This window comes from Orussus abietinus, unplaced genomic scaffold (genome assembly GCF_000612105.2).
Source record: "Orussus abietinus isolate OABI.00-Male unplaced genomic scaffold, Oabi_2.0 scaffold6, whole genome shotgun sequence".
Taxonomy (NCBI): domain Eukaryota; kingdom Metazoa; phylum Arthropoda; class Insecta; order Hymenoptera; family Orussidae; genus Orussus; species Orussus abietinus.
In genome coordinates this window covers 1-243759 of record NW_019396002.1, presented here as the reverse complement: position 1 = coordinate 243759, position 243759 = coordinate 1, and the positions used below count along the sequence as shown (strand labels likewise).

The 243759-nt window shown below is 49.0% G+C and overlaps 6 protein-coding genes and 1 non-coding gene across 18 annotated transcripts; 5 read left to right on the top strand and 2 right to left on the bottom strand.

Annotated features, from left to right (window-relative positions):
* Positions 1 to 7663: 7663 nt before the first annotated feature.
* On the top strand, positions 7664 to 34182 carry LOC105702507 (insulin gene enhancer protein ISL-1). Its single transcript, XM_012430129.2, has 6 exons — positions 7664 to 7790; positions 23682 to 23868; positions 27926 to 28233; positions 31659 to 31963; positions 32117 to 32323; positions 32449 to 34182. Exons 1-6 carry the CDS (start codon positions 7676 to 7678, stop codon positions 32680 to 32682), a joined length of 1356 nt encoding a protein of 451 aa, XP_012285552.1. The 5' UTR covers positions 7664 to 7675; the 3' UTR covers positions 32683 to 34182.
* A 1082-nt stretch (positions 34183 to 35264) lies between these two features.
* On the top strand, positions 35265 to 40666 carry LOC105702513 (poly(A) polymerase type 3). Of its 4 annotated transcripts, XR_002762371.1 has the most exons (13): positions 35265 to 35735; positions 36184 to 36419; positions 36503 to 36746; positions 36883 to 36987; positions 37068 to 37218; positions 37300 to 37511; positions 37609 to 37906; positions 38186 to 38362; positions 38463 to 38584; positions 38695 to 38868; positions 38956 to 39075; positions 39153 to 39264; positions 40432 to 40666. XR_002762371.1 is itself a non-coding variant. In XM_012430141.2 (12 exons), the coding sequence occupies exons 2-12, from the start codon at positions 36211 to 36213 to the stop codon at positions 39204 to 39206; spliced, it is 1866 nt and encodes a 621-aa protein (XP_012285564.1). In that variant the 5' UTR covers positions 35265 to 35735; positions 36184 to 36210; the 3' UTR covers positions 39207 to 40666. The 4 variants fall into 4 exon arrangements, 3 of the variants coding, with proteins under 3 accessions (XP_012285564.1, XP_012285566.1, XP_012285565.1); XM_012430141.2 differs by having other exon boundaries at positions 39153 to 40666; XM_012430143.2 differs by having other exon boundaries at positions 35266 to 35735; positions 38956 to 39063; positions 39153 to 40666.
* A 4594-nt stretch (positions 40667 to 45260) lies between these two features.
* Positions 45261 to 53227, top strand: LOC105702504 (relaxin receptor 1). Its single transcript, XM_023434237.1, has 21 exons — positions 45261 to 45348; positions 47445 to 47564; positions 47982 to 48044; positions 48108 to 48210; positions 48332 to 48403; positions 48476 to 48547; positions 48633 to 48776; positions 49128 to 49196; positions 49289 to 49360; positions 49598 to 49669; positions 49739 to 49810; positions 50190 to 50261; positions 50335 to 50406; positions 50500 to 50570; positions 50663 to 50845; positions 51347 to 51492; positions 51567 to 51717; positions 51792 to 51921; positions 51990 to 52180; positions 52382 to 52540; positions 52617 to 53227. Exons 1-21 carry the CDS (start codon positions 45261 to 45263, stop codon positions 52763 to 52765), a joined length of 2271 nt encoding a protein of 756 aa, XP_023290005.1. The 3' UTR covers positions 52766 to 53227.
* Positions 53228 to 127741: 74514 nt separating this feature from the next.
* On the bottom strand, positions 127742 to 127813 carry Trnam-cau. The gene has a single exon. It is a non-coding gene; the product is annotated as a tRNA-Met (tRNA).
* Positions 127814 to 136279: 8466 nt separating this feature from the next.
* LOC105702509 (trichohyalin) lies at positions 136280 to 236120 on the top strand. Of its 5 annotated transcripts, XM_012430133.1 has the most exons (18): positions 136280 to 136571; positions 162644 to 162713; positions 219111 to 219238; positions 221489 to 221677; positions 221764 to 222051; positions 222143 to 223453; positions 223961 to 225025; positions 229819 to 230091; positions 230158 to 230385; positions 231123 to 231484; positions 232173 to 232551; positions 232820 to 232876; positions 233113 to 233435; positions 233808 to 234048; positions 234126 to 234328; positions 234445 to 234620; positions 234746 to 234910; positions 235176 to 236120. In XM_012430133.1, exons 3-18 carry the CDS (start codon positions 219191 to 219193, stop codon positions 235196 to 235198), a joined length of 5331 nt encoding a protein of 1776 aa, XP_012285556.1. In that variant the 5' UTR covers positions 136280 to 136571; positions 162644 to 162713; positions 219111 to 219190; the 3' UTR covers positions 235199 to 236120. The 5 variants fall into 5 exon arrangements, with proteins under 5 accessions (XP_012285556.1, XP_012285555.1, XP_012285558.1 ...); XM_012430132.1 differs by lacking the exon at positions 162644 to 162713; XM_012430135.1 differs by lacking the exon at positions 162644 to 162713 and having other exon boundaries at positions 234746 to 234962.
* Positions 236121 to 236731: 611 nt separating this feature from the next.
* Positions 236732 to 241601, top strand: LOC105702515 (putative fibroblast growth factor 1). Of its 5 annotated transcripts, none has more exons than XM_012430147.2 (6): positions 236732 to 236838; positions 237011 to 237097; positions 237564 to 237799; positions 239178 to 239365; positions 240564 to 240667; positions 240797 to 241601. In XM_012430147.2, the coding sequence occupies exons 3-6, from the start codon at positions 237609 to 237611 to the stop codon at positions 240986 to 240988; spliced, it is 675 nt and encodes a 224-aa protein (XP_012285570.1). In that variant the 5' UTR covers positions 236732 to 236838; positions 237011 to 237097; positions 237564 to 237608; the 3' UTR covers positions 240989 to 241601. The 5 variants fall into 5 exon arrangements, with proteins under 5 accessions (XP_012285570.1, XP_012285572.1, XP_012285571.1 ...); XM_012430149.2 differs by having other exon boundaries at positions 236999 to 237097; XM_012430148.2 differs by having other exon boundaries at positions 236898 to 237097.
* Positions 241602 to 241967: 366 nt separating this feature from the next.
* LOC105702516 (short coiled-coil protein B) lies at positions 241968 to 243729 on the bottom strand. Its single transcript, XM_012430151.1, has 4 exons — positions 243383 to 243729; positions 242938 to 243057; positions 242655 to 242741; positions 241968 to 242556 (listed from the first exon to the last, which is right to left on the bottom strand). Exons 1-4 carry the CDS (start codon positions 243459 to 243461, stop codon positions 242414 to 242416), a joined length of 429 nt encoding a protein of 142 aa, XP_012285574.1. The 5' UTR covers positions 243462 to 243729; the 3' UTR covers positions 241968 to 242413.
* Between the last annotated feature and the right edge of the window lie 30 nt (positions 243730 to 243759).

Here is a 243759-nt window from a genome sequence, read left to right as displayed (position 1 = left end):
CCTCGAGCGCGGCCGAAATTTCCGCAGGACTTTAGATTAGGATTAAGAGGACCGATGCGGACTCGTTTCCAAGGAATCCTCTTTTGCCCTCTTCCTAAATCGTTTCTGAATTGCGACGTTCTCGATACTCTCTGCCAGGGTTGATAAAAGTCATAGTTTCTTTGAAAAGGTCCTAGATTAAAAAAATAATCGTGATTTTTTTCTTCTTTATCATTCAAATAAAATAAAATAAAATGGCCCTCGAGAGCGGTGTAAATTTCCGCAGGACTTTAGATTAGGATTAAGAGGACCGATGTAAACCAGTTTCCAAGGAATCCTCTTTTTTCCTCTTCTTAAATCGTTTCTGAATTGCGACGTTCTCGATACTCTCTGCTAGGGTTGATAAAAGTCATAGTTTAAAAAAAAAATCGTAGATTAAAAAAAGAATCATCGTTTTTTTTTTATTATCTCAATTATTCAAATAATATCCTCGTTTCAAAGGTTAGGGCCAGTCAATATTACTCAACAACTATCGCCATTTGTTTTCGCAATTACGCGTCTTATTCCCTAGTTATGCGATTTCGTCGCTTCACCACCATTTAACATGTTATTATTTTTTTATAACAGTGGGTATAAATATTTAAAACATGTAATGCTTATAACGCGCTGTGATAGAGTTGCACCATATCCTGCAAGTAGTAATGCGTATCGTGATCTCATGCGGTAGTACTTTCTGAAATGACAGCGCGAACAATGCGACCACATTGCACACGGATTGTTCACAAAATCAAGATTTCAATCAAATGATTTAAATCAACTCGACCCTGCTCTGTGCACCCCAATTTTGTATTCAACGTAGGTAAACGTTACAAAACCGGCTTAAGGTGATATAAAAGTGGCGTCAAAGTTCTTAAATTTTCTTTTTAAATTTCCTCACAGGTATTGTTAAAATTTGTTAGAAAAAATGAAATTTCACGAGGGTCAGGACCTTCCTTAAGCCTTCATATTCACGTTGTAAAGTTTGAAGCGATTTGGCGCACCCAGTCCGGAGAAAAGTTTCATGAGCGATTGGCACTTCGGATGCCACTTTCACATCGCCTTAAATTAGTTATTATGAAAAAGAACGAGGAGTGACTACATGGAAAGAATAAAAATTACGTGAAATTACTGAAATCCGTGAGTACCGATAACGTGGTCACGTCCTACCTCTCCGGCAAGTAAATCTTATACTTTGCGTCGAGTGCACGGAATTTCCGCATACCGCGCCGACACTATCGGCGTTTCGAAGTGATCTCCACGTTTGACTTATTAACCGCATACGCCGTAAAAAGTGATCGCCTGGCGTATCTTGCTATCCGGGAAAAGTGACTTCCTTTCGGGCGATAACCGCTTGAGAAGCATTACGAGTAGCGCCGAGTCCATGTCGCGATCCACTTGGAATTGGTTACACGGCTTTGGGGGGATTAACCGTCTTGTTAATGGCGTCCCGAGTTACTTATTTAACGCGTACACGTCGTCCTGGTAATCGCATTACGGCACGACCTAAGTCGTGATCCGAGCAGTCCGCGAGAGAGAAAAAGAGCGAGGGAGAGCGGAGGAGAAACGTGGCGGAGAGTCCGTGAGAAAGAAGGAGAGAGAGAGAACCAGAGTGACGGGACAGATTACCATGGAAGAAGTAATCAGTCTCGATAGCCCAATCTACGTTTTATCTCGAACTCATTGACCTTGCAAGCCTCGACGTGTCCCAGGACCGAAATTTTCTCGATTTCGCCACATCGAGAGCGCCGATTCCTGCATGCTCGCCCCGGTGCATTGCTGCAACTGCACTTCCGGTTGGCTCTATCTCCTCGTCGGCGTATGCGATCTGTTGTCCCGCTCTTTCCGAGCGGGTTAACTCTTCCCGACCATGTTTTTCCGATCCCTCGTAACGCACGATAAACGCGTGCAAATACGCGATAACTTTTCCCGCATGCACGCATTCGGCCAGACAATGCGCTTTCCTCGAGATGCACGAAGAAAGTATTTTCAAGTGAAAATTCCTTACGTCAGAGTGGTACTTATACATATGTCCGCGTGTTATAGAAAGGGTTCGATTCGGAAAGGAAAAAGCTTTTGTTTTCTTTCTCTTTGTTATGCACTTAGTTACTACTCGCATTCGTCTCTGTGTTTCGGTAATGTCACAATTTGAGTAAATGTTTCCTTTAGTGATAATTAATTTCAACTTGTCGTCAAAAAAGTGAATGAGCGAAGTTGACGTTAAAATCGCCGTTCATCGTCGTTGGTATCTCATCCCAATTCTTTTTTATGTCAGTTAAATACTACTTACATTCGTCTTTGTGTTTCCATAACGACATGATTTGCGTGAATTTTTTCGTTAGTTTTAGTGTTATCATTTAAATTTAAATAAAAATGGTATATATATGTAAAAATAATTGGGTTTATAACAAGCAGTACCGAACGCGTAATGATATTTCGTGAGAGAATGATTCAGAATAATTGATGATATTTGAGATCATTCTCTGTAGCTTAGAAATTTCACTTTCAACGTGCGCGGCGACTATGCACCGATTTTTAGTAACGTGTACAGACACTGCATAGTTACGTGGACGCAGAGGCGAGAATAATGCAACGCAGTTGCTCGATTTTCACGGATATATGGAGAAACGTTAACATATACGTAACGCGTCTGCGAGGTGGGACAATGGCAGGCAATTGAATATCTGCGAATACGTATTCGACGCGTAGGACGGTTGCAGTCGCAATTGTCGGTGCGTCTCTCTCCAAGGTACCGACATCCCGTGTTATCGGAAACTTTGTACCTTTCTCTAAGCGTATATGTGCAAGGCATACCCACGAACTGTTAATAAATAAATGTGGCAACTTAAACCAATTAATTGAGAATTTAATTCGACGCAAAGATAAGGCGCCTCCACCGATGTGTAATTAACAACTGACTCGCGGGATCTTCGGTAAACGTTATAATCATAGGTTGAGTCAATTTGACCTAACCTTACATTCTGCGTATCAAACGGAAGAGAAAAGAAAAAAAAAAAGTCGGTGTGTGGCCACCACACGCGGTGGATGTGAAACTTGCATTATCTTTATTTCACTTTAAACGTTAATGATTAATTGAAAAGCTAACGCACTGATATTAACGAAAATGTTTACCAAAAATTGTCTCAATACTAACGCAGAAAGATGAATGATAAGTAGGAGCTAACTGCAAAAATAATTAACTTAAGGAATATCGTACTAAAACTGAGGAAAACGTTTAAGGCACACCGTTGCAATGCTAACGAACAAGGATAAATTAGTATAATTAATATAATTAGTAATTAAATCTAAAAAGAATAAAACAAAGTAAGTGTTCCATTTATCGTTACGCTCCCATTTCTTAACATGTACTACCGTGAGTTAATAAATTTTACTTAAAGAAATACGTATTCTCAAAACCACAGAGTTCAGTTCCAATTAACGCCGGATTTCAATTTTATGGTAAAAGTCCTCAAGTTACGCTTATCGCGCGATATTGTTGAACTAACGCCCACTGCCGTCTCGTTTAAGTAATTACATGTGCAATATCAATGCTGATGAACTTCAGGGGCAAGAATATGCGTTTGAACGCTCGTACTTGCGCAACTTGGGCAGAAGAGCTCCTTGGCTCGCAATAAAAGGGACATTTTCGCGTTCTGCGTTCGAATGGTCGCACTGTTAAAAGAAATATCATAATTTTATAACATTCTTGTTGGAAGTTTTATTCAGACATGGTACGCCAATTTTATAACATATTTTCAAATAAAATGTATAACACATATTATAAATTTAGTACACGTGTAAAATACTTATAATATATGCTATAAATTTGTGTTGATCGGTACTTGATATTAAACGTTTTTTCTGCAGACAAACAAATTTGACATATGTCCCGGGCACGTTCGAGGACGATTTTGGAGACAGCCCTACCTTGAACGCCGAAAAAAATCTTTTTGCAATTATCGCGGCATCGAATGCGGAACTCACGGAAAAGTAGCAGGTACGTTGTCCATGATGCTACCGGAGTTTACTATTGATCGTAAGAATTTTTTTTAATACTATTTAAATATTTCTCGGACTCAAGAATTCCGCTACGAGGCTTCTCCACCAAGACCACCGATACTTGTCATCGTTCGATTGAATTTCTTTAAAAATAAACTTACGTAAACGATTATAAGATTACAAACTCATCTAAAAAATTTGCAAACAATGCGTACCAATTGACTTTCGAATATCAAATTTATAATTTTTCTCCGCAATTTCTCAAAATTACAACGCAGTGTTATAAAATTGTAAATTAACTTAGAATTTTATAATAAATGTCAACTAATTCACTGTTAAGTCATGAAATTTATAATTCTATCGCGACCTTATGTACTAAAAGTGTATGAATTTTATGGATTTTTTTAACAGGGTGGAAAAGCGACGCCGTCTTCCCAGACCTTCGAATCGCGCGACGGAGAGGCCGCTCGGTGGAGGATTCTGCCCTGGATTCCGGGATTATCGGGCCAAGTCCTTCACGGACTACCTGGAGGACTTTAAGGACGAGCGATCGTAAAGGTTGGCGCCAGTCCTCGCGTACTTAACCTGACTTAACGTTTACCGCGTAAATGGGCCCGGGTACGCAACCATTGACGGGCCTTGCCAACCACCGGAGCTTTCCCCGGTAAATCCGGACGAAGGTCGAACTTTCCTCGAAAGCCCTCGACGACCGACACCCGAATGTAGATTATTCCTTCCGTGCAAATCTGCCGGATCAAAACATTGCGGGTGCAGGGTCGGCCCGGAATTTACGAACTTACCTGGGGCCCTCGTTAACGCGACTTATCAACGATTTCGGGCTGATAGGACCCGACGTCTGGTCCCAAAAGTTCCTTAAACCGGAACGGCGCGCGGACGGATCTAGGAATTTTCTTACGGAATGTTTCTTCTCCCTGGGCAGAAGTATCTAATTTTATGATCGAAGCCCGGGATCGCGAAGATGATGGCTTTGGTAGCGCACTTGGGAGGCTCTCGAGGCTGGCATTTACGCCGCCGATCGTGGCCTCATCTCTGCGGAGGTCGAAGCGGTGATAACCGTTTCGAGGAAGGCCGATCCGCGAGGAGACTCAAGGCCTGCCCTAATTTAAGGTACTAAGGCGGCTCAACGGCGTCTCGCCCGCTATCTGCGGAATGGAGGTCACTCCAGATCCGGCAGAGGTGAGGGTCTTAATCCAAAAGCATGCGATGCGCCCCTAGGAGGTACCAAGAGGGCGGAAGGGAAAATCCCCGAAAAAGCGCAGTCGTCCGCAGGTAGCACCGGGCACGCGGCGACGGCGACCTCGCTGAAAAATTAGGCAAGGTAGGACCGGCTCGCGAGGCTATAATCCTGCTCTAATCCTCTCCGGAAAATCGATCGGGTCCGAAAAAGAGCCCCTTGTACCCGGATCGCGAGGCACCGTCGACTGCGCTTTTTCTGCGCTTATTCCTTCGGCCCTCTCCCTCCGTCTCGTTCTCTCCTCTCTCCGTCGGTCTCCCTTTTTTCGGGCGCGTCGCCGCCGGCCCGAGGGAGGAACGTACTTAAATGGCCGAGCACACGCACGAGCACACCTACACCGGGCCTCGAGGATGCCGTTCGTTCGAGAGGACGCCTCTTAAGCGGCTCAACGCGTAGGAGCGTATGCGAGCGGAAAGCCGACAAAGCTATCGGCGCCGAATGCATCCCGGGCAGATGCTCCCTTTTCGAGGTCTCGCCTTTCTCTCTCTCGCCGCCTCTCGCCTCGCCTCGCTCGGTCTCTCTCCCTCTCTGCTCTTCCCGCTGCTCCTCTTTCTCGAGTGCCGAAGCCATGCGGACAGGACTCGAGCCGTGTCGTAACTCAGGGTTCTTCCGCGCCGCGCGTTGCGCGTCGAGACCCGCGAAAGTCACTCTCTCCTCTCCGAGCACGCGTTCAGAAAATCAATCCCTGGAATTTCATCCACCGCGTCGATCTTCGGTAAACTCGTTTCACCGTCCGGCTTTCCCGAATATACGAGATCCTCTCCCGTCGAAACGTGGGGGAAAAAAAAGAACTTCACTCCCGATATTTCCAATCTATGGAATAATTCTCCTGATAAATTAATAGATCGGCGTAAAAAGCGGGAGATGATTTTTCCTTTTCTTTCTTTTTTTTCCCCTTTTTTTTCAGGAAATTCGGGACAGACCGGTCTCCGGAGTGGCGCAGGTCGGACGCTCTCGGCCGCGTCGGGAAGGAGAAGCGGGGCAGGTGGGGCGCCCGGAGGAGGAGACACAATCGATTAGGGCGTCGGCCATTTTGTTGGCGGGTCCGTCGGGCGAGCCAATGCGGGCGCCGGGAGGCGTGGAAGCGGCGGGTGGGGTTGGCGGGCGGCGCCGGCCGAGCGAGCGAGCCCCAGGACGCAGTCAGTGCCTCTCTGGGCCCCGCGCTGTCAGTCTCGACGGGGCCGCTCTCGGTGCTTCGCCACCCCCGACGTAGGACGCTCGCCCCGCCGCGCGCACTGCCTCGATAGTGGCGCGCACGCGCCTGGGGTAGTACTCCGCGGGTCACGGGGGTCGACCCGGTCCTGCCCGCAGGTGCACGCGAAGGCTGGGGGTGGCGGGTGGCCGCGGGGAGCAGGGCGCCCCTAGGGCCCGCGGTGCGGTGGCGGTCACGGAGTTACCGGAGTTACCGAGTGCGGGAAGCTCGAGCGAAACCGGAGGTACGGTATACGACGTCCTCGAGGAGGAAGGTGCCGCCTACGCGGATTTCCGACCGCGACCTAACCTCGCTTTCGAACGCGTCCCAGGAAACGCATAGATACCGCGGTTGAAATCGCGCCTAAACATCGACCGGAGTGACGGGTACCTACACTGTTAAAAAAATTGTGTGACATTTTATAACACTTTCGATCGCAGCTTTATTAAGACGTGGTGTATTAGTTTTATAACATAGTTCGAATAAAGTATGTAACATGTGTTATGAATTTAGTACACGTATGCAATAAAATTATTTTTAAAATGTAATAATTTTATAATACCTGTATTATAATGCTATAATACGCGTATTATAATTTCGTAATAATTCTTCGAAGATACACTTGCAAAAATTTAAAAATAGTATCGTAAAATTAAAAAAACTCACGTAAGGGGATTATAAACAACGTGTACTAAGTGATATGAAATTTAATAATTTCGCAGAATCATAACCCAATGTTACGAGATTGTAAATTAATTTAGAAGCTTCCAGGAAATGTATGCTAAATCACTTTTAAGACGTCAAGTTTATAATTGTATTACGTTACCTTATGCACCAAAAGTGTATGAATTATTATGAATAATTTTTTTTTTCTTTTTTCTAACAGTGTAGATCGTAGAATATTCGAGTTACCGGCGGTGTCTTGTTCATCGGCGCTCGAGACATGGCCAGCCTCTGCCTGGAGGCTCGAAAAGTTCCCCGGGACTCGTTCTTTACGTCGTGAAAGGGGCTTTTGCGATATCCGCGACGCCATGTCGGCCGTCGAGCGGTGATCGGCGAGGATCGCGCGGCCGGAGACACCGCGGGTTACGGAAACGTGACGCGGAGGAAGAGGAAGGAACCAAGGTGGGACGGGAGCTGTCAAGATTGCTCGCAAGTCGTCTCGCGGGGCGTGCAGGGCAGGCCGAGCCGCAGCTATAGGGGGCGCCAGCGTGATGCAGCGGGCGGGCGCGGGAGGACCGGAGCCCCTCGGCCTTCAGGGTCCTCCGAGGTCCCTCAAGATCTCGCCCGTCAAGATCCAGGATGAAGTCGGGGATCCGCTGTCGCAGAGTAAGTAGTCTCGCTGGCCGGGAACCTCCATTTTGGTCACTCGGCCATTTTACTCGGACGCGAGGTCGAGGCGTCCGGGGACCCGACTCTCGACTGTGTACGATCAACTTTCGCATACGAAATTGACAGTCTCGTGTACGACTTTCAACAGTTGGTATTCTTGAGTGATCACCGCGGTTTCGTATTCGAATGGCACCGCCGCATGGGTCATAGCATGCGGAAGATATTATTCGTATACGAAAGTAACATAAAACTATCGGTTTTTGTGAAGGGGTTGAAGATCGATATGACCATATAGGGAATGACAGGAGAAAAAATTAATAATGCTAAAGCGAACATTTTCTTCGTTCGGGCATTTCACGGACGAGCGGTTACGTTGCTTCGTAGTCGCGTACGATTACCTACGAGTAATTCGCACGAACCCAATTCGAACAGTCCTCAAGAGTTGGTTTTACTGCTCGTATGCGAAATTTTTCATGCGAATCTGTTCGTATGCGAAAAAATCCGTATGATCTCGAGAATCGGGCCCCGGGTCGCGTGGATGAAACGTACCTCGATTTTGCCTCGAATACCGTCACTAGAAGAGATCGAAGATGTCCTTTTCCGCTAAAAATCATGTGAGAGGACGGACCGGACTTTTTAATCCGCGAAATTCTCCGCGCTTCGAAGGGGATCGTCCCGGAGGCGTCGGATTAGGATTAGGATTTACCCCCGGGGAGGGGGGGTGTTACTCCACTTCTGCGGGGTAGCAGCGATTTCTTTTCGACGGAAATCCCATTTGGCCAACGGTCGAGAAACCTTGTCATGAGAGAAATAATAACATTAGGGTGTTTCTTGATCTTAACGGATGTCGGTACATTTCACTCGCGTTTGGAATCAACGGAAGTATGGACAGTAACGTCTCGATACGGGAGAGGTCCTGAATGATGAACTTGGCTTAGGACTCTTGGACAGTGGTTTGAACGGACACGAGTATTTCTAACCGCTGAACTAAATTGTGATCGTCGACGTGATTATCAGGGCGATCGCCGGCGATCGTTTAACGGTCAAGACCTCCGGAAGAAGATTTAAAGATCGTCGCAAGTGCCATGGATCACGTGGACCTTCGAGGTACCTCCTCGATCGGAGAACGTTACCTCGCGGCGGTTTTCTCTCTTTCGAGTTTTTAAAAGCCTTTCTACGTCCACATGGAAATCCGGCGCGCTTAACCCGGAGGACGTCGGATACCTGATCAGGGTCCGGTTAATTTGCCTAATCAAGGCCCAGCGGAAGGAACGTCGCGGCCTCGGTTAGGGCCTGATAGATTTTCCCGAACCCCAGGTGCCCATATATATAAATCCGGGCAATTACTCGGGCCCTTTCGAGAGGATCTCCCGAAGCTTTTTCGAGGTCCGCGTGAAATTCCCGCCCGTCGTCGAGGCGGAAAGTCGATCGGCGCGAAGGGCCTCTCGGGGGTCCTTTGAAATAATTCGATATCGATTCGCTAAGCCGAGGAGCTTTGCCTTTATCGGGCCCCCGATTCATCGGGATCTGGCCGACGTCAAAGGTGAAGCTCCTAGTCGCACAAAGGACCCCGAAGATTCGGGTGTCGATATACCGGCGAGACGAGGGTCCGAAGGATTGAAGGTTTTTATAGCCCCTTACCTTTCGATTGCGATGTCTGCAAACCTTCCCCGCGATGGTATCGCCAGGAAGTGCTTGGCTTTTTCGAAAAGGGTCCAGGGAAATTAGTGCGCCGAGGAGTCTCTCCGGATTTTCGACCTGGGGCCCCGTGTACACGGCGGCGCTCGTTGCGCTCCCCGGGGCCACCATAAACCCCCTCGGCGTTTTTGCCAGGAGAGAGACCTCCGTAAAACCCCGCCCCTCGGCTTTCTCCGGTGGACCCCCGTTAACGCGTTTAAACGCAATTAGACGTTACTCGGACCGGAGCTCGGGTCGGCCGATCGTATTCCGAGGCATACACAAATTAGTCACCGGGGACGGCATCTGTCCAGGGGGATTCTTAGCCGGTGACTAATTCTACCCGGAGCTCTGCAGCTCTTGCCTTTTAATCCGGCCCTTCCACCGAACCCGAGATAGCGCGATATTGCCGTAATCGTTTAAACCCCCCCCTTTTAACGTTACCGTAATAAATAATCGCCGCGACCATCCCCTTAAATCGTACGGTTAAAAAGGTACGTTAAATAAAGGAGAGAGAAAAAAGAAAGAAAGAAGAAACAGAATCCTCGGGGTAACGTGCACCGGTGAATTCACTCGCTCATCAGGCGTACTTGTTAGTCGAGGGTTGCGAGCGATGCACTTGCACGTCCGCGGTTGACAAATAGCGCCGAGGTACCGGTAAAACGGGCTTGGAATGAGATTCACGGTTTTCCACTTCTTTTTTTCTATTTTCTTAATCGTTTTCTGGTCTTCTTTTTACACGGCTAGATCGAGACGCGAGCATCGACGCGTTACGGCGAGTGAATTCTCGCCGTTTGCGAATCATGGGAATTATTATCGCCGGGAGGAAATGGCACCCCTCGATTGCACAGGGATCGATGACGTTTGCTGCATCGGTGCTGGAACTCATTAGAAAATAACGGTCCCGAGGGCCTCGCGATCGTTTACGGTCTTCGGGGGTTGGAGTCTCGGAGGATCGGTAACGTTTTACGGTTATGCGCCAGTCAAAATGTTTACTGCATCCCCGTTGTCTTCGAAAGCCCTCGCTCCTCGGGCCGGCGTCTCGATGCCTTTGTTCATACCGGAACAAGGCAGGAAGACGTCCCCCCTGGTGCAGGTCTCGAGACGCTTCCTGCAAACGATCTCGCCGTTAAAGTCCGGGAATTGCAGTCCGTAAATCGCGGGTCGCACTTTTAACGAGCCCGGGAATTCTATTAAGCCGTGCTCCGGATTTCGTGTTGACGTCGATGCGCGCCGGGGTTTATTAAAACGTCGGCTCGTTAAAGGCCTGGTAGTAGTCCGCGTTAGATGGGGGACGCCTTCCTGTTAACTCATTAGGAGCACGCGTCATAAATTCATGCGTTGACACTCGCTGGAGCGCGACCACGCGTCCCCCTAGCCGGGAGGGGACGAATTTCCGCGGGGTATCGATGTACTCCGGACGATCCATCGACTCGGAGATCCGTCACCTAACGAGCTTCCCTAATCACCGAGCGCGCTCGCTTAGATAGCCTAATCGCCAGCTCGCGAGCGAGACATTATACCTATGCCAATTACGGTCGCCGGTCGCTCCGGTCGACTTCTCGTCGGCGCGGAACCTCGACGAGATCTCGGATCGATTCGAAGGGCCAGCCGTTTTCGCGAAACGAACGGCATCGAGTATCATCGTATTCCGGGCCTTTGACGAGCGCCCGTTGCGCCGGCGAGTAGTTTAATCGCGCAAAGTGCCGCTCGTCCACCGGGAGAGCTTCACGGTCCAGCCGACGAGGGTTCGACCAATGTCGCCTACCCTGCGCTCGGGGCGCAGAGGGAGGGGGATGATTTAGATTTCGGTCCGGTCCTGCAGGAATCGGGGGTCCTGGGCGAGGCCGTGGAAATCATCAGCCGATTAGAGTGCAGATGTTCTCGTTCGGAGATTACGGCTCGTTTTCCCCGTCCCAAGGACTCCGCTCCTCCACGAGAATTGCGAGGGCGGTAGAGGACGCGAGGATGGCTCGGCGACTTGCCGGGAGTCTAGTTTTCCAAGGAAAGTGCTTAGGTTCAATATTTTCGTTGGAAATTGTCGAGAGCTTTGGATTATTTAAACTGGAGTTGAGAGTGATGGTGGAGTCCGGGCTCGTACAAAATCATCGGTTGATTAGAGTGCAAAGGTTCTCGTTCGGAAATAACGGCTCGTTTTCTTCCTTCTGCGGATTCCGCTCCTTCGCGAGAATTGGGAGGACGGTGGAGGACGCGAGGATGGCTCGGCGACTTGCTGGGAGTCCAGTTTTCCAAGAGAAATGCTCTGGTTTAATATTTTCTTTGGAAATTATCGGGAGCTTTCAACTATTTAAACTGGACTTGAGAATGACGGTGGACTCGGGGCTCGTACAAAATCATCGGTTGATTAGAGGGTAGATGCTCTCATTTGGAAATAACGGCTCGTTTTCTTCCTTCTGCGGATTCCACTCCTCCATGAGAATTGGGAGGACTCGAGGATGGCTCGGCGACTTGCTGGAAATCCAGTTTTCCAAGGGGGACGTGCTTCGGTTTAATATTTTGTTTGGAAATTATCGGGAGCTTTCGACTATTTAAACTGGACTTGAGAATGACGATGGAGTCGGGGCTCGTACAAAGTCATCCGTTGATTAGAGTGCAAATGTTCTCGTCCGGAAATAACGGCTCGTTTTCTTCCTTCTGCGGATTCTGCTCCTCGACGAGAATTGCGAGGACGGTGGGGGACGCGAGGATGGATCGGCGACTTGCTGGGAGTTCAGTTTTCCAAGGGAAGTGCTTCGATTTAATATTTTCTTTGGAAATTATCGGGAGCTTTCGACTATTTAAACTGGATTTGAGAATGACGATGGAGTCGGGGCTCGTACAAAATCATCGGTTGATTAGAGTGCAAATGTTCTCGTCCAGAGATTACGGCTCGTTTTCTTCTGCGGATTCCGCTCGTACACGAGAATTGCGAGGACGGTGGGAGATAGGGAGGAACGCTAGGATGTATTGGAGACTATTGCTGGGAATCCAGTTTTTCAAGGGGAGTGCTTAGGTTTAATATGTTTCTTGGAAATTATCGATAGCTGCCGATAGTTTAAAATGTATTTGAGAATGATGTCGGCGCAGGGACTCGTACAAAATCATTAGTCGATTAGGATGCAAATGTGTTCGTTCGGAGATTGCATTCCTGCAATAATTATCGAGCCATCCCTCAGATCTCTCCCCGTGCACAAGGGATTTTTTGATAACCATTTTTGGGAGCCAAATCTTTCAAGAAGGAGTTCTCAGAGTTGACGGAATGCACTAAATATCCCGTGCAAGACTCAGAAGCGCTTATTCAAAGGGGATCTTAAATACAAATGAAGGATTTATTATTTACCACTAAACGGTTCTTTTGAGAAGTCGAGCTGTACCGTTAATAGACATAACTAACATAAGTGATATTTTGTTTTTACTTATGAATCACTTCTTACATATATCATCGTGTCTGATTTTTTTTTTCTTTCCAAAGGTTAGGAATTTTAGCAACTTCTTTACTCATTCCCATTAAGTGCCGCAAATGGAGAGCGATCCACCAGATTAAAACCTACTAAGAGTGATTTTAACCCTTATCACTCCAACCGGCAGTAATACTGCCAACTTCTTATACTCCTCTAACATTCTTGGAGTGATAAGGGTTAAATCAACTGTGGCACAAGAAAGATTGGTCAATTGCGCAATGATCTCGATAGCAGTTGAAAAAATTAAACCTTGAAAATGAAATATCAAGGAACCCATTCAAGATTCTGCCGCTTGTTTCTATTTTCTTTTATGATAACGATTATTTTAGAACTCCGCGTAAATTTTTGCATAGGGGTGCCGGGCACTCCAGCATCCACTTTGGGAGTACATATTTCGGTTTAATATTTTCCTTGGAAACTGTCGGTGGCTTTCGCTAGTTTAAACACACTCCGGAATGGCGGAGTCGGGGTCCGTGCGAAATCATCAGCCGATTAGAGTGCAGATGCGTCGTTCGGAGATTAGGAGCCGTTTCTCCCGGGCGAGGTCGACTCCACTCTCGTGGTCGGGTGAGCCAACGGGAGGCTCAAGGGTGGTTTCGGTAGGTAGCTGCGGGGGTTAGCTGACACAGGGGTGGACTTGATTGAATTATCATGAGTGTTTGCGGAGCGGCGGCCTGCAATTGAATTAGGTCCACGGTCTTTCTATCGAAACGGGCACATCTATCAGTGTCTCCTCGTCCGTACCTTAGACTGAGAAAAATCGACGACGCCGCTGGTCCCTAATTTCCGAAAAAATCCGGACGACTCCAAGTGATCCAATAGGTACACGCCGAGAGATATTTGCCCGAGTCGATAAAATATTTATCGAACCATAGAATACAGGTATTACACGAACGAGCAAATATTTGGCTTACGTGACAAAATTCCTCGGTAAATAACTATTGGTTAATTACATCAAATGTTACGGCAAATCGTACGAAACGATCGAACAATTCGGTTGCATTTCACCGAATATATATATTGAGGTATTGATTGAAAGACTTTCTAAAATTAAGGGGATGTGAAAGTGGCATCTTAGGGGTTAATTGTTCATGATACTTTTCTCCGAGTTGGGTGCACCAATTTCTTTCAAATCTCACCACGTGAATAAGGAGTAAGGTAGGTCCTGAAACTCGCGAAATTTCATTTCTTATCAAAATTGTTGATAATAGCTATAAACGAATTATCTTAAAATTGAAATCTCATGAGACGTCTCTTTGAGACGAGTCGATGTACCCAGCTCGGAGAAAAGTTTCATAAACGATACCTCTTTGACGCCACCTTTCACATCACCTTAAAACGATTTAAGGGGATGTGAAAGTAGCATCCAAAAGCTCAATCGTTCATAAAACCTTTCTACTATCCGGGTGTCTAAAATCGTTTCATACTTTAAAACGTGAATATGGAGACCCTGTGGTCGGTCCTGAAACCCGCAAAATTTCATTATTTATAAACTGTCTTTAAAATACCTATAAAGAAATTTGAAAAGAATTGAAATTTCATGAGTTTCAAGACCTTCCTTATAGTCCCCCTATTCACGTTGTGAAGTTTCAAACCATTCGGTAAACAGAGTTGCGAGAAAAGTTTCATAAACAAGACCTCTTCGATGCCCTTTCACATCACCTTAAACGAACCCTTTAGTCCCATTGATCGGGTGAACTGTAATGCGGTTCGCTCGATCGAAACGTCTTTTGGGAGTCACGAAATGCAGCCTATCGTAGGATTTCGTTCGACGAACGAATTCTTATCCGTCTGAAAGAATCGTCCGAGTACAGGAAATGCCCCGCCGAGGAGGCGCCTCCGCGATGTAGGATTTTTCCGGAGGGTGGATCGCGATCGGGCGGCGCACAATGCTGGCGCCAGAGCGGGCTTGTCCGACCTCCGGTTACAAGCGTTGCGGAAGGTGCAGCCGGTCCGGCGCCTCCTTGGCTCCTTGGGTCCCCAAACGACCGAAGGGCCCATCAGCGCCCGTGAACCATAAACCAAAGACGGATACTTTTATCCGCCACGTCGGTAGGCGACCGACCCGTTTCCTGTCACCGAGCGGACCCCTTGAAAACCGCTCGTTTCACGGCCCCGTGTCTCACTCAATTAAAGGACCGTTTATACCCCGGGCGTACATTGTCGCGTGCAACCCGATCCCCCCGAGGCCGGCTACCGCGAATTCGCCGATTCCTTGAAGTCCTTGCACGTCCACGCCGACAAACCCCGTGGAACAAGGATTAACCGACAATCGCCCGGATCTTGAAAAAAAAAGAAAATGGTAAATATTAAAAGAGCCGAGAAGAGCATCGAGCGGGTATTCGGATCCCCCTTTCATCCTCTACGTTATCGCTCGAGTCGAGGCCCATTCGAGCGTAACCGAGGTACATGGGCGTAATTTTCGACGGACGCGCAAGTCATTCCGTTCCTTCGTCCTGGGACCACGCTTAATTAGGGAAGTACTCATTTCTTATACGGTAATTTGCCGGGCGATCCCGCGACGCGCGGGGCCGCGTCCGTCGATTCCGGGGCGTCCCGTTTTACGAGCGGGTCTTCTTTTTATTTTCATCCTTCCTCGGGGGGAGGGGAATTGCCACGGGGCAATCGGCAGATACCGAGGTAGCCCGCGAGAGTTACCGCGGAAAACGCAATTTCGCCCAGCACCCAGCCTAAGTACTCGCCTCGGCGCAGCCCGCGAGTGTACCTTACACGCCCGGCCCGAGCGCGGCGAAGCCTCATTTGCAATTTCAATCGCCGTTTGCTCCGGGGTATCCTGATTTCTAGAGAGGGAGCGAGAGGTGGAGGAGACCTCCGTCTCGCTTCCCTCGGAGACGAGTCGCGGTCTCCGTTCGCCGAGAAAGACGTCTCTTCTTCCGTCCTCGCTCTCTCCCGCCGCCTCGCCCCCTTCTCCCCTCTGCCCCCGTGCGGACGCGCCTCGTCTCGGTCCACGGAGAGCGAGAGAGAGAAAAAGCGAGAGAGAGACCCGGAGAGGCGGTCTCACCCACACTCCTAACCGAAACGGCCGATACGTCGATACCGACGACTCCGGCAGCGCGGATACCCGTTTCGCGCGGGGCTATTCGTCGCAATGAGATAGCGAATCGCGGCTAATTGGCTCTCGTGCCGCCAAGACTTCGAGTTAGTTAGGGACGTGCGTATTAAGCGCTGGGCTCGCGGCCAGGTCGGTTCGATGGCGAGAGAGGGGTGCCGGGCCAGGGCGGGAATTTAACGTCGAGACGGTAAAGTACTCGTTCCCTTTTAACAAAAATTGCCCGACGAATCCGGAGCGCGGTCGAGATCGATCGCTGGATCCGCGTTTCCGGGGTGTCCCGGAAACAGGGGCGGGTGCGGCGGCGCCGGTGGGCGGCCAATGGCGCTGCCGCCCCGGGGGCGCAGGCTCGCGCCCGAGGGAGCCGAGTCGGAGCGCCCGGGCGGAGTCGGCCACGAGTCGGAACCTGCTCTCTTCGGCGACGTCGGGGCGCCGGGTGGACGCCGAGGAATGCCGGCCGCTGATAAAGGCCCGCTCGACACCTGCATAAATTTCACCGGGATATCTGGGGGGACGGCCTTTCGTTCATTTAACCATACATCCTAAATTTAGTACCCACGCTATCGGCCCACTGCGCCACGACCCCGATGTCCTCGGAGGATGAGGACTCTGATGAGGTCCTCCTCGAGGATGGGAAGATACCTGTGCGCGGCTGCGCGCACAGGTGTGGGTATTTATACTCGTGGATGGGCAGGGGAGTGCCCAGGGAAAGCTGGGGAAAATCGGGGAACTGGCCGGGGAAACCAATCGACCCAGACGGAGAATAGGGACGGTTCGTCGGAATACCTTGATAACTAATTACGAGGCGAGAGCGCACCGAAATCGTCCCTGGAGACTCTCGGAGCGCGACCTTGGGCGGCGTTCTCCGATCCGCGGGGTATCCGGCGCGGCTCCTCCGCGCGCGGCCGATTTGCGACAAAACGACCTAGCCGAGTGCTCGGGATTCATCCTCCGGTGCGTTCTTTTTGCTCGCGCGGGGTTTCCGCAAGGATGACGCCGGGATCCGATATATATCTCCCGGTACAGTCCGCTGGCTAATTTTGATCCTTATTGCTCGGCAATTAAACCTAATTACGGAGGCCTTCTGGTCCTGGCCTCGCAAAGTGGCCGCCGCTTACGGGAACGTTCGGGTTTTAACCTCGTGGCGCGTTGGGAGGAACTTTGTCGATCGAGGCGAGGATAGATGGGAGCCTTCGCGGCCGGCGATACGTCTACGTGTAGCACCGGTCCCGGCTAGAGCCGCGACTAGTCGCGGGCATCTCGTAACCCGGCATTTTGGAGGCTGCCTCTCGAGGTCCTGGAGAAAAAAGGGAAATAATTAGCGGAGGTGTTAATGAAATACCGAAGGACCGCGCTCGGGACACCCAGTCGGCGCCTCTGAACCGCCAACCAGACATCCTCGACACGCGGCCCGGCGCCGCGGCCCTCCGTCTCCCCCCCTGCCGTCCTCCTCGCACCCGACGCTCCGGCCTCGAGGCCTCTCTCTCGCGCCTCCTCTGCTCCCCCCTCCCCGCTTAACGCCGTAACTAAAAAAATTCCCAGCTTTTTTCTACACCGCGCCCGATTCGGGCCCCGATCTATTTCGGGTGTGTTAACCTCCTAGAAAAGGAGGAAACGTTAATCGAAGGGAAAATGTATAACGGCGCGGTCATTCCTCCTTTTGTCATTCTCTTTCGGATTCGCAAGCGGTTTCGAACGGTTCCAGTTCCTGCGAAGATGGATCGAGAGGCGATCGATCCAGTCGATCGCCAAGGCGGTGCAATTATACGCTCGGTGCGAAATTTGCGCCTAATAGGAGCCCAGTGGTACCGGGGCCGAGGGGAAGATTTACGCGAAAGCTCGGCATTCCTGCCGATAAGGACAAAGTCGTCCTCTTTATGCTCGGCCGGGAAAAAAAGGAAGATCTCGGGCCGGATTCGAGGCGGTAGACGAGATTCCAGGAGGATAACGATATTCGTACGCACCACCCACATCGACGCGGGGCGACAACGTCTCGACGACGTCGCGACAGCGTCCCGGCGACGACGCCACGACTTGCGGCGAGGACGGTCGCAACCGTTAATCGCACCTCCCCGACCTGAGCGACCAGATATTTCCAGAGGAAGTCGCCACTTACACCGTTACGTGTTGCAAAATCGAAACAAAAGTCGCCCTAAGATAGAATTAAAGACTAAACGCCATTTAAGATAATTTGAGAATAATAATTTGCGAATATAGTAAAAATTCGATTCTAGCTGTAAATGTTGTATTATTGATAACAATACTGATGGCAATATTAATTTTAATTGAACGGTCAAGCATTAGCAAAATCTTTGATGATTTAAAAACTGGCCAAATTGTGACTTGCAGCTTACTTGCTATTTTTAAGCTCTTCATTGAAGCTCTTTAAATATCGCCCAATTTGGGATCCATGTCCTCGATCTACTCGATTGGTCAGGGACAATACTAAGCGGTCTGAAATGTCACTCGACGCCAAGTTCAAGATCTTACCGATGTGTCATTTGGATTCCTTCTACGTCTCATATTTCAATATTTCGCTAGATGGCATTCTCTACACAAGTAGCATGGATGTCTTCCCGTCACCCACCGGCGGCACCGTATCCGTAGGGAGGGCATTCGTGTCCTCCGGTGTACCAGCCACTTGTACCAGACACCCTCCCAGAGCCATTAACCCTGTCCGAGAAAATATCTAAAAAATACGCGATTACCTCAATTTCTAAATAATTCATCGTATTCATTTACTCACTTGCAAAATTTGGAACAATTGAGACGGACACGAACTGTGAAGTTACGTCGACATTAAGGTGAAGTGAAACCCCCTTCAAATCAGTCGATTCGAGTACAACACTTTTTTTTAAGGGTATTAGACCGAACTGTCCGAAACTTTGGCACATCACTCCTGATCATCTAAGAATTGTCCTGACACATTCAAAATTTGGATTTTTTAACTAAATTTTTTCACTCGGCCCAGACCAGAACCAAAATGGCGTCGAGCTCTCATATTTCGATCAATATACAATTATCGAAGGCTCTGGTATGAGAATAAAAAGGGTCAGGACAATTTTACGACAATTTAGAACACTCTGGTAATCGATAAACTCACATTTGAACGGGATAAAGGCAAAAAAAGTGTTGTAGCCGCTTCTATGCCAAAACGATGGTAATACGAGGTCTTACAGTGAAAATTTAATTGATCTGGAAATCCCAGATGGCGCAGGGGGTACCACTGCAGTCAATTAGGGCCCCAGAAAGCATGAATCCAGAGGATTTCTGGAGTTTTACTTCGATTTCTTTATAAATGTTATACGAAAACGACAGGTGGAGTGTGCCATTTGGGACAATACCCAATATAATTCGATACACCTGTCAATGTAAAAACGAACGTCGGCAACGTAGGCATTTAGAAAAATCTTCTTTCTCGACGTTGATCAAGTTCCGCGACGTGTTTCACTTCACCTTAAACACTGGATCGACTACGCTCACTCTTGGGTACTGGCGAGGAGTAACACGAGAATTGAAGGGAGAAACAATTGTAGGATCCCTATCTCTCAGAAATGTATTTACGCTCCCGAGTGGAAACAGCATCTTTCCTAGAGACGACTGCTATCTCTACCTTGAAACAAATTCAACGATGTGGAGTTAATCCAGTACATGGATCTATAAAGAGAAACCAACAGTGGGAGTCGCTTCTCGAATGAAGCTGAGAACACAAAGGGAAGGGTTGTACGACAGTCATATTCCCCCTGCAAGCGATCACGTAACCTCAGGAGAAATATCAATAATTTGATGTCCATATGTACCGACATTTGCATGTTTCATGTCCTTAAAAGAAAGGGTATGACCCAATTTCACGATCTTTGTACCTTCTGTTTCTCTTTTTACCTTACCTTTCGTGATACTTAAAAAGGCGCCGTGCACTTTGGCTGCTACCGTTCACGAATACAATATATCCGCGACAGCCTGATAAGATGGCCGCTGCAGTTCCTTTCTCTTGCGTCTCGAGGTTCAACCCCCTCGTTTGAAATCCCTCCTGAAATATATAGCAAACTGGAACGCTCGCCACGCTTAAGAATACACGGCAAGCTTGTTCCAGAGAAAGATAGATTTGGATTTCTCTGTATCCCTGTCGCACGAAGTTTGATAAGCATTCGTCCGAGAAACATTAAACGATGGATGGCTTTTCGTCGCAGTTCCACTCCCAGATTAACCAATGCGTTCGGATCGTCCAAAGGAAAGTTTACTATCATTCACAATTGGCATCGTGCAGTGGCAGTGCAGGACTTAAGGTGAAGTGAAACCCCCTTCAAATCAGTCGATTCGAATACAACATTTTTTTTTAAGGGTATTAGACCGAACTGTCCGAAACATTGACACATCACTCCTTTTTTCCCCTCAGCCCAGATCAGAATCAAAATGGCGTCGGGCCCTCATATTTCGATCAATATACAATTATCGAAGGCTCTGACATGAGAATCGAAAGGGTCGAGACAATTTTACGACAATTTAGAACACTCTGGTAATCGATAAACTCGCATTTGAACGGGATAAAGGCAAAAAAAGTGTTGTATGCGGTTCTATGCCAAAACGATGGGAATACGAGGTCTCGGAGTGAAAATTTAATTAACCTGGAAATTACAGATGGCGCAGGGGGTCCCTCTGCAGTCAATTAGGGCCCCAGAAAGCATGTATCCAGAGGATTTCTGGAGTTTTACTTCGATTTCTTTATAATTATTGTACGAAAACGACAAGTGGAGTATGCCATTTGGTACAATATCCAATATAATTCGATACAGCTGTCGATATAAAAACGAACGTCGGCATCGTAGGCATTTAGAAAAATCTTCTTTATCGACGTCGATCAAGTTCCTCGACGCGTTTCACTTCACCTTAATTTGTAATTGGACTGTACAAACGCGGGCTGCGCTGACGAGCGTCCAAGTTTACAGTATATTTCATTGAAAATCTCACTTTACGCTCAATCCGTCCACGTTGGGAAGTAACTTCCGCCCGGCGGCGTTGCGATCGCGCGCGAGTCCGACGCCGCAGCGCCCTCTGGTGGTACGGCACTGCGCGCGACTCGTCCGGCGGGTCGCGTCGCGCGGAGATACGAGGCGAGGTGGCGGTGTCGTTGGGAGCTAATGGGATGCCGCTAACACTCTCGCTCGGGGTCCTCCTTTGATCCCGACCGGCCTTGCCCTCGCCTCGGGTCTCGTCCTTGTTTCTCCGTTGCATCCACTTATCCCGGAGTCAAAAATGCCCACGGTGGTCGCCGATCGTCTCGCGACCCGACCGGAACCTCCGGGAGGTCAGCTGGCCGATCGCTGCCAGGGTCGCTACTTACCCGGAGGAATTTTATTGCCAGGGGGACGAGGAAAGATCGCGAGATAATTCCGGATAATTCGGCCTCTTGACGCATCGGCGTCTATGCTCCTTGTTTATTCCCTCTTTATCGCGCCGACTGGCTTTAAATGACGTCGGTTTCCACGTCGAACATGTCTACTTGCGGACGTTAAACGGCGGTCTCGAGACTATGTAAGCGCTTTAATAGTAACCGCGTGACGTCACGTACGGAGCATCTTCGGCTACTTATTTTATATCTTATCTATTACTACCATTTAATATCTACCCGGATAGGTAGGCTTCGAGGGACGTTCTACGGCTTTACTCGACTTTCTTTTTTCTTTTCTTTTCTTTTCTTGTTAAACCGTGATTTATGTCCCGACCCTAATGGGTCGTGGATTTCGATTCGCGAGGGCTCGGTCGTGCGTCGCACGGGGCAAGTGCGTGCCTACGCCTCGAGGCTCTCCCTGCGCGAGTATGTGGGAATGCGCGCGCAGAGGAGCACATGTCTGCGCATGACGCTCTCGAGGATGCAGCTTCGCCGATGTGGGCGGTGCTGGCCGAAGTCGAATGTGCGGAACAACTCGGACGCTCCGCCTACGAACACACCTACCATAACCTCTCTCGAGAGGGAACGTTGCGTGCGCGAGGCCGCGGTTCCGGCAATCCGTACCTCCGTACCTCCTAGGTACGAGTACCTAACGCTAATGCACAAGCAGTCGGGTATTTATCCGAGCTGGTGACGTCGCGATTGCGAACGCCTCCTCGCTCACAGGAGGCAACGCCGAGCGTCCCTTTGCGGGATTTTCACCTACTCGGACCCTCGAGACGCGGAGTTGCCGTTCCTAGTACGTCCCTAAAGCTAACAACGCCAAGTCAGCATAACCGCATAAATCATACACCAAAATGTATTGCTTTTTTATTGCTTATTTATTACACAAATTTGAATTTTATTGCTCAAGCCGTTTTCAAAATATCAGTGGCTATGCCAGCTCTAACATTATGCTGGCAGCGCCACCTGACGTTTTGTGTGAAATTAAAAAAATAAGTGGTGCAAAATGTAGGAAAAATTTATTGCTTATCTATTGCTCAATTTACAATTTCACTGTTCCACCCCTTGAGTTCAAAAACTACCCCCTCCACATATACGTGGACTGCCTGTCCTTCCTAACTGGAATCAATACATTTTTAAAAACTAAAATTGCTTCTCGGGTCAAGCAATAAAATCCTGCACTCTATGGCAGAATTTATTGCTCCACCCCTTAAACCAAAAACTACCCCCTTCTCATATACGTGAACTGCCTGTCATTCCTTGTAAATTGAGCAATAAATAAGCAATACATTTTTCCTACAGTTTGCACCACTTATTTTTTTAATTTCACAGAAAATGTCAGGTGGCGCCGCCAGCTTAATGTTAAAGCTGGCATAGCTACTGATTTTTTGAAAACGGCTTAAGCAATAAAATTCAAATTTGTGTAATAAATAAGCAATACAAAGGCAATAAATTTTGGTGTTTGATTTATGTGGTTATGCTGACGTGGCGCTGCTAGCTTTAGGGACGTCACACATGGCCTCGTGGATAGAGCACCGTCGATCATTTAAGGCGATATGAAAGTGGCGTCGAAGAGATCTTGTTCATGAAACTTTCATCCAAACTGGGTGTACCGAATCGATTCAAAATTTCCAGTAGAAAAATGCAGGGTACGAGGAAGGTCTCGAAACTAATGAAATTTTAATTTTTGAACAATTTCTTTATAGATACGTTCAAAAGTGTTTATCAAAAATGAAATTTCACGAGGGTCAGGAGCTTTCTTGTAGCCTCCACGTTTACGTTGTAAAGTTTGGAACGATTCGGCACGCCCAGGTCGGAGAAAAGTTTCACGTGCGATTCACTCTTCGGATGCCACTTTCAAATCCCCTTAACTTGCTTTGAATCGATTGGATTTGCGATCGATTAACTCGATCGAATGTGGATCTCGTATTTGGAGGATTCTTGCCGATAATTCGGGGCTTTGAAGGTACCGGCCAGATAACGAGCTACGGACAATTCTTAGCGATAACGAATCTTCGGATTTTGTCGACAACGGGGTTTCGGCATTAGAAAATAAAAAGGCCCTCCTCTTTGCGATATGACTAATTGTCATTAGATGATATCGCGAAAGCATCTGCGGGTTTTAGAACGGGCTTTGAAATTGATCTTATCATCGGTGATTTTTTTTTTTCTTTCGAGGTGGGAATTTTTGTTATGGGGAACTATGTACGCGGAATTGACTTGGCGTTGCAATCTTGACCATTGGATTATGTGGGTCTTTTTGTGACGATTGGTGGTTTTCGTTTCAGAGGGTCGGAGCTCGCTGTGCGTCGGATGCGGGGATCCCATCAATGATCAGTACATTTTGAGGGTAGCACCCGATCTGGAATGGCATGCGGCGTGCCTAAAGTGCACCGAATGTCAGCAGTTCCTCGATGAAAGGTGCACCTGTTTCGTGAGAGACGGGAAGACCTATTGTAAACGCGACTACGTCAGGTGAGTACAGGTACAGATCAGAAATGGAGGTCGGAAATAGAGAAGTCAAACTTGACGGAATTATTTCCATCCCGACGAGAAGTCTCGGATAAATCCTTCAGCTCGAAATCGTGGAAGCTTGGGCGGAAGTTTCGCAAACGTCTTAGATTTACGCGTGTATTTTTAATAATAATGTCGCTTTTATTTTTATATTCGAAATTCTTAGAAGTGTCTACGACATACTCCCGGTGAAATGGCGGATTCTCGAATCCTCGACGTCCGAATGGGTTCGTCGATACACTAGTGCTTTCCGTGGTTTTCATATTTTCCACCCCGAAGAAGTCTTTAACACATCCGCGACCGCTGACGTGAATTCACGTCTTTTCAAGTTTTATTCCTGGTTGCCGCTGACGTGAATTCACGTCCATAACGATACAAGTTTGCGGCAACCAGTTTCAGAATTTCATTATTGTCGCCGGTACTCAGTATTTGAAACGGAAAAAATTTGCCGATCGCGTATGTGTTAATAAATCCCTGCGCTCGAGATCCTGAAGACGTATGACCCATATTTGAAATTTTATAGTAATTTCACTTTTAGTTCAATTTAAATTACTTTCGAAATTCTTAGGACTCTATGTGCAGTTCTGGCGCAGAGGAGAATCCTTGATTCCTTCACAATTGAATGAGTTCGCCGCATGCAGCGATGCTTTCCATCCCGACGAAATGTCTCAGATAAATTCATGAGCTCGTATACGTGAAGGCTTAGGCGCAAGTTCCGTAGATGTCCTAGATCTATGCGTGTATTTCTAATCATTTGATTTTTCATTTATCTTTTCGTTCACAATTCTTAAGAGTCCAATGTCTCGGCGCAGAGGTGGATCCTCGATTCCTTGACATTTAAATGAGTTCGCCGCATGCAGCAATGCTTTCCATCCCGACGAAATCTCTCAGATAAATTCATAAGTTCGAATACGTGAAGGCTAAGGTGCAAGTTTCGTAGATGTCCTAGATCCACGCGTGTACTTTTAATCATTTCATTTTTCATTTATCTTTTCGTTCATAATTGTTAGGAGTCCAATGTCTCGGCGTAGAGGCGGATCCTCGATTCCTCGACATTTAAATGAGTTCGCCGCATGCAGCAATGCTTTCCATCCCGACGAAATGTCTCAGATAAATTCATAAGTTCAAATACGTGAAGGCTAAGGTGCAAGTTTCGTAGATGTCCTAGATCCACGCGTGTACTTTTAATCATTTGATTTTTCATTTATTTTTTCGTTCATAATTGTTAGGAGTCCAATGTCTCGGCGCAGAGGCGGATCCTCGATTCCTTGACATTTAAATGAGTTCGCCGCGTGCAGCAACGCTTTCCATCCCGACGAAATCTCTCAGATAAATTCATAAGTTCGAATACGTGAAGGCTAAGGTGCATGTTTCGTAGATGTCCTAGATCCACGCGTGTACTTTTAATCATTTGATTTTTCATTTATCTTTTCGTTCATAATTGTTAGGAGTCCAATGTCTCGGCGCAGAGGCGGATCCTCGATTCCTCGACATTTGAATGGTTCTGCCGCATGCAGTTGGAGGCCCTCCCTGGAACGAGTCTTCGCGAATGAGCCATCGATCAGGCCGAGCAACTCGATGGCTGTTTTTCCTCGCTAAAGCGTGCTGGACGTGGTGTTTATTTGGACCGATCCGTATTCGAAGGTCCCTCGAAATCCCAACGGCAAGGAGGCGAGACAAGCGTTTCCGGCCCGTCCTCCGGGATCCCTAAAACGCGAGCAGAGCCTTGACTGACGTGGACAAGCGCTTGTTGTTCCTGTCACGTCGAGTCAAAAAGTCCGAACCACTGGGGTCCCGGGTCTCCTGGTGCGGCGTGGGTGTTCCTCCCGCCCACGTGTTCTATCCTCGGGTAGTCTGCCGGAGATCTTGGATCTCATTGGTCCCGATTAAATTCATTGTCGTCCCGATTTGTCGGCCAGGCTCGTAAAATCCTCTAGTTGGATCGTGTTAACGCGTAGATTGCCTTGGTTCCTTTTCCTAAAAAACAGAGGTTACTCGGAAGAGGTCATCCTGGAACCACCCCGGGTGAACCCGGGAGTAGGCATCTATTTTTCGCCGAACACTCGATCACCAACCCCCAATTAGCATGAATTACGTGTACCGCGAAGTGACAAGAAATCGAGGAGTTGAATTATCGATGCACGAGTTCGAACTTAAGCAGCCCGTTCCTCCCAGGGTATACATTTTCAAATATATCCCCCCCCCGCAAGACCTACTATTTTTGCTAGATGGTATTTTTAGTCTTTAAAGAGTGCATTCACTTTTCGTAAATATTGGATTTGGGGCGATAAATGCCGAATCTATCGGATCCAGTCTCTCGTTTCTTGCGGAACGTTCTTCAAGGCTCACTGTTCGTAACCGCGTGCTGTTGTTCCACGTGGTTTCAAATGCATCCTGCTGTCAAATTCTGTGGAACACTTAATGATACATTTGCGTAATGGCCTTCTCGCGATGTACAATTATTTACTGGATCGTATACCGAAGTTTAATTAGCCTCTCCTTCTCGGGATCTCTCGATGCGTTTTTTATCGATGGAAATCCGAAAAAACGAAACTGGTCAGACCGGTAAGGCGGATCGGCGTATGCAACGTTTTCGAAATGTTCCACTCGATTCGATGAGACGATCGAGCCGGTTCTGAAAAATCACGCCACGCATTGACTTAGATAGCGGCACCCATTATTTCCCAATATTTGAAGAAGAATTACCGTACTCCAGCCGCGACCAGGGCTCGCGGAAAGGTTACAAAGCCGTTCCTTGTATACTTTGTTTAACGAAGCGCAATGCCGGACGCGATCGATCCGCAACGCTATTATTTATGAATGTGGCAATCCTGCAGAAATTAACGCTGCTTTTATGAGCGCCGGCGCACCAACGCACGCGATGCGTAATTACACCTTGTACCGTTGCGACACCACTGTAAATGTGGAGTACCTAATTACACGTTAAGCAGCTATTAACACCTCCGTGGTAATGAGTGCCGCTGCCGATCTTCCCTGCGTCTTTGCACCCTTTTTGCATACGCGATATCGCGTTCCCCCTGAAGAACAAATATTTCATCACCTGTCGGCTCGAAATCATTATTCCTGTCAACTTTGTGACGTTTGCGGAAGCCCGCAACGGCTCGACCACGATTTCTTCGGCTCCTCGGAATGTCAACGATTAAAAGGAACGTCCACAGCCACCGTGGCGTTAAGGTGAAGTGAAACCCCCTTCAAATCAGTCGATTCGAATACAACAATTTTTTTTAAGGGTATTAGACCGAACTGTCCGAAACTTTGGCACATCACTCCTGATCATCTAAGAATTATCCTGACACATTCAAAATTTCGATTTTTTAACAAAATTGATTTACTCAGCCCAGACCAGAATCAAAATGGCGTCGAACTCTCATATTTCGATAAATATACAATTATCGAAGGCGCTGATATGAGGATCGAAAGGGTCAGGACAATTTTACGACAATTTAGAACACTCTGGTAATCGATAAACTCGTATTTGAACGGGATAAATGCAAAAAAAGTGTTATATGCGGTTTTATGCCAAAACGATGGGAATACGAGGCCTTGGAGTGAAAATTTAATTGACCTGGAAATCAGAAATGGCGCAGGGGGTACCACTGCAGTCAATTAGGGCCCCAGAAAGCATGAATCCAGAGGATTTCTGGAGTTTTACTTCGATTTCTTTATAATTATTATACGAAAACGACAGGTGGAGTATGCCATTTGGGACAATACCCAATATAATTCGATACAGCTGTCAATGTAAAAACGAACGCCGGCAACGTAGGCATTTAGAAAAATCTTCTTTATCGACGTTGATCAAGTTCCTCGACGTGTTTCACTTCACCTTAAGAACCCTGAATCTCGAAAGAAAAAAGATTCTCGGGAAAGTATTTCGAAAGTTGGCTCTATCGGGATTACGTTGCGAGTACCTCGTCGAGATCTCGTTGGGACGAAGGAATTTTTGCCAGAGGTTATAAATCGCCTTCTCGGATTGAACGTTTACGCTTGGTTTCAGACTCTTCGGAACGAAGTGCGACAAGTGCAGCCTGTCCTTTAGCAAGAACGACTTCGTGATGAGGGCCAAGAGCAAAATCTACCACCTCGACTGCTTCCGGTGTTCGGCTTGCCTGAGTCAACTGGTACCCGGGGACGTGTTCGCGCTGAGACAGGACGGACTCTTCTGCAGAAGGCACGACCACGACGTCATCGAGGCCAGCAATTTGTGTTCCGGCCCCGGAGGCGTCCCCGGCAGCGAAAACAACAACAATGCCTCCCTCACGAACAACAACCATCATTTGCATCCAAACGACGGCTCGATGTCGGGTGGGTCCCTTCGTAAATTTATTTCCGTCACCGTCGGTCTTTATATAGCAGTGACCGAATTAATACACCAGGAACCTAGACCGACCACGTAGTTATAAACGAATCGGAGCTCGTGCTCCGGTCGAATCGGACTTAAATTCTAGAAGAGGTCATTCGCGTTCCAATTCCATCGACTTGTCCAGCTCGGTCATCTCACTTTGGCCCTCTAGGCCGGCGAATCCCCGAGATCGGTCACGTTTCTCGGTCGGCGGATTATAATTGCAAAGGCGGTCCCCGCCACTTCGCACCTCGCGAAGCCGATGATATTATTATTCAAGGATTACGGTGTCAAACGGCAATGGCCAATTTGCAAGGTCCGGCCCGGGGCACAAAGAGAAGTCCCGACCTCGCCCCGTTACGTTAGGATCAGCGGGCTCGATTAGGCGCTGATAATTGAAGTTATTACGCCGAGGCTTGACCGGCACCCTCGCTCGCCCCCTGGCTTTCGTGGGCTTAACCCTATCCACGAAGACACGCGACCCGGACGTCCACTCGAGCAATTCCATATTTCCCCTAGCGAAACTCCACGGGCCCCATGGCTCGCCATTGTCGGGATTGCCCTAATGCTCCCGGACCCTTAGATTTGTTCGCGCGCGAAGTTCGAGCAATCCGCGAGGAGATTTCGCCTCCGCGGGGTCGGCGGCGGTGCCCGGCTCGACGTCGACGTCGACGTCGGGGACAACACCGTGTACACGCGTTGGTAGACGGAGTCGAAACGACGCCGGCGGTAATTCATCCTCCCGTGGGACGCCCGCGAGTCGCCGTCGTGTCGGTCAATTAGTAAGATTAATCGTAATTCGTTTGGACACTCCTGCAAAAAGGTGCGCGTCCGCGTGGTCGTCGCGACGCCGCTCGAAAAGCCGGGCGTAACAACCGTCGTCGTGGGCGGCGAAGGGCCGACTCCGCCGTTTCTTTGGGCAACGCGGATCGGCGTTGCTCGTTGACAGGATTAGCCCGATTTCGCGACCTGGCAAGTGGACGTCCCGGCGTCGCTCCTCGGCCACGGCGGCGGAGAGCCGACGCCGCGTCCGCGCTCGACGATGACCAGTAGTGGTTTGACGGGTTATCACGGCGGGAGAGGTGTCAAATGTAACACCACCCTGCCAACTACCGTCGCACACAGCGACGCACGACTTTTTTCCTCCTTTATTTCGTATCCCGCATTAGTGCGGGAGATCGTGCCCGAGCATGCGGATCATCCGTCCTGGCCGCTAAGATTAAAGCCGGCGAAGGTCGGCCGCTCGCCGAATCGGCCCACCGAGACGAGGAAATTTGCTCGCCGAACTCTGCCAAGCGCTATCGGAACGGTCTCGCCGAGTTTACGACTCTCCGTAATGACCGATCGTCGGACTTTGAGGCAGGGGGGGAGGTAGAAGTCGATCCGACCATATCCGTACCGTGTAGCGATGAGCAAACGCAGGACCAAGACCGGACTACCGTGGTCTTGGGCTCGGTTTCGACCTTGCTCGGTCGAGACTTGGTCTTGCAATTATGGTCAGGTCTTGGTATTAAGGGTGGTCTTGTACTTCTTCTACATTCTTATCAATTTACAAGACCGCCCCTGCTGTCTTGTCCGTGACGTATCCCAGCACCGATTGCAATAACGCCCTTTTCGATTTGTGTCGAGTATTCGTACATTTCCGTATCGGCACCGACCCAGAACTGATACAGAATTGTATGCATATCCCAATTTAAATCCAAGAAGGCGTCATTTCCATTAATACATCTATCCGTCACGGGCACGTCACGGAACACATTAGAATCGGTCCTAACATATTCTCAGAGAGCGATTTGCGAGTGAAACCGCTACTCGAACACCGCGTACAATTTTCAGACCCTTACAGTCGAAGGCCGCAGGGTTATTGAAACGACGTAGGACTACGTGTCATCCCTCGATTACGGATTTCGAAATAAAGTATAACAACCTTCCCCGCGCGAAGGCGTTAGCCATTAACCGGGAATTGGGTCTTTTTGATTCAATCTCATCGTGGCATAAAGAAAAGAAAAACTGTGGATCTGTATCTGGAAAAGAGAGATATATATTTTTTATAGATTTATGATATGACGACGTTGAGTCCCAATTATCCAATTTCCGATTAAGGAGTGACTCGAGGCCGATTCGGCACCGTGAAGCCACTAAAGAGAGACGAGAGCCGTTATCGATGACGGGACTCGAAGAAACGACGTTAAGCGGAAACGTCCGTACCTTGTCGATAGGTACCTCGAGACATCACCGAGTCCCTTCGGGCATTGCCCAACCTCGCGAGATAGCTCCCGATTATCGAACCGCCTATCGCGACTCGCGCATGTACCGGGAGAGCGGCGCGACATCAAAGCGCGTCCTCGCGACCCTCAAAGAGTCCGCCTTCGGGCCGCTTTACGTGCTCAACGCGGATGCACGGTACCAATAAGCCGAAGCAGTTCGGATTCCGCAGGCTCCACTTGAGTCTAGTGTTCTCCTAGGTTCCCTGGGAGCGAGCCATCTCCGTATCGTCGTGGCCCGTTCTCGACCGGAGGCCAGGCCACGAGGTGTCCCTCTTCCCTTGGCTTTCGAGGTCCACGATACCGCTGTTTGGTTAGGACGGGAAAATAGGCGCTGGATTTCATTTGCTCCCTCGGTTAGGCCTCTGTCCTCACCGCCGGTAAAAAAGCCGCGCTCGGCCAGCTCTTGGCCGAGAGGTTTTACGAACTTGCTTTTATTTTCGCCTCCGCCCGTGCCTGGACTTCTTTCCGAGTTTACCCGGAGAAGCCGGTCGCGACCGTCGCGTCGACTCCTGGAATCCTCACCGTGAATCTATAAAATGCCGTCTACGGTGTATTGACGTAGCATGAGCGAAATCGGGCCCACGTTAGGGGTCCAAGGCCTTCTGAATCTCACCGATCTAGGGCCGAGTTTGCCCAGAGAAGCTCGTCGCGGTTTCAAATTTTACTACATGAATAAGGAGACCCGAAATTAGGTCCTGAAACTCGCGAAATTTCATTTCCTATTAAAATTGTTGAAAATAGCTATAAACAAATTATCTTAAAATTGAAATTTCATGGATTTTTGGACCTTCCTTATAGCCTCCATATTCACATTGTCAAGTTTGAGACAATTCGGTACACCCGGTTAGGAGAAAGTAATAGATGATACCCCTTTGACGCATCTTTCACATCACCTTGAAAGAGTTTTAGGGTAGTTATATCGATGGGGAATGCTTTCGGCTACGTGGTATCGGAATGATTACATTTATCTTAAGTATAGTAAGTTAGATCAGCGAAAATCCGAGATCAAAGGGTTCCGATTTTGGGATAATGGTCGTAGGCGTTACGTTTCATACCGTTTCGTGGTCGTGGCATCGAACCGTCGTAGTGGCTCGATTGAACCGAAATTGACGCGTGCGTAGATTCCGGATCGGAAAGCGGCTCCCACAAGGCGGGCGTCGGCGGACCGCGGGGCTCCGGAGGACACAAGGGAGGCGGCGGTTCCGATGGAAAGCCGACGAGGGTGCGTACCGTCCTCAACGAGAAGCAGCTGCACACCCTGAGGACCTGCTACTCCGCCAACCCGCGGCCCGACGCTCTCATGAAGGAGCAGCTCGTCGAGATGACCGGCCTGAGTCCACGGGTCATCAGGGTCTGGTTCCAGAACAAAAGGTGCAAGGACAAGAAGAAGACCATCGCCATGAAGCAGCAGATGCAGCAAGAAAAGGTAGCAAATCGATACGAGTACCCGCGAGGTCGGCGGACTCTTGTCGGAGAGACAAGGGTCCGCGAGTAGACGATCGTTACCGACATGACAGTCGAATCCTTTTGCGTCCTGGATCACTCGAGATCTAACGGTCCGAAGTACTTCCCGTTGCAGGACGGGCGAAAACTCGGTTTCGGGGGAATGCACGGGATCCCCATGGTAGCCAGCAGCCCCGTTCGCCACGAGAGCCCCATCGGCATGACGCCGATGGAGGTCCAAGCCTACCAACCACCCTGGAAAGCCCTGACGGACTTTGCGCTGCACACGGACCTGGACAGACTCGATCCCAGCGCGCCGCCGTTTCATCATCTGGTCTCTCAGGTATTCAAAGACGTCCTCTTCTTAATTTCTTTCCCTTCGTGTCATCCGAGTGGTAACGTTCGGTCTAATAGAAAGCGGAAGAGACGGTATGCGTTATCGGGGGAAATCGATATTTGTGATTTCAGATGCACGGATACGACTTACACGGCGGCCCTCCGTCTCAGCTCCCACCTCCTGGGATGCTCGGAGGTCCCATGAACGATGGCGGTGGCGGAGGTCCTTTGCCGCCTCCTGGAGCTCACCATCCTGGCAGCGGAGGAGGTCCCGACATGGGCCAGCATCCCGACAGTACGGACAGTTACGTGACCTACCTTGAAAGCGACAACGACTCTCTGCACCACGACACGGGAAGTCCATAGTGTCATCCGCTCAATCTCCAGTGTACATACAAATCTCCCTTGATACCACCAACGCCCTTTATAGTGCCCTGATCGCGAGGCTCGCGTTTGCGACTCTTAAGGGATCGAAGGAAACCGGCTGCGGAGGCACCGTCCGTCGTTGCAGGGATCATTCTATGTGTAACGTTACATTACGCGTTTCGTTAGCTCCGTTATTAGTTGCGTTCCCTAAACAGGGAAGTCAATGGCCGAGTAGGTTCCCCTGTACTCGCGTTGTATGTTTCTCGCGAGAAAGGAATAGTCCAATTTTAATGCACTCGGAAAAGCGCTTCGAGGTAAGCGTATCTCCGTATGGAACAATTGTTGGCGGTGTAAATGTGAAAATGTCCTCGAGGTGGTAGCTCGAGAGTCGACCGCGCGGTACTTCGAATATTCCGACGCAAGTTTTTAATAATTTAACTCGTTATCACGTTTCGCGTTACGTTTAACTCCGTTTCGGTGAGATTGGTAGAATGATTTTATTTGAGACCTCGTTGCGTTTTCTTGCGTACGTGTAAGTGTCATAGTCGATTACGTGCGTTTGACTCGGATTGTTCGGCGTAAACGCCTTTGACACGGGCCGACGTTATCAAAAATTAAATACTTAGAGATGATGGAAATAGAAAGCATTTATCAAAACATTGACATTTATCGTTCAGTGATTTCTCGCGATATACAGAATGCGTCAATAGAGGGATTAAGATAACATCCAAAAAATTCGACCAGCTGGACAGCGCGGAGTTTAGCCGAAACTAGCGAGGGAATTATTTTCGTAATATCTGGCTTATCGATTTATGCGTATTAGGATTTTAACATTAGAATGATCGCCGTACCGAGTGTTTTTTAACAAAGGAAAACACGGCTTGGCTACATCTGGTGCAAACGAGAAAGCATGTAATACTTCGTGGCTAATGTACATAAAATGGGCTCAGAAGTAAGTTCTGCCGAAGGAGAACGGTCGATTGCCCTCAGGCTCGAGGAATAATATTATAAATAATACGAGACGCATCGATGCCGACGTTGTACCATTAATACTATGTTGCCGACGAAGCCGTAAATCGTGTCTCCTTCGAACTGTAAGAAATGTTATATACGTACGATATTCCGTGTTTAATACCAAAGCGTGCGAGTCGCGAAGAACACATTAATTGTAAATATGTAATACTCCCATTATAGTAATAGCTAATACCAATTCAACAAAGGATACGTATCACGTGCGCACGATTCGCATTTCAGGTGTTGTATAGATTTGTTGTATGCCGCTCTCTTGTACGTATATGTCACAGAATGCTTAGACCTAGTGTTACCGAATTTGTTTAAACATTCTCGGGTTTGTATAATATTTCTATACTGGCACAATGTATGCAATAAACTGTCAAGGTGAACGACAGACCTTTGGTTCAGTTGGGTTAAATTATTTCCTAAATTTGTAAAGTATCGGGATGATATTTAATTCGGCTTTCAATTCAATAAAAACCAACATCATTTCGATTAACATTGGAAGCATATAAATGTTAGGATAATGAGATACGATAAACTACTATTTTTACCGCGTATGTATAGATATGTAGTATGATGGAGGAAAATGGGAAAACAATGAAAACATTAACAGAAATACGATGAACATCTTCCTGTTTCTTACCCCCTTTTAAACGTCTTTTAATTTCGTCTCGTTGCAAAGAACGTGTTAGAATTGCTACGGAGGTTTTTATCAATTTAGATAATATCCCGACTTCTTTTCTCACTTAAAGTTTTAATAGATCTTTAGATTTCACTAAAATATGATGAGAAATATGCCTACCACCTCGTAGAGGAAAATATACTTTTTCAATCTTATTTAATATATTATATCTCTCACAATCCATTCGTACCCTCTGGTAAAGCATATACGAACTTTCCACTTTTCACTACTTTATTCATATGTGGTAAAGTCCCGTCCATCCCCAAATTTGTAGATCACGTTTGAACCTGTAATGTGCAGAAGAATTTCAACAAAGAGCCGCCAGGTGTCAGTGGCTCTCGGTATATGCAAAACACAGGGCATGGCCCTCTCCGTTACTTTCAGAGATGAGTTGGGAGATTGCTTACGGGCAGGGTCGTGCAATCGCGTCCAGTGCTGCCCCCGGTGGAAGATGCGGACGACCAACGCACTTACCCCGCCACTGAGGGGTAACAGGTGGCAAGTACGTTAGCTGTCCGCATCTTCCACTGGGGGGCAGCACAGGAAGCGCCGCGCGACCCTGCCCGTGAGCAAACTGCCAACCTATCTCAGTTACTCTCTGCTCTTAGCCGACTGGCTTTGAACGCCTTGAACCGTCGTTGTCTTATGTGAATCCCCACTCCGCGTACCAGGAGACCTACGCTCTCACTCTTCTCTCGACTGTGGTCGTAAGTGTGACAAAGACACGCAGCTATCGTGTGCATAAGCGAGGCGTGGAAGTCTCTTACCTAGTTCCCCTCTGTGAGAGAAGCGTTGCCAGAAGAGGCGGCTAGCCGGGGAGATTGTCCCAAGCTTCGCCTTCGTCAGCCAATGAACCTGTTCTTCATGGCCACGGCGAGCCGTCAGAGGACGCCATCTTCAGCCATGTATATATCGTAGGTGGTGCGGTGTGAATGTACGTGTGATTTCGTTATTTTCGAGTGATATCCCTTAATTATTTATTTGCCGAATTTCAGGGGGATTCGCGAAACCTGCCCGTATTCCCGTACCGCCGTGGTGAACGTGACGCGAACGTGACAGTAATCGACGCCTCGTTCGATGATCGGGAAATACGGGGTTTACGGACACTCGTTCTCTGAACTTCTTTCGCTTCGTAATTTGTTTACAAATCCCTCATGCTGTCTTGCGTCTAGGCTGTAACCTTAAGAACTACGTTTTAGAGTACAGGATTATAGATTACGTCGGAGAGTTGCTGCAAGTCGACGAGGATTTCTGCGATAGTGGGGAACTAGCCTTTGTCCGTTTTTATAACCTGACAACGCGGACGAGGCTTCTCTGTTATCATGTCATTGCGTCTTTGACAGAGTATCAAGTGGTATGATTCAATTTTACCTTGTGAGCATGGTAGTTTCCCAGAGGCTTGGGTGAGATCTTACGATTCACATTTTACATGTGCATCCGACTCACCACCTAACTGGGCTTTGTTGTTCGACACCATAGACTTGGTTGTATGTTCGGCATATTTAAAACACTTGTACTTTGTTACAATTGTTGCATTTACCTTGTGAAGCAATAGGCTTTATAAACATGTACGTAGTTTTTGTTTTCAATTAGTAATGTTGAGCTTTGAATATTATATCGATTTATTGAGATGCTGTGAATTGTCGGTTAAAGCATTTGTGTATACAAGACCATAATTAAATTTAAGCTTTGTCATTGTAGGATTTAATATTAATTTCAATTAACAAGGGACTAAGATACGATATTTTGATTTAGAAGCATTGTGTTATATTGTTTCATTGAATTTCTTATATGTTTTTTAGATTTAGAATTATCTATTCAGCGTTAAGATGTGGTCGTCACAAGGGAGTAACTCCACTGGGAGTACCCCGCCAAACACAATGCAGAATTTACGTACTCTGGGAATGACATCTGCTATTAGTATAGCGGAACCAAAACCGAGCGATCTTAACAGAACGAATGAATTGAAAGATGCATTGAAACCTTATAATGTTTTTGAATCGGAGGAAGAATTAAATCACAGAATGGAAATTTTAAGGTAACTGTAATGTAAAAGACTGAATCCTTAATAGAATGTATATAAGAATTAATAAAAATGCTGAAAAATATTGAAAATTGCAGTAAACTCAATACTTTGGTTAAACAATGGATAAGAGACACTAGTATTGCTAGGAACATGCCACCAAATGTAGCGGAGCAAGTCGGGGGGAAGATTTATACATTCGGATCGTATAGATTAGGTGTCCACCATAAGGGAGCGGATATTGATGCTCTGTGTGTCGTCCCACGTCACATATATAGATCAGACTATTTCACGTCATTCTTCGAACTACTGAAGTTGCAGCAAGAAGTAACAGATTTAAGGGTATGAACTATTTTATTGACATTACTTATTAAACTAGTCTAATTACAGCAAATGGATATGGGAATACAGAATTTACTTTCTGAAGATGTATCAAAAGTAAAGGTCATTTCACATGTAATCATTGTAATACTTTCAGGCAGTGGAAGAAGCCTTTGTACCTGTTATAAAAATGAATTTCGATGGAATAGAAATAGATATGCTGTTTGCAAAATTGGCTCTTAAAGAAATCCCTGACTCAATGGTAAATATAGAAAGTATAATCTAGACATATCACTTAAATATTCTAATTAGTATGAGTTTTATTACTTATTTTATTTGTAGGATCTCAAAGATGACATGCTTCTTAAAAATTTGGACCAAAAATGTGTACGGAGCCTTAATGGTTGTCGAGTGACCGATGAAATATTACGTTTAGTACCTAATATAGAAAATTTTAGACTTGCATTAAGAGCGATAAAATTATGGGCAAAAAGTAAGTGTTGTCAATGGTTATTCCAATTGTATCACTGAATTGTATGTCTATTCTATTCTAAAAAATGTTTTTTCTTTCCAGGACATGGGATTTATAGCAATGTATTAGGTTACCTGGGTGGAGTTTCTTGGGCAATGCTGGTAGCTCGAACTTGCCAACTGTACCCAAATGCTGTTGCTGCGACTCTAATAGAGAAATTTTTCCTAGTGTTCTCCCAGTGGAAATGGCCACAACCAGTTCTTCTTAAACAACCTGACACCGTCAACTTAGGTTTTCCTGTCTGGGATCCACGAGTTCGTATCTATTTAAAATCGGATCATAAAATTTTTAAAGTTATAGTTTTTCCTCCCTCATAACTAGCTTTTTCTTCAAATTCATTATTATGTTTAGGTAAATGTATCAGACAGGTACCACTTGATGCCAATAATTACACCTGCATACCCGCAACAAAACTCTACATTCAACGTTTCGGTATCAACGAGAACAATAATGCAAGAGGCATTTGAAACGGGTTTATCAATAACAGAAGAAATTATTATGGGAAAAGCAACGTGGGACAAGTTATTTGAGCCGCCAAACTTCTTTAGCAAATACAAACACTATATAGTGTTGTTGGCGAGTAGTTTGACTGCCGAAGATCAGCTTGAATGGTGTGGTCTAGTCGAGTCAAAAATACGACATTTAATAGGTAAACTACTGAGTTCACTGTTAAATATATTTATCGAAAATACGTATATATCTACTTATTATTCGAGGATATTGAAATTTCCCATAAATAAATGTAACGTTTGATGCTGTTTGGCATACATTTTTATGAATTGTATTTACGTTACTTAGTGATCAGTAACTCCTTTTTTTCTATGATAATTGTAATTATGACAATGCAATAGTTTATGAGAACTGTTTATATTGCAATGCTAATAATGCGCGCATGCCAAAATGGCACAATCCTAACTCTTTCAAACAGGAACACTGGAAAGGAATCCTTACATTACATTGGCACATGTCAATCCTGATTCATTTCCTCCGTTGATCCCGGAATCTGGAAGACATTGTTCGATGTGGTTCATCGGATTGTTATTTGCAAAAAGCGAAAATCTGAATGTCGATCTCACATTCGACATCAAATCCTTCGTCGATACGAGTAAGATTCTCCACTCTTGTAGACCAGGAAAAAAGAATACATTTGTATCTTAATTTTTTAAGCACATTTTAATTATTTTAATAATGTTACTTTCTTTCAGTCGAAAGGCAAGCCGAACAAATAAGTATGTTAAAAGAAGGCATGTGGATAGAAGCTAAACATGTTAAGAGAAAGGATTTAAGCGCCTACGTGATACCAAGCCTTTTACGAAGGGAACGGAAGGCACGTATCTAAACTATTATTTTAACTTTTTGATATCAGCAATATTGATTCTGAGTAACTAATGATGCAATAAGGACCTAAGTTTAACTTACATTAAATTATTTCTACAGGTATCTGGGGGTACACATAAGAATGGAAATGTTGGAGGAAACGGAAATGGGACTGGAGGTGGAGTGTCTCCAAAGTCTCAAAACGATATACCCAATCGGAAACGACTATCCGATCAAATTGATGCAAACGGTAAAAAGAGACGCGTCACCGACGGTGAACAACAGATAACACAGGTAAATTTGGAATCAAACTTTAAAGGAAATTTAGTTAAATCAATACCATCCTTTAATTGTTGCGTTACACTCGTGTACATTTTTTAGGGAGAAGATGGTTCCCTAGTCGTTCAATCTTGTGGGGAGGATAGCAACTCTGGATTTAGTTTAGACGAGTACAAGCAGTTACCGACCAACTTACCAACGGCTAAAGACGTAAGAAATCGGGTACATACTTAATTGCAAGTTCATAAAGCCAGCTCAATAAACTTGTATCTGAATGAAACCGTTGTTAAACCTTGCAGGAAGCACCGGCAAGCAATGCTCCAGTAGTGCAGGAGGGATTCGTATGCACTTGACTATTACGAGGTGTTACATCGCGCCAATCTACGGATGCTCTTCTGGGTCGTCTAGAACGTAAGCACTCCTCACACCATCATCCACTGCCCATTGTGTAAGTTCTTTGTTTCGTAAAAAGCAGAGCAACTCGTGCTGGTGTAAGCTGCTCAATGGACTTAATTATGACTACTACACGTCTCTGTTATCGACACGATGATATTAGTATATTCGGCCAGATCGTGAATTATTGAAGACCGCTTGTGCTAGAGGTTATGCTTTACGATTCTTTGCCAGTGTCTATGGTTTGGGGCAGCTACGTAAGGGTCATGGGCCTTGAAGGGTTCAGGTGGCCTTTGCGATTGCAAAATGGGTGCGCGAACTTTTGAAGGTTTAGTTTGTGTCTTAACTGCAGCGAACTTTTGCAAATGACCTTCTTCGTGAGACCTAGGGAGGGAGGGAGACCTAGGGGAGTGAGACAGGAAGTAACGGTCAAAGCAATTGCAATTTTAATAGGTTTCGGTAGGTGAGGGTCTTCGCGGATGAAAATGCAGGAAAGGAACGGATCAAAAGACTGAATGTATACTATAGTGTGTGTGTATGTGTGTGCGTGTGCGTGTGTACGATACGTGAGAACAGGATAAGTTGTACCGTAGTTTCAAGATATAGGTCCTATTACTGCTACATTAAGTATTACAATACTTTCGAAACTAGCTCGAGAACGCGAATAGCCTCATTCTCTACCCCGAATGCAAATTATTTTCCTGAATAACTGACAAAAACAAGAATAAATAGTCCTAAGTTGTTGAAGCTTAAACGTTAATTACACGATAACGTTAATTTATAAGGTCTTTAAAGAATATTCGTCTGCCGAGAAGTATATACGTATATACCGACTTACCTTTGTTGACAAGTTTGGAAGTAGAATTACTAACAGGTGTCAACGAAGCACATCACTTGAATGACCCGATTAATAGTACTTCTTTTTAACACCTTATTGACGGGGACGACCGCGATGGTTACTAACATCAAACACGGGAAATATATAAAGGAAGAGTATCGTGATCCGCGTTATTTATAACAGATGACTTCAGTTTGTTTGGCATAATGGTGAGTCGATAAGGTGTTAAGACTCAACCATTTTCTCCGGAGAAACGCGGAGTTCCCTATAGCAGTGTAGTATTTATTACGTCGAGTACATGAGAAACCATCGACACTGGCAAACAAGATAATATGTTCCGTTTATAGATTACGTACACCGTATACACATGTAAACGTGAAATAGAAGATCTACAGATGGAACATACAAGCCTTGGCTGTTCCCTCAGCGGTCGTGGTGTACAAGTAAGTTTCGTATAAAGTCGCCTTTTCGTTTCTCACACGTTCGGATCAGGCTTTTACCTTGAAACAATGTTACAACGTTGTTACGTGGATTACTCGAATAACTCTTGTCATCTGTTAATGGACTTCTCCATAAATCTGACACACCTTCGGTTCCTTTCAGCTTCTACCTCCACCCTGTTCTTCCTAAAGTCCTCGAAGAAAATTGTTACGTTCAGATCAAACACATTATTTGACTCAGTCTTTTTTTATATAAAATGCTCAATATACGTATAGTTACAACATCAAAGAATTTTTCATGATTTCCTTTTTACGCAATGGTTTCGGCAATCTCCTTATTTCTATTAGCAAGGGACCCAGCTGGAGCGTAATTTACACCTATCTCATCTCTCAAAATTTAAGTACCTTCTCACTACAAAATATTTACAACTTTCATCCGGTTAGTTTCTTCGTAAAAAAACAAGACCTCGTTCTTTGTATATACTTATCGTCAAACTGCGGTCAAGCTTACAGAAGTCGTACGAATTCGTTGACAGGGACGTTGCTACGTGATTTCTTAACGAACGGCTACATAATTTAAAACAGTACTGATTTTATCTTTCTTTCAGATGTAATTTGTTATGTACCATCAAAATTAACAAATACATTTTCTGTATAATAGGAACGATTATTGCTTGCGTCGTTAATATTGTCAAGTTCTACCGCATTGAACGTTTAGATCTTGCGGAAATTATTTAATGCTTTGCTTATTGCCGGGAGAAATCTTTCATTTAATGCAGTACGCAAAGCGTTGAGCCAAAGTGTAATATGTACATACAATGAAGGTCTCCGAAAATAATTGACATATCTTTATTTCATGATCGAGATATTGCTACCCTCCACGAACGATCTTTCTCTCCCTTTCTATTATTTTAACACAGAGCTGACTCGTAATTAACTTGCAAAATTCATACTTAAGGGTAAAGCGAACGACTATCAGTTACAATACTTTCATTTTTTTTCAAAAACTTTAGCGGCTCGGGGCGATTATCGTAACTGAAAGACACGTTATCAATGTGCAATACGTTCTTTCTCAGCTGTCGCGAGTGACGGTGAAGTTCTTTAAAATGACGGAAACTCGGTAGGAAATATATTGCCTCGAGTAAATCACGTTTACGAATATATTGGGAAATCTAGATCAGGACGCTAAGTTTCGTCCTGGGATATATTTTGAGTAGTCATGTATGTAAAATCATCTATCTATTTGCGCGCTTATAGATATGTATATTATTAAATGTACGCCGACTTATACGTAATGACTAATTTGACAGTTCGTATGTTCTTATTTATTGTTCGCTATCTTCGAGCTGTCGATTGCTCCAAAGCTCGTCGTAATTGGAATCACCGATTAAACCATTACGGGTGGCTTTGAGTAGGTACGTTGAAAGTCCTGGAGGAACGAGTTCCATTGAAATCTCATTATTCCGTAAATTTTCGTGGATGTCGTGTACCAGGTTTGCTTACGATTCAGCTCTCTCTCCACCACTTAGCAATACTCTGCGCAAGTTTATTTATTTTAAGAAACGAGACACCCCTTAATACTATAACTCGTATTGTTACTGTTAATGTCATAATTAGATTATTTAGTTAACCGAGGTACATGGATGCACGCGACTAACACGAGGAAGCCAAGGGAGACGCGCTAGTCGTTCTCGAGCTGTCGTCCCGAAACATTCTGGGTTTGAAAGCTGCTTCGTTTTGCAAATTTAATGCCAGCATTAAATGTAGAACGGAGCAATTCGGAAAACGGGGCGTATACAGTTGGAAAAAGTACGGTTACAATTATGGGATCCGAAATTACTGGCTGAAAAACGGGACACGTTTGATTCGTTAAACGACATATCCTGCACTAATCTCGGAACTTTCCCGATATGATATCGATTTATCCTTCAGCGAAACGAAATGAATTTAGTTTAAATGCCCGAATAATTCCACGGCACCTGTGACTAATTTCATTCTTAGTGTAACCATATTTTTATCTCTCGATAATAGTCCAAGGTGGTAATTAAATGACGGCATAATATGGACAACTTGCCACTCACGAAGCCCAAAAGCGAAGTTTCGAAGTCAATTCTTTAGAAATAAAACTTTTAATTTATTCCGTAAATGTCTCATTAGCTAGTAGGATCGATCTTGGCCAATTAACCCCTTGCCTTACGATTTAAACTCCAATAGCGCGTGCCATAAACAACAAAAGTGTCGGTCATACATCGGGCCATTTCACGGTTTGGCTGAACGTTCAAAGTCTCACGCGTCTCTCATACGTTTCGTTTACGACCCGATTACGGCCCGATTGATATACCACGTCTCTCACACGTTTTGTTCACGTTTGGCCCGATTGATATACCACGTCTCTCACACGATATTGTAAGTTAAGGGGTTAAATCAGCAGAAATAAACCATTCGTTTGAAAAGTAATAGTACACTTTATTGGCAATATTTCGATAGAGAACCTACTTAAGAAAATATTTCCGTTCCGGGCATAAATGTTCTCTTGTGGCAAGTTTCTTTGAAATGCCGAACCCTCATCTCTACGAGTCTCTTATAACCTTTGCCGGAATTTCGTTGGAAGTGTGAAATAAAGATGAAAGCTGCTCCGTTCGAGGATTGACAAAAACGGGAGTATCGGTAATTAGCAAATGATTAACGGAAAACGTCTCGACGGTATCGAGCCAGTTCAGTCATTTTAGCAATGTTCGCGATCTTTTGCCCGACCATATCCGCTTATCGTGAATAATATAGAGAACGTCACTTCGATTCAGAGCGAGGGTTTAATATTATACTTAGAGATAACGCGAGGAGGTCGCAGACGGATCACCGTAAGATGCGTGCGAATTATTTATTTAATCGCCGGCACAACCGTCTATTATTTGTACACTGTCGACTGTATACTGTGTATCCTTTTTGAATAAAAAGAAATAAATTCTCTTTTATTTCCTTTAACCAATTTCCGGGGGAGGGTCCGAGGGTGTCTGGGCGGTCGGACGATCGGGGACTCATCCGGACATGCGGATCACGTACCGATCGCTCGGGATCGTCGGCTCGAGGAGGACGTGGTGCCGTCATTCCGTTCAGATACCATCGGCTGTTCATTCTTTTACCCTTTACTCGTCTATCGATCGGACCGAACCGCTAACTATATGTATAACGGACGGAGCGAGAAAGACAACGAGCCGATCCTCCCTTCTTTTCCCCTCTTTAAGACGACTGGAATCGCAGAAACGGGGGGCAAAAAGTCGGCGCAGCTCTCCCGCAAGTTCCGTGGTGATTTGGAGCGTGAAAAAAGCGAGCATTGGCCTCTCCTAAAACTTTCGTGCCGGGAGGTTTGCAAGTGCTCTACACTCGAGGGATCAAGTTCAATGGTATACCCCGAGTAAATCGTTCGGTGAACCATGATACGCTCGTAAAACGGAACCGCGTATCTGTTCGGACGGAACAAAAAGGCCGCCTTTAACGGAACGTTAAATCGCGAGCACTGCGTTACTGCCGTGCTCGGTACCGTTTCACATACTGTCCAGCCGTATTCCGCTAGACAAATGCTAATCTTAAGGTGAAGTGAAACCCCCTTCTAATCAGTCGAGTCGAATACAACACTTTGTTTTAAGGGTATTAGACCAAACTGTCCGAAACTTTCTGCATCACTTCTGATCATCTAAGAATTGTCCTGACACGTTCAACATTTGGATTTTTTAAAAAAATTGTTTAACTCAGCCCAGACCAGAACCAAAATGACGTCGAGATCTCATATTTCGATCAATATACAATTATCGAAGGATCTGATATGAGAATCGAAAGGGTCAGGACAATTTTACGACAATTTAGAACACTGGTAATCGATAAACTTGAATTTGAACGGGATAAAGGCAAAAAAAGTATTGTATGCGCCTTTATGCTAAAACGATGGCAATACGAGGTCTTGGAGTGAAAATTTAATTGACCTGGAAATCACAGATGGCGCAGGGGGTCCCTCTGCAGTCAATTAGGGCCCCAGAAAGCATGAATCCAGGGGATTTCTGGAGTTTTGCTTCGATTTCTTGATATTTATTGTACAAAAACGACAGATGGAGTATGCCATTTGGTACAATATCCAATATAATTCGACACAGCTGTCAATATAAAAACAAACGTCAGCAACATAAGCATTTAGAAAAATCTTCTTTATCGACGTCGATCAAGTTCCTCGACGTGTTTCACTTCACCTTAAGGACGTTTACCGGCACTCGGCCGATTTGCGAAGATACGCGGCAAGATGTAGATCAATCGCTTCGGGGGATGAGGCGATCGAGAGACCACGTTCGAATCTCTACTATAGAGAAGCTCCTTCGAATGACGAAGAGTGCGAGTGCGCGGACTGGAGCTACCACCCGACGCAGGGACGAATGCAACCAGTGTCATACAGTTTGAGTGCAGCATCGAGATCGAGTCGACCACGTGGTTCGTCGAGGAGCTGTCCTAGCACCTCATCCGTAAGGGTCTCCGATCGGGAATTTTTAATTTTCCACATATATTTTTATTTATTTTTTATAACTCTCGATACGATGCACGGCACAACGCCTCGTACTCTATCGGATTGCACTACGTTCTGGTAGATTCGTTAATTAATGTGACACTTTTAAGGGTGTCTACGGTCATCTTTGGTATCTAGTGGTCGACGATGGGTGCCCACGGTCAACTTTAATAACGAAAGAGCATTAAACATGAGGCACAAGCACATCACGATCGTCGGCGTATCTCTGATAACGGTGGTTGTTATTCTATCGATCTTGATGTATTATTTCAATCAAGGTTCGTACACGAATATTTTATCCCATTTTCCTTGAGCTTAATTATTTCCCCGTGGAGGGTGCGGATCATTGGGTCGGGCTCTTCTTTGCTTCTCTTCGCCCCTTTTCTCGCTTTATGGCTTATCCCAAGCTTCATCTCTTTTTATGTGTCGCTTTATGCACGCGCCGTAAACCTGCCCGAGATATCACCGGAGGAAATCATTTCCCTCCTTATGGTTTGCTGTGAAGGTCCTGGATCGCGATTTTCAATCAAAGCTCGTTCTACGAGATGTTGCTTGTTCCAATTGGTCAATCAGAACGCTCGGGCAGTCCGAGTAAGCCAGGACAACAAATTACGAGTAAACGAAGATAATTCCCTGCGGATGGTTGTTTCACCTTGCCTTGGCTGGATGTTTAAACGCGCATGGAGGTACGGGGATGTTTTTCTCCGTTTAAAATGTTATCCCTAAAATTGCTCGGCATTAGCGTTATTGCGAGCGAAAATACCGCCACCGTCTCCGCGCGATTGCACGCGGCTGGAAATAACGCCTACTTTCTTGGCTCTTAGGATAAGTGGACGTTACATTCTCTCTGTGCACACGTGGACGAGGGAAGCTCGGCTTTCGAATGCAGAGGAACCCCTCGTCTCGGTTTCCACGAGCTTCGTCGTCGTTCGCGTTGCGCTTTTCGCTATGCACTTGACGCAGCGACCGGTCAAATCAAGAAACCTGCGAAAATGATTTTTTAATTCGTCAAATTGACGAAGAGTCAGATATGAAGAGAGCGCCGAAAGATAGAAGTTGCACGTCGCATCTACCAAAGTAGCATAAGGAGCTCCCACTTTCTGAGTATTTCCAGAAATTTCTCCTGCAAGTTTTGCAACTCGATTATGCAATTTGCCGGTGTTTAAAATTAGTCAAACGTGGTCCTATGGATGGAGCGTATGTAAACACGGCTTGCGTCACCGGTCTCATCGTTTATATTTATCAATATCTGTAAGACGTTCAATAATAACCATCTAGATGATTTATGAATGTGTTGCGATTATCGGATATTTTTTAGTCGACGGTACGACGGCCATTTGCAAAAATTTGGGGACGTAGAAAGTTTCTAGGGTTGCTGGTGTTATCGCTGGCTAACGTGGCGATGAATTATGGGGTTACTTTTATTAACACATTCGCGACCGTTGACGTGAATTCACGTCTTTTCAAGTTCTATTCCTGGTTGCCGCTGACGTGAATTCACGTCATTTTAAATTCTATTCCTGATTGCTGCTGACGTGAATCACGTCCATAATGATACAAGTTTGCGGCAACTAATTTCAGAACTTCATTATTTTCGCCGGTACACAGTATTTGAAACGGAAAAAATTTGCCGCTCGCGAATGCGTTAAGCGAGACCTCCTTATACTACTTCGTGGTTGCATCGTTGCACCGCGCTGAAGGGTGCAGGGTGCATAATTTGCGACAATCGCCGCGTACTCGCGGTCGTGCCGATCTTCATCGGCGAATCTAGAGTAATCAGGAGCAGTTGACTTCTCGATTACTCACGGTCGGTAGGTGTGAATTAAATGTCACTCACTCGATCGAAGGAGCGACCTCGTCTCTCGTGTCGCTCCTTCGATTCGTGAGACGGCTCGTCGGAAGATCGGTGACGGCCTCGTTGCGAATTCCACGGAGATCACGGCTCAGGATGAAGTAACTTAGCCCGAAGAAATCAAAATACATTTAACGTCCCTCGAAATATTATCCGTTATGCAACGGCATCGCGGCGAAGCGCCCGGTAATGATAGGTGGCGAAACCGCGTCTACGATTAGAGAATAAATCATCCGTTAGCAGGGAAAAAAGGCAGCACGGATGATTCCCCGGGTACAAACTGCGGCATTGTTCCAGCAGAACGGAAAATTAGCTTAGGTTGGGTTATGGGGAATTTTTAAATGCAGAGGCAAACGGTGCCGTGTCGTCCTCTTGAAGGGAACTGGCCGTTTAGGAGGCTCAAAAAATTGCGCGAGGCGGTAAAAAAAGGAAGCGGCGAACCCGGACGATTAAGTCCCGAGTGCTCGCATCCACATGTCCGACTATTAAATTATGTCGCATTAAATTGCGCAATGTTCGCAGACGAATGTCCCGTGGGCACGTTTTTGTGCCGGAACAGCACCGTGTGTATCCCCCAAAGAAATTGGTGTAACGGATTTAAGGACTGCCCCGAGGGCGATGACGAGACCCTCCTGAACTGCTGTGAGTATTCAAGTTATTTACTTTGTACTTGCTTTTTTACTCCACCGAGTAAGGCAGGTACGCACACGGACTCGTCGCGGGAATGTAGATCAACGGTAACTTATGTGTGGCACCGTTGCCACAAAAAGCGAACTCGAGTTTAATGAGACGATCTACCGATCCGACCTCGAGGGTCTGCCGGCAATCGCGGGTCCTGAGTTTAAGCTGAAATCGAATGCTAAGTGCACCGATGCACTTGGCCGTTAAATGCATCCAACGCGAACGTTCTTTCGTTGAACTTCCCCCGAAAGTTACCGGAAATCTGGGCCAACGACGACTTCGGTTCGCGGGTTTTCTTTTCTTTTTCTGTTTTTTTTTTCTTTGACGAGAACAGCGAAAGCACGAAGCTTATGAGAGGACTTTGGGATTATTTCGCAGCCGACCTGTACGGCAGCTGGACCTTCTTCTACAAAGAAAGAAACTGGAAGACGGCAGAATGCGGTAATGCGACTAAGTTCAACGACCTGGCGATCGATCGTTTCCGATTCGAGTCTCCCCTTGCAGATTCCTCCAACTGTCCTCGGGGATGCAACTGCGGGGATTGCACCGTGACATGCACAGGATTTACCAAGATTCCTCCGAACCTCTCGGGGGGCGTCACCAGGATGTATGCATTTGTTTAAAGTCGACCCATAAACGCTTATGCCTATGAAATCAACCCATTCTATCAGTTATTAGTCTCTACAGATCGAGACGTTAATTGTCTTTCGTTTTCGATTTCTTTACAGAACATTGGTCAACAGTTCCCTCGCACAAGTGGGAGCTCAAGAGCTCAAAGCATACACGGAACTGCAGTTTTTGTAAGTTCTGCCTCTCGACCAGTCTTTCCGTTTACTTGCTGTACAATATATATTTCAATTTTACTTTCCTAGATTTCTTCAAAATAATGGCATCGTATCTCTGGATTACGGCACCTTTTCCAGCCAAACGCACCTGTACTGGTTGTAAGTAGAGTATCGATTATTCCATCGTTTGATTTTACAAATCTCGATTGATTTGAGGATTGATAGTATTTATTTGTTTTATCAGAGTGCTCTCGAATAATAAGATCGAGTCCATACTTCGTGGTCAGCTGATCGGCCTGAAATCCCTGGAATTGCTAAAAGCAGACAACAATAGTATCGAAATTGCCGATCTGTCGGACCTCGAAAATAGTACGTCCTTGGAATTTCTGTAAGTGTAAAGGTTGTCAATTCTCTACTAGCCGGCGCCTTTATTTCACGCATAAACGGGCGGTTTTAATTTACACGGCTCATCAGGCAATTGAAATATGTCGAGGGTGTTCAATACTCTCGATGCAATCAGGTGGAGTGAAATTCGATGAGGGTGGAAAACCGTCTCGCGTGTCCACCGTCCACTACCCGTTCCATCTACTTTATGTTTTCGGATTTCTCTCAGCCCTGTCTGCAAATAATCGAAAGGAAATCCGTGCGAAACCGACGAGAGAAGGAAAATAAATCGCGCAAAATATTTCTATTTATTTTTCTAATACTTTTTCTTCTAGATGTACTCTCTTTTTTCCAGCGACTTGAACAGGAATCTGTTAACGACCCCAGGCTTGATACTACCCTTTTTACCCGCACTGGATCAATTGTAAGCGAACAATTCATTACCCTGCGATATCAATACTCGAGGAAATAGAAAATATAATGATTCACTGTGCATCGAATTTTCAATACATACAGGTTTTTGGATGAGAACAGATTGGAAAGCATCACCGAGAGTCTCTTTTCCGGACTACCTCGGTTGAAGTCGCTGTACGTATTCTTGTCATTAAATCTTAAAAAATAATTACACAGTTAAAAACACTTCTTCGAAATGTAGTATACCTGTAGTCAAGATACTATATTTCGAGATTTCGTGTAGAGGAGTATAGAATTCTCTTCCTATTTTTCCTATTTTTTTTTCCTCTTACCGTTTTGTTCAAAATATTGTAATTATTTTCAATAGTGCAAGAACAAAGAGTACATATGTAACGAACATTTATTTTCAAGGAGTCTCGAGGGAAACTATATACAAACCATAGACGCGAATGCGTTTCAAAGCTTGGCGGAATTAACTGAACTGTAGGTATTCCATTGTACGGTGGTCTCGTTAAGGTTCTCTTGGTTATTAATTGGAGCCATTTCTTGTAGCAACTTGGCTCACAATCAACTCGTAACGATACCACCACACGTGTTCCGGCCCGTAGGGAATTTGACGAAATTGTAAGTACTCAAAGGCGCAAATCGAGAGTCGCTGCAGCTGCACTAAGCTCTTTACGTGCTTGCAACTCGCTGGCCGTTGTTTGCAACTGGCGTAGGTGCTCCTACGAACGTTATTCCACCTCCATGCACGGCAATTTTCCATGAAGGGTCGACAAAATATCACGTACACGGGGTCTGATCCTTATTTGTCCACTCCCCCTCTTCTTCTCGCGGAGATCGTCATCCCTTTTCGAATGCGTTAAAACCGCATTAATCGTTAATGTTGTTTGCAATTAATCTGCCCGCCGCATATACCGATACAGGACTTCCGATCTGTGAAATGAAAACGCGAATCCCGAGTTTCGCGATATTCCCTAGAAATTGGAATTTTAATTTGTAGACTAATTGGGTACAATCCGTTCGAGAACCTGCCGATATCGTTGTTCAGTCCCCTGGGAAATCTCCAATCACTGTAAGTTTTCACGATTGATTACATGCCATTTTCGGTTAAGATACTTGTTATAAAAAGATTTACTATTTTCTAGAGATTTGCAAGAAATCGATATGGACAACGTCGGTGAGAATATGTTCGACTTGTTCCCTAAATTGGACTTTGTGTAAGTAGTCTCATGTAACGAAGTCAATATTCAGGTCAAGTAATATTTCGGTCTTTGTGAGATAAATTTAATCGAACCGCGTCGTTCCCTCAGGTACTTTAAGAAATTTCATTACTGCACGACGTACGCGCCCAAAGTGCAGAAATGTCGGCCAGCCAGTGACGGTGAGTGTCGTTTAAAAGTGCCAAGTACTTCATCGGGATTAATTGAAACGCCCTCGTGGATCCGAATTTGGATCTTCGATTTCGATTTGCAGGAGTGTCTTCGTTGTCGCATCTTCTAGGAAAGCCTCTGCTGCGAGCGGCAGTCTGGGGCATATCTTCCGTGACTTTCCTGGGAAACGCTCTCGTGCTCTGGGGAAGATTCACGTCGAAAGATGAGAATCGCGTGCTCAGCATTGTCATTAGAAACCTGGCCGGTGAGTTTTCTTTCCCGACACGTTTCGGGACACTTTACGATCCCTGTGTCAACGAGGTCGAGTTTAGGTATCCTCGCTCCAAGTAGCAGCACGTATCGCTGCATACGATTTCCGGGTCCCCGTAAAGAAATGCCCCCTGGTGATCGAAGAAATTCATACTGCGAGTTTTTCCCGTCGTCTCCAGTCGATTCCGTTTAAAGATGATTTACGAAGAGGGAGGACAGAGAGATTCCCGTTGCACTTCGTCAAGGATGCGCTTTAACTTGGAAGCGGTCAGAAATACTCGGAGTGCCACCGCGTGCACGTCAAGCCCTTCGGCACGAGAGGAACGTAACGGATGCCTCTTCACCGGCGAGGTGTATCCGAGATAAATCTATTAAGCGATTACGCCTCGTCGTAGCCGGCGGCAGTTCCTTTGCGAGTCCGCCGCGTTGTCATCGAGCGATGACAGCGGATCGGCAGATAATTAGGGGCTCCATAAATCACGCGACTTGGTAATAAGCCGTTAACCGCTCCTTGCAGTTTCCGATATGCTGATGGGCATCTACCTCTTCGTCATAGCCGTGGAGGACATCCGATTCCGCGACAATTACAACCAAGTGGCCAGCACGTGGATGTCCTCCTGGTCCTGCACGGTGGTCGGGATCCTGGCGATGACGTCCTCCGAGGTCGGTATCGTTCCTCGCGGGTGTAACGAATATCTCCCTTTCCTTTGAGTCAAGAAGTTCGACTTCTCTTCAAGGTTTCGGTGCTAATCCTATCTTTCATGTCCGTGGAGAGATTTATGCTAATTGCTGCTCCACTTAAGGGACACCGTGCGCTCACTCCCCACGCCGCATCCTCCTCCATGATCGTCATTTGGATTATCGGCATTATTTTAGCTCTCACGCCAGGTAGATATATCGAGACGGTCGAGCCCTGTTCGATTTAACGCCCTTAAAAATGCACGCGTTAATGCCTCTTTAAGCTATACACTGGCGGAGCAGCACCAGGTTCTACGGAGTCAACGGAATGTGTTTCCCTCTACACATAGACGATCCTTACCTCGTAGGGTGGCAATACTCTGCGTTCATATTCTTAGGACTGAATCTACTAGGGTGAGTCTCGCGGATCGAGTGCTCGTCAAACTCGTTGTCGACACTTTCCATTATTCTCGTGATTTCAGACTGATCATCATCGGCTACGTTTACGCCGGGATGTTTGCTAGTATCTGGAGAACGCGACACGCCACTCCTTTGTCGGTGGGCGATTCCGAGTTCGCCTTGAGGTTCTTCCTGATCGTCATGACGGACGCGGCGTGTTGGGCACCGATTATCACCCTGAAGATTTTGGCCTTACTGAATTACCCAGTGGCTCGTGAGTAGTTTTCCGAGTGGTGATTTTTAGTTCTTTCCCACCGTCTTCGCGGTAGGTTCCGAAGTGTCTCGAACGTTGTAAAGTCCTTCTCGAAAGACCTGGTCGCCGGCTCGCTTCGTCGTGCCCCCTTACGGAGTTTAATCGGACGTGAAAATTCCGCGAAGGCAAAGTCTCTGGTGACACGGTGTGTTCTGATTTCAGCCGACCTTCACGCGTGGGTGGTAGTCTTCATCCTTCCGGTGAACAGCGCCGTGAACCCTCTTCTCTACACCTTCACGACACCAAAGTTTCGCGAAAGGCTGAGCGAAGGATGGTTCGGCAAGATGCGCAGCTATGTCGCCAGGAAGCATTCCGCCCAAGGTATTGTAATTGTAATCCGTGCAAAACCTTCTTCGATCGATCTTGAATGTCGATGATAAGAAAATCTCCTTCCTAGAGACACCGATCTCGAGCTCGCTGAGCAACAGGAACATCGTGCTCTCCCTGTCGGGGGGCAGCAAGTGCCCGGCCGACAAAAAGATCACTCGGGTGAAGTCATTGAATAACGATGGACTCGTTAACGGATTGCACGACCACATTCTCTGAGTGATCTACCTCAGCCGAAGGGGACAACGATCTCCCGGAGCCTAAGGGACATCCGCGACACTCGTCGTTAACGCGCACAAGCGCCGTACCTATTTATTTTTCTATTTGTACTTGGTCGTACGTGTAAACGAAGTACGCCAATTTTTACCCGCGGACTAACAGGTTCGGCCAAGAAGTGCATTCCGCTCCTCCGAGTATTGCTCCTCGTGCACCGTACAATTGGAGATTCAATGAGAGGACGAGGGGGCGAAAAATTCTTACTAATTGCAGAGAAGTGGTAACGAGACCCCGATAACACGCGTCACGGCTCGAGGAGACGTTGAACCGATTTCGAAAATAAATAAGGTTAAACTAGAAAAGTGTAACGTTAGGATAACAATCGAAACGTGATCGAGAGCGTTTTTCCACGGGCGACCGATTTTGCAATCTCGTTACCGCGCCGTAATTGCCCAGGACGAATAGTAACCGAAATTCCCGTCCCTAGAACGCCAGCTGCAATTCCGTAAATCTCGTTAGTAACCGGTGCATCGTCGGATCGTTAATACTGTCGCTGGGCGCACTTCTGTCGTATGTGCACTCGGGATGCAATTGAACTATCCGCGATGCAATGGCTTTCGACGCGTCGGGAGCAATACGCGGAAACACGTGTAGGCCGTTCCAATTTCGTATCATTGCTTGCGCATTGCTGGTACCTCTCGGAGACACGCGTGTACACTAAATCGCGTTTTGCTTCCAGATTTTGTCGAGCTCTACTGGCACGTTACACGGGGCCTCGGTGCGAGTTCAAATACCGAGACCCTCCGTACCCTAGAAATAACACCGCACCTCGTAGCCGGTGGTCTAATCGTCCTCTACGTCTACGAGGTACCGAGACATTTTATTTAAAATTAAATTAACTCGACCTAGATATAGACTAAACAATTCCATATAAAAGTTCTGTTAAACCGGCGATTAATAAAAGTCCCGAGGTACAAACGAACACATATGAGTAAGACGCAAGACTCGTGGGGTTCCTTCACGACGGTCGTTGGAATATCTCGAAGAGGCAGAGGTAACGTGAAAATCAACGGGGAATCTTTTTTCAGAGTTTACGGGATGCGCACGACCCCTGCGTGGGTCATGCGATCGAGCATAAAGATCGACGATACGCTCAATTCCGATTAACCCCTCGGCGCCCGATCGCAGGATCGATTGGTCGAAGGCTCGCCGAAAAATCCCGGCTCTGCGAGCACAATTACGGCGGATCTCTCGCGCGAGGATACCTCGAGAGGAAAAATCTGCCGGGCGACCGAAATCCGGGAAAAATGCATTCGTCGATCGGATTCCTCGATTCGGTCGGTTCCATGGGCGTCGGGCGCGATCGAGCGTGGAAATCGAGGATCAACCGACGCATTTGCCAGGATCGAGCGTGTTATTAGCACGGGGCGTTCGACGGGCGATCGCCGCGACCGATCCGCGAACCCTCTCCGTAAATCTCCCCCGGAGAGAAATCCCCTTCCGATCGGCCACGTGGCGCGATGTAATGCGTAATTTACGATCGGACACCCGCAATAGGTGGGATCCCGTTAAGTTCCGCCCGGCCCGGCCCGGCGAGCCGAAGTCCGGATCGCGGAGCCGATCGGAGGCCGGCCGGAACGGGCCCGAGATGTATGTTTACCGCTCGATGCCGCTGATTTACACGTGTAACCGATGCAGCCCGGTCATTGCGGGATTTATCGCCGTATCGAAACCGAGGCGACAGATCCTGCGCGGGATCCAGGATCTCCGAGGTCCCGTTTCTGGATCCGCGCCCTCGCGACCTCCCTCTGCATTTTTGGGACAAGTCGAGTGCTTTATCGACTCAAGGTTCTCAAATTCGGAAATATAGTCAACTGGAGGTATTCGAAACTATTGTCATCTCGAATTTGGACTCGGGACGATAATTTGGTGACGGAAGGAGATAAGCGTCCGGATACGTTCGGCACAAAGAATCGAGTCAATGACGAGTCGATGAGTGAAATGGCTTGAATAACCTCCCTCTCCATTTTTGGGACAAGTATAAATTTGTTATGAGACGAGTCGAATGCTTTATCGACTCAAGGTTCTCGAATTGGAAAATATAGTCAACTCAAGGTGTTCGAAACTATTGTCAACTCGAGTTTGGACTCGAGTCAATGATTTGGTGATGCAAGAAAATAAGCATTTGAATACGTTTGGCGCGATGATTCGAGTCAATGACGAGTCGATGAGTGAAATGGCTTGAATAACCTCCCTCTCCATTTTTGGGACAAGTGTAAATTGGTTATGGGACGAGTCGAATGCTTTATCGACTCAAGGTTCTCGAATTCGAAAATATAGTCAACCCGAGTCGGGATTCGAGTCCGAGGAGGTATTTCACTCGGGAAATCATGAATTTTAATGCTGGAAATCATATGGTAATCAGCTGAAAATCATTAAGAGCCTTATTTGAAGAATGTAACACGTTTTGAAATCGTTAGGAACAGGTGACAACGATTGAAATCATTGGAAATCATGTGGAACCCGTGGGAAATCGTTTGGATATGAAAAAAGTCGGAAATAGAATTTTAGAAATCAGTGGAAATCATTGGAAATCGCAGGCACGTTGTTGGAAATCACAGGAAATCGTTGAAAATCGCCGAAACTTTAATACCAACAGCTTTAATGCCGGAAATCACTAACTAATGCATAACATTACCGTTTATCATATGAAATCAAATGCAATCATTTCTTAAGGAATGAAATCCTTTTGATCGATTTCCAAGTGAATAGCCCCTCGGTCGAGTCGATAATTTGGTGATGGAAGGAGATAAGTGTCCGGATACGTTCGGCGCGATGAATCGAGTCAATGACGAGTCGATGAGTGAAATGGCTTGAATATCGACAGAGTAAACGAATTTAATTCAACTTTGTTGTTATTCTCGCAATTCGGTCTAGTTTTCTCACGCATGATTCGCATTAGTTCGTCCCGATAACCCGAGTTTTAGAAAATATGACTCGAGTTTAACGAGTCTAGGAATTCGGCTGGTCGCGTTTTTAGTCTAAGTCTGCTTTTTGTCGATGCCACATACGTTTATTAATCATATTAAAAAGTGCGTTTCAATTAATCTTATCAAAAATGGAACGTGAAGGTGCAAGTGCCGTTACGATTACCCGTACCGAGAATGCACCCGAGGATGAAAGTCCCGAGGCAGTGGATTCTTCGGTTACTTAGCATGTCGAACGCTAAATGCATTCCTCGAGAAATGTCGGTAGAAAGTTCTACGCGAAAGGTGGAGAATTAACGTCGCCGCGTTTGCGACGAGAGATTCACCGATGCTGACATTGTGCGATGTTTGATTATACGTTCAATAGACAGCCGTCTTTAACGTTTCTCAATATTTTACCCCGAGAGCGTTTCACCGACCGCGTCCACGTGAGCGAGATGAATTCATTCGACACGGGTGAGAAGTTAACCCGTCGCGATAGCGAAAAATGAGGAAGGTTTAAACATTCCGTCGGTCTCTTACGCACGTCCTCCGAGTCCTCAGGATTTTATCGATTGAATTCGAAATGTTACTCCGAAGAGACTCTAATTTCACGTAAAGGTCGTCTCTCCCCGGCGTATCATTTTCAATTTTTCCCCTCTAACGTCTTCCAGGACTGTAAAGGAATCTATCTGCCAACGGTCATTATTTCTTACAGTAACTACGACGCTTTCTCTCCGGTAATTCTATGAAATACCACGAGCAAGTACGTTCTTTCGAAGACCGAGTCGAATCCGCGTTTCCTAGATCCACTTGCCCCAATGACAGCAATAAATCCGCAATAATCACGCTGCACTTAAACCGCAGATTTACACCCACGGCGCGGAGTCTTTTTACATCTTGACAAGTTTTTTTTTTTTTTTTTTTCGTTAAGTACTTCTCCAACCAAACTACGTAAACATCTAAATTCCCCTGAAACTATCGCTGCCATCCTGCTCATCCTGCGCATCTTAATAATACCGCTCGTAAACCTGCAAAACTGGGCGGGAACGATTCCGTGGCGATATCGGCGGTGTTTACTGCTCGGTTGACATTTAGCGGATCAATCGAACGATCGAGAGACACATTGTCCTTGATCCAGCATTGCATACAGGTGCACAGTGCATCGAGTATAGTTCGCTTTTGCGCGGCACCGTCAAGATACCACTCGATATCGAATCCAGTGCCGGAGTCGATACCGGAAATGCTCGTTATCAATCAGTGATCGACTTCACTCCATCGCTATGTTTCAAATTATTTCAATTAATGGTACAATGGTACTCCCGCCCGGCGCCATGAAACGCGTTTTTCACGATATTTTATGACACTTCTTCTCTAAATAACGTAAAAAAAAAAATACAGTCCATCGAGTATCGTTCGCTTTTGCGCGGTACCGTTAAGATATCAGTCGATATCGAATCCAGTGTCGGCGTCGATACCGGAAAGGCTTGTAATCAATCAATGATCGACTTCACTCCATCGCTATGTTTCTAATTATTACAATTAATGGTACAATGGTACTCCCGCCCGGCGCCATGAAACGCGTTTTTCACGAAATTTTATGACACTTCTTATCTAAATAACGCAAAGAAAAATATGCTCGACGGTGCAAGACATCTTTTACGACGTCCCTTAAATATAATTATGGTATATCATTCCAAAGGCATAACCGGCAATATCAGCGCACTTATTCACGGCACTGCTCTAGACCTGATTTCCTCGGCGGAACGAACCGTGATGCCGACCTTTCCGTGGTTGCCTTCATATTTATGTTCGACACGGGCACAAATATTCCTTGTCAGCTTCGAACGTACGTTATCCAGTAAGTAGCTATATGTGCCCGTTATTTACGAAGCCGGGGCGGCGCACATAGGTACTTGCGGAGACACTCGTATGGTAGCGAACGGTAACTGTAAACGAAGGTCTCGAGTCGGTGCACGAGCTAAGGTAATCGATTTCTCGGGAACAAATCGCGCACGTGCCGTCGATGATCGCCATTTGGATCGAAGTCGGCAATATGGATCGTTTCGCCTAGTTTGCGAAAACGGGGAGCTTCCCGTCGATCTTACTCGGAGAGAAAAAGGGGACGCGGGATTGGAAGGCATTCGATACCCCTTTGGCAGAAAGATGGCGATAAAGGTGATGCGAAAGTGGCGTCAAAGAGTTCTCGTTCGTGAAACTTTTATCCAAACTGGGGGTACTGAATCGCTTCGAACTTTAAAATACGGAGAGTATAAAAAAGGTCCTGAAATTCATGAAATTTCAAGTTTTTTTACAAATTTGTTATAAAAAAAATGAAATTTCACGAGTGTCAGGACTTTCCTTATAGCCTCCACATTCACGTTTTAGAGTTTGAAACGATTCACCACCCCCAGTTCGTAGAATAGTGTCATAAACGATTGAGCTTTCGGATGCCACTTTCACATCCCCTGAAAGAAAAGAATTATCCGGATTACCTTCTTTTAGCCCAGGAACGTATTAATGCCGTTAACGTGCTCAAAGTGCGGGTAATGATTGAATGACAAGGTTACTTATTAACGCTCGGAAGAAAGCGGTAATATAACGGCGTACATCGCTGCGGAAAGTAATTTTACCCATGAGGCGAGGTGGAAAAAATGTTGATATTCCGAGGTCGCTCGATCAGAAGAGCGAAAAAGCGAGCCGCTCGGATTACCGAGAAAGACGAGCTCTTGTTGTATGAACGCTGAATTTTAGCTGTACTCCTTTTTCATCGCCCGAGCGACCGAAACGCTTCCGAGCGTTCGCCAAGAGGGTAAGGAGCTAATTGAAGCATTTTTTAACCAAGAAATCGGTACTTCGAATAAGTCTCGAAATTCTCGATACCTTCCGAGGCGAACTCACCGCTGACTTATGATTGCGCAACCTGTATCGCATTTCACTTACTTAGTTGTTCATGAAATACGCCGCGACTCCCTCCGAGTGTCCCCGACTTGTGATAAATTAGCACTCTCGATTATTTATGCAAACGTGTCCGAGGTCTGACGGGTGGGTAAAAATTCGACATCGAACTGCGTCCTCCCCGTAAGAAGGTACAGACGCGAGGTATTTTATTATTTCATAATTACAGGAATTTCATAATGGAGAATGCGTTGACCGTTCGGCCCTCTACACCCGGAATCGCGAATATGTATTCATGAATCACGACCCGATGAGTCAGAACTCAGAGTTCCTACGACTCCACCGAATGTATTCTCCTTTTCGGTCCATCCGTTGGTTAACCTGTTTGGCGGTCAGGAATTCGTTATTTCACTCGGCAAAAATGCGACTTCTTTTTCTTTTTCCTTTCTTTCGGTACTTTAGCGGAGACCAAATATCCTCAAGAGTGACAGAAGGTGGTGGCCGAGGCTCGTTCCTTCGCTCAAGAGAGAACTAACGAGACGCGCGACTTTATTCCGCCGAGATTTCGATATGTCGTGAAATAAAAACGGGATTGTTTCTGCACCGAGATTACTCCCGGTAAGACGGTTCAAGTTCCGCGGATACTTTGTGGGCGCGCAATTAAGATTCGTCGAATATAGCCCTGCTTGAAATTTGGCACGTAACGCGATCGTTCTACGTGCAGACTTTCCCCACATATCTTTCCCTCCCCAGCCTTCGACTACTCCCGAGTGCATCAATTTCTGATGCGCGGATGTTTTGTACGTAGCGCGTGTGCACGAGTTACCGCGGTGACTCGACTCGGTGCACTTCTCGAATACGAATGAGTTGAGTCATGTCTCTGCTACTTTCCGCGAGAACGCCCGCCCGCCAATTGACAATGCCTAACCACCGGTTTAGGTATTTTCTCCACGTAAACCGGACCATTCCCCGGGGTGTTCCCCGCTGATAACTGCGCTCGCTTTTTAGCCGAAAGCTAGGAATTCCTCGGCAAGGGAGACGGAAATCGAACGCAAACTTCCACTAACGTGCACCGAGAAAGAAGACCTTGCGAAATAGGCACCGGTCCCTACAAGGGGTACGACGTACAACTATAGAGAGAAATAACACGACATGCAAAGTTATTTTCTCTTTCTGTAAATGTACATCATACCACATACAGGGATCGTCGGTTATTTTATAATTATGGTGGTAACGTCTACACTTGTATTTTTTTTCTCTACGTAGACTTCTACATGCTATCTCTAATGTGACAACCACGGCGGAATATACATTCCCAAATATTTCTTGGCGAAGTTACGAAAGAAAAAGGACATTCTTTCCGAGAAATTGTTACTCTTGGCGAGAAGCGTCATCTCGATAGCGGCGCCACTTACAAGGAAAGGTTCCCAAGTGTCCGCCGCCGATCTTATTCATTTTCATATATGTTGAAAAACATAAAAATCTAAGAGACACGTTTTTTATATTAATTTTCGTTAAAGTAGTGGAGGGATTTCGACGAAACTTTGTATAAACGTATTGTGTATAAGGACGGTGAAAACACAATATTGTGCAGAAATGCTACACCACCTGAAGGGGGTGAACTACCCTTCAGGCGAATTTTTTTTTATAATATCTATTAAACAAGCATTTCTACTTAAGTTCCACTTACGCTATGTGATTGCTTAGGAAAAATGAGGAAATACGTGTTTTTTGCTTTTAGCCAATAAACATTCATACATCGGTTGAAAAGAATGGATTTAGGTGGTATATGGGTATATCCCGACTATCATTATTGGGTTATACCGACATCGAATCTGTTGCGAAACAATTTCAGTCTCTTAAACTGTCCTGGACAACATTGTGTTATCACCGTCCTTATACACAATACGTTTATGCCAAGTTTCGTCGAAATCCCTCCACTGCTTCTACGAAAATTAATATAAAAATCGAATTTTCGCCAAACTTCGGGGGGTTGTTTCACCCCTTAAATGTGGACCATTGCAGATAAAAAAAAGCACGTGTCTCTAATATTTTTGTATTCTTCAACATATATGAAAATCAATGAGATCGCCGGCGGACCCTTGGGAATGTTTCCTTGTTAGTCCTTCTTTTTCTTTTCGCTAGAGAGACCGATGATCACGACCAAGACGATTAAGGAACCCTCGCCGCTTCTTTTTTTCTCTTTCGTCGTATGGTAAGGACGGCCTTCCGGAAGCCGCAGCAGCCCCTAATCGCGAAACACTAGACGCGGTACCCACCCACGACAAGGGAGGCCGCGGCTCGTTACGGGGATATTAATGGACGTGTCTTCCACGAGCGAATAGCCGCGTTAACCCCGCGTCGATTAATTTCTCCGGCGTGTTCGCCGGGGCGCACGCATGAGAACCGGACAAATTTCCCTCCTCCATAAAAGCGGGGCCCGTGCGAGTCCCGAGGTGAGATCCGAGCCCGACCCTGACTCTTCGAGCGGGCATTAATCTCGACTCGCTTCGCCGCCGTGATTTATCCGACATTTTCGTCAGCGCAGCCGACCAAACCATATTCGCCCCTTGTTCCGACTTAATGGCCGAAACTGTCTTAATTAGCCGACATTCTTCATTAGCGGAGATTTCGACCACCAAATCAAGTGTACATTGCGCAAGCTTTACAGGGTTACCATGTACAGTAATTGCCGATTATTAAACGTGACACACTTATTCAGGGGGGTCGTACCGCGTACAAATATAGATTATCCATTGATATCAACGGGCCAAGGCGCGGTCGAGGGTCCGCCACTAATTGCGAGCAGAATACCCGTAATGACGTAAACGATACGGTTTATTCCCATAGAAGCCATTAGGAATTCTCGCTTTGCATAAATCCCTCTCTTTACTCGGCGCGTTAATCCCCGCAATTGCAGCCGAACGGCCGGTTACATTCAACTAGACGCAGGTGGCTATAATTTAACGCGCCAGGGCTGCATTTAATCTATTAAAATGACAGCCGTAAATCGCGCCTTATTACCGCGATTTCGTGGACAATTATCCGAAACGAGCCGATCGTAGGTAGCCGCTGGGAGAGGCCAAAAGTCGAGGTCCGTATCAGACGTGAGGTGAATTATGGATCGACTTCGAGCTCGATAAATGGGTATTTTGGGAATCGATGGCACTTCGTAAGTTAGTCATGTCGCGTAACAATGGACTCGAGCGTTCCTCGCGAACGGGTCAAATTCCCCGTGGTATGCGCAGAGTTCGCCGGTTGCTTCCGAGCCGAACCTATCGATAGATCGGAGAAAGTCGGAGATCGTATCTGCCCCGGTCGACTATGAGCTCTGAGAAAATGCGGTTAATAAATGCTAAGCAAATGCATTCGAGTGCATTCGTGCGCCCCTTGGCAGTGGTTGCGCTTGCGAGGGCTTTTTCTTTTCACGTTAAGCGCTATACGATCGCGCGTGGCATAACCTCGACGAAGTATGACCCGAGGACTTTTTTTTCTTCGGGGCTGAGATCCATTTCGAGAACCCTTCGCGTAACGTTTAGCCATTTAGGTGTGCTCTAATCTGCCGCGAGGCCGAAGAAACCGACCGCGGTCGAGCGGAGAGCGATGCAAATCGAATCGCGTGTAACGAGCCCGTAATGGGCAGATGAGGGGGAATTATCGGGCCCGGGCATTGAATCGTAACCTTATCGAACGCCAATTGATCCGGGGGGGTCGGGATTTTTATCGCGCCGAGGAATGGGATTTCGAGGCGCCCCGGAACGCCGGGAAACGCGAAAGCACCTACTAGAGGAGTGCATCAATTTTCGTCGCAACGACGTAATGCGACTTTACGGTAAGTTTATCGCGGGCGTTTGGCGTCTCTTGATAAAAGAGTGCGTAAACCTCTGATTGCTCGACCCGTAAGTTTCCAAGGCTTTCCAGTCCCCGGCGAGCCTTATAAGGCGTTTCATTTATGTACACCGCGGCTCTTGAGTACACTCGTAAACTCTGGATACGTATGTCCCGTTTTCTCGTCCCTTTCTCTCTCTTTTTCCCCTTTTCCCTCTTCTTCCCCGGCGACTCCCTCCCAACGTCAGCCGAGCGTCAATTGAAAGTCCGCCGCGATCTCTCGATGATCCCTGACGGAAATTACGAGTCTCCGCGGCTTTATCCCGCGGTTACGCGAAAATCTAATAACCTGTATTCAGCGTTTGAATACTTATTTCGTATCGCAATTATTCTTGGAGGTATGACTTTTCCTCCCGGTGCACTCTATATCGTTTGCAGGAAATGTCTCCCAAGCGGGACTTTGCGATTTTCCGAGTCCTTTCTTGGCAACTTTTGCGGCTGGTGACATTGAATTTTTGCAGTAGTTTTCTTCGAGTACTTTCCTTCAAATTCTCTTTCGTGTCCACTTCCGTCGAGAGGATTCCTTAGGTTTTGCGCATACGACTCGACGTTAATTAGATGCCAGGACGCGGTTTCTAGAGTGCGCGTTCCCGACGAGTCTCAAGGCGGACAGGCCGATCGAGATCGATCTCGGACGTCCGATGCGGAATCGGCTCGCCCCGAGACTCCTCGTGGATCTTCTTCCCACGATCTCGGGGATAAAAACGTTTCGTTTTCGGTCACGCGAACGGATTCTCGCCTGGACGAACTAACCGACTCGCCGATACATGTACCGATCGATTGCTTCCTCTCGGACAGAACTGGCAGAGGGAGAGATTAAACTAATAGCCCGATGTTTAGCCTTCCCTTGGATCGAAGGTCCGATCGGTGACTCGCCATCAATTGACAGAAATTCTCTTCCGAAAGTTTCAAGACAAATTCTGTTACGGTGACTTTAAGTATGTCCGTTTAGTTTGAATCATACCAATGATTTGGGTTCTTCCATTTCGACGCGTGTATTCGACATCCGGCGTCGAATGGTCTCGAGGTTTGTCCGGCAAGCCACTGGTTGGGTATCCGACGTCTGTCTGTCGGACACACGTGTAAACGTCGTTTTGCCGTCCTATTAGTATCGAAGTCCACTCCTATTTCACTTCCACATCCACCGCTAAATGTTGCCAAATCGAAGCAAAAGTGACCCAATGATGAATTTAAAAACGACAGACCATTTAATGCAAAAAAAATTTGAATTAATCGGTGAGACATTAGTAATATTGTTTGTTATTTAAAAATCGCCCGGGTGTCCGACATCCGTCTGCCGGACACACGTGTGAACGTCTCGTTGTCGTCCCATGAACCTCGAGGTCCACTGCCGTTCTATTTCCACATCCACCGCTAAATGTCGCCAAATCGGAGCAAAAGTAACCCAATGATGAATTTAAAAACGACAGACCATTTAATGCAAAAAAAATTTGAATAAATCAGTGAGACATTAGTAAAATTGTTGGCAATTTAAAAATCGCCCGGGTATCCGACATCTGTCTGCAGGACACACGTGTAACGTCTCTTTGTCGTTCCATGAACTTAGAGTTCCACTGCCGTTCTGTTTCCGCGTTCACCGCGAAATCAGAGCAAAAACTGCCCAATAATGGAATTTAAAAACTACTGACCATTTAATGCAAAAAGTTAGAACTAAATGGTGAGAGTAAAATCGTTGGCAATTTAAAAATCGCACAAATGGCAACTTTTGAATGAAAGTTGTCACGACAGGTCTTTTAAAATGGCCTAGATTGTGATAAATCGCCTAATCTGTGCACTCTGATCAAATATAGGACGGCTTTGTCCCACACGGGGGAAACCGGGCTAAGAGTGGACGACGATTGCAACGTCGTCCCGGCGATCACCGAGACGGTGAACAAAGATTAGAACACGAGTTATGGGCCAGGTGTGGGCCCAACGATTACGCTCCATTACGTTCCATTACGTTCGGGCCTAGGGAGACGTACGGCCAGCGCAGCGATCGAAATAAGGCCAGAGAAAGAGGGGAGAGGCGAGCAAAAAGAGGTGAGATAAAGAGAGAGAAACGAGATCGACAGGAAATTCGTAATAAGAGGATCACCGGTATCCTGTCGGCTAATGGGCGCTGCCTAGCGCTTAGCGCAGGCTCGAAATAATTGGATGTCTGCTCGGCTTTAATTGCACCGAGAACAATTAGCGTAAGTCACGGGCCTCCTCGAATAAGTCAACCTCGCTGGAATCGCCCAACCTTGGCCGCGCTTCGTTCTGGAGACACGATTTTGCGCTCCCCTTTTCTTATTTTGCGGCCGGGATAAGTACGGGATGTGCGGATGCCCAAGTGCGCGATGTACCGAGATATATCGCGCACCGAGAGAAATCTTTATTGGACTCGATAAAAGTTTTTACTCCCGCCCGGTAGATAAACCATTCGACTTAAATCACGTCGGCCTCCGAAGCTCACCGGGATGAGGAGCGTTCCAGAAATTAGTACGCGAACGATGGACTCTCGGAACGAGTACTTATCGGAATATGAGAAATACCGTACACGCTACTTGACGCGACGCGTCGCCGTTTACCTCCTCTGGTCTTGGTCTTGGCTTCCGAGGGTATAATGGCCACGTGTCGCAATGAACCCTGATGAACGTTTCCTCCTTCGGAGGCGACATAAGCGCCGATATTCCCCGACTCTCTGAAAACTGCAGGCCAGTTTCTTCCCTCGGACGCGGAATTACGCGAGACGCGGCGTTAAGGCGGCGGTATAAAGACAGCCGTAGCTCGAGATGCAAGTTAAGAGTCTCCGAGCTTTACGACTCGCGGGCAAAGTATCCCTAAACGATTAGCGTAAGAAAGCGAGCTAATCGGGGCAAAGACCGCAAAACGACGAGGCACTTAGGGGCGCACCGATGTTGCAAATTCCCGGATACACGAGTCGGTCGATTCATTCAGCTTCGGAGGATTTGGAGGAGGACGTGGTGAATCGCACGAGCCAAAAGTACCCTCGAGTTCAACGACATCGCCGAGATGGAGGAAAACGGACATTGTCATTCTTAACCCGGACTGGCTGCCTCGGAACCGTCAAAGCGAGATTAGCATTTTCTCTTAGAGGTCTCAGCAAGGGGTCCGAACCGGTGCACGGTCTACCGTTCAAGCGAGCTCGACTTTTCTCTACGACCTTCCTCGACTTTCCGAGGAGTTGGGAAAACCACTTCTCTCTACGTAGTTTCTGGTGAATTAACATAAGTTTATGCACTAACCTTGGTAAGTAGTTTCGATTCTAGCGTTACTTTACTTTGGCGGTTCGAAGCTGTCAGTAGTTGCCTCCCACGCGCTGAGATCTTGTTTCAAGGCCAGATCAAAGTTCCTTGTAGATGTCCACCGGGTGATTTTCTGCCACTGTGATGCAAATGCTCCCAAGATGCACATACCACTGTTTGCACTAACAATAAGAACCCACGAGTTTCCAGATGCAGGAAACGAGATACGTAAATGACAATACACGATACACCACGCGACGGTTGGAAATTTATGTCTAAGGCGTTATGTTTTGCATCATTTTATACGTATGATATCCTTTGCGAGGAGAAATATTTCTTTAGAATTTCGAAGCGGAAGGTTCTCCGATATCTTTCTTCCTTCCGGCGATTGACACGACGTTAACAAACCCGGTATGTACGACATTCGGGGTCGAATCATAGACCGATCTCGAAGGGAAGCTTTTGTCGTACTGGTTCAAGGTGCGCATTGATAAGACGTTCCCAGAGGCGAAGACAATACAAGGGCTAAGTCGAACGCCCCATTTTCGAGGCGATATTTGCGACATCTCCCCACCATCCACTTGGGGGAGGGGGGTCGATGATAATTCTGTGAAGGAGGTTTACGATTGCTTCCCAAGTTACTATCACAACAGAAGCCCCTGGAGCAATTTAGAGAATATTTATCGGTCGTGTCAAATTCCTGTGTCGGGGGATTAATCCTTTTAGTGCCGGAGGCCGATATATCGGCCCTCGCTGCACTGGCGAAAAGTGCCAGAGCCGATATATCGGCCCGCACCTTGTAGCGCTTTACTATTCGCTTTGCGAGAGATCTCCATCTCAAAATAAATTTATAATACGTTATAAATAGTCTAATTTCATTACGAGAGAATTAAAATAACGATACAACAACACCTATAACAACCTATAACCTATAACAATTACTTGTTTCGGATGAGATAATCCGTCCGGCGCCTACCATGTGCCTTGGAGTTATTTTTTATGTTTCTTGCGCAATATTACTTATTTTGTTACAAAATATATTGAAAATTTTAAGTATATACTTTGCAATAAACGGTCTATATAAATTTATGATAAAAAGATGACTTTTCCTATGTGCAATTACGTTTTGAAACAGAGAACTCAATTTTTCTTTTTTTTTTATCTTATACCTTTGTTATTTATGTAATTTTCAATGAATATAGAAAAATTAGCGTCACTGTTTTATTCTCTATTTTGTCCTTAATACCCAGCTTTTTGAATTATGTAAATATTGCTTTTCGTTTGGTTTTTATGAGCCTTTTTCCAAATCCTAGTAAAATCGTAAAGTTCGGCCGGTTATCTTCGCATAAGCACCTCTTTTTCGCCCGGCACTAAAAGGGTTAAAAGCTCAACCTCGAGTTCTGAGCAATCGAGTAGAGCTTGAAACGCAGACGAGGCACATTAAAACAGGGATCGGAAAAATTCTGGTGGAATGAAGTTCACATAATTGGGACTGCGCACTTCCGTGCCGATCCGGTCCTGGAAAAACGAGCGTACTCCCACTTAAAATCGTGTACTCGATATCACCGGAATTTTTTTCGGCTCAACCGGGCCGATCTAATGTGTTTCATTCTGAATAACGGTGTCATATCGCCAGTCTTGTTCTCGACAAACACTCACTTGCAACCTCCTGACTTTATAAATCATTTATATATGCGAATGTCGAAAATATTGATGGCGAGTATCCAATTCTTCAAATTCATTTGTCAGAGGTTCAAGCTCGACCCCGAGTTCTGGGTGATCGAGTAATGGCCGTGTCGCGTCATCAGCCTTGTTCTCGACAACCTCTACGAACTCACTTACGAGACCGTGGCTCTATCAATAATTCATACGCGCGACATTCGATCGAATGGCCACCTTCCAACCGGTCATTGTCCTTTGCCTCACCCTGGTCTATTCTTCAAAGCAAACTCTCCAATAGGCAACTCCTCGGCATTAGCAAGATGATGTTCCCTATCGAGTAACTTCATATGACGCGTTACCATAATTTTGCAACTTTATTGTGCCATTACGAAGCAATTTCTAGGGGAAGATAACCGTAACTGCCTCCTCTTCCGTCGCATCCAAGTTTAAGTAACTAAATAATACATGACCCGAAATGAAGGAATAAACGATTAAACAAATTGAGATAAAATGGCTTATCCTACAGTGAATCGGGGTAGCAGGTAATAACGCAATGGCTACGAATTCGGACATGGTCAACCGAGTACGAGACCAATCGGCGTAAATTTTGTCCGAACATATTTCAGAGTAAATCAAACCGAGCGAAGATCTCACACGTCTCCCTGGATCCCACGACAAGGCTATGGAAGATCCGAATTAATGAGCCAGAAGCGAAGGCGTAATCCCGGGATGAATCAGCGACCACTATCGAGACGTACGAGTCGACCGAGGCAGTACTTTTTTTCGGCCATGAGAGCATCTCCAGAAATTTACGTCTCTTTGATGGGATGAATCACGCTGCAGAACGTATAATTCAAATAATCTACCCCCTTCTCCTCCCAAAAAGAACAACATTTTTAGACAGCAACGTGCAAACGATCTACTTCGTTTTAACCTACTTGGTCGACGAGTCGTTAGTGCGCTCGTTAATAACGCACCCCGAAGGGAAACAAAGCTCTAACTGCCCTAATTACGACATTCTCGTTTCTGCATCGTTATTGGCCCAGACTCTTATCGTCGAACTCGTACTCGCGCGTACGTCCAAGGTCCCAGCTTCAGCCAGAATGGCCTCTGGCGTCATTAGCTTCAAGTTTAAGGTCTGCCTTCGTGTTCCTCGTGCTCGCCGGCAGCCTCTTCTCGAAAAGATCATCTCTCGGCATGCACACTAGATGAGATCTCTTTCTCTGGCAAGGCGAACGCAGCGGAGGCCTCGATTGCGCAATCTGATTGCAACCTTGTCCTTTCGCCTGTTACTCGAAGCGCGCGATTCTTGGCGAAAAGCCTCCGTTCGAAGTTGGATTTAATTTAACGCCACGTTTTGGCACGGGTCGTCCACCTCCCTAAACGGTGGAGGAGCTCTTCCAACGCGCTACCGATTAAAGCCGGCGTCCGACCGAGCGCGGCGCGTCAACGCGTCGAGGATGAGAAATTAATCGTAGCTGCGTTTAATCTTATCGGTCGTTCGATGAGTTCCGATTAGTTTTCATTTTTGACGCGTTGACGCGCCGCGTCCCGTGCGACACCCGACGCGCTCGGTAGGACTCCGGTCTGAGATCGAGCACGCGGAACGGCCGCATTCGTATATACACGCGATGGCAGTTACAGTTAGCGCGATTCCGGCATCGCGACGGCAAAACCCCTCGACTCCCTTCTTGCGGCCAGGCTGCGGGGGGAACGCGGCGGGTTTACGTATCGGCGGTCGTTCCAGGTGCAAGTACGAAAGCGCCGCTCGTAAAGCCGATGTCTTCACCGGCCGTAAGTGGACCGTCGGTCGTATCGTCGTATCGTCGTATCGGTGCCCGGGAGAGCAGCGCGTGAAATGCGGATAATTAACCTCTGTCGTGACGCCCGCAATTATATCATAATTGGGTTCCCGGCTCCCGCGGGCTTGCTCGCAACGAGCGTCCCGGATTAGCTCTCGGCTCTCTTTCCTTCGTCGCGGGGCCTTAACGAGTGCGCCTTATTGTTTCACCGCAGGAAACCGGCGAGAAAGCGCGGCCGATCCTATCGTTCGCCAATGCACGGCTCTCGAGCCCTGACGAATTTTATCCCAGCCCTAAGCCACCTCCCTCCTCGTTGCTCTTACGCGGAACGGCCGCGCACTTCCTCGTTCCTGCGGGATAAATGTCAGAGGGAACGGGGACTCGGGCCCCCGGGGAATAGACGCACCCTGAGACCCTTCAATGCGGTGCAATGCTCGAAATATGAATTTTGTAATTGACGGAATTTAAAAATCCGTGGTACCTTTTCATACGCAAGCTGTGGTCGATCTTATAATTACAAGTTGGACAAAGTTAGCTCTTCGATAAATCTGTCGATTACCAGACAATTGAATTTTTTATCCTTCGGCCAATTGACAGAAAAGTAAATATTGTCAATTAGAGATCTACCACGACAATGTAATCCAGGTATCCTTATTTGAAACGGGCATAATGAAATTTCAAATTGTAATTATAACATTAATATGCGCAGAGAAGAGTGTCAGGGTTGATTTGACCGCTTTACATATTTGATATGGTGATTATTTGTAGAGAGATTCAATAGTTCTGGTATGAATGTACTAATCATTAACTTAACCGAATTTTTTATTATTTTTTTTAATCCCTTCAATTTAAAACTTGCGTTTTGAGCATTCTACTGCAGTGTAGAGCCCGTGCGACGTGCTGCCCGCGCCGATTGCGCCAGATTGATGGAGCTTATCAAACTACCTAACCGCTTGAATTGTTCATCGATAACGAGATCCCCTCGAGGAGAAGCGATCGTGCCGGGTTACGAGCACCTAAAACACCTTAAAACCGAGGTCGCCGCTACTTTCTTGCCGATTATTGGCGAACGTCCGCACGACCCGTAGGTGCGCGTTGCACGTGCGGTACGTGTTCGCCGCGTTGCGCCTTACATTCACCTCCGGGACGTGGCAGCAATTTCCAACGAGCATTCCAGCAAAAGTACACCCGGGTCTGGCTTAATAGTTCGGGATTTACGACAGAGCGGAACAAGGGAAAACGTCGCACCGCCAATGTCCGTTGGGTTCGACCTCTTCCTCGAATTGTTTCCACTTCCTGGCGACCTAATTCTGATCGGATATCTTTTCGCACCGAGGGTCGGTTCACTTTTTGGAACACAAATGCCCCAGGTGAAAATGAAACCTTGATCTCAGCAGAAAGACGAATTTCCAGGAAAACACCTTTGCCAAAGATCTGCCTTCTTCGACGCGTTCCTACAAAGGTGCGTGCAGACCGGATAGGTGGCCGTGTCTCAGCTTTCCAGCAAAAACGGTTTCGTGACGACAATGGCCGGAGAACTTGCGCCGTCACTGCATTGGTAAATAATCCGAGCTAGTTACGCGCCCGTGGCCGAGCATCGCGACTTAGAGAACGCGAATGGTCACTTACCACGGAAACAAGCGCAATTATCGCATTACGATTTCACGCCCGAAGCGGTGGTGGCCTGGTTCTCGCGAACCAGCACCTCGCCTGCCTCCGAGAACCCGGTTTTCCACGACACTCAAGGAACCGGAAATTCCAGCAAATGGAGTCTCCTGGTACCAAAACGTAATGCTGATGATTAGTCCGAAGCACAGGAAGAAAATTTCCCTGATGTGCATAATGAAAATTATGCCTCCGAGAACCCGGTTTTCCGGGATACCCAAGGAACCGGGAATTCTAGCAAATGGAGTCTCCTGGTACCAAAACGTAATTGTAATGATTGGTCCGAAGCACCGAAGGAAAATTTCCCTGTTGTGCATAATGAAAATTATGCCACCGAGAACCCGGTTTTCCAGGACACCCAAGGAACCGGGAATTCCAGCAAATGGAGTCTCCTGGTACCAAAATGTAATGCTGATGATTAGTCCGAAGCACAGGAAGAAAATTTCCCTGATGTGCATAATGAAAATTATGCCTCCGAGAACCCGATTTTCCAGGACACCCAAGGAACCGGGAATTCCAGCAAATGGAGTCTCCCTGGTACCAAAACGTAATTGTAATGATTGGTCCGAAGCACCGAAGAAAAATTTCCCTGTTGTGCGTAATGAAAGTTCAGATATTGAATGTCTGAAAAGTGTGGAATTGCCGGAGGGGCATTTTAGGTGGGAAGGAAATATAGCGATTTCATGGCACCTCGACTGAGCACCAAATCGCTTCGGTTCATGACTTCCCTATGTGCAAGTAGGAAGGGTTGGGCAAGGAAGTAACAGTACCGGGAGAGCGGGTGTACACGCGTGGGTGGAGTCGGCCAATCTGTTGGATACCTCGGTGATATCTCTTCGAGCTGATCATCCATCTCTTTATCGAGGCGATAGAGCCGCGTCCGTAGATCCGCAAGAAAACGAGGCGGAGCCGCCCCCCTGCCGCTCGCGACGCGGAATCGATCGCTGTCGTTACACGCGAGAAACTTCTCCGAAATGATTTCGCACTAATTATCGTAATCCACGAACGAGACCACGATGCGAAGTGCGAAACTATCCTCCGGTAGAGAGAGATGGACGGGGCTCCGCGTGAATCTATACAACGGGCCCGCCATTATCATCGGTACTGCTTCGATTCAGCCGATACGAGATGTACAGAGTGTGACAAAATAGATAGCCAGAGTATACCTCGCTATCTTCCTTGAAAATCTAGGGGAAAAGTCCTGTACAATTATTTTATCCTGGGTATCTTCTCCTATAACAATTAATTAGAAAAATGAGTCAACCAAGTGTGTCGATCAGCCGAACGCGAATCAGAGAGGATGTTAATTATTGTAGCTAGACCATGCACCGTAGAAAAAAGTCGTGCAGGACTTTTCGACTCCATTGTTAACGTAGATAGCTCAGAAACCGAGGCCGCCACTTTTGTTCCTTCCTGTATAACACCGTGCGAAGTTACGAGGTGCGAGGTTTCCCCCATCCGTTCTGGACCGAAATCCCGCGGGAAGCTCGCGGTTCTCGCCAGCATTCCGGGTGCTCCGTCGAACGAAAGGTATCTCCTCGTCGCCATCTTCATCGCTGAATAACCACGGTAATTCCGCTGTTTGTTCACGGTTTGTTCTCGCCATATAAAGCCCGGCCGCGTTACAAGCGAACCATCGTCTTCCGCGATTACCCGAGCTCTCGCGGACGAGGAATTCGCGCGGACCTGCGAATGGATAATGAATACGCATTGAGCGCCCCGATTTGGCATAGAGATCATCCTCTCGTTCCTCCTATTTCGAAAGGAACTTCATTATCCCGGGGAGATTCTCGTTGCACGGAGATCCTCGACCAAAAGGATCCGAGGAAAAGAGGCTCTCGCGGGTTTCCAAGGATGCGGAAGCGAGGCGCGTTTCTCGGGTGCAGTCCCAGCGGGACCGCAGGCGTCCCAAGAAGGCATTGTCACCAGGATCGGGCAAGGAAGTCTTCTCGCGGTGTTTCATCCCGGGCCACGAACAATAGGCAGCCTTCCTTCAGCGTCCCAAGGCCGCTCGGTGCAAGAGTGCAAGAACACTCCGCGCATTATGCGATGGGAATGTTAATTATCGCTCTCTCTTTCTCCCGCCGCCTCTGACTCGCCCCCTCGGAGGATCTATTACCCGTATTGTTCGTTTATTCATTCGCCGTCGACCTTATCCCGCTTCGGTCTGTACGTCGTTTATTAATTCTTCGTTACGTCTCTCCCAACGCCGCCCCTGTGTGTACCTCGGGATTTCGTTACCGTTATTTCTCTCCCACCGACTCGTTTCTCTCGATGAAAAGAAATCGACACGTAGCTGTTACGAGCGGTGGAAGTGAAACTTCTAAGTTAAAGAATATCAATGAATATTATCATGCATTGTCCTTCATTCCATTAAGGTGATATGAAAGTGTGATGTATACGTAACAAACAGTCAAAATATTTATAAGACTTTTCTCCAAACCTCGGTGCACCGAATTGTCTGGAACTTTAACACGTGATTATGGAGGCTCTAAAGCAGAACGCGCTGGCCGTGAAATTTCATTTTTTGAAAAAAATCATCTCGAGTATAGACCAAAAAAGATATATTTTTGTTCAAAAAATGAAATTACACGATTACCGCGTTCTTCCTTAGAGCCTCTATAATTACGTGTTACAGGTTTAGATAATTTGGTGCACCCAGTTTGGAGAAAAGTTTTATAAATATTTTGACTTTTTGGTATGTATGTATATATATATATATATATATATCACACTTTCATATCACCTTAAGTGTTGGATCTTTTTGGGGATAGAAACAATAGCAACGTGTGAGCCTTTTGACACGAGTCGGAAGCAGGACGGTCGATTCACTCGTTAGACAAAAAATTGAATTAAATAATACTAACGATAACGTTTACGCAAGTTCTATTGATACTAAGACACAGCGTCGAATGTAAATTGTGATCTGCTGTAAAACAAAGGAGGGAAAAGTGATTTTCTTTCCGAAACGGGTTTCTGTAGCTGCGAGCGAATTTCCGCCCGCCACCGTCTCCATGAGACGTTTCACCTGAAAAGCGGCCTCCTTTCTACGGGGAAATGAAACGAGCAGGGGTACACAAACGGCGGGAAATCCTCCGAAACTGGAACACGTGGCATTGCATTTGCTAAACGCGTCTCGAGGACAGCGGGAGGCCTTTTAAGCTCGAGAAAGCACGTATCGCCAAGGCAAGGTCGAGTTCGCCGGTCTCGGTCTCGGATCTGAATCGCGATTGTAAACTGCCCTTTAAATTTGATCGTAAAAGTGCTGCTCTCGGCGGGTCGGGTGAAAAAATCGCTTAGGACACCCGATACTGTTTATGAAACACAATACACCCGGCGCCGGTGCAGTGTGCCGTGGACGGGGAATTTTACGCCTTTGTGTGCACGCGCGAGCGTACGAGCCGCGTGGGGGAGTGCGTGCCCCCCCGCCGATGTATAAAATGACGCGACAGCTGGGAGGTGCAGCCTCTCCTCCGCTACCGACCATCGTGCTCTTATTTTTACCCCCGCTGCTCCACTAATTATTGCTTGCAGGTACAAATGTCGCGTCCGCGAGGAAAAACCCGGGATCGCCGTGCAGCCGCGGAGACCCGTTAGCCGCGCCGAGGGGGCCGCCATTTTGGAGAACGCCACTTCCGACCGCTAGATATCGAGCGAGCGCCTAAAAGATTCCCCGTTTCCCGCGAAACAGACGACCCGTTCGCCTCCGTTTCTTTATATACTCGAAGGTGCACTAGAGTATTCGGTAATAATTCCCCCGATCGAGAAAGCGAACGCGCGCGCCGTCAATTTCTTCCCGAGAGGCACCGCTTCGACAGGGGCATTACTGTCAATGCCACGGCGTACCCGGCATTCGCAATCGCGGCGAATGACAGAACCGATACGCCAGTAGTCCACGATGGGACGTGAAAGGAAAACGCGCGGTATTATGCACGCTCGTCTCAAAGAGCGGCAGCAGACCCGATGTGCATAACATCTCGTGTTATGCAATATCGTGAAACAGGAACCTAAGGCCGGTAATCGCGTTGCAGTCGACTGTGAGGTTAGGCGCCATTATAAAAAAGGACTCTTCGACCGCGTATCCAGCACGCTCAGGGTCGGCCTCTGCCCTCGGAGTCGTGTATTCTTTATCGCTCCCTCCTCCGATTCTTTTCTCCGGAATATATCAGTTCAAGGTGAAGTTAAACACGTCGAGGAACTTGATCGACGTCGATAAAGATTTTTCTAAATACCTACGTTGCCGACGTTCGTTTTTATACTGACAGCGTCGAATTATATTGAGTATTGTACCAAGTGGTATACTCCACCTGTCGTTTTCGTATAATAATTATAAAGAAATCGAAGTAAAACTCCAGAAATCCTCTGGATTCATGCTATCTGGGGCCCTAATTGACTGCAGAGGGATCCCCCTGTGCCATCTGTGATTTCCAAGTCAATTAAATTTTCACTCCGAGACCTCGTATTCCCATCGTTTTGGCATAGAAACGCATAAGACACTTTTTTGCCTTTATCCCGCTCAAATGCGAGTTTATCGATTACCAGAGTGTTCTAAATTGTCGTAAAATTGTCCTGAACCTTTCATTTCTCATATCGAAGCCTTCAATAATTGTATATTGATCGAAATATGAGAGCTCGATGCCATTTTGGTTCTGGTATGGGCTAAGTTAAAAAATTTGTTTGAAAAATCCAAATGTTGAATGCGTCCGGACACTTTTTAGATGATCACGAGTCTTGTGTCAAAGTTGCGGACAGTTTGGTCGAATAGCCTTAAAAAAAAATCTTGTATTCGAATCGACTCATTTGAGGGGGGTTTCACTTCATCTTAAATCTATTGCTCGGATGCAGATAAGTAGTCCGTTTAAACTGGAGAAACGCGAGCGTAAAAATCGACGTGCGTTACAACGGACGTGTTGCATTTTTAAAAAGACATACAATGCTCGCGCGTCCATCTCAATAGGTCATATTTCTTAGACGGATGTTGGATTGTTATTCAATCGTAGAAGTATATTATAACTTATTTTGGTGACGTGTGTTGTCTTTATCATAACTCAACGTGTGTCAAAGTTGCGGACAGTTTGGTCGGATACCCTTAAAAAAAAGTGTTGTATTGTTTGGTCGAATACCCTTAAATAAAAGTGTTGTATTCGAATCGACTGATTTGAGGGGGGTTTCACTTAACCTTAAAATTTCATATACGTAGCTCGCATCGCGGCCATTCGCGGGTGCATCGCTTCTCGCTCGCTCGCATCTCCGGCGACACTCCTGCGCGAGGATACACCCATCTGCGCGCGCACGCGCGTCGCGTTTTCAGGGTCGCGCCCGTGGTCGCGTAATCCTGCGCGACGGACCAACCTATGCTCGTGCGCAGGCCCGCGGATGCCCATCGACATTCCATCCGCCCACGATCCTTCACGCGATGGACTCCGGGGCGCGGGGGCGGCCGATAGGACGAGAGATTCGGATTATTTAGCATAATGATCATCCGCCAGGACCGTGGTCCGGGAGGGGGAGAAGCGGGAAGGGGGCCGACGGGCGGTTTTCGATTAAAGGCGATTATATGCTAATAAATCCCTATATCTTGGCCGGCCAGAGCGGCCGATCTCTCCGCGCGGACCAACTCGTCGACGCGCCGATAATCGATCCCTCGATCGGTTCTTCGATCGCGCCCTCGGAAAAACCTCGCCGCGCGTTACGTAAACCTACCTCGCCGAGGTTGCAGAGGTTAATGGGAGGAGCGGGGCTCCTCTTGCGAAACTCGATATAACGCGTGCCCGGCCGCGCGCTTATCTTCCTTTCGATATTCCATAACGTTGATATTAAAACCACGGGATAAAAATCCGAGGGTTGGATCCTTTGAACTAAACTACGATTTTCATATTCCACATAGAATTACCTGGGATGAATCGTCGAATCGTTGAAATAATCACCATTCGCTATTCATTTGCGTACGACCGTTCTTCCCTCTCGAAGCAATCAATTGTTTAATCTTGTACCTCGTTCGAGCTGTGAACAGTTCGAGGGGGCAATTTATCGCGATTCTCGCGGACTTTTATGACGCTCGCGTACCGAATTAGTCCTCTAGCCTGAGAAAGAAACGTATCATTGCACGGCATCGATGAAATATGTTGTTCATTCGAGGAATAATTATTTCCCTCAAATAAACTGGAATAAATTGGATGCAACGTTTCTTCGGTATTCTGACAATTTATTCCAGTCAAATGATTACTCTTTGTATGAAGAAGGTATTTCTTCGGTTAAATGAATTTTGTATTTTCTTCGCAAAGCAAAAATTTGATTCTACGGGGAAAAGGATGAATTTCCACGGTGCTGTCCCGAGTCTTGCAGCGTCGTTGACAATTTATTCCAGTCAAATAATTATTCTTTGTATGAAGAAGATATTTCTTCGGTTAAATGAATTTTGTATTTTCTTCGCAAAGCAAAAATTTGATTCTACGGGGAAAAGGATGAATTTCCACGGTGCTGTCCCGAGTCTTGCAGCGTCGAGACGGAGTTTCGAGGTGGGCAGGGGGCTTTACGAATGTCGCAAGAGGTCGCTCGCTGCCGCTCGATGGAATTGCGCTTTGTGGTCGGCTCTGAAATGACTCCGCTCGCGCAACGGGCGGATCGCATTCCGCAGGAAAGCGGAATCTCTTGATGCAGTTTCCATCGAGGAATTCGCCGGCGGGCTGTGCCGCCCTCGCCCTTCTCTTTCGATTTCTGGCAGCCTCGAGTGCCGTCCACGGAATGGAGAAAGCGAAGGGGGACTCGGATCTCCGCTCTTCGAGACCCCCGCGATCGATGGCGCGATCGATTCGAAGCCGATCGACCATCCGCTAGCGGCGAATCGGTCGAAAAATCGCGGGACGTCTTCGCGAGGCAGTCCAGGTTTCTCGATCCGGATCGCGGATCTCCCCCGACGGGGTCCATACACGGCGTAAGTATGATATCGACGAGGCATCTGTATAAGGCATCGATCCGATCGAGTCATCGGTTGCGGTCACCTCGCGGCCGCTCTATATCTGGAGCAGCGGCCGTAACGTTGCCTGGGAGTACCTCCTTGACAGACTTATTAGTAAATATAAATCCTTCCGCGCCGTTACCGCGCTCCGATCGCTCGCGCTTTTTCGCCCTCCACGGATGTGGCCTCCGGTCGGTCGAAAAACCTCGAATAATCCTGAACGGCCGGACCGGCCAGGAGAGATCTTAATTACGACCCGGAACGGGTCCCGCCCGTAACGAGACCGCTCCGAATTTGATTTATCGACGCGGCTTATCGATCCTCTTTCCTGGATCCGAGTACTACCTACGAGGGAGACGACTTCCTTGGACATTTGGGTTTAATCCTTTGCGATCGGTGCCGCCACAATGATGGCTTTTTCAGAGTATCGTAGAAGTCGGTGCGGCCAGCCGACTAAATGTGCTCCGATTATCTGGTACTCCCATCATAGAAATTTGCCGATCGCAAAGGGTTAATAGTTTAATTCCGAGCGGAACGGATCGTCGTCGATCTAGAGGGTGGTCCGTCCAATTCTTACATCATGGGTTAATTCAATCGCTACGATTTTTCTCCTTGTCCGAATATCAACGTTACACTCCATCTTCTAGAGTTAAGTCTTTTAAATTACAATTAAAGAAAGTTTCGTTGCTCTTTGTTTCATTGGTCGGGGATTTCGTCCCGAGGAATTATTATAAGAACTGTGAGACTTTAAAGAAAGTTGGTCCATCTTTCGGAATTATTCTACAACGTTATATATTTTATTTCCTCGATGGTAGATCTCTTATCTCGTCGATATGTCTTTCTTATGCAAAAATGCTGGAAGTGGCGTGGAAATCCGTCGGTATCTGCGGAGGCGCTCCGTAAGGCCGCGTCGCGACCGAGCGAAGCCGCGCTAACGAAGCGGAACTCGACCAGGTGAAGCTCTTAGCGAGTATCGAAGCGCCTACTAAAATTTCACGCGTCTTACACACGGGGCCGCGACCATCCCGCGACGAAGATGCGAAGCGAAGCGTCGGGCCCCTCTCTCCGAGATCCGACGAGACGGGCCCCTTCGAGGGCCAGCAGACCAGTGGATTCCGTTGCGGCGCGGTATCGCGTTGCCGGACCTGCCAATTACGGAACCGCTTACGGTCGGCTCGCCTCCGTGCAAGTGTGCCGGACCGCCGGACCGCTTCGCCGGTGATCCGGTGATCCGGTGGTCCGGTCATTGGCTGGAAAAATCGAGCAGACCTATTTACCGGCGAGACCCCTTAAAGGATTCTTAATCCTTTCGGTACGAGCGCCGGATATATCCGGCATCCATCTGATGACCTGCGTGTACGAGTGCCGGATATATATTCGGCATCCATTTGATGACTCGTGTGTACGAGTGCCAGATATATCCGGCATCAATTTCATGACATGTGTGTACGAGTGCCGGATATATCCGGCATCCATCTGATGACCTGTGTGTACGAGTGCCGGATATATCCGGCATCCATTTGATGACCCGTGTGTATGAGTGCCGGATATATCCGACATCCATCTGATGACCTGTGTGTACGAATGCTGGATATATCCGGCATCCATCTGATGACTTGTGTGTACTGGCGCCGGATATACCCGGCATCCATGTGACAGCCTGTATGCACGCACTATGTCTGTATTTTCGGAGCGGCGCCTTGTACAGCAGGAGTCTCACGGCGGACAGAGCGTTCGTACCGAAAGGGTTAAGGACACCACGAGTCTCCTTTATAGAAGGAATCTATGGATCCTGTGATTCGATCATCCGTCAGAAAAATTGAAGGAGCCTATTTACCGCGGTAGGACTCCCCTCGAGGATCTTTAAAAGCACGGCGAGTCTCCTCTAAGGAACGAATCTCTGGATCCGGTATTCGGCCATTGACTGGAAAAATCGAACGGACGTATTTATTGACCCCCTCTGCCTCCTTAAGAATTCTTAAGGACATCGCGATTTCCCCTTCCAGGACGAATCTCTCGATCCGGCGATCCGATCATCGACGGGGTCGATCCGGGCACTCGGAGACGCGTCGAGGGCGATCGGTGATCCAGACCACTGATCGAATCAGGGACCCGTTACGACTCCACCTATTAATATCCATTCCCTAACTCCATCCAACGATTTGTCACGAGAAAGGTCGCGGCCGGTTCAGCGACCGTTGGAATCCATTAATTCCGCGAGTGCCTTCCGTCCGCTCCGTGCCTTCCCATCCCGCGAGTCTAATCTGAGAAGCGTCAAAGGTCGCCCAATCGCATCTCGCCGATTGACCCCCGACCCCGTCGCTCTCCAAACGAGCTCAATTGAATTCGAGCCGAGTTTCAAGAGTTTCGCGAGGGTGGAGTCGGAACCTTCGATCCCTGCCCGCGACTCGACTCTTGGGGACGTCGCGAGGAGGACCTTCGCGCCGCTCTATTCATGAGTTCCGTCGATATCGAAAGGGTCATTAAATTAACATAATCCGACAGAACGACGCATTGTACCCGGCTGATTTATGGAAGGCGACGCGACTAGCCGTTATCCCGAATCGCCCCCCCTCGCCCGCGGAAAGACAACCGCGAGGCTCCTCCTCGCGTACGCACGCGTCCTCGAATAATCGCGATCCGTCGCGGTTCCCGCGGATCGTCCACGGCGATCGCCGATTCGAGCCGATCCGAGCCACGTCCGGGAACGAATTCGTAATTCGCTTCCCGTTAAGAGGGACGAGCCCCGACGCCCTCGACCCGGCTCGAAGGGACGTCTCACTAGGATGCGCCAAGGATGCCCCCGCGGTGCATCCGTGGACGACGTCATTAGCGGCGGGGCCCGTCTTCCGAAAAATGAACGGCAACGCGCGGTCTCGATCGTAATTCCGGATGCCGGCGAGGCGGGGAACAGACTCCGCCGGCATATTTATGCACCCGGCATCAAGCGGTGTAAACTCTCATCGCGCCGTTATCGAAACATAAACTCGACGCTTAGTGGCATTAAGCGGCTCGTAAACGGCTCGTCGAGGGCGTCCGACGTTCGACCTCGAATCGACTCAACGGCGCAATTGTCGCTCGATAAAAATCGCAAGAACTGCGAGAAAAGAAATACTACAAATTTCCTCCTTCCCTTGATATTTTTGTTTCTCTCCGAAGACAGGCTGGAGCACTTTATCGGAGTAAGATTGACGGAGATCGCAGGAAGGAGCGATCGAGTAATTCGGCAGGCGAGAATTGTGAGAAAAGAAATTATAAAAATGTCCTTCCTTCGATTTTCTTTATTTCTCTCCAAAGACAGGTTGGAGCCCTTCATCGGAGTAAGATCGACGGAGGTCGGTGGAAGGAGCGATCAGATAATTCGGCAGACTAGAATTGTGAGAAAAGAAATTGTAAAAATGTCCTTCCTTCGATTTTTTTTGTTTCTCTCCAAAGACAGGTTGTAGCCCTTCATCGGAGTAAGATCGACGGAGATCGGTGGAAGGAGCGGTCGAGTAATTCGGCGGGTGAGAATCGCGAGAACGAGCCGGCGATACCCGAGTTCAGTCGAGTTAGAGGCAGCCAATAATAGTGCTCGGCATTTGCCGAGCCAGTTGACGACGCCGGCGTCGCCGCCCCGCGCCGAGGGGCGCCGCGAAGGGAAAAATACATTCCGCGTGCCGCAGCGGGCCGCCGCGTGCCGCGGCTCTTCGGCCTATTTAAGATCGAAATCCGAGAGGGCGAATCTCGATCGATCGCTCGACCCGATTTCGCGTCTTCTATTCTCGTCGCTCGGCCGCCGTTTCCTCGCGAGTCCTCTTGCTTAAGGACGCCCCCGCGCCTTATCACGAGGACCTTATCGGCGAGTAGTGTAAAAGCGGGGCCGCGCCTCGCCGGGCATCTTGGCTTCGAAACTCGCCTCGCGGGGGGGAACCCAGGATAGCAAGAAAGTCCCTTGTACGCGTAATATGCATCTCGGGGCATCGCGCGTTACGCATTCCTGCGCGTTCGCCTTATGCCGGGAGTTCTTGCGCGGCGCATCGGCGCCCGACTAATTATCCCCAATGGAAGATACTCTCGGTGCGGTCGGGCATTAATTTCTGTCTACGCTCGCTTATGCGAATCTCCGACTTCCCCCGCACTCCTCTCTCCCTCTCTTTCTCTCTTTCTTTCTACCCGTCTCGGCACCCCCGGAACGAGCGAGCTCCCGGGAAACGGCGAATCGATGCGCGGCCGTGTTCGACGGGACTTTTATCGCTGAATCGGTATCGGGACGCAATTTCCAATCGAAGGTGCGTTTACGGCGGTCCTAACTTGTGCGTTTTATGCTTGGTACCCGCGCGATTCTTGTAGGGACGATATCAATGTATCGACTCTTCTCGTTAGCGGGAGGGAAAAAAAGAGCGGTAGAGTCTTGGGTCCTCGGTCCACCGTTGTTCATTCTGGATGAAGACTTTCGATGACCGTTTGGTGGGGGGTCGAGTAAAGAGGCTTTAATGACCTTTTCCGATGCCGGGCAGCGTATATGGTATCACTTCAGGCGGGACTTTCAACGATCGTTTGTGCGCGAGTACCCTCGCGCCCGTTGCGATGTCTATATTACTCGGTCACGCGATGGTAACGCTGCCCGGCCACGTGAAAGTCATAAGACGAAACGTTTCAATTTTTACGCAGCCGCCGTTTCGCGTTACTCAAACTCCTTCGTCATTTGCGTGCCGTAAAGGTTGACGGTGCCGCGCAAGACTTGATTTACCTATCCCGAGGACCTGAGACGATCTTTCGTGCCTCTTGACGGCACGTCAAGGGGCACGTCAACGTTCAATGATCTTTGAAAGGCCGACAGGATCGCGGGACTCGGTGCAGTCCGAAATGCGGAATAACGCGAGGTCCCCGGCAAGGAATCTCCGAGAAACGGCGACCTTACGCACGTGCGGCCCAACCGCGTGGGCGTAACGTCGAGCCTTCTTTCCGGAATGCCAAGGAGTCGCAGCTGCGCCTCGCAGCTGAAGCTGCCTAGGTCGTATTCCGCAAAGAAACGACCATCGGGACGGTATCGATAACGATCTCGGGGATCTCCTGATTTCTCTCGATTTACGGACCGCCGGGGGAAAAATGGAGCCGAAGGAAAAGTCTTGCGTTACAAGGACACCGAGGGTAAGTAACCGTACCGAGCGCCGACTCGTCGGACGGCACGCACTCGGTACACCTAGTACCCAGAGCCCAGCGAGTGATTCACGATCGCACGTGCGCCAACTATCTCGGGGATCACCTTCGCAAAACTACCGGGTTTGCATTTCCTATTTCTCGGGTTTAATGCGACGCCGGACTCGTTTCGAATCCACGGGAAGGGGTGCAGGGCGAGCGCGGGTCCGAGGTCTTACCCCCGCGGCGGCCTGTAGCCGAATGGCGCGACCCACCCGCGGGAGATGTTGATATACCGCGGATGTGGGTATTTAGTATTCACTTCCTAACCTCAACGGGAGGCGCCGGACAATCGCGAGTTCCAAGTCCTACCCTTGTGGCGGTCTCCGGCCAAATGACGCGAGCTAGCCGCGGGCGATATTGATATACCGAGTGGCGGGTGCGCGATATTTCGGCGGATCGCGATCGCGATATTTCGACGCTAAGCGCGTCGCGGTCGCGACGCAATTGCGTAACGCGGGGGAACGCGCGACGCGACGCGACGAGACGCGTAATGGCGCCGTGTATCTCCATAACGTCACGCGCGCCGAGAAATTGAGCCCGACTCTTTTTTACCGCGGCCTCCGTAAATTGGCCCGGAAATAGTACGTCGCTTCTAGCGCGAGTTCCCCGAGCTTCCTCCGGGACCTCCGCGACCTACCCCACGTTCCCGTTTCCTAAGCTCTCTTCCTCTTTTTGGGATACGAGAAGGAAAAGAAGTTCACTCGGCCGAAAAACGGAAGTCTTCTCCCTCGGTTCGTCACTTTCTCCATCGTCGCACCTAGACCCGTTCCCCTGGATGAATTACTCGCGGCAACTCTTAGACCCGAGAATTTCGTTAAAATCTCCGGACTCGAAAGGACCTTAACGAGCGGAGGTTTTCATTAATTTCACTTGAGAAAGCGAGGTGTCACGACCCCCGGCATTCCCTCTCTTCGTTTCCCCTCTCCTTCTCGCACGAGTGTAATAAACCGCGCACTAATTGCAAGATGACTGTTGGAAGTCCATTAGGAGAGTCCGACCGAACGTATAAAGGGGAATGAACGCAGCGGAAAAAAAAAAAATGACGATACCATAGATTTATTTTTAAGTACTTTCGATTATTTCGACGTTATTAAGGGCGCAAGGACATCTTATAAATATACGCAGGGGCGCAACGACCGCCTACAATGGAACGGTTCGGTGAACGGCAGTATAGAAATGATTTATCGCCACAGAATACGCGGATTTCGAAAACGAGCCCGCGCCGGCGTCGCGCGGAACGATGGGAGTCATTTAACACCTAAAATAATGGCCGCGCGGCAACTCTGTTTATGCGACGACGAGAATAATCTACGTTCGAATCTAATTGCGCTACAGGCTGCGAGTTTCGATGACACCTCGGCCGGACACTCCGTAAACGTCGATCGAGTGGGTTCTACGGGGAACGAGTTCGCCAAAGCCTGCATAAATTGTCGAAAGCGTTCCTCGTGGCGTCTCGCGGTCCTCCTTCTCGTGGAACGGTGCAAAAGTTATGCGCGCGATTAATTTCCCCTTTTTTCAGCGGACTAAGGCGAGCATCGCGTCCCGGTCGCATCGTCGGATGTTTTGAACACGCGAACGAAATCATTTCGATCCTATCCCCGGTCCCGCGAGAAGCCTACGAGAGTCACTTTCGGCGCCGCTTGACGCGCCGTAGGGTATTTCGACTTTAGGGGCGACGGGCGTCTCCGAGCGCCGGTGGGTTCCGGCGCCGAGAATGAAATTCTGGCGCGAATCCCGGCTCGCCCGGGAAAGCGGACGGACGGCGCGTCCCGGCAGATACGACAGATTTAACGTATCTGCCGAACTAATTGGCCGGGTGGCCGATGAAGAGGTAGGTAGGTTCGGGTCCAGGAGGGCCGCGCGGCGGGCCGGCGGGCGGCGCGGACGGGACGCGGATGATAGAATTCGCCTTGGATTCCTAAGGCGGACGGAAATAGAGGGGCCACGCTTCGAGAATACCGCCGCTTCGCATGCCGTGCCGTGCCCGGTGCTAGAACGACACGGTGCGCCGAGGACGCACCTAGAGGGGCGGTGGGAGGGCCTAGACGCAAATACTGCGCGGGCACTCCTCGCCGGGGTGACTAACTCCTGGGGACCGCGAGACGCCTCGTTACGACACCGACCGACCCCGGACCGCGACCCCTGTCCTCCCCGGTTCCTTTCCTTTTGCCCGAATTCTGATTCCGAGACTCTACCAGGCCGAGGCGACTACCGGGCAAGGAGGCGCCGCTTTTTCGAGCCGTGTCGGCGATCGAAACGCTGCCGCTCTTCGGGAGCTGATGGCTATTAGGCCCGGATTGCCCCTTTGATATATCACCCGGGCCCTAAATCTCGAAGCGACAATTTATGGTTCCGCCCCGTCGCGCCGTTTCTATTTATACTTCCGCAACGCGGCCATAAAGACGCGCACCGCGACCTCTCTCGCGGTACTACCTGCGCACCTCGCCTATGCGCCCGATAAACGCCCGATAAACGGCTCACCTGGGGGCTGCCCAGTCGGTTCGATGTTTCCGCGCTAACTGAATCTCGATTTTGATCAAACTTGAAGGATATGTTTAAAATCCTTTTTTCTTGATACTTTGGATATACCTGTCTATGCGAGGAGTCGATGCGTCGTTGCACAAAAACATCGACATTTGCTGTCAAACGGCTCACCTGGGGGCGATCGACTCGATTAGAGGTGTCCGTGCTAACTGAAAATTGACTTTGACGAAACTTGATGGATATGTTTAAAATTCATCTTTCTTGATGATTTCAATGAATCCACGCGTCGTTCCGCAAAAACGTCGACACTCGCCGTTACGCGTTGCGTCGATTAGCCGATCCAGCTCCTCAACGTATGTACCGAAAGCGAGCACATCGTTGGCGGGCTACCGATTGCCTTCAATTCGCAGTCAGTACAAATTCCGATATCGTGGAAACCAACGCTTTGCCTCTCGTCGGGGCGGTTACTCGTCGTCTTGATTTCCGAGCTTGACGAGCGAATCGCACGCCAGTTGCATCGGTTATGCGCGGCGCATCGAATCGTTGCAACGTTGAAATCGGTTCTCCGGGCCGCACCTAATGGCCCTCTTTTGTGGTCGATCCCTATGTTGAAACAAGACCTGGGAGGCCGCGACTTTTAATGACTATTTATGTAGGTACATCTGCAAAACATAAACCATTCCAGGCTGGGGGAAAGAGGAGAGGGGACCCCGGGGACGTGACGTCGAGAAATTTACGCTCCCCCGGCCTTCTCGCCGCGGACGGATCTCCGTTCCGCAATTTGCATCGCGGCGATGTCCTTCGCGCACCGGACCAAGGAATTCGCCGCTAATTGGGAATTCGAGTCCCGACCACGAGTCGTCGCGAAATCATTCGTTATACCCAAATGAAAACGGAACAATGGTCGAACATAAAGTAAGGTACAACGAAAGGTAGATAAATACGAAACATCTAAATCAGAAGGGTGGTGGGTTTCCACGTACAGCGATGTAGATTCGAAGGATAGAAATCGTACTAAAAGTCATATTATATATATATTTTTTTTAATCTTTTTTCCTTGAAAAATGTCCCGAATGCGAATCCAAGACGCGGTGGAAGACGTTCCGGCTCATTTTTTCCGGCGAATTGCCGCCAGTACCCATCGAACTCCCTCTATCGGACCTAGCCTTGAGCTCGGCGATTTCGAGGTTTTTATAATTACGGTAATTTCCCTTCGACGGGCGCAAATACGATTAGAACTGCTCGGTGGAATCGCGAGACCCATCTAGGTGAACGATAAGTGCGCGAGCGAGCACGGTGATCTCCTTAAGGCTCGCGAGGAAGACCCGTTTGCAGTTAGCGTAATGTTGCGGGGAACCTCCTCGGGATTTTTATGCTCGAACGAGACGAGCTGGGGAAATTTCGGAATAGTGCTACTTGCCGAGAGAGCGTTTTAACAGCGGGAGGGTAGCACTTACGAGCTGCTTCCTATTACTCCCGCGGTATTAACGTTTTAATAATACTTGTTTTTACCTCTTCTCTTCAACAATTTCTGATGCGCTCGGTGGCCGTTTCGCGGAGACCACTGTAGTCATACGTAGCTAGGAGAATAATTAAAATAATTCGCCGAGCATCCGTGCTCTGCGCAAATAGATCATTGCAAATAAACCACGAGAGGCGGCGTTAGGAAGTACGATTTCCCGTCGCAGTTTCGTAAAATCGTTATTGAACTTTCATTCGGTGTTAAGAACGAACCAAACCCAGTTACGGCACGACCGGAAGCGCGTCCACTCGTTTCCGCGGGATCTCGGCCGTAAACCGTGAACGGTGCGGAATAATTCCGGGGCACGGACCGCGCGAAAAGTCGACTGCGAACCACCCGGGATGTGTGCACTACTATTTGCTAAGTAATTTGCGGCGAGCTGCAAAGTGAAATCTAGACGTCATTTCTCGACGGCCTCTTCTCGCACTCCGCGAGCCGCAGAGGAAAACTCGAAGATGTCAACGAACTGGACCCGTTAAGTCGCGGAAACGACGAGTAAAAATGCCACCTCGGTTAACGAATACCAAATTGAATGTTTGCCGCATCAACCGCGCGATCGAAGTGGCGCGGAACGTGACCCTGTGGGGGAAATTCGCTGTTATCGCGCGAGATATCGGACTTCCTGAGATCGCACGGCCCGAACGAAAGCGAAGCCGACCGGTGGTCGACCGAATAGTCGATTAACTTTCCTCGCTTTCTTCTAATTCACTGCATAACTAGGGTTTATGGCCGCGGCCACGCGATAGTCGGCGGTTCGCCGTGTAGAGCGTTTAACGGCCAGGACGGCGCCCGTTCGTGGCGTCGGAGGAGTTCGCTTCTTCGGGAAATAATAACGAGACAACCGGAAGATCTCGTTCTTCTCGTTACGCAAGGCACTATTATTTGAGAGCTCGCCACTCTCGTTTTCTCCGGTCGAGTCGATCCGGGGATTTCTAGCCGCTCTCGCCGTATCCTCGCGCCGCGTAATCGCCGGGCGTAGAGCTCGAGATTTTATCATTTTTGCGCGCGAGTCGACTTAATTATAGTGACCACGCCGAAAATATACTCGACCGTCAGTTGTTAGCGGACAACCGAGGCCGAGGAGACGAGGTGAGAGCGAGAGTCGGTCCAGCGGCACCGTCCAAACTCATTAGTAGTTTGTGTCCGAATTCTTGGCCGCCTCCGTCTTGTCACCAGGTCCGCCGTCCTGACTGGTCTTTTATTCGACGACGCGTCCCGAATTCCTCCTCCAAAATATCCACGTGGACGCGCAAACTGCCCCGAGTCGATCCGCACTTGGATAAATATTGAGACTCGATCGCGGCTCTTTGCCCCGCCGCGATTCCCCCGAATTCCGCGCTCGAAATTCCGCCAGTGCGAACTCAAACGGGCGAAAAAATTATTGAACAAATTTCTCCACTTAGATTCGGATTCCTGGGTGCGATCTCCATCGGAAAGAGTCTCGATCAAAGGATCAGGGAGTGTGAGGTTACGCAAACGAGGCTTTATTTACTCGCAACCGAGAGCTCCTACGAGTACTGCTCGTACACCGTGTGCGCACTAAGTAACGGTAATACCTCCACCAGTAAGAACGTACTCTACAATCCGTAACGAACGAATTGAGATCGCTTAACTCGCGGTTACGTATCACCGTGTTTGTCCACTCGATTTTTCCGCTTGCGGATCACGCGACGTCCGCGGAATCGGTCGTCGACCCTAACCATTCCACGGCAAGCGAATTTCCGCTTTCGTTTTGCTCCCTGGCGCTTCGACCTTCCGTAAAAAAATAAAACCACCTGGTCGCGGCGAAACTGAAATTAACATCTTTCTCTCCCCTTTTCACGACGCGCCGCACCAGAAGGAGACGCCGTTTTACTGCTAATAGTGTCCGTTGTAATTCTCTCTCTCTCTCCTTGCGTACGCTATCTCGGTCGTTTTATCCGCGGCTACAAGTCGAGTTCACCTGCGCGCCACCATTTGCGATGTAATTTCTCGGCCAGATTTATGATCTGACACGATTTTTCACTCGGGAGGCGTATATCACCGCAGTTGCTCCAACTTCACTACCAGTGCTCGGCTAATCCTGGAGTTGCACGGTTTCCAGGTAACTACGGTGCAAATGGCGCACGCACGTCCACGAAAAGTGCGTAAGTTTTCCGCGGACGCCGGGTCTCTCGGTTTTCGTAAGGTTTTCGTAATTCAGGAACTCATTGCTCGTATATTAATTTATCGAAGGCACTAGGCGTCGAGTCGGAGACAATCGATGCTCGAAAGGGGAGCCTTGTCGTGAAAGTAGTGTGAACCAGGTGCCGCCCTGGAAGCAGCCTTGGGCGATTAGCGTCGCGAAGTTAAACAATGCCCGACCTCTTACAATTAGGATTTATTACGAGCCGCGACCGACTCTCGGACAAAGTCGCTCTCAGAGGCTCATCGCCTCCGCGGATGAATTCCTGCGAGATGTATTCCGCATCGTTGCCCCAGGAGAAAGCATTAAATTACCGGCGGTCATCTCCGATCTCTCCCGAATCGCGCCATTCTGACGGTCGTTATGTCGCTGCGAAAGCGAATTTCTTCTGAAATTGCGAAATCTCAGGATGCCGCGTCCACGTGTCGTTGAAATTAAACCCGAGTCGAAATTTAAGACATATTATGAACCGGCCTAAAACCATTTTTGGTTCTGATTTACACTTTAGGTTCTACTTACGACCTTATACATCTTACGTAAAGCCTAAAAGTAGAAGAAGTGGAAATATCTGTCAGTTTTGAGGTGTAATGTAGGATTTTAATTCAATAGAAGTGTACCCTTGTTTGGATTGTATCAAAACTCACTCAAGAGTCTACGATTAAAGGTTCTAAATACAACTAAAATTTTGACTCGGGAACCCTCGGATGTAAAGCACGAGTCGATGCGATTATTTTTAAGGTCGGAAAATGGACAAGGCGGGATTACCATTTGAACCGAGATCTTCGAATCAGCACATTAAATCGAGGAATCGTGCCGATTTTCAGACCGTACTCGAGTATCCCTGACCTACGTTACGATCCTGCGGTACATACTCGATAATCCGGACTGAGTACAGTACAACCCCGCAGCATCCGCGATCGGGTGAGATATGCGACTGTGTATGGTCCTCAGATCCGCGAATAATCCCCTCCTATAAATTCCCGCAGTCTCATCCGCGAATAAATTATGGATCATGCTCAATTAGCACGGGAATCACTTGCAAAAAATTAATAATATTTCTGAATTAATTATGCCGGCTGGAACTCGTCGACGGGCAAGGATAACCGCTCGGCCCGTACGTGCACTCACGCACGTGCATAAGTATCCGCGTGTCTTACGCATCTCTAGCCTTCCATATAACACTCCTGCGCAATCGTCGATCCTTTCTCTCTATCTCTTAATTTATTGCACTTATTCGATCCGCGTTTTTTACCACATCCGCCTTCACCGTGACCGAGCCTGTTCTCGGATCGACATGGGAACAAAGGATCTCGACGTGGCTTTAATTTAATGGAAAAATACAGCGTACCAATAAATATCGATCACATTCCTCATTTCACGAGGAGCGGGAAAGATTCTTCGCAGCGGTCTCGAGAGGAAATAGTTAACCTCGCACTTAGCTCGGACTTAGCTCCGGACTTATCGTCGTAAATAAATCGCGTGTCGTGCAGAAGGAACGGAGGTAAATCAGCGAGAAACAAGAAACTATTCCTCGCAACACGTTAACTTCGAAAGCTTCCTTCTTCCCCTCGCGCGTTCTCTGTCGATCTCCCGTAAGTGCCCCGAAGGCTGGAAAATCAAATCGCCCCGGCGAGTACCTCACCGGAAAGCCTCTAAATTCGCGAAATACGAGCAGCGGAAGCAATTTGCCTCGGGATTTGCATCGCGCAACGTGCGTTCCACATCTTCGCCGAGATGGATTTTTGATCCACGCGCATCTTCCCAGTTCAATATTTAATCCGGCGGTAATGTAAACAGAGCCGAGTACCTCTGGAAAATGTTGATACAGGCCAAATGATTCATGGCAAATGACTGCAGTTAATTTCCGATACGGCCAATAAATGTCTAAAACCTCGGACAATAACTATTCGAGATCCGGCTAATAACTATCTGAGGCCCTAGCCGATGGCTGTGTTTCCTGGACCAGCAGTGCGGCTCTACGTGCAACGAGAGCCGGCCTCTACTACAAGTGCACCGACAAATTCGATCTCCCAAATTGTCAGGTGCTTTCGAAAATTCAAGTAATGGAATAATATCGCCCGAGTTATCTCTGGATATAATCGGAGCACAACCATTTATATCCGGAATATTTCCCAGGCCTGAGAGCGATCGCTAACATTAGCGCATCGAGCCGACCGGTCGATGATATCCGACCATTGACCAGCGCCAATGACCATAAAGGCGATCTTTCCCGCGAAGTTCCTTCACCCGCGTCCGGACTTTCTCCATTGTCGATCGACTTTATTATCGGCGCACGATCCAGCGAGGAGATGCCTTGCGTAAGGGAGTCGTTGCCGTTAAACAAAATGCCGGTTAAGTTTAACAACGCCAAGAATTTCCGTCCGACTCCCAGTCTCGCGCGTACAGCGCGCGGAGTCGCAGGGAACTACTTCTACAGGACGAAGAGACGCGTGGATCCCCGCCCTGGAATCCCCAAAGATACCACTTTGTTATCGGCGCACGATCCGGCAAGGAGATGCCTTGCGTAAAGGAGTCGTTGCCGTTAAACAAAATGCCGGTTAAATATAACAACGCCAGTTTTCGTCTAGGTCCTAGTCTTATGTGTGCAGCACGCGGAGCCGCAGGGAACTGCTTCTATAGAACGAAGAGACGCATGGATCCGCCCTGGGATCCCCAAAGATACCACTTTATTATCGGCGCACGATCCGACAAGGAGATGCCTTGCGTAAGGGAGTCGTTGCCGTTAAACAAAATGCCGGTTAAATATAACAACGCCAGAAGTTTTCGTCTAGGTTCTAGTCTTGCGCGTGCAGCGTGCGGAGTCGCAGGGAACTGCTTCTATAGAACGAAGAGACGCATGGATCCGCCCTGGGATCCCCAAGAATACCTGGGATACCTCTAATATCGCAAATTCCAGGTGGAGGAGGAGGTGTAGCAGCTACCGTCCTCGTGATAAATGGTTGACCGATCCAGGATCAGTGGTTTACCGGCGATCCAGCGAGACCGATCGAGCCGTGCCGGCACCTCTCGGTCCTGGAGCCCAAAGTGCCCCGACTCTTCCGTTAATAATATGCTCTCTACCGAGCTCCGGATGATTTATGCGTTAATTAGGGAGATCGCGGACCGGTGTCATTAATCAGACGGCAGACAATTTCTTCGAGCGGTATACCCGATAGGAGGGGCTCGGTGACTCTATCGAGGTATTCGCCAAGTATTCGCGACACGAACGAACCGCTCTCTGGCCTATCTGTCTCTCGAGCTTTTTCTCTCTTTAGTAGTTACAGGAATAGCCCTCCATCGAGGCCGGGCCTCGCTGTTATTTTTCAATAATGGACGCTCACGATCGCGCCGCTTCTCGAATAAGGACGTCTCGCAGTGGCGGATCTTCGCGCCGCGATCGACACCGCGAGCGATCGTTTCTTCTGGAAAGGGGAAATTTTAAAAAGACCTCGGTCACGCTCTCCGAGTTCCCTTTATCCTCCCGGGGGCCAGAAATAACGATGCCGGGGGCCGGTAAGTGCGAGAGAATTAACGGCATAATCATCCATTTTTATTTTCACGGGGTCCACCCACGCGCCACCTCCGCAAGGTGAGCAGGGTGAACTCCATTAACTGGTTTAGAGTAAAACAATTTATGCGCCCGTAAAAGGGATACCCGACGCGAGGGTAAAAGGTGATTCTAGTTTCTGCACGCCGGCGATATATCCTCGTAAGGCATGAATCTCTCGGGGCGACATTTTTCCCTGAAACGTACGAACAAGGTCTGGGACGAAGTCTCGAGTTAACTCGCGTTAAGGACAAGTCAGGCGTGCCTGGGTCTTTACATCGACGCCAGGCATTACAGGGATAAATCGACGACGTAATGAAATTGTAACAACCGCGCGGTAGCTGCAAAGCTGCAGGTTGCACTCCGAATAGCACGTTTCAGAGCGGTTATAAACCAACTCGGTGCGCCCTAATCATAGTCGCCGGTTCCATAATTCACCCGGTATCAACAAGGTTCTCTCTCTAAAAAAAGAAGAAAAATCGGCAAAGGTGAGGGAAAAAAGCAGGTTAAACTCGTAATCCATCAATTTCCGCGACGGCAAGAACGATCGCCGCAACCATAATTTACCCACGTGGCATTCATGCTCGACCGGCGCGTTGAGTGCGTGAGGAAACGCGTGCCCCAGAAAACTGGACCGTGGTTCGCGGCATTACACCTTGCGGTAGCTCCTTCTCCTCGGACCGAGCTCCCTTGGGCTCATCCATACTCTCCCATCAGCCTTGAAACTCGAGGAAAAGCCCACGAAAGTCGCTCTCAAGAAAGTAGGCCTGCTTCTAATTCAACCGCGGGTCGGATCGACGCGTGTAAACGCCGAACCGGGGAAAACGACGATCCCCCGCACAATCGCGCGAACCTTTCTCTTTCTCATGGGTGCCACCCAATGGAGAGTTTCCCTCCTTGTCGCACAGCTAGTTACACGCAGTCCACATATCCGCATCCTTCGCCTTTGCGGGTTCCCGGAGAGTGCGAATCCGTCGTTCGCCGTTTCACCTCGCTAACGAGGACGTCGACGTAAAGTCGGGTCGAACCGACTAAGCCTCCCCTCGAAGGGTCGTCGCATTCTAAAAAATGTCGCGCCAATTGCGGCCGCGAAAACCGCAGTGGCCAGGAATTACGGGCCTGTGGCGAGGAGAACGGTGATACCGGATAAAAATCGCCCTTCGGAAGCGGGCACGCGTGATTACGGGAATTGCACCGTTTACCCCGAGATGACGTCCAGAGAGGCACGCGGGGGTCCGGTGCGGCCGTTCCGCCGCGATCCGTCCGCCACACGGGTGGTTTCGGCCGGCAGTGAACGGACCCGCGGCGAAGGAAACGGTAGCCGGGTGTTTAGACAATGGCATTCCCAACGACTGAGCCCAATCCCAGTGACCTCGCGAGCATCCCGCTCGTCGAGGGAAGCAAATCGAGATCCCTATCTCCCGGCTAATTCTATTCACCCATTCCCCACCTGCCCCGTGTTCCCCCCGATGTTCCACCTTGAACAATTGCTATCAATTAAGCCGACAAAGGTGGAGTCCCGAAAAGCGACAGGCTCGCCGCGAGGAGAAACCGCGAGAAGCGGGTGAAAAGAGGACCGGCGGGTCGGTGTCCCATCGATATCCTCGGGGTACATCGAGGTCCCTGAAAACTTGGAAATTCTCGAATACCACGGAACTCAGGGAGGCGAGAATACGAGAGCGAGGTGTCGCTCGCCGCCCGGTACGGGCAAAGGCGAAGGCAAACGCGAAGGTAAACGCGCACGACCCTTGGGTTAGGCACGCCTGGGAAGAAGCGAAAGTACGAATGAGTTCGCTCGTAAATCGAGGAGTACGTACCGCACATAAGAGGTGTACGTAAGGTACACGCGAGCCGGACAGCGGGGCAATATGGCCGTGTCGGCGAGCGTTGCCGGTGCACTCGGTAAATAAATTTGCCGCATCCGCGGACGCGCTCGGCCCGACCGGGTCTCACCAGGAAGTGCGGCTGGACGTAATTATTGTTTTTCCGACGTCATAACCAGCCGAGGGGTAAAACTTATCCGGCTAACAATTATCCCCGGGGCACGCCATAAACAAGGCGCGAACGCCCGTTTACGCGGCCCGAGGTTCGATGAATCCTCGACGTGCAAGACGCGAGGCTCGCCTCGCGCCATAGACCTCCGACCGAGAAACGCTCGAGAACGTCAACGGGGGTGGAAACACCCGCGGCCACCCTGGACAAGCGGCGTAAATCCGGCGCGGCTTTCGCGGAAACGAAGCCAAAACGGCGCGTCGCGCCGGTGCGCTGCTCTTATTGCCGGCCGAAAACTGGGATGGCACGTTGTCGCCGGGATTGTCCTCGCGTCCTTCGGCGCCAGGAAGTGCGCCGCGACTCCCGTCCACTATTTCGCGTCTACAGAGGAACATACCACGCTTTTAGTCTTCCCCAGCATTACAGTTTCAACTCCCCCTCTTAACGAACTAATTTAACCGGTAGAATATCGAATTTCGGGGCTGCAATTGTTTATATCCTTCGGAGTTCGATCTGCTCGCGAGCTCGATTTAGAAAGGTTGGGTCGCCTCGAAATGTCATGGTCGAATTTTTTCTCCTACCGTTTTTCCGTTACATCGAGACGTTCACCGAGATGCCGAAACAGCCACTTTAACCCTTTCGTTACCTTGGACGAGATATCTCGCGACTCAATACTGGCCGATTAACGCTTTTGACGAGATATCTCGCGACCCGGTACTGGCCGATCAACGCTTTTGACGAGATATCTCGCGACCCGGTAGTAGCCGATCAACGCTTTTGACGAGATATCTCGCGACCCGGTACTGGCCGATCAANCGGATCGCGAGATATCTCGTCAAAAGCGTTGATCGGCTACTACCGGGTCGCGAGATATCTCGCCAAAGGCGTTGATCGGCCAGTATCGGGTCGCGAGATATCTCGTCAAAAGCGTTAATCGGCCAGTATTGGGTCGCGAGATATCTCGTCCAAGGTAACGAAAGGGTTAAATGCCATTTTAATTGACATTCTTCTTGCTATTTTTATTTCCATTTTTACTACTAACCCCATTGTCATTTCCATTGCCATTTCCTCGAAGCGATTTTTATTTTTTTGACTTTGGATCCCGACTCGATAAACGCTTCGGACCGAGGGTGAAGCGTTCTTATGAAGACGCGGCCATTAAAGCGAGCATTGTAACGCAGCGGTCGGATAATTAATGGCGCGGCCGTAACTTCGGGCCCGCGGGAATGCTCGCGACCTTGCATGGTGCCGGCGAGCGATCGCGCTCGATCGCGCTCGATCGCGCGTGTCGGCGCGATTGATCGCGCGTTATGCCAATAAACGCGTCGTATATATCCTCGCCACTGGCGCCGTCCCCCGTCCGCTCTCGTCGACGGCGCCCCGACGGAGAGGTCTCGCGATCCTCCTGTTTGAATTCTCCGCCGGCGATGATGGGCTAACGAGGGCCTTGTTAGCGCGACCGAGCCCGGACAAACCGAGAAATGAATATTTCATTGCCTCGGATCCGCGAAGATCCCCCTCGCGAGGGGCGTCTCGGCGAACGCGGATAACCCTATCAAACGCGACGGACCATTTGTCGGAATGGTCGATCGATCGCGGAGGAAAAGGGAGGGTGGAGTGCACGCGCCATTCTCGCATCGCGTTGGCGCTTCCAAAGGGTGATGGATGACCGGAGAGATATAAAGTTCCCTGCGGGTAAATTCGAGCCCGAGATGCGTACTACTCCCAGGCTTAACATGGATTTATTGTAGCGAAATAAGATTAATAAATAAGGCGTTGATAAATAAGGATGTTTATGGGTTCTAGTAACGCACTAGGTCGGAGCATGGAGATGAACAATTTATTCGGAGAGTTAGTTGAGTCTAAGGAAATGAAAAATTCCATTAGCAGACGTAAGAATGGATGCACTAGGAGTGCCGAGGCCGGATTTGTGCTTCGTCAGATTTTCGAAGCTTTTTTTCAAACCGTTTGACAATTTCCAGGACGCTGTTTTTAGAAAGCGTGCGTGCACTGGCCGTTGCCAAATCTTCCGCCCGGTTTTGTTTCAGGGTGAATAAATTCAATCGATAATTCAACACCTCGGTATATTCATCCTAGATACGAGGATACGGACCTCGTCAAATTGAAAATCGCCCTGTCGGGTCGAGACGAAGTACACGTGTACACGTGTACTCGGTCTAAACACGACAGATATCAGGTTGCCCGGTCTTCGGTGGGAGTCCGAATCCATGAACACTGAAATGTTGCCAGCAGCGCATCCACGCGTCATTGACTCATTCGGATCAACGAGCTCATTACCGTGGCGTAAATAGGCACCCGATTATTTATCTCCACCTTCGCCTCTGTCTCCTCACGTCCCAGCCGGGACCAAACAAGACGCGCAATCGCGCGGTAATTAATAACGTCAGGCGCGCAAATTTTAACGAAGTGTGCGCACTCTGTATTCCAAATGTCCCGTGAGGCGCGTTTAATCAGGCCCATCGAGCATTCCAGGTTATTCTCAAAAGAAACTACGGAGTGTCGACCATTTCTCTGTTCGGAGTAAGGTCGAGAACGACGCGAGATGAAATTGGGAGACCTTCATCGCACCGTCGATGATGGCGGTAGAAACTCTTCCTGACGTCTTGCTTATTAACACCTATATCGCAATTGCGGTTTTCTCGTAGATTTCTCCGCATTCCGAATATCCCGCAAGGTGCGTTTAATCAAGCCCATTAAGTATTTCCAGGTTATTCTGGAAAGAAGGTACGGGGTGCCATTTCTACGTTCAAGGAGAAACCGAGAACGACGCTACATGAAATTGGGAGACCATCAAGAAGTACCGTCGATGATAGTGGTAGAAACTCTTCCTGACAGCTCGCTTATTAACGCCCATATCGCGATTGCGGTTTCTCGTGGGTATCCTGCGAGAGCCTGGCGCGATCCCATCCGCCCTTTCCGCGTGCGGAAACGCATGCCCGATCATCCGAACCAGGGAGGATGCACCGGCGGCGCAAGAGATCACGCGAGACGAAGGTGCGAGGCATGACTCGCTCCAAGGGAAGACTCGAGTCTCGCCCTCGGGTGATGAACTTCGACCAAGATATCCAGCATCCACAAGAGACGATCCATGGACAACGCCCGGATATGGATCGTACCATTTCGCGTACACGGTACTTCTGGCGATAATCGGAGCAATAACTTCGAGGTGCCTCGCCCTGACGATTTCGACCGGAATACGGCAAAGAGATATCCCAGCAGTTCTCTTCTCGTCCGAAGCGACCGCCGGTGCTCGACTTTTGCTCGGAGCGATCTCTTCCCGTGTTCCGAATGCACATCGAACGAACAATGAGCGCAACGCATCGGCGAGTCCGGCCGGTAACGCCGCAATAATGGCAAATCGGGTGCATAATGCCTCGCGTTTCTCCGCTGCGCTGCAGGTTTCCGATCGTTTCGATTTTTCGCATCCCGCCGGTCACGGGACATTACTTGGCGCGATGGACGAATGATGGATCGCCGGATCCTGGAATATGCGATCGGCCCCAGTGGGGATACGCGGTTTCACTTTGGCCTGCCATTTTGAGGGCATCGTGGCCGAATTCTTAATCGGCGCGCACCGAGAAAAAAATGATACCAAACGTTACCACGCAAACCTAAATACGTACCTGATGCGATACACGACTACAATTCACAAATTTACAACATGTAAAATCCTTCTTTCTTTCCGTAGACAGAAATCATCCTTCTTTTAGAGACTGGCGCCTATTTCGCGACTCTTTCTCCCAGGGCGTGCCGAGGATTACCGCGGCTCGAAGGACGCGCACCGTCGTACGTGCATCGGTTTCCGTTTTCGTACGTCGAGCTCGTTGGCAACCTGTCCGGAACTCGTTTCCGCTGAATTCGAAAGGCGCGGCGGCAAAGACCGCAAATTACCGCGAAACGAAAGCACCTAATGGTGCGCTTGTGGGCACACTCGATAGGATCGATAAGTAAATAAGTCTTAGGCGGCGTCCCTGGGGTCGGGTATCTCTTCCTGGTCGCGTGGGCGCCGAGCCGCCCAGTACATTAATGCATCGATGCACCGCGAAGACAAGATTCAACAATGGCGCGCGCATAAGAGGCGCCCTATCGGGCCGCGGAAGCAGCGTAAACACGGCTACGATAATAAAGAAGAGAGGAAGAGAGAGGGAACGGGGTAGGAGATAGAGAGGCCACGCATTGCGCTCCTATCATTTCGAGCCACTCCAGGCGCGCTCCGTATTGATGCAGCTGCAACTGCATCGGCGCGAGAAGCGCCTCCTTCGTCCGACAAACACTCCGGCACGTTGAGAGGGCTCTCCTGCGTTCAACGGGATGCCGGCTCGACTTCTCGCCATTTTTCGAAAGCCCCTCGAGTGAGTCCCCGATAAGTCAATCGCTATCGGAGGAAAACCGCGAGTGGAGGAAGCCCGACGAACCGCGGCGGCGTCAACCCCTTAATCCGACTCTTTTTCACAGCGAGTCGATAAGAGACGCTTTCGGCGCAAACGGTCCTTTCGCCGAGGAGAAACGCGTCCGCTCCTAGGGTTAAAGAAGTGAGAGAAAAAAAAAACGAGCGGAATACGAAACGAATGAGCACTTTCTTCTCCCGGCGCGGCGCAAGGATACGCTCCGGATGAGCGAACATCGACTCCACTCGGAATACGCGCGTCCGCGACTTCGATTCCGGCCTTTTTTAGCGGATAATAAAACGGGCCGTTTGACCGGAGAGCGAGACGAACAATGCAGTTTCCGCAGGAATTTCGAGCGGAATTTACTTTACGAGCCGACTTTTCAGTATCAACCCGTAAACGCCGCTCGTCCCTAACGTCCTGCGTTTCATTCCCTCTCGTTTAATGCCCGCGACCGGCCGTTCCATCCGGAATATTTGAGCGATTCCAATTCTTCTAGTTATTCTCGAAAATCAAAGTCTGCATATCCTTAACGGAATGTAGGAAGCGTCGTTAAAAATAATTTAAGGGAAATAAGTGTCCTCGGAAACGGAACAGGCGACACTTCGTTTCGACTCGACGTCGATGTCACCATCGATAACCTCGCGACGGGTTAACTCGAGTACTCTTTTTAGTCCTACTTTAAATCTGCATAATCTAAGTACTATAATACCTTTTTCGACTCTCCTCCCCTCTTCAAGTCCCTCTTTCAACTTTGTACTCCTGTTTTACGGGAATTAAGCCTTCTATACCTGTAAGTAAAAGAAATGGAAATATTTACCAATTTAAGTTTAAAGCGCGGCCTCAATTGTACAGAAGCTACCCTTCTTACATTATCTCAAACCTCATTTAAGGTGATGTGAAAGTGGCGTCAGAGATCTCGTTTATGAAACTTTTCTCCGAACTGGGTGAACCGAATCGTTTCAGACTTTACAATGTAAATATTGAGGCTATAAGGAAAGTCCGGACACCCATGAAATTTCCATTTTTTGTAAATTTGTTTATGGACATTTCTAAATTTCCTAACAAAATTGAAATTATATGGGTCACGGGACTTTCCTTATAGCCTTCATATTCACGTTGTAATATTTGAAACGATTCGATACACCCAGTTCAAAGAAAAATTTCACGAACGATCGTGCTCTCAGAAATCACTTTCGCATTCCCTTAACCAATTAACTGCGTGGTATACACGTCGGTAACCCGTAACGTTACAGGAAATTCCGCAGTTAATAGGTTAGGGTAATATGAAAGTGTCACATATATACACCAAAACGTGAAAATATTTATGAAACTTTTCTCCAAATTGGGTGCACCGAATCATTTTAAAATTCATCACGAGATTATGAAGGTCCTAAGGATGAATGCAAACTCGTGAAATTTCAGTTTTCGAAAAGTAGGATTTATCTCGGACAAGAACAAAAAAACACTTTTTTCTCGAGAAATGAAATTTCATGAACATCGCGTTGTTCCTTCGGGCTTCCGTTATCACGTGTCAATGTTTCAGATAACTTAGTGCACGCAGTTTGGCGAAAAGTTTTTATAAATATTTTCAGGTTTGAGATACATAGAATGACCTTTGCATATCACCTTAAGGTCTAGAGATTCTAAGATGAAAATTTTGACTCGGGTTTCCGCGCTCGATCTCGAGACCAGGAAGAGTTGCGGACGGAATTAGCGATCCGCACGAACAGCGGATCGGCGTTGCGTCTAATCGGTTCGCGATGCTTACCGGTCCGCCCGCGATGGTCGTCCGAATAGCGAATGCAACGCGAGTGCACGCGCGCGTGCACGCGTCAGCCCACGGCTAGATATCGGCATTAGAACTGGGTGAAGCGGCGAGCACCTTCGATACGCCGACAGGCGCGTAATCTAATGCCGTTAGACGGCTAGACGACCGTAAGGATTCTCCCTCGACTCGCTTCACTCCAGAAGAACTTCGAACCACCTACGTGGACCGGATCCTTCTTCCGCATCGACCGACATCGATCCGCGACCCGGAGACGCCGACTCTATTTTTCCCTCCAAAATTCGAATTTTTAACCAAATTTTGATTACAAACCAAAACAGATTGGATACAACGTGAAACTCGCAAATACTTTCTAATACTAAACATTTTAAGATTGGCATATAAGTACATTTTTTGAGTATTATAATGTCTATATCTACAATTTACTAACAAGTTCCTGCACTGATAAAAATTCATGGAAATTTACATATATTTTTACACGTTTCGTAAGTTAAGTTTCACATAGAAAAACGTAAAATGGACGAATTACACATTGGCTAATGTATAAATACACCTAACATTGTATATTTACCGTATTGATACATTTTTACATAAATTTAGTGTAATATTACATCATAATTTTCTATAATTTAACTCAGATGCTTAATGCGATGTTACAGAGACAATGTAACTTTACTGTGATTTGTCGTGGCGTCAAAATAACCAATGATTAAGTGTATGTAAAATTACACGAGCATTTTTATCAGTGGGAATTACAAAGGAGGACAATAAGTGGTACATTGATAAGGTGCTACGCTTATCGGAGAAACGGAATAAGGTGAGAAAAATGTCGATATACGAATATGTGACTTCAATGTCGCGGGGCGTTATGGATTGTTAAGTACGCACGTACATGTTCATTTGCCGAGGTGTTGCCGAGCGTTTATTGACGGACGCGTTCACCCCGGTATGCAAATGACGGAGATGACGGTAACGGTAACGAGGAAGCAGGAGGTGTCGAGTCTTCATCCGCGGATGGGCGCGGGCGGACGTTAAGGTGAAGTGAAACCCCCTTTAAATCAGTCGATTCGAATACAACATTTTTCACTTCCGTTACTCCCGTTTATTCACTTTCATTAACACATTTTTTAAGGGTATTAGACCAAACTGCCCGAAACTTTGACACATCACTCCTGATTATCTAAAATTATCCTGACACATTCAAAATTTAGATTTTTCAAACAAATTTTTTAACTCAGCCCAGACCAGAACGAAAATGGCGTCGAGCTCTCATATTTCCATCAATATACAATTATCGAAGGCTCTGATATGAGAATCGAAAAGGTCAGGACAATTTTACGACAATTTAGAACACTCTGGTAATCGATAAACTCGCATTTGAACGGGCTAAAGGCAAAAAAAGTGTTATATGCGCTTCTATGCTAAAACGATGGTAATACGAGGTCTTGGAGTGAAAATTTAATTGACCTGGAAATCACAGATGGCGCAGGGGGTCCCTCTGCAGTCAATTAAGGCCCCAAAAAGCATGAATCCAGAGGATTTCTGGAGTTTTACTTAGATTTCTTTATAATTATTATACGAAAACGACAGGTGGAGTATGCCATTTGGTACAATACCCAATATAATTCGACACAGCTGTCGATATAAAAACGAACGTCGGCAACGTGGGCAATTAGAAAAATCGTTTTTATCGACGTCGATCAAGTTCCTCGACGTGTGTCACTTCACCTTAAATCGGCTGATTACGAACTACCGAAATTTATTGGAAAGGGGACAGAAGCGCCATTTTCTCCCCTCTTTCAGCGGCTTAGGGGATTTCAATGAGTAAACGATGGACGTTTAATCGACGATTGACGTAGAGGTAAACGAACAAGGGCGCTCGGACCTCGGAAGCGCGTAATTCGTCAAAATCTCATTACCATAGCTTAGGTACATGACGCAGGACCTGATATGAAGCAATGGCTCGCAGCGTTCGTCGTGAAACACATTGCCTAGAGAAATGGCTACACTGGTCGTGGTTTATTGGCCTCTATGTTCATCGAGATCCGTCTTGTCCTTTGTGTTGCTCAGAGCGCCGGGCAAAGAATAACTAGACGTATGCGAGTACTCTGCCGTACCAGAAACGCGGAGACAAGCACCGGTAGCCGAAGAAGGAAGCGAGTGATGCTAATGGATAGTTCTCCGACACAATACACGCTGGACGATCCTCGACGGCGTCTTCAAGGTCGCGTTTCCGGATACGAGCCAATATATGGCCCGCGTATATCGGTAACGCCCGCAAGAGCAACAAAAGTGCACGCATCTCAGGACGCCTAGACGCAAATAAATCCTACGTGTATTTCGGGTGGGCACCTTGCCAGCTTCCTACGTTGCGTAAATAAAATGCCCTCCTAAAACACGTGCGAAATATATTTATATGTACACCTAATAGAATTTATGGATTCCCCGCGGACGAAGAAGTCGGCCGAGCTTCGGCGCCCGAATCGTTCAATTTTCAGCTTCGACGGTTCTTCCCACCGCGAAGCTCTTCAGAGCGAGGGATCGGCGGAAAAATGACGGAAACCGAAAATCTAGGTCGCGGGAAAACGCGCGCCCGATCTTGAATTCGTTAATTTCTGCCAATCGTTCGGGCGAGACAGAGTGGCAGCGCTTCAACGCGGGGAGATTTCTCGAGCCTCGGCCATGTGCGCCGACTTTATCGACATAAAGGCGAGAACCAGCCACTGTTGCAACGAGGGCCGCGCAACAATGCCAGGAAATCTGGGACATTTTCCAATCCACCGGCAGGGAGTCAATTCGAAAAGACGCGAAGAACCACGGAAGACGGATTTTTACCCCACGTGGTATACACCGCCATCTTAATAACAATGGCTTGGCTACCATTGACTGCAATAAAAGTCCATGCGTTTTCGAGAGAGTCAAAAAACCAGCCATGAGGAGCCATCGACCGTGATAAGCCTCTCGCCTCGGAAAATACGGGCGCAAAATCCGCGGCATCGTTCCCTCGTTACCTGGATCGGCGTTAAGTGGCGTAATTTACGTAAAGATACGTCGGTGCCGGTTATGAATTCATATGTTTTACCCCCTTCCCTTCGATCGATCGGGGTCGATCGATCATGAAGGGCAACCGCGAAGTCGGCACAAGGCCCACGGTCAAGCCGCGCGTTTCGTGACGTATGGGCACAATGCCGAACCGATACATACGTTACCGTTACAATGTCGTCTGGGCCGGGATCTGGGCTTGCCGCTGAATTATCGCCGCGGCGGCCGACGTTCGGAAAGATCGTCCACGAGGATAGCGAAACTAGTTCTTGTATGCCAAGGCCTAGATCGGCGGGTCCGATCGCGGCGCGCCTTGCGGTTCTCGAGAGGGGCGAGTGCGACGATTAGTCCGCGCGGACCGATCCGGACCGATCCGCAGCGATCGCGGACCGCGAGACGGCGGCTCGTCTCGCGCGATTAACGAGTCCCAAACGAGTCCAGCGGCGGGCCATGCGATTCCGTGTAACGCGGCGACCGTAAATTTGGTCGCGGCGCGCTGCTTTTCAGAATGCGGCCGTTTAACGACAGCGGCCGTGTCAACGTACAGCTCGGAATGCGCCATTGCGCGAAACCGAGTGCGCCGTACAAGTTGGCCGGAGCCGGTCGGTCCGGTCGTCCCGCGTGCGGTACCCGCGCCCGTACTCGGGCAAGCACTCGACGTTTCGGCGTTTACGTGGGATGAGCCAAGAATTCGAGCCCATTGTCGCCGACTTGACCGGCCCGAAACCGACCCGACGTCCGGCCGATTCCTCGATCGTATCGAACCTCTGACGGATGGGCGCGATCTCTTCCTCTCGGTTCTTCGTGCTCCAGATCGGGGCCGAATTCCTCCCGTAACGCGCAGCCCTAGTGAAGAGCAAACCCGAGACCAAGAAACTGGTAGTCTTGCTCTTGATCAATTGCTCTAGCATACTTGAGTCATGTTCTTCCGACGAGAGAAAAGACGCTTGCCCTCTTAGCATAGGACGACATTACCGATAAGGTTTCGCTCTTATTGCAGGAATAACTGCGTCAACGGCAAAGCCACGTGTAATTGCGTCAAACGTAAATTTAACAATAGAACTTGCTTTGGAAAAAATACTTGATAAGTTAGCAAAGAAACTTGCCGGGACAGGGAAATAGATATCGTTGTTCCTATTTCAGCAAATAAGCGATATACGGTTTGTTGTCGCTGGTAAATAATATCTCAACCTAGAATACAATTTGTGTTGTCCAATAGTCTTTCTTGTTCATTCAGTCAAAGTATTTATGCAAAAACTTTTGCCGGCTCACTTTCGAGTATTTACCCTTAACTTTTATATATCAGGACCGTGAATTATTTCTCCGAGTGTTTTGGTCGCGCACGGTCGTGTTCGTCTTTTACTTTTTTCAAGATCAAGACCAAGACTGCAAGACCAAGACCGACTTTGCTCATCGCTGGCAGCCCCTAACTCCCCGTTACGGTGTAGGACCTCGAGTAACGTTCCTCGGGTAACCGAGGTCTCGACTTCCGCGGTACATCGCAATCACCGGCCTCTCCTTACTCACGGCGCGGCGTGTGTACCCGAATTCCGCGTGCGTGAGCCCACGTGCGCGGGGGGTGCCCGTGAGTAATGGGCGGGAGGGAGGGAATCGATGGGTCTACCGGGTCGTATTTACTCGCGACAGCCTCGTTTCGGGAATTCGGCACCTCCGTACCTCCCGTGGACCCTCCTTTGCCTTCCCATGGGAAGACTTATGGGATTCGCGAGGAGGCAAGGCTCGCCCATCGCGATCCCATCGCCGCGAGGGCGGTTATTACGAATACCTCGTACGCGCCAGGTGCGTTCGTCTCGCGATACCCGTGATCCTCTAAATCGTGCCACGCGATCGATCGATCGCCCCCTCCGATCCGATCGGTACTCGATAGGCATCGGAAAGGTAAGAATCGCTCTGAAGCATAGACGGGGCCGAACGCACAAATGTGCACCGTGCACTTCGATTCTCCATCACCTGAATTGCAACGTTCTCATGAGCCTTTTATAAACACGATCACCAATATCGATCTCGGTAGAGAATGTCGACCGCATCTCTCGGAAACTCTATCTCCCTCTCTCTCGAAAGCTGAAAGAGAAAGACATCCCAGTGGAATTTATTCATAACGGCCTCGCGCATTAATTAACGCACAGAGACGTGCGCCGATTACGAGGCAGCCCAAGGACTCTTTCGAGAAACGATATTCCCTCTCCTATGGAGGAGCGGCATCGAGTCGACCGCAAATATGACAATGATAGGCCGCCGCGAGTTAGAAAGCAGCGACCGTGATCGCATTCTGCATCTTAATTTCACTTTTCGCGCCTCCTAACTAGGACCTCTCCCGTCGTCTTGCCGGTTTCTTTGCCTCCCAAGAGAGAAACTGCAAAAGTTCCGGGAAACGTCGATTGTTCCGTTTTACGCAAACGACGCCGTTTAGCGCCGCGTTTCCGCGTCCCGGCGTAGCGACGCGGTTTCCGGTAACCGCGGAGGGAGCGCAACGGAAACCGGAAGCGAGGCGGAACTCTCCCGATGACAACCGCATTTTTCTCGTCCCGTTTTTCCCCCCTTAAATCGTTCTTAATCCCAGTGGTTATTTCGTCATTGCAGGCTGCAGGAAAAGCGCGAGTCAGCTTCAAGGATGCCCGAGAGGAGCGGAACGCGAGCCTCGAAAGTTTCGACGGAGAGCTTCGCCATTGTTGCCCCTCGGTACTTACCGGATCTCTTTACGATGGTAATTACGTAGTCCGCGGGCTTTATCGTAAAATAAAGCGTAATTATAAGACGCACCGCGCTCCGGCACGTGAGACAAGAAAAGCAAATATTCCCCGTAACTTTTGTGATATTTACCTAATGAGGCGGTGACGTAACGCCGGTATGTCCTCGGGTAGCAAGAGCTCGGCCGAGGTACCATTTAACACACGATAGTTAATACCCGCTTACGGAAGTCGAATGCTACGCGTAACCGCTCGCTCGAATCGGAAGAAACGTGAAACGCCCTCGCGATTTGCTCTTATTAGCAATTAGCGAGCACGCTGCATTCGAATCGAGACCGACATAACTTATATCGAAAGATACACGTAGACGTCGATTGCACCGTACGGTGCGACCAGAGGTATCGCTCGCAGGTGGAGTCGGAGACCCCCTTGGAGCATTTCCTTCGCCGTAGGTCAGGAAGTGGTCCCCGTGGAGGTTGCGCGGCCAAAGGCCAAAATCGACGTCCTAATCGCCGGCTTGCCGCAAAATCTGCAACTATCGGCTCGCTAAATGCCAAAGCGAGCGGTCCGGAGGTGTCGGATTACCTAATGGTGGCGGCCGCGATCGGCCCGATCATTAAATCGTACTTACCGATCACTCGCGGTGAGTAATGGCCGCGTAATTAGGTAAGCCCGCTCGGTTTCCTATTTTGAACCGCGGCGAGCTGGAGTACCGGCCCTCCGGTTTAGAAACTGGGAACCGGTGACGTCACCGGTCCCGGACTTTCGCCGAAGAGGCGGCTCCGCTCGAAACGCGGACATTTGGAATTCCGCTTGTTTCCCGCAGGACAAGGTGTCGAGCAGACGAAACTGGCAGGAACGCGGTTGACAGCGGGCAACAAGCTTAACGGATTTTAGCGCGAGCTATTAATATTGCACTTGAGTGACGTGGAATGCACCTGTTATTATGCGCGCACGGCAGCGCGGTACCTCTCGAGGTGCGCGGAGGGGCGGCTATCTTGCGGCGTAACGGTGACCGTGTAATTATCATACGGATAGCCATAACGGCCGCGAATGCAATTACCAACGGTATCAATGGGCATTATGCCGGGGTATTGCGACTAATTAAATCCGATAAACTTTTCTCGGCAACGAGCGGGGACGGATATTGCGGCTGCGAAAGTCCTACCTAAATGCGGAATTTCTGCTCCACTTGCGCCGCGGTTACTTTTCCGCGTGATCGGGGTACCGACCCGACTCGGTAATCCAAAGTCACCGAGACCCCGTTCACCTCATCTTGAATTAAATCCAGGATTTAGGATCTTATCGGCCCTCCGCGCGATTAATCTCATCCGAAATATTGCGCAAGACCGGTCGCCCACGCCGCGGGCCGCAATTAATTTCAAATTAATGACGCTGTAACTAAGGTTTACTACGTGTACCGCGTCGACCGCAAAAACCGTACGTCTACTCGGCATATTTCGTTGCAGAAGTATTTATCCCCACGCGAGGTATTGGCACTTAACGTCAATTCGGTCCCTTAATTTATACGTCAAAATTATGATTACCGCGTCTCCGATTAAACGAAAAGCTCTGAATTTTTATCGTTTACCGACGGAGATCATAAATCACGCGGCACCGACTGTATATCAATATCGCCCGGTAAAATTAGAATTCCTTAACGACGTCGTTACTGTCTCCGATCCTCGACCTGGATATATGCAAAACGTATGCAAAAACGACGTCAAATTGACGTATGATTTTTAGACTTTCGACGTCAAATGAACGTAATATCGGACTTTCTTGACGCCATACCGACACAAAGGAGACGCCCGAACGCTTTGTGATGTGATCACCAAAGGAACGCGGAGCAAACACCAACCCTGACACTCGACAGACGCCAAACCCACGCAAATCTCGCAACAACGACGGCTCGCAAGTGAAATAGGTGCTCTTGCCACGAACGCCAACTCTATGTGTCCGATCCAACGCAAATTCCAGAAAACGTCACAGAGACGTCAGGCACGACGAAAGGAACGCAAAAATGACGCCGATTGGACGCCAACCGAGCGCCAAGAATGGAAGAACAAGTACATCGATATCCACGCTACTGCTCAAGAAAATAAAAACCGAAAAAGGGTTCACACCCACTAATCAAGCGACGCGTCGAACATCGCAGGCAAAGAACGGACGCCTTTCCAACACCCGACTACAAAGGGAAACCGACACAACCAAGTAATATTGCATTTACTTAATTTCCGAACCCAGGATTGCCGGCTCATCTGCAGGGATTTGAGATCGATAATTGCGGTCGATAAGACGTCGTATATTCCAACCAATGAGGGATGCAAGCAAGCAGTTGGACGTCTACTTATGCAAAATCGGATACAACTTTCATTCGACGTTGGAACTTTGAAAACCATTGGTCCACGGAAACGTGCGTCCCTCGCGAGGAAATTACGTTTCCGGAATTCTGAATTCTGAACTTCCGACGATCGTTCCTAGAGCCCTGCTCCGATTTCGATTTTCGAAAGAACGTCCGATTCGTCGCAAGCGGATCCCTTTGTGAAAAGTCGAGCAGCCCAAAAAGAGGAGCGCCCTTCGGGGGTAAAAATTCGAGAGTGCGGATTGTCCGCGGCGGTCCATCTTTGTCGAGTCTTTATGCAGTTAACGGGAAAGGTCCCGTATCATGCTCCACCTGACCCATACACCCATCGATCACTCCGCAAGAATAGAGTCTTTTTCCCGAGGCCGCGCATCCATCCGGCGACGGTGCGCGACACGCGGAATCGCGAGTCCGCGAGCAAGCTCGCTTGCTCGGTATTCCGCTCGTCCGAGCCCGCGGAGCAATAATTACGCGGCGAGTACCGCGTACTCGGTCGCAATTACCGGCAAGCGGTCCGACCCCTCGGGCCCCTCGCCATGGTGCGAACCAGCCCAGAATCCTTTTTTGCTCCCCCGGTTTCTTGCCGTACGACCGCGCGACTCTCGAGGTTAGAAAGTACCAAACGCTCTTTTTCCGCGGCCACCGCGAGCTAAGTGTAACGCCGCGAGAACGCGAACCCCAACAATTCCCTTCTTGTCCCGTCTGGTCTGCGAATCCGCATCGGACACGTACTCCCTTGCGTGAACGTCGAGTCTATCGTTAAACCGATCCACCTGTACTTACCCCAATTAAAGGCGCGAACCAAATTCGAACTCGCCGCGTAATTACCGCCTTCGATGCCGAGCCACGTTTGTCGCGTTCGTATAATTAGCCGGAGCCGTTTCGCCATTCCTGCGTAACTTCTCCTTGAATAGACATTTTTTTCCCAAAACGCTCCGACTCGGATCTTTCGGAGCGAACGCGAAAGTCGCGACTTCTTTGGCTCGCTTTGGATCCATAGAAAATATTCATTTCGTTTCGCCCCGGGCACACTATCGCGCGGTAAAAAATCACCTAATGGACATCGTAAATGCAAACACTTGCTGAATTAACCCAGTTGCATCTCCTGTAATTCCCGGGGAAACTCAGGGGAGTTTGCCCGGTGGACCATCGAGTAAGACATCGTATGGCGGAATGTCGGAGGAGAACACTTAAATCACTCTTTGCCCCGCAATTAGCGTACTTCATCAGTCTGCACGGAACTAATGATTGTGACAGGTATATTGTGAGCTTATACGTACGTTCGGTTAATGACACCAGTCCGTACATTGGTGTCGTTCCACTTTTCAGCCAAGGTAATACCGCATATATTACCTTCAAAAGCTCAGTTTCTTAAACCTTTGTTCATCAGGGTCCACCATTTTTTAATGAAAAATTGGATCGATTTATCAGGAACTCGATCGTCCATTCGAGGCAAGGTCGATTCCGGATTTTTCCTGTCGACTCAGTAATCGATCGATTTTTGAGAAACGCGATCGTGTTCGCCGCGCCAAAGAAACTAGCCTGGTAACTCGCAGCAGTAATTGTCGGCATTGCACCATTGTTGCCGACACCGAGTCAGGTGCACAGCGAATCATGCGAACCTTGGGGTCGTAAAGTCGAGATCTCCGGTGGTTGGCCGAGATCGACGTCACTTTAACAGGACAGACCTACATTTTCTCTTACAATCAGGGATAATGGTTCAATTACGCGTCATTACGTAAGACGGCGGATTAGGGCTTATCCGCGCACGAAGAATACGCCGCTCTTGTCTCGATTGCTAGATCCGATGTTAAGTACCCCTGGCTAATTCCATGTAAATTACGCTCGTCAGGTGTCGAAGCCGTCCGATGAAAAATGAAGGTCAGTATCTTTATATGGATTATAAATCAGGATAACTGAGATATCAAGCGTCTCTGGAAAATTCACTCCCGACGACGCATCGGACGCGACTTAATGGAACGGTTCTAACCAGTCTCGGAATAAATCCGAGAAGTGGATTAATTTAATGCCTGGTCTAAATCGAAACCGGATTTCCCTAGAAAACTGAATCACCGCTCGGAGCAGCTGCATCGCGTGCCTCCGGTAAGATAAATCCCGAACAATTAGAATATATCAAGAATCGCCGTCCAGTTCCTAATCTCCCAGAACCGTTTGATCGCCGATCGAACCGTCCGCGGTTGCTTATCATCCGCGAGCGAGATCGCTTCCAGGTCACGTCCACGCGATCCTCGATCTCCATCCGAGCGTTTTATCGATAAGACGGCCGATGGCATCGACATCGGATGAGTTCGCGTCGCTTGGCTCCAGAATCCAAGAAAGCGGAGAAACCGGCACCCCTACGCGAGATCGGAAGCGGGGCGCGTAAACCCGCGGGGAAAAAAGGAAGGATCGGTACGTAAGCGGGCTTAATTATGCAAATTGGATTCTTAAACCAGATTTACAAGTAGATAGGCGGCTGTCCTACGAGCAGCCTCTCTCTTTCTCGGCGGCCGTTTCCCTCCCCGCGCGGAATCCTGCCTCGTGTTAAGCACTCGTTACGGCATTGCCATTGTTAACACACCGTTTTACAAGGAGCATCGCTCCCTGCTATTACCCGCTACCAGGCATGCCCCGCAACGGACGTGCCGCGACGCGAGCAAATCGATGATCACGTTTGTAAACGGGTCCAAAGCCGATCCAGCCCCCTCTAATCGGCGTCAACGTAATGGCGCGGTCTTTAGCGCCTAAAGATCATCGATCCTTAATTACAACATTATCGCAACCCGTACTTAGTCGGATGGAAATCTTCGCCGCGTGGAGTCCAGCCTGGATTCAAAGGAGTCGACTCCGTGGGTGCTCCAGGACGAGTGAAAACGACTTCGCGTCAGGACGCATCCTGCGAAATGCAGCATCCAGCCTTGGCCGCGTTCCACTTCCTGGGACGATCCGTTACAATTGCCTCTCCGTGCATTTTAAGACTAGCAATTGCGCGTTATCGGATTCATGACTCCTTCTATGGTACGTGATAGTTCATACAAAATCTACGGAGACCATCCGTGCGCATTTTCAGAATAACGTGCTAAGATCCGCTCCGGTTTAACACGTGCGAGCCCAAAGTCTCAATTCTCGAGTTCATCCGGATTTTTTCCGCATACGAATAGCTTCGCGTGAAAAACTTTGCATCGGTGCGATGTCGCGTAATTGGTCAACATTTGACTGACGTACGTGCAACAAAATCCTGCGATCAAATACGTCCAAAGGAATATCGAATCGAGTAAACGAAATTCGTTGAAATCAATAACGTGTATCTTTCTTGTCAAAAAATAATTCGTCTCTTACGATCATATACGGATTCGGGCAATAATATATATTTCTTTCGGTAAACAAATCTTTTTTCTCTGGGTATGACCTCGGGAATTGAATCCCAGGGTTCGCAAAGGCCGGAAACCGGCCGGGGACCAAGACGCGATCGACCTATCGATTTCGATCTATTTTCTTCCGCATTCGGAGTGGCGACACGTCTTACTTATCCCGGAATTTCAAGGGGAACGAGGAGTCGATCTTCGGTACACAATGGCCAAAGCGAATTGGTCGAGGGGCCCTCCGCGTCGCGGCAGCCATTAAGCGCTACGAATGCCGACAAATTCGAGGATCGGATTGACGCATCGCCCCGCTCCACGGATTCGGGCAACAATATATATTTCTTTCGGTAAACAAATCTTTTTTCTCTGGGTATGAACTCGGGAATTGAGTCCCAGAGCTCGCAAAGGCCGGAAACCGGCCGGGGACCAAGACGCGATCGACCTATCGATTTCGATCTATTTTCTTCCGCATTCGGAGTGGCGACACGTCTTACTTATCCCGGAATTTCAAGGGGAACGAGGAGTCGATCTTCGGTACACAATGGCCAAAGCGAATTGGTCGAGGGGCCCTCCGCGTCGCGGCAGCCATTAAGCGCTACGAATGCCGACAAATTCGAGGATCGGGTTGACGCATCGCTCCGCTCCATCACTGCTTGCCGAGGAATGGAGTCGTCGTGGCCGAGCTCTCGCGGCCCAACGGTAGTAACTAATTCCGCTGTCCGTGTTTTCTGGGTTACGTGTGCCTATCGGCGGCCCAAGGCGTGCCGGGTCGCGAGGAAGGTGTTCGGGGTATGCGACGTACACGGAAGCCGCGGCATGTACGAAGTGCGCGGGCCTCGGAGATGAGTCGTTGGCACGACGGATCCGACGCTGGGCCGGACGTTAACGAATAAACACCGTTTACTCGACATCTCCTGGCACAGGCCACCTCGACTTCGTCGTCGCTCTAGGCGCCTCGAATTACCAGATAGGAATTCTTGTGTACGTTATATACGGCAATCGTGATCGATTACACAAAACGCGGATAAAGAATGACGTTATTCAATTTTATACAAACTGGCAAATCGTCCCGGGTGGAAGTCGCCTTCAACGGGGAGCGTTTTTGCGAAGTAGGCGGAAAGACTCGTCGAGGAACTCGCTCCTTCGGTTCTTGGCGAGATTAAGTAAGAGTAATTACAGTCCAGGCGCGCGGCCGACGTTGACACGCGGGAACGCGACGTCTCGCGGCGATACCGCGGGGATTCCGCGGCGGGTGGCGGCGCACCGACCTAGGAATAGCGCCGCGACCCGAGGAGCGGTCGATAAGCCGCGATAACCAATAGGGAATTCGACCAAATTGGCGCGATATCCTCGCTACGAGCCGGAACTCGGAGTCAACGATCCGTGCCGGGTTCAAGAGACGGAGACCGCGTCCCTAACCTGCGACAAACGGTGCCAGAAATGGGAACGGGGGTTCCCGTTGGAGCCAATTACCGTGACGAACGATTCGTCGGACCGCTCGGACGCGGCGGAAATCTTGGGCGATAAACTTATCGGCCGGAGCGGGTCGACGGGGCACGGTGAAGGCTCCCAAACGCGGAATAGCCTGGACCGCGATTTACGGTTCCGCTGCTCGGCTTTGTGGGGTGCCGAGAGATATGTATTTAATAATCTGGATGTCGGCCCGACAATGTAAATTTCGGGTCGGGTTTTCAGCTAAGAGAGGGGATGAGGAGGGAAACGGGAACGGAGCCGCGACGCGGGACGTCGGTCGGTGACAATGGTCCGGAAAGCCGCGAGGACTCGGACGATGACGGAGAGGAGGGCGATCGATAACCCCAGAAAAGGACGATCGCGAGGGCCTGAGAACGGCGTGCCAGACCGACGCGTCTTCGCCCTCTCGGCCCTCGTAATTCTCCATCGGAGACACCTTCGAGCCACCCAATGCGAGCGGGAACGCCCTCCGAGTTACGACGCGACGCTCCGCGCTTTACGGCCTAAGCTTCGACCACACCCCGCGTCACGCTCGCGAAATCCTCTGATCGAACCGAGGGGTTCTTCCCTCAGGAAATCATGGATTTTAACCTTTTCGTTACCTTGGACGAGATATCTCGCGACCCAATACAGGCCGATTAACGCTTTTGACGAGATATCTCGCGATCCGGTAGTAGCGGATTAACGCTTTTGACGATAATCTAGCTTCCTAGCACCAATATTTTGACATTCTAGATGAATATATTTTATAACTAATTCTATTCGTATAGCTAAAAGGAAGAAATAAATACAGTTTTTATTAATTTAATGATATTATTTTTATTTACTTTCTACGTGGCAGAACACAAAATAATTTGTCTAGAATGTCAAAATATTAGTGCTAGGAAGCTAGATTATCGTCAAAAGCGTTAATCCGCTACTACCGGATCGCGAGATATCTTGTCAAAAGCGTTGATCGGCTACTACCGGGTCGCGAGATATCTCGTCAAAAGCGTTGATCGGCCAGTATTGGGTCGCGAGATATCTCGTCCAAGGTAACGAAAGGGTTAATGCTCGAAATCACGTAGAAGCGAGCTGAAAATTGTTGGAAATCACCGAACATCATCCAAATTTTAAGGCCGAACGTCCCTCGTTACCGAATCACATTGTTGTTTATTATATGAAATTATTCCTTTTTTTTTTATTATACTTTATATTACATGAAATCAAAGAAGAAAACGATTTGTAGGATTTTAACCTAATCCGCGTTGAAGATGCTGTCGCGGAACTTCATTTTATATACGTTCTATTGGGTTAATGCATAAGTAATGGTGCTATATTATTCTTTATACGTTACCTTGCGTGTTTAAAACGCCATTACTTATGCATCAACCCAATATATAGAAGCGTTCTAGATAGAGGCTAGATCAGATGACGGTACCGGCGAGGGCATGCAAATGGACAAACGGTAAGATTCCCATCTTGGGTAAACGCGATACAAAAACGGGAAATTTCCTGTGGCGGGAAAAACTAGCACCGCGTAAATCGTTTGTAGGACCGAACCCACCTGTGCATTAAAAATGACGCGCGTTGTGACGGACGTTAAGTTATGATAAAGGCAACGTACGTCACCAAGATTATAATATACTTCTACGATTAAATTACGATCCAACATCCGTCTAAGAAATATGACCTATTGAGATGGACGCGCGAGCATTGTACGTCTTTTTAAAAATGCAACACGTCCAGTGCAACGCACGTCGATTTTTACGCTCGCGTTTCTCCAGTTTAAACGGACTACTTATCTGCATCTGAGCAATAGATTTAAGATGAAGTGAAACCCCCCTCAAATCAGTCGATTCGAATACAACACCCTATTTAAGGGTATTTGACCAAACTGTCCGCAACTTTGACACACGACTCGTCTCATCTAAGAATTGTCCGGACGCATTCAACATTTGGATTTTTCAAACAAATTTTTTAACTTAGCCCATACCAGAACCAAAATAGCGTCGAGCTCTCGTATTTCGATTAATATACAATTATTGAAGGCTCTGATATGAGAAACGAAAGGTTCGGGACAATTTTACGACAATTTAGAACACTCTGGTAATCGATAAACTCGCATTTGAGCGGGATAAAGGCAAAAAAAGTGTCGTATGCGCTTCTATGCTAAAACGATGGGAATACGAGGTCTCGGAGTGAAAATTTAATTGACCTGGAAATCACAGATGGCGCAGGGGGTCCCTCGGCATTCAATTAGGGCTCCAGAAAGCATGAATCCAGAGGATTTCTGGAGTTTTACTTCGGTTTCTTTATAACTATTGTCCGAAAACGACAGGTGGAGTATGCCATTTAGGATAATACCCAATATAATTCAACACAGCTGTCAATATAAAAACGAACGTCGGCAACGTAGGTATTTATAAAAATCTTTATCAACGTCGATCAAGTTCCTCAACGTGTTTCACTTCACCTTAAGGTCGAAACGCGTGGAAGCAATTCGCAGCTCCATCCAGCTCGCTATATTTCTCCGTATCCTTTCGCTCAGCTAATCTGTTATCTTAATTGGGACAATCGCAAAAAGGATCTCGTCGATCTCGAGGAATTTGGTGCCGAAAGAGGAATGCCAGGGCTGGGCGCCACCTCGGAGTGAAAAAGCGGTCTTATCCGTTAATAAACCGTAGCCGGGGTGCCACGCAATGGGCGTCGTTCGATCGAAAGAGGTTGGCGCCTCCGAGGAATTGAGAACACTCGTGCTCGGCAGTCATCGCGGGAGGAATTTTCTCTCGAAGGCTATCAATCGGCGGGAAAAAGCCGGCGCCGAGGAATATTAAGAGCGGTTCGGTTTTTATTTCGCCCGCAATCTGCACGGGAGGAAACGAAAGTCGGTCGCTCGCTTTCGGTTGGCACCGGCGCCGAATTGGGAGCGGTCTCGCAACGAGGTGCACTAAACGAAACGAGGAAAGAAAAGATACACGGTGAGCTTATTTTTAACTCGGGGAACCCGTCCAAGATTAACAGGGGACTCCGAAAAATAGCGAAAAGGCGGATTCCACGATGCACGCTCGACCCATTCGGTGCGAATCTTCTCTGGAAGGATCTCGAGGGCATCGGCGCACAGCGAGTACCCCGTGTTAACCCTTTTTCTCCCCATCGGGCTGCATTTGCATTTTATTTACACCCGCCTGGATATAAATGGGTGCCACATCTATCTTGTTAACCAGGGGAACGTCAACGATAGATTCCGCGCGAATGCCGCGAACCGACGTAAACGTAATTCAGCCGCGGTCCATTTGCGGAGTTACTTCGCGAGTCTTAGGTACGTCCTGCACCGTGCAATCCCATCGCCGAGGGCATCATCACCGCGAGAATCCGAGTTCTCCGTCAGGTTGCGACACGCGGATCCGCGAGGAAGATCGTCATCCGCGAGTCTCTCGCCTCCGCCGAGCGGCCCATCAACGAACCAGGAAGCTGGGGCCGAAGACGAGGGAAATTAAATCGAAAGTTATTAATGATCTCGCGTCCTGGGCGTCGGCGGGCCGGGAAAACGAAGGCAGTAACTGATTTCGTAATCGGCGATCCTTCGGCATAACGAAATCGTGATCGATGCCCGTCGACCTCCCCTTGTACCCTATTAACGACTTCATCGTCTTCGGCGAGCAGCGAGATGAATCCTAACGGAGATACGCCTAAGATAATCGAGGCGAGGGTCGGCGGTTAAAAATCGTAATTGTCACGTGTAATAACGTGAGACAATTTGTCACGGGGGAGATGGCCCGGGTGTACGTCGGTCGATCGATCAATTTGTCACGTTCGGAACGCGTCTGTCGGCTTGCGCAAGAGTGACTGCTCCTAGAAAGCGACGAGGAATTCCAGACGTCGCGTCGAAAAGCTCGCCCGGCAAAAAATGATACGCGCGTATCGATGATTAATGGAGCTCGCGCGCGCATCCGTGAATACCTATCTCAAAGGCGCCAAGGAAAACCTCGAGATTCCGGAGGGCGAGCTCGACCGCGAGCCAAGAACGCTTTGTCTCCCCGAGACTTTTCGAGGTACACGAGTTCTCTCGGTTGTCTCTTCCCGAGCGAGCCGGGATAACGAAGTGGCCTCCGCCCGGATTCGCCGATGTCAAGTACCGGGTTAATGAATCGAGGAAGAGGGATTCCTTCGCGCAAGCGAAATAGCTACGTGGATTCGGATATTTCGACGTGCGCAGATGAGGCTTTAATAATTGGCGAAACGATCGTTTCGGACTCGCGTCTCCGCGGCTTCGGCGGTGAAGAACCAGCCCTCGATGAAGAGCAACCCGTCGCGCCGCCGTGCACCTCCTGACCCGCCTTTGATCCACCTTCGATTGACCAAACCGATGGACATCTCGTCGGTAATAAAAGGAGATAAAAGATCCTCGTTGCAAACGCTTCTCCCCTCTTTCCCGGCCTATACGTTTCTTCTTTCCGTCGAATTTAACCGCTACTTCCACGGCAGAACTTGGCCGACTCGCTCCAGTGGACAGGACCCGGGATCCTCGGTTTCCGTAAACGCGGAAACCGAGCATCGGGCGCATCGGTTCCGGGAACTCGGAGGGGAACAGAGGGGCCAGGTCGACGTCGGGAGCTCCTGAGTTCGGGCCGCGTACGGGCGCGCCAGAGCGAGTGCAAATATCTGAGGGAATGTCGCAGGTGCTCGGCTTAACGTCAAACGGCGAGATAGGTTGCTCCCGGTTCCCTTTCGAGTTTCGGCTGGCATCTGACGGAGCGTGTCGCGCCGGCCTCGGGATCGCGTGGACCCGGTCCAAAGTAAATGCCGGGCGGTGATCACCTTTGAATCCCGAGTCCCGCTAAATTTACTCCCGAAATATAATGACCGACGCCGCCGATCGGCTCGTTTCCTCGATTCTTCGCTTCCCCGCCCTCGGCGGGCCAAGAATGCCCTTTGCTGCCCCGGGAATGCCCCCAGAGACCGCGTTTCCCGTACCTCGACGCACCGGAAACTCCGGGCCAATGTTTCCTCGTGACAAGAGCGACCACAGGGCTAACCCTTTCGATACGACTAACAAGGAAACATTCCCAAGTGTCCGCCCCCCGATCTTATTGATTTTCATATACGTTGAAGAACAGAAAAGTCTAAGAAACGCGTGTTTTTGTATATCTGCAATGGTTCACATTTAAGGGGTGAAACAACCCCCTAAAGTTTGGCGAAAAATCGATTTTTATAATAATTTTCGTAGAAGCAGTTGAGGGATTTCGACGAAACTTGGTATAAACGTATTCTGTATAAGGACGGTGAAAACGCAATGTTGTCCAGCAATGCAGGGGGTGAACTACCCTTCAGGCGACATTTTTTTGTAATATCTATTAAAGAAGCACTCCTACTTAAGTTCCACTTACGCGATGTGATTGCTCACAAAAAATGAAGAAATACGTATTTTTTGCTTTTTTCTAATAAACATTTACACATCGGTTGTAAACAATGAATGTAGATGGTATACTGGTATATTCCGACTAGCTTTATTGGGTTATATCGTAACCAATTCAATGTACATAAATCTTGTGAACGTGCAAATTCCTCAAAATGTCGTTGGTTTTCATAACATGCAACTATTTACAAATATCGCTAACTCTATTTTCGTAAAAACGACAAAAATGCAATTTTACCGTTTTTACGTCGAAATCCCTCAACTGCTTCTACGAAAATTATTATAAAAATCGAATTTTCGCCAAACTTTAGGGGGTTGTTTCACCCCTTAAATGTGGACCATTGCAGATATACAAAAACACGTGTCTCTTAGATTTTTGTGTTCTACAACATATATAAAAATCAATAAGATGACGATAAGGACACTTGGGAATGTTTCCTTGTAAGATATCATTCCTCTGTGCGGATGCTCGAATCGTGAGTACGACCAAGGTTCACAAAAGTTAAAAAATAAAAAATTCGACTAGAATTACTAATCGATGCGAAATTTAAACAATTGAGACCACAGTCACGTGTGGGATCTGAATCTCGAATTTTTGACATCGATCGACACTTTTAGTTCGATGGCTTTTATTGAATCCTTCCAAACAGAAACAAAATCTATCTTAAATATAAAACGAAAAACTCTTTGGCAAGCCCCATAATATTTACACTCTCAAAAATCTCGAATTCGGTACGATTGCTTAAATGTGCAAAATGGATAATCGATGAGGCTCACCAATTATTATTTTTTTTATTTAAGATATATTTTGTCTTAAATGTAACATACTACCTATATGTGTTTAACAAGAGTGACTCGTTCCTGCTATGCGCTCAATTATTACTTAATGGGTATACCTTGGTAAAATTTTGTTTTGCATATGACACCTAATACACGTATTTGGCAAAATTAACTGATTTCGTTGCCTTTGTACGATTAATCACCACTATATGATATACGACTTCCAAAATGTACTTTTCCAATCGGACGTATTTGGCGGAAGTTTTTCGTTACACCGACGGTGTTTTTGTGGTGATTCTCTTAACAGAGTACCGTTGCGGCCGAGGTCGAGCCGGGGAATCGCATCCTATCGCGGAGCACCCGGAGGGAAACGGCGGAGCTCCTCGGAAGAGCTCTAGGCCGAACGACCGCAAGAATTCGCCAAGTGGCTCCGCCGGGGCACGGCGGGGGCAAAGCCGCGGGCCGTTCCCTCCTACGTTCTTCCTACTGTGAAATGGATTCCGGCGAATCGATAGTGGAAAATAGATCGTCGTAAAACACGCCGGCAACCGACAGCCTTGGGAGCAGGAAGCCAGGCTGCGGTCGGCCGTCGCGCCGGCCCGCGTCTTCGGTTGCGCGCGCCCCGCCGGCCGCAGCGGATCTCTATTTATTATTTACCTTGGGATATTAGTTGACGCGCGCTAGATAAGGGGACTTTTAACTCGCGCCCTGTCAGGAAAACGCGCGAGTCCGGTAACTCGATCGGAACCGCGCTCCTCGGACGAGTCGAGGTACCCAACACTCGCCATCGAATCCTCGTGCGTTTTCGCGCCATCTAATTAATCGATAAAAATATAAAGGAGATTCGACGGTGCACCGCATCTCGTTGGTCAATTCGAAGAAACATTGGGCACACGACGCGTAACGAGGTCTCGGGGGAAAAAATGCAAATTATGCAGTTAGGTTTAAGGCAAGTGTACCAGTGGCCGAACGTCTTAGACGCTGTTCATTCCGATAAAGATTTAGCATATAAAGACCGATATGAGGTACAAATGACTCAAACGAACGAAAAGATTAGGACTTCTAGTTTCCGAAACACATGCAATGTACATAGAGATATTGAATAATTTATTATTTATATCGCGAGAAGTATGAAAAAGTCCAATGTACTAGGGTGCCGAACAGCCATTATTCATTACATCCCAGGGTTCGGACACTAAGAGAGGCAGTTTCCGAACACCCATGAATCTGGATTTTCCTCTCGGAAGGGTAAAGCAACATTCCCAAACAATTTCTCAGCTGCACGGGGGCTTATCGCTTTCATAATTTCTCGCTTGGAACTAAATAATCCTATTAAATTCGCTTAGCACCTCTATAACAAACAGACATCGAAAGCAATGTATCCCCTAAATTAATAAAATAAACAATTTTTCTAATACATATTGCATATGCTCCGAGGTCTATTAAACATATATCAACGAAGAGTACTTACCGACCTGTTGTTCGGGTAATATTCTCTATATTATCCTCCTTCCTGTTATCCGAGGGATGATAGCGGTTGCGGCCGGGTCATCCTGACACACCCTAACACACGGTTGTTCAATGAAAGGGAGAGAATAAACAGAGGGAAAGAAAATAACCGCAAACTAAGAAAAATACTGATTATTGGGATGATCATGAATAATTAGAAAACGATAACAAAACTCCGGATAATGATCCTCATGCGTCACGGGGGTGGGTTTCGCGGATACCGGAATGTAGGTTAAGGCGTCTTCGTCGATCGCGGTTGATTAACTTCTTTTTCCGCACCCCGAGTCCGCGTTCATTCCTCGATGGGCCCATTCGAAGACTCCTTGACCAATCCGAAATCATCTCGGTCTCGATAGGACCACCGATTGGCAGAAGACTCGCGGAGTTGTCCGGTCCCTTGGTGGGGTTGTTCCCGAGCGCGAAATGTGAAATAAAAACGGAGATCCGGCCATCGGCCGAACGCGGAACGATCGTGGGATTTTCTTTTGGCGCGGAAAACGGCCCGGAACTCAGGGGCGCCCTCGGAATTCATCGAAGGGCCCTCTCGATGGAGATCTACGAAGGAGCCGACGCGACGTCATCGTGCGGATTACGCCGCGACAAGCGGCGGTACATGTTGAAATTCCTTCGAGAGACGGACAGGTTCCGTTATGGTATTATCTCGGAACACAATCCCCTGCCGACTCTCCGATAAGTCGGGGCACGAACGCTCTTCGATTTAACTGTACTTAGGGAGCGCTCCGAGTGTCAGGGAATACGCTCTCCAACTGGATTAGAGAGAAAATAGAGGGAAGGTCGTTTCCGTCCGAGCGATTTTACGAACCAAGCGTTTACGGTTTACTCGCGCCCAGATCTCGCGCCGATAATGACAAGTACATCTCAATAACAATGCGCCGCATTACCGCTACCTCCGGCCGCCGGCATGGACGTTGCGCAAGTTAGGTAGCACCGCGCTGTCACGACGAGCGGGACTGGCTGACAGTTTTATCGAAATTGTACCGCCCGGTGACTGTAGCCATATTCGAGATACCTATCTCGGTCATTACGCTCGCGATCAATTATTTCTTCAATGGCTGTGTATGGACAAAAATGTGTGTGGTCATGTGCAGGTTTGTTTAACCTCGTTACGCGTTTTAGAGGGACTCGTTCTCCGGGGAATGCAAAAAAGATATTAGTTCGGGTGTAGCGGAACCATGGAGATTAGAAACTGAAGAAAGGAACGCGATGCTGTAATTTTCGTAAAATCGGGTAAAATCTTTGCTAAGCGGTGTCACGTTTACTTGGGAACCACTACTTGAATAAAGCACGGGCATGGATTTTATATACGCACAATTGCAATGCAGCTATGTTATCCAAATGAACTTGGGTAATATTTCATTTCTATTTTTAAAATATACATGAAATGTATATTTTATCCCCGTTTTTGCGAGTTTTGCAACGTTTTGAGGTGTTTCCCATTCCATGGTTTTCGTGACCACGTGGACATCTGTCAGGAAGTTGACACGATTTTCTCGAAGTAGGGCTGGACCGATCGAGCGGTTCTTTACAAAAGAAACGAGATGGCCGAAACATGAAATGTATATTTTATCCCCGTTTTTGCGAGTTTTTAAGCATTTTGAGGTGCTTTCGATTCCATGGTTTTCGTGACCACGTGGACATCTGTCAGAAAGATGACACAATTTTCTCGAAGTAGGGCTGGACCGATCGAGCGGCTCTTTACAAAAGAAACGAGATGGCCGAAACAAAAGGCATCGAACTTGCGGATACTCGCTTGTTAGTTCCTTGGCTGTCGACACAAATACCCGGCTATTACCGTTTCGGTAATAAAGTCCTCTCTCCTGCTAAATTTACGAGTGGCACAATGGCCCATGGTATTCGCCCGAACGTGTTCTGCCGTGAGTCCTTGCGGTCATATTCCTTTAACCTACGTCCGATGAAACGTTGATCAAACATCGCCAATCGCGAACCTCATCGCGTGGTCGCGCCGAATTAATCGCGAATAAATGATTTTTTCCTTCGCGATTTTTACAACGTGGGAAAAATAAAAGAGGCGCGTCCAACGCCTTCGACCGAGACTTTTTCCGTGATATCCAACAATGGCTGGTCCACAAGAAGTCTAACCATTTGTTGGTTTACGAGAGTTACCGGTTGCGCCATTCTTGGCCTACTATTTTCTTCTCGAGGCGTGAAATCGTCCATCTTGGCTTCGCGCCGACGAAAAAGTCTTTGAAAAGACTCCAAGGCAGATGCGAGAGCAAAAAGCTGTTTGTTCTCCATCAGCCGCAGATTCGGCGATCGATCAACTAGCTTTGCAGTGTAACCGGAACATCGTATAAACCTCTTTGTCCTTTCCACGGGAATTCCTATTCCAGACGGGAAATGTCTCGCAGAGATTAACGAGTCGCGTTACGTTCGCAGCCATTTTACGTCGCATCCGCCGTCTCGAGGAAGACATTTCACGATCTCCGCTTCCTCTGCTTTACGACAACTTCAAAACCCGGAAGCCCGACAGCGTTTCCACGAAGAATGTAGCTCAGACCAGAATGATATCTCACAAGTCGGGGAAAAATTCGCCCCCGATAACGTACGACCCCAGACCTGCGGAAACCATGATGAAAGCTATGAAAAATCAGGTCCCATAATTTTTATTTACCAAGAGATAACGATACGCAATAACACATCAACAACCAAACGTGCTTTACTTCGTGCAGGGAAATTTCAGCGCAGGGAAAGAAGGGTTGGTGCACCGTCTGCATCCGGACGATCGCCCATTATCCGACGAGGTGCCAGAGAGAGCCCAATCCGACGCGATCGACGACATCTTGGCTCGATGGAATGTTACGAAGCCTAAAAAATAATTTTCTTATCCCGAATCCTATTAACCGTCAACCGTAGAAGTTAGCTTCCTCCCCGTGGCGTGGAATAAACCCTGGATTTTTGTACCGACCTGCCCCCGCCGTTTTCGCCGGTCACGTTCTTTGTTCTCGCCACTCGACGAATCCCTGCAATGGTTCTAATTGAATTAGAAATGTCAATAGAAAAGTAGCTACCGCGTCGGAGTGGCCAATAACGCGCTCCTTTGTGGGCTTACCGACTTATTCGTTTCGGACCTAGCAGGGTTTCTTTACGGCAGCTCCGAACCGCTCTAGACCGGCGTGCCTTTCCTAGAGGCGTTCGATTTGTCGTCGAAATCGTCTCTTTGTACAATTCTGGGTCACATAACGCGAGTGCGAGGAAATTCGTGGAGCGACCCGAGGTGTCGGTCGAGGCGATCGGTCATTCCTGCGGCGCCCGGCGCGACTTTTATTCGACGCGTGTGCGTCGGTACATTCTGTGCGTACATGGCCGCGTATTAAACCGTGTACTTGAAGGTTCGGTCAGCTGTGCGTGCCGCGGCATTGTAACGGTACGCCACGCGACTAACGGCCTCGAACCGATCCGAACTCGTTCGAGGAGTTCGATCTGGCGATCGGTACTCGAAAGCTCGCATTCGCCACGCCTGACGAGTAGTCAAGCTACTTCGTCACCATCGGACATACGCGCGTTAAACGGTAGCGACCCGGAATTACGCACGCCGATACTCCCTCGTGTCGAGTCCTTGGACGAAAGGAAATTCCCTTGAAATTTTTATTCGATTTTACATAGAACTTTTTAGGGATCTCGGGTGGATCTTCGGGCGTATAGACGTCGTCCTTGAAAGAGATCGCCGGAAAATTCGGACGACCTCCGCCTTGAAGGCCGATTCCAGAGTAATTACGGCGATCCGTTTAGGCGAAGAACAAGAGGAAAGCATTCCGATGCGTAATACCAAGGCGAAGAGAAAAAGGTCAAGCGGAGAGGGAGTGCCCGAACGAAAGTCAATTCTCAAGAAGGTCGTACAACCGAGCCATTCTTCGCCGGTAATCTTACGTCGCCCTACATCCCGGTCACTGACTTCTGACTAATTCGCCCGAAACGAGACTTTTGGCAGCTAAACATTTTTATTGGGATCAGGCTCGAATTAGGATCCGCGCGATGATTGCCCTACCTTGCAACGCGCCGGTCAGACGACTAATGACAGGGCTCGGGGAATAGCTCACCTCGGGATAGCTTGAATTCGGCCGTTCTCGAGTTTCTAAAAAGGATAACGATATCCTTGAAAAATGAATAATTCCTTTCGGCGAATCTCGACCTCGCATTTATCTTCAACGCCTCCAAGTTGAACCGTATCGTGCTACTTGTAGATGTGCCCGGTGTTTAATGAAACGCGATATTTCTTTCTCTCCCCGAAGATGTAATATGGAGGTCGGAATGAGATGGTCGCGTGAAACGATACCGCAACCTACATAAGCGGCGTTAAAATCGTTTTTGCCCCCGTTTACAGGGCAATATATGCGAGACTAGAGCGGAGCCCGCACTAAATACGCGGCAAGGATACGAGCCCACGTGGGCGGAACAATGACGACGATCTTTCCCGGGAAAAATGATCGGCCCATAAAGTCCCGCAAGCCATCCCCGTCGGTAAAAATGTCGAAACGGGCCGACCGAAATAACCGCGAGGACGGCAGATCCTTGGAAGGCGTCGGTAAGGTCGAAATCTCGCGGCGGTCATCTCTCTCCGGTCGGCGGTGTCGTCTCCTCTCGCCGTTAAAGATTTGCTCCGCGCCTTCGTCTCGACGCGATGATTTCGTCTGGAAGGCAAAGGAGAATTTGCACACCGCGAGAGATTCCTCGAAACTTCTCTGATCCAGAAATAGGCATCCGAACAGCGGTACCGTTTCAAAGGTTCGCCAGTTCTCGGCTCTCTCTTTTCCCCTTTATCGGCGAGTTGCGAGGACGTATATACCCGAGCACAGGATACGGACTCCGTGGTTACGGCTACGTCGAAAAACCCGGAATTCGATGATCCCTACCCCGAAGTCGTATACCGCCGGAAACACCCCCGACGATGCGTCGCTGTTCAATTTCAATCTTTGAAAGTTTAACGCCGGCCAAATAGCGCGGGGATATTTTTCGAGGCGTTTAATCGGACCTTCCTCGAAATTATGGACTCCCATTAAGTCAATCGTGGACGTCTCGTCCGATGCCTCATGATAGTCTTTACGCATCCCAGGTATAGATGCGCGGTTCAGTGATCTATGTGCGTGGTATATCATGCCTAGCACGTGTACTCGTGCTCGGTGTTCGCCTGTAGCTGTCGGCGAGCAACGCTCGTAAGCGAATGGGACGTTCGTCGGAACGTAATGCCGGAATCATAGCGGGTATTTACGTCATCTTTACTAAATTACCGACTCATCGTTTAACCAAGACCGACGAGTATTAATTAATCGATGGAGAGGATCAAAGGCGGGCAATCGAGCGCGGTTTCTTTTCGCCGGCACAGGAAGCAAACGATCATTGAAAGTGGTTGGAACTGTACACGGTGTAGGGTGACATAGGAGGCAATTTGCATTAGATCGAAGGAAGCGCATTTCTAGGTGCACTTATTGTTCGTCGCGTGCGGAGTATAGAAGGGTTCAGAAGGAGAGTCGACGTCTACGCGAGTCATTGTCGTTAAGTCATCGAGCGAGCGTTTTGGGAATGCCTTAACCCGACATCGAGAGGAACCACCGTCGAGGAGCGACACCCACAGAATTTATGCCCGTGAACTCGAATGAACCCGTGAACCGTGTTCTCCTCTTTCCTAAAGGACAATGGCGAAATGGCGGGCTCCTTTCTGCGTGTCATTGCCCACGTACCGTGTCTTCGAACTTACGGGACTTTAGGGCAGCACACACCCGCCACTTCTGCATTGCAAATTGCCATTCTGCAATTTGAAACGCCCGCGCCGCAGATTCGGATCCGCCGCGGCGCGGAAGTCGAGACGGCGCGTGAGTTCTTGCGGCCGTTAAATAATTCATTCTCGCGATACGGACGAAATAAAATCTCGCTTACAGGCCCTTGGAAAAATAACACTCCCGGAGAAATAATCCCCCATGACGGCAGAAACGAGAAGGTATCGTCCAGCTCGCCTCCGGTAGGCGATCTCTCCGTGCGCCTTTTAAGAGAGTTCGACGCGTACATACAAATTTGCATAAAACATGTCGTAAAAATATTTTATCACGATATAATGGTACTTATGGATATTCTGATTGGGAAAACACTACAATTGCATAAAAAAAAACCGGTTTGGGGAACCGGACTAGCAGAGCGTGGTTTCGATCCACGGACCTCTGGGTTATGGGCCCAGCACGCTTCCACTGCGCCACTCTGCTGCTTGTGGTACCTTTCTATTTCTATCCATATGGATGACTCCATTCACTATTATAAATTTACATTGATTGTATTAATTGAATATAATGCAAACGTTAACTAAGATCATCTAGAAAGTCGGGCAATTTTTACTAAATATATTTTAGTCGGAACTCAAATCGTCGACCACGTGTTACGTAATTTCGGTTATCACCGTCTCTCTCGGGTAAAAGGAGATTAACGCCGCATCGTTAAGGAATATTAAGTAAAGAATAGGGCGTTCGGAGTATTTAGTACCATTTAACCACGGGTACGTCGCTTTTCCATCCGAACGCTAATGCGCGATTCTTATCGCGGCGTGATATCTTTAAATGTCTCTTCGGCCTTGTGGAATGTTCATCTCGTTCCCCCTCCGGCCCGCCAAAGCCACTCGTTCTTTTCAGCCACCAAGGCCTTCGACGAGCGACAACGCTCACTTTTAACGAAATCACATCACCGTAGCCTTTCCAAACCGGACATTCCACGGGCGATGCGACCAATTCTAACGACGGTGCGTTCGTGCATTTAGAAGTTGCGCCACTCGTGCTGAATGAAAAAGTGAATAATAAAAAAAAATCAGCCAGGTGTTCCGCACGAGTTCCGCGTTGGCGCGCCAAATCTCTTTTAAGGAAATGCTGATACTCGCGCAAAGTAGGTGCGAGCACGTAAAACCACGCGTATACAACCCTTCCGTGTACAACAAAGTGCATGTACCAAGCAAGACTCACGGTGACTTTAGGAGGAATTCTCGGTGACGTCTGACTAACAGTTCTATTTTGACCTACACTCCGACCGAGTGAGTAATTCCGCGTGGACCTCCTCTTGCGACTGCTCCAATCGAACCTCGTCTCTATAAAAGGGCTTTGGCGTACGGTCGTCGTCCGCGTCGAAGGAGGACCAGCGAATCAATTGATTAAACTTGTAAATGATCGGTCGTAATAACCGGCAAGCGGGAAGATATATTTCATAGGCCGTAATAACGGACGCAGTTACTCCAAATAATATTTCACCCTTCGGGGCCTCGAGACCGTGCTCGGCGTCGCCGAAGAATGCAGTAACGATTGCGTTCGCGAGTACTTAAACGTAAATACATAGTTCGGTAGAAAGGCAGCAATCAGTGCATTAAAATCGTTGACAAAGTAGTGATTATATCCGAGGGTTGTAATTAAACATTTTCAGTCCTTTTGCCCAGGCGACAGTGACGCGACGTACGCTTGTAATTGCCTCCAGAAGATCCACGTCGATCGCTGGCAGTCCTCCTTCGAAATGTTTATTTCTCACGTTCGTTCCGCTCCGGATCGAGGGTAACCTCCTGCAAAACCGTAGACGTAAGGATGAATTTCGTGAGACGCTCATTTCTCGAACCGCAGATCGAGAAACGAAGAAGAGCAAGAACGTCCACGCGAGTCTTCGGTCCCCAGCTCGCGGCGTCGTCGATTGTTGACATTTCAACACAGGGAATCCATTGTCGCGGTCCAGGATATCGGCTCTGTAACAAGGAGTTACTGTCTGTTACGACACGCCGAGGGGAGATAAATCCCAGGTAGGGTCATCGTATAAACCGGCGAGCTTCGCTCCGAGGCGACATCCAAGCAGCGAAACGCGAAAAGACACGAGAGCGTACGTACGTGGAAAGGTGAACGGGAACCTCTATCCTCGTGGTGCGTGGTCCAGGGATTTTTTTCCTAGGGAAACTCACCGCACCCTTTCTCGGATAGCCGACTGGTTACCAGCGAGATCCGAAGGTATGTTCGTACATGCAACTCTCGCGATTGCGAGGCTCACGCGACCACTTACAGTATCGCGTATCCATTCGGTGTAGACGCATTACACGAGACCCGTCACCGCTCGCTCACTTTTCGTTTTTTTCTTTTTCACCTCCCCCAATGACGAAATAATCCGTTGTCACCGAGCTCGGCCATCGGTCCACCCTTGGTTTCGTGGAGGATTACCAGAACAACGACGTGCAGTCCCTCGAGGTCAACCTTTGAATCGCCCCACGTGGGATCGATCCTGGGGTCAATGGCGAGTGGAAGCGGAGTCGCGTTAACGGATCCCCCTTGGTTTCGAATTAACGAGGGGAATAACGCCGATTTCTGCATTCCAAGGGCCCTCAGGAGACCGGGGACCACCGGGTCACCGTCGCCGTGGATAAGTCCGGGGTCAACGGTGGACCGAGGACGACGGGGTACGAAACGCGCGTTAAGCGGCCGTGTCCCCTCGTCGCGGCACGCGTGAACTTTATTGCCCTTCGAACCTTTCGCGCTATCGAGCCGTTAAAGGTATTAAATCAAGGTACACAGGCTCGGGCGAGTAACGTTTATGGCGGGAAGTTGGCGTCGAGTGTGATTCGACGTTGCACTTAACGGGTCGCCCACGTGGCCTCGCGTCGTCTCGAACGCGAAGCGAGTGCTCGCCCATAATCCCCTCCGTGGCCCTCGTCGGCTCGATCATGGACGCGTTAAATAGACGAGCGTGTTAAATATGCACGGAGGCGACGCGGGGATTGCGAGAGCGGTGCCGCGTCAATAGTCGCCCCTTAATGCAAATTCGACACGGGAACGGGGATTCGCGCGCGAATGTGCCTCGAGGATACGACCGAGTACGAATGTCAAGGAAATCCGGATTACTCACTCTACTGGGGATATAATGCTCTTTGTGTCGCCAGTGCGCGGATTCTCCGGCGATTTTCTCGATGGGGTATCTGGGACCGCGACGGAGTAATTTCGGAGTCACTTCAAAGCAATTTTTTAGAAAATCCCCCAAGAGTTCCTGCATATCTAACGACATATCCAGCGTAGCGAAACGTGCTCGTAACGTATTCCGCTTTGCCCAATTTTTTTCCAGTTCTGCCGAACCATGGCCTGGCTGGAACTAGTTTCAGCTTTCGATCCGGTCCGATCTCAACGAAAGTGGTTTTCGACCGACTTCGCGAGTCCGGCCGAAAAGCGTTTCTGCCGCGAAATTTCGTTGGTATAATTGGGTTCGTTGGGGTGATCGTTAATTTTTTGGAAGGTCCCGGGTCGAGGTTAGGAACTAGACGGTTGTAACTTGTTTTCCACCGTTATTGAAATTCTTGGATAGAAAGGGAACTGGAGAAGGGGAGTCACGTTTGGCGTAAAGATGTCATCCAGTTGCGGACTCGCTTTCGTCGGCCGATGCAAGTAGAATAGCAAATTTAGAGAGTTACGAGATCACTTTCGTTGGCTTTCTTCTTACCGGTCGGGCGCAGATCCCGTGGCGCGCGTACGAAACGTGAGTCCTCTTCGCTAGAAAGTTTCAATTTGAAATCGGCCGGTGTCAATTGCCATTCTAAACGCGTGGGAATAACTTGTACGTAAATCTGACCGGCAACGATCCGATGCAACGAAGCCACCCAATGTCGGCGATAAAAGTGTTAATATCTAAGCGATGTTAATAAGTCACGCCACCCAACGACTCGGCTTCGTGGTTGGCCTCCAAGAGTTTCCAGCTATCGCGGCGGCGCGGTGGTCTCGATTACCTCCATTATGAAAGATCGATTCGAAATAAATCGCGATCGAATATTACGTTTACGATTGCACCTGTGCAGTAGTCAATCCGTTTGGGTGCAAACGGTAGATCCAGTCCCGCATGCATGGGAAATGCCATGCCGCGGCATAATAGGGTGTGCTCATGAGAATATATTAGTCTTTGATCTAGACTTATCGATCCGGCCTATCGACGATGCCCTTCTTTCGCGTCGGAACTTTCAATCGAGAGGTACAAAGTACCCTGGCACGAGGTTTCCTTCATAAAAAGTTGCCCCTCGACTTAATGCAAATTCCAGTTAATATTCAAATTGCACTTCAAATATTAATTGAACGTCGGGATTTAATGGCGACGGAATACTGGAAATTATTAATGTCGCGTAACCGCGAGTGACGCCAACTCCCGACGCGTTAATTATTTATAGAGCGGGCAGCGCGCAGCTCGGATACTTCGTAGAAATAATAAACTTTTTGTAACATTCTCCGGTGCAAGCGAGCAATTGAGGGAGCAGTGATCATACGGTGCGGAGATTCAACTCGCGGAGCGGTCCGAGAGCGGGAACAACGATTGTATTCCAGAGCGGGGAATAGTCATTTGAAAATTTCGCACAATTCGCGCAATTCGCGCAATTGTCGGGCGCGCACGGTGCCCTACGAGCTGTCGGCGTTTCGCGGCATGACGAAACCATAAAGCGAGCTCGTAAACCAAGTGTTAATGCCCGCTAATGTGCGTAACGTAAATAATGGCGACCGCGTTTCCGGAGGAGCGACTGGAAGGGTTGCATACCATAACGGGGCGAGGGATGGAATTTAAAAAAGCCCTAACCTATCTCAACGCGGCCTGACATAACTCGATATAAGTGTAAAGTTCCCGAGCGTCCTTCGGGAACCGGTCGGACTCCTTTGTTCTGGAATGCCGGGAAGAGGAACGGATTATTCCGTAAAAAGGGTAGGCTGGGGGGGACAGGACCCGCGGGGAAGGGGAGTTAAGGACGCTGAAGGTCCTTTTGAAAGCGGCTGCAAATGTCGGTGCATATACACCGACTCGGACCGGCGCGAATGAAAGTAAAATCATTAATCTACCGAGTGATACACGGCCCGTGGATAAGCCCCACCGCTACGGGTACGATAATTATTGCAAGTGAAATGCCCCCATAATTGGAGGATGATGCGTGACTTCGACTACTGGTAAGTGCAATTCCCATCCGTCATAATTAAATCCGCGCCGGTATTTCCTCGGATTGGAAGACTCGGCTGCATGGATGCACGCCTCCGATGCGATAGATTTTTCCTCGGGAGAGTGAAGTCTAATTGTCGGACTAAACAGTCGGGATTGCAGCTTTTCACCGGGTGCGACTTATATCTATATTCCCGTTGCCTTTAATTTCTGTTTTACTTTTTCGTTGCGAAGGGCGAAGGGAATTATTTACAAAAGAGTAGATACATCGCATAGCTTATCACACAGAGGCAGACGAGCTTTCTGGCCTCCACGATGACATAAATTACCCGGAGCTCATAATGCCCCGACGTATACCTGCGCAACGCGAGAGTCATGCGCGAGCTTTGTACGTACGTCGGTGCAATCGCTATCCGAGGATCAAAGAGCTTTCGCGAGTTTTACGGGATATACGCGTATCTGGGCTCGATCTTTGGTATTTCTGTCTAAGGGCATTTTATTGCCCTAAGGTTCCATTAACTTGGAAGCTTTAACGAAACGATAGCGCAACGCGAATCCGAACACGTTCGCGAGCGTTTGGACGCCACCATAAAAATCTATGCAAATTTCCCTGCAAGTGCACCACGCGGGTTTATTGCGCCATCGCCGTGATGCAATCGTTGTAATTAAAATGCGGGATTGCAAGAAGTTCATAATTAGAAAGTTATGCGGCACGGTTATATCGGTGATAAGGCCTCGATATAATTAGAATAACGTGTTTCCACGAGGTGTGATTATTTAAATGTACGCCTTTTTCCTGCATTCATTTCCTCGATTGATTTCGTATCACGAAAAGATGTCGATGGCCGAGAGTCGAGAGAGGAAGACATTGGGTGATGGAAAATTCTGCCTCCTCTGAACGGAGGACCGAACAAAGATCAAGGGAAGACTGAAACAAAGAGACCAGATGGCTGACCCATCTTGGTAGTTGTAATGGGAAACGTATCCGGAGGCTGGCCGAGGTTTCTGGTGATTTCGGCTTCTCGACCCTCGGGCGCATCTGTCGTTTCCAATTCACCCTCTTACCGACTCATTGCGCTACTTTCCGGTCACGTCTTTAGCGTTTCGTTCTCAACATTTCGAGATTTCGCTTAACGTCGTGTTAACAAAGACCCGAGATATCAACGACGTCGTTGTCCGAGAGATAATGGCCAGCGAGGAATCCAAGGGATCGGTTGAATATGTATATTAAAAATCGCCTTTTTGCGACTCGTGCAGCTAATGGTGGGTTTCGATGGACCGACGGAGTGGCAGTCCCGCGATCCTCCCGACCACGGTATAAACAATAGGGAAACAAAACCAACATTCGTCGGAAGCCGGGAGCTCAGCCACTCGCTTTAAACACCGGCCTCCGGGAGCCACCGGGAAGAAAAAAACTTTTAATTGCTTCGTGGCGAGAAATTACAGCCGTACACTCGAATTCGCCCTGCTCTCTTGCTCGCCTCGTGGTTTACATCCACGGTGGCTTTTACGAGTCGTCGCATAATGCGAAACCCACGACACGTGTCTTTGGTCTTCAAGGGGCGCACGACGACATGCCGGATGCTCGCATCTGACGTCGAGATGTCGGAAAACACCGGAAGGAAAATGTCAGTTTTGTCAGGTTTTACGGTAAACGCCACATGGCACGCCGAGGAAGGTGCCATTACAGCGACAACAAACGACTGCAAAAGATAAAAGTAGAAACGTTGTCTTCCTAGGACCGTACTTACGCGCAGATTGCTTAAACGAGTATTATTCTATAACAATAAAGTACGCCTAAATATTCGGGCCACCGAATTTGAAGAGAAGATGCGAGTTGAAATTCGACCCACCGAGATGCAGATAGGTCAAATCATCGGCCACCATGGGCATCGATAGATCGGCTTATGGCTAGGATCATGGTCGGGATCGCGTATAATGGCATCGTCTCTCCTCGACTCGGTGGGTGTCGTACCCATCCTCGGCGTAACACGCTATCAAAAGGTCTACTAATTACATGGAGATGCACCGTGATTATCGACCGTTTCGTTTGCATATTCCTTCCGTGCCCTTTGCTCCGCCGCAATAAATACTCGGTTTCGATTTCTACCGCGTACCTGCCGAGCTCTCTTGGATCCGGGTCTTAATTAATTCGTTAAGAGGTTTCAAAGATAGGTACCCGTGCTCCCAAACTATTTTCGAATACCATCGGGAAGACTCGTACGATATGTTTACACGGAGACGTCGAAACGCGCGCATCTCGAGGAGCAGGCCCGTTGATGCGCCTTTCGGCAGGTACGTACGTTCATTATCGAGTACCACGGGGAATTTTCATAGGCACTATATACAGCGAAGCCTGTAATTTCCCGGAATAACGACGATACTCGGTTGCGACGGTGCAGGGCGGCCACTCCGGTGCAGTAGGTATCTTTACGACTTTCTCAAATGCGCCGTAGCGACTAAGTACCCAAAGAAATCCTCGCCGGTCGCCATCCCACTCTCGCCCCTTTATTAATCCTCGGTTGGGCAGTCCTGCAGTTAACCGGCGGACACTTTTACTCAAGGATTCCGTAAAAAGTGTCAGCTCTGCCGAGGCACGGCGGTCGAGGCCGTCCTCGGACGACAAAAGAGGCGCTCGGAGGCCCAGCCTTACCCAAGGTCAGGGCCCACGTGGAGAACGATTTAGGGCCCAGGTCAGCGCTTCGCGTGTAGCAAATCGCCACGTGAGCGGGAATCCGACGCCGCGTGTCGCCTCTTCCCGTGATCGATGACCCTGCTCGGCGGGGTCCTGGAAAAAGAAGTCATTTGTATTCCCGATAAACGAAGGTACAGGGATGGCGACTAACCGGGTCGTCAACTCGCGAACCGCGCGAGAGTCCGAGTCGTGGAGGTGCCCTAACCTTGGTCCGCCCAAAGCCTTAGATAGCGTTTAATCTGGGAGCAGCGAAGACTCGACTGCTCTATTATTAGAGCCGTTCGCTTCACCGAGCTACCGGTTTTTTCCTTCCCAACATCCGACCGAAACTACGCGCGCTCGGCTACGCTCGACGCGCTCCATCTCCTCTCTTGGGCCTTCTTAAAAACTTATACGCGTACGTTGCACTTGACCGTATATAGAGTCAGCCTTGCCGTCGAGCTAACGCGCTCGCAGCGACGCGTCGAGTTTACGGGTTCCCGAGACCCATTCTACGCCGGTGCCTAGAGTAATCTCCGTAGTCTACGTCGAGGCGGTTTAACGCGGATTCGCCGAGAGAGCGCGCACCTCTCCCGAGTTGCGCGTAAAATAAGACCGTCTTTCGAAATATAATCTACTTTCCAGGGCGTTTTTTGCTCGCCCCGAAGGCGGCACAGGACGGCCGCGACGCCATCTTGTTTCCTTCTTTCTTTTCCTCATTGGTCCAGATACGCGGGCGCGAGACTCGGACAATTCCTCGGGCCGATCTACCGATATCGACGAATGAAAAAGGATCGGCAAGCTCGCGGGAGAGGAAATCATCGGTTGCACCCGAAGCGAGTCGAGGGGGGAGCTTGAAGGGATAAAAGTTAACCTGGCAGCCAGGGTTTCCACGTCTTAAATCGTTAATCCCTTCGCCGGGAAAAGTTGTCGGTTCTATGTTCTCTAGTAGGAGCGTACCGGCGCCCCCCACCCCGGGCAGCCTCCGGCCGAGCGGAGCCGGAGACGCCCGAAGTCGGCCGAGCGCGCTCGGCCGCCGTGGCGGCGCTCCGCCGCTTCCGCCGCGGCCTCAGTCCCTCGTGTGAAGCCGGCCGTATTGGGTGTGTTCCTCGCTGACCTCGGCTGAACTCCTCGGTGCTTCTCTCACCGGTCGCTGTCCCTCTTCCGTATAACAGTGTTTTCGACCGACGTTCCCCCTCCGGGCCGTGTCATCCCCCGCGTCGCGTCGGGACGGAATCAAGTGCGAGATTAAAATTGTGGCCGGTTCTCCTCGACGCGGGACGTTGGATTTCCACACCCCGGGACCTTTAATCGGCCTCACCTCTCACCGGCCGGACCCACCTTTGGATTATTCGCCGGCCTGCGACGCGGATCTCTCCAAGGTAGGACATCCGTTACGTCCGCGCAGACTTTCGACCCGCGAGTCGTCGTTCCTTCGTAGATTCATTCGCCTGCTGCGGCGGACCGCCGTGAACGGTGTCGCCAGCGATGCCGCGACGTTAGCGCCGGGAGAAAGATCTCGATCCCTCTTTTACCTCGGCGCATAAACATTACGTAAATCCCCTGCCACTGGCCCGGGTGTAAATTGGATCGAGCCAGCGGATGTTGCCGTTACCGGCGAGCCGAGGCTAGCTTACCTTTTACCTCGACTTCGGAACCATATTAACGACTTTCGCCGACTTTCGCGAGAGGCCGACCACCGCGAACGGTTTCACGAGTTACGCCGTGAATTTAGCGCCGGATTAAAAGTGTCCTTTGCTACGCCGAGGTGAATATATAAGTCGAAATCCCTGCGGGGAGTTAAATCTCGCGATCTATGCCCTGAGCCGTGTAAACTGGATCGAAACGTCGGATGTTGTCGGCGTATCGTGTGAACTAGGGTTAGAGTGCCCTTGAAGTCGACCGCGGAAGTTTATCAGCGGCTTTCCGAGGGCTCCCGTTAAGTCCATGCCGCTTCTCTTGTTTTCCAAGAGCGTCTGCGCCGGTCGATGCGACCTCGGTCCGAAATTCGGGATTCGAATTCCTGGGACCGTCCCAGGAAACAAATCTCGGGTCGTTGACCGACCGGCGAGATCTCGGCGGTGCCCTTGCGGGATTTCGGACATCGGATCAAAACCGGCCGGGGTAAACCGAGTCCTCGGATATTACCGACCGATGTATGCTACGGTCCCGTCCTATTAACCCCTTGCCATACTTTGACGAGCCTGACTCGTGATACAAATTTTGGACCGAACATTAACATCACCGGTCAAACTCATCTCAATCTCGTATAAAAGGAATTTCCCTGCTTCTGCGGGCATCTTTCCTCGCCATTTCGGCTAGTTTTCTGAAAATTATCGTGCTATACTTTTGCCCGGACTTTGCCGAGGTAATTTGTACGGCAAAGGGTTAATGGAAATGTTACCGCGTGGCGACACACCGCGGTGCCTGCAAGCGGCCTTTAAATCCGGTTTTCCGTGAGGCACATTTTTTTTTCCTCGGGTCAGGAAAAATGCACCCGACACCTCGGATATGGGTATTTTTAGGTTAGGACTAGGGTATTTTTACCGAGGTCCTTTTCGATCGTTACGCCATCTCAGGATAGTCAATCCATAACGTTATGTGACTTTAAAGTTACAAACTCGTACATTCGACATACCAAGGTATTACGAAAGCATCCTATATGTATATATCCCAAGAAGTGGAAATATTTATAAAATTTTCTCCAAACCGCGGGCGCACCGAATAATTTGAAACTTTAACCACTTGATTATGGAAATCCTAATGAAGGTCTCGAAACTACTGGAATTTCAGTTTCGACAGAAATTTTGTAATTGTCCCGGACAAGGAGCTAAAAAGAAATTTATTTCGAAAAGTGAAATTTCGTTAATTTCAAGACCTTCGTAATCACGTGTTAAAGTTTCAAATGATTCGGTGCACCCAGTTTGGAGAGAAGTTTTATAAATATATTGTTATGTTTTGATACAGAGAATGACCTTTTGGTATCATATTGTCTTATTAGAAATTTCCGGAAAAATTTAACGTAACGCCTTGTTACTGTACCACTAGTTTGGAACTATATTTGTTTATAAATTGTATCTACGTTTAAATTCATACAAGTCTATACAAATTGCATAGTTATAAACAGATGGTCAATATCTGAATCTTAAATGTTTGCAAATTTAACGTTATATGGGGTTTCTGTTGACTCGAAAGTAGGGTTGGGTTACAGAGGGTTAATTATTAGTTGGATTCGCATCGAATCGACAATTGCTGAAAATCCGAAGGATCACGAGTTTGTGACTATATTTGTTTATAAACTGTATGTATGTTTTAATTCATACAAGATTATGCATATTGCAGATTAATATATCGGTCAATATCCGAATCTTAAATGTTTACAAATGTTACGTTATATTGGTTTTCTCTTGACTCGAAAGTAGGGTTTAGTTGTAGAGGGTTAATTATTGGCTGGATTCGCGTCGAATCAACAATTGGTGAAAATCCAAGTGGGCACTAGTTTGTGACTACATTTGTTTATAAATTGTATCTACGTTTTAATTCATACAAGTTAATACAAATTGCAGATTTATAAATAGACGGTCAATATCCGAATCTTAAATGTTTGCAAATGTCACGTTATGTTGGTTTTCTCTTGATTCGAAAGTAGGGTTGGGTTGCAGAGGGTTAATTATTAGTTGGATTCGCGTCGAATCGACAATTGCTGGAAATCCGAGGGGGGGCATCGGTTGGGCGGCAGGGTCCAGCCTACTTTCGCGGACTCTCGCTCCTCTCTCTCTCTCTCTTTCTCCCTCTCCGTCGGCGGATCCCTTCGGGGCCTTCGGGACCGAGAAAGTGAAAGAGACCGAAGGAAAACGTCCTCGGGGGAGTCGCGGGTACGCGAAGGTCGCCATTGGTACCGAGAGCCCGATGCATCCTTTCTGCATCGTCCTAGCTGCATTCTTGAAAGTAGGAATCGATTTAACTTTCCAACGTAGGATACACAGGTCCCGAACACCCGATCGCTTCCTTGATATCCCCGTGACCGTGGCGAAAATAAAGAATCGCGCCCAAGGGACGGTCCTAATCCTCTTTCTCAATTTAGCCGGTCGCCATATCGCGCCGCGCAGTCACTTTGCAAAATTCAAGAGAAACAGAATGTCCTATGTATTTTGTTCTTCAACGATGCTGCCCTCCACAGCCAGATCGTCTTTCCGTATCGATATATCCCGTAAACGCGATAATAATCGAGAAGGCTTTCAGGCCGCAATTCGAACGCCGTACGACTCATTGTTAGTACAGTCAAACGATATACGCGCCGATCGGGGGATTCGGGAAAACGCGCCAGCCGATGAATGGCCCCGACAAGGCTCGTGTAAACACCGAAACGAGTTAAAAGGACGCCGTTTACGCAACGGGGGGATACATTGTACGGGAGTTTGAAACGGCCGTGCGGGAATCGGAGAACGACGGATTAGATGAAAGGCGGACGACCTTGCGCGGATGCCGCTCGGAGGAGGGCGACAAGGACGGCGATACGGTGCCGCAACATTGTTGCATCTACTCTGGAAGCGAACTTATCTACTTTGGATATTGGAATCGCGGATGTCGAGAGATTGGGGATCAGATGCGTAGCACGATCCGACGTCGATAAAGGGGTCGCCGATTACGTCGGGCCGACGATCTGGCTGGGATGCGACATCTTTTTCTTTCCCCTGATTTTTCACCTTAATTTTTTTTATTATTATTATTTTTCTATTATTTTTCTTTCATCGCGATTCAACGACGGCCACCGGACGGCTGGTTACGTACTTCGGTATTACGTGTACCCGTGCAGTCGAGTGCTCGCGCGGATGCGGACACGGGCACGGGCACGCTCGCGTGTCGTCACCCGGCGCGATCTCGTTACGCGTCCGGGGGTTCGCCTCGTATACCTTACCCCGGTTGTTGCGGCATCGGGTCCTGGCTCGATGCGCTCGCGCATGCCACCGGACGAGCACCTCTGGTACGTTATGTACGTATTTCGCGATCGTTCAACGATTAATTAGGACGCTGCGCGATAATGGACACCGCGGGATTACGGGCGGAAATAATAACCTCGCGATATGGTCGCGACGAAAGCGTCGCGGCGAATGCCTTCCGCGACCGTCGGTGGTCGGATCTTCTTGCGATTCGCGGTATCGTTACCGTTGATAGCGCCGATATCGGGTTTTAGTTATTTTATTTAGGGAGTACCGTTCTCTCCAGTCGACGCCACCTATCCCTTCGACTCGGTTTCGGCCGGCGCCGAATCAGCCGTGAATAATTTCTTTAAGCCCCGTGGAGATGAAAGCATCGACGCGAACGAATACCGGTGCTGTCATTGCTTGCGATTTTTCCCCGGTACGGTAGTCTAGGAAGGAAGGAACCGAGCTAGAATTGTTTCTCTAAGCAGACACCGTTGACACTACGGAGGAGCGGATTGTTAGAGATTCACTTTGTTTCGACAGAAACTGGTATATCATCATGGCTTATGTGGAAAAGACTAATTTGGCTTATTGAGCATCTACTTCTAAATGGTCAGATTAATCACCATGGTCAAGGTCATCTTTTTTTTCCCTCCATTAAAGGGGACTTAACTCTATATTCGTGATTTATGTAAATCGTCTTCGTCGCTTGATATGTTTATGATCGTGAGGGTGGATTCTAATTAACCAGGGTGAGGGGTAACTAAAGGCGGGTCGAACTTGGAAATGAACTGTGGCCGATCGTCGCAAATGTCAAAATGACCATCGGTACCGCTCACCAGCACTGACAGGGTGAGCCGTTGGCGTTTACGGTGTTCGTTCAAGTCGCGACTTTAGTCCGTGTGAGCCGGATAAGGTCCTTCTCGCGATCGGGGGGTATTTTTGGAACCGTATCAGGGAGTGGTCGCCTTTTTATAGGAAACTAATTTATCCCCTGCGGCGCATTCTGGAGGTCCGGTCGAGCGCCGAGGGGGCCCCCTGGCGGCGTCTTTGAGCCGTTTCCCCCGAATGCAGATTCGCCGGAGTAGAGATGATCGGTCGGGAGGTGCCTGCGGTGCTTTACCTCGGGAAAGCCCCTCCTGTCCGATTCGCGTGCACGCTCGACGTCCCATCGCGACGAAGAGAGGGGGTTCCCTCGAATCCCCTCATTCCCCGTGGAACCGTCGCGACGGCGATGCCTGGCGCCTGGGACCGATTTTGATGGTCAATCGGTGATCGGTGGAGATCGGTTACTCGCGGGGAAGGGGCGGTTCGACGGCGATCGGTGATACCGTGAGGCTCGCCCCCCGCGAACGGGCCCTCGAAATAGGTACCGTTCCGACCGGAGGATGCGCGCCCCTCTCGCAATCTCTCGGCCTCGGCGCAATTTCCCCGGCGTGTAATCTCGGGCCCGGAGTCTGCGGTCGGCATGCAAAGCGGCGCTCATTAAATCCGCAATTTCGCTAAACACGATCGCGCCGGGTAGCCCGGCAGCGCGTAAAGCTCAAGGTCGCACGCCGCGCGCCGCCGGGACGACGCGGAACGGCCGCGCGGCGGGCGTGTCGCGACCCCGCGGAGATGTCCGACTCGCGATCCTCTTTTCACTCGACCGAGAGGAGAGGGTCTTGACAAAAACTTTCGATCCCACGTCCTGTGCCGGGTTTCTCGCCGTCGATGGAACGGTCGGGGGGGATCCCGTTGGCGAGGCCGCCTCGCCGTGGCGCGCGCAACCGGTCGCTCTTGCCGCGCCGCCGCATGCGTGCGTGCGTGCGTGAGTGCGTTCGCGCGCACACGTGACGCGCGCGGCCAGCGCCGAGAGTGCCGTTACCGCGTCCTCCGGTGGAATGGCCCACGGGGGCTGCTGCCGGCAAACCTGAATCTCCGGGGCCGGCGGGGGAGACGCGTCTCTCCCGCCGGATGACGGAGCGCCCCGCTGAAATCTCGCGCAGCCCGAACGGGCAACCCGAGCGGACTTTGCTCGCCTCCGAGCGAGGATTGGCCTATCGGCACTTCTTTTTTGTTTTTTCTTGTTTTTTTTTTTTTTATTTCCTCGACTTCTCTTCTTCTCCCGGTGTCAAAGGGGCCCGTGGGGGACCCCTTGACCGATTTCGGCAAGGAGACGACGTTTCGACGGACGGACGCGCCGTCGCGATGGATCGGGGGACACGTTGGGCGGTGGTGCGATTGTGCGAAGAGGCGATCCGCCGTTTCCAGGGAAATATGGAGTCGCCTAGTTGCCTAGTTCGTGGTGGTACCAGGGTCTCTGGGAAACCGACTCGCCATCGGACGAGACGTCATCTCGACGCATCTGGCACTTGGAAAAGGGACCCGGAGGACCCAGGATGCGCGAAAACTTCTTCGAGTCTGCGAGTTACGGTATTAAGCCATCGGAAACGTCATCGGTCCTTGATTCTCGATGCCGTTGACGCGGCCGTGTTTATCGCTCTGGTGGTTACCTGCGAAACGTCGGATATTTATTGGACGCGCTGGTTGGACTGGAATATTAATTTTAACGACGCGATTTACGCTCCTCGTTCTATCGTCCGCGTTCTCCCTGCCCCGCGTACGTGACTCGGGTGTGGAGAAAATGACGATTCGGTTGTGCCGGTCGATGATGTGATCCCGGGTGGACGAGCGACGGCGCGCGTTGCACCGATTAATGCACGCGCCCGGTAATAACCCACCACCCTCGGCGGGGCGGGCGCGTAGGAATGCAAATTGAATACGGGATAGTAGACGGCTATTTGCAGTAACTCGACGCACGTCTCCGCGCTAATCAAGTTGGGAAATCTGGTCCGGACTGCGGGATACGCTCTCGAAACAAGTTGTTCCCCTGGCGGAACGAGCGCGCGTGCGCGGGTATGCAACCGTGTGCACTCCGCTGGTGCACGCATTTGCGTGCGCGCCGGGTTTCCGGTAGCTGTTACGGCCAACCGGTTTCGTCATTGAACGCTAATTGGCTCGGCCGATCTTTTTTTCCCGTCCCAGTTCGGGGGATCGGTACTTTTTCCCGTTCCTTATCGGGCAGTCGTATTAACGAGCCATTGACCAAGACGCGCGATTTGTCGCCGTGTTCGTGCTCTGGCTCGTGCCGGCTCGGTCCGGGGGAGGGATCGGTGCTCTCGATTTTTTGGAGGGGATTTATCCTCCCTTCTTTTTTCTCGTAAGCCAATATCCGGGGAAAACGTTGGGTACACTGAAAAAAAAAAAAAATTAGTTGACCGAGATAAATATTATATTGTCCCATGAATCGTATATAATTGGTAGAAATAATTAGTTTCTTGAGAAGAAAAATTCACGTGGAGATAAATGAATTTTGCTTGCTCGGACGTTTCTTTGGACGCACTTGATCGCTGGATTTTGTCGTCGAGATAAATATTTTTTTTTCCTCGGGGTATAGGAGGTAGTAGTTGGTATGCAGAGGCACGGGAAAGCTGCCGACAAAGGCGAGTCTCCTTCCTTCTCTCCTTGATCTGCATCGAACGAGCGCGCATCCTGCGTTATCCCTTAATTAACGAGCTGCGTCGATTCGTTGCGCCCACATAACGAGGAGACTCGGGTGCCCGCGAGATTTCGTCGTTTCCGGTACGCGGAGGCGCTCTCCTTTTTCCCAATATCTGCGACGAATCGATGCATCTCATCGGTGAGCGAGGAGAAAGTGACCCTTCGGCCGTTCGGTACAAATTTAGAAAGTCGATCGCGTCGCGCGAGGCGATTTACCTCGCGACCGCGAGAGCTCGGTAAGACCCGAGCGCGGCGGTCTAATTTTATCAGCGAGTTCGAATTGGACCGGCACCGGCCGTTTAACGAGGCCCGCCAAATCGGAACCAATTTGCCGGGCGCGAATAGCCCAGACACCCTGCGCGTTCCTTTTTCTCGCCCTGTTTCGTGAAGCACGACCCTGGGGTACTCGCGAGTTCCTTGTTCGACGGATCCGGCGAATCGTGACCTAGATGTTCCTGGTCTTTTTCGACAAATCTCGAGAACCACGACCCTGAAGTGCCCGCGAGTCTTTATTCGCCGATCCTCTGGAACACGAACTAGGAACGGTATCCGCGAATCCTATCTCGCCGATTTTCTTTAACCACGAACCCAGTGTTCGCGAGTCCTTTTTCGTCTAGCGTCGTTAGCAACGATCTAGAGTATTCGCGAGTCTTTTTCTTTTTTGCCGAGTTTTGCGAGCCATGACCCGAGAGTATCCACGAGTTTTTTTCGTCGAGCGTCGTTGACAACCATCTAGAGGATTCGCGAATCTTTTATCTTTTGTCAAATTTTGCGAATCACGAACCCAGAATATCCGCGAGTCCTTTATCTTTTGCCAAATTTTGCGAACCACAAACCCAGAGTATTCGCGAGTCCTTTTCCTTCGAGCGTCGTTAACAACGATCTAGGGTATTCGCGAGTCTTTTTTCTTTGCCAAATTTTTCGAACCACGACCTGGGGTATCCGCGAATGGCCGCGGATATCCTCTTTCGTTATATCTCGTCCTGTCGGTGTCGGCTGTAAGGACGCGAGCGTTGGCCTAGAGTCGGCGGTGCGAATAATTGCAGTCGCTTTCACGAAAAGCCAGCTTCCTCCGCAAGCCCGGCCCGTTAACGAGCCTGCCGAAGTGAATGATTCACCTTGGTGTGTAGCTTCCGATAATCGAACTTCGTTATACGGCGAAGATGAGCGACTACCGCGAGGCCGTAAAATCCAAGTGTCGGGATCCAAGAGACGATCGTCCTGTTTCGGATCGTACCTAAGTAGATGCGTATCTTTCGAAAGTCGGCCTCGAAGTAGCCCCCTCCTAAGTCGTTGATGCACTCGTTGCACTTTGTTGGTTCAGTTATCCCGAAATATTCTTTCTCATTTTGCCGTTTATCCAAGGATTCAATGGGCGCTTTATATTTTGCGGAACGTTAACTGGAACTGCGGAAGGAACGTCCCTGAACATCGAGCCGGTCTATTATCGGTGCACTTGGCTGTTGGAAATAGCTTTAGTGTCCTTTATTTAAAGAAGCGTTGCACAAATAGACGGGGGCATTTTTACGACTCGGCTTTTTGGCGGTCGTCGGTCTCGCGAGGACGCCGCGACGCTCTGCGTCGCATTGTCATTCTCGTGGCGTATCCGGTGTCTCCGGTCTCTCTTCTCTTGGCGCCGTTGCGGTGGATTTACGTTAACGGCGCGGCGTTAACGGTAAACATGTAAAGCGTCGCGACTGCAGTGCGTCGTTCCGCGCGCGGTTGCATCCGAGTTTGCACGCTTCCGCAGCGGATCAGCCGCGGTGTGAGCGGAATTCGACGCGGTTCTCGATGAGGTTTCTCGTAAGCGCCGAAGCCCTTCATATTGGATAAAACTTGAGGTGATATGAAAATATGATATATATAAAACAAAAAGTCAAAATATTTATATCATTTTTGCTCCAAACACGGTGCACCGAACTATCTGAAACTTTAACACATGATTACAGGGGCCCTAAGGAATAACGCGCTGCTCGTGAAATTTCTTTTTTCGAAAAAAAAATGTACTTATCTCGGACAAGAACCAAAGAAAGCTATATATATTTTTTTTTCTTTCGAAAAATGAAATTTGACGGGCAACGCGTTCTTCCTTAGAGCCTCCATAATCACGTGTTTAAGTTTTAGATAATTTGTTGCACCTAGTTCGGAGAAAAAGTTTTATTTATATATTTTGACTTTTTGGTATGTACATATCAGGCTTTCGTATCACCTTAAGGGGGTATGATTGTCTAGAGGACTGAAATAAATGTCACTTTGTACAACTTTTTGCAAGAAATTATTTTCTTGAAACGGGAGATTGCTCACTATGGACTTTAGGATTTCACGTATTTCTTTGTATTTACTCAGGTATTTTATTTAAAACATCTGGGTACAAAGCGAGTGGTAATCGTTGACGTAGAGCATGACATCGGAAACAGCTTACCAAAAACAAAAGAACATAATACATTCTTATATATCGATAAGAGTCTTTTTTTTGTCGATGCAAAGTATTGAAGGAAACTGTATTCGCTTCTTTTAGTGTCGCAAACGTATGTTTCGCATCGGGCGACTGAAGACATAACTGTGCAATTGACGTATCAATATTTCTTCCCCGATGTTTTAATCTTTATCGTATATCTTTGCACTTTACCCGCTATTATTACCTATACATATTGTTTTCGAACTTACATTGTCACCATGTTTCTGAAACTGACCGCACGCAAATGCACACTTTTGGCACGGTGTCTCATCCATTGGCGACGTTCTGACGCGGTGAGCCAATTTTGCGAAAGGGTTAAGGTGATATGAAAGCGTCATTCCATATACATAAAACGTCAAAACATTAACAAAACTTGCCTCCAACCTGGGTGCACCGTGTCACTTGAATCTTCAACACGTGTTTATAGCGGTCCCGATCAATCATGCTACTCGGGAAATTTCATTTTTCAAATAAACATTTTTTATTCACCCCAGACCAAAACCAAGGACACACATTTCTTCTGAAAACTGAAATTTCACGGGCATCACGTTCTTCCTTGGAGTTTTCACGTTCACGAGTCGAAGTTCCGAATGATATTCGGTGCACCGAGTTTGGAGAAAAGTTTAATCAATGTTTTGATGGTTTTATATAGCGATCGTTTCATATTCCCTTAACTGCACCTGCTCTGGTCTGACCAAATCGAGTCTCGAAAGTTTCCTCTCGGTTCGAAAAACCCGACGGGCTCGCCTATTTGGGCATCGTCGGTGGACGGTAGACTCGGTGCCGTTTCGACACGTGGTCGGCGATTTCTACGGCGGACGTCGTCGATTTCTATGCGGACGAGTCGGGCCCGTCTCTCCCACGCTCGCGTCGGTCATCCCCGAGCCGCTTGCGATTCCTTCCAAAGGCGGCCCCCCCCCCCCCCCCGTCGTGTGGGCGATAATTCAATAATTCAACGTGGCGAATCCGCTAGCCTCTAACTCTGGCGAGCCGCTTTCCTCGATCGGGGACATTCACTTATTGCGTAACTACCCCGAGTGGTTTGCGGGGCGCGATCGATCGGGTTGCATCACCGCCTCTCCGAGCCGCGCGCGGATTCGAGAGCGGCCGCTCCGTTTTGTCGCGCGAGCCTCTTTGCCCCCTTCTCGACCGCCGATGAGTCGAATCTCCCTAAACAGGGGATGTGGTCGTTCGATATATCCGGCTGGGTGAACCTGGAATCCAGTTTGAGGCACAAACAAAATTAATAGGCTCACTGGAATGTTTCCGTGATGTAGACGTTTGTGTCATGTTGAGTTTTATTTGCGCCATTTTTCTTTACAAAAAACAGACCTGATCAATAAAATAAACAAATTCCTAAATCGTGGATATTTGGATTTGTCGACTCTAATGGGTTCTCTAACGTTAGGAAAATTCAGAGCCTCCTAGAACCTCGAAAACGTTAAAATGACCATTTCCAAGATCTTTTCTTTCCGTGGCTTAGGCTTCTCGCAGTGGCTTGTATTAATTTGCGCAAATAAATCGCCAGGAGTACTTATACTTAGAATTTTTTGGTACCGATAGGAGTACCCCTTGGCAGTAAACAAAATTAAAGTTTTTAAAAACGTTAAAATCTTCCTCTTTACTATTTTTATGATTTTTTTTTCGCGGCTCAAGGTCCGGCAGGAGCTTGAGTTAATTTATGGACGTACCCTGGGGATAGTACTTGAATTCAGAATTTTTTTTTAAACCGATAGAGGTTGGCCTTGACAGCTAGAAAAATTCAGAGCCTCCGAGAACCTCAAAAGCGTTACAATGGTCATTTTTGGGATGTTTATTATTTCAACAATTCTGGATTAAAAAAAAAAAAGTGGCATAAACAAAACTCAACATGACACAAACGTCTACATCACAAAAATATTCCAATAAGCATGTTAATTTTGTCTGTGCCTCAAACTGGATTCCAGGTCCGCACAGCCTTGATATCCTCGTTTTCGCGAGGAATCCCCGCCTTTGCCGCAACAATGATCCCACCGAAACAAGGGACGGAATTCCGAGGGGTCTCACGAAAGAACGCCCATCGGTCGGCTCGGCACGCGAACGGCTTATGAAGTTTCCGATCTTTCCATCGGGCCCGTTCATTGCGGAGATTGCCTGGAAACGAGCCGGGGTATATTCCACGCGCTCGCCGGCCCTGTCGAATTTAAAATCACTTTATTAATGGTTACACGTCCGCCGGCGAGATATTAAATTCCACGGGTATCCGCGATATATCTCATCCGCGCGCACGCTCGGGGTAATTGGATCAGCTTCGATTAGGCGGCGGGGAGGGCGGAAATTAAAAAAAAAAAGAAGGAAAGAAAAAACGCAATCTTTGGGAAGATGCCCCCGTCCTTTCCATTGATTATCTAATCGCGGGTTAATCGCCGGCCTTCGTAATTTGTGCTTCCTTTTCTTCCTTCTCTTCCCTCCCGGTTGATCGGAGATCGCTTTTGAGATCCATCGATCGCGACGGGTCTCTCCCACGTTTCTCGAATCGGTTTCCGGCGACGAGACGCGCGCGTTCTTTCGGCGGTGGGGAGAGGGGGAGACGGTAATTTCCTGTCGGGGAGACGACGAATAATCGGGGAAAGTGATATTACGCCGGCGCATGCGCACCGCTTCGAGGATTTAACGACGGCCGTGCGTCGCGGCCATCTGGGAGGAACGACACCGGAGTGTCTCGCTTAATGGGGCCTATTATGTCCCCCGGAAAGACGTCCGCGCTGATCGAGGGCCGAGATGCTGATAGGAGCGAATTAATGAAATTTCATTAAGTTAATCTCTCCTCTCCGCCTCGGCCGTCGAATATAGGCGGCTTTCTTCTCGGATCTCCTTGCTTCGGGCGTGAAACCTCGTCTGGAGAGGTTTTCTGTACGAGATCGACCGCGATTTGTTTATGGCCTTCGTGCGACGGCGCCGTCACGGGGAAGACCGTTTCCTGTTTTTTTTCTCCTTCCGGAGTGAAACCTCCTCTTAGGTGTCGACACACTCCGTCGGGTGGACAATTTCGTGCGGCCGAGGTGAGACCCGATTTCGTGATCGACTCGAGTGGACGGAATGGCGTATCGAGCGGAATCGATCGAGTACGACTTGACCTGCCTCAAGGCGCGAAACCGTCGAGAGAACGACGACCTCCGTCGGCGGAAACGTCGAGAGAGAGAACGACGCGGCCCGTTTTCCCTTCGCTGGCGGGAAATCCCCGCAAAGTGGACGCCGCGGCTGTTCCGCAGCTTTCGCGGCCATCGGTTTCGCATTAGGTTGGGTCGCCGTCAGAACGACGACAACCTAACGCGAGACGACCCGACCCAGCCTAACCCAGCGGCGTCGCCGGGCTTCCCACCCCTGGACGACGGGCGCCGATCAATAAACGTCGCGACGCTCCGGAGGCGCTCTCTGCCATTGTACTCCCGGATTCCGCAGGCTCGCGAATTTTGGGAATCGCCGGATTTTGTCCAACTCTTGGATCTCTATTTTTATCCCCTCGTTGGAATAGGAGGAAGGGGGAAAGAGGGACCAGCTGAATCGGTTCCGGGTATAATTTTCGGCAGACCGGAAGTGCGGTCGAAACGTCGAGGAATCCCCGACGCGCCGGTGATTGCGGTCGAGCCCGCCATTTGGGAGTGCATCGTACCGGGTCGGATGCATCGAGTCGGGGATTCGGTTTACCGGAAGTCCGGTAGCGGCGACAACGGGGACGCGACATGGCCGGCCGACCTCGTCCGCTGGACTCGATCGATCGATCTCCTCTCTCTCTCTCTCTCCCTCTCTGTATCTGAAAGTATCTTTTAAACGCTCTAATTGAAATCCGCATCTGTTTAAAAATACGAGTTTCTCTCCTAGATTGATCATTTATTAAGAATGCAAATTCATCGTGGAGGAATTATTCATCGCGATGCCGATATTTAGGCTTGGCCTGGAAAGGGAGATTACGTAATTTGGGTGCACCCGACGGAGACGCGGTTCGGTCCTCTCGCCGACCTTGCAGACTCCGCGACTGATTCCTTACGGTAGAAAGAGCGAAGAGTTCCCTCCAGTTGCACCGATTGAGAATCCTTTCGGAACCGTCGTTTTCGTTGCCGGTTAAACCGCGAACTTAAACGACCACCTTAATGGGGGACATCGGCACTTCCGTGAAGCCGTTTTCGGCAAAAGCGTCGGCCTCGACGTTGGCACTTTTTACGTCCTGCAGCGGGGGCGAGGTTGCGAGCGCGTGGGCGCAGGGAATAAAAAAAAGTCCCGTCAGCGTCTCCTCTCTTGAAAGAGCCGAGGGAGGAGAGGGGAAAGGGGGGACTCGAGAGCGAAAGAGGGAGCCGCGTCAATCGACTCTTTTGGGAGTGGAGGGCTCGTGTGCGGAGCTTTGTTGGGGGCTTTGCAAGCTCCGTGCATGTCGTTAATGTCGGTGCACCGTCTAGGGCCCTTGCAGTTCCACCCAGTTCCTCTCATCGTCGCCCTCCGTGATCCACGTTCTCGAAAATGGCGCCACGTATTTCGAGGGCGTTTGTGAACGCTACAGGTCCCATTTTCGTCAGCCGGTGACCCGAAGTGACGCCGCTTGGGATTGGCAGAATGGCCCGGGAATTCCTCGAGGATGGGAAAACCGTCCTGGGAAATCTCTCCGCGGAATGAGGCACCTGCGTTCTCCGCCTCCGCGGACGCGTCCTTACAATGGGACCAGCAGGAGATGGGGCCCTCTCGGCAGCTGCCAAGGGATCCTTTGTGCGCTCTTCGTCCCAGGGAGAGGAAGACCCTTCGGCCTCGAGGAGCGCCTCCGCCCTTGTTTTTGAATCTCCGAGCAGAGATCTCTTCGGGAAGCGCGTCCCTGCCCACTTGTGCGCCTACTCGTCGGCGACCCTCGAGCGGCCTCTCGTGGTTTGTAATCTAGGACCCCGAGAATTTGCGAGGACCCGAATTCTTCGGACGAGATCTCCCCTCTCCGAGGGATCCTCTCTTGGCACGGCTGCTAAGAAAAAATTGGAGGGTCCGTACCTTGGTAGGATTACTTTAAAAAAAAAGAAAAGAAAAGAAAACAAAACAAAATTCAAGAACCGTACCTTTGCACGGAACCGCCGGATTAACGACGGGACGGATGGACGGAATGTCGCTTGTAGAATTATGCGGAGCAAACGGTCAAATCGTCGAAATAATGACTATTTACCGTTCATTTATGTTGGATTTCTCTTCCCCTCCCGAAACAATGCATTATTTCATCTTGTACCGCGATTGAGCTGTGCGCGTACACGAGCAACGGATTTTCGTGATGCTCTCGCGTCCAGTTTGGCAACAAAGTCAATCAAGGTAATGCAACAAAATGAAACGCGTCGTAATCCCGCAATTTTATACCCATCGTGGAAGGGGCCGAATCATACGATCCAATGGGCCACTTTCCCGGAACCGCGACGCATTGCCTCGATAAGAACCGATAGCGGTGACGAATCGCGGATTTCAAGATCCACGCGGTAAGGCGAGTCACGTTTCTGACGTTTCTTGTCGCGGACGCGTTATCGTGTCATATCGATCCCCGGTGTGACCCATTCGGACGATCGGCGAAAGTCCCGAGCGGATCCGTAGCGATTAGATTGCGATATCGCGGACTTTTCGACGGCCTGGACGTCACGTCCCACGGTCACGGCGAAGCGGGGTCTCCGGGTCCTCTTCGCGGGCCGCAAAAACGCGTACGCGAGATCCCGTTGCGGCGCGAGTCTCCGCGCACCTGCCGCACCTGCCGCACTCGCCGGCCCTGGTTCTCCGCATCTCCTCTCCTCTGGTTCGCGTCTCCTTTTTCCTCCGACATGTCGCGGTGGCTTCGCGGAAGAGACTTCGCCGACGCGAAAATCTCGGCCGGCGCGTCGCGTCGCGTCCTCGGGGCCGGAGAAAATTCCGGCTGGAAAGAGCCGCGGGCGGATCTCCTCCGGGCGGTTGCGTGAAAGTGACGCATGATTTGTGGTGCACGGCCGACAGGTACCTGTCGCGTACGCGGGGCCGGATCGTCGGCCGACAATGGGACGTGTCAACCGGTGACCCTGGACGACGCGTACCTATGTCGTTACTCCTCGCTTCTTCTCGAGCCCGTTCCCCGTGAGCGATCGCCCGATGACGGGGATCCCTCGAAGCGTTTTCGCCGTGATAGTTGGTAATTCGCGGAAAAGATCGAGGCCACCCTGAGAGGGAAAAAAAAGATCTCATCGAACCAAAGAAACCCTTCGTCGATATTAGTACCAAAGAAATGTTATCGTTAATTCAAAGAATAATTATTTGACCCAGATAAATTCGAATAAACGAGACATAACATTTACTCGAGATTAACACGTTCTACGCCGTTTACCACCCGAGGTTAACGCGTAATATCGGTGGTACACGTGGCACGGAACGTGTTAACCAAATATTACTTTGGTTCAATGAATGTTTCTTTTTTCCTTTTTTTTTTTCTCAGCGCAACGTATCATGTGACCGTATGACTCGACGCGTGAACGTATGACTACTGTAATTAATATAATTAAATATATATAATTCTTATAATTATAATTACGAGGAGTAGGGCGGGTTGTCGTCGCGTCGATGAATAAAGGATAACAGAGACGAGGTTTATTATGTAATCCGGATCGGCCCCAGATTTTGAGTCTCGTTCGCGTCTGCCTCCGCGGTCTCGGTTTGCGACTTTTGCGGAACGTAGTTAAGTCATTAAGTGCCGGATGGCTGGATTCCGCGGAAAAGTACCGCTATGCCGATTATACAACTTCCGCCTACTACGAGAAGTAAACCGCGAGGTGCTCGTACGGGAATGGAAGTTTTCGATCTTTCCCTCTCTTTCCTGCTCTTTTTTTCCTCCCCACCCAACGACAACGATTAGCGCAAAATAGTGTCCGCCGTCGCGGCAAAGCTATAAATGAACACTTCGGCGGTTTTTCTCGTCTAGCCTGGAGTGCGCTCCCGAGTGCAAATATTAAGGCGAAAAAAGAAAGAGAGGGATCGTAAAAGCGATCGTAAGAGAAGTCCCGACGCAGGCTGGTGGTGAAGGGAAACTGCACGGGGAATAATTAAATCGCAGTTCTGCTCTCCTACGTGGGGGAGGGGAGGAGGAGGAGGAGGAGGAGGAGGAGGAGGAGGAGGAGGCAGTCGTTGCATAGCTTTATAATGCACTTCTTGAGACCGCTGGCTCTGTCAGCCCGTTGGTTGACTCGGCGTTTTTCTCGAATAGGGACCGCATCGAGATACCGGAGGTTTTTTTTCTCCTTTCGACGATCGACGTGCAAAGGTTCTACGGTTTTTCCGGGACCCAGATTCGCGGGGAATTTCTTCTACCCTCTCTTTTTTTTTTCTGAATTAATTTGACGCGCATTTTACGGCCGCACTTCGCCGCCGAGCCGCAAGAAAGGGAAACCGCGCCGGGATGAAAAATCCGGGAAAATTGGCAGTTCGGTCGGTGGCGGAAACTCGGCCGTCGTTCCCAGGTCTCCTCGAGGAGCCGCGGTGCAGAATGCAGTTACGCGCCGCGTTTGCTCGTTCCCGCGGTGCCCATAACACTTTGAAAGGTCTCGTTACATAATCGCCACCTCCAAAGTAAACACTCGCGAGGTTTACGCGCGAGCGTGTTCGGCCACTCGGCGCGCGAGTCGCGCACGCGTGGGTCGCGGCTTGCGTGCGTTATTCTCCCCTCCCCTCCCCTCTCGCTCGAGAAAACCGCCCGGGCATTTCGCGCGAACGCCGAACCGCGAATTGAAAATAACCCTGACGCACCGCGGGTGGAACCACGCGGGTAGACGGAATCAAGGATGACCCGCGAGTCTCGTTGCCTCGTCTCGCGTGATTTCATGTAATTGCATAATTGGTCGCGAGGCGAGACGCTTCCTTTTACGACATGCCGGGAAGCGGGTCGAACGAACATTAACTTTACGAGTCGAGGATGCGCGTCGCAGGTGCGTCTCACGCATGAACCTTGCGCCCTTTCGCGCAACCTGTCACGCCGTCCTGGCGTAAATGCCGCGGGTACGCGGCCGACGTACGCGCAACCGCGGCGCGCCCGCGAGTGCGCCGGGCGGCGCGCGCCCCCATGTATATACACGGCCGAGCCGCCGCGCGACAGCTGCGCGCGCACACGTGTGTTCGTCGCGTTATGCAATTCCGCGGCCAGTGTGGCGCCGCTCGTGCGCCAGTACGCACAGCTGGAGGGAGGAGCGCGCGGCCGTCGATCCTTTGATCTCGTTCCGCGTGGGAAGGACGCAGGGGGTGGGGTCCTTCGTGAGTCTGGGGTGGGATCCATACGCGGGGCAGACTTTCCCGGGGGAATTTACCTTGTCGGGCAGGGCTCTTTAGCGAAATCTCCTGCTCTTCCTGAAAATGCATCGCCGTGTCTAGGAACGCAAGGTGTAGCGCAGTCGAGCTTGGACCATGGGAGGGGGAGGGACGGCCAGAGGGAGAGGGCGGATCTGCGAGACTACCTCTCTCGGCGTCGGGGACTCGCGCTTACGTCACGCGCGTCACGCTTCGTCTCGTGTCCGTGTTCGATTTACTACACGCCCCCGTCCTTTTGTACGTGTTTCACCCACACCCAACGAGCGCGGCCGAGCCGCGTCCGCGAGACTTCCGTAAACGGAAGTCGGGCCTCCTCTCCTCTCGACGTCCCTTTTACTCGCTGCTCGTCGCCGGCTTTTCATCTCTCCTTCCCTCCTCTCCTTATCTACGAGTTCCGAGGGAACCGGACGGACGAGTCCGCGATATTTTTGGCGACATTGAAGATGTTACGATAAGGGGAGAGGCGCTTACTCGCGCCCCCAAGTTTGTAAGGATTTTAAATATCAATAGTGGACACTTCTGACATTGCAGAAAAATAGGAATCCGATGACAAGGCGACGATCCGATCGCCGCGTCCTACCTTTCGACCGAAAAATCAGAGAACCATAAACTGGCAAGCGGAGAAAAAATAGAAGAGGGGGTGTTACGCATGAAACGACTCCGAGAACCTTCCCACTGTTCATTCTATAATTATTCTCTCTTTTCTTCCTTTCGCTCTTTTTATAACTACAGCAACTTGGTTATATGTATGTTTCATTCACTTTGATTTTTGACGGCCCTCTCGCATAAGGAGATCTTGAAAAACGTTAGCCGTCGTTTCTTGGGTTCGGATGTATTTTAAAAAACTCCGGGAACTGGGCGACGTCCCGTTGGCCAGTCGGGTCGGGCTCATCTCGGCCGTGACGCGAGGTGTTGTCGCAACTGCATCCGCGGGAACGGCTGGGGTATCTGTAACAACAAAAAGGGTACCGGTTGGCAAGGTTCGCGGTCCGAGGGGATACACGAGGAAGGCGCGCGACCCACTTGCGCGCGGCGCGCCTCGAGACGCCCGGAGACGCACGACGGACGAGAGACGTCGACGCCGACTACTCAACGGCTCATTGTCGGCGGGTCGTCGAAGACTTCCGCAAACGACCCGCGAGGTCTCTAATTGCGCACCCGAGCGTTCAGATTTATCGCCGCGTCCGATTTACCTACATTAGCGCGATCGTTCGCTACTGGGGCAAGATCTGAAAGGGCACTCCGTGTCTCTGATTTCTTTTCCAGAAGACAAAAAAAAAAAAGAAAAAAATATATATAAAACTGCTTTCCGAAAGGGGATCGATTCCTCCGGGGGACGTTTTTTACGGCTAGTTTTTACGAACGAGTGACGGGACTCGGCCTTGAGGCCTGCGGCAACGGCGAACGCTTTGTGGTCGACGGCGCGACCGTCGATCGTACAGAGTACGTATTCGCACCTGCAGTCGCGTCGTTGCGACACGACGCTTTACACCGGTCGAGAATTGGCCCGAAACTGGTCACTTTGATTTCGACTGCCTCTGGTTTTCATTCATTTCCAAGGTGAACCTCTGGGTTACCTAAGATATATCGTCCCTGGGCGCCGATGGCGGAGCTACGACGACGGGCTTCCGTCGAAACCGGGACGCTTGGCACGATCGAACGCGTTTATATCGAGCGGCGATCGACGGGGATCCGAGATTTCGAGATTTCGAAATGTCGAGATTGATGCGACCGAACGTTTCTTCTCTGGCCCGACGCGTCTTGCCTATTTACGGTGTCCTCTTCTAGCCGGCCTTGCGATTTCTCTCGTGAGAGGGATTTCGCGTCGGGCGGTTTCACCGAGACCGGTCCCTGAGCGCGTCTCTCCGGATCGACGCCGATTTGGCCGGCCAGGAGACACGTCGCGACGTCTCGAAAAATCGTCCGGCGAGGTAACGGCTCGGGACTCGTATTTGCGATTATTCCTTGGCTTTGTCCTCTCGCTACTGCGGCCCTGGAACCTTGCCAGGTCCATTACACTTGGCATCGCACTTGGCGCGGAGCGACGGGGTGGAAAAATTTCGACTTTTCCGATGCGGGGGTGTAATGGCTTTCGGGATTTACGTTGGACGCCCTTTCCTTCGCGATGGGGGTATCGGAAGTCTCCGCTTGCGGCCTCCGCGGGGCGTGGAGTTTCGCCTCGCTCCAGATACGCGCCGGCTCCGCTCGAGAAGGTGCACCGTGACGAAATTTCTCGTACGTGGTAGCGGTACAATGCCGATCACTGTTATTGTCGGAACGACCGGGACCGACGTCGACGCCGGGTCGGGGCCTCTCCCCCCTGAGTCCCTCAAGGACGCGGGCCGACTTTTTTCCATCGTCGGCTGCACCCGCCGGAGCCGGGAACCTTCCTAGACAGAAAGAGAAAATCGTAAGAGTCGCTCCTCGGTCGAGTTTGCGGGAAAGAGACGCGGAGGGAGGGACTCGGACGAGTTCTTCTATCTCTTAGACCTCGACGTAAGACTAGAAACGCGTCCGCGCGCTTCTGCGGTTCAACTTCGCTCAGCTGGATCCAAGGTGGGAACGGGTCATGAAGCTAGCCAATCATTTTCAAAATTGTACAATTCTCTTTCCGACGTTTCTATAATTTGAGCCTAAATTAGATGGCAATTTGATCCCAAAAGAGACGTGCCTTGGACGCAAGGAACGTATGTATGGTATCTGATGGCTTTTATCGATGTCAAGGGCGCCAATGAAATTTTTTCTCATACCGACGATCGTATTAGGCCGCCGTATAAACTTTCTCATGAGGGGCTGCCTACCTCCTTAGGATCTGGATTGACCGATCGTACGTGCCCCCAGAAAAATGGTTATTAAAGAAGCCCTCACCAGGGGATGCCCAGGTATTCCTCTCGGTATACAATCCAGAGGAGGAATGCAAACGGTTCTATCGTGGCTCGGGCATTGCAAATATTTTGAGGCAATTGGTGCATTAAATCACCGGCCACGGTTGCCGTGAAACGCGGCGAGAAATTCCCGGGATACTCCGCGGAAATCTGCATTGACAAAACGCTCTCTGAACCGTGATGTGCATACTGTTCGAGACCGTTTCTCGCCTGCTCGCGCGACCGAGACTCGTTCCTCTGGGTCCTGGAGAAGAGTCTCTTCGGGACGGAGAAATTGTCATCTGGGAATTTTCTTTTTAACGATCGAATCCGTAGCCTCTTCACCGTGACGTGGACGCGGGTGAAAATGACACCCTCATCTTGAACAATGTAAACTTCACCATATTTTTAGCTTACAAAGGTGCGGGGTACCGACTTTACGCACCCGCGATGTGGGAAGGTGGTCTAGGTTCGAAGGTTCCGCCGCGGGGGCAGGAACTGCTTCACGGAATTCATCGCCGACTAGCGCAAATTCCACCTCGGTATGCGGCCTCCTCCACGACCCTGTCGGCATTGTGGGAAATCCTAGTAGGATCGATTTGGAATCCGCTCGAGGAGGGCTCCGGAATGGCGTCCACGGCGTTGCCCCGAAGGCGCTGTGAGAAATCTTCGGCCCCTCATGCGCTCGCCTATACGAGGGACCCCCCGCGACGGTCCCGCGGAATCGCGATTCACGAGTAGGTTATCGAAAATGAATCTGAAAATACCACACACGGTGTTCTTCGTGACGTTAGCTCGTTACACCGGTTACATAAAATCCGGGAGGCCTGCAACGGCCGTAGGGATTTTAATTGCGTAATTTCGTTATCGGCGCGTTATTCCTTTTATTTCGTTCCTCGGGCACTGTTCATGGTCTCGCGGAGACGAGTCGGAGAGCTCTCGAGCGGCTCGGCGTCGTCGAAAGGCGAGAAAAAGTAATCGAGAGGCCCAATTCCCACGACGATACGGCGAGAGTGCGCTTCCACGGTTACAATGGAACGCGGAATGCAGCAGCGGGAAGTTGCACTCGTACGTGTGCGCTTGCACGTAGAGTGCACCGCGGTAGGAAAAGGCCAGTCTCTACGTGGGATCTCTCTTTCTCTCTTCGTCCGCCTTTGGAGGAAGAAGAGAGTGGAGAATCGTTACCGCGCCTCCCCTTCCCTTCGACCGCTTTTTTGTCGTCGCGAGATTTCCTAGCCATCGATACGCGCCGTATCGACAGGAATCCATTACTAATGCCGATCGCTCTGCGTCGGGCCGGAATTCTCGGTTTTGCCGCACTTTCGCCTCGGGACGTGCGTGCATCGTTAATTAGCTAGGGCGAGAGATCCTCGGGGAGCGATTCCCCGATATCTCGAATCATCTCCCGCGTTTTGGCACCGACTCGTTTCCGGCTCGGTACTCGACGCGTTAAGGGGCCTTGATGCTGACCAGGTCGGTAACACCGATACCTAATTGATTGGCATCAATTTATAACGCCCTTGGAAACTAAACTGCAAACGACCGGAACGTATAAATCGAATTGCGAGACCAAAATTGGAAGATCCAGGGCGCAGCGCTTTTGTTTTTTAATCCTCCCTCTAATGCCGAACAGATACCGGTTCGTGAATATATAACACCGTCCATGGAACTGAATTTTTTTTTTTAACTTTTCTGTAAACGTTTTTAATTTTGTGTAGAAACATTTAGTTTGACAGGTGTTGGGATCTTTTTTTTTAGAGCCTTTACGTTTACGCGATAAAATGTGAAACGATTCGGTACTCCCAGTTTAGAGAAAAGATTCATAAATTATCGATCTTCGGGCACCACGTGTCACCTTAATAATCGGCAACGTGTCGCGTGCAATGCTTCGGTTTAAGTGCCGTGCAAGGAGACACACCGAGTTCTGAATTCACCGATGCACGTTGCATTCGTGGAGGTGTAGCAACATTGTATTCGACGCTTCCCAGAGGTCGACCTTAAAGATATCCCGTATACCGAACCTGGGCATCGTTTGCACGATGCACCGCGGCTTTCTTCGACCTTCAGTGGCGTTTCCAGGGGGGCAGAAGTGGTGCGAGGAGGAGCGAAACGCGCAAAAGGGAAGAGCGGAAAGGAGGACTGGGAAAAGAGAGACAAAAGGGGAGGGACATTTGAGCGGGTAACGGTGACTGACATTCTGGCGCATCGAGAAAGGTTTACGAGCGGATGGTTATCGTCGAATTGAGTCATTTCGCGCGATTTTATTTGCGGACTCGCTAAGTCGCGAATCTCGGGCGACGCGGTTTACGGCCGACCCTCGTTTTTCGACTTCGACGGACGCGAGGGTTCCGTAGAAACGAGCCTCGCGACCCTAGGGAAGGCGATCGACGTTGAGGCAGGTCGCGGAGGGTTTACTTACCTCCGGGGAGAGAATGTCTTTGATTAATCGAGCCGACGCGGTATGTCCCGCCGCCAGGGTGAGTCACAGAGAAAAATGACTTTCCCAAGTCGGCGACGTGTATCGGCCGACCCCGATCTAAAATGAAATCTCTATTTCATAAACGAAGGCAACTAGTGAGAGAGAGCTAGTCACCCCTGAGACATCTTGGCAAACGCTTCGCGAGCCTCGCGGAGCCTCTAGCACCTGTCGAATGCCCACGCGGGGAGCGAACAAATTTAACCTAACCCACAATCGACTTTTCCTCGGCTCTTCGATTCGCTCGACTTAGGGCCTTGTTCGATCCTCGATTTCTCGAAATTCCCGAATTCTCGCGTAATTTTTATTTCCCGGGGTTTGAACTTCCCGAGTGATTCGTATCTCTTTTCTCGAGTCGAGGCCGCTCTTCGCTCCTCGAGAAAACGACCTCGAGGGGCTCGCCTTTAACGAGGAGCGTTTCTGGGCGCGGCACCGTGGAGTATCGCCAAAAAGAGTTGGCTCGGAGCTTTGGTAGCCCGACGGCATCGATCTATATTTACGGGGAGAACGACCGATGGAATATGCGATCGATCGGTCGGTCGGTTTGCCAAGTGCTCTCTGGCCAAGCTCTGGTACGCGGATCGGACGAGGACCCGAGGAGTGCCAGCTCGGCCCGAGCCGTTCCTCTCTCGACTCTGCCTCGTCTACCTCGAGCCGTGCAACCCCCGGTGCACTCTTGCAACCGCATTTCCGCCTGGGCCGAGGGCATCGTCCCCGAAGTCGCGTCCCCTGCCAAATTCCACCTGAGGAAAAGGCTAGTTCCGCGACGTCGCGAGATAAACGGCTCGACGTCGTTTCGTTGCACGACTCTCCGTTGCGTCGATTCCGCGGCGTTGGCGGTTTCGTCAAAGGAGTAAACACAGGAGACGTTTCGCCACCGCCGACTCGCGGTGAAGTAACTCGACGCCGAATTATTTTTCTTTTTTCTTCTTTCGTCACCGAACATTCGAGGGATTCGTTAGTTAAGGGGCGATCGATCGGATGGTCGAACGGCGTGCTCGTTGGATCGATGACGGCATCGAATCGAACCTCGCTTCGCAGCGGTCGATGGGATCTATTCGTCGAGGTGCAAAGGCTCGATGGAAGGAATCCGAGGCAAGGCCCACCTCGTAAAACACTCGTGCTCAGAGAAATGCAATGAAAAGCTCCGAGCGAAGCCGCGCCTCCGCAAGAAGGACGAGTGACGTCACCGGCGACCTTCTTCTGGCTGGTGTCCAATGCACCTGCAGCACTTTCCATTATCGGCGCGTCCCTCTCTTTGGGATCGTTGCGAGCGGGGCCGATCGTTCGGGTGTCCCCTTATCGCGAAGAAGCGGCGCAAAGAAGGCGGTCCCTCCCCGCCGGGGGATAATTGAGATATCTCCGAGGCGCTCGATTTTATGCCGGAGACATGCCTCGCGAATTCCTCGATCGGCGAGAGGAAGGCACGTATCTCGAGGATCGGATCGTGCGAAACCGATTTCCCTGCCCGATATGCCCGATCCTCCTAATCTCTCGCCTTTCTAATTTTCCTCCATCTCGAGGAAACCGCCTGGAGAGAAATTGTCCCGTCTTACGCGGGGAAAACGCTTCCGCTCGTCGTGCCGGAGAAACGGCGATGTCCTGTCTCGGTATGCGAATCCTTTCGGTGTAATACGGTCGCTCCTCTAGTAAGTGGCTCTTAAGTAACGGATTATCATACGCGATTGTTATCCAGAGGGGTTTCCACCCCCTTTCTCATCGAGGCTGTCCCGTATTAGATGCGGTTACATGGTAATCGCTGCATAAACGGACCATTGTCCACGCACCATTTAACGTGAGCACATGTATGAGCCTCGAGAAAGCCGCGTCGGGGATCCACGCGAACCGTTGCCCGAGATGAGCGATCTATGACGCCGATTATGCGCTCTATGCTCGATCGTCAATCAATATCGTCGGTCGCGGTACACCGCGATCCGATCGTCGCAGCTGTCGGGATCTTCTAGGTCGAGTCGTCGGTATCGACATTCTCCCCATAAATTTTCATATATCGACGATATTTGCCTTTTTTTTTTTTTGCGCAACTGATCTTTTACGCGAAACTTCTTGCGGTAATAGGTACCCGCAAATCCCACGAAAGGGACGCGATTCGGAAATTGAGAGGCTTATTCTTTTTATTGTAAATTACTGTTTACATTCATTTTTGGGTGAATTTAATGACTGGGGACCTGGAATCCAGTTTTGGGCACAAACAAAATTATTAGGCTTATTGGAATGTTTCTGTGATGTAGACGTTTGTGCCATGTTGCGTTTTGTGTAATTTTTTTTACAAAAACCAGAGCTGTTAAAAAAAATAAACAAATTTCGAAAATGACCATTTTAACGTTTTTGAGGTTCTGGGAGGTTCTGAATTGTCTTAACGTCAGAGGACCTACTAGATTCGAAAAATACAAATTTCCATGATTTCGGAATTTGTTAACTTTTTGAACAGCTCTAGTTTTTGTGAAAAAAAAAATGCCACAAGCAAAACTCAATATGACACAAACGTCTATATCACAGAAATATTCCAACGAGCCTGTTAATTTTGTTTGTGTCTCAAACTGGATTCCAGGTTTGTGTCCGAATTTTATTTTTACGGTTCATTTTTATGTTCATCTTTGGGTGAATCGAGACTGCCGTAAACGTTTTCGTTAGCGTTAATACGTTATTTTCTCGGTTAATTGACATTTGAAGGGAAGTGACGGTAACATGAATTAAGAATAATGATCGTGTTCAAAACAATGAGTACCGAGCGCGCAAGGGTAGTGATGATATTGATATACAATGGACGATATTTAATAATTCTCTTTATCGTGTAAGTTTCACGCGCATGTCGACACACACCGATTTATTTATTTAACTTAGTTTCTTTCTGTTGCAGGTACGTCGGCAAATGTGTGCGTGCATACCGAATTGGGTATATCTAATGGCGGCTCTGAAGGTGCAGCGGGGTAAGTCAACCTCAGTGAGCTTTTAAAAATCCGCGTAAGAGGCCAAAAGTTGAAGGAGCTAGGGGAATAATTAAAGCTCCCTCTTTCTCGGGGATTCCTCGCGGGGTTAAGCCGGGGTCAGGAAATTCGACTTGCACCGTCGCGGCGTTAATTATTCCCCCCGTGGAACCGGACGAAACGCCTTAACGGAGATTACTGCCCGGATAAAGTTAACGGGGCGTTAATTACCCGGTAATGGGAAGCGTAGGGAGTACGCGAGTCCGGGGATTAAGTGTCGTGGTGATAATTCTGCGTAAGCCGGTGGAAACTTGCCCCGGGGACGATATTTAGATTCTCGAAGGAGGAGTGCATCCCCGGGGTCGACTTCGTAAATCCACGACCTCTCTCGATCCTCGGTTCCCGATCCTCGATCTGCGATCCCCGGTCCTAGATCCTCGATCCATGACCGGGAATCGAGCTATTCTCTCCCCCTTTACCGCGATAATGGAAGGAGCTGTGCTAACGACGGCCCGTCAACCGTGACTGTACCACGCCGGATATCCATCTGAAATGGTTGCAAGAAGAAGAAAAAAAAAACATGCATTTCGGTCCGGCACCTGCAGGTTGCTCTAAACTGCAGGAGCCGATGCGTAGAAAGTCGAGCCGGCTCCTCGCTCGTTAGCAAACCCATTGAAATCGAGGACGGAGCGTCGATCGAGAAGGCCTCTTCCCCGATGAAAAATCGTTACTACGAGGGACTCTCATCGCCGTGGGTCTTCTCGGCCGTTAAGGCGTTAATATTAAAGCCACGTACCGACGTCGTAAGTTGCATCTTAATCGCTCATCCTGAGCATCCCGTATTACCCGTGGCTGGTGGAAAAGCGCGCGCTTTCTACGAGTTTCCCACGTTTTCTGCATATAAGTACAATTTCGAAACGTCGATCTCTCGAGGCTCGTCGGCGACTCTCCCATCGACGTCCCCGACATCCTTCGACATTCTTCGACGAGACCGGTGAGGACCGAGTACTCGCTCGTCTATCCTCGTTCTCTTTGACGGGCACGTTGATCGGCGTTAACGCGCACTTTACGCCATGCGATCCGGCGCCTCGCTACTTTCCTCTGGGTAGCAATCGAAACGACGTACGCTCTCGAATTATCGGCATGGCAGCGAAATTCACGAGGTCTCCTCCTCCGATCGATCGAGGGCCTCGCCTTAAGGGGTTACACCACTTTGACCCACCAAAAAATTACGGTTTTTCAAGAATTTTTTTTTCAGAATTAAAACGTTTTTATCCAAATTAAAGTACAGTAAGGTATTATGCTACTATTATACAACAAAATATTTTTTTTATATTGTTTTTTATTTACAAAATTGGCGACTTGAAAAACGATTTACCGGAGCACTGCAAAAATCGATGATCATGCGGTGGGCACGATAACTCAATCCAGGTTTAAGCTAGATCAATGAACGAAAAAGAATTAGTTTCTGTAGCCCAAAAGCTAACGAAATACGTAGCCGTTTTCAAAAATATACATTTTTCACAAAATGGCATCGATTTGAATGGAAGGATACGTATTTTGCTCTAAATTTCGTTAATTAATGTTGCATAAAAAACCCGAATATCAATACATTGAAAACACCATACGTATTTCGCTAGAAAAACATCACGAATAAAATAAAAAAAGAATGAAGACGATTGATTGAAAATTGGCGGAGCTAGAGTGCCCACCGATTTTCAAAATGCAGTTTTAAGAAAAACACGTTTAAAATATAAACGCGTCAAATAAGCGCGTACAATTTTTTTTTATTCTTTGAAAATTTCAAAGTGGTATAACCCTTTAATATTTTCTCTTTGTTTTTTGTTTTTTTCCTTTCCTTCTCCAGTCTTATAGTTTCGACTTCGATCGCTCGCTGCCGTTATTCAATACGAAGTGAACTACCTCTATTGCCTTCTGCCGCGTGCATTCGCTCGCACGGATGTTTTCATTCCCTAACCCTGCGTTACACATCCCTCGATATTCCGATACTTTGACGAAACCATATTATTTTCATTTTTGCATTTTTCGATATCTCACATCCTTTCACCCTCATACATTTTGCATTCGGTAATCATGCGTTTCATTGTAAACGCACGCATGTATACCGTGCGCATTGTTGGATCGCGTATCGCGACGTCGTTACCGCGGTACTCCTAGGTGGACTATTCCGAGACACGTTAACGAATTCGTTCCCGTTCTCGTCTCACTTTTCCATCGGACATCCGAATTTCCCTCGTGGCCGCGCACCTGCGCAGGCGCACTTTCGCGAACGCGCATCGGCTGCCTCCCTCTTGCCCTCTTGTCGAGAGTCGAGTTCTCGATCGACAGGAACCGGGTCGTGCCACCTCGGGGCTCGCTCGCGCGAGTTCGCACGAGTCGCGCGTTCCGCGGGTCGTGTGTATCTACAATTTAAACGCTTAACCCGCGACCTCGACCGAGGCGGCCCCCGAGAACGTGAGAATTAACGAGGCTCGGCGAGCACGTACGGCCCGACATCGACGCGTTGCCGATGCGCGCCAAGCCGAGCCGAACCCCGAGCCGACATACGGGGGCGCCGACTCGTCCTCGACGATGCACCGAGCTGGGGAAAGTTTTCCCCCGAAGGCCGTAAACCCTGGACTTGAGGTCGATTTACGCGCGTCGGCTCGCCGGCGTGAAACGCGATCCAGGAATTTGAATCGCAAGGGCCCTCTTTACCTTTTCGATGGTTCCTTTTTTAGTGTTATTTTAGTGCTATAACCTCGATTTTAGCGCTCCACCCCTTATACCGAAAATCGGTGGGGGTGCTGAGTGAACGTTCACTCAGCACCCCCACAGTGCATGCTACGTTAAGGGGAAGATTCACGGAAAAGAACGGGTATGCGGCATGTTGGTGCTATTTTAGTGGTCTAGAAATACCCAAGAACCAGATCCGAAACATCACCCTTTTCACCCCAAAACTACCCCCGATCGTATAAGCGCCAAGAGAGAAAAGGTAGAAGTAATAACATTTTGCACATTCTGTTTTCGAATTATAATCGAGGTTGTTGCACTGAAATAGCACTAAGAAAGCACTAAATTCTTCAATAGGTTTCATTTCATATTTTCGATGTGGGGGTGCCTACTGTACATACATGAGTTCGGCGGAAGCGCGAGGTCGCGATGCCGACGGCGGGCCGGGAACGTGCGGAAGGAAACCCCGGCCTCGAGATTTTCACGCAGGTGTACCGCTATCCTTATTGAAGCCGACGTTTATGGGTCCCCTGACGCCCCCGTAACGCGGCCGCTTAAGTGCATCGGTATCGATAATTGAAACATCCGTTGCGGATTTAACGTCCCGAAAGGTCTGACTTCTCGCCGGTTTCCGCGAGCAGCCCCGATAAATATCCCGCACTCGTGCAATTAACGTTATCGAGGGTACCGCGCGTAGACGTCGATGCGTCGTTAATTTGCTAAAGCACCCGCAGTCGTAATACGCCCGACCCCAGAACCGATAAAGTGTGATCTAAGATCGCGATCAACCGGACCAATTCGGTCTTCGAGGAGAAACACGGGAACACGTGACTACGCGTGTGTAGAAAAGGCGTACAAAAGAATTCGTGTTTGGTTAGATCGAAATATTGGGTCTTTCCAACGAATCGCCCGAGTCGAAATCGTAGCCTTTCCATAAGCCCAAGTAAGACTTCTTTTGGTCCTGTTTCACTTTTTTACATCCTCTCCATTCAATTTTTATTCGATTAGCCTTTTCCTACTTTATTCGAACGAAGTCCTACTTTTAAGGGGATGTGAAAGTGGCATCCGAAAGCTCAATTGATGATAAAACTTTTCATAGAACTGGGTGTCTCAAATAGTTTCATACTTTAAAACGTGAATATGGAGACCCTAAGGTAGGTCCTGAAACTCGGGAAATTTCATTTTATATAAACTATTTTTAACAAACAAATTTGAAAAGAATTGAAATTTCATGAGTTTCAGGACCTTCCTTACAGTCTCCCTGTTCACGTTGTATAGCTTCAAACTGTTCGGTAAATCGAGTTGGGAGAAAAGTTTTATAAACAAAACCTCTTCGATGCCACTTTCACATCACCTTAAGTATACGAGTGTCAAATCTGCCGCCTCGAAGGTTTCAAGTATGTCCTTAAAGTATGAAAGTATATCGCGTTAGGATCCTTTAGAAACAGTTTGGAGGTCCTAAGTGGGAATTTCGGCTCCCAAGGAAAGGTCTTCCCTCTGTCGCGATCGAACCAACTCGGCGGTGTCTCGTCAACGCGCCCGAATTACAGGATTCGGGACGGTTACGTAAGTCGAGCAGGTTGCGGAGAGGCCCCCGACTTGCATGGCCGTAGGTGCGGCATACCTGGTTGCAGCGGTCGCTTCATGCGCGACAGACTTTCACCGCGCAGTACCGTCCCGGCCCTCCCCTCGAGCGGTGGATACGCGCGCGCGTTACCTCGGCCCCGTATAGTATTTCCGTTCATGGATACCTGCCTTGACGTATGATGTTACCGGTTCCCTTTTCGCGGCGCCAACTCTCCGTCCGTGCTTTTCAATCCTGAAATGAAATAGGAGGATTTCCGTCCCTCGGGCTGGATTTCTATTCCGTCAGCGGGGATAATGCGCTCTCTCCTCTCTTCCCTCGGGCGGGCCCCGATCTATGCACGGGACTGCTTTTGTCCACCTTGCTCGATTTGCCCGTTTCCGGCTCGAGGGCGAAAATATACGGTTGAGATTTACAGGGTTTGGCCGGGTATAGACATCGGACCGACCCGTTTCCGATAAGGCGGGGGATTTAAATATGTATATAAAGCTGGAATTGCCACTTTAACACAATTCAATAAAATTTGTTGCAAAATTTATTGCTAATTTATTGCTATTTTATTGCACAAGAAAAACGTTTTTTGCTCTTATACTTTTCCGAAAAATGGCGGCGATGTCAGCTTTGTATAAAGCTAGCACTGTCACAATAAAAAACAATTATTAAGTAAATGTTCATCGATGAATTATATACCAGAATTTATTGCTAATTAATTGCTCGCAGAAAAACCAAATTTCAATTTTTTTTTAACACCCCTAAACGGGTGAATCGCCACCCCTAGTGCTGATCGCAGGGCAGAAACATGAAAAACATGGGATAATCTAACTATTTCTTCACGTGGGAATTAATTGCTAATTAATTGATCCGAGAAGAACCAATATCCTCGTAAAAATACAATTTTCAAACCTACATTAATTAGCGATTAATTCCCACGTGAACAAATAGTTCGATTCTTCCATTTTTTACGTGGCCATGCTGAGGCGACAGGTGGGACTGGCCTACCATCTCAGGGGTTGTGCAAAAAATTCGAAATTAGGTTCTTCTCGGAGCAATTAATTAGCAATTAATTTCTACCTGAAGAAATAGTTCGATTCTCCCATGTATTTCATGTTTCTGTACCGTGATCATCACTAGGGGTGGCGATTCATCCCTTTAAGGGTGAGGAAAAAAATTGAAATTTGATTTTTCTGCGACCAATTAATTAGCAATAAATTCTGGTATATAATTCATCGATGAACATTTACTTAATAATTATTTGTTATTGTGGCCGTGCTAGCTTTATATAAAGCTGACATCGCCACCATTTTTCGGAAAAGTATAAGAGGAAAAAATTTGTTTCTTGTGGAATAAAATAGCAATAAATTTTGCAACAAATTTTTATTGAATTGTGCTAAAGTGGCAATTCCAGCTTTATATACATGATTTAAATGGATTTTTTGATATCGTGCCGCCGCCAAGAGGCTCGAGCGGCTTCGCCGCTCTTTTTTCGAGCCCACTTGGGGCGCGACCCGCTCGTCGCATCTGAATAATGACGAACACTTTTCTGCACTCGGGCAAGCACGTCGGATAAGAGGACCTCTCTTGATTTCCCCGCCGACGTTTACGCGGAATTGAAAAATGGCTCGAGTAGTCGCTCCACCTCGTGATTCATTAGACTGTGAAGAATGGAAAAAAGGCGAACGCCTGTGTAAAGACCGTCGAAAAGCCTCCAACTTTGGGACTAGTAATGGAGATCCGCCGTTTCCTTTCATCTTCGTTTTCTACAAGTGCCATTCCTTTTATCTATACATTTTTTTCTGTTATTTTTATCTTTAGGAAACACAATATCTTAGTTCCACTTCGAGGGTAAAGGGAAGGTAGGCGTCGGCGAGCAGGGTCGAGTGTGTCCCGAGAATCGAAAGGGAGGAAGGGCTGCGGGGGTGGGACACCCCGAAAAGATGCAGGCGCGGTGCGTCGCGGTGCGGCGGTCGTGTCGCGCGTTTCACGGGGTTCGTATTTCTGTCCGGTGACGCGGCGCGTGGCGATACATAATTCAGCGCAGGCTTAACTCCGGGGCTGCAGACTAAACTCGAAGCGTCTTCCTCCCCTACCCAGCAGCCAGTCGAATTCGAAAATAACCCAAGAAAGCCCGGGTTCCACGTTAATCCCGAAATAATCCTCGGTACACGCGAGCCGATGGCGATGGCTTTATTAATCGCGAGTAGCGCGTTCGGCGTAGTCTACACCCCCTCGAACCGAGAGTCACCTCCACCCCTAGTCTCGTCTCACCTGAAAATAATCGCCTTAAACGATGCCCGTGAGCTTAACCCCGAGAAAATCTCGATGCCTTCGAAAAAAAAAGGGAAAGAAAATTTCCATTTCGGCCTCGACTTTCTCCGACCGACTCGAGGGGGCCAATAGAGGGGGGCACACGTCCGGGAGCGATTAAACGTACGGCGCGATCATTACGAGGCCGTGCTCGTAAAAAGAGGTTGGATAATAACCTTCCCTCCTCGTGTGGCCGTCGAACAGCCGATACGCACTCTCGATTTTACGATCGCCTCGCTGCGAGGGATCCTCCCGAGTAATTCCCTCCCCGATGCATTCCGGATGCACTCCGGACGCGCCGCGCGGATGCAGGAATGTGCTGCAATTGCGCTCGTGCACGGTCGCCGATAACGCGCGCACGTTCCGGAAAGAAAGAATCGTGGGGAAAGAAAAATGCGCTCGCGGCGTGGGTATATCGCAGCCACGTAATTTTTTTCACTCCCTCTCCCTCCCCCCGCAAGGCGGCGAATTAATCGGCCGTTTAAACGGGAATTAACGACGGAGTCGCGGACCACCGCTCGGCCGTCTCGATTTCTCCCGGGCTATCGGTGATAGGGCAATTAGTTCACGCTCGATTCTCCCGGGGCTTTCACATTCTCCCGCGAATTCTCTTATTCCTCCTCCTCCTCTCCCCCTATATCGACACCTGGCGGCAATCACTCGGCGCCGATCGCCGCCTGCTGAGTCCGATTTTCCGCCGGCGGGGTCGTCGTTTACGGCCGAGCTCGGGGCCCATTGCACGCTCCGTTACACGTAGAATCGTTTTCCTGATTAAAAACCCGGCGAAAAAGGGACGAGCCGCGTCCTTTACGGCGGCTAAAACGTTGACCGTTTAATTATCGTCATTACGGGGTCTCGCTTCGTTACCCTCTTTCCCGGTGAATTCTCAACGCGGCGGAATTCTCCCCGCGGCAGCTGTACGAGTGGTGGTATCTCCTGTACGTGCCTTAACGCGCGCGCGCCCCTCGTGCGTAACCCTTCCGCAATTAGCACGCACTCGATCGAGGCGACGCACCGCCTCGAGGACTCTCGTCTGGCCGATTCCACGTGCCGAATCCCTGGGACGTGCCGGCGAGGCGGCCTCCTCGAGGAGGAGGGAAGAAGGGACCTCTCGAGGAACAATGCGATCGCTCGCTCGCTACCTCGAAGTGAGAAGAGCCCCCTTGTCTCCTCTTCCGCCGCGAAAGAAGCCGCCGTGTCGCCGCGAGTAATTAAAAAGCCGGAAGAAGCGACGCCGAGCGCGCGGTACACCTTCGAACCCCTGAATCGTAGGGAAGTCCGCGCATGCGCGACGGTCGTCCCTTTCTTATTAATTAGGAGTCCCCAGGGACTCGAATCACGCGAGGTGCGCGGAGGAGGCCGCCGCGGTGGACTCGGAACCGGTCGGAGGCGTCGCACCGCGCGTCCCGACCTCGGGCAACAGGTGCATCTCGGCCGGTAATTGACCCGGGACCGGGCCGCGCGAACGAGCGGGCTCGCGGCCGGTATATAAGGACGCGCGGTCACGTCCTCCGGTCATTTCCCGGAGGGCTCCCGTCGGGGGCGCATCGGGGAGCGCGCCGGGGTGCGCGCGCCGCCCCTCCCTCCGATCGGCGCTTCTTCTCGCGACTCCTCGCGACTTCTCTTGCCAAGATGCGGTGGTCCATCCGACACGGCTCGGATGCGGATTCGGTACGCGCGCCCGACGCGCCACTTAATTTGCATTCGGCACGGACGCGCTCGGTACTTACGCCCCACTGGTACCGAGCGCGGTCGCTCGTTAACCGTTACGGTTTTCATTAATAACTCGTAACGGCGTGTTGGTATACCCCGCGACCCGGACTCGCTCTCTCGGCCCCGCACTCGCGAAAAGTGAAATCCCCGGCCGATTTCCGAGGCGGCCGACCTAGCCGGTCGGTGCGTACGCGCGTAATTAAGCGCGCCGCGACGCGACGCGCGCACCGGCTCATCCCGCGGCGAGCTGTAAACCACGATCCCCGCTCTCGTCGGATAAACGATCCCTCCGGATGGGCTTGAACCGTGCCCCGCGCTTCGGAGAGGCCATGCCGTGTGCATACGACGTCGTGAAATTATGGTTACCACCCATTACGGCACGGCAATTATCTGCGCGGCCGAGACGCTGCACGACTCTTCGAGTAACTTAGGCCTCGATACCTCGCGAGGGCGTAATCGAGGATCGAGAGCCGTGGCCCCCTGCTCGAATTCGGTGGAACGACGTTAACGTTGATATTTCTCTTCCTCCACCCGCGTGAAAAGAATTCACGGTCACAAGACATTTTTTTACTTGCTGCTACCAAGGTGAACCCTTGAAATTCGGCCAGTGAGAGTTTTGTCTGAAATGATTTTTGATATATTGACAACAGAGAAAAAAAAAACGATTCACTTTTTTTCTCAGGGTAGCAACGACAAATTGTGTATCGCTCATTCGTTTGAGTGGAGGTGACAATATTCCTTGGCTGTAGCTACAAATTCATTTGCTAATTTAGTAAGTATTTTTCTTTCTTTTTTTTTTTTAAAGACAGTTCCACAATGGTTACATCTATGGTTCGATATAATTGAAAATATTTTTGTTGCCGATGGGATTATTCCTGCAGGGAGGGTAGGACGTTACCGGTAATGATGTCCTTTGTTAAAAGTGGAAATGTCCTTATTTCCGTCTGCATTGACCCGTTTAGAGTTGATTCCCCGAGTTAGAGCTGGGAAAAGATGACAAGGACGAGGTATTTTCGCACTTTGGCCGAGTCCGGGAGCTCGTCGACTCTCGTTTTCCTTGTTTGACCAGCAGTTTGCGGTCCGAGCTAGGATCCTCTACCGGAGGCCCTCTCGTTCCTCGGGCAATTTGCGGTCTGGACTAGGATTCGTCTTCCCCCTTCTGGGTTCGGGTCCTCCCAGATGCCGATCCCGCCAGCTGACTTCCGAGTCGGTTCTTGCGCCGCTCGGACCAGGTATTCGCACTTCGGAAGCCGAAGTATCATCGTAACGGTTTCGAGGCGCAGAGACCTTCTCGGAACGGCGATTTGAGGAAAGGCCGGACGAAGAAACTGGTCCTCGGACGACGATCGCCTGTTGGACGGGATGACATTCCCGGGGGACACTGCGGGGCCCTCCACCTCGGCGCTGCGCGGAACGTCCTCGCGTCCCGTGCAGGACATTTTTCGAAACGTCAATTGTCTAAAAATTTACGTTCTTCTTTGTTTTCTTAACCCTTTTAGTGCCGGGGGCCGATATATCGGCCCCCGCTGCACTGGCGAAAAGCGCCAGAGCCGATATATCGGCCCGCACCTTGTAGCGCTTTACTATTCGCTTTGCGAGAGATCTCTATCTCAAAATAAATTTATAATACGTTCTAAATAGTCTAATTTCATTACGAGAGAATTAAAATAACGATACAACAACACCTATAACAACCTATAACCTATAACAATTACTTGTTTCGGATGGGATAATCCGTCCGGCGCCTACCATGTGCCTTGGAATTATTTTTTATGTTTCTCGTGCAATATTACTTATTTCGTTAAAAAATATATTGGAAATTTAAAGTATATACTTTGCAATAAACGGTCTATATAAATTTATGATAAAAATATGACTTTTCCTATGTGCAATTACGTTTTGAAACAGAGAACTCAATTTTTCTTTTATCACTTATACCTTTGTTATGTATGTAGTTTTCAATGAATATAGAAAAATTAGCGTCACCGTTTTATTCTCTATTTTGTCCTTAATACCCTGCTTTTTGAATTATGTAAATATTGCTTTTCGTTTGGTTTTTATGAGCCTTTTTCCAAATCCTAGTAAAATCGTAAATTCGGCCGGTTATCTTCGCATAAGCACCTCTTTTTCGCCCGGCACTAAAAGGGTTAATAACGATAGGTTCCCACCTTCTCCAGAAAGGGGGGGAGACGTTGCGTCGATCCTCGAGACATCTCTACCACGCGAGAGGACTCGCGTCCTTGATCCCGCGAATGGAGGCCCTTGCGGTCGGCCGGTCGTCTCAGGTCGTAAGTCTCCGGCTTTACGGCGACTCATTGTGTCCAGCTCCGAGTCCTGAATGGAGGATGGGTATAACGGGTCGGCGGTTTCTCGCGCGAGTCGAAAAAAATCCCGACTCGTTCCCGCGGCGGCTCGACGTTGTCGCGCGTGTTTACGGCGCCTAGGTGGAGGGACGTTCGATCGCCTCCACTCTGGAGATCAGGAGCCAGAACCATCCCAACGATCCGGTCCGACGTTCCTCGCGGTCCAGGGCTCGAGTATTCGCGCCACAAGGAGGCCGGGATAACGATTCGCGATCCGGCGATCCGACGACGCGATCGGGCCCTCCTCCCCGTGGGCGGAAAAATGCGCGCCGCAAATGGACGGGCTCGGGTCGGCGCAGTCGTTTTGCGGCCTTTGCGGGGAATCGGCCGCGGGCTTCGCGAAACGGCGGCGGGGCTAATTATTCCCCCTAATTATTATCGGCCGTCCGAGGGCGCAGCATCTGGTGAGCGCGCGCCGCGGCTACCGAGGGGCCCCCTGACAATCGGATTTAATTATTCCGCCGCGCGACAGCGGCCGCAGGAACGCTAATTACTTCGCTCCCGAGTTGGCACTGACTTATCGGCCGCTGCCGGCCCGGGCGGGACTAATTCCCGGGCCGAGGGGGGACCCCCTTTGATGAATCGCCGACGCCGCCGGGAGCATCGCGGAAACGAAAGAAACGGTCGAGGGGATTGAAATTCGATCGAAGCAAAATGTCGATCAGGAGTCGATCTCGCGGTTGACGATTCGTCGCGATTTGGTATCGGTTGGAAATAAATGTATAGACTTGCAGATTTATAGATTTATAGATTTTTACTGATTTATTTCTTCAGCCTAAGAGTACGGTTTTTCGTGGGCAATGCCCGGTGGAGGTGCGGAAGCTTCGATGTTGTTCGCGTTAAATGTGCAGTGATATGTGATGCGGGGGGCATCGAGCGCTGCATTTTTTCGAGATCCGGTAATTGCGGCGATCGTTAAGAGGAGGGTCGACCGCCTCGACCCGTTGCGGGCACCGCACGCGTTATCACGGCCGCTCGCCTTTCTCGCGGCCGATCCCGGCGAGAAAAGAAATAAAGTACCTATTGTTTAACGAAAAGTGGGATAGGATGAGGTAATGGCCGGTTATAGCGTTACGCGCAGCCGCGTGCCGCGTACCGGGTCCCGATACCGGAAACGCTTGCAACATTGCCACTCTGCCGCCGCTTTTTCCTCGCGTTCTCGAAAGGGAGAGAGGGAGAGAGGGGGGTCGATATCGTGAATAACTCCGCTCGACTCGCGATTCGCGAGGCCGGCGGCCGCGGTTCCGCTCTCGTTGGGCCCGTCCCGTGTGCCGAATCCGTGTCCTTCGGGCCGACGCTTGGCGTTGGTCGCGCCGACCTCGTAAATCGGCGCGGAAGTCGCCGCGGCGGGCGCGAGTTTCGGCGCTCGGCGCCGCGGCCCCGGAAACTTAACACCGCCGGCATACCCGAGTTTACGGGCAACGGCCGAGCGACGCCGGGCGCCGCGGCGAATAAATAATCGCGGATTAATCAGCGGTGAGCGCCGGCGTCGCGATCGTATTTGCGGATGTGGGCCAGCCCGCGGGCTCGCGCGCACCCCGCTCGCGCATCGCGGGCCACGTGACTCGGCGGAGGGCCCCCATTGGCCTCCGCGGGGCGCGCGTCCTTGCGCTTCCGCTCGCGCCGGAGGCCGCGCCACTCCTCGGCGAGCCGCGCTCGCGCGAACCTCGGCCCGAGCGGACGGAGCGCGCGCGGCCGGTTTCACCGAGCCGCGATCTATTCCGGTTATTCGCGGACGATACGCAACCGCGCTTTATTGCCGGCGGCCACGCCACGCATTCCCGCGTTCCCTCGCGCCGGAGGATACACCTCGATTCCTCTCCGCCTCGGAGGATTCTCGAGTGGGTTAGGTTATGTCGGGCTCGGTTCTCCTTCGGCTCTCCTGGCGCGTCCGAGAGTGGAGATCCGCGCGTATTTCGAAGAGGAAGAGAGGACGTACCCAGGGATTCTCCCGGTGTTCGTCGAGCACCGATCCTTTAGCTCTTTGGCTCCTAAAGGCGCCTAGAGGCGTTCGACATTTGGCCCAATATTGCTTGCACGCTTTGATGAATTTCGCCCATATGTCGAAAGGGTTTCGTATTCAGAGGGTTAAAATAACCAATATGGGTTAGGTCACGCGACGCAAAGCCGAGGAGGTTCCTGCTTAACCGGGGAGCATCGAAAACGCCCTTTGTGCCGATTTCGACTCGTACTTTTGATAACTCGACGAGGTCCGATATTACGCAAAGCGAAAGGAAAGATAAGAACCAGTCGACGCGGCATGGGCTCGCTGTCGTAATTGCGCGTATTTGCATCGCGCATGTTTTACGCGGAATCCGCGGCGATACGTATCGCTTTTCCCGGGCGCTCTTCGCGAGCACGGTCCGGGTGGTTCTTCCGAATGTTATGGCCGGCATCCTGGCCGTTTGCGCGGAACGGGGCATACTTACCGCTCGGTCAACCGCAAACGTGGTACGCGAAACTGCGAGGCTCCGACCGTGAAATCGTTGTCGTGACTTCGAGCCGATGCCAGGTGGAGCGCCTCGAAGAGCGTCGGAGCCTCCGCGTCGTCCGGAAGGCACCCTTGGGAGTCCTCGTCCGCCTTCCGGTTTCGCGCCGATCCCCTTCGGCTACTTGGGAGCGAAGAGATCGATCCTCCCTTTTTTCCCCCCTTGTTTCGGCCCGCCATGCCGTCTCGTTTCCGAGCGATCGAAGGTGGTCCCGATTCCTATCTCGAATCCGTGTAGATCGCGAAAGAGGGCGAGATCGGATTTCAGAGGGAAACGGTATATCTCTCCCCCGGGGTCCCGTCATCGATCCCAGGGAACGGTCCGTCGCGTCCTCGTGGACCGTGGCCGTTCGATCCTGATCCTTCGCGATCGATCCGGCGAGAGGAGTCGTCGCGATCTCGCGATCGACGCACAAGCTCGACCGATCGATTCGGGCCCGCCCAGTGGACACGTCGCCGCGGATTAAGGGACCCGCCGGCCGGAAATTCTCCCCGCACCCCGCGCCAAGGATTACTCCCGACCGTGGAATTTCGCCTGCGCGCGCACGCCCCCACTCTTTATTTCTCTTTTCTTGACTTATTTGCATAAGAAAAATATTTGGTTAAATCGGTAACACTTTTCTCGGCTTAGCCATTGAATATGGTTATTACATGCAAGAGCGAATGTTCGGTTGACGTGACAAAATTCTATTATTCATATAACTTGTTGATTGCCCAAAGTGTCGTGGAGGATCAAAGCGAACATTTAAGTAATTTTTCACCCATAACCAAGATATTTGATCGCCGTGTGACCCTACTCCATGGTGGAACCAAGAAAAATTGTATCGATATAGCCGAATATTTGTTTGTGCATACCCCCCCGAGAAATGATATTCATTGAACCAAAAAAATATTTCTTCGAACGGCACCAAAGAGATATGTAGTCAATTCAATGAACTTCACACAAACTCAAATAAATCGTCACAATTCTTAAGAATCGCTACACGTCATTATTTGGGTTCTATCGAGTCAAGTAATTATGCCCCGAACTAACGAAACGTTTCTTTCGGCGCCGTTCGAAAAACTATATCTGGTCGAAAGAAATATCTTTCTCGGGGTATTCTCCGAGTCCCTCTTCGTCTTCCTCAGATCTCTCGCGTCGGGGACGGGATTTCCACGCTGCGTCCACTTCCGGCGGCGAATCCGCCGACGGGCAGTCGCGTGCACGTCCTCGCGTGGGTTTCGCGGGGGCATCGGAGTGGAAGCGAGACATCACGGGCGTTGGGCAGAACGCGTAATTTCGAGCTCGTTACGGCACATGTGCCGTAGCCCGAAGGGAGACACGAGGTAGGAACGTAGAGCCCGTGCCCGGGTATATATCGGCACGAGCTCGAACGTGCGCCGCGAGATTGCCTATTCTCAAAATGATTGGCTTGTAATTTATGCGGGATTTATTGCGCCTGCGTGCGGGGGTCATCCGTCGCGATTTCGCGGAAGAGCCGGACGCCGGCTAGCGGCGGGGGCGGCCAGTCGGCGAGATCCGCGCTCGGCTGGCGGAAGCGCGGGTTTTCCGCGAGGTCACGTGATAACGAGATCGACCCCCCCCCGACTCATCGATAACCCAAGGGTGTCTTCCGCGTCTCCAGGATAGCGTCGGAACTTTCCGCGAGAGGCGACTTTTGCCAATCCGGGGACGAAGGTGGCGCAAACAAGTCGCGGAATGCGATAAACGCCGTCTCGTTGCGCGCCGTGCCGTTCCCCGTCCAAGATATCGCCGATGCGGTCGGATTCCAATCGCGTGACAGAGGCTTTTCCGCAGGACGCGTGCTCACGCGCGCGACGCGGCGGAAAAAAACGCGCAGGCGTTAGAGAAGAAGCCGGGGCCCGCCCTGGTCGCTCTTTCCTACGCCCTGCGATAGAGCCGAACCGGTCCGTCACGGCGACCGGGCCAAAAAACCAAGAGGCCAAAGAAGAGAGGACGAGGAAGAGGAGGAACAAAAGGGGCGCGAGAAAAAGGACGAGGACAGAGTGACGACGCATCGACCTTCGTCGCCGCGCGCGAGGTCCGCCGCCCCCGGGAGGAGGTCGGCCCGAGAAGGCGAGCACGCGAGTTTAAAGGTCGCGGAATGCACGGGGGGGGGGACGAAGTGGTTCGGCGACACCCGTGCGCGGGAGGGGGCAGGGGGACAGGGGGAGGTCGCGCACGTGCACGAGCGGGCCCCGCGAGAGGGGCCTTATCGGCGGGGCTCGATCTCGCGCAGATTTCGCCGGCGATCCCGCGGGACGGTCCGGCTCCGGTAACGACTCGCGTACCACTGGCCTTGAACTCGTCCTCGGGGGCCCGGACCCCCTGAACCAGGCCCCGCCGCCATGCGTGCCCGCCGAGCGGGTGCGCGCACACGCGAGACCCATACGTCCTCCCGAGAAGTTATTAACTAGAAATACCAGTCGCTCGTTTACCGCGCCAGCGGACCCGGCCGGAGGTGGAAATAGTATTAAGGACGACGTCTCTCGGGAGACCGGACCCGACCTGGCGCTTACCTAGGCGCTCCGGAGGTAGCCGGAGGGCTCTCGCCGACGGAAAGCCGGAGGACACCTCCGGAGCGACTCTTCTCAAGGGGGGAGGGATTTACCGGGATTCTGCATCCCTTTAACTACTTGATAGGCGGATTCGTTTACCGGGCTCGAGTTGGGGACGAATTTAGTAGGGATCGAGACTCGAAGGACTCTTGTTTACTTTTGGCCACTTTCATGGCTGGCTCCGGGATTCTGCCCACGCATCTGGCTCGTGAGAATTCAGTTTTGCGGGAAATATTGCGTCGGGAGTTTGATTTGTTATCATGCGTTGTTATGCGCCGAAAAAGAGGCGAACGCGTGGGAGCTTCTTTTCGTGGCTGGTCGTGGGTGGAAGTCGATCGGCGAGGGGTTGGCGGAAATGTCTCGGGTTTTCCTCGGTTTCTCCTCGGTTTCAGGACTGGACCCAGACGAGGGACGAGTCCCGCGGGACTCTCGAGGGAGGAGGCTCGCCCGTTTAGGAGCGAGGCGCAGCTGCCGACCCGCAAGGCCCACTCCACCGGAGGTGGGGGGCCTTCGCCGCGGCGACCGAGACGAATCCGTGATTTATCTTCGGGATTGCCCGAGGTCCAACCGGACCTCGGACCCGGCCTCGGAGGGTCAAGGTTGCCGAGTCGGCCCTAACGCGACGGACCTCCTCTGGATTTCGTGAAAATCTCTCGGAGTATGCTCGGTGTCGACGGAATCGAGTCTCCGGATCGATGATCAACATTTTTAGATACGGAGTTCTTGGATACGCGGATATGGGGAGTTAGAGGACTAGAGAAGCGCTAGAAGTATCGAGTCTAGACTTAAGCGCGCACCCGGGATAATCGCAGTCCACAAAGATTAACAAACGAGCCGGCGGGCTTTCCCAGTAATTAAATATATCTCCGGAGGCGTAAAGTCGCATAAAGTCGGATTAACCGTTGCAGCCAGGCGTTACAACGGTTAACGCGATTTTACGTGTACCTCGCTAATTTACCTATCTCTGTCGTGGTCTTGCCAAGGCGGTCGTCATTTTTGCGCGGAGATAAGGAGGCACCTAAGTGAAATGGCCGAGCCGTTAAGCCGTTTTTCAGCCATTTAGCGGGGGAATCGAAACGACGCGCTATCGCTATCGACGTCTCGACGCGTCGGCCGCGTATCTATTTTTCACTTAGGCGGTGACAACCGCGACTACACCCATCGGTTAACGATCCTACCGAGTCGAGAGAACCGTGGGCGGGCCCCCTGATCGTTACCCCGAGCCCCCGCCAGGGCGAGAAACGGGCCCGACGCAAAGATGGCGCCCCTCGGCCAGAAAAACTCGCTCGAGGAATTTTCCGACCGGCAAGGACGGCGATAGATCATTAATTTCCGTAAATGGAGGTGACTCGCGGCCTTTCCGCGCGCGACCCACGGGCTCGCGTGCGACCGCGGCATAAAGCGCGATAATCGCGCGAGCGAGACGGCCCCGCTCATATTTTCCCCGGCGTGAGGTAATCCACTCGGTCTCCTTTTTCCTCGGGGGAAAGGGATACCTCCAGGGGAGCATTAATCCTAGAAACGAGCGCACTCCTTTTCGAATTGCATTCTTGGATCGATTTCATTTATCCTCATCCTCGCGGAGGAGAGTCGCAAACCGGTTGGGGGATGGCTTCGCGATTATTTCCCTCTGTTATCGATTCATCTTTTATTGCCACGGTGAAAAGTGCGGGGTCGGTTTAGATTTCGATGTTACCGGTAAAAATCAAGCCTAAGACCGATTCATTCTTCAACGGCTTAGCGTGATAAGGCGTCAACCGGCAGTTAAGATATACCGGAGAGAACGTACGTGGAAATTTCCACGCTCCACCGATTTTTATACTATTGATTAGAACTTTTCGTTCGCGTTGTAAGATTCACACGACGCCGTTTGAAGAGTGAGGTACCCGAGGGGGCATTCACTCAGGAAATCATGGATTTCAACGCGAATAATTAAATGATGTGGAAATCAGCTGGAAATCGTCGGAAATCACCGAAACAATGTCAGAACTTTAAGACCAATCGTCTCTTGTTACTAAATCGCATTTTTGTTTATTATGTGACGTCAAAAGCAATCGGCTCACGAAGAAGAAAATCGTTTTCACTCATTTCCGAGTGATCATGGATCCGATTCTCGAGTTCATCCGGATTTTTTCACCCATGAATAGATTCGCATGAAAAATGTCGCATTGTTGCCATGTCACGTTATTGGTCAACATTTCAAAGTCGTAAATTGTCAATTTCGCATTCGAAAGTTGATAGTATGGATTCGAGAATAAGGTTTCCGTCCCTCGACGATATCCAAGTCGGATCCATGTGGGATCCAAGTCGAGAACAATTCGGTTAATTTCGCATTCGCAAAGTTGATCGTATCGATTCGAGAATAAGGTTTCAGTCCCCCGGAGATACCATAGTCGGGTCCAAGTCGGGTCCAAGTCGGGTCCAAGTCGGGTCCAAGTCGGGTCCAAGTCGGGTCCAAGTCGGGTCCAAGTCGGATCCAAGTCGGATCCAAGTCGGATCCAAGTCGGATCCATGTCGAATCCAAGTCGGATCCAAGTCGGATCCACGTCGAATCCAAGTCGGATCCAAATCGAGCGCTCGATCGCCGAGGCCGAGTGGTCGATTTCCACGTTGGCTCGGTCTAAACTTCGGTCCGTGGAACCGGCTCCGTTCACTCCTGGTGACGAGGAGATCGCGAGGACGAGGGAGGGCAGCGGGGAAGGAATTCTCTAATAGCCGGTTGCCAGTCGCGCGAACGCGCCAACGCCCGACTACCCGTACTTACGGCGCGATTTCCTAATCACGGGCGAACATCGATTCCGCTAATTCAACGCGGCGGCCGTCCGCTCGGTGATCGTCGATCGCCGGCTAGAACGACGCCGGTATCGGGATCGACGCGTTTATTTGGCTCGTCTTGGTTTTATATGACGCGGCGAGGAGCGTCGAGGAAGTCGGAGGAAGTTGTTACGTCTTAGGACCGCATATATCCTGGAGGAATATTAATAGACGTTGACGCGTAAGCGCGAATGCGCTACTGGACGCCCAGGACATGAATCAGGTCTAAAACTGGACTCTAGGTGAGTGCACATGGTACTTGTCTCGATTACTTACTACTTGTCCCGAATTGAAGGCACGCACCCTACTTTCGAGTCGATCGGCATCTAGACGACTCTCGGGATGAACCGACGAGCTCGCGGACGTCCGCGATCGGGAATAACACGCGGCGAGCATCGATCCCCGACGCAACGGATCGACTAATGGCCTCCTCGTGAGAAGTGATTCTAGCAAGATTAACGGAAGAAATGATTTACAACGCGGCACTCGTCGATTCCCAGCATCCGAGCCGACCATCTCGCTCCCGCGAGGGCACAGGTGCACCCGGAACCTCGCGTGGGTTCTCTACGTCGGCTCCTTTTGTTCCTCCGAGGGGAATCCCGTCGAGCCTGTCGAATTAATCGTCCGCGTTGCCCCGGATCGCGGCGGGGCAACGCGGAAAAATCTCGATCGGGATTTTCCTTCCTCCGCCGACCGAACCACTCTCTCGCGTATTCGGCGATCGAAATTGAATTTCGAATTTTTTCCCTAGGAGATCACTTCCTCTCTTGACGTGGATTGGTTTCTCACGGTAACGGGAGGAACTCCCGCGTTTAATTGCGAATGGGGGGATATATTTTCGCATCCTACGTCTCTCCCGCGTTTCTATTTACACGGAGGAGAGGTCGGCGTTGGGCAATAATAGGTGGGAGATCTCGCGGGAGTAAAAGCGCCGAGGCATTGGAAACAACAAGAGTGGAAATAAGTCTCCCGCGGTACGGTGTAATGATCGTAATTGACGATCGTTTGCGTCCGCGAATCTGAATATGGATGGGCTGCGGTGACCGCCGCGCGTGCAGAGGCCGCGATCGCCGCCGTATGGGAAAAAGCGCGCGGATTATCCGCGCGTCTACTCCCACGCGTGTTCCGCCGCGGAGGACAATAAGAGAAGCCGGAGACTTCTCGGGAGATAATACCCGCGACCCGATAGCGTCTTATCGCCGCGAGTTACCGTGGCCCGATGATGGCGCGCTTATCCGAAGTATGCGGAAGGTCCTGCGACGCTTCGAGGCGGTTCAAGGATCCTCTTCTTATCCCCGCCACTCGCCGGCTTATTTTCCTCGGCTTCCACCTTCCACCTTCCACCTTCCGCCGGCAGGGCCCTAGGCGAGACAAAGGACGCGAACGGCTACCATGGGTGTTCCTGAAATTCCTCCTCGGAGAGGACCTCTCGTCGCAGGAGTCGTCATCTTCGATCGTCCCTCGCGATGGAAAGTCGAAAATTATTCGACGCTCTTTGCGGTACGTAATGAAATTCCGCTCGACGAAGTCGTTTCCGCTTCGCTACGTCCCGGTCCCCCCGTAGGAGGCGTTTTTAACGGTCGCCGTTCGCAGCAACGTCCGTTTGCTTTCTCTCGCCGCTTGCTTGTTTCCATCTGTCGGGTGCGCAGATAATAGTCGGCGGGTTAAATCGGGCCCGTCGGGGATTCCACGGATTTCCTTCCTCTCGTTGCATCGCCGGGTCTTTATCCAATCTCGCGACCTCCGCGCGTTCCTCCGTCCGCTCCCCTGGATGGTATCGTCATCGGGTTCCAGGATGCGGAGATTTGTTGTTTCACGTAAAACACCGCGATTCCGAGGAAGTGCGCCGACCTGTGACAGGGTTTTTCGGCCCGGGTTAGGCAGCGAACTCGAGTCCTCGATAGCTTTGAAATCCTTGTTAGTCGATATCGATTCTTATCCTCTTATCCGGTATAACCTATGGATGTAAAATATTCGAAATATAGCCATTGCGCCTAGGGTTTGGTAAAGTGGATGTATCGTACGTTGACCAAGGTCCTATTGGTGTTGGTGGATTTTTGCCTCTGCAATCGCCGGATTTTTTTCGTCACCGTGGATAGTACGACGTTTGCGAGTTTAATTCGAGTCGAGTTCGAGTTCTCGACTTTTAGGGGACTTCACGGCTGTGTGAACCTGGAATCCAGTTTGAGGCACAAACAAGATCAACAGGCTTATTGGAATGTTTCTGTGATGTAGACGTTCGTGTTACGTTGAGTTTTATTTGTGGAATTTTTTTTTTTACAAAAACCAGAGCTGTTCAAAAAGATAATCAAATTTTGAAATCGTGGAAATTTGGACTTTTCAACTCTAATGGGTTCTCTGAAAAATTCAGAGCCTCCCAGGATCTTGAAAACGTTAAAATAGTCATTTTCGGAATTTGTTTATTTTTTTTAACAGCTCTGGTGTTTGTAAAGAAAAATGGCACACACGTCTACATCATAGAAACATTCCAATAAGCCTGTTAATTTTGTTTGTGCCTTAAACTGGATTCCAGGTTAACACAGTCGGACTCCACTATTTAGGCTCGATCAAGATCACGCACTTGGACGAGCAAATCCATCCGATGAGCCATTAAGGATTCATTCGATCCTATTTCGAGGCTCCGTGGACCGTCCATCCGGGCGACCGGAGATCCGATTCCTAATGGGCTAATTTCGTCCGTGGCCTGCGCGAACCCTGCGAGAAATTATGCAAGGACTTGCGCGAGGGCTAGGACTGCACGCACCGCATGCGAGGTCTCGTGAGACACGCATCCTCGGGCCCATTACCTAAGTAAATCCCCGAAGCAGGGAATCGTACGACTGGAGGAGCCCCGCGATGAAGGTGAAGCTCGGTTGGCAAGCTTCGGTAGTCCTTCCGAATGAGTCCCCGAAGGGCTTGCAGGACCTCGACGATCATGCCTGACCGCTCCAAAAATCGGACTTTTCTTCCCGCATAGCGCCACACGCGTAACGATGAAACGCGGCGATTGGAAATCCGTGCAGCAAAATCGAGTCTTACGGCCTCCATGTGCCGGTTAAATCCATTGAGATCGGTTTGCGCAATATGAGTCGCTTTATTGCGAATTTAGAGATGAGCGTGGAGCGGATTAGCGATGAGCAGATGAGCTGGAAGACATGGTGTGTCTTAAGCCTTGGTCTTGCAAGGTTCAGTCTTAGTCATGATCTTGCAATTGCACAAGATATATCATCTCATTTTGCTCATCGACTTTGCTCACCACTCGATCTAACCGCGCGGATTACAAGTCGCCACCGTTGTATCGCCGCACGCGTAACCACCTTTAGGGTCCTTTTTTAAGTGGATCGGGGGCGATGGAGCAACGGCCGTTCTTTCCGCGTTCCCGGTGACGAAACCGAGAGGCTGCACCTGGAGAGGGGGTCGGAAAAACGCACTCCCATTCGGGGTAGGTGCCGGCCGTAAAAGGACTCGCTCGCCTAGGCCCGCAAGAACGCAAGGTGCAGCGCTCAAGAAGTCGGCCAATTACAGGACTCGCGCGATGGGCCGCCGGCCTCTCGGTGAATCGGTCGCTTTATAGAGGCGCTGCCATTGTTTCATTACTCTCGCGGCATCTTCGGGTCCCGGCCACCTCTCGGCGATAGCCTTGAGTCACGGTTCGACGAGAGTTCCCATCCGGGGATGCGCATTGTCCGCGATCGCGCGGTCTCTTGCATCCGTGCGCGCCATTAGTCAATAAGGAAGAGCCGCGGTAATTAATGGCAGTCGATCTCGCAGATTTCATCGCAATTAGTCACCGCCGGGCTTATCTTTATCCGGGATAGAAAGGTGACTGCCTGGAAGTGGGCTCCTCTCTAGACGAAGAGGAGTTTTCGCGCTTATCGACCCGCTCCGCGAGTACTGTTACTCCGCCGAGGCCTTCCTCGTTAACGCTATCGCGAATGGTCGAATTCTGTCGGGACGGTCGATCGTAAAGTCGGCAACTTAGCGGCGTATTAACGAGCCGATAAAGCCGCGACTTCCTAACGCTCGCACGTGCTTCGCTCAATGAATACGTTTCAACGATCCCTCCGGTTGGGGGGCGTCATGATCTTGAAGGAAATTTCCAGGGTGGGCTACGATTGCGCCTACTGAACGCGCGATAACGAAGAGGCGTTCAATAGCAATAGCCTCTTGAGGATTCTTGAAGGATTCCTCTTCGAGAGCCCATGGAGAAATATTCTCGTTTTGACTAGGAGCGAGTCGAATGCCGTGATCTTGAAGCAAAGTTCGAGGGTTGATTAGGATTTCGTGTATTGGGCGCGCGATAAGGGAAAGGCATCGTATCCTCTTGCGGATCCTTGAAGGATTCCTCCTCCAGAACCCATGACAAAATATCCTCGTTTTAACTCGGAGCTAGTCGAATGCCGCGATCTTGAAGCAAATTTCGAGGGTTCATTATGATTTCGCGTATTGGACGCGCAATAAGGGAAAGGCATCGTATCCTCTTGCGGATCCTTGAAGGATTCCTCCTCCAGAACCCATGACAAAATATCCTCGTTTTAACTCGGAGCTAGTCGAATGCCGCGATCTTGAAGCAAAGTTCGAGGGTTGATTAGGATTCGCGTATTGGACGCGTAATATGGGAAAGGCCTCGTATCTTCTTGAGGATCCTTCAAGGATTCCTCTTCGGTAGCCCATTGGGAAATATTCTCGTTTTGACTCGGAACGAGTCGAATACCAGAGAGAGCAAGCGCGTAAGGAACGCAGCGGCAAATGGATACCTGCCCAGGTTGTTTTTTCGCCGAGCACGCACGCGCGGACGAATGCCGCGAATTCGATGGAATTCCTGGGAGGAATCTCTCCGGGAATCCGGCGAGGCCACGTCGAGCTTTGTAAATCGCGGTGGGGAATAAAAAGCGCTCCGAGATCGGTCGGAGGATCGACGAGGTCTTGGCGGATCTGCATTTCGATGCGAGGAGGCGTTCGAAGGATCATTGAAAGAGACTCGGCCCTGAACGGCGAACCCTACTTCTAGATCCTCGGGAATCGAGTCCTTAAACGACCGGGGGATCCTTAAATCGGACCTCGCGTCGTGCCGTAGGGCGAGGATTTGGCTCGACTTCGGAATTGAGGGTTACCGAATCGCCGCGGTAGGTGGAACGGCGGGATGCACCTGCAGCGCGCGGAGAGGTTAGGATCCGCCATCATCGCGGGGAGCCTCGTCGGATTACGATCGTTCGATCCCGCCGATCGATCGTGCGACTCGACGTATCGTTCCGGGCAACTCGATACGATTCCATTATCCCCGATCGTGCCGATTCACAGAAGCCGACGAGGCTTGGCGCGTAAATACCGGTACCGAGGTACCCGGGTATCCAAGTGCCCGGTAAGTGCCGTCGTACACCGTTTCTCCCTCTCTCCCGTCTGCTCCCGGAGGTACGACCTGGAGGCCGATCTTACATCGGCGGATCGACCCGATCGACCGACGAGCCGTTGCAACTCTGCAGCGATGCAACGACCTCCGGAAACGCCATCGATGTTCCCATAGGTTCTCCCTTCGGCGTTCCCTTCGGTGTTCCTTCGAATCGGACCGCAAGAACCCGAAAGAGATAGCGGCCGGAGAAAAGGATCGGTGGGAACGAGGATTCGATTTCTAGGACTTCTCGACGAGCCCCTGCCAGCGGTTGAAATCGATTCACCTCGGTTGGCCAGTCTCGAAGAAAAAGGGTCCAGCCCGGCGGCGAGGGGGACGGATCGTCGATGATCGACCATCGGCGGAATCGGCGCGGTCAGGAGATCGGCCTTCGATCGCGAGATCTCGACTCGATCGACTCCACCGGATTGGGGATCCTCAAATTCCCGATCACCCTGTAGGTGCAACGATCGGCTCGAAATCGCGATTAAAACTCCTTTCCGCGCGCTCCGCCGCTCATGCGCGCTTCCGCAGGGCGTCGCTCGCGGAAAGGAAAGGGAGCGGCGAGAATTGGCGGTCATTTTTCGCGGCGGATAGAAAACGTGTAATCTGGCGGGTCGATGAAAGGAGGGGCGCGTTTCCGAGGGGGAAGGAAAATCGCCGATTCTAGTGGAATCCAGGAAAGAGGTGGAGCATCACGCGGGGATCGAAAGAAGATGCGCTTTTGGGGATACCGGCGTTAACTATACCGCACTAGCTATATATCGGTCCCTTTTTTTTTGAGAACGTGGCATTTCCGGTTGCTCTAGTAATCCGCGGTATGTTCAGTAAGTGACGAGGAAACTCCGGTGCGTCCTTTTCCGGCGCCGTTTTCCAGGCTCGATCGATCACCCGGGACGCGTTATTAGCCGCGCCGGGTGCAGCGCGATTAACCATCGCGGCCGCGATCCAGATTCGCGCCCATCGATTATTTCATTACTCCATCGGCCGGCGTACACTTTCTAATGAGTTTGTAACGAGCTCGCGAGTGGCCGCCGGCTGCGCCCGGTAAAGAGAGCGCAGCCCAAAGGTCGGGCGTCCGCGTAAACGTGCGATCGCTTCGCACCCGTAGGTGTCATTATCTCCTCGAGCCTCTTGCTATGCAGTCCTCGTCCTCGAGGTCGAGGAGGTTACCAAGAGTTTGCCCTCGCTTCGGCGCGCGCACGCGCATTTACATTCGCGTTTGCGCAAGCCGCGAGCGCGGAGGCGCAAACGCAAAATGTGCAACGACGTTCTTGAGATTTTCGCTCTTCTTTACCTAACAATAAAAAAAATTATAATTTTTTTTTTAACGAGGAATGTCACACGTAGAAGTGACGGCTAATCTTTCTTCAATAACTTTTAATTATGGCTCAAGGCGACGTGTGAAAGTGGAGAGGAGTCGGTCGTTTGTGAAACTTTTCTCCGAACTGGGTCTGCCGAGTCGCTTCAAACTTTACAATGTGAATGAAAAGGCTGCAAGAAAAGCCTGACACCCGTGAAATTGTTAATCTTTCTTTCAATTTGTTTCTACATTGTTAACAAAAAAATTCGTACACTTTTAGTACATACGGTTGCAGTAAAATTATACGTTTGACGTCTTAATAGGTGAATTAATATACACTTATTATAAAATTCTAAGTAAATTTACAATTTTATAACATTGTGTTGTAATTATGTGTAATTGCGGAGAAAAATTATAAATTTGATATTCAAAAGTCATTTAATACGCATTGATTGCACCATTTTTTTTACGTGAGTTTTTAATTTTACGATCGTTTACGTAAGTTTATTTTTAAGCAAATTTAATCGAGATATGACAAGTATCGGTGGTACTGGCGGAGAAGCATCGTAGCGACTTTCTTGAGCCCGAAAAATATTTACATAATATTTAAAAAAAATTCTTGCAATCATTAGAAGACTCCGGTAGCATCATGGACACGTGCGGTAATTGCAAAATGATTTTTTTTTCAGCTTTTTGGACAGGGCTGTCTTTAAAATCATCCTCGAACGTGCTCGGAGCATATGTCAAATTTGTAGGCCTGTAGAAAAACCGTTTACAACCGACACAAATTTATAACATTTATTATAAATTTATTATACATATGTACTGAATTTGTTAATATATGTTATACATTTTATTTGAAAATACGTTATAAAAATATTATTTTTTTTTTAACAGTGTAGATATTTTAAACATTTTTTGCGAGGAATGAAATTTCACGGGGGTTAGGACCTTTCTTATCGCTTCCATATTTACGTGGTGAAGTTTGAACCGATTAGGTACACCTGGTCCGAGGGAAAGTTTCACGAACGATCAATCCCTTGGATGCCACTTTCGCGTTCCCTTAATGGGATTTAATATTAAAATAATATTAAACAGGAGAAAATAAGAAAATAGCTCCCTCTCGGTACAAATTTTCCTCTACTAGCGTTTCACTTTTAATCATACGCGATCTTGGTATTGATTGAATTTACCTAATTGTCGCTAAAGTGGAGAATGCGAGTATGCCGCGTTTCAACGGAAACGCGCGGCCGCCCCGATCGGGGGATTTTCGCGTTGCGGCGAAAACAGCGCGGAACGAGCGGCCGCGTCTTTCTCTCTCTCTCGAGGCAGCGTATGGGCGAGTCGTAAAAGGGTTTAGTGCCGGTTGTAGGACGAGGTCGTTGTTGCGGAGGTGATGCGGTAAAATTTATCGCGGCCGCGCGGCAAGGTCTTCTTCCGATCCTGCCCGTCCTCGTAACCGAGCCAGGATGCGCGACGACCCGCCGCGGGTTTTCGCCGAGAATTATGCCGCACTTTTAATCGTTAAACCCAGCTGGAAGTGGCCCTTAAGGCCGTCGAACGAGCGCAGGAGAGCCGCGCAGGGAAGTCCCGCGGATGCCAGGACCGCCCTGCTCGTCCTTGCGGATCGGCGAGAGGAAGAGACGTCGAGGGAGTGCGTCGATTCGCGCCGAGACGCGATCCTCTCATCCTTGACTCCTGGATGGACCCTTCCGGTCCAGACGAGAACGGCCTACCGTGGGAATGGCGACGATTCCGGGGCATTCCCCGCACTCCCAGGACGCGGGATCAAGGATCTCGTCCTCCCGTTGGCGATAATCCCTGGTATCCCAATTACGCATCCCCATGGGTATCGGGGTCTCCCCCTGGAGTCGCGTTGACAAATCGCAAAGTCGCGGCATGGCTCGCGAAAAAGAGGAAGCTCGACTGCCGCGGCCTGGAGGACCGACGGAGAGGGATGCGGAGGGTCGCGGAAAAGGGACGAGGCGGGACGGAGGGAAAAGAGCGCGGAGAATCGATAAAGTAAATTGCGATGCTCTCCGCGGGATGCCGCGTTACGGCATTAACGCGTAAGTGCATAAGTGTGGCTCGTGGTCGAGATAGGGCTGGGTTAGAAGCCGCGAAGGTTGCGGAGGTTGTAAAAGGTTGGCATCCGAGGTGAACGACCTTCGAGGCCGGCTCTCGAGCTCCTCGCCGCCTTTGTTGCGCGACACCGCGCGAAGGACCACGGAGAGAGTGCGAGCGGCCCGTTACACGGCGCGATCCTAACCTCTTCGTTACCTTTCCTTGGAGCTTTCGTTCGCGCTTCCGCTTTTTAGCGATCCTAACCTCTTCGTTACCTTTCGTTGGACCTTTCGTTCGCGCTTCCGCTTTTTAACGAAGGATCGCGGAGAAAGTTCGAGCGGCCCGTTACACGGTGCGATCCTAACCTCTTCGTTACCTTTTCTTGGAGCTTTCGTTCGCGCTTCCGCTTTTTCGCGATCCTAACTTCTTCGTTATTTTCCGTTGGAGTTTTCGTTCGCGCTTCCATTTTTTAATGAAGGATCGCGGAGAAAGTTCGAGCGGCCCGTTACACGGCGCGATCTTAACATCTTCGTTACCTTTCCTAGGAGCTTTCGTTCGCGCTTCCGCTTTTTCGCGATCCTAACCTCTTCGTTATTTTCCGTTGGAATTTTCGTTCGCGCTTCCGTTTTTTAACGAAGGATCGCGGAGAAAGTTTGAGCGGCCCGTTACACGGCGCGATCCTAACCTCTTCGTTACCTTTCCTTGGAGCTTTCGTGCGTGCTTTCGCTTTTTCGCGATCCTAACCTCTTTGTTACCTTTCCTTGGAGCTTTCGTTCGCGCTTCCGCTTTTTCGCGGGGCGCGTCGTTATAGGCGGCTGCCGAATAACGCCCGCGAGGGGAACGGCGCCATTCGAGATCGTTATGCGGCGAACGACGGATCCTACGAAGACTCGAATGACGATCGAAAGGATGCCTTGGTTTAACGACCGAGAAGGACCCTCGAGACCGCCGTCTTTGTCGAGGGTCGAGTGACATCGATCGCCGTTAAACGGCCCGATCGCCGCCCGCTGAGTTTCTTTCTCCTCGCGGCTCTCGCGGCGTTCCTTTGTTTCCGCCTTTTTTCATCTCCTCGTTTCGGAAGGCGGCTCATTATGGCGGGTCCATTGATCGTTGCGAACTACGCGTCGTTGCGGGACAATGGCGGCGACGACGGCGATAACGACGACGACGCCGCGCCGTCTCATCGCCGACAAGAACGTCAAGAGATGCGCCGCTTCGTGGGTCGAGGGGAGAGGAGGGTGGGTTATCGATTGGCGGAAGTTCGAAACTCGTCAGACTCTTCTGCGAATTTCTGGTCATTGAGGTCTAACCGTGACCAGCATTGCCAATTCACGATTATTCAATTTACGGGGTAATTATACAATTTCGAAAGCAGGAAGAAAAAAAAGAAGTGCCCTCCCCCTTTAGGAGAAAATCGATTTCTTAAGACGGGGGTGTTAGCTTTCAAGGAAGTTAGCACCCTAAACTAACTGCCATCTTTGTAAGACACACTTTCTTGATACCGCTCGTCTGTCGGGAGGGTGAATGGTCGGATGGCGACAGTCACAGGGTTAGAGATATTTTATAAAAATTGGAGGAATACATAAATCGGACCTCGAGTCCATCCCGCATGAGGACCGGCGGTGCACTACTTTTTGCACACACGCGACACTGGCGCCACACTGTTCGTTCCGGGACCTATCCCCTATATATATGCTACATCTTCATCTTAAAAAACCGATTTTCTCGTAAAGGGTAAGAGGCCAACATTTTTTTTTTACCAATTGAGAGCCTGTAAATAGTCCATAATTTGGATATAATGGGGTCGTTAGCTGTAATCTGGAAATCCCACATTTTTTAAAGATAGACGATGATTTCGATATCTCGGAAAGACGCGATCGCGCGAACTCTTCGAGCTCATCCGTAGGTCGTGTGAAGGGAATCCCAGGGGGAAAAGTTGGCGGGTTGGATTTTTATTACACACGCGCTGGCCATCGGTTGAAACGTATTTAACGAGTCTCCACAATGGCTTTTCGAAGCGCGTAACGAGCGGCCGGGAGCTTTTAGCGCCGAGTAACTATTATTTCGCGAGGAAGGCGCCTCTTTTTCCTTTTTTTTTCCCCTTCTTTGCGCGCGTAATTACCACCTGACGCGCGGACCCGACTTACGAATACGTTTCCGGGCTTAACTGAAAACCCTCGAGAAGCGGACGGGTAACGAGTTTCGGAATTGTCCCGTTTAATTAGAGGCGAGTGACGAACGGGCAGCTCGACGTTGACGGGGGCTTAAGACCCTGTTAGTCGTTTAACGAGGGACTCGGCCTCTCGGAATGTCCTCCTCGGCTGAGACATTTTTAACGCCAATTAGCGCATCGATTTTCTCACGCCTCGCCGTTGCGACCGGCTCTCGAAGGAGAGGTGCATCGGAGAATGCAACGTAGGTATGCACCGTTGCGCGAGAACAAGGCTCGCCTTTGTTGCACTTGGGTCCGGCGGTTCCGGTGTTACTTTGGGAATTTAAAAACGAGCATATCTTTCCGTCCTTCGAATCCGACGGATCCCGATTTCCGGCAGGTTTTTCGATTTAACGGCGTATCCGAGATGCCTGGAATTCGTTAGTTCCAAGTCTTGGTGCAGTCGCGAATTTGGCATGCAACGTGGAACTCCGCTCGTTAGGGTACTCGAACGGGAGCCTTATGCGTTGGCCGTCTCGCTTTCACTTCCAACAGTGTCATTGCGGTACTAAAATTACAACGCCTAAGTACGTACGCTAACCGGAGCTTATAAGGCAACAATTCCTGCGAGGCGGCTCGTGGCATTACCTGGATCATTCCCAAGGCACGTCCATTTTCATTTCGCAACCCCCGAAGGCGAAAGTCATCGCGCCTAAAATCGGGGAACTAATCGAAATCAACAATGACGCTTTGGAAAAGTCAAATTACGGTTGGTACGACTCTGTGGGCAATTAATTATCGCTCCGATGAAGTAAGACTCCAGAGTTCACTCCGAAGTCCTTGGAATTCCTCGAGTAACGCAGAGGTGCAAAGTCGCCCAGTGAAGGAGGTGTGAAAAATGAGGGGAAAAAAAATAGAAATAAAAGTTGGGGAGCGCATTGATTCACACGAAATGTCCCACGAGAGGTGTCGCCGTTAACGCACTTAACACCCGAGGGAAAAGTGCATCCCCGTGGTGCAGCGGGTGGACAAGGCGAGTTTTGTTACCGTGCCAGCGCCCAAAGCCCGGAGAGCTGCTCTCCGTAAAAAAGGAGCATCGCGTGAAAAACGAGCCGTGGCCCTCGGAGAGGTCCCTTGTCGGAAGCGGTCGGACGATTAACGTTAGTACCGAATTACACGGCTCGTTACACGGCAATTCGGCGGCTGACTTAACGGGAACCTAGCCCCGTTGTAGCTCCGTTTCTCGAGTTCCCGCCATAAAGGGCCCTGCCACTGCCCTACGTGTCCGATGTACCGGTTCCTTTTTTCAACTCTTTCCGCTTGTCGTACACGACACCGTACATGTATGTCGTGTATTGCAACTCGCATTGGCCGACATATGGTTGACCGGGGTCTGAGTTGGCTTCGAGACACTGAGTCTTGCGTTGCGCAAATTCGGCGCGCTCGTTCGGGCAGGGTGGGGACTCCTTTGAACGGAATGCAAGGTGCTCGGTGAACATAACGGCGACAATGGAATTGCGAGAGGAGAGCGACTCTTTCCCGGCTATTTTCTCCCAGCTGGTGTAGAAGCCTCGGCGTGTCACAAGTCCGCACAATAGCGATCCGGTGGGAGGCAGAAGGTGGCGGATCCACCCAGCTTTACCACGACGGGCTCTGTCCGGGAGCTCCTAAGGGGAATGCAAAGACTTAAACATTCTTGGGGCAAAAAGTATTTACCAAGTGCATTTGAACGATACCCTGGCCACGTGGGAAAAAAATCGGCGCGTGGTCGCATGATTGCGCGGCGCTTTCTGTCTTTGAGTAATCGGCGAGGTCGGTGGCGGTTTCACAAGTGACTCGTGTTAATTGCGCCTCGTACGATTGTCTCGTACCGACCTCCCCACGCGTGATCGCGCCTCGAGATAGCTCCCGTGGCCTATGCATAATGCATTCAACTTTTCGCCACTGCAAACAACAGAAAGCAGCCTCTGGATGTGTGCCCTCCTCGAGCGTAATCGATGCTCTCTCGGAACCCATCTAAGCGCAGTTTTGTAAACGCCTAACCGCATTCTTCGAATGTACATAAAGCTGGCATTGCCACTTTAGCACAATTCAATAAAATTAAATTTTTTTTTTGCGCGATAAAATCGCAACAAATTTTATTGAATTGTGCTAAAGTGGCAATGCCAGCTTTATGTACATGATCTTCGATCGGTCTGACTTTCCGCCGAACCGTGAAATAATTATATCTATGATTTAAACGAACATTGTTAACTCTTCCTGACATTCCTTTGGACGACTTAATCGTAGGATTTTGTTGTATCAATGCAGATACCTTTGAGTCAACCAATTTTATTTTCCCAGTGCGTGTGCTGAAACACCCGATAGTACACGTTTTGTATCTTAAATATTGTATCTTAAAAAGACATCCACCACTTGTATATACTACATTTCGAGGAGATATTTTTAACAGGGTAGTTGAATCGGTTAATACAACCAGAAGAGCAAGGATTCGATCCTGGCGCGGTTTTGGAAGCGAGTGGGCGCGCCCGGAGGGACAATAAAGCCCCCTACATCCTCCGAGCGTGTATCTCATTAGCGTTTAACGAGAAACGGAGTGCCGGGCGGTAATTCGAGCCCAGAGAAGAGAGATAGTATATTTCCGCGTCCTTTGGTCCCTGGTTCGGTCTCTCGCCGTCCCGGACTCGAAATCGCGAGTCGACCTAACCCAGAGCGTGGTTTATGGCGCCGAGTTTCTCCACCCACGATTAGGCACGATTAACTTTTTGTCGCTCTCGGTACACACCGCGCACCCCGGGGATCGTGACCGATCCTTTCGCAAAGCGGACGCGGATTGTCTCGCTCGCTCTCCCGCCAACAAAGGACCCCCTCGGATCGTGTCCTTTCCGCGCGAGATCGATCGAAATTATCTATCGTCAGCGATTTACGAAAACGCGCGGCCAGATCGCGTCCTGAGATTGTCGCGTTTCGTCGATCTCGGAGAACCGAGGCACGCCTTGGGTCAGAGTTCGCGTTTCCAAGCCACGTGTGTATAAATGGGACAGTGGGTACCGCAAAGCATGGGAGACAATGGAACGCTTGAATTATTTTTAAGGCGATATGAAAGGATCGTTCTACATACATATATATATTATATGAAATAATATATATTTATTATATGTATAACGTCACAATATTTATAAATTGTTTCTCGAAACAGGGTGCACCGAATCATTTGAAACTTCAACACGTGATTAGGGAGGTCCTACGGAAGAACATGGTGCTCGTGAAATTAAATAAAAAAAAATTATATGAAAAGATATTCTTGGTCCTAGTCTGAGATAAATAAAAAGTTCTTTTTATCAAAAAGGAATTTCACAATCACCATGTTCTTCCTTAGGGTCGCGATAATCACATGGCGAAGGATGCAACGATTCGGTGCATCCAGTTTGGAAAAAGTTTTATAGATATTTTCAAGTTTTATGTATATAGAATGAACGTTTCATATCATCTTAACAATCTCTACTACTTTATGAAGAGCGCACCAGACGATTGGCTCAATGTATTTGTTTCATAACGAATTCAGCAAATTTACGGTATTCAAACTTGCTCGTATTGTTGGAAATGGTTTATTTTCACGATTTTGAAAGTATGACCTTATACGCGAAAAGAAGTCCCCAGGGTATAGGGAGAGTACCGTGAGATAGAGTGAAACACTGTTTCTCTGTGACTTACGTATCTTGACAAGAATTCTAATGTATAGAATTTAAAGTACTATTGACAGTAAAGCGAAATGGCTCGAAATCGAAAAAGGCACGTGGGTATTGTCAGTTTTAGCGAAGAAAGCGTATTCAGAGATGTACGATTAGTAAACGGTGAAAGAAGTGGATAAGAGGCACTTGCTATGACGGGAGCACTGATTTATATCATGAACGCGCCTCTTGTCAAAGCAATGACTTTGACATCAACGACGATGTCAAGGACGCCGAATTTCTAACGAGCTAAAATCCTTTTGTAAACCAGACCACTCATTCTATAGATCTACGTGTATTAAAAAACTTGACAAAGATCCTGAAGAATGAAACTTCTGACAGTGAAACATTTGCATCATTTATAAATATCTGACATTGTAACAATATCCGGATTGTACTGAAAAAATAAATGCCTCACTGTTACGCGATAAACGGTCTAATAACACGCACTAGATCCCATTTGTCGAAATTGTAACTAAATTTTTTAACTTATCGTGGATTTACATTTTTTCGTATTACCGCGGTATAGTGTTCCCTACGTAGGGCAACGGAATTGGCATTCTAAGCTGGCCAGAAAACGTGCGGTTTTTTGAAAAATCTGCAACCGCTTACGTACATAGTCTATGTCCGTATTTTTTTCGTATTATCGAGTTATAGTATTCCCTTCGTAAGGCAACGGAATTGGTATTCTAAGCTGGCCAGAAAAAGCGCGAGGTTTTTTTGGAAAATCTGCAACCGCTTGAGTACATAGTCTATGTCCGTATTTTTTCGTATTACCGTGTTATAGTGTTCCCTACGTAGGGCAACGGAATTCGCATTTTAAGCTGGTCAGAAAAAGCGCGCGGTTATTTGGAAAATCTGCACCCGCTTGTGTACATAGACTATGTCCGTCGGGTCGTGCCGATCGGAGGCTGTACCTACCAGTAGACGCCGGCTAATAGTAAAATCGATTAGCTAAATCCGTAGGCGACTGCCGGTCAGAACTAATCCAACTACCGAGTCTTTTCTCCTCGCTTTGCCGATCTCGTTGCGCAATGGGCTGCGAGCTCCGTCTTTGGATGCCGCGAAACCGGAACGTACAGTGCTCCGCGAAATCGTTCACGGCCCGACGGGGCGACGTTCGCGTGTCCAATTAATCATCCGACAAACGGAAAATGAAATTAAACGAACCGACCCAGTGCGGGAATTAATATCGGCGGCGCAGCAGAGATGGAAATAATTAATAGGCATTTCTTTCCTCCGGTTTCGACGTTAGTTCCTCTTCGCGACCCGGGCCTCTAGTAGGGCGACGGAGATACGTCCGAACGAGATAATATACGTTTCTCCATTTATCAGCGGAGTCCCTTTCTCCGTAATCGCCGATCGCGAGAGATGGCCGTCTTGGCTCTCGTGAAAGTCCAAATCCACCGACCAAGTGTTAATTGGGTTAATTAAACCGAGCTTCCGCGGATACGGAGGACGGTCGCCTCTCGTCCCTGGCCCCGGCACTTCTTGGCCGTTCCCGATTAGCGGATGCGCCGATATCATCTCGCAATTCCGAGACTATTTGCCGGGCCGTGCTCTTCTTCGATGCGCAAGAAGCGTTTAAACGTCTCGGCGTTTAAGCGCTTAACCGCGACCAGCTGGCGGCCAGTACCAGGGAGTCATTGAGTAAAGGCGATCGCGGATAACGCCGACGAAAGGAGAGAGACCGCGAAAAAGGAAGAATTTCGAGACAACGCGTCGACCCTGCTTCACGATGCACCGCGTTTCGAGCTCGCGTCTCATCCTAATCTCCGTTTCAAGGCCTCCTCTCTCCGCGTCGAAGACACGAGGCGTTCGATCGGACGTCTCAAGGCGACGCGCCGTCGTGTGTCGTATTTAAATAGAAATTACATCCGAAGACCGGCATTCGCATTCTGCCCCCGTACCGGGGGAATCCGTCTTACTTAAGCGTATTCGAGATGCACTAAAATAAGATGCGGCTCTCGCCCCTGGTGGCTAAGTGACGCAGGGCGCGTCCTTGCGCCTCTCGAGAGGAAAGAAGGGGGCCGAAGGACGAGAGAGCGAGAGGACTCCGAGGACAGATCAAAGTCTCCATTTCCTCGCGTATCTCGTGTCGGAGAGAAAGGCCATCTCGGTGCAGAGGGGCGAAGGGTCATATAAGATAATCGAGAACCTCACCTATGCAACGGCAGACCCCGAAGAGCGCTTCGACGGGACCTCCCGCTACCTATCGATGGTTACTTGAGAATCTTTCGATCGGACTTGCAAGCTTCGGGGACAAATGGATCTCCGCAAAGTAGCAGCCGGCGTCGTCGTTTATGGCGCCTCCCAGAGCAGATCTCTCGACACTCCGTTAGGTTTACTAGGAACGCTTCGTTACCGATGCCTTCGAATGCCTCGGAGGACGTATTTCGCGGCGATCGTTTTACAGCGTCGTTTCGCCTGCCAACGAGGGACGAAGTAATGGCTCGACGATATAATTCGAGGAGCGTATCCAGCCCCTTGATTCGTTGCGACAGGCGCGCGGCGTTACGAGGCCCGACACGCGTTAAGCTCGGCTTTTAATAACACGCCTTATTATTTAGCACGCATCGCGTGACCGCTCCTGGGCCCTCGGCCCTGCTCGAAGGATCGGGCGAGATCCTGTGACAGGATCTCGTGTGCTTCCTACGTGCCCCAAGTTTGCCGACTTCGCGGAAACTCACCTCGTTATGGCCGCCATTGGTCGCTCTTTCACCTCGCTTTCGTCCTCTGAATTCGCGGATATTCTTCGAGAAGAGAGAACTATCGGTATAGTCGTCGTTCGCATTCGCAAACCGGAGCGGATCATTTCGTCCTCTAAATTCGCGAATAGTCTTCGAGAGGAGAGAACTATCGGTGTAGTCGTTGCTCGCATTCGCAAACCGGAGCGGATCATTTCGTTCTCTAAATTCGCGAATGGTCTTCGAGAGGAGAGAACTATCGATGTAGTCATCGCTTGCATTCGCAAACCGGAGCAGTCGCCGACAACTACGCATCCGCTGCGACTCGCGGTCTGTCTATCTCGTTAACGCGGAACCGCAACCGCGGATAAGCCGAGATATCGCTCGGTCTTTCTCGATTACGCGCGAAGACACGTGCGGGGTGTATCTTCTCGCTCTAGGTGCTTCTTACTCGACTTACCTGCCCGCCGAAAAAAGACTCCGCCTCGTGCGGCATCCCTACAGGGAAGAGAGAAAAAGAGGGGGGGGGGGGTTGCTCGTGGGAGCGAAAGCATCGAGGTGCCTTTCAATTTTCTTCTTTCTCATAAGTGAAACTTCTTATGCCACTAGTACGGGCAAGTTTACATAAGTATGTCACGAAAGAGACCCGTTTCAGAAAGTGAAACGAATTTCGCTAATTTTTCCATCTTTAACGGTTAATCATTATATACATTCATACTTTGTCTCTCAGAATTAACACGGTTAGTGTAAAAATTTCGTTAATGACGTTTAATCTCAGTTCGTTGTCGAAGTTGACATTAATATTAATGCTGGTATCTTATCAAGGTTCTTTTTTTCTTTCTAGTTCACTCCTACTTACTTTCGTCGTTGTGCTTTAATATTGAGACAATTTGCGTAATCGCGCTTTCGTTGGCGTTACGCCGTTATTCTCTGTTAATTAGCGATCTTCAAGACAACCGGTACCTAACGCGGGAGGGTATTTCGTGAGTGTTGAAGATTAATTAAACGTATCGAAATAATTCTCAAAAGTTTCTCGGAAGTTTCACTTCCAACGCGCGCGGCGGCCATGTTTTCGTTTTAACGACCGCGGCCTTAATGAGCACCCCGTTAAGATCGCCGAACGGCCCGGCGATTCGTCTCCTCGGATCGTCTCGCGTCATTTTACACGAGGGGAGACATCGGGAGGTACCTACTTGGGTATTCAGACGAAGTCGGTGGTGTCACGGACGGTCGCCGTTCTTCCAGGCGAATTCTGAGAGACCTCTCCCTATCGAGCCGAGCGAAGAACGAGAGACGTGCATTAGTACCTCGTAAAAGCACGTCTTCTCGAGGATAAAGCGGAATCTTCGGCCAAAATTTAGCTCGACTACCTAGGCCGGCCTATTAAACGCACTCGGGAATAATTCTCCCGAGGGTGGAGGCTCTTTGATGCACTTCTCGCTCCTCGCCGAAGTGCACTTCCGCGGGACCTCGAGCGGAAACGCTCGCGCTCCGTCTTACGTAGGCGGTCTTAAGTAACGCCCGTACTCGGGTTTCCCCTCTACGCATCTTCTCGATCTAATTTAATTTCCTCAGGGCCCTTCGCTTCCTCGGCGTCGTCCCCGATCTCCCGGGCAGATTCTAGCCTTCGACGTCGACGGCTTCCAAGTGCCACGACGACACGCTCGAGCGAGCGCGCTTCTATCCGAACGATCGATCGCTCCTCCATCGACAGGAGCCGAGGAAGGCCGATTTATTTCGTCTCTTCCCGTCCCTTCGTCTCTTCCATCCTTTTTCAATTTCCTACATCCCGCGCCCCGTTGCCGGCGCCCTGTAATCGTCGATCACCGCCGACTTCCGCTCCCGAGATCCGGCCGATGTCTCATCGCGGAAAAAACAGATTCGCCCGCTTAACAGAGGACGGATGACAATGTTCTGCCTCCACTGCGGGACAATTGCGTCGACAGCAAAGCTGCTTACAATTCCAACACTCCTAGATGGGGATATGGAGGATTTCTTTACCGGACATGCTCGCCAAATTGCGAAATAAAAATGCGGCGACTGGCAGAATACTGTTATCAGGCACTCGATGAAATGCGCGAAGTTCAGTTATCGGTGGTAGCGAATATTACGGCATAGAGTTCATTGTCCTATTTCTGCGAGTAAACTTTACTTGGCGCCCGTTTTCGGGCATTTATGTACCCTTGTTGAACTTTTTTGTTATGAACATGGATTATTTATTCCAAGTGGACGCTGCGCGTCTTATCGGCGGGTTTCCCTCTGTTTTCGTTTTGGATCTCCTCCCAAAGAAGCGCGCCGAGTTCTCCGGCCCGTGCCGCGTCATCGTCGATCATCGCGGACGGCTTCCGAGGCGTATCTTTGATCGGTGGAGGATCGGGTTCCTTTTTCTCGGGCGACGTCGGCCGTTCATTTATCCGCGGGGCTCGATTCCCGCCGGGTCGCGGACGCGTTGCTCGGTGGCGGCCGCTCGCTGGTCCATGGACGCAGGGAGGGGCGCGCCAAGGAGTCTCTCCTTGGAGAGGAGAGGGCATCGCCCTGACCGTGACCTAGCCACCGCTCCGAGTACTCCGAGTACTCGTATTCCGTGGACGAGCGCGAGCGCGTCCTCTACTCGCGAGACCGCCAAAGTAAACAGGGGAGACCGGGTATATATACTTCCGACAGGAGCTGGTTCGAACATTGAGGTTTACAATTAGTACCAAAGTGGCCAAAGACGTATTTTGTATTAAACTTGGTGTTAACCGATGACGTGATCCGAACTAAACCTTTGACGCGTCTCTTGTACGCGACCGAATAGTGCAAACGATGCCTTAGTTTGCTAGGCGATTTGTAAATTGCATTGTAATCGTGGGAGATGATCACGACCGACAGGAGCTGGTTCGAACATTGAGGCTTACAATTAGTACCAAAGTTCCAAAGACGTACTTTGTATTGAACTTGGCGTTAACCGATGATGTGATCCGAACTAAAGCTTTGACGCGTCTTTTGTACGCCACCGATTAGTGCAAACGATGCCTTAGTTTACTTAGTTTGATAGGTGATTTGTAAATTGCATGGTAATCGTGGGAGATGATCTCGACCGACAGGAGCTGGTTCGAACATTTAGGCTTACAATTAGTACCAAAGGGCTAAAGACGAACTTTGTATTAAACTTGGCGTCAACCGATGATTTGATCCGAACTAAACCTTTGACGCGTCTTTTGTACGCGACCGAAGAGTGCAAACGATGCCTTAGTTTGCTAGGCGATTTGTAAATTGCATTGTAATCGCGGGAGATGATCACGACCGATAGGATCTGGTTCGAACATTGAACCTTACAATTAGTACCAAAGTGTCAAAGACGTACTTTGTATTAAACTTGGTGTTAACTGATGATGTGATCCGAACTAAACCTTTGACGCGTCTTTTGCACGCCACCGATTAGTGCAAATGATGCCTTAGTTTGCTTAGTTTGCTAGGGGATTCGTAAATTGCATAGTAATAATGGTAGATATTCATGCCTTGTTCATTTTGAGCGCGTTTTCGCTTGGAAAGGTGTCGTGTGAACGAGCTCTTACCGTGGATGGTTTCATATCCTTTGTCTAGAAGCATCCTCCGAGTTTGAAGCGGAAGCGACGCGGAGGTGTTTTATCAAATAACGAAAGAAACTATGTATTTCAAAAATGATTTTATCGGAAGAATTGGAAGGACGCAAGGGGAATGAAACATGAAGCAGTACAATGTGTACAGAACATTTCGGTATTATTTAATAACGTGAAAAATGTCGCTGGTCCCGATCTTTTCTACTTGGGCGGATGTGGATCGCACCCCTGTAGAGGTGTTCGCACCCCATCGTAAACGTACCCCTCTGTTTCTAGAGCATCCTTGGCGAATGTCATCAACTCCAATGTTGATTAAAAATTCCCCAGAGTCTCGATCCGACTAACATCCTCGACCACGGATGCGCAAGGTAGAGCAACGGTAATACGAAGGGGATCAGTTGCATCACGGATTAGGAATAACAGGAAGTCATTATCCCCGGGCAGGTTGAAGCGACAGAGTGGACTTAAAGGCGCGCAGTCGGGGGGGACCGCCGGTAAAAATCGACGGACAGTTGTAACGAAGTCTTCAAATCATTTACTTAACGACGCATGACCGGGTTAGGTTCGCCGAGTGGAACCGTATCCAATCGATGCCAATTGGCGATCCAGTAACCGAGCCAACAACCTATACGTTCCTCGAGGAATTTCTACGAGCAAAACCGCCCGAAGATGGTCTTCGCCATTATCGAGGCTCCAGGGCTCGACGCTCCGTCTGGCGCCTGTGGATTTTCGAAAGCATTTCACGAGAGGAACTCCACGCTGACTTTCCTCCTGGAAATTAAGGTGAAGTGAAACCCCCCTCGAATCAGTCGATTCGAATAAATCACTTCTTTTTTTTTTAAGAGTATTCGACCAAACTGTCCGAACGTTGACACACGACTCGTGATCATCAAAACATTGTCCTGGCACATTGGAAATTTGGATTTAAAAAAAATTCTTTTCAACTTAGCCCAGATCAGAATAAAAATGTCGCCGAGCTCTGATATTTCGATCGATATCCAATTATCGAAGGCTCTGATATGAGAAACGAAAGGGTCAGGACAATAGTACGACAATTTAGAACACTGGTAATCGATAAACTCGCATTTGAACGGGATAAAGGCAAAAAAAGTGTCTTACGCGCTTCTATGCCAAAACGATGGGAATACGAGGTCTCGGATTCAGTTGACATGGAAATCAGATGGCGCAGGCTGTCCTGCAGTAAATTAGGGTCTCAGAAAGCATGAATTCAGAGTATTTCCGGAGTTTTACTTCGATTCCTTTATAACTATTGTACGAAAACAACAAGTGGAGTATGCTATTTAGTACAATACCCAATATAATTCGCTACAGCTGTCGATATAAAAACGAACGTCGACAACGTAGGTATCCAGACAAATCTTCTTTACCAACGTCGATCAAAGTTCCTCGACGTGTTTCAGTTCACCTTAACACATTCGCGACCGCTGACGTGAATTCACGTAATTTTGAAATCTATTCCTGATAGCCGCTGACGTGAATCGCGTCCATGACGATACACGATACAAGTTTGCGACAACCAGTTTCAGAATTTCATTATTTTTGCCGGTAGTCAGTATTGGAAACGGAAAAAATTTTCCAGTCGCGAATATGTTAAGGGCGAAGGGTGCTCGGTTGACACGAAACCTCGAACTAGCGCGATAAGCTGCTCCTTGGGAGGCGGTTTTGCTACCCGGATTACGACGCCCGAGATGAAGGGGGAAAGCCAGGGCGCGGGGGAGGACGTTCGGGTCCCCCGAGTCGAGGCCTCCGGCTCGGCGATGAATCGATGCGTAAGCCACTTAGCCCCGGTGTTCCTGCCCGATGACCGTAAAACACCCTGACACAGTTTTAAACGCTCGCCCGCCGCGACGGGCCGCAGCCTCGGCGCTGGCATAAAGCATAAAGTCGTTGCTTTATGTTCCATAAAATGTTACGGGCCGCGCGTGCGCGCGCCGCTCGCGTCTCGCGAGTCCTGCGCGCGAGCGAGCCCGGTCGAGTCCAGTCGCGTCGGGTCGCGTCCGACGGACTCGACCCGACCCAGTGGTCGCGCTAGACGCGACCGTCCGCCCGCCCGGCCAAATAAGGTGACCCGCGACGGTCGCCCGGTTTAAAGGCCGTAAACCACTTATCTGCCGCATTAAGTTAAATGGTCGTAACTGCGCCTTTATCGGCCCGACCGAGCCGTCTTTCGGTTTAATCGCGCACGACGCTCGGTGGAGACGCACCCCGGGAATGCGCGGAATGGTCAATGAAGCGACTTCTTCGTTAAACGGGACCTGATGTTCGAGGATATTTGGGGACAGGTCGAATATTCTGGTAATATTTGGGGGAAACCTTGAGGGGGGGGTTTTGACAAAAGTGGGAAACCGCGCGTACTCTGGATTAGAATTCCCATGTAAAGTGACACCCTAGATCGTTGGCTACTTTGATGCCACTATTAACGCATTCGCAACCGCTGACGTGAATTCATGTCTTTTCAAGTTCTATTCCTGGTTGCCGTTGACGTGAATTTACGTAATTTTATATTCTATTCCTGATTGCCGCTGACGTAAATCGTGTCCATGACGATACACGATACAAGTTTGCGGCAACCAGTTTCAGAATGTCATTATTTTCGTCGGTACTCAGTATTTGAAACGGAAAAAATTTACCGGTCGCGAATGTGTTAATAATGTAAAATTTCACTGTCTGAGGTAATATCATACTCGACATCTAAATTTACCCACATAATGTACTGTAGGCGGACATTTTATGTGTAAATATAAAGAGTAATGTTACATACAATGTGTAATTTTACATGTGAAATTTCGACGCGTTGGGCATTATTCTCAAACGAGAAGATGCGCGGGAGTCACGTGATTGAATTTAGTGCGATTCGATTGGCCAAGTTTACATACTAACATGTATTTTTACGCAGCATCGTATATTTATACGCATCGATACGTAAATTTACTAGGTAACCTGTAGATTTACATACATGGGAAAGATCTTACACGCCACGAGAAAAATTGCAATGTAACGTTACGTTTAATTCAAGTAAGAATCCAGTAACGCAGTAAATATACAATGTCACGGGCATTTATACATTTTCTTATTTGTAATTTTTCCATTTTTACGATTTCTTGGGCAAGACTTCAGTTATGCAGGGTGCAAGAGTGTACGTAAATTTCCGTCGATTTCTTTCAGGGTAGGTGGGCCATTGAGGTGGGATATGACATCTTTGACTACTTTTAATTACTTAAAAATCGGGGGATGGACGAAATAGTCAATTAAGCGGCTTTTTCGGTATGGGATATGTCATCTTTGACTACTTTTAATTACTTAAAAATCGGGGGATGGACGAAATAGTCAATTAAGCGGCTTCTTCGGTAAACGGGACTCGTTCGAGGTATCGTTGAGGTATCGTCGGTTGGATATTTAGGGATGAGGCGATTATTCTGAAAATATTCTAATAGGAGGGTGGGTTTTAAAAAAAGGTGGGAAATTGCGAGGTCGGCGGACCCTAGGTAAGAAGTCACCTTCGAACCCCCTTAATGTCGGGGCCTCCCACCGGCGACAAACATGGCAACTCGCGACCATCGCCGAGTTAATGACCGGCGCACCGAAAGAACTCGCGAGGCCGCGCACATAAAAATCGACCTCTCCGTCTCCTTTGGCGAGCGACAACGAGACGCTTTTTTACGAGATCGGGGATCCTTCGAGGGATGTTACGCGCTTTTACGGGTACTTGTCTGCCGCTCCGAGCCGGACGGTCGTAACTGGATTTTTACTGTCCGAGGTAAATAGTTTTCTGGCTTTAACGGTGTATCGAGGAGGGAAAGGTTTTGCGCGCGAAAGTCGGGGGATAACTCGCGGAAGGACTCCTGTCGGGGACGTGCTTTCGTATCGAGCATCGTTAAGGCCGAGGATTTACGTCCTCGCGACTCGCCGAAGGCAATAAGGATCTACCGGATGCCCCGATTTTCTCACTCGAATTGCCCGTATTTTTTCCACGTTTTTATATATATATTCTTTTCGCTTCCGGTTTTGAACGTCAACTTCGCTCATCGCCCCTGCATCATCTTTGATGTCCTCCTCCCCAGCCGTGAAATTATCGATCTGGCAGCGCCCGCTCGAACGTATTGCACTTTTTAATTTCAGGATTTTTTTTTCCTTTTTGTATAAAATCCTTCGACGAGTCAAATTGCGAGATCGCTGCCGTTAGTTGCGTTCCAGCGTGATGCATCCGAGCCTCGTGCATTCGCCGTTACGTCTTTTTTTTATCTCCCCTCGCCGAAAGGAGAATTTGTTTCACGGCCGTGCAATCGATCGACACACGATAACCCGTGGATCTCTCGGGGGCACCGCAATCTTTGGGAATCACCACGGCAATTCGGGACCACCCTAAAAAATCGTTAAGTCGAACCGCGTCTCCTCTTATCTCGAGGTGCAGTGGGACTCCATGGCTGTGAATCAGGAATCCAGTTTGAGGCACAAACAAAATTAACAGGCTTTTTGGAATGTTTCTGTAATGTAGACGTTTGTGCCATTTTTTTGTTGCAAAAACCAGAGCTGTTAATAAAAATAAACAAATTCCGAAAATGACCATTTTAACGTCTTTGAGGTTCTGGAAGGCTCTGGAATTTTCTAGCTGTCAAGGCCGACCCTTATCGGTTTAACCAAATTCTGAGTTCAAGTACTGTCCCCAGGGTACGTCCACAAACTAACTCAAGCTCCTGGCGGAACCTTGAGCCACAGAAAAAAAAAAAAAAAAAAAAAAAAAAAAAAAAGTGAAATCGAAGATTTCAACATTTTTAAGGACTTTCATTTTGTTCACTGCCTAGGACTATTCCTATCGATCCCAACAAATTCTGAGCATAAGTACTTCCCGTGATTTACTTGCGCAAATTAATGCAAGCCACTGCGAGACATGGAAAAAGATCCTGAAAATGGTCATTTCAACGTTTTCGAGATTTTGGGAGGCTCTGAATTTTCCTAACATCAGAGCACCCATTACAGTCGAAAAATTCAAATCTCCACTATTTCGGCATTTGTTTATCTTTTTGAACAGTTCTGGTTTTTGTAAGAAAATTCCAGAAACAAAACTCAACGTGACACGAACGTCTACATCACGGAAACATGTTTGGCCATTAAAACGAGGACGATCTCTATTGCTACGTTAGGTCCAGCAGTGCTTTGCTCCGAAGAAAAAAAGGAAAAAGAAAAAAAATTACGAAGCGTTGCAACCCATTCATGGCAGCATAATAACCCTTCCAATGGTGTGGCAGTTCAGAAGATTTAGCAACAATTCCGCCCGGTCGACTCGGGGGCCAGATATCATTTATGCGGCCATGATGGCTCGGGGATGGTCATTTATGGTGCAGCTTAATCCAGAGTGTACTGCCTGCACTCCGTTATCCACTATGTTATGCACATATAACGGTTAGCGGCCAGCCTCCTCTAATCCCTTATCCTTTATCCCGCATCCCTCTCCGTATTATTTAGTTTTATTCCAGTGATAAATTACCGAGCATGACTCCTCCGCGTTCGATACGGCCCCAATGATGGGCCTGGGCTGTAAATCCCCCGATATCGGTATTTCTCGCGCGAGTAAATATCGTCGGATACGAGAAACGATCGAGAAACCCGATAGAGTCCCGCGCCAAGTACGCATTGGATGTCCTCGTATTCCCGGGCTTCTTTAACGGTTAAATTTGGTGTTCAGGGCTGCTTACAAATTGAGCCCACGTTTAGTCCCCTAGCCCGTTTCCTTTTCCCTTGTACGTCGCCTCGGATTTATTTAACATGCGCGGCATTGCACGCCTTTCGGTATGCTCGTCGATAATTCCGGACAATCGCGGCGTACCTAATTTCGTGTGCGTAAGTCAAACTTCCTGATCGACGCGCCTGGATTTCTCCGATTTCATTTTGGAAATGCCTTGAGTAAAATGTATATCGTTAAGGACTGCCTCTGTGCCCTTCGTGTGGTCCTTAAGGGGAACACATAATTCTATTTATATTCATATAGATAGATAGATGATATAGATAGATAATAAACGCTACAACAGCTGACAAAAATTCATAAAGTTCTTCCTTTGGCCGTCGCAGTCCTGTCCGTTTTAACCCTTTGCGGACTACCGCTGCATATATGCGTCCGACGTTTGGTCCAATATTGCCTGCCCGTGTTCATGATTTTCGCCCATATGTCAAAAGAGCTCCGTCCCCAAAGGGTTAAAAAACATTTGAAATTTACAGGATTCATTGACGATACATTTTACTAGAAGGATTTCCAAAATGAAATCGGGGCCGATACCTCCAGGCTACCGCTCGCCATCCTGGCCACCGTTTAACGGTGTAAACGACTTTTCCAACGGAATGGTTATCACGTTTCGTTATCGGGCCCGATCCGGCCCGTTGAATTAATGTCGGGGGTGTCATTAAGTGCTCTTCGCCCTCGCAGGCCATCGGTCACAGATCGTATCTCGACTAACACGGGCTAATTTGAACACGTGCTCGTCACTGCGCAACCTGGGTCGGGATCGGCAAGATCCAAGAGGGTATTCAATCAAGATCATCATCATGGATCATGGATTTTAACGCATGAAATCATGTGGAAATTAGCTGGAAACCGCAAAAAAAAAAAATCACGGGAAATCATCGAAAACTGTCATGATTTGAGGCCGAACGTCGCTTGTTACCGAATCACATTGTTGTCCATCATATGAAATCAAAGGTGCGTAAAGCTGGCACCCCTACCTGTACAAAATTCAAATTTCTTTGTCATAACATTTTGTACTCTTTATGTGCCAATTATGTGTTACATTCGCAAATTTTGTGCTAGCTCGGTTTTTGGAAAAATATTGAATTTTTCTGTGGGGGTGTTGGGTACTAAAAAAGCTAGCACCCCCACCATAAAAAAAAGTGTTTAAATAATGAAAAATAGGTGAAAACTTATCAGCCAATTATGTGCTCTCCAAAAATCATATTCATAAATTTAAATTTCCACCCGTAAGTCTGAAAACCCACCCCTGTTCAAAAATCCACAAGAGGTAACTATCCGATCGCGAGGTTTGAAGTCAAAGGCAATCGGCTCTAAAAAAAAGGAAACCGTTTTTCACTGATTTTCAAGGGAATAGTCCCTCAAAAGTCACCGACCGCGTTAAGCGATCGACTTTCCTCCTGTTCTTTTTTTTTTTTACATAAAATCCCGTATTTTTACCAATTGACGCGCGAGTACCGTTCGCAGCGGCTTTTTAGCGCGATCGCTTTTCACATTCCGGATGACACTGGGCCAGCCGCGCACTCGTAAACGGGGTTTATTAGCGATAAAATCCACCGGATTTCGAGAATTTGCTTATAATCCAGATACGGAGGTTTCGCGAGACAGCATCTGCCGGATACGGTTCGGCGAAAGATAAAATATTCCCAACGACCGTCCCGAGTACCGTTGGCCTAATGACATGTCGCCCGTTGTACAGTAATGTCGGTCCAGCGACAGAAAATCGCGTCTCAAGAAGCTGGGCTTCCTAAAAAGAGAGCCATCAATGTCCGAGCGACACAAAGCTCGTCTCCTTTCCGGCGTTTACTCGTTAACGCCGTATCGAAAGTATTGCTACTTTCGGCTCGGCCGTCGCGGATAGTTGGAACGCGGCACTTCCAAAATCGATCATTCGATCGATCGATCGATCGTTTTGCGAAGCGCGATCCCGCGGACCGCGACGTACGACACGGTGATCCTTTTCGGGAGGGGAACTTCCTCGAATTGTTTCTCGCCCGATTCGCGGATTTGGAGTCGATCGCAGACCGTGTGGGAAGCCGCCGCGGTGGTTCCGCGTCGGAGTTCGTGGGAGATGTTGCTGGAATCGATTACACTGCGAGGGTTGGATTATACGCTCGGAGCCAAGACACGGGGCCCTATAATCACCGAAAACTCTCCTCACAGAGGCCCGGGGCGCCGCGAGATGTGCGATTTGCGATTCGGCCTCCCTCGGGGCCTGAATCTCGAGAGAGGGGTTTCGTGTCCATAAACCTGGCATTGCTACTATAACACAATTCAATAAAATTTATTGCACAATTTATTGCACAATTTATTGCACAATTTATTGCTCATTTATTGCTATTTTATTGCGCAAGAAAACAATTTTTTGCTCTTATACTTTTTCGAAAAACAGCAGCGGTGCCAGCTTTATATTAAGTTAGCATCGCCACGTTATGAAAACAATAATAAAGCAAATGTTCATTAGTTGACGTATACGCCAGAATTTATTGCTAATTAATTGCTCGCAGAAAAACTAAACTTCGACTCTTGTATTCACCCCTAAAGGGGTATGTCACCACCCCTTGGGCCGGTAGCAGCATGACAACATGAAAACGGTGGGAAAAGACTGATTTCTAGATAGCAACTGATTTTATCAGTTACTTCCCGTGTGGAGAAATGAATCGGTTGGTATAGTTTATACCCGGCATTACTGTGCTAAACGCGAGGAATAGGATAGTCAGCTGAGAGATAAAGAAACAAAATCGAATCTTGGTTCATCTAGTAGTTAATTAGCAATTAGTATCCACATGGAGGAATCTTTCTATTTTCGCAATTTTATCTGGCCATTCTACGGTGTGTTCATGCTGCGGGGATATCTTAGGAGCAATTAATTAGCAATAAAATCTCCTGTGAAGAACTTAGTCGTTTCCCACCGTTTGCATATTGTCATGCTGCTCTACCGGTCCTAGTGGTGGTGGCTAGGGTGGTGACAACCCCTTTAGGGGTGAATAAAAGAATCGAAGTTTGGCTTTTCTGCGATCAATTAATTAGCAATAAATTCTGGCGTATACGTCAACTATGAACATTTGCATTATTGTTGTTTTTATAACGTGGCAATGCTAGCTTAATATAAGGCTGGTATCGCCACCGTTTTTCGAAAGAGTATAAGTGCAAAAAGTTTTTTTCTTGCGCAATAAAATAGCAATAAATTTTGCAATAAATTTTATTGAATTGTGCTAAAGTGGCAATGCTAGTTTTATGGACATCTTCGTTCCTCATTATTCGACTTACCGAGTTTGTCTTCGCGAGTGCGTGCGAAAGTAACGAGGCTGGGACAAATCTTAGGCCGCAGGGACCTCGAAGAGCACCAAAGACCTTGAAAAGTGTACACGTTGAAAAAAATTCCCACGTAAATTTACACCGTAGATCGTTGGTTATTCTGATGCCAGTATTAATAACGTAAAATTATATTGCTGGGTAATATCGCGGTCGGCATATAAATTTACCCGAAGAATGTATTGCAGGCGTACATTTGATATGTAAGCATAAGGGTAATTTTACATGTAAAGGGTATAACTGGTCTACATTGTATGTGTAAATTTGGGGTGTAATCTTCCAATGGGTGATAATATTGGTGGGCCTTGTATAGTAACCCAGACGTAAACTTAAAACATATTTCGAATGGAAACGTAACCATAATTGTAAGACCCTTTTCTAGGTAGGTACTTACTTCTTTCGCGTCAATTTGATAGCATTAGACTCAGGCAAATCAGCTCCTGAGATTGCCAGAATCTTCACCGGCTAAATTCCTGCGACAATTAATAATGCGCCTTGTCGCTCCGTCTATGCTGGACACGTGATTGAATTTAGACGATTTGATTGTCTAAGTTTACATCCTATGTATTTTTACGTAGCAGCGTATACTTATACGCGTCAATATGTGAATTTACTAGGTAACATACACGGTAGAGGTCTTACATGCCACGAGAAAAATTACAATGTAACGTTACATTTAGTTCAAGTAAATATGCAGCAACGCAGTAAATATACAATGTCACGGGCATTTATACATTTTTTGATTTGTCGTTTATCCATTTTACGTTTTTTTTACTTATATAAAACTTTATTTATGTAGGGTGTAAAAATGTATGTAAATTTCCGTGGATTTTCTTTTTTTCTCCAGTGTGTACAAAAACTGGCTTTCCAAAAATACGGGACGTCGGTAAATTCGCGTCGTCTCTGCCAGTTAACGTCGCCTTTGAACTCCGATTACGGCGCTAGGGAAGAGAGAAGTCGAAAAGGGGAGCGCGGAATCCAACGATCCGGAAGGGACGCAGGATATGTAAGCACCCGGGAATGATGTTCGGAATGTCGTTGGATGCAGGCCGATAAGAGGATGCTTTACGAGAGCCCGTAAAATCATTTCTTTACGAGGAAGTCATCGCGAGTATTAGCGTCAGGCTGCAGTCCTAATCGTCGAAACATGTTTCCTCGTGGTAGAGGAAAAGGACGACGCGTGCTTTCCCGTTCGGCCAGGATTTCGAGGAAGGAAGGATCTGGATCTGGCGTCTATTTTAGATGACGATTGTCCCGCGGAATTTAGGACATCTATTTTTTTTTATTTCTTCCCAAGCGATCGCCGATCAGGCTGCTTCGAGCTCCACGTGGAGAGCCGTGTAATAAATTGTCTCCGCTGGACGGATCCGTCCTGGACGTTGCAGGACGATACGGCATCGAGTATGGCCGCGTTCCAGGGCCCGATCGTAGAGGATCATTGTCTGCTACGAGAGGATTCCTTCCAGGGGCCACACCCTCCGAGTAAACCCCTCTTCCTCCTCGAGGACCGTTTCTCTTCCGCTCGCCGTCCACTTATGTGCCCATGGAGATGGTCCCTCTTTTCTCCTCCCTCGCGTCCGCCGTTTGCAGTGACCATTCTCCGTGTACAGGACACGGTACCCTGTTCAAATGAGCACTGTCACTTCGTAACGCTCTTCCTGGGTGTGTTATTCAAACACGGTATGCTAACATTACAACATCTTCATATATCCGATGAACGTATGTTACAAACATATAAGATATATCTCATAAATCCAGTATACATGTATCAACATCCCTCTCCAATTTCACGAAATTATCTCGCATGATATGTGGAATTAGAAATTTATTCAGAAATTGATGTACTAAATGAGTATAAATTCGGATTTGTAATTCCATTACATTATGTACCAAGAGGGCCGTGAATTTCATGAATACGTTTTAATAAGGTGCGAGTGCTCCTTGGTCCAGATGACGTCGGGAAAATCAGGATGCGATTGAGATGAAAATAGGATTTATTTATAGATCGGGGAGGCGAGATCGAGATCGGTCGTTCTCCCGGATGACGGACGTTTCAGAAAGCCGCTCTCCCGGAGGACAGTAGTCGATCTCGTCTGAGACTGCTTTAGATTCGATTGGGATATACAGTTGCATTGACCCGACGATCCGATCGGCCGAGTACGTTAAATACCGTAAGATCGTAAGTACCGGACGGGTAACACCGCTGTCCTCCCTCGGTTACAAGGCGATACACGTATACTCGCGTGTCCCCCAGCTTCGTGTAAGACATGCCTTGTACTCGCGAGAGGGGGACACCACTCGGGGAACCTAAGAATAATTGAATGTTCCACATTTTTCCGGTGTACTTGCCATGTTTCTATGATCAAACGTATCATTGCAGCGGAGCGTAACGTGCGGTACCGAGGTACAACAAATCTCTCGTGGCAGCAGAGAACATCTCGACGTCGCGATTAACCGCGCCCCATGTTCTTCCCAATGGTCCCAGGTGTCGTTCCATAACGTTAATCGATGTACGAACACCTGTGATTATTGTTAAAAGTACCTTCGCGCAAGTACCGAGGCTCTTCGGTCGCATTCGAGTGCGCACCTCCGCGTGGTATTTTGGAATTCACTTAAGCGGCCTTTCTTGCGGCCGGGTTAACGATAATTCATTTAATTGGGGTATTTGAGAAAGGGCAATTACAGTTCTGGCGGATACTGTGTAACGCGATAAAATTACATGTGATTAAGTGGAACGTGTCTGCCTTCGTGCAGGGAGATTGGCCTGGGAAAATAGATTGACCCCTGCACGATAGAGACCCAGTCGAAAGGCGAGGACTGATTTTTTTTTGTATTTTTAATTAACCCTTTTACAAGATCCGTATACTCGTCGTTTTGCAAGATCTCCTTGTACAGAGTGGCGCTTTTAAAATCCTACGGTGATTCGAAAAGATTTTGGGGCACCTCGCTGCGCTTCAGGATTTTTTCCCGCTGGTCTAATTTACATAACGGAATGAGAATATGAAGAGGCAGGCCTGCGTCTTGGGATTTTATTTCGAGGGCAGGTCGACCGTTTGTCCTTTTTGTAGTCCATTCGTCTTTTTTCCCCCCTTTTTGCGAAAAAAAAAGGCACCGTCCGCCGAGTCGGGGAGCGACGTCTCGGGAGAGACGCTTAGAGATAGCGTTACGGGAGAAACGATAAAATGATCCGCGAGCCACCGGGAAGGGAAAGAAACGAGAGCACGGAACATCACGTAAATGTAATATTCGTTTTTATGCCCCGGGGCACCGGAGAAACACGAGGATCGCTCGTCGACGAGCCGAGTGTCCGGCTGGGCAAATCGGTGTCGAAGAGGACGCCAAATCCGCAGTAGAGAGGATCTCTTTCGGCCGGTTTCTCCGCGATGCGGCCGAGGATGCAGAGCGTGTCGTCGCCGTCGCCGTTGCATCTCCTCTCTCCTCTTCGACGTTTTCTCGGCGCGATCGCGAAGATCGACGCCAGCCATCCGGAAGGCATCGAGGGGACTGGAATCGCGGACATAAATCGGCCCGGCACCTGGCGAAAGAGGGCCGTAAACCCAGGAAACCCTGACGACGCTCGAGGGGGACCAGAAAGACCGCCTTCGCGAAATGAAGTCCGTTTTACGGGCAAAATGCCGCTTTTTCTCCGTCTTCTGGCTGACCGAGTGTCGCGAAAAAGATTCCCGGTGTTAACGCCGATCCGCAAAATTCTCACGGGTCGTTTCATTGACCAGACGCGCGGCCCCGTGAGAAAGTCCACGGTTCCAGTGCCTCGCGGAATCTCGTGTGTTATTAAAAAGACTCCTATAATGGCGATTGACCTCTTGGCTTCCGCGGAGAGATACGCGAAAGCGGCATCATCTTGCCAGCTTCCCGAGTATCACTCGGCCCCGGCGAAAGCACGGCCGAATCCTTTTTTCCATTCCCATGACTCGCTCGCCCTTCGTAATGACCACTCTTCGGGGCCGTTCATACTTTCGCGAGGGGAAACGGCCGTGAACGACGGCCAGGAGAAACGTTTCGCCTCGATTACGCAAACGGACGTGTAATCGATCCTTGTTTATCATCCGCGCGACAATGGGCACTCTTAGTGTCGAGTTGTTCCATAAATCCGCGGATAAATGTTATGGCCAGCGAATTTGGGGGTACTCGCATACTTAGCAAGTTCGCTATCAACGCTTTATAAGAAAATCTTGTACCGCAGCCTATGAAATTTTCCAGCCCATGATACACGTCGCATATTTGCGGCGCTGGTAGCGAACGTGTTAAGGCGGCATGAAAGTACCATTCCGAAGGGTCACACGTTTATGACTTCTTCAAATTCTCCCGAGTTTTCTGAAATCTTATCACCTACATATGGAGGCCCCGACATAATGGGATTTCATTTTTTATACAAACATTAAATGGTCGTTCATAAAAATAGAAATATAAATTAAACAAAAATAATAAAATGAAACTCCTCGGTTGCTTCTTTCGTGTAACCTTAAATTGAAATACCAGGAACGTAGCAAGAGGCCATCAACGGTGCCGAGGAATACGTTGTCAATGAATGCACGGTTCGTCTCGCTGGAGAAAATAAATGTTTAAACCTTTACAAATCCGTCCGCGAGCTCGTGGAACCCCGTGCCAGGAATAAGTACTCGTCCGCGTCGGCCAGCGTACATTTTATTATCGCGCTTTTGACATCGATATTGAATTACTCCCAACATCTGCCAGGCGCGAAACAACGGGCTCTCTTCGGGGCCATAAATACGCCGGCGCGAGTTGCGCGCGTTTACGAGCGCGTACATTTTCGAGGAGTCGGCCAAGATGGCGGCCCTGGGGAACACCTCGTCTCGTGTCCGAACACGAGCAATTAAGCCTCGCCGGGCCGAGTTTCCCCATCTTGTTTCCGGAAGTGGGTGCAACCTCCTGCAATCGCCGGCAATTAATTTAGCCCCATTGCGCACTCGGCGGTCTCGAGGCTGGATGGACCATGACCGTGGGGAACCTCTTTTTTCCCTTTACAAGACGCACTCGTGTAACGGCGTCTTCCTCGAGACGGGAGAGCGGTCCTTACGAGCCGAGTGCTCGTTACGTGTCCACTGCATTTCACACACGTGGACCGGCTAATTTCATCCTGGGAATAAGTGTCAACGCGTGCTCCCCCGGAGTTCGAGTCGACAGCCACGCTCGAAACGCGCTCTAAATATACCCGGGAACAATTGCTCGGTCCCTGCCTTCGTGACTGTAATATCTGAAATTTTATTACGGTCAACCGCCACGGTCAAGTTTTTCTTTTTTTCCCTCCAAAAGTTAAGAGAGCCAATGGCTGACAGAGGGACGGTAAATGGCGTTTCGACTCGGGAAAGTGCTCCTCGAAGTGAGAGTTCGACTCGTCTCTGGTAATGTCAGTGACATCGAGAGCCGTCGAAAAACCTCCGGAGATGTTTTCAGCGATAAATGGAAAGAACCTATCCGCTGGGAAGGCGTCGAAAGAGGTTATCGGGTTGAAGAATTTTTTTTCTCGAGAGAGAGGGAGAGAGGAAGGGCACGGCGCCTAAGTTTAGACCCGCCATCTTAGTTCGGGCGGGGTGACGCCTTCCGCACGTAAAGAAATAAACTCCTTGGCATAAACAAATGAATTTGTTCCCCGGAGATTAACGCGGAGGCCAGGCCTGTCAAATACGTTCCGCGAAGCGATATCGCCGTCCGGAGGCGCGGTTTACCCGCGAAATATGTCTCCTCAGCCTTGAAATCCCTTTTATCCACCACTGGCGGATACAAAACTGACATTCTGAAATTAGATTGCGGCGGATGTTACGCGTAAACAAGGTTCCTTCGTAATAATATTTGCTCGTCCCGCGGTTTTACCGACTCGGACCCCGCGAGAAGAAGAGAGGAAGGGAGAAGGTGGGTGTCGTCTTCTCGGCAGGTTCCAACTTCCCTTTTCTCCTTTTCTCCTCGCATAATGTCTGGAACGTGCGAACGCTCCGGCGATTTCGGGGGAAAGAAACGAGAGTCACCGTCATCGATGACGTGTAACTTCCTCCATTCGGAGGGCTGGGTCCATATCTCTCGCGAGATGGGCATCGGCTGGGCAGACTTCTCGACCGGAGAGAGTACGTTATGGCCGTCGCTCTTTCCCGCACTTTTTGCTAAATACTTCTGCGACTTTCTTGCGAACATCGGTTATACGTACGGCGACATATGGCGCCGTAATTCAGGAATAAACCGCGGAGGAATGAATCGCGAGGGTGGAAGCGTCAAACGCTCTAAGTGCCGGTTTCTTTTCCCGGAGGAATCCGCCTTTTTCTCCGAATGTTGATCCTCGATTTTCCCCGGACGTGAGTCATCTCTCCCGCCGCCCGGAATAGAGTATTCCGGGGGAGGACACCCTAAGTAGAATTATTTATCCCAAAGTGCGACGAAATTCCGAAACGCCGATTTGGAGAGAGCAGTCGATCACGGGGAAGTCGGTCGTTTATGTTGGCCGGTTTTATGGTTACCGTGGCGCGCCGTTTAACCCCAATTACCCCACTCGGTGTAACCAGCTTTCAGCGCCGTTTCCGCAATTCCAAGTTGTCAAGTCGCTATTAACTCTGATTGGAACTCGCCTATCAGCGAGTTAGGGCCTCGACGAGCCGATCGCTAGACTTCGTCCTCGATCGCGACTCAACGTTTCCCTTGGTAATGGCTCTCGGGGTGACTGGGAGAGATTGCGTAACTCCCCCGAAGACGTGAAGATATGAAATAATTGGACCAAAGAAGTTAGAGAAAATCCCACCTAGAATTTAAGTACATTACCCGATGGAGGGACGGGAACCTCCCGATTAAATCGGATCGCAATTGGGACGCGCGTTCCTCGGGGTCGAAACTCTCGCGCCGATTTAGGCGCGATTAGGTGCGTCGAGTGCGTACGTATATTTATACGCATAGACGATGCATCACGGAAGAACTCAGGAGGATGGTCCTCTCTCGAGTCCCTCCGAAATAGATCATCGTCTAATCCCTCGGGAATTCGGGGCTGCACTTTAGCGGTCCCCAGACCCGGTAACGTCGCGGGCCGAAAACGCGGAACGCGGTCACGCCTAAAATTGAATCAATTATCGCGATTTCTCTCTAAAAGCTTATATAATTTATTTTCGAGGCTCTCAGCGAGGAGGAGGTCGCTTAGGTGATCCATTCGCTCCCGGCTTTCCGCACCTACCGAGCCTCGGCCGTGTAATGCCGGCAACGATCGGTCTTCGAATTTCCCTGCCTCGTCTTCCGCGAGTGGGCTCGAAGTTAATTGATTCGCGTTACGCAGTCGGTTTACTCCTGGAAATAAATCATGAGCCGTGAAAAATGAGCCCGAGCTAGCTCCGCGTACCCGGGGATGGCTTCGAGGAACCTATTTCTCTCTTCCAGCGTTTTATCTCGGAAAATGGAGCGGCACTTTTTCAAGGAACCGCGCTCAATGCCGGCGTTAATTCCCGAGTAGACGGTGACGTTCCCACCGGGCGAGTTATCTCGACGCGAACGCGAGCTTATCTGAAGGTACACAAGAGCCGAAGCTCGGAATAAACGTCCGCTCGGTTACAGGTGCGTTTTTGCGCCTAGTTTCTGAACAGCCCACGTGACCGCGGTCTCGTCGATTTATCATTGATCGTTAACAATAGCGGCGGCCTTCCTCGGGTACACCTGTCCATTTTTCTTCCTGCGTCGAGTCGAGGTCGATTATTCCACCGGGCGGGAAAAATCCTTCTTTACTCGGAAAGAGCGATACGGAGAGGTAGCAAAATCCACTTGGCACGAAATCGGGCTTGCAGAAGGGGCACCCCATCCCGCGGCTCGCGCAAAAGGACGAGCGCCTTATTAAGACTTCCTGTTTATTTTCCAGGGGCAACGTGTAGGATGGGCTCGACGGTACGTGGAATTCTGCTGCATTGAAGAGGAGGATCCCGAGAGGAAGCTGCGGAGATGCCAGCCTCGCAACCCGCTGCCTCGGAGCGGCGAAACGACAGAATGGTGAGTTAACTCCGGGAATCGATTAACCCGACGCACTAATTAACATTAATTGGATAAGAGCGCATCTGCCGGCCGATGTTGCGCCCGGAGAGGAGATCGTCGGAGTCAATTGTCGTGATCGTCAGAGACCGCTTAACGGAACCCGGGGTGCCGGAAATGCCCTGGATGCGCTCGATGCACTTTTCGTCATTTCCAGGCTCCCCTGCACAAAGTCGTTGTTCATTTTTTCTTTTCTTTTCAACGGCCTTCCTTGTACGCGCCCATAATCACTGAGTCTGAGTCAGACATCTAAAGAAGAAATGAATTCATCTTCTACATGTAGTGTTGCAACGTACGTTCAAATTACGATTGAAGTTAGTTTCCCAGAAAAAGATATAAAAAAGGAAACGTGGAAATCCGCGCGAGACGAGGAGCGACCCTACCGTGGCAGTTAATGCTTATTCAGTGACTTGAAGTTGTGATTTAATATTCATAATATTAGAAAGGAGAAAGTGGTTCCCTAGGCGTCGAAACGAATGATCTCTATCAGGGTTCCACTTTTGGTCCCGGGCGACCCGAATCGAATTTACCTTTACAGAAGAAGTTTCACCGTAAATGTTTGATTAAAAAAGGAATCACCGCTTTCATAATTGCGGGGGCATGTCAAATTCTTACCGGGGATCGGGTAACTCGAGCGATCGGGGAAAGGAGTTCAATTTCGATTCGGTCGATCCTGGGGTCGAGAGCCTAGGATGACGGCGAGTCCAGAAATGCAGACGAGTAATACCGGTTTGAAAAAGGAAGAGGCACCCGAAGGGCTGGATGAAATTTTTAGCCTCCTTCCCGGTCTCGGGGTGTAAAGGTCGGTTCCGTGAAACCTTAACGACGTCCGTGGAGGCCGGCCGCGTCGCAATTTAGAGCGCGGTTCCGCTTCCGGTTCTACGCCGTTACAGACTTCCCGGCTCCGGATCGACGAGGATCGTTTTCTCCGGGCCTCGACCAGAGCCCCGATCGTTAAAGCTCGCTCGTTTCCGAGCCTCCAGTCAAGGATGTCGGCAGACGGAGTGCCGGCGCGAGCGTCAGTGAATTTCCACGAGAAATAATTAACCTCGGCTCCATTGTACACGCGGAACGGCCCTGTCGTCGTCTCGGCCGGGTTAAGCTGCTCTCGCGATGGAAACTTGATGGGTTTTGCTCGAGGTCTAGGTCGGCCAACCTGGAGGATCATTGATTTCCATCGGATATTTCCCGGCGAAAATGCCCGTCGAAAGCGCCTCGTCGAGTCTCTCTCTTTCTCTCTCGGTGACTTTCTCTCGAAACTTGGCTCTAAACTACTAGAGTGCTTAAGAATTAGTACCTTTTAAGTAGGATTTTTTTTTTCCCCCTAGACTTTCGGCGTCGTTTTTAGAAAATAAAAGCTAAACCTCTAGAGGCGCTCAAGAATTCGTATGTTTTAAGGTGAAGTGAAACATGTTGAGGAACTTGATCGACGTCGATAAAGAAGATTTTTCCAAATACCTATGTTGCCGACTTTCGTTTTTGTATTGACAGCTGTGTCGAATTATATTGGATATTGTACCAAATGGCATACTCCACCTGTCGTTTTCGTACAATAATTATAAAGAAATTGAAGTAAAACTCCAGAAATCCTCTGGATTAATGCTTTGTGGGGCCCTAATTGACGGCAGAGGGACCCCCTGCGCCATCTGTGATTTCCAGGTCAATTAAATTTTCAATCCGAGACCTCGTATTCCCGTCGTTTTAGCATAGAAGCGCTAAGACACTTTTTTTCCCTTTATCTCGTTCAAATGCGAGTTTATCGATTATCAGAGTGTAATAAATTGTCGTAAAATTGCCCTGACCCTTTCGTTTCTCATAACAGAGCCTTCAATGATTGTATATTGATCGAAATATCAGAGCTCGACGCCATTTTGGTTCTGGTATGGGCTTAGTTAACAAATTTTGGTAAAAAATCCTAATTTGGGATGCGTCAGGGACAATTTTTAGATGATCACGAGTCATGTGTCAAAGTTTCGGACAGTTTGGTCGAATACCCTTAAAAAAAAGTGTTGTATTTGAATCGACTGATTTGAGGGGGGTTTCACTTCATCTTAAATAGGATTCCTTTTTTCCCTAGATTTTCGGCGTCGTTTTTCGAAAATAAGAGTTAAATTTCTAAAGTGCTCAATAATTCGTACGTTTCAAGTAGGATTTCCCACTTCCGGACTTTCGGCGTCGTTTTACGAAAATAACGAGAGTCTTCCTTTCCAGACGACCCACGAACCACCGAAATTGAAAACGACTCTGAAGACCCCCCCAAAGCAGGCCACGAACCCTCTGCAATTCGTCAAGGTCGGGCCATGTTCCTTGTACCGCACCGCCCAGGAACAGCTGCAGAAGGTGCAGGAGGTGAAGAAGATAAAGCAAGAGGTCAGAGACGACCCCGAGGACTGGCAATCGGTAAGCGAGGTTATTCAAGCGATCGGTTCCTTAAGCGTCGAGTGGGAATTAGTTCGTCTCGAGCGTGGCTTTTCCTTCTTCCGCAGAATCTGGATAACTGGAAGAGCAGCAGGAGGAAGCGCCAGGAGCACATAATCGAACGAGTGGTCGAGGTGAAGAAGCTCGAATTGGAGGAACACGATAGGCAGCGACGCCGGAGCAAAACGTTCTCGGAGATGATGGAAGAGCGAGGGAACCGGGGTCGTAAACTCAGCATCAGTCTGGCCGTGTACCACGAGGAGGACTCGAACGATTTGAGCGATCTCGGGATCGGAACCAGCAGCGGCAAGAGTTCCGTTAGCGGAGATACCCACGACGATACGCACAGCGTTCTCGTAAGTTCTTGAGGCGCGAATCATATACGCGAAAAGTGTCGATAGCGGCTGCAAAATAATGGGCCAATTTGCGGTTGTGAAATGTTTGCAGAGCGACCGGGACAGCGAGATCGAGAAGAACCACTCGGACGTGGAGAACACCGCGAACGAGAACGGGAGCGCCGAGTCGAAGAAGCCGGGCTTCGAGAACGGGTTCCACGGCAACCACAACCACCAGGAGTACGACTCGGCGACGACCGCGACGACGAGTTCGCCGGAGCCGGAGGAGTACACCTACGAGGGAGCGATTCGAGGCTACGTGTCCAGGGTGTCGCAGAACATCCCGAGAAGGTCCCTGGCGAGTCTGGACGGGAAGCTGGAGAGCGCCAAGTCGGCGATGAACGGGTCCAAGTCCGGCTTGCTCGAGGAAAAGGGACCCGCGGTGAAGGTGGACATCCTGAAGAGGCGCGAGATCTTCGAGAAGGGCACCCAGAAGGGCACGGACGGCAAGACGAACCGACCGTCCGGTGACTTCGCCGGCAGCAAGTCGATCAAGGAGAGACTCTCCAGCCTGGAGAGGCAGAAGTACGAGGCAGAGGAGAAGAGCGCGAAGGCCTCGAACAGGCTCTCGGGCGACATGAGCACCATTCGCGAGAGGCTGTCCCACCTGGAGAAGCAGGCGACGGAGCGCGAGAGCAAGAGCAGCCTGACGAAGCTGGCCGTCGAGGACGTGGACGTAGTCAGGCCGCTGAGGGAGAGGCTGTCCACCTTGGAGAAGTACAGCAGCAGCGACGAGTCCTCGGCCCCGGGTTCCAGCGGCCACGAGATCCGGCACAACGGCGAACTCTCGGCCAAGTCCATCAAGGACCGCCTGTGCGCTCTGGATTCCGTAAGAAACAAGGAGGCCGAGAAGAGGCCACCCGGCAAGCACGGCCTCTGCTTCGGGGATAACGAGACCGGGATCGAAACCTCGACTCCCAGTGAGAGGAGCTCGTCGCCGGACTCGGAGTACCGAGCACCCAGGGCAGCCTTCCACCGCAGTCTGGACTCTCTGGACGCGGACGCCTCCAGTGGACCTGACACCTTCGAGAGGGTCCAAAGCCTCGAAGAGCTGGACTATGGTCGTCGCTATCCAGCCTCATCTTCGTCCGCCGAGCTCTTGAACGACACCGATCGAGAGGACTCCGGCATTCACACGGCCGACGTGAGCTGCTCCGTCAGCCAGGCCGACGAGCCCGTCGACGAAGAGATCGTACACGCGAACGCGATAGCCGAGAGGCAGGAGCTCATCGAGGAGAAACCCGAATCCGCGCAGACGAAGGAGATACACGCTCAGGCGAAGAGCGAGGAGACCAAAGCGGTGTCTGATGTGGAGCCGTTGGCGGCTCTCACCAGCCAATCGGAAGCGGCAGGAACAAGAAAGGTAAGGGTTCCGATCCGCGAGGACCGATCTTATTTCTGGTTCTTTTTATTCCCATCGGGATTGTTTCCGACGATGGAGGGTAGCGAGGGGTGGATCATTGAAAACGTTGATTCGAACCGAGATTAAGACACTAATCATTATAATAACTGGCTGCGAGATTACCGTCTCGAGGCTAGGTCGAGCCTCGAAGAGAACGCGTTTGTTCCGTCTGAATAATAGTTGGAGGGCCGTGCCGCTAGGTTGAGAATTAAGAACGGTTTATGTATTTTTCTGTCGAGGTTCAATTGACAATTTTGTCGCTGGATTATTTCTTGGGGCGAAATCGTCACGCCGTTTTGATGGCACTTTCTTGCATTCGAAGGAACCCAGTTGTTACATGGATTAGTGGACGGAGATCGGAATCAAGGCAGTGGATACCCCGAGCTCTCTTTTTCCCCGGTCTTGTACATACCTTTCCGGTACTGGGACTTTACCGGCGTAACGCTGTCGATGACTCTGATTCTATAGGGAACTGCCGAACCTTCTGGGGAACTGTCGACTAACACGTCTCAGCCACAGACATTCGTAGAAGTAGCTAACGTTAACTCTCTCCGTACCTCGACGTCGAGCCGTCCCGTCGTCTACCAAAGTCCCAGAGTACCTCCCCGAAGAACCCCTCCCGAAATAGCCAGACCCAAGCCGGTCGCCGCATCCCACAAGGTGCCGTCCGAGCTAAGCCCTCCAAAAACGTCAACGGAATCCAAACTTCCGATTCCCTGCAGTCCGGAAGGGTCCTCCTCGTCCGACCAGTCCAGCCCAAACGATTCCGTGGACCGCTTGGTTCAAGAATCCTGCCGAAGACCAACGACCAAAGACAAGACGAGTCCTCCCAGTCTCAGCTCAGAGGACCTCAAAGACCTCCAGGAGGACCTACCTCCTCTTTTGGAGTCTCCGGAGTCTCCTGCGGCTCTTACTCCAACCTTTTCATACCCCAACACGGAGGCCACCGGTACCTCGAACCCAGCATCACCAACCACGAGCCAAGAACCCAAGACCCCGACCACGCCTTCAACCCCATCCCCTAGATCATCCAAGATACCAACACCTCTTCCTCGCAAGACGGCCCTCGGCAAGACCTCATCGACCTCTTCGTCACCTTCCTCCAGCACTCCCAGCACCCCTTCGTCGCCTCAGCCCATTCCAGTCTCCCCTAAACCTCGAACAGGCACGAAGATCCCTGGTTCCATCGCGAAAGCGTCATCCTCGACTCTCGTGACCCCATCCACCGATGTTCCGTCACCTTTTACCAGCGCGAGGTCCTCGTCGCCGTCGTCTTCCCGCAATGCCTACTCGTTGCCCACGTCTCCGTCAACGGCAAACTCCCAACCTTTGGATGCGGCACCGTCGAGTCCATCCTTGCCCATCCCTTCGACGGAGTCCCCAGCGGCGCTGGAGGAGCGGCCAGCCGATCGACGCCGCACGGTGGTGGAGGTTTGCGAAAAGGTGGTGGTACCTCTGGGCGAGGCCCCTCCGACTCTTCCGGTGACCCCGTTCATCACGGTGGCCAGAGTAGAGAGCGACGGGAGCTTCGAGGTTAGGATCGACGAGGAGAACAGCACGGCTTTGAGGAAATGCTAGAGAGAGGCGCCTCCACCTCGCCTACTCGCCTAGCCTCTTTGCGTTAGATACCTTGTACATATTCATGATCGGCTCGACTGGGAAGTGCGCGTCGACCGGAGGCGAAGGGTCACTGGGGTAGAGTTCTTGTAAAACCGAAGATATTGCCGAAGAGACCTCGAAGGGCCACCCTGTAGAGTTCTTGCGAGGGTGGAGGCGTAGACCTTGAAAGGCCACTCTGTGGAGTTCCTGCAAGGGTGGAGATTTCAAAGTTGCCGAAGAAACTGGGAAAAGTCGCTGTGTAGGATTATTGAAAAGGGGGAGATTTAAAGACCGCGAAGGTATCGAGGAATTCTTGCAAGGTGTGGAGGTAGAGAAATTGAAGGGCAGAGGAGAAACCTCGGGACGCTTTTTGTCACGCGCGTTCCCAGAGAGCTCGACTTGATAGTCCTGGTTATTTTTGGCTTTTCGATATGCCTTTGATGGGACAATCGTCTCCGGAGGTCGCGGCAGCCCGATAACCCGGTCTACGATGTAAATAGGTGATATCGGAACGGAATACGAGCATAGGAACGGTCGCTGAGCGAACTTGGGGATCCGCGGAGATCCTGGGGTAGGTCGCCAGAGGGTGGCGCGAGCTTATTAATTGGAATTGACGTCCATTCGATGCGTGTCTTGGTGCACTGCCCGATGGGGATCTTTGCGATCGTTACGCGTATCGCCGCGATTACGAAGTCATTGTTCTCGCGTCGCAATGCGAGTTCTCTCGTTGCGAAACTCAACGAGTTGAGCATCGAAAACCGGGTTGCACCTAGCTCGAGTCGACTTTTGGTTGCTCGATGCCAGGAATTGTACGTTAGATCGAAGTTTTCGAGCCTGGACGAATTGCCAATCGATTCGCGAAAGATGGATCGATCAAGAGTGGACGTCGGGATTTTTAACGCGAACGACCTGACGACACTTTTGTACCAGTAGTCTTTTATAACGGCTTGCCGAGTGGTTGTCAATTCCCGGTTCGTTCTCGTAGATGACGGACACCCGTTGTCATCGGCCTCGATTAAGACTCCGAACGACTTAGAGATTCCAGTGCCGACATTAAGGGGATGCGAAAGTGACATCTGAGGGATCAATCGTTTGTGAAACTTCTCCGACCTGGGGTACCGAATCGTTTCAAACCTTACAACGCGAACATGGAGGCTCTAAGGAAGGTCCTGACCCCCATGAAATTTCAATTTTTTAAAATTTATAGACGTTTTAAAAATTTATTTAAAAGAATGTAATTTCATGGGGGTCAGGACCTTTCTTATAGCCTCCGTATTCATGTTATGAAGTTTGAAACGATTCGGGTACACCCAGTTCGGAGGAAAGTTTCATAATCGAGACTTCTTTGACGCCACTTTCGCGTCACCTAAACGCGTCTCGTCGAACTTGTTGGATAATAGCGAATTTACGGTTACTTGGGTGCGTCGTACGTAGGATAGGCTCAGGATGTGCACGAAATAACGTCATCACCCGCTTGGCACGAATGCTTCCAAAAAGTACTTTCAAAAATCTACTCTCAAAAGTGATCGCATCATTTCTGTCGCATTTACATTGACGATCTTCCCCAGCCCGTTACTTTCATTGATCTCTGCAACCCGTCATTTCACCAGTTCAATTGGCAGACTTATTGGCACTCGTGGACTCGCTTTCTCGACTCGACGAAATTTTCGGTCGACTTCGGAAGTAATTACGCGAGAAAGTCGATTCTACCATTTAGTTGAAAGCAATTCGAGCGAGTTGGGTCGTCGTCGGGAGAAAAAAGATTGCCCTCGTACGAAGTGCGCGGATATATCGTCGCGATGTCACCGAGACGACAATCGGGTCAAAAGGGTGGTCGTTATGTCGACCTATCCAACGATATCTCTCGTACGCGGTTGGAGAAAAGTGCTGGAAAAGGCGCGCCCCTACCACTGTACGCGCTAGTTGGTATATGGTAATCAATAATCCAGTTCTGTCACTGTATCATAATAAAATTGCTACAAGTAATCTCCGCGCCAGTTCATGTGACCATTGCTCTCAACCCCCTGACGTGTTGCAATTAGCCGATGTCGTTGCACCGTATCGCGCAGTCGTAGAATTCGTCATCCGTCATCCGTCTGGGCCTTCCGTAACAAAGCTTCGGGTACCTTCCGAGGTAAGGTAGTGTCCCCTTCTGTGGCTGAATTTTCGAAAGCTTCGTCGTTTTTCCTTTTCCCCGTTTTCTCTCTTGCAACCGTCCTGAAAACGCGTCGTGGAATGGGTGCACTTTGGCGAGAAGAAACCTATATGGAATATTTTCTCAGCCGAGTGTTACAAATCTCCACGACCACCGTTTCCCCTTTACGTGCCACCTTTGATCGAGGAAACGGTCTGTGACTAGGAATTACGCTCCCGCGAAAATGACCATTGCTTTGGACTGACCTTTTTCATTTTCCCCGCTAATTTCCGCGGGAACGGCTCGAGCTGTTTCGCTAAGTGATCGTTGGGGCGAGCACCTACGTGAACTACCGTGGAACCATTAACGGGTGGAGTGAAAGCTAATGGCCGGTATAATTTTAGAGTCGGAATCCAGGATGACTCCTCGGTCAAAGGTCAGCGGGGAAACAAATTTACGCTCGTAAAGCTGTACGTCGAGAAGCGCGCCTTACTTTTTCGGCTCCTCGGCTAGGGCGGATCATCCCCGAAGGAAATGGCTTGTTTGAGGAATTGTCCCTGCCTGAGGCTTCTTTTTTACGTGTCGATTGTTAACTCCTTTTTGTTGCCCCGTTACGGCTTGATCTGCATTACAGAAATCATGGTACCGATCACTGGGCGGATCTTTTCGCTTTGTCGTTACTCCTTGCACTGCGTTTCTCTTTAAACGGTGCTCGATTTTATCCAATTTCTTGCCGCCGTGCCAAGTGACTTCGTTAAGCTCGTTTCCTTTTCAATTTCACCTCTCTCTTCCCTTAATGCCATTTAACCGCCGTTTATCATATTTATTCTCATTCGGTACTGCAGACGTCATGTCTCGTATCACTGGGATCTACTTACACAGTGCACCAAAAAACTGAGTCGGGTACAAATTTGTAGAATTTTTTCGATGTCTGATTATCCGATCGCTGATATTTTGCCGAATTCCTTTTGGAGATTAGAGGCTGCTTATCATGAGATAAACTCTATAGATGACAAACGCGATTATTCCCGGCATTCGGTACTTATTCGGTACTGCATACGTCATGTCTCGTATCGCTGGGATCTACTTACACAGTGCACCAAAAAACTGAGTCGGGTATAAATTTATAGATTTTTTTCGATGTCTAATTATCCGATCGCCGATATTTTGGCGAATTCCTTTTGGAGATTAGAGGCTGCTTATCATGAGATAAGCTCTATCGGTGACAAACGCGATTCCCGGCATTCGACGTAAATTTCCTGTCAGCGATGACTTTAACAATTAGCGGAAATGCGCAGTCTTGTCGCGTATCTTTGATATCCCTGTGCACATAGATTGCCTTCTTCATGACCCGCTTTCTCAAACATTCATGAAGAACAATGCAATGCTTCTAGAGATAGAATATAAGTTGACTCAAACAGGGCGGATTTCCGTTCGCTAATGGTCGTGACATTTAAAAAAAATAAAATGTAGACCGCGTTCAATTCACGTCCCGTAATGTGATTAATTCAAAGCTATTAGTTTGCACCTTGCCTTGTAAAATTACAAATAATACCTTGTACAGTTTTAACGGTGTAGAATGCGGATCGGAAGTCGCTCTTAGAGGACGGACTGGGATGGCTTAAAACTGGGTTAATCGGTTTTCTCTAAACGGCGTGCCGAGACGTAAACTGATCTGAAAAAAAGCATTTTCAAAAGACCTCTTTTTATCGAGTCTCCGTCCCGGTTCAGCCCCTAGTGCAAACAGCGGAGTAAAAGAACCGTGAAAATTATATTTCGCCACGAAGGGTAGAGAGCGTAAAATCGTCCGCGATCACCGATCGGGAACCGATCGCTATCTCTACCAGGAACCTCTATTAACCGGGGAAATATATCGATAATTTTTCTCGACCAACCTTAGTGCTTTCATTGAAATTAAATTTCCAACGTTCCCAATTTTTCCGGTGTTTCTTTTAGCCAGTTAATTTCGATTTAAATAAAAAAGAAATCCAGTTTAGGAGATATCTATATTAGCATGGAGCTCGCTGGTTGCGAAGGAGGTAACCAGGTGTTTCTTATCACATGATCCGTCAAAAATTGTTATCACCGTTAGTCCACCTCCCCCGATGTGAGCTAACATCGACTTGCTAATAGCACGCGATAACCATTATTTCGTTCATTTGCTGGCACGGCGAGTCGTGTGATCGATCTAAATTGCATGTTGAAGTAATTGTGTATTGGTATGTTTTGTGCATTACACCTCGAGTGATATAAGTGTAGAAAGTTGAATAGATACAGTTCTGACAGAAGTTGTCATAACGTTTAATATGACAGCGTGATGTAATAATTCCCGTTCGTTGAAGAAGCTACAAATGGCTTGATTGCACGAATTGCAACTTTGCAATGCTTAAAATGAGGCTCGTTTGGAAATCAAGGCTTTTTAGTTTTTTTTTTTGCAGTTGGACAGACCCGCAACTGCTTGTTCTAATTTTTTTTTTTATCACCGCCAGTTTCTAACAGTTCTTAATGACTGCTCGTTAGTGCGGCCCATTGCAAAGTTCACCGTCAAGTTTCACCAAGTTTGGATTTACTCGAACGTGTTTTGCCTCCTCAGGAACAGATCGTAATGCAGAAAACGATCCAAGAGTCGAACCGTGAAATCCCACTATCCGTCGAGAAGGAGGAGCGAAAAATGACTGAAGTTACAATAAAACCGGAAGGTAACCCAGTTCCCCGGAAGGACAGCAAAGAGGCGTTGAAAGTACCCGAGGATTTGAAAGTCTCGCCTTCTTTGGATCGACCGACGCTGCTGATCCTAGGAAAAAGTGAACCTCCGGATCCCGAAGGCCTAGACTTTCCGAGCCCAGGGTCGCCGATGTCTAAGCAGGTAAGTTTCGCCCCCATTGATATAAATAGTCAAATAATCGAAAATAATATTCATTTCTACTTTCAGATTCTGCCGTTGAACCTCTCCGACAGCGAGGAAATGATCGCCGGCCTGGCTTTCCCTCTAGGACCGCCAACCAGCGTGGAACCACCCAAAGAAAAACCCCCACCACCTCCGTTGGACCTCAGCGACGAAGAAAGCGTTCCCGTGGAACCGCTGAAGAGGCTCAACTCCACCAGAAGGATAAAAAAGGAACTCCGCACCAGGCGGTCCGATTTCCTGGGTATCGAAGGGGTAAGTTCCGACGTTGGGGTAAAAATTTCGGACTGGGGCTCGTTAAGGTGGAGTGAAACACGTCGAGGAACTTGATCGATGTCGGTATAGGAGATTTATATAAATACCTACGTTGCCGATGTTCGTTTTTATATCGACAGTTGTGACGAATTATATTGGGTATTGTTCTAAATGGCATACTCTGTCGTTTTCGTATAATACTTGTAAAGAAATCTAAGTAAATCTCCAGAAATCCTTTGTATTTATGATTTCCGAGGCCTTAATTGACTGCAGAGGGACACCCTGCGCCATCTGTGATTTCCGCGTCAACCAGATTTTCACTCCGAGACCTTATATTACCATTTAACATAGCAGCGCATAAGACACTTTATTTGCCTTTCTCCCTTTCAAATGCGTGTTTCTCGATTACCAGAGTGTTCTAAATCGTTATACAATTGTCCTGACACTTTCGTTTCTCATATGAGAGGGCCTTCAATAATTGTATATCGATCGAAACATGAGAGCTCGACACCATTTTGGTTCTGGTTTCGTCTGAGTAAAACTTTTTTTTTTATTAAAAAATCCAAATTTTGAAAGCATCAGGATAATTCCCATAATGTCCATAATGCTCACGAGACATGTGTCAAAGTTCCCGACGGTTCGGTTCAATACTCTTAAACAAAGTGCATTATTCGGATCGACTGATTTGAAGGAGGGGTTTCACTTGACCTTAAAATGGATTTTCAAATGTTCGTTAGGTCAACGACGACGACCTGGAGCGAGAGCTGACTCTCGCGAAGCCTCCAGACATGGCGGCCATTCTAGCTGAAGAGAGACGCATCGAGCAGCTCCATCGACGCTCCTTCGACACGGACAGCAATTACGAGCAAGACTCCAGCCATGAAAGAGATTCCGGAGTCGAATTGGGCCACGCCGAAGACTGGACCAAGCAGCCTATCAGTCCGGATATGTCTCAGCACAGCCGGCAAAGTAGCGAGCCTTTCGGGGCGAGCGTAACTTCTTCGGAAGAGGACGAAATAACGAAGAAAGAGCGAGAGATCATCGGGGTCCTTGAAAAGGAGGAACAATGGCGTTACGGCAACAACTGCGATCCGAACAGGTGCCAAATGAGAACTTGTCGGTATAATTTTGTCAGTCCCGATACGCCTTGTTTTCAGCAGGCGTTCGTATTGGGCGCAGCTTACGTAAAACGCGAATTCTAGAGTCTGCTTTGAAATATAGAATGAGTTGCTTAGAAAATGTACAAAAGTGGGGCCATCACGGTTGGCGGCGTGGTTTCCGTGCCCAGCCCGTTGCCGGTAGAATTGCATAACTTGGGAACGAGACTACAATTGAGGAGCCCGACTCGTCAACTGAATAACATTCATTTCCAGAGTTCTCGGTCTGTGAAAGTCTTCAATTACTGCCTTTCGAGCTAGCTCTCCGTGAGATATGTACGAAATTCATCGTTTCAGAAGTAAGAGCTCTCATAGTCACGGGTTTGAGACGCGGGTCATCTCCACTTGGAACGAAGAAATTTCCCGCGAGTTGTGTAGGATCGATCAAACCCTTAAGTGGTCTACGGAGCAGGATCAATCGCACCCGGAGACGCGGTTTCTATTCCGTAAGCCGGCCCTGCAATGTAGTTGCACAACCTGGGAACGGGATTACAATCGACGTCGGTCCGTCAACTAAATAACACCGATTCTCAGAATTCCCAGCCGGCGAAAGTCGGAAACCGCTGCCTCTCGGCCTAGACTCTCGCCTTGTAAGATCCTTGCTAAAAGCGGTGTTTACTGGCTTTCCAGGAACAGCGACATCGGCGAGAAGCTCGCTCACAAGCTGCGCGAGCTCGAGGAGGAAAAGATGCAGCTGGAACGAGAGCGGGCTCAAGAAGTGGAGCTGCGTCGACAAGAGACCCTGCGGAAGAACGAGGAGAACATTCGCAAGCAGGAAGACGCGTTGAGGAAGCAACAGAAGGAAGTGGCGAGGCAGCAGGAAACGGCCCGAGCAGAAGCAGAAGCTAGATGCGCCGAAGAAAAGAGACAGGAAGAGGAACTCAGGATACAGACGGAGCAAATGAGGATTCAGACCGAGATCGAGGAGAAGGAGAGAAGAGCCCTTGAACTCAGGCGTCAGGAAGAGCTGAGGATCAGAGCCATCGAGAGCCAGATTCGCGAACAGGAGGTGAGTTCGGCTTAACGTACATCTCGGTTACTGGGAAATAGACGAGCGATTAAACGAGTCGATGTGGCTAGGGCGAAAACCGAATGGTTTTTTTAAGCTGCTCTCTTCAACCTGCACAAACCGTAGAGCGGCCACACTTTTGATCGTAGTATACTTATATAAGTACGTTTTGTCCGTCCTTGAATAGGTAAAAGATAATACGTGTGATTGCACGAGGGTACCTTAGTCGGAGCACTTTGATCCTGAGTACTGACTTACTTGTTCGCAGACTAAGACAATGATGGGTGCAGGGTTGAGCAACCGTGAGGACGAATTTGCTTCTGGGGTAAGGGAGCCACCTTGGTTACACATTTATTTGCGAAGTAGCACTGTATTTCGCTTATGTAATGATTGAGAAGTAGATATCGAAGCTTTGACCATTTAGAGGAAATTTGAGCACTACTAAACTTCTCCCTTTGCCAGCGTAACGCGCCCTGAGAGCATGTTCTGGGCTTTACATTTAATGTCCTCGATGCATTAACATTTGCATATCTTTAATGGCAAGTTTTATGTGTTCCATAGGAAGTCCTTCGAGTCGAAAGAGAACTCCTCCAACTTGAGCAAGAAGAGCTGAAGAGGCAGCGCAGTAACTTGGCCTACCGAGAACAGAAGCAGCAACAATTGGCCGAACAACTTCAGGAACAATGGAAGTCTCTACAAGATGTCGCTCACGTACCAAGTAGTAACACTCAGCAATTCAAACAGTTATCGGCAACGAGCTACAGGTCTTCCATGCCGAATCTGCAACTTCAAGATGGCCAGAGAAGAAGACCGCCACCTCCACCTATTCCACCGGCCAAGCCCTTACGCCTGGCTGAACAAAGACAACGAGACGTTACCATTAGGTAAATCTTTTCTTGGTATAAGATAGACTGCTATTATTAATTTAGTGGAAAGCCAGTTAATCACGTATCATGATGGATTGAGTAGAAACCACCCACTGAATCTAGTTGCATGCTAAATTCAACACAGACGAAGATTCCTCTCTGAGTATTACATAGGAGGTGTAACATTGTAGCGGCAAGCAGGAAGCGTCACGGCTGAGGGATCGATCAAAAGAATAGATGGCTTTGCTGATTTGCGTTTAATTTCCGAACAAGCTTTTGTAGTAGTACCTTTCGTAACTCCATGGGAGAGGACAGCACGGCTAGGACTTCCAGTCAGCTCGTAGCAGATCGTAGAGACTCATCGATATCGTTTCTGTCGTTCATGAACAGGAACAGCCGCATTCCGTCCGCGGACTCGATTCCGCAGCAAGTGGATCCAGTTCTGCGGCACAGTGCATCGGCAACGACCTTGGCGACGCATGCTGGCCAGCAGATGACCAGACAAACCTTGCAAGCCCTAAGTGCGGTTCCTCGTCCGAGAATAGTTCAAGGAGACCAATGGGTCCAACGTAGGAAGAGCGACATCCCTCGCGGAGCTCGCGACTTTAACTACCAACACTGGCTGATACAAGTAACTAACTTCCTCCTGTTGGACGTGTAATTGCGTCTAGATCCGTACGGTGCTAACATACGGTGTCATATTTTCAGGAGGCTGAGCAAAGGCGAATCAACGAGAAAAACCAGCGTTCTCCTCTTCGCAAATCTCAGCCTCACGTTACGGGCACATCCGTACCCTACACCGCCGTTCCTCCAAGGTCGGACAGTAAACCATTGCCAGACTCCATTATCCAGACACTTACGCAGAGAGTACAAAACCGGGCCCAAGAGAAGCCTCTTCCTCCCAGAAGAAGGTAAAGGATGTAATATTTATGGCCCCGGCCTTGACATTTATCTTTATAGAGCTGGAAATTGCCTCCCGGGTTGATTTTTCGGTATTAAATCTAGACAATGATTTCCACCGTTACAGGCTAGAGCACAGTACGAGTCAGGAACACCTTCCTCCTCTGGTACACCAGTCGCAGCAGCAGCATGCAGTTCAGCAGCAGAAGGTGCAGTCCTCCACAAACGGGAACGTTGACTCCCAGGAGAAGATGTTGAGTGTCAGCGGAAAGAAGAAGTGTTCCCACTGTGGAGATGAACTAGGTATCCACTCAATTGATATCATCGTCGTTCCGAAGATCGAGACTGCCACTACTTATTCGGATAGGAAATTCTTGATACGCGCATCGAGAATCCTCTTTTAACTCCGAACGTTCATCTAATTTCAGGGAGGGGAGCTGCAATGATCATAGAAAGTCTTCGACTGTTTTACCACATGGAGTGTTTCAAGTGCTGCGTGTGTCATGTGCGACTCGGAGATGGCCTTATGGGAACGGACGTGCGTGTTCGAAACCACAAGCTCCACTGCCATAACTGCTACTCCAGTGACGACGGTACTCATGCTTAAAACTGTACTTAGCGTAATTCCGTATAAATCTTATTTAGGTAATTATCCTCTAACGTAACTTGGGTCAACCCAGGCGATGCAGCGAGACGTTGCGCATTTACGTGACCCGTGCCCGTCGAAATGTCCTAAAAGAACGTCCCGATTTCCCGGAGAGACCATGTCGCGTTGGAGCCGTGAATGCGCACGTAAGCGGCATCGATGTCTACCTGGACTCCTTCGTGCTCACAGGGACGTTTTTATTGTACTTCCAGGTGTCAAGTTCAGCTGCGTGTAGAAAGGCGGGCCTAACGGATCTAAGCTGACTAGCTTGAATATAGCACGTTTTGGCTATATTTTCTAAGTCGTAGTTGACCGTCGCGGTACCTCGTTGAAGCGGTACCGTATCATCCCATCGTTCCACACGACGCGCTATCGCCTTGTAAATACACGACAGAATCTAAACGGAGAGACGAATACCGACGTGACAACTACTTCCTGCTAAGCGAAAGAATAGGTAATCGGATGAATTCGTTACCTTCAAGAGAAGAGCTCAGTTTTTACAGATTGTTTCGTTTATCGCGGACTAACAAATAGGTACGGGCAGCATACGGCGCGCGTACTTGGCGCGCACGTATACATACAAACGGATACGTAGGGACCTGTAAATAGCGTGTATTTATGTAATTAACGTAACGTCAGAGGTGTCATCGGCTGACGGTAGTCAGCACGTTGCCGAAAGAGTGTACATTCTTGTATTATAGTTTGTGATATTTATGAGAGTTTTCGGTGTGCAGGCTGCACGAGAATTGGTCAGCCTTTAGATCGTATTGGATAGAGAGTAGGTTCGTTAAGTGTTTACGATAACAGTGTCTAAAATCAAATCGATTAACGTGTCGTCGGAGAATGTTAAACCTTAGTTGCTCTTACGTAAAGTAACCATTAACATTAGGTTTGTTAAGGCCTAATCGCAGATGCAGATCCTTCCTCCATTGAAATTGTTTTGACCTATAGTCCGAATAGATAATGAAGCATCCACACGGGTAAGCCGATCGATTTCGGTTAATCCCCGTAGGCGAGGTTCATCCTTCCGCCTGTAGTCCCCTTCCCGAAGAGCATAATTATATTACTGTGAAATATTGTAAGATACATGTTTCGTGTTATTACAGTGTGTAATTTTATATTATCGAAAAAATAAATGTTTATTATAGTCTTTGTGATACAGGCCAATATTCTATTCGCAATTTCCTCCCGGCGTGGATGCATAATATACCTGCCAGGTGATGGCGCGGAAAATCCTAGAAAAATGCCTAATTCCGATTATCTTTTCCTCTCAGTTCACCCCGAGGGACAATTCCTCCGGGTGTACCTCCTTGTCCAATAATCCCTTCCTACTCGCGACGATCTCGAGAAATGTCAACGTGCTCACTTCGCGAGATACCTAGATATCTCAAGGTACGGTTTCGCAAGGCAGTGCCGCCGCTCTACCGTGGAGTATCCCCGGAGCAAGTACGCAATTACGTGCCGCTCTTGTTACTCGAGCGAAACGCGAGATCCAGCCCCTGTCCTCCTTTGCGCACAATTGCCCCTGTCCTTGCAGGTCGAGTGAGGTGAAAAAAAAAAGGGAAAAAAAAAGTCATACCTATGGGCATTCATACATAAGAGATGCGCGTTATCCGGTTAGTTAAATAGACTTCAGGCCGCCTATTAATAGGCGTTCACATGCCCCTATCATTTAGGTAATACGGTGGCATATAGGGTAGGCCTCGAACACCTATGAGCGCGGCTCGCGCATTTAATCAGAGGCCGCTTTTAATTCAGTCTACTGGCGAGTCGCTGACGTTACCGGTAGCTGCCGACATCCATCCATTTAGTCGAGCCTCCTACCGCAAACCGGCAAGATCCGCGGACAGACCGCCTTTCTTCGGCCGAGTTCTCGTGAGTACCGATCAAAGAATCCCAGACGAAATCCGAGGGGTAAAAAAAGCCCCTTCCAGGTTGCCGCCGGTCCGGCTAAACGTCCGAACGTGTTTCGACGTAAATGTTAACGAGCAAGAGATACCTAAGAGCCGTTTAATCGGAGTTGGCTTTAATTCAGTTTACTCCCAAGTTGCTGACGTCGGTACAAGCCCCATCCAGCCGCCCCAGATAAGCGGTTCTCGCTCGACCCGGGATCCTCGGGTGATTTTGATCTCGAGTGAGTTTTTTTTAAATCCCGATTAAATCCCCCGGAGATAGCCAATACAGTCGTAAAACCGCGCGAGGTATCGCGGAAAGCGTCCTTTGTCCCGTTACCGAGCGAGTCGCGATGTCACGGTTACGTACGACTTAATGAAATAAGGAAAGGTTTTCAGCAATCTCCCAGGCGGGTCCATCTTCCCTTCCCCGGTTCCGTCGACCGATCCCGTTCTCCACATTTCCTCCTCCTCCTCCCTCCCCGTGGCTCCGTAAATATTAACAGAGCGAAACTGACTATAATCCCCGCCGGTGCGTTTCGTTCACCACGGATAGTCCGCTCTGCCGGCGAACCGGTATTCCTTTGCACCTCGGATTTTCCTAAGTCCACCTTAAGTTTTTACGGATCTATTTTTCTCCTCGCACGTCTCGACCTCCCTCTCTTGTTATTGGAACGCGTTCTTTAACGGCGGATGCTTCGATCCGAGGCAAACGGGATAAGGCTCGTAGCCGCTGGGAGTATCGCAACCGGGATGAGTCTGCGGTGGATCCAGGAGAATTGCGTAGCTCCGGTCTGCGACGAGGAATCGAGCGACATCGATGACAGCTGTAGCGATGACAGCTACGACGCCGAATTGGGCCAGGAAGATGAGGTCGACCATCGCAGGGACAAACGGGAGACCCTGAGACCCCCAACGGAGACGATTCGCTTCGACGATAATGGGTAACTATGAATAAACGAATGACGATTAAGTCACTCTTTCTTGGAATCTACCAGCTGATAAGTCACATTATCTCGTGACAAGGGCCGCTCCTTTTCTGCGAGGCTGTAGCATACCCGGATGGACAAAGTGATGCAGGATTTGCATGAAAATTGCCCCATGAAGGATCGTCAAATGAATCGTTAGGCTGTTCCTTATGAGGCTATTCCTCGTTTAGGAACTCGTATATGCAGTGCGCAATGACGAAACAGATATACTTAAATGTTAAACAAAGGTTGATTGCACGCAATGTCCCAATGTTTCTACGTATACGTACGGCTAAATTTATCTCACACGTGCCGATAAACAATTGCAGCGTCTGTGGCTCATATTTGAGCCGTGGCGTGACAAATTTAAGGTAAATGTACCTGCCGATTCAGATCAAGATCAAGCACGTAAAGATCGATATGAAGTACGGATGACTTGAAGCAACGTGAAAAATAGAATTTCTAGTTTCCAAAACACGTGCTACGTATATATGTAAATATTGAGTAATTCATTTATGCTGGGAAGACGATGGAAAAGTCGAATGTACCAGTGTTTGAACAGCCGTTATTCATGCAATGCTTAATAAAAGGAAACATTTAAGATGGTGTTCGACCACTGGTACACTTACCTTACCGTAAATTTTCTCCTTAAAATCTGTTGCGTAATATGTGCACACATATTGCAGAGATTTCATATAGCGAATGATCTGGAAATTGTTTGTAAATCGAGTCCCCTTCTCATATGATGATCATGCTCTCTCTATCTGGGCAACTTAAAGACCATTCTTGTCACGAGCTATCGCTCCTTGATCATGACGGACATGTTCGTCGCGATGAATTGTTCCATTTGAAAAGTATGCCGGTCTGCTCTCTCGTTGATCTCATGAGTCAATTATGTCTGCAGCGTGCGGTACACAGGGTCGCAGTCATTACCACGAGTGCAATTCGTCGATATCCCGCGCACAGAGGCTTCGCAATTGATTTGGCATCCGCGTGCTTCGAGTGATTCCGTACCGCGGGTTTGTTCCATTGTTACAACGTGATCGCGACCGTGACAAAATTCACCACCGAAACGAATGAAAGTAGGTATTCCTCCTGCTATCCGGTGTCCGCGTACGCCAATGTAACGGGCTAGGCAATTTACCTAGGCTAAACAATGCTTTTCATGTATATACGATAGGATACCCAGTGGCCTGGAAAACGAGCCGACTCGGATCCCGATTGCTTTCGTGGAGGCCAGAAAAAAAAAAAGTACCGCACCCTGATAAAGCGATACAACGGAGATGAACAAAGTTGCGGGAGATCGGAGATAATACGATACAACGATATATGTAATGAACAATGTATTTCCTAGGGTGCCTCGTCGGGACGTGCAGAAGAAGGACCGACTTCCCTTGTACGTGGTCTGGGATCCACGGGGACCAGCTGAAAATCCAATTTACGGTTCTCTGGTTATCCAGCTTTATTGTCGCACTGGTTATCACCTGGCTGTGAGCCCGTCTGGATTAATATGTGGCGCAAGTGCCACCGACGAATCGCACGGTAATTTATCTAGCCAATTGTCGCTCTGAATCGAGGAAACGAGGAATAACAATGTACAGGGTACGGCTAAATGCAGGCTACGGCGGCGAGTATTCGTGATGTTATTTATTGTGTTTATACTAAATGCACAATTGACAGATTATACATTCATAACGAGCGAAAGCCGAAAGTTCCGTGTAACGATGGGATTTAAATATAAGTTTCAACGCATGGTCTGTTAGAGAAGAGAAGGGCTTATAAAGAACACATATGAGATGGCTATTAATATCCACGGGAAACGAGGTCAACTACCCCAACTATGGGAAAGCTATAAACAATTTCGGAATTACAAGTGGCATGTTTTTAAAGGCGTTCCTACTTTCAGATAAATATATCCGATCGCTCTCGTTCAACAATTTGTATGTACGTGATCACTAATCCGACGTGATATCAGGTCTATTACTTTAATCTATAGGAGTATCGATATCAAGTGTAAGCAAGTAACGGTGTATATTAATCTCTCTTAGAACTAATTTTATATCTCCATTCGTGATGGTCAATTGTTCACTCGGTCCCACCTGAATCCAGCATTTCAGGCCTGTGTGAACTTGGAATCCAATTTGAGGCACAAACGAAATTAACAGGCTTATTAGAATGTTCCTGTGATGTAGACGTTTGTGTCATGTTGAGTTTTGTTTGTGGCATGTTTCTTACAAAAACCAAAACGGTTCAAAAAGATAAACAAATTCCGAAATCGTGGAAATTTGGATTTTTCGACCCTAATGGATTCTCTGACTTTAGGAAAATTCAGAGCCTCCCAGAACCTCAAAAACGTTAAAATGGTAATTTTCAGAATTTGTTTATCTTTGTTTAACCCTTTGGCGACTAAGAGCGTCTAAAGGCGCCCGACGTTTGGTCCAATATTGCCTGTCCGGTCAGATGAATTTCGCCCATATGTAGAAACGTCTCCGTGTTCAAAGAGTTAACAGCTCTGGTCTTTGTAAAAAGAAATGGCACAAACAAAACTCAACATGGCACAAATATCTACATGACAGAAACATTTAAATAAGCCTGTTAATTTTATTTGTGCCTCAAACTGGATTCCAGGTTCACACAGCCGCATTTCAGCTATAAAGCCAACCCTGTGTGTGTGTTTCCTCCTAAATTCTAAAGTATAATACTATGTGATTTAAATGACCACTGACTACGGTTTTTACAGCTCTACTCAGCATATCAACCGTATCTTTTGGGTTGATAAGAATTCAATGCATCGAGACTGGCCTATACGTGGCTTTCAATCATAAAGGTCGATTATACGGAGAGGTAAAAGTTCTCAGAGGACTAGTCCGCCTAGAATGACGATACGATAATGGTCACAGAGAAATTATTCAACGTGCTTTGGACCATGACACAAGGAAGGTGCGTTCTCTACATTTCAGGTTTTATTTCCAGCCTAACGTGAGTAAAGAGAACACGGTCTGGGAGCAGTGGAAGATCGGATCTTACGATGCTTTTCGATCACGAAAATATGTAGAGCTTGGCTGGTGGATAGGGATAAAGAAGAACGGACGTCCCAAGCTCGGATCGAAAACCGCTTGGGGTCAAAAAGCTATTCAGTTCTCTCCCAGACAACTTAAATACTGATCGCCGACAGCGTGAACCACCTGTTTTTTTTTTTCAAGCTTGGTGAATCTTAAACTGTTTTACAGTGGAAGCTGTAAATCGAGTATTCACGATATTAAGGCACAATTGCTTCTAAATGCATTTTAGAAATTAACGAGACGATGAAACTCTTCGGCAGAACGAATGTTTTACAGAACATCGGATTCTTTGTGCTTGTAAGCTTAAACTTCATTGCAAGATTTGGGAAGTGTTCTGTGCTAAAAGTAGAGAAAGTAATGTTTCCTGCAAGCGAGCTCTGGCGGTCCTGGAATATTCAGTGCGTTAGAATACGAAGATCCAATAATGAGTTGATAAAGTATGTTAGCATCTAATCTTCTTATAATCGGTACTTCCTCCTGATAATACTATATAACTGATTTTTTTCTCTCCCTCTTCTGTACATCTACATACATGGCAATACGTTTAAATAATGTAGTCGTCATAAAGCACAGTATAATTAATTTAGTTGATTTAGCAAAGCTTTAGATATTTCTTTCTTAACAGAGGCATAACATTGACGATATACGTATCGGTGTATTATGCAAGGCAATTGAATGCCTATGTAATGATAAATGATAAATTATCCAGCAAAGTATCGAATGGAGTTTTGTTTTATTCCGTAACTAAATGAATTTTAACTAAACTATGAATTTCAGTTTGCCTTGTAAGATAATATGATGGATAATTTATTTTTCACTTCCTTTTCAGGGTTTCCTGTAGGCTGTAAAGTCGTCTAATAGAATCGCGGATCTCTGTACATATATTAAGCAATTTTTAAAAATCTTATGTATACAAAAAAATTATGATTTATTTAAATGCCACGTTATAAACTATCATCGCTCTTTTTCAATGACCCTTATTTTCATCTATTCTTATGTCAATTAAATATCCTCACATGACATTATAAATAAATATTAATAAAATATATTACATACTTTGCATTGCTTTATGCAATACAACAACCCTACTTTAATTTTTTATGTCTCTTTCTATCTACTAGTTTCAAGCATTTAAGCATAGTTATATAAAAAGAGAAAAAGAAACTGAAGTCTTTGGCAACAAAATCATGTAATGTATACTTTAAACATAGATATAAAGTCTTGGACGGGGTGGCATAGCTAAGAAGCGCAATCCCCTTTTCTATAAAATAAGTTATGAGAAATGCATATCATATTCTTCTTTCCACTTCGAGAATAATATTGTAAAAATTACATTTACGAATTTTAAGCCAGATAATTATAGTTGTACCATTTACCAGGCTTGGTAATACAATTAAAAAACTTTCACGACAGAATTGTACATTTTTCTAAAGAAAATTGTTTAAAGCAAAATATGCATTTTGCTTTGTTTTTCCAAATTGCGAAAGAGCTTGCAATTAATAGTTACATTTAGAGTCATGCTAGAAATTCACTTCTTTTTAGATTTCGGGCTCGTCGATTGAAACACACTCGAAGCTGACATTAAATTTTCTATATATTGTCCCAATACTTGATTTTCGCTGCGAAGCTTTAAGTTCTCCTCCTTGACACTGTCTACTCTTTGTGACAAATCTGCAATAAATTTTTGTTGAGATTTCACCAAGTTGATAACCAATAAAATCTAGGAAATGACCACATTAAATTGTCCCGAATAAACAATTGTATTTTACCATCAAGAGTATTTTGAAGTTCAAGAACCTGTGCTATCAACCTTGCTTTTTCTTCTTGTTCATCTGGGCTTATATCGGGATCTAAACCTAAGAAGTTAAGAATGCAATTGAAAATGATTGTAGAGAACGCTAATGATACCTTATTATAATAACAGGGATTCTTTGGACGAGTACATCATGCAATATACGTTTTCCTTAAAGAAAAACAATCAAACGGTCTACTTCTTGAATTTTACGTACAGTACCACAATGGATTGCTACAATGTTGATTTAATGAACTTACTATTGGGACTGCTACTTCCATTGGTAAATGTAGAAGGAAGCGAGTCCATACTACGGCCTCGAGCAAGCGCATCTGACGTGTTAGACACATTGTCAAGGATTTCTTCTTCTGGGATAATCACTATTTGCGGAACGTCACGCGTAAGTAAGACTACACTCTTTACTTTAGAGCAATTACGTTACTTATGTCTATGATAATCTCATTCAATAAATGCACATTTTATAGAGTATTCTCATCGATAAGACAAACCTTGAAATTTCTATATAATGGATTAGCATTCATGAATGCGCTTCTTCGAACTTGTGCAACTAATAAAAGTTCTCTTTAGTCCAAAACAATACATGTTAAAACGTTCCTCTTTTGTGCTAGCAGTTTAATTTACATTTATTGAAACAAATGAGTGGTACCATAAGTAGGTCACTTTGACGAACAGAAAACACATTACCTTGGGGATCGTCATCAGCCAAAGGTATACTATTCATATCATCCTGAAGCTTTGCATTGGACATCATGGAAGCGGACATTCTTCCTTCGTATAAAATCAGGATACTAATTCCAAGTATTTCAAAAAGGTTAAATAATTTAGTGGACTAGACCAGTTGTTAACGACTACCACCGCCTCTTCCCAAATACTTAATTATTAATAAAACAGTGCAATTATATCAACAGGTTAGGGCTTTGTAGCTTTTTAAATTAAGTAACTCGTTGAACACCAAATTGAGTTAAAATACTGATCCGTGTGACACGGATAAACTTGAGTCTGATAGACGCAGAGAGTTGCAGAGCAGAGATGAGTTGGGAGATTGCTCACGGGCAGGGTCG

Bases quoted from the DNA above. Each gene is read 5' to 3' on its own strand.
- LOC105702513 (XM_012430141.2), top strand. From the start codon at position 36,211: ATGTGGTCGTCACAAGGGAGTAACTCCACTGGGAGTACCCCGCCAAAC. The intron at 36,747-36,882 runs GTATGAACTATT...TAATACTTTCAG, and splicing joins AAGAAGTAACAGATTTAAGG to GCAGTGGAAGAAGCCTTTGT. The intron at 38,585-38,694 runs GCACGTATCTAA...TTATTTCTACAG, and splicing joins TTTTACGAAGGGAACGGAAG to GTATCTGGGGGTACACATAA.
- LOC105702516 (XM_012430151.1), bottom strand. From the start codon at position 243,461: ATGTCCGCTTCCATGATGTCCAATGCAAAGCTTCAGGATGATATGAAT. The intron at 243,058-243,382 runs GTAATGTGTTTT...TTCCGCAAATAG, and splicing joins GGCTGATGACGATCCCCAAG to TGATTATCCCAGAAGAAGAA. The intron at 242,557-242,654 runs GTAAAATACAAT...AATTTATTGCAG, and splicing joins ACTTCAAAATACTCTTGATG to ATTTGTCACAAAGAGTAGAC.
- LOC105702504 (XM_023434237.1), top strand. From the start codon at position 45,261: ATGAGGCACAAGCACATCACGATCGTCGGCGTATCTCTGATAACGGTG. The intron at 48,548-48,632 runs GTAAGTAGAGTA...TTGTTTTATCAG, and splicing joins CAAACGCACCTGTACTGGTT to AGTGCTCTCGAATAATAAGA. The intron at 49,197-49,288 runs GTAAGCGAACAA...CAATACATACAG, and splicing joins TTACCCGCACTGGATCAATT to GTTTTTGGATGAGAACAGAT.
- LOC105702507 (XM_012430129.2), top strand. From the start codon at position 7,676: ATGCAGCGGGCGGGCGCGGGAGGACCGGAGCCCCTCGGCCTTCAGGGT. The intron at 28,234-31,658 runs GTGGGTCCCTTC...ACGCGTGCGTAG, and splicing joins AAACGACGGCTCGATGTCGG to ATTCCGGATCGGAAAGCGGC. The intron at 32,324-32,448 runs GTATTCAAAGAC...TTGTGATTTCAG, and splicing joins TTCATCATCTGGTCTCTCAG to ATGCACGGATACGACTTACA.
- LOC105702515 (XM_012430150.2), top strand. From the start codon at position 237,609: ATGAGTCTGCGGTGGATCCAGGAGAATTGCGTAGCTCCGGTCTGCGAC. The intron at 237,800-239,177 runs GTAACTATGAAT...TGTATTTCCTAG, and splicing joins ATTCGCTTCGACGATAATGG to GGTGCCTCGTCGGGACGTGC. The intron at 240,668-240,796 runs GTAAAAGTTCTC...TTTTATTTCCAG, and splicing joins AAGGTCGATTATACGGAGAG to CCTAACGTGAGTAAAGAGAA.
- LOC105702509 (XM_012430132.1), top strand. From the start codon at position 219,191: ATGCCAGCCTCGCAACCCGCTGCCTCGGAGCGGCGAAACGACAGAATG. The intron at 231,485-232,172 runs GTGCCAAATGAG...CTGGCTTTCCAG, and splicing joins AACAACTGCGATCCGAACAG to GAACAGCGACATCGGCGAGA. The intron at 232,877-233,112 runs GTAAGGGAGCCA...TGTGTTCCATAG, and splicing joins AGGACGAATTTGCTTCTGGG to GAAGTCCTTCGAGTCGAAAG.